Genomic DNA, 286,302 nt, shown 5'->3' with positions numbered 1-286,302 from the left:
CCAGCTGTTCCCCTGAGATCTAACTATTATCCCCAGGGCATTAACTAGAGCATGTTGCTGCTCCACATGCCTTATTGTCTCAACGAGCTCTGTGATTGGTTCAAACTGTGGGAAACCTCAACCAGACCAAGACCCACACATTCATATGGAGATGTGGGAGTATAAATAGGAGGGAAGAAGCCAGCAGAGATCAGATTCTCTCTACAGAGACCTCCACAGCACAGAGATCCAACCATGGCACCTACAATCACTGCAGCAATGACCGATTCTCAGGAGCATCTGACTCTGACCCACAAGGTAAACTGAAGATTCATGAAATGTCAATCATCATTCATGATAGATTGTATTTTCTTGCTCACTTTATGCTCCTCAACAAGTGTATTCATGACTTTGTCCTTCTTTCTGCAGCTCAGAAAGCCTCTGGTGGAGAAGGTACGCAGAGAGAGAATCAACAGCTGCATTGAGCAGCTCAGGTCTCTCCTCGGTCCAGAGTTCCTCAAACAGCAGCCAGACTCCAAGCAGGAGAAAGCAGACATCCTGGAGATGACAGTTTGCTTCCTGACACAGCTGCAGCAGCAGAACCAACAGCAGAGAAGACTGCTGAACCACGTCAACCAGCTGCAGTCTTCCTCTGATAACAACCTGAGAGAGGCTGACTTCTCTCCTCTGAGCTCCACAGTCCAGACCAGCATCACCAAAGACAAGAGTCCAGTCAACAGCGCCCTCTGGAGGCCGTGGTAGACACCTACAGGCTGCAGCTACTACCACAAACTGAACAGACCATATTGGTCAAAGATTACTGGACTGAGTTCTTTGACATTTGATGGACTTGTTCTTCTGTTTGTACAGAAGGTTTTATTTTATGTGTACAAGATGACGTTTCCTGAGGAAATGACAGCAACTATATCTTTCAAGTTCAGAAAGAAAACATCTTGTCATGCATGTTGCATGAACAATATCTGATTGCATCAGCAATTGACTGTACTTCATGTACCTTTAATGTTATGGTAGCATTTGTTATCTTTTGATTGTTATTGATCACAGTGATCAAACATTTAGATGTCCATTTTATGGACAAATTGTCCTACTGGACTTTATCTCCCTTTAATCTCTCTGATTATTCAAAGCTGATCTGTTGTAAGATCCAAATGTTTCTCCTTTCTTTCTGAAAGATTTACTTCATGTCACAGTTTTCTTAAAAGAAATGACCATATTGGTCAAAAACTACTAGAACTGAATTCTATGAAGTTGAAGGACTTCTTCTGTTTGTACAGAAGTTTATTTTATTCTGTGAAGTTCACACTTTAATGTACAAATATTTCCTATGGAGACAGTGACACAGGCCAATATTATCTTTCATATCAGGGAAGAACCAAATGTTTATCCTTTCTTTCTGAAAGATTTGATTAATGTCATGATTTTCTTACAGTTTTGCTTCTCTGTAAGTTAAACATTGTACAGTGATGAGATTTGTTACCTCTAAATTAGAATCGATCATATTGATCTAATATCTTAATCGTCCTTTTCATGGACATTTTGTGAAATATTTACCTTACGTCATGTGATTACTGAAAAATGATCTGTTTTAAGATCAGTGTGTTTTTCCTTTTAATGTAAAAGGTTTGATTATTGTCAAACTGTCACCGTTTTGTTGTGACAATGTCAGTTTTATCTTTTGAGAATCATTTGAATTCAGTGAATATTAAGAAAGATGTGATTTGTTTTAAGGTCAGTTTTAGACCAAATGTCAAAGGACAGCAAGTTCTGTCCTCAAATACTGTAGACTGTTTGTCTTTTATAAAGACAGTTGTTCCTTTACTCTCTCTGAGTACAGTGTGTCTTGTAGAAATCTACAAGTTGTTGTTGTGATGTATCATTACCTCTTGTTGGAGCTTTCACACTTGATGTGGCTCATTGTGCTGTGTTGAATAAACAAACACTGACAGCTGAAAACTGTGTTCTCATGTCATTCTGTCATAATTACACTCTCAATGATTATGAAAAATATTCTACATTTTATTTAATTTTAAATTCAATGATAGACGTCGCCATCATTGTCTTTATATTTGATTGACAAATCCTTATAAAACTCAACTCCCATTGTAAATTCATCCACAACATACATAATTAGAGTAGAACAAAGCATCATAACATGGTGAAATTGAGATTTTTCATGAAGAGAGGTCATCAATATTACGTCACTTAGTTTTACTGGAGGAGGCTGAGTCTTCAAACTGAATAAAAATGCATCTCTTAAGGATGTTTTTGCTGCACTATTATTTTAGCACAATTACCATTTTTTTTTTGGGGTGTTTTCATTGTAAAATGTTTAATGTTCACAATTTCTCTCTTTAAAGAGGTCTGACATTGTATCTAATCAGATGCATAATGAGGCACACTTCTATTGTTCCTCCAGTGACAGCAGTGAAAGGACAGAGTGTGGGAAACCAGAGGAAACTCACTCACAGAGCCCCTGTGGAACAATAGATCCAGACCTTTGGCCTGAAGGGACGGAGATTAACTGGGAGCCTGGCACCGCAACCTGAAACCTGGGTTAGATCATGTGGTCGGTTGTTCCTCTATTATAAAAAAAATCTGCATAACAACATTTATCAAAACATTTAAGTTTCATCTTCTTAATCTAGAATCAATATATTTATCATGAGGTGTTTGAAACTGAATTATCTGCAGACAAGAATCAAAGAAGTGATGTGAAGAAATTAGAAGGAGAAACGTTCCGAAAGAGAAAAGACATTTTCTTAAGAACAGTGGAAACAACAGAAGGTGTCACATTGAGTATTTTTCTATCACTTGTCACCATTTGTATCATTCTTATTTTTAACAACAGAGAGATCCGCTTTCTTGAAAACTGTGTTTTGTAGGTTGGAGCCTAAATAAAAAGTCTGCCTTGTCACAGAGGTTATTTAGTAACTATTTGTAAATTGAGTGTAAACAATAAAAGCTCTTATGTTGCAGGTGCACCTGTACACTCTGAAAACAGACATAGAGAACTTCCAATTTAATTGTGGGAAACTTTGAGTTTACTTACAGAGTTTTTCCTTATTCATCCTCAGATCTGTTTTCTTGGCCTCTGATGAGTTTTTTTTTAGATCCATCGTCTCAGAGTGATTGACATGTTGAAATCTTGTCCCTCTTCAACGGATACACTGTCCGAGCAGGTCTGAAACAGAGAAATTAGGCATTTTATATTTTTACGTAATATTCAAGTACCCACTTTTAACTTTAACAAGTAAATATGTTTAAAGGAGTGTAAACACCCTGATTGTGCTAAACAGGATCCTCAATTCAATTTGTAGAGGGCCACATGTCTGTTTTCTGCGAATGCACAAAGTGTGGGAAAACTCTAGACAGCAGAAACGAGAGTAAATGAGATTCCCTCCACCAGCAGACACTTAATTCTCCAAAGGGATTTGGCACACTTCAGGAAACTGCTGCCTCCCAGCAAACCTCCCACCATCAGAGCCGACATTTGTATTTGATGGTCAGTGATCACTGACTAATATATATTTAGTGGGGGTGCAAGATATATGAAAGTGATTGCAAACTGAAAATATGACCAATCATTAAATATCACAACAGTTTCAAACTTTACAAACTCTTAGAGCCAGCCAATGGCATCGTTTCCCTCCAGATGGTTGGTGATGTAATGCTCTGTTTCTATAGCAACGCACAGCCAGCATCTGTCAGGGAAGTCCCTTTGCGGATCATTGACCACAGCACAGAGTCAGTGTGGGAAACTGAGATCAACTTGCTACTCACACTGACAACGCGACACGTGTCAAAAGACACGACTGCATCTGGACAACAGCAAGATTATTGTCTTCAGTTATTTTACATGAAATCACTAGATATCACACTATGACATATTATTGGAACTTTTTACAAAATTGTAAATTTTTGATAAAACTAAATCAAAGATAATGATGATATACAAAATTAATTATCTAAGAAATTCAGAATCTAAAACGTGGATTTAAGCTGTGACATTTTAGGTTTCTGGTTCAATAGAAGGACTACACAGATAAATAAAAAAATAAAAAAAACTTCAGTCTATTTATGATTTTCATGTCCTACATAGAATTAATTTATTAGCAACATCATAAATATTATTCCCACATGTGTGTGATAAGATGATGAGTGTGTGCTCAGTCAAAATCATTGATCCCAGCATCAGGCAGCAGATCAGCTCTCCACAGGGTCACCACTTTCCCAGAATCACACAGAGCTCAGTGAGTCTCTCCATCTCCCCTCAGTCCTCCAGCTGTTCCCCTGAGATCTAACTATTATCCCCAGGGCATTAACTAGAGCATGTTGCTGCTCCACATGCCTCATTGTCTCAACGAGCTCTCTGATTGGTTCAAACTGTGGGAAACCTCAACCAGACCAAGACCCACACATTCATATGGAGATGTGGGAGTATAAATAGGAGGGAAGAAGCCAGCAGAGATCAGATTCTCTCTACAGAGACCTCGACAGCACAGAGATCCAACCATGGCACCTACAATCACTGCAGCAATGACCGATTCTCAGGAGCATCTGACTCTGACCCACAAGGTAAACTGAAGATTCATGAAATGTCAATCATCATTCATGACAGATTGTATTTTCTTGCTCACTTTATGCTCCTCAACAAGTTTATTCATGACTTTGTTCTTCTTTCTGCAGCTCAGAAAGCCTCTGGTGGAGAAGGTACGCAGAGAGAGAATCAACAGCTGCATTGAGCAGCTCAGGTCTCTCCTCGGTCCAGAGTTCCTCAAACAGCAGCCAGACTCCAAGCAGGAGAAAGCAGACATCCTGGAGATGACAGTTTGCTTCCTGACACAGCTGCAGCAGCAGAACCAACAGCAGAGAAGACTGCTGAACCACGTCAACCAGCTGCAGTCTTCCTCTGATAACAACCTGAGAGAGGCTGACTTCTCTCCTCTGAGCTCCACAGTCCAGACCAGCATCACCAAAGACAAGAGTCCAGTCAACAGCGCCCTCTGGAGGCCGTGGTAGACACCTACAGACTGCAGCTACTACCACAAACTGAACAGACCATATTGGTCAAAGATTACTGGACTGAGTTCTTTGACATTTGATGGACTTGTTCTTCTGTTTGTACAGAAGGTTTTATTTTATGTGTACAAGAAGACGTTTCCTGAGGAAATGACAGCAACTATATCTTTCAAGTTCAGAAAGAAAACATCTTGTCACGCATGTTGCATGAACAATATCTGATTGCATCAGCAATTGACTGTACTTCATGTACCTTTAATGTTACGGCAGCATTTGTTATCTTTGATTGTTATTGATCACAGTGATCAAACATTTAAACGTCCATTTTATGGACAAATTGTCCTACTGGACTTTATCTCCCTTTAATCTCTCTGATTATTCAAAGCTGATCTGTTGTAAGATCCAAATGTTTCTCCTTTCTTTCTGAAAGATTTACTTCATGTCACAGTTTTCTTAAAAGAAATGACCATATTGGTCAAAAACTACTAGAACTGAATTCTATGAAGTTGAAGGACTTCTTCTGTTTGTACAGAAGTTTATTTTATTCTGTGAAGTTCACACTTTAATGTATAAATATTTCCTATGGAAATAGTGACACAGGCCAATATTATCTTTCATGTCAGAGAAGAATCATTGTGCAACTGTGCATTTACTGTCATCGTATGTAAAACTATACATCCCTCTGTGGTGATACATGATGACATGACGTTTAGGACTTCCTGAGTCTTAGTTTTTATAAAACACATTTAATTGTCCTTTGTCTGGACATGTTTTCTAAATGGATATCATTTTAATCTTATTGATTACTCAGCATTGATCTGTTATCAGATCAAAATGTATTCTTTTTTTTCTTATGTCTAAAGGAGAGTTTATTATCATGATACTGTCTGGATGGTGAAGACAGCAGAACCTTTTTAAAGAAAATGTACTGACTTCACTTGAAGTTAACTTGCTCACATCACTATTGTGATGATCTCATCATGATCTGTTCTCAGGTCAGTTTATTTCTTTGTCTTTGTATAAAGTGCCGATCGTTCATTTTGAAATGTGTTTCATGTGAGACAGAAAGTTGATTCATCTCTTAATGTTTGTGTCTTTTGTAAAGACGACTGTTCCTCCACTCATTTTGAGTAGAGTCTTGGAGATGTTACCAAGTTATTGTTGTGATGCATCATCACGTCTATCTGCCTCCAGTGGAAACTGTCAGTGAAATTAATATTGACTTCATCTGAATGAATAAAATCTATGAAATCTAAAGACTTTTTGTATTCCCATCTTGTTTCTTCTTATGCATAATTATGATATTAAGTTAAAGAATGAATTCTTTAAGTGTTCTTTTTAATATTTTTTTCACATAACTAACAGGGCTGCAATGTAACTTCATATTTCAATGATGAAGATCAGAAATCAGCCTGGAAGATACATATCTCTACATAAATACAATGCAGCCTTGTTTTAGTTCAATTCTAAGAATACATTTTCAAATGATTGATGAAGAAATCTGATGAACTGAAGGGAAATGTAAGTGATTAAAGACAGTAGTGGAGACATTTTCATCATGCCTCTACTTGAGCATTAAAGATGAACTAATCGCTGACTCATCACTTTGGAGAGGTCCTCACTTCCAGGTGGTGGAATGCCAAAACTTTAAAGATGACTGTTGTCTCCTCATGTGATGGATGAGAAGACACACTTCTATTGTTCTTCCAGTGAAAGGACAGAGTGTGGGAAACCAGAGGAAACTCACTCACAGAGCCCCAGTGGGACAATAGATGCTGAACTCTGTCCTGAGCAGACAGAGGGGAAGAGGGAATATGGTGGGATCAAAAGGAAAAAGCCCGCTTATTGGTAAACTTAGTCCTCTAATTTGTCCTACTGGACTTTATCTCCCTTTAATATCTATGATTACTCAAAGCTGATCTTTTGTAAGATCCAAATGTTTCTCATGTTTCAAATGTTGTAGCGATATCAAGAAACATCTACAGGACTGGAAATAATGAAAACTGATCCCGTATAACAGACGGGTGATCAGGTACAGAATAACAAATCATGACATGTTGGTATGTTACATAACATGATCAATGAAACTAAAACCTGCAAGTTTCTGACAACTACAGTGTTATGAAACTTTATAAAGGACCAGTGAATAAAAGTAGAGGATTGTTCAGTGTGAAGCTACTGATGAAATACTGTGCTTTTCTTTTTATCAACAAAATAAAGGACTGCTTTTATAAAACATGTATTTTTGGACTTTTAAAGTTTCTAAAAAGACAAATGTGTAATCAAATGATTGGCTCTTATTTGGCCAAAGACAAAACTGATTCAACGTGGCACACGCTAAATATTCAGTCAGTGCACAGAGTGTGAACGTCCCAGACAAGTGAGTCGTAACTGAGTTAGATCAGCATCCTTAACCACTACAGCAGCAGACTATTGTCCACTGGGATTTGGAACACTTCACAAGCAGCTGTCTCACTCTCTGTCTCATTTATAAAGCTGTGATGTTGAACTAGTTGATGATGTCATGTTTCAACTTCTCTACTGTCAGACGTTTGATAACTCGCTCCAGATTAAATATAATAGTTGACATCTAAGACACCTTCAAGTATATTTTAAGATTGAATCAAATCTTTGAAGCAACCAATCAGGTTGTTTCCCTCCAGATGGTTGGTGTCGTCAGGCTCTGTCTCTGTTAGACTGCACGACCAGCAAGCGCCACAAAAGCTCCTTTCAAAGTCCTTTTGTAGAGAACTGACCACATCATTCAAAGACTGAGTGTGGGAAACTGAGAGAAACTTTCTGCTCACACCAACTACAACCCACAAGACACAGGACACACCTGCTGCATCTGGACAAGAAGACTTGGTCTCAGTTTAAACAGAAATATTTAAATACAATCAATATTTGATGTTGTTCTCCAGACATTTTTAGCTCAGAAAAAAACTTCTTCTTTTTTTTTAAAATTACAAATAAAATATTTTAGAAATCATATATTATAGAGTCCTGTATACAACAGACTACATAATAACAGATCATATTATATTGAAGAGGATCGGTAAGTTTGTACCAAAATTGTTGTGGATCCGTGTTTAATTCCATTATAAAAATTCTTAACAGGATTCACTAAAATTCCTGGACACAATCTGTGACGTAACAAAAGGCGTGTGCTCAGTCAAAGTCATTGATCTCAGCATCAGGCAGCAGATCGGCTCTCTACAGGGTCACCACTTTCCCAGAATCACACAGAGATCCTCCTCCTGTTCCCCTGAGATCAAACTATTGTCCTCTACTAAAATGAACACTGGGCATGTGGCAGGTCAGATTTCCTTTTTCTTCTGACGAGCTCGCTGATTGGGTCAAACTGTGGGAAACCTCAACCAGACCAAGACCCACACATTCATATGGAGATGTGGGAGTATAAATAGGAGGGAAGAAGCCAGCAGAGATCAGATTCTCTCTACAGAGACCTCGACAGCACAGAGATCCAACCATGGCACCTACAATCACTGCAGCAATGACCGATTCTCAGGAGCATCTGACTCTGACCCACAAGGTAAACTGAAGATTCATGAAATGTCAATCATCATTCATGACAGATTGTATTTTCTTGCTCACTTTATGCTTCTCAACAAGTTTATTCATGACTTTGTTCTTCTTTCTGCAGCTCAGAAAGCCTCTGGTGGAGAAGGTACGCAGAGAGAGAATCAACAGCTGCATTGAGCAGCTCAGGTCTCTCCTCGGTCCAGAGTTCCTCAAACAGCAGCCAGACTCCAAGCAGGAGAAAGCAGACATCCTGGAGATGACAGTTTGCTTCCTGACACAGCTGCAGCAGCAGAACCAACAGCAGAGAAGACTGCTGAACCACGTCAACCAGCTGCAGTCTTCCTCTGATAACAACCTGAGAGAGGCTGACTTCTCTCCTCTGAGCTCCACAGTCCAGACCAGCATCACCAAAGACAAGAGTCCAGTCAACAGCGCCCTCTGGAGGCCGTGGTAGACACCTACAGGCTGCAGCTACTACCACAAACTGAACAGACCATATTGGTCAAAGATTACTGGACTGAGTTCTTTGACATTTGATGGACTTGTTCTTCTGTTTGTACAGAAGGTTTTATTTTATGTGTACAAGAAGACGTTTCCTGAGGAAATGACAGCAACTATATCTTTCAAGTTCAGAAAGAAAACATCTTGTCATGCATGTTGCATGAACAATATCTGATTGCATCAGCAATTGACTGTACTTCATGTACCTTTAATGTTACGGTAGCATTTGTTATCTTTTGATTGTTATTGATCACAGTGATCAAACATTTAGATGTCCATTTTATGGACAAATTGTCCTACTGGACTTTATCTCCCTTTAATCTCTCTGATTATTCAAAGCTGATCTGTTGTAAGATCCAAATGTTTCTCCTTTCTTTCTGAAAGATTTACTTCATGTCACAGTTTTCTTCAAAGAAATGACCATATTGGTCAAAAACTACTAGAACTGAATTCTATGAAGTTGAAGGACTTCTTCTGTTTGTACAGAAGTTTATTTTATTCTGTGAAGTTCACACTTTAATGTACAAATATTCCCTATGGAAATAGTGACACAGGCCAATATTATCTTTCATATCAGGGAAGAACCAAATGTTTATCCTTTCTTTCTGAAAGGTTTGATTAATGTCATGATTTTCTTACAGTTTTGCTTCTCTGTAAGTTAAACATTGTACAGTGATGAGATTTGTTACCTCTAAATTAGAATCGATCATGTTGATCTAATTTCTTAATCGTCCTTTTCATGGACATTTTGTGAAATATTTACCTTATGTCATGTGATTACTGAAAAATGATCTGTTTTAAGATCAGTGTGTTTTTCCTTTTAATGTAAAAGGTTTGATTATTGTCAAACTGTCACCGTTTTGTTGTGACAATGTAAGTTTTATCTTTTGAGAATCATTTGAATTCAGTGAATATTAAGAATGATGCGATTTGTTTTAAGGTCAGTTTTAGATCAAATGTCAAAGGACAGCGAGTTCTGTCCTCAAATACTGTAGACTGTTTGTCTTTTATAAAGACAGTTGTTCCTTTACTCTCTCTGAGTACAGTGTGTCTTGTAGAAATCTACAAGTTGTTGTTGTGATGTATCATTACCTCTTGTTGGAGCTTTCATACTTGATGTGGCTCATTGTGCTGTGTTGAATAAACAAACACTGACAGCTGAAAAAACTGTGTTCTCATGTCATTTAAACTTCACGATGGTTACAGAATTTCCATTGAATTTTTATTAGTTCTGATGTCCTTTGAAAAGTTTCACTCTGCATAGTAAGCTGGGTGAAATAGCGTTCATCCGTCAGATATCAGATATCCCCCCCTACAACTTGTGTTTTTTTAACTCTTAATTCAATCAAATAAACAGGTGACTCTTTTTCTTTACAATTACTTTTGTCTTATTTACATAAAAATGTTCAGCAAAAATAAGTGCACTCTGCATGTTGTAATTTGGTGTACCTAAATACAATCCAGGAAATATGACTACTAACAATTCAATGTAATTCCAATCAGTCAGAATCAACTGCGTTGACCAAACACCATGAAACCGAAACGAATGGAGCTTTTACACGGAAATTATTTTCCTTTGCAGCAAGAAAAACAAGAGAAAGAGACAGAAACTAAAAGGGGGCGTGTCCCTTTTTTCAAATCTAACACATAACTGTCATAATCATCATAACATCGTAGCGCCTCACTTTTCTGATGTCTTTGATTTTCTGTGTGTGTGTGTGTGGAGGGGGTTGGGGGGTGGGGGTGTCATGGTCCATTTCTCAAGCCAATCCCATTAAATCAAAGTTTGTTAGTTTTGGATAATTGCGCCAAAGATGTCTTTGTGATTCCGACCAAACATAGAAGACAGATTATTGATGACTTTTGATGATGTGATGTTTAGATTCTTTACCTAAATTGAAGTCAGAAGGTCATTCACAAGCTCATACTAAGAAATATACAGAAGTACAAGCAACTCAATTTGCTTAAAGGGAAAGTTCAAATTTTTTTAGGGGTGTCTTAAAAGAATAGTCAGATAATCACATGAACATGGAAACAGTTTTTGCTGGCTGTAATCGTTCTTTCTGTTCATACTGGTCATGAAAAAATGTCTTCCTGGTCCAGTTTTAGTCGCGGCGATGGGGGGAATTTTTTACCATCATCGTTAGGTGTGAAAACATAAAGTCTGTTTGAAGTTAATATAAGGTTTCTTTCACAGGCGCAGCTTTTTGAGTATAAAATGTCCTCTCTGTGTTTCTCCGTTGAGAAAAGATACCCACTTGATTTATGTAACTTTGAAAGCTCGAGCCTCAGATAAACTTCTTTGCATGAACAGATGGAGTTGCAGCAAGAAAAACCTGTTTCAGTGTTTATGTCGCTATTATTTTAAGACAGGGTTTGAAAAACTAGGAACATCTATCCTTTAAAGTAATACAATTAAAAATAGCACCTGTAAGTGTTATATATTATTTATCACAATATTAGCTAGAAGTAACATGCCAGTAACATCCTACTATTGGAGTTTGTCAGACCAGTGCAGCCTGATTTGGAGCCTGTGGGCCAAACTTCTTTGCTTTGGATCACTATAGCATTTAACAAGCTGGTGCTTAATCTCCTTATTCTTCAATGCTATAAGATTCTAACTGTAATGGCAACGAACTGTACATTTTGTGCAGTTAAAAAATACATACGTTTTAAGGTAATGTGCAGCTTAGTGCTGTTAAGCTTCTCTATTAAATGACATTGGCCTAAATCTTATGTAAAAAAAAAAAAAAAATTATGGTAGTCTCTTTGTCCTGATAAAGCTCATCTGCTGTCAGCGTGTCCTACTTCACCGACGTTGAGCTGCCAGTCAAGATGACAGATCGTGACACAGTGTCAAGAGAAAATTTAGAAAAAAAAAAAAAAAAAAGGGCAATATGATTGATTTTGACCATAATTTCTCCAAAATAAGAAAATTATGATAACACAAATTTGAATGAAAAGTAATTTTCACATCAGATAAACGTTTATTTTTGTCCCTCCATCCAGATTAAGTAAGTTTTGGCCCTCAACAGGAAAGAATTTGGGCACCTCTGGTAAAAAAAACCCAATGTATTTTGCGCGTCAGTTTATATAAGCAGCTGCAGGGCTGTAAATTTCTGACATGGCTGTTTTCTACCTCTCTCTCTCTCTTTCTCTCTCTCTCTAATCCCAAAAGCTTTTAACACACCTTAAAGCAGCTGTGAAACTGCCGCGTAACCAGCCTCAGGTGGGTTCACCTTCCTGATAATCTCCTCTCCATCTGTTTGTCTGTCCCGCTGTCGGGTGTCGGGTCTCGGGTTCCCCCCCCCATCCTCCTCCTCTGAGCCCACACGGCTCCCTGCTCCAGGCCGAACGTGCCCCGGTCACACGCCCTCCTCTTTCTCTGCCGCTGGGAGCCACGGCGACACACGGCTTCCCACACTTCTGTATGCAGCCCGCTCCGCCGCGCACACAATAGAAGTGTGTCTGCTCCAACAAAGCCCCGGGTCCCGTTCTCAGGCAGGGGAAGGACAGAAGGCCACTTCACAGATAAGCCATCTGGTTTGGCTGTAACTCACTGCTGAGACACACAGAGTGAGAAAACATAGCATTAAAACATTAGTACTGCTTCTGGGTCATTTTAAAGAATGTTTTTCTGTCAGATAAGTTCGTTTTGTTTTGTTTTGTATTAATAAAAAGAACTGAACAGTGGAAATAAGGTTGGTAAGTGGGAATAAGCAATATTCATTTCTTGGAATCAGAGTTTTTAATACTTTTTTCATTACAAATCAAAAACTTGCTTCGTATGTCATTTCTTAAAGTATTTGCTGCTGCCGTTGAGCTACTACATTCTTACCTAGTTTCATCAGTCATGTCTTATTTTGATAAAATTTTCACTTTTGTATTAGTGTCAGTAAAAAGCCTGTGTCATGTCCCCTCATGGTCAGCATCACAGGGGGAAACTGAATTTTCCCGTGTCTATCTCAGGAAAAACGTTTTCCCACTGACCCCACTGATGTGTGGCATAAAGAGAAAGCATCCCACCTGTTCTCCTTGACAGCCATTAAATTCACCCCATTGTCCCGAGCTCTGAGGCTCCTGATTGGCCAAAGAGCAGCGAGAGCGCCGGACCAGCAGCATAAATGCAGAGCAGAGGCGCAGATGTAAACAGAGAGATCGTCTGAACCGAGCGACGCAGCAACCTCCCACCAGAAAGAAGAAACAAAAAGAAACCTCGACATGGCTCTCTACGCAGACCTCGCTCTCCAGGACACCGTGAAGGAGCAACTCTTCAGGTGAGCTCAAGTTCCTCTCCTGCCATTTGAACAAAATGCGTCTGTAAAAGTCTTTTTTAAGGAAGCACTTTTCCCTGAAATAATGAACATTTCAATAAAAAAATCTGTGCCTTTGTTTTTATCCCAGGTGTAAACTTCACATGTTGGAGAGGAAATGCTGCACCGGAGTGGAGAAGCTGAAGGCTCTGATTGGGGAACACCTGCAGAACGGGATCCCTGTTTCAGACATCCTGGAGAAGACAAAGTCCCTCCTCACCTTGAGGAAAACCCTGCTGTCGCACAACGGCTACTCCAAATACTCCAGGGACATTTTACGGCTGTTTCCCGACGCGGAGGACGACTTGGCTCCGCTGTGCTTCTAAGAACGAGAGACTGAGAGGAGAAAATCCTCAAAGCTGGAATAAAACTGCTGCAGTTTTAAAGACCGGCGAACTACAGGTTTTCGGTGATGCCACTCGCATCCGAGTGCTTAAAAAGCTGCTGATGGTGGAGAAATGCAGTATTTGCATTCCAACATGAAGATCCTCAGAGACGAACAGAAGACTTCTCTTTTAAGCTCCAAAAAAAAAACACAAACATGTTCCACCTGCTAGATGTTTTTATTGAAGCTTTAACAATAGCCTGAGGAAGAGACTGGAGTTGACTGACTGAGAGGAAAACTCCGTGGCTATAAACTTGTGCTGCTATTTGTGTGATTTATGAGTCGAGTGGTTCAACTTTTTAATTTGACCACAGAAGATAAATCCACTCTCTTCACTATGCAAGAATTAGCTGTTGAAGTTTGGATATTTAGCGATGTTTTGATGTTTTAATGGATTTTATTGTTTCCATCAGAAATTTGACTGTTAAACTTGAGTGAAATTTAACATTTGAAGCCAAACAGAGCAATGTGAAGCTATACTTCTTGTAAGACAAACACTGGAAAGGCTGACATTGTGTGATGACTTTTTGCCTATGTATCTTACTGCCTTGTTTCAAGGTATGGTGTTTAATATCCTGAAATATCAACCTTTCTTCTGAAAAGGGATTCCTCATTGTTTTGTGTATGCTATGTATGCATATTTTCTTTTGTTCATCGGTTTTGTTTTTTATTCATCCATAGTGGATTTAATTTGTTTTTGTGTTGTTGCATATTTTAAGAAAATAAATATCTGAAGATGAACGATTTATTTTTCACCTGACTTTATTTAGAATCAGTTTTGGGGGGAAATAAACCTTTAAAACTCTTCATTATTTACTGCACCAGTCCGAATATGTTGAGTTATGTTGTAGATGGCATGTCACAGTTCCCTCCATCGACACGGTGCATTTCAAACATCATGAAAAGAGGCACCGGCTGCTCCATGACAGACATTGTTAACTGCCGTCACTATATATTTACATATTCACAGATCGGTGACAACTTAAAAGGAAAAAGCTGCACAAAAGAGTCGAGCCACATAACAAATACAGATTCAATATTTGTAGAATTGTTGGGATCCTCCTACTATGATGTTGTAAAGATTTTTCCTCTGTTAAGTGCCTTGAGATGACCTGTGACTTGTGCACCAGCTGATATAAATAAAATTGAATTCCCATTATTAAAAGATTCAGCGACTATTTGAATGGTTTTATGAGCCTTGTCTGATGAAGATGAAGAGATTTGTGTCATAAACTGCGACATTCACCAGGAGTCCGCCCAGTTAAACACCTAAGAGGGACATTTTGGAGGGACACGTTGGACAGCGATGTCCCCATCGTTCAAACACAGAAGGAGGGAATATGTTTGGAGAGAGCGGTCGTCATCCCACCGCCAACGCAGCAACAGACGCGTGAAGAGTCTGCTGCTGCTGTTCTGGAGGAGGATGGAGGCTCGGGATCATGACGGTCACTTCTATGACGCACCGCAGTTCATATTTATAGGAGACACTGAAGTGATGTCAGCCTGCAGCTCAAAGGTTGAATCAGCAGCTCTCTGACAGTCCGAGTTAGAGTCCGTCTTATTCTCATGTAACACGAGCAAAATAACAATCACGCCAGGAGGAGTCAGTTTTACCCAAAAGGTGATGTTGCTGTTGTTACAGTTATTATCTCATGTTGCATAATACATTTTGAAATAATTATTTTTTTTTTAAATCTGGTGTTTTATATCATTTCCATGAGCAGCTGATAAAATTGACACGAGCAAAGTTGTTTGTTGTTTTTTTTTTATGATTGTTTTATTGCGTTATCACTTGGCTTGACGAGATACATTCATTTTTCCAAACAACAGGTCCTTCACCGAAGGTATGTGTGCCGTCACTCGCAGAGTTATAAAAGCAGCACGTTTGTCTCGAACTTCATCTGCTAAAAATGCAGAACATTCAGATATCTAAAGACCAGAAAAGGTCATTTCGATCAACACGCCGTGGGAATGTCACACAGAGACCTTAAACGTGTTCAACATGAATAACTGTGTCTCCTCAGAGGAGAAAAATACATCGTTATCAGTTACCAACAATCGAGAGAAATTCACACTGAGAATATTAATGTCGACTTCACAGAGTAAAACCTGAAGCACGTGGATGTTGTTTTGATGTTTTGGAGACACAAAATAGTAGCAAACCTGCTGTCTGCAAATATCACAGAAACACAGAATTTAACCTTTACAAAAGGTAGTAAGTGAAGAACTGACGGAATACAGGCAATGACTCTTCAAAATGAGATGACAGGTACTCATACAAGATTAGAGCATTTACTCCAGAGCATCACAAGTCCTTAGGTGTCTACCACGGCCTCCAGAGGGCGCTGTTGACTGGACTCTTGTCTTTGGTGATGCTGGTCTGGACTGTGGAGCTCAGAGGAGAGAAGTCAGCCTCTCTCAGGTTGTTATCAGAGGAAGACTGCAGCTGGTTGACGTGGTTCAGCAGTCTTCTCTGGGACTGAGTCTTCACCTCCTCCTTGGACAGGAAGTGCACCACCTCTCGGACACACCTGGAGTAGCCCCGATCAACAGCTGCTGAACTCACAGTTCGGTTCTGCTGCTGCAGCTGTGTCAGGAAGCAAACTGTCATCTCCAGGATGTCTGCTTTCTCCTGCTTGGAGTCTGGCTGCTGTTTGAGGAACTCTGGACCGAGGAGAGACTTGAGCTGCTCAATGCAGCTGTTGATTCTCTCTCTGCGTACCTTCTCCACCAGAGGCTTTCTGAGCTGCAGAAAGAAGAACAAAGTCATGAATACACTTGTTGAGAAGCATAAAGTGAGCAAGAAAATACAATCTGTCATGAATGATGATTGACATTTCATGAATCTTCAGTTTACCTTGTGGGTCAGAGTCAGATGCTCCTGAGAATCGGTCATTGCTGCAGTGATTGTAGGTGCCATGGTTGGATCTCTGTGCTGTGGAGGTCTCTGTAGAGAGAATCTGATCTCTGCTGGCTTCTTCCCTCCTATTTATACTCCCACATCTCCATATGAATGTGTGGGTCTTAGTCTGGCTTGAGTTTCTCACAGTCTCAGCCAATCAGGGAGCTCAGAGAGACAATGAGGGATGCAAGGCTCTGAATGGTGTTATTGCCTTAAGGATAATAGTTAGATCTCAGGGGAACAGCTGGAGGACGAGGAGGGGGGAGATGGAGAGACTCGCGGAGCTCTGTGTGATTCTGGGAAAGTGGTGACCCTGTAGAGAGCTGATCTGCTGCCTGATGCTGGGATCAATGACTTTGACTGAGCACACGCTCATCATCCCACCACACACGTCAGAAACTAAAAATATAAACAAGTCATATTTTCATTTTTCTGAAGCTAAATATTCATATATTTCTGCTTAATAGAAAGCAAACATGTCAAATTGCTGTGTCAGTTTAACGTTCCATATTTGTTATTGAGGTGTTTGTCTAAACTGGAGGGAACCTTTTTAAATGGTTTTCAAACACAATCTCCTTATCAACAGCTGGATCATTATGGTTTAGTCATCTTTTAGCGAAAGTTTGATCATGACAAATAAGTTTTAACTTGAAATTCATCGATTTGTAGCACCAAGAGCAGCACATGATCAATTCACGAATGGACCCCCTTTCATTTTTCTGTCAAAATAAACCGCCTGGAATGCCGAGGAAAAATCTGAATATTAAGGAGGGGGAAAAGAGCTTTTGAATGTTCATTAATCCATAGCATGTCTGCATTCCTTATAGCCGTTTTACAAAAGCCTGGTAATGGCGAGTCTTGATGACAGGAATTTCCATTCAGGGGCGGTGAGACAAAACTCGTAAACTGACTCCATAATTAATGTGATGTGCAACCAGACACACTTCTTTTGTTCTTGAAAGCTGTGAATGGACAGAGTGTGGGAAACCAGAGAAAACTCACTCACAGAGCCCCCCCCCCGGGGGACAATAGAGGCCGAGCAGACAAAGATGTCTGCGGAGGGGGGCAGGAATGCTTTACTACTGAATTTGAAATGTTTACGTATTTTACTCACCAAAACTGAGAACATGCTTTTTTTTTTTTTTTTTTAGTAATACTATTTAACATTTGAAAAGTACACATATTCAAAATGAAGAGGTCTGCTGACCATTCAAATCAAATCTATTACATTTCAATTAAAACACAATGATGCCAGTAAATAATTTGTATTTTCATTTACAGAAGTGCTGTATCAACTATCAATATATTTCTATAGCTGCCAGCATTTTTCAATTATAAAGCATGCTTAATACCACAAATGCTCTGATGCTTTAAAGAACATTAATGGGCAACTCAAAGTGATTAGAAATGTATTTCACAACTGAACTCTACCATAAATACACCCAAAATAGAACAGAATACATTTTTATGTTCCCACATATCAGGCATTGCGTAACATCTTGAGCAAAAACACACGATACAAACACATGTTAATTATACTAGGCTAAATATTGATCAAATATAAATTATTCAAAGTGTAAGTCAGTTTGGATAAAAGTTTGTGCTAAATAAATTAAAGTAAATGATAAAAAAAAGTGTCACAAAAAATAAGTGGACAAGTAGACATTAGAAGTCAGTATAACAATTATGATACTATAAATTGTGTCTTATAAGGAAAAATATAAATTTCTGATATTGTACCTTAATAAACTTAAAAATGGCGCCATGTCTGCTGACAACGGCAATTTAGTCTGTTTTAAACCATTTACTTAGTTTATATGTACTGCTTAGAGCTGCTATATAAACGGTGGGTGACGGGTGATTGGGAGGGGTAGGGGGGTGGTGAAGTAAAGGTGTAACCATAAATACAAGATGAAAGATTTTTTTTTTTTCCCCAATTATGAACTCCGCACCCAAATATATTTAGTTGAGCGGTTCTCCTGATGTCTAAATGTTTGTGTTTATTTCTCTAATTGAGGAGAGTGTCTAAACAACAAACTTGGCCCCCGGGGGAGAGCCCCGAGCTGCTTGTGTGCTCGGACGAATTAGCATTTAACAAGGCACATGTCCATTGTTGAGCTCCATCAATGAACAGAGTGTGGGAAAGCAGCGAGAGAGAGAGTCACAGTTCAGTGTGATTAGCATCCTCAACCCCACCAGCACCTGACTATTCTCCGAGGGGAGTTGGCACACTTCAGAGGAAGATTTCTTTTTTTAATTTTTTTTTTTTTTTTTTTAACACTCCTTATTCTCCTTTTTTTCCTGTTTTTCTTTCATCGTTTTTTTGTCGGTGCCAACTCGGCGCAACTTTTGCCAGCCTCATTTCCACTCTGGGTCATTATTTGGAGCAGCAGCTTTTTATTCATTCCATTGACGGCTGCCAAACTGTCAGGGCAACGTCGACCTTATAACAAGGGTGATAAAGACTTCTGTCTAACCCGGTGTTTTTACATACACATACAGTTTGAAGAAACCTCTCAATAAAAGAAGAAAGAAAAAGTAAAAAAAAAAAAAAAAAAAAAAGGTAAATATTTCTTTGTTTCAGGACAAAAAAAGGGAATCCGGCGTTCCTTGAACTATTAATCAGTTTCCCCAAAACTCTCCGTCGCTTTGTAGCATTTAAAGAAGTTGTGGTAAATAATAATATAATTAAAAGAGTTGTTTTAACTTTAAAGCTTTTATAAATCTCATCCTCAGTCTATCTTGTGTCTCCTGAACAACACGGGGCTGATAGTCGTTCAAGCTCCTGTTGTGTTGCATTGATCACAGCTCTGAGGATTCAGTGTGGGAAACCCTGACTGACTCTGTACTCACTGGAGCCGCCTGACACGAGGCCGGGGGCCACATCTGTTTCATCTGGATGAATATCAGATAAGTCAGATTCTCTTCAACGGGTTACCCAGCTGATATCTTTTTTTAACGAAACAAACAACAAAAAAAACTAGAAAAAATTATGTTCATTTTTGTAAATGTGTCATCTTAAAATCACATCATATATAAACCTTCATAATAATGACCTATACTGACTGTAACATTACACACTACTATTCATTTATAATTTTAAAAGAAATGTAAAGTTTGCCTTTGATTCATGACATTTCAATTCAATATTAGGGACTGATAATTGTATAATTGTAAAAAGTGTGACACTACTTTTGAAGTATGGAGGTGTTTGTAATGTGCAGGACCATCTTCCCGCCACTCTCCCACGTGTGTCACGGGCCGATGAGCGTGTGCTCAGTCAAAGTCATTGATCCCAGCATCAGGCAGCGGATCTATTCTCCACAGGGTCACCACTTTCCCAGAATCACACAGAGCTCAGTGAACCTCTTGGCAACCCCCCCCCCCCCACCACCACCACCGCCCCCCACCCATCCTCCACCTGTTCCCCTGAGATCAAACTATTGTCCCTCAAGCAATATAACCGCATTCAGCATGTTGCTGCTCCACATGCCTTATTGTCTCGACGAGCTCTCTGATTGGTTCAAACTGTGAGAAACCTCAACCAGACCAAGACCCACACATTCATATGGAGATGTGGGAGTATAAATAGGAGGGAAGAAGCCAGCAGAGATCAGATTCTCTCTACAGAGACCTCCACAGCACAGAGATCCAACCATGGCACCTACAATCACTGCAGCAATGACCGATTCTCAGGAGCATCTGACTCTGACCCACAAGGTAAACTGAAGATTCATGAAATGTCAATCATCATTCATGACAGATTGTATTTTCTTGCTCACTTTATGCTCCTCAACAAGTGTATTCATGACTTTGTTCTTCTTTCTGCAGCTCAGAAAGCCTCTGGTGGAGAAGGTACGCAGAGAGAGAATCAACAGCTGCATTGAGCAGCTCAAGTCTCTCCTCGGTCCAGAGTTCCTCAAACAGCAGCCAGACTCCAAGCAGGAGAAAGCAGACATCCTGGAGATGACAGTTTGCTTCCTGACACAGCTGCAGCAGCAGAACCGAACTGTGAGTTCAGCAGCTGTTGATCGGGGCTACTCCAGGTGTGTCCGAGAGGTGGTGCACTTCCTGTCCAAGGAGGAGGTGAAGACTCAGTCCCAGAGAAGACTGCTGAACCACGTCAACCAGCTGCAGTCTTCCTCTGATAACAACCTGAGAGAGGCTGACTTCTCTCCTCTGAGCTCCACAGTCCAGACCAGCATCACCAAAGACAAGAGTCCAGTCAACAGCGCCCTCTGGAGGCCGTGGTAGACATCTACAGACTGCAGCTACTCCCACAAACTGAACAGACCACATTGGTCAGAACTCTCCGACACTGACCTGAATTTTAAGAGAAATCTGTCATTTTATTCCTTTTTGAAAAAACGTTTTCTCAAAGTTGTGAGAAGTACAACTTTGTATTCTATGAATAGCACATTTTCTCTTCATTATTTATCAGTACGATACAAATTTGGCTGATATTGGTCAGCGTTATCACACCTGACTTAAATCCATACGTGTCCTCTTGTGTTTGGATCAATCGACAGGATTTGGCAAATTTCAGTTACTTTCTGTTAGTTTTGTTTGCAATCCGCATCTTTTCTGATGCATTTGAATGTGTTGTTTTCCATTTGAAAAAGATTATTGACCCATATTGGGTCTTGCAGTCATCTGTTTTATCATCAACATGTCCTATTGTATCAACAGCATAAATGTATGAGAGGATGAAACTGTTTTCCTCTCAGTGTAAGAGAGTTAGTTGACTTTGTTTAGTTTGTACTAAAATATCCCCTGTCTTTTATAATAGATGCTGATGCTGTTCACTTTACTCTGTTTGAGTACATTGTCTTGAAATACAAGTGTTTGTTGTGATGTATCATCACCACTGAAGCCTCTGTGGAGGTACAGACACATGATGTGATCCATTTATTCTTTTTGAATAAAAGAAAAATGAACTGAATCTTGAGCTCTGTCTTCTCATTCTTTTACACAATAATCAAGCTTATATATAGGTGACATTATTATAATTATTAGACTATATGCTGGAGTTCATTAGTTTTTAAGGTCGTGGATATTGTCTCCATCCTTCAGTATGTAGTCCACACGAACTCCTTTATTAGCCTTAAGGTTGGTCAAAATCATCTTATTCCACACTGCCTGACAGTATCATACATTTATACACCTCTTCATTATCACTCGGTGATCAAATTTAAGAAATATTATCTACACATCTCATGCATCTTTTCATACAAATTGGCCAACATATATGACATTTTTGGAAACTACGGGCTCTCCCCCACAATTTGAAAATAAACTTTGGCTTTAATAAAATGTGACTGTACAACGTAGGTTTGTTCTGACTAATCCACCTACAGGAGCTGCAACTTGTATAGGATTTAACATTTAATAATCAATATCACCCACTGTGAAAGCTGTAATAATCTATCGTTGAGAGAAGTGGCAGCAGCTACAGTAGCTCTTGCTCCATTTAAGTGGTTTAATAACTTCAATAATATTAAAGGTTGTTTTTTTTTTGTATTAAGTCTATGGCTCTCAGATTTCAAGACTTAAACATGCAACTTTGCAACAATAAAAAATAATGTAAAAAATAATCGCCATAAGCCATTTTTTTCAGTCCGTAGCCATCTCAAAATTAAAGAAATGTATGTGCAAAAATAATATACCATTTACGTATTATATCATGTTTTAAACGACTCATTTCGTTTTACTGCACCCATTACACCTCAAATAACCACAATATAGCTACTTTCTACTGAAGGTGATATTAATTTTTGCAGTTTCGTGGATGTATAAATTTATTGTTGGTATCATTATGTCTTCTGATTTACGACAAAATGATCCAAAAAAAAAAACAACAACAAAAAAAAAGATGAAACAGAACCACGCCCACTCTCGCTGTACGTGAACGCTCATTGGACGTCGGGGTTTGCCACGCACTGCACGCACTGCACGCACTGCAAGCGTCAGATCCTTCCCGACCATGGCGGAATGTGTTCGAGTTGACAGCAGCACAAGTCGTCATACCATGGATAAAAGCATTACTCTTCCGCCCGACGAGATATTCCGCAATCTGGAGAACGCAAAGCGGTTCGCAATAGACATAGGTACCCGGAAACGTACGCGTTATGTTGTCTTTCTTCGCTCACTTTTTGCGCGAGCGCGGCGGGATCTCAAAAGCGTTTGCGCCGCTGCCTGTCAAACACGTGACTTCAGGTGGACGTAAACAAGGCGCAGCTAACGTTAGCCGCTTAAATCCGCCTTCAAATGTTAACCTCGTTTAACTCTTCATCCAGTCTGCCACTTGTTTTTTTTTTTTTTTTTTTTAGCTTCTGCTGGCTAACGTGTTTCTTATCGGACGTCATCATCATCATCACCATCATCATCATCACCATCATCATCATCGATCTTTTGCTTTAACAGGTGGATCTTTGACCAAGCTCGCCTACTACTCGACTGTGCAACACAAGGTGGCCAAAGTGCGATCTTTCGACCACACTGCAAAGGTACGGTGGAAAATAAACACACAGGCTACTGTAGCAGAGGCACATGTCAACAGCAGGACTCTTGCCCTTTGTCTGTCCTCTGTCCTCTGTCCTCCTCTTCCTCCTCCTCCAGGAGGCTGCCAGTGACAAGCTGTATGAAATCTCAGTGCAAGAGGAGGTGACCGCCCGCCTGCACTTCATCAAGTTTGAAAATGCCTACATCGAGACGTGCCTGGACTTCATCAAAGACCACCTGGTCAACACCGGAACCAAAGTTATCAAAGCCACGGGCGGAGGGGCGCACAAGTTCAAAGAACTCATCGAGAGGAAACTGGGACTCAAGTGAGTTTACGAACCAAGAAAAAAAAAAAAAGTCTACAACCGTGTTGCGTCATTCGTCCTCTTGTACGACGCCGGGACCGTGTGCAAACATAAACGGGAAAGGGGGTCAATTTCTGGCATATTCTGCATGACTAAGTTGAATGAAACAATAGTCGTGTGCCTTTACTGTAACCGATGCACACACAAAGCAATATCCTGTCCGCTTCCTGTTGAACAGGTTGAACGATTTGACTTTTTCGGAGGGAGCTTCAGATCCTGTGAAAAGCTTTCTGTAAAATATCTACTGTTTACTGGATGTTACGTTGAAACATATGAAAACAAAAGCCTTCACATAATGTGGATGCGTTTGTCTGCCTCTGCATGGCATTGACAACATTGTACAGTATTTTTTTTAATTTTTCCAGAGTAATGTTACTCTGGTAACTTAAAGGGGAAACTGATTTGTAAAGTTAATACTTAAAAAAAAAAAAGAGGAGGTTGATTGACTGGACAGTTGTTTCTTAGGCTGTGTTTCATATTGGGCTGAGAATGACTGAAGCTCGTGTGTTGCTTTTGGGGCAGCGTGGACAAAGAGGACGAGATGACCTGCCTCATCAAGGGCTGTAACTTCGTGCTGAGGAACATCCCCCACGAGGCTTTCGTCTACGCCAAACATGCCGACTCGGAGTTCCGCTTTCAGACGACTAATCCGGACATCTTCCCGTACCTGCTCGTGAACATCGGCTCTGGGGTGTCCATAGTGAAGGTATAATAACCGACGTCTGTTGTTCGGGTGGGAGGAAGGTCTCCCTGTTACAGGCAATATCACTTTTTTTTTTTTTACATCTTCCACAGGTTGAATCGGAGGACAAATTTGAGCGAATAGGAGGAAGTTCGATAGGCGGAGGGACGTTCTGGGGCCTCGGAGCCTTGCTCACCAAAACGAAGGTGCCTCAAATAACGCGATTGCTCGCTTTTAATGCGGACCGGCCTCTCGGTGCCTTTTGTTTTTTTTACCTTCGTCCTCCTTTTCTCTTGCAGAGATTTGACGAGCTGCTGCAGTTGGCCTCGAAAGGGCAGCACACGAGCGTGGACATGCTCGTCAAAGACATCTACGGAGGGTCGTATGGGTGTTTGGGTCTGACTGGAGATCTCATTGCGAGCAGCTTCGGGAAATCTGCTACTGCTGACAACGGTGAGCACGGTGGTTTCGTGTGGCTGACCTCGTGTTGTTATTTATGTACATTCAGCTCAGTGTAACTCTAATGGTGCTTAATAATGTGTGTTTTATATCTGTAGTTTCATTCATGGAAAGGTTCAGCGTGCAGGATTTAGAGGGATCTTTTGGCAGAAATGGAATATAATATTCGTGATTATGTTTTCTTTTGTGGATAATCACCTGACATTAAGAATCAGTGTGTTTTTGTTACCTAAGAGGGAGTCCTTCAAATCGACACAGACAAAAGGTCCTCGTCAAGCTACGACAATCAAACGATTTATTATAGTTTATGAGAGCTTCAGTTTGAAAACAGGGAAGTGATTATGATATAATATTGTGGATGACACAAAGCTACCTCAGTGCTATTTATATAAAGTTGTACCACTATTACGACACACTTCTGTGTGTCTTTTTTGTTTTCATAACTCTGCCCTGAATTGCAGAGTTCTCCAAAGAAGATATGGCCAAAAGTTTACTGCACATGATCAGCAACGACATCGGGCAGCTGGCCTGTCTGTACGCCAAACTGCACAACCTGTCTCGAGTCTACTTCGGAGGCTTCTTCATCCGAGGACACCCCGTCACCATGCACACCATCACCTACAGCATCAACTTCTTCACCAAGGCAAGCCAGCGCCCTCTGCTGGGTCCCTCGCCGTCTGAAGTTTGTCTCAGTGTAGTCGTGTTGGTTTGCTATCGTCTGAACTTTGCAGCGTTTCACCCCCCGACCCAGATAGTTTGACGCCCTTTTTGTTTTGTCGCTTGTAGGGTGAAGTTCAGGCCTTGTTTCTGAGACACGAAGGCTACCTCGGGGCCATCGGAGCATTTCTTAAAGGAGCGGAGGAAGACAGTAAGTGAAACTGCAAATACCTGCCGTGGTGTTCACACCCATTATTCAAAAACCTAACTCGCTCATAACTCGTGCCAAAATATGGGGCCTACCTTGGCGACATGCATGTTTAAAAACTCACCTTAAATAATACTGAAATGCATTATAATGTAACTGCTGTGGAATAAATATGTCATAATTGGTGTTTTCTGTTCTCCAGATCCAAACCAGTACAGCTGGGGGGAGAATTACGCGGGAAGCTCCGGCCTGATGAGCGTTTCTCCGGATATGAATCCCATGCAACGTGCTCGTAGTGGAACGGTGAGTCTACAGAGGAAGTGAAGACATGCGGCTCGGCCACAAGATGGCACACAATCCCTCACGACCTCTTGACTCGCTTCATTTGTTTTTATTCCTTCCCATTAGCTTCCATCAAATTTTTCTGTTACTCTCATATATGGGCCGTGAATGTTTTTTGTAGAAATACCATCACCACTGTCCTCACTGCACACGTCAGACAAAGACATTCATCACATCCACGTTTGCAGTCTGATAATCTCTCATTTCATTTCCTCTCCACACATCCTTCTGTCTACCAAACTCTCTCCTTCAGTTTCCCGTAAGTACCTCCGCCTGCTTCTCTTGTCTGCTCTGGTTTGACGACACATCGATTTTGCTTCGTCGAGGGGCTCTAAACACTCGACTTAAGTATTTAGGGAAGAGAGACATTCAACTTGTGTGTTCACTTTGTCGAGAGAGAGAGAGAGAGAGAGAGACCCGAGAGCTGTGTTGTTGTTGTTTTTTAGCCTCACATGTCCTGCTGCTGTTTTCTTCCCTACTAAACCATTTATTAGTCAAATCATAGAAACAATATAGAACATTGAACAATAGAAAACGTCTGATGTTCGTTGTGTTTGACGGTAAATAACAGCGTGCACTTTGCTTTTTGATTCCTTGGAGTGCTTATTATTATTCATTAGTACAAACTGTCAGACACACAACTGCAAATGAAATATTAGCTAATCTTTGCTCTTCTTGCCTCTCAAGACACCTTCTATAGATGCAGTATGCTCTTTAAAAGGATCTGACTTCCTCTAATGGACTATTGATTGTGTGTCCAATTAATGAATCCTCTGACTCCCGCAGGCTTTTAGGATTAAATCCTGCTTCACCCTTTCATCCCGTTTCTTCTCACTGCACTTCGGTCTTGGCTTTTCTTGTTGTTTCAATAACGAAAAAACAAATACTAACATGAGTGAAAACTGCCACAGCGTTGCTAAGAAAAAGGGAAATCCAGATGTAAGTTTGTAAGAGAGATAGCAGGAATGGGCTTTGACATTTGAAGAGCCGGAAGAGGCAGAGTTTACAGAAAGGACTGACGGCCTCTGTATCCTGTTCTTGTCTCTTTGTTGTGGCCAGTTTGACATGTTGGAGATGGACCGTCTGGAGAGGAAGCTGGTGAACCTGCCTCTGCTGCAGGACCCTTCCTCTTACATCCCCGACACGGTGGACCTCACAGAGGACGCTCTGGCCCGTGAATACTGGCTGTACTGCTTCGAAGAGGCTCTAGATGGGGTAGGATGGCACGATAGCTACGATAAAAGGGTCAAAAATGAACTCGCTGCATCTGGTAAATGTTGGAAAATTATTTTGTTGATGTCAGAAAAAAAAAAAAAAGCAATGATTGTTTTAAGGTCACTTTGGGGGACAAACGTTTCACATCTGCCTCTTCTGCTAGAACCCTGTATGATTGTTGAACTGCTGAAGAAAGTGTTGAACTGATTTTGGTCTCACTACAGTTTCACATTTCCCTTTCAAAACCTGGAATTGATTTTTAAATGTTTGCTATTAATCTCTAATTCAACCTCCAAACAAAGGTTTATGTTTTTGGTTTATTGTACGCTTTTTATTCAGTCCGCTTTGGTTTGACATGACATACCTACGTCCTGTCGTCACCACCCACAGGAGCAGCGTCTCCTTATGCTTGACTCTGATTGGCTCGTAGTGTGTGTCTGAAGTTGGCTAATTGTCTTCTTGGACAGGAGCCTTTTCTGTTTGAGTGGGAAAAAATGAACAAACAGATTCATTTTGTTGCCACTACACTATTATTATAATGGTATTACTACCAGCTCAGAAAATATGTCATAAGTTTTAGCTTATTTATGCATTTTTTTTTTTTTTTTTTAATTCAGACCAAATTGTAACCAAATACTTTGGATCCTCCTTTTCCCATCTGCTACCGCGGCTCATTTCTTCTTCTATTGTTTTAATTGGTTCACGTCATTCTCTGTACGTCTGAACCATCCAAAAACTGTTTTCACTCTATAAAACGAATCGGAAACATGGTTCAGTGTCTTCCGGACTGAGATCACCTTGGTCACAAAACGTTGGTCCTTTGGTCCCGAGGCTCCTTTCACACCTGCTTGTTTTGGTTCGGGCCAAACTGAAAAGTCAGATGGTCTGGACCAAACAAGGTAAGCTGTGAAAGCATCTGTCCGGCCACTTTCGCATGCCCAAGTGCCCACAAAATGAGCCCAGAAATGTTTGTTGTTTCCAGGTGTTCTTTTCATATCAGCTGAATCGGGTGGATGTTTTGGCCTCGGAAAGCTGACGCTGTTCTTGTTTCCTGGAGCAGGTGGTTAAGAGAGCCGTAGCGAGCCAACCTGACATGCCCGAGGCAGCCGTGCGAGCGGAGAAGTTTCGTCAGAAATACCGACACAAGCTTCAGACCCTCCGTCAACAACCATTGTAAGGACTGTCATTGGTTTTGCCTGCATTCGTTTGACTCAGAGGTTGCTTTCAGTCCAAAACTAAAACTCTTCTCTTCATCGTCTACTTTAGTTTCATGTCTTCATACCTGTAACTGCCCGTGTGCTTCGTCGATTATCTTGATGTTAAGTCTGTTTACTGTTTCAGTTTCTAGGGACGGGGTCAACCAAGTAAGTGGGTGTCAGCTCTTTTAGTTGTGTGAAGGATTTAACAAAATAGTGGCAAAAAAATAAAAAATCCAACTCTTAACCTGCCAGATTTTCAGAAAGCAGGTTGAAGAAAAATTGGACCGATAAAAACATCAGTTCACCGGTTTAACTATAAGATAATTAACTCCAGAACAAAAACAAGACAAAATACCAGTAAAAAAAAAAAAAAAAAGAAGTGCTTTGCATTTATGGTCCCAACCTCGTTGTGTGTAAGTGTTTCTCTCTGGCTAATGTAGAGTGCTTCTCTTCTCACCCAGTGCTTATGGATCCCTCACTGTCAGAAGTCTGTTAGACACGAGGGAACACTGTTTAAACGAGTTCAACTTTCCTGATCCCTACTCGAAGGTCTGAGTAAAACCTATCAAATCTACTGTTTTCCAATTTAATGTTCTGTTTGTGTGCAACACAGCTGTTTTGGCCTTCACTGATCCATTTCATGTATTATTATTATTTTAAGTCTCATTGTTACACACTGTTTGTTTCGACCTGCTAAATTTAGACAATACATGGCTCTTAAACACATTTTGTTTTATCACATTCACTTTTTTTTTTTTTTTTTTTTTTACATATCTAAATGTGACAAGTTAATGTGTCTTTTACCGAGTTTGAACTGGCAGCTGTTGTGTTTCAGATTAAACAGAGGGAGAATGACATGGCTCTCAAGTACTATCAGAAGGCGGTGAAGTCCTTGGAGGAGTTGAGCTGGGAGCAGAGACAGTTTGCCCTGGTCAGGGGCGTCCTGGCTGGGAATGTCTTCGACTGGGGAGCCAAGGCCGTGTCAGAGTGAGTTAATGGTTTTTATACTCTGGTGGATGAGTTTTTTCTCTTCTGGCTGTTTGTGGTTTGATTGCGGGAAGTGGGAGAGACTCTGGTTTCATATCTTGTTGTTTCATGTTGCTGCATCTGCTGCTCAGGGAGGTTTTCACTTCTTCCTTCAGCAGTGTGACATTGTTTTAATAAGTTGAGCTTCCCTGGGTTTGGTTACTTTCAAATAAGATTGAATATAATAGTAATACCAATTATGAAGGTATTTAGTTGCTGCTTTACACCAATAAAAGACCAATGACTTTTTAAAGATTTTTTTTTAGATGCTGTTCATTTTTGACAGCAGACAATTGGACAAAAGTTAGCTTCTTTTTTTTTTTTGGCAAACTATTTGATATTTGCTGAGAAATATTTGACAATTGTTTGACGTACAAAGAGACAGAGAGGCCCGTTCAGGACATAAACTCAGACGCCATTCAAATTTGAAAACGCTCCTCTTTAACCAAGCTAATTGAAAAACCAGTTTTTCTCATCTTTAAGATGAGGGCCGTGATTGTTCTGCATGTCGAACATCAAACTTATTTCACCTGGTGACAAAGCTACTTATTGATTGTTGGTCTGTGGATGGACCATCTGCTCGGTGCTTTACGCTTAAATGACCGTGCGTAGCTGTCGGAGACTAACAACTTTCTAGCTTTACCTGGCAGAGTTTTCACCGCATCTAATTCTTGTCGTAAGTTTGTAACAACGGCAGTTGTCTTTGCGCGTTTCTACCGTTTGTACCTTAACACCAAATCTCCAGAGCTTGTTAAAAAAAAACAAAAAACTTGTCCTTCAGTTGTTTAACGGCAGCTGACAAACAGATTTTAGGTGCATTGCCGCCACCTTCTGGCAGTAGTGACGCACTACAACCAGGCGCCAGTACAAACAAGAGAAACCCCAAGAAGAAAGATGAATATTCTATTTACGTTTTTTTTTTATGATTCCTCGACTGTTTGAAAAATTCAGAAATCATAACTCATCGCTATTAAGTATACATGATTCAGGTTTCCAATGGGCGGACTGCACCTTTTTATTTTTGTATGCCATGCCCCTGTGGCTGCTAAAACATTTTAGTCTCAGTCTCAGAAAAGTCTTTTTATGCTGTGTATATTGTGAGCCGTGCGTACCTGTCTCACGTTGGAGCTGACGCATATTTTGTCTTGCTGTACGCAGCGTCCTGGAATCGGACCCCGAGTTTGGGTTCGAGCAAGCTAAACGCCAGTTGGAAGGTATCCAAGTGTTTCTCTTTATCACTGTCTGTGTTGAAGGTGTATCGTGAGCGGCATGTTAGCAGAGCAGCAGCACCTTCAGGGCTTCATCAGTCTACCCAAGACAGGTTTAAGCACAGTGTTAAGTGTCGGTCACACAATCACTGCAGTTCCATGTATAAAACAGAGGAAAACAAAAGACCGGAAGCAAAAAAAAATACACTTTGAGGCACATTTATGTCCAAATAAAACACCTTTTATGTGGCCTGTGTGGACAGCTCGATTATTAGAAATAGAAAAATATCTGTTCCGTGAGACGCATTTGAGATGGACGACTGAAAAAAAAAAAATAAACACACCGTAAACACTTCCTGTGAGCTGCAAGCCTGTTTTTTTGTGCCAGTGTACCTTCTAACGTTAACCGTTGAGGCATTTGATACACTGACAGACGTCGGATCTCCTTGTGTGCTTTCACCTCTTTTTTTTTTTTTTTAAAGCATAAATAAGTTCAGAGAAAACTGTCAGATTGAGGGATTTAAAAACAACAACAAAAAAAAGACTCCTGGTGCTTGAACTGACTTGTGTTTTGTTTTTGTTTTTCTTCTCAGAGAGACCATGGCTTGTGGATTCCTATGACCAGTGGCTTGAGAGGCTCAAGGTCGGACTGCCAGCTGCACTTCACAATGCAATGAACACAAACACAACACCCTCCGAACACTAAAGGCATGCCTCGCACCGTCAGTCCCGGACACAACCATGTCATGACTTTTTTTTTTTTTTTAAATCGATCTTTAGTCATCTTTCACATACTTGCGATAGTGTTTGTGTGTTTTGTGCTTTTGATGATTAATGCTTGAATACAATCCATCCTGGTTTTTCTCTTGCAGGGTCCTCCTCATAAGTGTGCCTTGTTTTTCGTAGATAATAGTGGAGTAGACATCATTCTAGGGGTGATACCTTTTGTCAGAGAGCTTCTCTCTCGGGGAACAGAGGTAAGGAACTCCCTACGTGGTTGCAAAAACACAGTATTTTGTAAAAACGGTACTTAATCTCTGCCACGTTTCTATTTGGTAGGTTGTGTTGGCCAGCAACTCTGGTCCAGCTCTGAACGACGTGACCAACGGTGAACTGCAGATATTGACGGAAAGTATCGCTGCTATGGATCCCGTGATTCAGTGAGTGATTTTAAATGTGAGCTGGTATCGATAAGGCAAAGATGAATCCTTGACAAACAGGCACCCGAGTGACATAAGTAATTGCAGACAAAAACAAAACCAAAAAACTTTCAAATGAAAATGAACACGTCCAAACACCACTCAGGCTGAAGGGAGAGCAGTCTGAAAATTGGCCATGTTAGGCGCCACATCATTTGAAAATACTTCTGTATACACATGGCTGGTGGCTAAAAAGCAACAAACTTTGGTCTGTTTTTCTTCTTCTTTTTTTAAGGGCCGGTCTGAGGGAGGAGAGGCTGACGCTGGTCCAGAGCGGTTCCAGCTCTCCCTGTCTGGATCTGAGGTTGGTTGCTTTCATTTGTAATTTTCTATAAATACTACGAGTGTGTCGCCGGAGGCTTTTCATCCCCCAACAGATCACCATCTTGGCTACGTAGAAGAAAGGTGCATCGTTTAGTCATTTGGAGCAGCAGCATCTGCAACATGATCTCCGGTGTCTTATTCCATGTCTGCGTCGTTTCCCAGCCGCCTGGACAAAGTGCTGGCGATGGTGGTGCGGGAGCGGCAAACCGACCTGGTGATCATCGAGGGAATGGGCCGAGCCATTCACACCAACTACTACGCCATGCTCAGCTGCGAGAGCCTCAAGATGGCCGTCATCAAAAACTCGTGGCTGGCCGACCGGCTGGGAGGAAAGCTCTTCAGCGTGGTCTTTAAGTACGAGGTGCCGGCTGGAAAACCCAGCGAGGACTCGGCGGCGCTGACGCCCTGACGAGCGCGACGAAGGAAGAGAGCGCTGGGAGCGGAGCGACCGGAACGGTTTAGTTCGGAGATCTGAATGTAAGGTTCACGATCGTACGCTGCCTGAACGGCTGATTGTAACGGCGACTGTTAAAATTGAAGGTGGTTTTTAAGGGTGATAATTAAGAGGAAGATTTTTTATTTGAGGAAGATTTTTATTTGGGGGGAAAAAAACAAAAAAACGTGATGGATTATACTGTTGATTTCAGGAACATGATACTGCTTTTCTTACAGTCTCCTGTTCAGTCACTTCGTTTGCTACCAACATTACTGCCTACCGATCTTTGTCACCACCTGTTTTCATGTGAAGGGCAGTCGTCCCTGGCAGAGCTCAGCAGACTTGTACAGAACGGAGGCGACCTTCAGCTTGTAGAAAGAAATGAATCAGCAACTAAGCTTTTGTTTTTAAAACGTGCAACAGTCACTGACATGCTGAAAAACACTACAGGTGTGCGCGCGCGCACACACACACACACACACACACACACACACACACACACACACACACACACACACACACGTACGTGGGGAAATGAGACCGTTTGGCTTGCGTGTGGACGATAGAAAGAGCCGCAGGAGTAATTACAGCAGCTTTTTACATATTGTAAAGTGTATTTAATGTGCCTTAAGGCTGATGTGATGTAAGCATCATTCACTCAGATTCTTTTTAATTCCTGTTGAAGGCTGGAAAAAAAAAAAAAAAAAACTCGCCACAAATATCTGATTTTCTTTTCCAGCACACTCATGCCATAGACTAGGAAGCATCCACAACTTTCTCGTTTTTACTGCCAGTGAATGAATTGAGATTAAAAAAAAAAAAGAAAAGAAACAAATCCTCGTCACGGTCACTTGTGTAGCTGTTAAAGTGGAATCGGTGAAGACGTTTGATCAGTGGGAGACGCAGCACTTTATCACGGAGGTTTAAAAAAAAAAAAAAATTATAATAATAATAATTGAGGCGTGTTCCTCCACAAGGTGGCAGTATTCTACTGTGATGTAGATTGCGAATATTTCACTCAACTCTCACAAGGTGCTTGGTGTCAAACTTAACGCTGCATATTTCAGGTTTCAATATATTCTGTGAGCATCACGTGAGGCTACACGTCGCCCAGCCGGCCGTGGCACGAGTCCACGCGCTTACTGTAATTAACCGGCACGTACAAACACCCGCTGCGATCCATACCCAAAGTCCTCCCCCCCTCCCCCAAAAAAAATGCATTTGTTTGAAGGCAATAATAGCGCAGCACCCTTGTTGTAACAAACATCGAACACTGTGATTGTGGCGCGGCCGACTGCGTCGGTAAATATGGGAATTCCAGGCAGGATCGGATTTTAAGAAGAACGTTTTGCCTCGGAGTGAAAATATCTCCCCAAAGTTACAACTGCTTGACTTGTGAACTCGTATTGCAATATTGTATTTTTCATCTGTACATATATGTGATATGCAATTGCGTGTGTACATAAATATATATATATATAAAATTCAGTTCCATCTCTTCAGTTAAGCACACCCAGCACAATTGTGGTGTATTATTCTCTTGACAATCAATTCTAATTAAATGGTGAAAATCTTTATTTTATCCTTCTGCGTGTGTGTGTGTGTGTGTGTTCCTTTTTTTTTTTTCTCTGTGTGGATGTGTCAGGGGAGTTTTCAGCCGAGTAGAGAAATAAAGGGAGTTGAGTTACCCCCATATTAAAAAACCAAACGTGCCCCCGGCGGTATGAAAGCTCGACACCCTGGTATGTGGTGGTTGATGCCTGCTGGGGAGCTGCGAGCGGATAATGCATGAGGAGGCCTGGCGGGGGGTCCCTCCTGCTTTTCCTCTCGCTCATCACTCCGACTGCCAAAACACACACACACACACACACACACACGCACACAAGCTCTGCTACATGCCCTTATGGGTTTAGTGGCATTTACTTATTTAGGATCTGTTCCGGGTTTCTTTTGTGACTTTACATTTTCTAGCGTGGACAGGGACGTTTCTGTCCAGCATCAGCGCACGTACGGACGGATTATGAAGCAATAAGAGCCTCATTTGTCCCACAAAAGGCGTAAAACACGCAGACGAGACTTGGGCAGATTAAGCCCCAAAAGTCAATGCCACTAATTTGAAGTCTCGTTTGCGCATTTGTTGGAATTAATGGCAAAAATAAATGTGTCTGTGACCTGTTGGATTACATCCTGGAGCGGCTGAAGACTCTTGAAGTGATATTAGCATCTTTGCCGCCGCTGCTGCGGGCAGGTTCATTATGTGATCACCTTACATAATGAACATCTGAACTTGAACATTAAACCACTGAAAGCTATCGTGTGTTTAAACATGCATGCAATTAGCAGAGAATAGTAAAAAGAAATGTTTCACGTTTCCAAATTATTTAGGGGTAATTAAAATACATATAGAGTCAACCTATTAATAATGCATTCGGCTAATGAAGCAGGACGTGTTTCTCTGTGTTTCATGATGATACCGTCACTGCTTTTTAACAACCCATGGCGTCGGTATTGGCGGTGGCGATCCTGACCCTGACGCTACTCCGTATCAGATCGAAACCTAATTTCATGGTAATGCCCGCTCTTAATTCAGACTCATTGTTTGTAGTGATTTTCCATTTCTTTCGGTGACATTTAGCAAGTAAAGCAGAACCATGTTGGTTCATAACCTGCAGATGAACTTCAGCATTTAGTTCCTGCTGAAGATGACGAGAGCGACTGACTCTTCTGGATGGATATTATACAAAAATCCTAAAGCATTGTTACCGTAGCCTCAGTGTACAGCTGTAACAAATAGACGGGAGTCTGGTTATCAGTGTTAACAGAGTCGAATCAGGGTCAGGAGGACAAAAATCACAATCTGGAAATCCCCGTTTCAAACTAAGCTCTGTGACTTTCAAACCAGTTACTGAAAGTCACTTCAAACATATGTGTCAGCTTTAGCTCAGGGGCACGAGGACTCTTCCTCTGAATCGGGTCGGCTCGTTTGATAATCCACCATTAATAGACATCTGAAAGAAACGACCAGTTTTTTTGCACCAGACTGAGAAAATGGTGATAAAATGTTATTCATAAAATGCTGGACCGAAAGGACTCGGCATCTACAAGGGCTGGCAAACTATTCCTGGTTCCCTGGTGATAATAACTTATTTACAATAAATGCCACAAACTAGCTAAAAGGAGTCCGTGCAAAAGATTTACTCAAAACAAATGCAATTTATCAAAACTGGTCAAAAAATGGAAGCGGAATCCGATTTGATTTGTTTTCAGGGTTCCTGTTAACAGCTGCAAAACACTGAGGGTGTGCCTTGTTTGATTGACATGCCTGATGGTGCCATCATATTTCCGGCGTAGGTGGGCGGGCGTAGTGTCTCCCTGCTCTCCCCAGCTCCTCTATATATGGGCATTTTTGGCTAAAAAAAAACCAAAAAAAAAACCCCACTAAGATGGCGACAGCTAAAATGCCCCACCGAAGGCTTCAAAACGATTTCGGTTCACAAACCAACAGGTGAGTTGTGAGATTTCTGTCCTCATCACACAACATTGTTGTGTACAATATACACCATTTACAAACTAAAAAGCCCATTTATGCAATAGTTAAAGATGGTAAACATCAACCTGCAAAACATCAGCGTGGTATTTGTCACTGAGCAATGTTGGCATGCTGCCGTTAGCGTCACGTTCAAACTGCACGAGTTCGGACTAACAGATGCTGGAGAGACTGGAGTGTTTTTACTGGAGGTAAACTAACATATCGGGGAAAAGACTCACATTTGCATCAGCCCCGAGACCTTACAGGTACGTTACACTCACTTAATGTATCCTTGGTGGGCAGTTGGGGTTTGAATTTTTTTAAAAACCAAACACCCGATGAGGCACAAGGACTATTTGAGTCGACTTGTTTCTGCAGCTGCGACGGAACAGACCGTTTGTTGCGTGTTTTTCGTTCCCCGTCTAACTTTCTAATTATAGTCGAGGCTCATAACACACTGATACCACGGGCCTTGAGAAAACAGTGCAGCATTGACTGTCACCGTTTGCATAACACTAATTACTGTAGTTACAGTAAACAACGGTTTCAAAAGACGCTTTTTCTTGAGCTGGGAATTCAACACAGTCGCTGAACCTTTTGTTACTTTGACTAACAATAACATCAATTTAATTGATCGGGTGACCTTAAACATACAATACAATACTGTGTGTATCGCCGCCGTTTTGTTGGGTCTCCTGTGCAATTTGTAAAAAAAAAAAAATATATATTTTAAATGTGGATATCTTTGATTAAATATTATTTGCCACTGATTTATTCTACTTCATGATTTAAACGAAGAGTTTAGTGCACAGGAATATTCAGAAAATATCAGATATCAGTGACATTAAATGCTAAAAAAGGATCTTTAACTAGGCCACGTTAAACCCCTGCAACTGCTTTTGTGAAAAATTCTGCATAATCCCATATGTCAAAAATAGTGTTACAGTTAAACCGGACGCAATGGTTCTGGAATTGTCAATGTTTTATGTATTTAGATTGAAGGTTTAACTAAAATAATGCTCATTTATTTCATATTACTGTTGGCTACCTATTTAAACCACTCAGATTTCAGTGTCTCTTTGTCCAGCACTTTGGAGGCATTATGTTTTCAGGTCGTCCGTTCATCCTGTTCTCGTGAACGCAACATCTCCATCATATATATTATATGTTCATATATTTACGAAATGTATTTAAATTTGGCACAAATGTTCATTTGGTCCCAAATATTAACCGACGAGGATTTTAGGGGTCAAGGTTACCGTAACCTCAGGTCAACCCATTCTCGTGAAAGAGATATTCTCAGGAGCACCTCGAGGCATTTTATTCATATTTGGCACAATAGAAAGCACGTTTATGGCCAAAACTCAAGAATTCACCTGCTAATTATGGCAAAATTCGACACAAATGTCTAATAGGACAAAATGGGTGAAGTAACAACATTTTATATCCACAATGTTCAGGAAAGACACTTGTCTGGCAATTATTTAACACCGTTAAGTTGCTGGGAGGAATATTGAACTATTTTAACTATATTAACTACACAATCTTTCCGGATATCAACCGCAGACATATTCTTGGAGAAGAATCATTACAACACACACAAAAAAATATCAGCCTTCTGCATTTCCAGTGGAGAAAACCGAAATCACCCGCACCTACAGCTCAGGTTCAAAATTGCAAAAAGGATTACTTTTATTACAAAAAAAAAGAAAAAAGGTTTTGATCTCAGCAGGCGATCCTCCGACTCCCATCATGATCTCAAAAAAAAAAAAAGCACCTTCAGTCTCTATGGAGTCACACAGGAGCTACGGGGGGTCCTATCTAAATGCCACCTTGAACTTTGCAGATCTGTTGATATGTTGCGCAAATGTGCCTGACAGAGAGCGCAAGCATGAAGCAACATATGGAAATTTCAGGGTGAAGCCAAAACCAGTCAAAGAGTTGAAGTGTTTTCAGGTACGAGGAAGACTCGCTGAACGATCGGCGTGCAAACGAACCTCCTTAGAAGTGCTATACCCAGTAAACACGTTATAAATACATGGGTGAAAAAAAGAAATACACCAAGTACAAGGAAAGCCGTAGGGTGCATGTTTTTTAGACAATATATACATCTTTTCAGTCCGAGGCAAAACTGAACCTTTCAGAAAGTATGATGTTTAAGCACTCAATAGCAATTTCTAAAAGCTTTTGAACTTTAGTCTGTTATCTTCCTTCAGCAGGCTCTGTCCCGCTGTGTTACACTCACAGTTTACTAAATGGCTTGTCGCCATTGTTTGCATTCACACCAAATGAGTAGAAAGCTTGTTCACTGGTTTTAAATAAAGCCAACGAGCACATTTTTTTTTAAAGCGCGGACACGCAGAGCAAAATAGCCGGCTACATTTCGAAATGTCAACCAACTCCCCGAAGTGATTTAGACACAATCACTCTGCAAATACGCAGCATCAAATGTGCCAACACACAGCAGGATCACAGCGTTGATGGAAAAGGAGTTTGGCTGAATGCTCTGCAGACTTTATGCGATCGACTTGAGTGAGAAAGACGCGGTCGCAGGTTCTCACTGCAGAGAATATCCACTGTACAGGAAACAAACTCACAAGCGCATATTATTACAAGTGTAATGGGAATTTTCTCAGGCTATTTACTCAGAAAACATATATATTGCATGCAGGATGTTTTATCATTTATTTTGACACATGGAGGAATAAATGGGTCACGTTTGTTTTTCTATAAAATGACTAAAGATAGATTTTGAATTTTGAGATGAAACACTTCCAGTTGAGATGTTACAAGATAAAGATTATATGTGACTGTGAAACTTCTGGGGATTAATCTGCTGCTATAACCACGTCCAACGTCCTGGGAACAACAGCATTAGTGAGGTCGGCCGCTGATGTAAATGGCCGATAAGGCCCGGCTCACTTTTCATCCCAAACGAGTTGAGTTCATGGCACTCAGATATATCAACCCATAATTTGTGGGGTTTACCAATTAGAATGTTTTTCCTGGTGGTGTGAAGAAGGCTTTGAAATTCATATTTAAATGTTAGCTGATAGAACCCACAGATGAAATATTAAAAAAAATAAAAAAAGTCGTGATTATGTGAATCTCCCACCAAAGGGGCAAAGGCAAACCATAAGAAACCAAAAAAAACCAACATAAAACTACATCAATATCTTAGTTTTTCTTGAATTTGAGAGGCAATTTAAAACCTATTTCTGAGCTGACAACAGCATGAACATTTTGACAGACTGAAAGGGTCACATTAAAAACAAAATTGCATAAAAATGCTGATCGTGAAACCATGACATCAGTCCTAAACCCTCAGCTCCTCCCTCCCCCTCTGTCCCCGTCTTACCTGCCGGGACAAGCCCCCTCCGAGATCCAGCTCAGCCCTGCCGCTAACGCGCACTCGGGTTGCGCACCCGGAGCCCGGTGACTCTCCTCCTCATAAGAAGCAGCAGACAGTCCGGATGCTCGGCACATCCCGGGGAGCGGACTACAGAGGTGCTGCTGCCGCCGCCGCTGCGCTGTGTGTCGGTCCTGTCCGCTGTCAGCCTGCAGCCATATGACCGAGCTGCTCTTTAAACCTGAAAAATAACATCAGAGGAAAACAACGATAAACAAACGCAAAGTAAGGAATTATCTTGTCTACGGGAACTGCATTATTTCCAAAGGAAGTGCGATTCGTAATGGAAAAAAAAAAAAAAAAAAAAAAAAAAAAAAATCACTCGTTTCGTTTCTGTATTGTCCCTACGTTGTTGTGTGCTGTTTCTGTGATGCTTGAACCAGTTTTTAGCGACTTTGTGGTAATTTTATATTCCCTGTTGTAGCTTACTTTATCTTACACACCCACTTAAACAATATATTGTCTACAGTTCCCAGTTGCGCTGCTATAAAATGGACTGGAAACCTTATCAGAGGGTTAATTACAATTGTTTCAAGCGATCGAGAAGCCCGTACTATCTCACTGTATCCCATTTACACCATGATTTCCTCGTGCGTAAAAACGCATCAGTGGCGCACCTTAATAATGCCGCTAAAGTTAATAACTTAATAAAAGCAAATGGTTCCTCGTGTTTAACTGATTTTAAAAAAAAAAATAAAAAAAAAAAAAGCTGCTTGGCTGGCAGAGAGAGATGGCTGTTTGCAAACGTTGCACGCGTTTTGATACCGGAAAAACAGATTTGACCCGATAATCAGAGTAACTTTTGTGATGTCGGTGTCTCCTGCTGTCACGCTTTAAAATCAGATCAGCGTCAACACAGGAATTTACTGGGAGAATGGTGAGGAGAATCAGAAATGATCGGAGCGATTATCTCTCCCTGACAGCATATTGTTGCTCACTGCAGCCTCAAGACGGTGTGAAACTGTGTGTGTGCGTGTATATGTGAGAGAGTGTGTGTGTGTGTGTGTGTGTGTGTGTGGAGGGGGGAGAGAGAGAGAGACAGAGAGAGAGAGAGAGCGAGAGAGAGAGAGAGAGAGAGGAGTCTCAGTGTGACACCATGCAATTAAAAGTGAAACATGTTGCAAAGGAGCCTTTTTTTGTGTGTGTAGAGTCACATTAAGGCGTTCATTTTTAATTAATAGCAAGTCAATCAGCAGGGAGGCATTAGACATGATGGGAGGAAGGGGGGGGGCACAGTGAGCCGACCTGCAGCCAAAACAAAACTGATTTATTAATAACTGAATAGAAAATAAAGAGATAACCCAAGGACACACTTACATCGTCTGATGTTCAAATGGAAATTCATTTAGGCGAGCGTAGTACGTCAGATTCATTCTCTTCACACGTTTAAAAGACAAGACGTCGGGATGTAGTTTGTCTTTTCCTGTTTATTTATGTCTAACCAAAGCCAACGGATGCAAAAAGGAATTCCTACAAAGTTAAAACTAATAGCATCCAGGCTGCAGGTATCAAAGAAGGATTTAAAGAACCCTAAAAGAATCACAATTTGTTTTCACGTTGTGCTTTCAGTCGCCTCCCAAGCAAATCTCTTATTTCTTTCATCCCGAATTTGCCACATTGCTGAACATCCATGCAGTCGCCTCCACGGCGGTGTGAAACTCGCCTTAGAAGGCCGCTGCCAAAGCGTGGCTGCATCTGTTTGATCAAGACTCTTTCAACATTGGCAGGCGGTCAGCGGTGCTCGCCACCACCGGGGGAGGGGATGGGGGAGAGAGGGAGGAAAACTTTGGGTTCATATAATGTGTTTGCATGCTTCACTTGATCATCTCTAAACAGCAGCGCCTCCCTCCCGCTGACCGGTCAAACTGTTCCCATGCAGCGTGTCCAAACACAAACACAAACACACACACACACACACACACACACACACACACACACACACACACACACAGGACCAGGTGTCCAGATTTCACGGGGTTAGTTACGAACAAGTTTTGTTGTTGGTTGCAGAAGCCAAAAGCTTTGTTGTGGTTTTCCTGTGTTATGCGGGGGATTCAGCTGGTGTCCTTATCTGCCGCTAAATGAAAGATGCCACCGACACTTTGTTCTAATTAAGACTGGATAAATCCCCTCCCTCCCTCCCCCGTCTCTCTCCCACTTTGATGTCACTTGTCACCCTCCCTCTCCGTTTCTGCCTCCCTCCTTTCTTTCCTCCCTCTCCTCTCTCAGCATTACATCTTATTTTTCTCCTCTTTGCTCAGTTTATCCCCCTCCTCCTCCTCTTCCTCCTCCTCCTCCTCCTCCTCCTCCTCCCTTTTGTCTCTCTCCTTCTCTCTCTTCTCTGTGGGAGACCTCTTGCTCTGCTTCTGGTGCTGTTTGTGTCTCGCAGCATTTTTGGAACAGACCTCGATGTGGGTGTCTGGAGGAGGTTTCCTCCTGCTGTGAGTGTGTTTGTGTGCATGCATGGATTGTAAAACAGGGAAGTGTGTGTGTGTGTGTGTGTGTGTGTGTGTGTGTGTGTGTGTTGGGAGATGAGGGCCACGTCGCAGGATGTTGCTGACGTTAACTTTGCATCAGCAGCAATGTTTTGGTCTCGCCTCACATCTGTTGTACCTGCGACCAAATTACCAGTGGATGGTTTTGTCTGCCTGCTCTCTGCTTCGGCTCACTTGCTGACAGATGGACCTTCCTTATGGCTCTTGTTTTTTTTTTTTTTTATCACCCTGTGTCGCTTCCCTGGAGCCTTCGCCATCCAATACACACCTAAAAAGCTGCAAAACAGCCTCCCGGTCGATGTGTGAATCCTACCAATATTGTTTGTGGAGACAAAGCTCTTTTATATTGCTGAAGTCGGCGGTATTGGCCCTTGAGGAAATGAAGTTTTATGGTGTGAACTGCAGCTTGGCAGATGTGTTTATTATGCGGAAGCATTAACTGGAGCTGTAATTTGGGTGCTTGTTATTGAGATGATAGTTATGATAATGTGGTGCCACGATCTAGACCTATTCTACCCCAGATAAGAGATGTAAAAGTTGGAGTTTATGCATCAGAAATTCAGCATTGTTGTGGTACAAAGGGATGTTTTTGTGAAACAGCAAGTTGCAGTTATTTATTTATTTTTAAACTATTACATTTAATCGTGCATTTTACCTCTCATAACCTGCTGTGTTTGTTTAAAGAATCTACTCCAGCTCCCGCTTAGCGAGTTACGCAGCTGAAAGGAGATATTTAGCTTGTTCTTGTGCAGCCGCACACTCCCATGTGACCCGTGGTCTGTTTCTGACGGCCTGTAATAAATTCGCAAATTGTGCATATGCTCAAGAACCCGATTAGTAGCTGGTTGATGACTTTCTGCTCCAGCGGAGATCTTCTGAGTAATTCTGACAGTAATCAGCAGGAGAGTGCTCCTGCTTTAAACTTCATTTCGCCGTGTGTAAGGAAAAGAAAAGTCCTGAAGGTGGCCTCTGTTTGACATGACAGCTCTGCTTCTACAGCCTGTTTCCTGGAGCCTTTGTTTGCTGGATCCTTCTGGCCCTGCTGGTTGCTATGAGATAAAACAACAGGAGCAGATGGCTCCTGGAGGTTTGGTGTCACAGCAGGTGAAGCTAAAAGATGCACACATACAGCAATTTAATACCAGGGTCGCCTCCTGCTCCGCCTCACCGCTTTTCCCTCTCTCGCCTTCCCCATATCCACCACAGATCTGGGTCCAGGCCCCGTTAACTATATTTTTTTTTTATAATGAGTGTGTCACTGAAGCGCCGCCTTGCTGAAGGGACTGACCGACTGATCACAGACAGGAGAGAGGTCTCTGATCTCATCAGAGCATAATCATAAAGACCTCCACTCGTGCCCCCTTTGCAATTTCTTGCAAGATTACCCATCACTTCATACTTATCACAGTCCACTCAGATTCATGCCTCCTGGGTGTCGGTTCCACACTTAACGTTATACTTATAAAAGCTCCTTACACGCACACATAGTATATATTCTGCAAAATGTAAACCATAATAATATATTTTAGCTAACTGCTCTGGCTTTCAAAAAATGTGGATTTAATAAGATTAAGATTTTATTACATTTTATATTACAGTACATGATTTCTCTCCATACGTTGCTGAGCTCAGACGTCCATAAAAATCCACGACAACCTCAAGAGATGAAGTTCAGATGAAAAATTCAGACTGAGGTCAAAGTAATGTCAAAGTTTTCCTTTTAAAAATCGTATTTATTTGTTGGTTTGTACTCTGTTATTGCTTCTGGACAATAAATTCCCCATGACACCACGATCTTCCTCCGTCCTTCATAGAGGGTATCCTGATTCTAGTCACACCTACGCAGCCCAGAGTAAGAAGAGTGTATATGGTGAGCTTTTATTATTGTCATTGGAAAAGCTAGAACAGAGTATAACCACCAAATCTAAAATATTTGTTGATCAAAAAAATTCAATCTATAAAAACATTTTTGATAAAGTCAGCTACCAGTCGCTTAATAGGATTTTAAAGAACTAAATGAAAGAGACTCTAATCTTACGTTACTTGACAGTCCGTCCCTCCTCAGAGAGAATCACATCATCCAAGTCTTTGCAAATATAAAATGATTGAAATCCTTTCCTTGAAACCAAACATTTCCATCTGAGAAAGGCCCAATATTGATTTAGCCAGAGTAAAAGCTTTTTAATATATTCAGGTAAAAGACAATCAAATATATATTGTTAAAGCTTGTGAAACATGGTTTGAGTATTTTCTGCATCAGTAAATATTCGTGATTAAAAAAGGAGAAACTAAAGGTCATCTGTGAAGTATTTTCGACAGCGCTATGGAGCTGTTTATTTACATGTAGGTGCAGATGTGATACGAAGCCCTACCGGTGGTGTCACACAATTTTACTGATATTCCAACCCGGTATTAAGTGTATGAAGCACCTGTCAGTCCATTAGAGGATACAGTGTAAGTGTCAGGTTTTATAGGCGAGAAAAGCCCAGTGCCTCAAGTTTAGGCTCCAAAAACCACGTGGTTAGGGAGAGATCATTGTTTGGTCCGAGAGAAGTCATTTTCCATGCGTTTCCGTGAAGTTACGTACTCGTATACAAGTTAAGTACAACACGTTATGTCCACGTTGACTTTTACTATCTCAAGACTCGAACACCAGTCTCCCGGGTAAAAGTCCTGTGTTTGTTAAATCCAACCAACCCTAACCTCGCCTGGCTCCATCACACTATTGAGCACACATTGAGTTTTCTTCGCTGGCGTTATAGTCTGAAAACTAAAGTTAGCTGGAATCACCAATCAGCAATCTGAGTGGTTTACTACGATAATGTTGAAGTCAGTCGTTTTTGTTTTCTTTCTAAATGCTGTTGCAGAGGTGTTTGAGTTTTGGTGCGTATGGTGGTCAAATCTGATTGGTTAAAGGCTGAACCAATAGTTTCAAAATGAACCCGAGGTCTGTGCCCGGTATCAACCACTGGCCGGATGTCTCAACTCACCAAGGCAAACAACAAGATGACAAGATAGCTAACGTGGATTACAAAAAAAAAAAAAATCTGTTTTGCAAATGTTCTTCTTCCAGTTATTTAAAAGAGAACTCGTTAAAGTTTTGGGGGGAGAAAAGCCTCCTTAGATATTATTTATGATAATTGAAATACAATTTCAGCTAATCTCTGTCTTCAGGATTGTGTGGATGTAGTTTCATCAGTTGTGGCCGACAACAGATGTTAACACCTGTCCTCAGATTTTAATTCAAATATTGCTACATTTTGATTGGCCCGATAAAAATGTGATAACTGCCCGCTTTCAAGCAATTAAGAGCACTCAAATAAAAAAAATGCACAGATGTAAAACTCTTCTGGGACCCGTCATTACCTGACATTTCTGTGTTCATGTTAAACCCTATCACTTAGTAAAAATGAATGCAATTAAGAGAGCTATTAAATAAGGTTTTCGGGACATTTTAAATTGTTGCGTCTTTATGTCCTTGAAGTCATGAAAGCTGAAGTCCAACCTTAATCTGTTCCACTTTCTAGTAGAGCATCAGTCACTGTTTGGATGATACAATTCAAATTGGTGGATTATCTCATTCGGGAACGAAACTCATCAGGCCACTCGTTTGGCCTCCCATCGCCTCGGTAGCAGATGCTCGCCCTGCTGTGCCCTACCTACAACACACAACCTTGTATAATACGGGCTCTGGCGGGAGGCTGTTATTCACGGAGGTTGTTTATCACGCACAAGCGACTGTGCTTAAAACCCAGAATGCCACCCAGAGTGCTCCATTATCGTCGCCGTCCTGCGTCTCCTCAAAGGGCCACCTGTTAGCAGCACATGAAAGTCTGAGGGAGGAAAACGGGGCACCGCTGTGCCGAGATACTCGGTCTCCCTCCGCCACCTCCTGCCTTCCCTTTCACATGACAGGTCTATTCAAACCTCAGACTGGATGGGGTGGCTTCTGTTTCTATAGAGCCGTCACATCTTTCCATTACGTGGGAAAATTATTTTTTTTTGAAGGGTCACATCGCGGTGGCGTTACTTAGCTTCTGCTTTTATCTGCAGTTCAGGTGCTCTGTTTCTATTTCTGCAAACAATCTGAGTGTTAATCCTCAATTTAACACGTATACAAGAGGGGGATGGATTTATCTTCTGATTCCTGTCACGACAGAAACAAATTCTGCCGTGTATTAAATGACACCAAAATATTTTCCAGGTAGATGTTAAGGTTGAATATTTCTTTAAAAAAAAAAAAACGAGTTGAAGATTTTGAAAGCAACCTTTATTCCCTTTCCTGCTGAGAGTTAGATGAGAAGAAGAAAACCACTCTTGTTTGTTCTGTAAAGTAAATATGAAGCTGCAGGCATTTAGCTTGTAGCTTGGCACAAAGCTCTGTCCAAAGATGAGAAACTTCCAATCAGACAACCGCTGCTGGAAAGTGTTTGATTGGGCAATGACAAAGTAGCACAAGTAGAAAGAAATGAAGAAGAGAAGAAGTTCTTTGTCCCCCTACAGACAGCTGGACGGTCGCAGCATTAAGCAGACGTGCTCAGATCAGGTAGTCGGTTTCGGAAAGGGTTACCACAGTTCAACGATCCAGCCCAGTATCACGCAGTGTCACGTTTTGTCTCGCCTAAGCGTGAAAAGTACACGCACTGATGACCAGAATCGGAGAAAGGTCACGTGACGAAACACAAAGAGTGATCGAGTCCTCAAAGAGAAGTGGGCGGATGACACAAACACCTGGTGGTGGGTGAGGCCACGCAAAAGAAAAAGTCAACCTGAATTTCTTTTCTAATGTAAATAAATGACTTACATTGTGTATTCGACATACGTAAATGCACATTAAGCAACTTACATGAAGTACAGAAAGTTACTAATCTAAATTTACTTATTTTAGCGCAAACCATGATGTTTCCTGACCCTAACTAAGTCGATTTCATGCCTGAATCCGACCACATTGGAACTGTGTCACATTTAATCCAAACCATGATCTGCACCTTACTTTCCATCCCACGGTGAGGCGAAACGTGACACCGACATAGTATCCCTTTAGCGGACTGACAGATCTGGGACGCGCTTTCCCGTGATATCGATTTAAACAATCAGACAAGCGCTTCTCGCGGAGCACACTGGTGACTGTATTTACTGACAAGACATGAGAGCGGGTAACAATCTTTGTCACATAAATCATGGCAAGAAGACCCATTTCTCAAAATGTCAAACTGTTCCTTTGATTAATACAGAGTATCCAGAGGGCTCTGGAGACGATCTCGGAGACAGTTCTCTGTTTTTGCCGCCCCGCCGTGAAGTTTGGATGTTTTGTTTTGTTTTCTCCTCTAAATCCCCCTTTTGGCTGCACAGAGTCCAGGCCTCTTGACACCAGCATGAGCCTCATGTGTCAAACAGACAAGAGTGTAATCCTGGTTAAACACTATGAGTGTGACATGGCCGATTATCTCCTCCCCCCCCCCCCCCCCACACACACACACACACACACACACACACTCCTCCCTTCAACACTATGAAGGCCTGCTTGGAGATAAAGGTCTCACCTCAGCAGTCCGCCTCACACTCTTGTTTGAAAACTGCACAGCTGGTCGAACTCCCAGAGGCCCGTCCACGCAGTCTGCCTCTAAATCCCCCCGGGATGATGCCTGCACTGGCACTGCAAAATTCCCCTGACATCACCAGCATATATATGCTGTATATATATATATATATATATATATATATATATATATATATATACACACACACACACACACACACACACACACACAACTGCCTGGTGTCCTGTTTTTAGAAACTCCTAAATAACCCACTGTAAACCCAAGGGTGTGTTTTTTTCAACTTAGGCTGTGTCAGTGTGATGAAAGAGCAGGAAGCTTATCACTCCCCCAACTCCGCCTTGCTGACACACACACACACACACACACACACACACACACACACACATATCACCAGCAGCTCAATACTTCTCCCTCATTGATTTTCTGTGTGCCCTGCACTGCCGTTTGTCTTTTAACACAAAGGAGTCGCCTGCCACGGCAACATAATGCAGCTGTGCACGTCTGCAGCGATTAATTGTCTCCGCCGATTTAAATAGAGGACAAAACAAACCATGTTATGTTTAACAACAGCAACGTGGCCTCTCACCCGACATGATATGATGTTTTAAAATGAAGAACTGGCGTTGTCATATTAGAATATGGCGTTACTTATAGTTGGGCTGGGCAGTAAAATATCTTTCTAACTCTGAGAAAGCACAGAGTGAGGTCCACACAAGTGCAAGAATCAACGCAAGTCCTTTAAAATTAAAGCACTTTCAGTTAATTTCAGCTATATTATCTTTATCGGGGTCATGTGAATATTACCATAAATACTAAATATATAACAAAATCAAACATTATTTCACTCAATGTATTTGTAAAAATAACAACAAAACAAAACAATAATAATAAATCTTATTGGATGTAAATGCGGTGTTTTGGTAAAAAAATCGTTGAAAAAAATTATGAAAATATTGTTTTGTATAGTACATACGGTATTCTATTACTTACACAATTGATCGATAGAGTGAACAGAAAGCAAGACAGCTAAAGAATATTTCATAGATTGAGTAAAGTGTGTTTTAAATTACATTTTCATTTATTGATTTTCATCTACAAAAACCTGTAAATTCCGTTTGTTTTTTCAAAATCTCAATCACTCCATATAAATAACAATAAAAATAAAAAGTTAAAATGAATTACACAAGTGAAGAGTTTAATACTTTAAACGTTGAAGGGTTTTAAATGTTTGAAATATTGTGTAAATTTTTTGGGGCGTGACACTGGAAGAGTACTTTGTATGAATACAAACAAACCTCAGGTGGCATTAAATTGCAATTTAAATTGAGCCTGACGGTTGTGTATCTCGGGATCTTACTCGAGGGCTTTGGCTCCTACAGTAAACACCAGTTTATTCACGTTTTGGATGAGGTGCTGGGCCTTTCATGCAGATATGCTGATGGTCACATTTCACTTGAGTCACACGCCACAGATATGTTTATTTTTGAAATGGAAGATACGGTTGGAGGGTTCTCGAGACCACTGAATAGGAGGCGGTGAAGGATGTGCACAAGGTGTCTCGTATTGAGTAAGGTCTGGAGGTGCAGGAACGAGAGGCTGGAAAATCATTTTTGAAAAAGAACAAGCATCTGTCCTTCTCTTTTAACGCTCTCTCAAACCTACCAAGATAAGTGGGTGTGCGCTTGGGAGGCCGGGAGAATTTGTAGGATAATGACGCGTACAGCCGAGTGAGAGGACGCATCACAATACTCAAGGACTTGAGGTTTTAGATTGTGGCTTCGACACAAAAAGGCAGCCGGTCAAAACAAAATGAGGTTTGCTCAGTTTCACAGGTGCTGTGAAGAGAGAGAAAAATATACCAATGTTCACGACACAAAACCTCGACCGTGACTGTCTGTGTATTTCATTTCGGTCAATCGAGTTGTTTTCTTGAGAAATTTCGTTTGGAGCCAAAGCGGATCGATCCAAAGGGCAACACTCTTATCCTTAAAGCCGTGTTTCCGGCAGGGCTTAAAAAGGTAGTCAATTCAGTCGAGAGGCAACAACCGACTGCTTTCATTTGATGTGTTTTTGTAAACTGAAAATTGACATTTTTTTGGAAGGACTTTAAGGTATATTGCTATAAAAATATACAAATCTTTTGAGTGTCAAACCTGTGAAAAATCTCAAGTTTACTTTGCGCGAAATAGCAGCCAACAGCAAGATAGAAAAACATGTTTTCACCTAATTAATTATTAAGGTAGTTGTTTTTATGGGACTTAAACAATTTAAGAAAGTCCAAATTTAGTTTGCACAGAAGGGTGTTTTTTTTTTTACATCTAAATACGCAGCAGAATATGCGTCAAACTGAGGTATATATATCATCTTCCCAGCAGGTGGCGTGGTGCTGGACAAACAATGGCTCTCTCCTGGCGTCCGCTGCTGGCGTTCCTGTTTGCCACCCTGGCGCTGTCGCACGGCGCTGAGCCTGGAGCTCCTCATGGCAAGAGGAGGCAAGCACAGACCTCAGCAGGTGGCAGCAATGCCCTGCAGTACCCTCTCGAAGGCCCACAGGCCCACAGTTACAACGGCAGAGACCGCGGAGGGCACGGCAGCCAGAGGGCCCGCGCCGCGAAGGGTGGAGCCGGGCTGCTCTCCCACCGGCCCCTGCACCCCCTGGCCAGGCCCGAGGACGACGGGACAGGCCTGGAGGGTCTGAGCCCGGTGAGACTGGAGATGGGCCCCGGCAGGGACAGGGACAGAGTTCGAATGAGCATGAAGAGTCCCTCCCAGCCGCGGGAGAACCACCTCCTGGGGACACGCAAGGGGAGAGGACATGGACACGGGAATGGGAACGGAAATGGGAATGGGCACCATTTTGAGCACAGGAGACAAGGGAGCCGACGTGACAAGGGGCGCCACAGAAAAGGTAAACTGTCCATTTATCCAGACACGTACAGCAGATCCTTCATCCAACGTGAAGTTACAGGCCTTTTTCAGACAAGACATTGAAAATTACGGGTAAATAATGAAGTTACCAACTTCTGAACAGGTCCAGTACTGTGCATGCAGGCTGGCATGGCTTACTGGGAATGAAGTCATCGTTAATTACTTTATTCTACTGTGGCAAGTCAAAACTTTGAAAAGAAGCTGTCATTGTCTCTTTCATGCTTGTGGTTGAACAGGGATTAAATTTAGTTCAGTTCACCCTTCTTACAAAAGACGTACTTTTTATCTGGCTTTGACCCCAAAACAGGTGGTGAATGGAATTTTGTTACAAATACATAAATACAATCTGTGAAAGTTTTATAGATGTGGCGTAATACACTATGGTACTTTCAGATATCAAAAACCCAAGTTTGAGTCTTGACTTTTGAATAAAACAATCCCATCACAACGCCCATTTAGTAAATATTAGCAGTGGAAATTTCAACATCTGCAATTCATCAATTCATGTAATTTAAAGTTTTACTGAATTAACTGTTGCGACACTGATCGTAGAAAATGTGTATTTGAAATTTGGGGATGACACTTTAAACCACGTTCATTGAACATTTATGAATGACAGATTATAGATTGTCCTTCCTACTTCATGAATTATGTTATGTTTTCTAAAAATACAAGCAAACTGGATCGATGTTTATTAAAAAAAGAAAACATATTGCGGTTCTAACAGCGACATGTTCTTTGCTTCTGTCCAGGGTTTTCTACAGAAGAGCTGAGCTCTACGTTTAAGGACGGGGATCTGTTCGAGGATCCTCCCTCCTCCTCCTCTTCTGCCATCTCCCCCTCCTTCAGCATGACCCCACCCAGTGAACCCCCCTCCCCCATCGGTGGCGTCTTTGGCTCTGGCTCCTCCATGGTTGCCACGGTGATGAACGAGCATCCCCCAACGCTGCCTCCGGCCTCCACCAAACCCCAGGTAACCCCGACGAAAACTCACGCGCTCATTAAAGGCCGCGCCTGTCGTGCCTCAGTATGACGCCAGCGTGCACGGGGTGTGTGTGTGTGTGCGTGGGGGGGGGGTGAAAATGGGCCCCATTACTGCCGTTACGCCGCTTCTAACCTCATAGCTCATCGTGGAAATGGTAAGTCTCCACAGTGCGAACCTGAGAGTCCCATCTCCTGCAAACTCACTGGCTCTCGGTCACAGTGGGTACGACAGATACGACTGTGTTCTCTGGAATAAAACGACGCCTTTGGGATGAAAAAGCACACGGTTCAGAGTCCAGCAGCACATTTTCCGTAACTACCTTCCTGCTCATTTACTAGAAACCATGTCAGGACCAAAATCTATGTGAGCACAGAGAATCTTCTCTTTGTGTTCGACTGTGGGCACGTTATGAAAAATCTGCAAGGGTGCACGGGGCACCACTCACCACCTGTCACATCCACCCAGCATGATGCTGAAATAGCATTTAAAATAAGAAAAGAAAAAAAATCATACATGTTTTCCTGAGACTCCTTCAGTCCTTGGAAGCGTTACAAATTAGGCATCAATAGATACTGAATAAATCCCCACGCCAATGACGATTTTACATTTGTCACAGCTGCTGTTTGTTACAAACAAACAACAGCTTACAGTGTGTTTGTGTGAAATATCTGCCACACGGTGAACGGCTACGTTTGACTGACAAGTTCTTTCTTTTGAGGAACTCCAAGATAACATATTACTAAAGACACAAAAATAACAAGATAGAATCTAACTTTTAAACTAGAGTTTAACCGGAGGAATTGTCGTCTACAAATACATACACCACTGAGCATATTGTGTGAAGAAGATAAAAGGCATTTTGTGGATTATGAAAGCTCTTACTATCTATCACCTTAGAGTAGAGGGTCCACACTTCAACCTGCGATGCCGAGCTTTTGTCTCCCCCTTCTGCTTGTGGAAGTGATTACAAACCCCCAGCGGACACGCGATGACGTCATACGCTCTACCGTAGCCCGCGGCGTCACTGCGGTCGCAGCCGGAAAACAGCGGACACATTGTGGATTAACGAAACAAAAGGCCGCACGACGTCCGCAAAACGATCCCTTTCTCTATCAGAATCGGATCCATTTTGGTCTGATACCATTTGGAAAGTCTCGAAGTTGATCTCCGTTCAAGTTAACATCGGGATGAACCAAAAGTTAACCGGCTCGGCCAGTCTTACTCCTTCAGTTAAATATGGTCAATCAGAACTATATCTCGGGGGACTCATTCTGTGCAGTAGTTCTGTGACATATTTTATCGTCATGATGATTTCGGCACAATTTATAATAAGATTAAAAAAAAAAAGAACATGTCATATTGTGGTGATGGCAGTATTCCGACTTGTTGCTAAAGTGACATCATATAATAATAATACAGCATAATGCACATGCAAACCGGCAACAAGCAAGTCTGAATGGAGGTGGGAGTGACTTCACATCTAAATTTAATCCCTTCCGACTCCAAAATACCAAGATGGCGACGGTCAAGATCGGAGCTCAAGGGTTCAGAACAGCGGTTCACAAACATCGCGGTTGTTTGGCGCTTGGTCATATCGTCAAGACCATCTTAACCGCAGAAATACCTTAAAATATTCTATTAATATTTCAGGGATGTATCACCCACACCGACGGCAGAGCAAACACGACTTTTCCATTCTTTTTACACAAAACACTCCAGAAGTTTTGCTGCCCCATAATCTCGCTCTAATTTTCACCGCTGAGCCGCAGAGACAACATTCATTATTTTCAGGAGGTTGGTTTGTCAGGAAAAATGCAAACACGGGTCTTTTTAGGTCAACAACCGCCGGTGTCATTTTTCTAAAGTAAAGAATTATCCATTTTGACATTTAGAAGAAAAAAAAAATGCAAATTTCTTGCAAGAGCGATATTTACTTTGCATTTACATTTCCAGCACTTTTCTGAGGTTTTAAAATTGTGCTTTCCTCCGTCTGACTCTCTCGGTCAGTCTATATGTTTGATGTCCTGGAGACAATCAGTCTGCTTTATATTCAGAGTTTCTGAGACCCCAGGAGACGGTGCTCATCTTAACTGTGAAAGCAGCCAAATATTATTTGACCAAGAGAGAAAAAAAAAAAACTGATAGCTTTTCCTGAACCCAGATTTGGTGGCACAAGAACGTGGCGAGGCTTCTTAATTAATGTTCGATCTTCTGGTGATGGTTTAATGAGCAGCCATGTAGAAGCAGATAGCCCCCTGCAATTAATCTAATTGATGTTTCTATAGGCTTATTTCCAGGAGGTGAAAAGAAATAAGTATGGATCGGTTTCCCATGAAGAGCTTTTTTTTTTTTTTGGTATTCCCCAGGAGACATCTGAGTCCCGCTGGCTTAATTATACTGTGCAACATTTCTATTTTGTTTCTCCAGCGCGAGTGAAATGACAATAGACACGTTGTTATGGCTTTTATAGCAGAAAATTATGGCTTGGCAATTCACCAAGGAGTTTTGTTTTATAGCAAAGCTATAAAACACTCATGTGAATGTCAATATTTTATTGAAGTATAATATTAAAATGTATGATACTCCAAGGTTTATATTAATTTATGGAGCCGTCCAAAGGTTTTCAACAACTAACCAAAACTATTGAGGCAGCAAGAAGAAATCATTATATTTCTATTAAAATTACATCCCAACTTTTGCTATCCAAAACTATACAAAGCAGAAAAACATTGCCTTAAAACATTCAACGCATCAAAATATTAAAATTTGTTTACAAGTGTGACTGCAACAAGATGAAGGTGAGTCTTTATAATTCATCACTTTGCATGTTTTTTTTTAACAATGTTGTCTTCAATTCATTAAGATAAATTCTTTCACTATTTACCTACAGCATCTTAAAGTCGAAGGCCACATTAGCAGTCTTAGAGGGCGATTTTCATTCCACCATACACTATGAAAGTGTTGGACTGAGAAGACAACATCTTGTGCTGATGATCTGGGAACTATTTGCTGAGTTATTGTCATGACAACAGATTATATTAGATCAAATCGAAATGCTCATAAGGAGGACAGACAGGACAATATGCAACACAGAGTAATATTAAAAGCAAGATATACAGTCAATTCTATGTACTCAAATGCATAACAAAAAAACAACAATAGCCTTTCTACTATTGTTGCAAAATGTATGTGTCCTGAATGCGGTGGTAAAACCAGAGGATCAATGAAATTAAACAGGTTTTAAAACAACCAAATATAATCAAACGTCTTTTTGAAGATGAGATATCTAGTCTGGTGTATATTGTCTGAGGAATATTAATGTCTTCAATAGCTCTGGAGTCTTTTAGGAAAAGGTTTTTGATAATTCAATTAAATTAATTACATTTTGAGGGTATATCTCTTGACAGAAGTGTCTGCTGGCTGTTTGCATCCCCTCTCTTAACATTCGGGGCTTTATTCTAACGATCAAATTGCTCGGTCTGAAGCACACGGAGTATGTGCATTTAGGGAATGCCCAAATCCACTCCTGCTGATTTTACTGCAGATCATCTGAGAGCAAAGGAAGGTGCATTGTTCACAGGGGTTGTACTTTGTCTCTTAATTAATCAAAGCAGGGTTGTTTTTTTTACGCATTACATGAAATAAACCAATCAAACTGTCATCTTCGAATCCCCTGTAAGAGTCAGGTGTGCTGGTTCCTGGAGGGACTGCTTTAATAAGAGCAGATTTGACGAATAGCAAGAATCTTTCACACTGTATTCTTTTAATTTAACATTTTTGGCATGTTTGTGAGCTGCTGCGTGTCCCTTTGTGTTTAACAAGCTGAGTATATCCTCCTTGTGCCCCCCACTAATGTAGGCTCATTTTACTCTCTTAATAACCCTATAAATATAATAACGCTTATTTGCCATTTATACAACGTGTGTGGTGGAGGGGAAAATCACAACTGCTTTAGTTTGAAACCAGCAGAGATATTTACATTGCGCTCAGCGACAGGTATAAGGTGGAGCCCTTCAGACCATAAGCAACAGCTTAATTACTTTTAATTGCTTTGACTAAGCAAACCTCGACCATGTAAGTGGCAGATTGGAAAAAAGGGCAAACTGTAATATTGTGGAGGGATTAGTTTACTGCTCAAATTGGCAACCGTGATCAAACCTGTAACGCCTACAGTGACAGCACAAAAAAATACTGCTATGCTGAAATAAATGCACAAGGCAACTCTCACAGACTTTATAAACCACTTAATTTACAGATCAGGTAACAGAGCGGAGTAAGAAATTACTCGAGGGACCGTTTTCCTCAATGCTGTAATGTTTCTGCAAATTACAGTGGTTTATTAGACTTAAACACCTCATGACATTTAATATCATACAGTGAAGGAATAAGAAAATTGTTAATAACCTGCAGGGGCTACTTGCCTGCTGTCCTTACTGATGACAAATAAAGCCTGTGGCTGTGGGTAATGAACTGTTAGTTTCAATCTATGTCTGTAAACTGTATATGTATTAACAACACAAATGCTGTGTGATATATTTTATTTGTATGCAGTTGTGCGGGCAGCCAAGTTCTCTGTTACCAATCGATTGGTTTTTAAAGCCCAGCTGCTATCTCTGTTGTCTCTGTAAGGGCATTTTAGGAATCAATGAAGCATTACTGCTGCTGGTCACAACACAAGTCCAGTGTGTTCCATTAAGAAACACCCCGAAGGCGTTTACCTGCAAAACACAGCAAATCAAACCACAGACATCCGACGCCGCGGCGCTTCAATCAAAGTCGCTGGATCAGAGTTCTCTGCAGCCGCTCACATGTTGCATAGCTTCAAATTTAGGATTAGCTTTTAACGTACATCTTCACATTCTGGTAACAAATGTGTTTGAAAACATAAATAAAATGGGATAAGCTGGTTAGAAAATTAGTATATCAGCATGTTGGAGCTGTCCTGTTAAGCCAGTATGAAATTGATCCACTGAAATATGGATACAAATCTTTCTAAAAATGTAAGCTGACAGTTACACTTTTGTCTTCAGAGGTCCGGACGAGGAAAAGCACAAGGAGAGGTGATGCCAACATTGGACATGGCGCTCTTTGATTGGACAGACTATGAGGACATGAAACCTGTGGACACTTGGCCGGCTTCCAGGAAGAAAGGTAATAATGTGATTGAAAATGTCATTTCATACACGATTCTAATTCTAGGTTTGGTGGAAATATTAAGAGCATAGCAACTCCATAGTTTGAAGGGAAACGGATAAGTTTGCTGACATATAAAACTATAATATGCAACCGTATGTTCTTGAAGAAAATAATTCAAAATAAAATGTTTATATTAAAACATTTTTTAGTATTTTGTCACGTCGTTAAACATACTGTAATCACAGAAATACCCTGAAATATCGGGACATATTAGAGCCATTACATTTTTTTTGGACATGTTTCAGCCTGAACCAAATTGGTAGACAGACTGACTGAAATACGTTGCAATCCCCAGATACATGCTTACATTGCTAAAAATTGCATGATTTAAATTTTTTTTTTTTAATTGAATGAAGATGTTAAATATATAAACAACTTTCATTTTAATGGTTAAAACACACCAGAGTTTGTAAAAGCAAATAAATAATAAGTAGCGATGCCTGTTTCGATACTGCTTCTTACCAACTGAAATTGCCTCACCACGGCCTTGGAAAAACATAAATGGCTTCACTCGAAAATACCACTCGAAATAGCAGAATTTGGAAAAGATGAATCAATATTTGGTTGAGACTGTGTATTAATCAGAGCCTTCAGGATAAACCTGTTGTATTCATTTCTTTTTTCTGCTGCAGACAAGAGGCGGAGTAAGAACCTCAGCACTGGAAATGTGACTGCGGATGCCGATGCAGTCGAGCCATGTGACCACCACCTGGACTGTCTCCCAGGTCAGCATAAAGTAGTGATGGCCATTTTAATCCAAAATACTATTTCATATTCCCTGGGAACTATTCAACTACCATCAAACAACGTTTTACTGGCGCCTGGAAGTAACATGCTCTTCTTTGCCTTCATGACAGTTGGCAAACAGCTTTTAGGTGCATTGCTGCCACCTTCTGGCGGTAATAACGCATTACTTCCAGATGCTGGTAAAAACAAGCAGAAATCCATATAAGGCAATAGCGGTGTGAACTATTCATTCACGATACTACACGTGTTACAAGTTATGTTTCTCTTCCACAAGGTTCTTGTTGTGACCTGAGACAACACGAGTGTAAACCTCACAACAGAGGCCTCAACAACAAATGCTACGACGACTGCATGTGTGAGGAAGGTGAGCGAGGCGAGCGTGTGTCGGTGCAATACCAGTGACATGTTTGCTGACATGATCATTTCTCTCCTCTCATTTTCATGTGCAATGGTGCATCTGGGTCATTTTCCAAAAGTCTCACTGTTTATAATTAAGATTTTAAAAGTCACTGACTGGTGACAGCTATCGTTCCCCAGAGTGTCTAAACTTAGTGGCTGACTAACTCGATGGTAAACAGAAAATGTCCCAGTGTCATTAAATTTAGATTTTCATGTTTTCATTAACTGTGTGTGGAGTTTGCAGATGTATATTTTATTGATTGTGTTTATCCGCTGAAGCTGATACCACTGCAGAGTCAGTTTTCATTAATTAATCTGAAAAAAATAACTGCACTGCGGATGAGGCTCGACGCGCTCCCGAAACAGATCACGTTTACGGATGTAAAACTGCGGCTCCTGGTCATTTAAAGGGCCGTCTGATCCATTCCTCTTTTCAGTTCAAGTGTTATCTACGATGTTTCAGGGCTTCGCTGTTATGCTAAATTCCACCGGAAGCGACGCGTGACCAGGAGGAGGGGTCGCTGCGTGGTGCCGGACTCAGTCAGCAGTGACCAAGGAGGCTTCATCACTATATGAGAATGTGGAGGAGGAGGAGGAGGAGGAAGAGAAGAGGAGGAAGAAAGACCCCATGACCACTCTGACATAGAAGACAGGACAGCCAACACATCACACTACAAACGGATCGAGTACTTAAAGGTGACGGCTTGCTGTTTTTTCCCCAAATCAACCCTGCAATCTACTGTAAATCACCCAGATGCTAACATCTGGTCAGTTAAAGCAAAAATGACAGGAAACTTAAATACTGTTTGAATGTTGCATTGTGGGATGAGCCATGCACCCTGATCCAGCAAGTCACCACCTTTATGCACTTAAATCAACTGTTAAAAATCCATGAATCAGTTTTAATTCAGGTTTGTTCTCTCCAGCATCACTACAGGAAGTGGAAGGTTTACAAAATTCACTCGCTCCACCAGGTTTTACAAATGGTGTTTAATATTTGCTTTTAATTGGTTGAAAAGACTTTTTCTCAGCAGGCAACACGTCGTAGGAAAATGTGTAGCTATCACAGAGGTTAAGTGTTAATTGTTACCACGATTATGGTTGCTGTTGGTATAATTTCAACAGAAGACGATTTTTGAGAAAACCTTTCTTCAAATTTCTAACGTTGTGTTCACGGCGCAAATTCGTGGAGATTCGCGTCTTTGCATTGACTTCGTATGTAATCGCTCCACGGGAATACTTCGCGTCACATTTGGTTTGAACACGCTATCGGTGTCTCATCTGATTGTCTTACCCGAGTCAAACACTGTTAAAAATAATATTTAATATTGGTTGAATGTCTTTGGAATCCCAGATTGGCAGCGTTTCCTGTGTCAGGAATATTCAGATTGAGTCAAGTAGGTTGTCAATCACAGAAATTTTAAAAAGATGAATATTTGCTGCAATTGTGTGAACTTCCAGCTATATTTAGTTTCCTGGCCACCAATCAAATGCTAAAAAATATTTGCAAATGCTATTTGAACCGGTCTGCTGTCCTGTAATGTAAATATGAATGTGTTTCGATTGCCAACGACATTTTTTAATTGATGCCACTATTCAAATGTACGTAACGGTAGTATGAGCAACAAAGATGCTTGTTTCATGTCCTAATATATGTTTTATTTATTCTGTACTCAAACACGTTTGTCTATATATATTGTGTTTTTCTGCCTTTTTTGTTTTCATGATTAAACACTTACTAGAATAAATACTGTGTGGTGTCAAATTTGCTTAAACACTTACAACATTTAATCTACTTACAGTAACACGTTTGGTATTAGCAACTGTATCACAAGATGCAAAAAACGTCTTCGAAATTCGCACGTAACTATTCAATTCTTAATCGGATAGTTTATCACCAGGCTAAGGAGACATTTCAACAACTCCTGCAAAAAAAACCTGTGAATTAGGGTAAATACCAGCCCTTTAACAAAGAGTCAGAAACACTGATGTTACTGATCTAGCTCCAAAAAGTCCTCAACTGCAAATCAACCAAATGTCATAGATACAGATACAGCCTGGTCCAGGTTCAGACACCTCCAGGGTGGAAAGGGTTCAAGTAAACCGATGAGAGCACATATTGTGCCAAGTTTAATTTAATATTATTCTATTTTATTGTATATATTCTGCATTTGTATATTTAATATTTTTTACTCTCATTTTATTGCTTTCCCTGTATCTATAATGCTGCTGTAGCGAAAAAATTTCCTCTTGTGGGATTAATAAAGTAAATATCTATCTATCTAACAATCGACGCTGCACATTTAAAGCAACATAATGGCATCCGAGTTAAGACGGTGTTAAATCTATAAACCACAAAAAGAAAGTAAAAGAGGTTCTTCGGCAGAAAATCAGCCCCCATACTGACTATATTATATCATATTTGATTTTAATTGTATTCTTAATGATCAATCATCAATGTGAAAGAAGCATTTAGAGTAGTTAACTGGAACTATTTTACATGCAGTTACTGGTTTTGTAGGAGTGGTGCTTCCTCCAGAAGGTCACTGAATAAATCTAGCTGTCATGAGGTTATAAATGGTGTTGACAAGAAAAACTGTGCTGTGCTACACAAATATATAATCATTATTTAAAAAAAATTTCTTTGCTTTTATCTCTTTTGGGCGCAAAATCATCTCAAAAGTTCAGAGAGGAATGATGTCTTTGGTACAATTTACAGACATCAGAAACGTGATGGGCGTCCCAACTAGACACGTGTTTCTAGTTAATCTGGGATGGGGTCGCGCTGGCAGCATGTTGAGCAAGTTAGCCCACACCTCCCACTCCACAGTCACATTTTCCAGCTGCTCCTGGGGGATCCCAAGGTGTCTCTGGGCCAGCTGAGATAAATAATCCCTCCGGCGTGTTCTCGGTCTGTAACCCCAGGGTCTCCTCCCAGTTGGTAGCCACTCTTAACTCAAGCTGCAGGCAAGCGACGGAGGGGCGGGGGGGAGGGGGGGGTGGAGATGGAGGCAGCGACTATTAGATATGCGCGTACTGACCGAAGGCAAAGACGTAGCGTTTCACCATGTTTAAAGAAGCCACATGTAGGATTTAGTTACATCTAGTGGTGATGCCGCAGATTGCGACCAACCCTGCCCTTCCAAGCATGAAGGGGAAACGGTGGCAGCATAAAATTGTGGTTTGTCCCTTCTGGGCTACTGTAGAAACATGGCGTGCTCCCTGAAAGAGGACCTGCCCTAATGTAGATTTATAAAAGGGCTCAATCCAAGACAAAAAACACACACACAATGGTTCTCAGTTTGACGAGAGTAAACACTAATGAACACATAATTATGAATACTATATTGCATTTCATTATATCCCCCTAAATCCTACATCGTCAGTCTTTATGGCAGCAGTGGACTTTTTTGGGGTGGAAAAAAATTAAACTTTTAAATGTGTAATTTTGATGAACAGAGATGAGTTTTTAAGGGTTTCATCAATGCCAGGAGAGACGATGTTAAGTACAGTGCCAGAATCAATTTAATCACTTACCACTACTTGACCAGAACATTTAACCGGACTGGAGGAGCATGAAGGAATATAAAACAAGGTCTAGAGATTTAAAGGCTTGCCTCATTTCTCCTGTATCATCTTGTAACGTTTAAAGAGAAAAAGGTAAATTCTTCTTTGAGCTGTTACAGAAGAACAAAGATCATGACACCGCTATACAGTATGGTTCCGATTTTGACACGTGAATCTATTTCAAACACATAGTCTTTTCTTAAAAATGGGGATTTTTGAGGCAGTAATAAGGCTTCATCCATCTCCGTGTAATAAAGTGATCCGCCAACTACCCTGAACCGTCAGAACCTTTCAACACAAAGCTTACGACACATTAGAGCAAGTGCGAGCAATAACATTAAGCACGTCTCTGATCTGAACACACAAGGCCTCTTAAAATCTACCCATATCAATATTTGATAAGACGGAAAAAAGTAACACTCATTTTTCTTTCCTAAGCAGCAGCCCAGTCGAGCTGTGATTGTGCCATCCTGATTTACGGCCACAGAATAAAAGCAGTGATGTATTTTTAATACTTTCCTTTTGACAGAGTGCCCTGCTGGAGTACGTGTTGAAACCTGGCCAACAGCCAGTGAGGTGATAGATTACACAATACCACATCCCGGCAGGCCTGCAGCTGCAACAAAGGCACTTCTACCTTTCTTGAGGCTTTCTTGAAGCAATTCATTACCAAAGCTTCTATCACGAGCCAATCGGGGCGCTCTCAAAAGGACACGGGTACAACAGTGAGAAGAATTCACATGTGAGTAAACAAAGCTGCAGGAAATCCTGCATTCCCCCCCCCCCCCTGAGTTTAAGAGACAAAGAAGCAGAAATCGTATCATGGAAAGTACTGACAACATTAAAAAATAAAAAAAATAAAAAGCACATGAAATGTAGAGGATGCATCACAGTCTGCATTACGTTTATGCGCTGCGTCATTCACTTTCCTGGTCAGTCGCTGCAGGCCAGAATGTAAAAGGAATCATGTCTTTTCAGTTGAATTGGTTTATCTTTGACAGCTAAAGAAGTTAACACCTCAAAATTAAATAACATGTCCCACATTTGTCATACTGCAAATCTCATTTCCACATCACGCATTCAGAACGGCGTGGTTAATGTAATGCTGCTAAATGTAGTTATGAAGGATTTTAAAGCATAAATACTGGAATCGGAGGGAAAGGTCTTACCTTTTGTCCTGCCGAGGGGGGGTCAGAGGTCACCTGGGGGGGGGGGGGGTTATAGTGTTATAGGTCTAGGCTCTATAGACCCCCGGGGCGCTCTCAATGCATTTATAATTACTGCATGTCCTCCTTCCTTTCTGTCCTCTCTGCAGGTATCATTCGCTGTGGAGCTGCTGCCTGTTTTCCATTCAGAGCAACCTGCCCGGTGTTTATTGATTGTTGTTGCTCAATTATTAAAACTTTTCTCTCCCTGCCCTCCTCACCAAACCTTCACCTACATCTGCACCTGGTTTTGTTTTAGGTTTCTTCCTGTTAAAAGGGGAGTTGTTGTTGTTGTTGTTGTTGTTGTTGTTGTTGTTTTTTCCTTGCCCACTGTCACCACATGTTTGAAATGTGCTGTACAAATAAAGCGGCCTCACCTTGTTGCGGTCGGTCCTGCCGTCACTTGTGTACTATGAACCACTAGTTTTTGCTCTCTTTTGACGACTTCATATCAAAATAATAAAAAATAAAAAATAAAAAAACGCATTTGCGCCGCCATTTTGTTCCGCTGCTCCCCTTACGTGAACCTTTGATTTGACTGTCTGACCTTAAACGTCACTTCCGGCCGGACTGAACGTTAGAAACCTACGATTTACTCATGACTATTTTATTGAAGTACATATATTAATACACTATGAACATAACCTAACAAATATTTTATAAAACATTTTATTTTATTTTAATTCATATTCTTTTTTTTTTTTTTTAATTTATAGCCGTAGACTTGCAGGTCCTCTTAGATCCGCCAGGGGGTGCTGCAGAATCCTGCGCAACCCTTCTTTCACGACCCCGAGAATTGAAGGAAAAAAAATGGGACTTGTGCCATACATAAGTCAGCAGTGAAAATCATCACCCCAGTGTTTTAATAAAAAGATGATAAGTGGTTAAACTTTTTACATAAAAAATATTCATAGATTGTGGAATTTTTCATCTACCCAGATGACATTTTAGGAAATTCTCTTCAGGTAATTGAACTTTTATTTTAGAGGAAAAATTATATTAGCCATGAGTTGTTATTCAAACATGCCGGCTTTAATCAATCATATAATAATTTTTTTTGTGCGCATTAGTTTAAAGTATAAACTTGTGTATATTTACTCACAAGACATAAAGTCTTTGTCCAGTGGGCCTGCAATTTGTGAAACACTTTTCAGTGTCTGCTTTAATATTGATTGAGTTCTTCTCTCCTCTGTTGAACACCAAAGCAAAAAAATTGAACGACTCTCTTGATTCTTCAACTATTGAGGCCTCAGTTTAGAAGTCTGTTTTTAACTAAACTGATCTGTCAGTTGGTCCAGATTGAAATATCTCCGCAAACATGGAGTGACATGAATTTCTCATTCATAGTTTCTGATAATTCATAGCTGTTAGGATGCTAAAAACGCTGTATACAGTCAACGCTCGAAACACTAAAATGGTAAACATAACTGCAACACATCTGCACAGTGTTATGGAGCTGTTTAATGACAGACATGTGTAGCATGTTAGCCCTTGTTAGTAACATTAGTCCTATTATGACATTAAAATGCTGCTCAAATGTACACGTCAATAAAGTTATATTCCATTATATAGGATACATATAAATATTACAAATGTTCTATTTATTACTTATTCTACATATTAAATAATAAATATAACTTTCTTAACTAGGTCGCTTTGCATAATGAGAACTTTTGCTTTTGATAATTTAAGTACGTTACATTTTGCAAACAGTAGTCCACTTAAGTAAGTACAGGAAATCTACTTGTAATTGACTATTTTTTTCATTGTGGTTTTGCTATTTTAACTTCAGTAAAAGTTCTGAGTACTTCTTCCACCGCTGCAAACACATTTTAACTTTAAGTTTAAACATACTGGTACTCAAAAACGTCCATCAGTCACATGTCATCACATGTCATCACATTGCCTCTGACATGCAGGATCATGTGTTGCATGCCATGTTTTTTTTTTTTTGCTTCAGTTGACAAATAAAATAGTGAAATACTCTACACACATTTTCTAACTTTTAAATATACAGCTTGCATTTTCTGTATATGTGCCAACACTGAAGCATCACAGACAGTCTCACTTGTCTATTTTGTTTTTATTTTAATGTTCAAATGGACATACTACATTCCTGATCCTTCATAGTGAAGTCCCGTGTGTGTGTGTGTGTGTGTGTGTGTGTGTGTGTGTGTGTGTGTGTGTGTGTGTGTGTGTGTGTGTGTGTGTGGTTGCTGTGACAGCACGATCTGCGGCTGTGACAAGTCTATGACCAATGTTGATACTCATATGGTTTGAGAGCGGCTGAAGGAGCAGGACTGGGGGTGGGGTGGAGGTCACATGGGACTCAGTCAGGCTCCTGTCACATGGCTCGTGTTTGCAGGTTTTGAGCCGAGGAGGAGGAGGGGTTCTGGAGAGAAGTTTGTGCAAGAGGGAAACTACGCTGTTGTTTTTTTTTTTCCCCCTTCTAAGCACCCTTCAACAAGTTGAAGCACTTGAGTTCACGGATCAAAGAAGAGTTGCTTTTGTCCCTAACAGCCTATTATGGAGATCCCTGCCATAAATCTCAAGGTGAGGCTGCCGTTTATAGTGTGTTTCTTCAGGGGTTTTAACGTAGACCGACGGTAAATTATACGTTGATGTCAACTTTCTGTCTCGGTTCTCATTGGTAGTTCCTCGGTGTGGCAACTGCCTTCCTCAACTTGTGACACAGATCAGAGTGAACTGCGGTTTTGTGAGGAACGTTCAAAGTTACTGAGGTGACAAGAGCCTCCAAAATATGCTACCTTACAATAAAGACTAAAGATTACTCAAACGTGTTTCAAGTGATGGGCAGCAGGCCTTTGGACAAAGTGGATGACATTATGGGATGTGAGAAATGCAAGAATAGGGATGAATCTTGTTATTACATAAGAAACAAAGAAGATTTATTTGTGTTGAGATTATATATGCAGTGAATTTGCCTCTAGATATGACTAGAAATAATGTCCTGTCAGTCACTGTGTGATTGCTTTGCTTGTTATGTTCAGAAAGTAAATCCTTTTAGATGCCGTGAAGGAACATGATGAATTGATGTGTTGGATTATTAATCCAAACTCAAGCAACGTCATAATCCCTTAAATAAGAAACTATTGATTCGAACCAATCCTCCCTGCTTTTTCCAAAGAATAAAACGCTTTTGAAGGTAATTTAAATTCTCATCCAAAGAAAATTTTACTCAAAACTTCTCTCAAGCTGTTCTCTCATTCATAATTTGGGTTCAAACATTTCAAAGCAGATTTTTATAAACCCAATGAGATGGAATTGATCACACGTTACTTGTTCAGGCTCACAGATTGAACAGAACATGCATCTAAAGATAGATTTCACCAGCAATTAATGTACAGATTGTGTGTTGTTGTTTTTTTTTAAATCAGTTAATGTTTGTTTGGTCTGTAAAGTCATGAAAAGGTCAGTTAACAGTTTGCTGGAATTAAAATCTAAAAATCAAAGCTCAAATTAATTAGTTTTCCAGTATTATATAACTGTGGAAAAATAAAGAAATCCTCACTGGACGCGCTGGAATCACTCAGTGTTTGAAGGTTTTTATTGATATATGACTGACTGATTGTCAAAACTGTATGCGCCTAATTTTGCGTCAGCTGACCAATCATTCCAGCTGCAGACTAAAATGTCCGAGACCACAAAGAAAAGCTTTAAAAGTCCTCAATAATCAAACATGTACACTCAACCCTCGTGTTTTCTTCTCCGTTGCAGGCCATCGTACTGGTGCACTGGCTGCTGACAGTGTGGTGAGTGTGAGAACAGTTTTTTCTTTTCTTTTTTTCTTCACAAACCTGAGGAATTTCTCTCCTCTTTTAGCCCACGTATACGTGTCCGCACTCATGATTTCGGGCCTACTCTCTCTTTTCACTTCCACGTCGCGTATAATTTGTACAATCGAACACACAACTCCTGCGTGTGTGTGTAAGAAGAATCTCTGTTGAGTGTGAATGGTGTCTCTCCTCCAGGGGATGCATGGCGTGGCTGCCTCAGTCCTTCGCGTTGGGAAACTTCAGCGTGTTAGCAGTCGGAGTCTGGGCCATCGCACAGAGGGACTCCATCGATGCCGTGCTCATGGTGAGTCCGTGCCTCCATTTCTTTCATGCAATCTGAGCGTCATGTGACACGTAGTCTAACTATAGGCACGGCGCTTTATAGCCTATTTGTCTGTGGAATCTAGGACAATCTGGGAGCATTCCTTCGAGAAAGATCGCCTTCCCTTTAATCCAGCACAGAGTGCAATGTGGAGAGTGTGTCACTTCACAGCAGCACCAGGAGACATTTTCACAAAGAAAAAAAAAAAAAATCATTCAAAGCTTTGATTTTGTATTTCAAAGTTATTCAAATATTATTCTGAAAGGTCACGCTGATCTTATGATTCATGTTTCCTTTGTTAGGATCATTGAAGTGTGCTTGCCAATCCAATGACAAAAAAAGGATAAAAATGTGACTCATGATTTGTCATTTTTGCAGCACGAGGGCAGAGAATAAAGAGAGAGCGCAATAATCTGATTTAAATTCATAGCAGTGAGGACATCATTAGTTCTTTTCCACTTCTGTCTATGGAAATAATCCTGACCGAGCCTGGCTGATGAGTTAGCAGAAGTTCTGGTCTGTTCCCCGTCGTCTCAGCTGCGTTTCACATCTGCACTGCAAGATTTTCATCCCGTTACTTTGGCACTCTGTTGAAAATACCTAATTAAAAGTTCCGGTGGTAGTTAAATTTTTTTCAGGTGACAGACATTTACTGTTGGAGTGAAGAAAATCTTGTTGATTAGCCATGTTTTTTAGTTAACAAAAAAAAAGATCATCAAGAACAAAACTAGCTTTGCTTATGGAGGAATCTAGAGAACTCTGAGTTTCTTTTCTCTGCAGGCTTTAAAGATTTTGAGGGAAGAGATGCACCTTTAGAAAACTAACTGGACTATTTCCTGCTCAACAGCAGTTGTTTTTTTGACAGTGATGGATTCTGTCTGTGACTGCTGAACCTGTGAAACTTACTGCCACAGCAAAGTCGTTAAACTTGTGTTCAGTGCTTTATAGTCCACATTCGCTAGAGTCCGTCAAGAAAGAGCCTTGTGGACTGAGAAAGTTCAAATCATAAGCAAAGTCACTCATTTAGTCACAGCAGGTATAGAAGATGGCCTTCCTTCTTACTGCGTGTCTTTTCCGGTTGTGTTAACTCCCGGCACCGCTTTCTCTTTTCCTTTCAAGTGTCAACTAACTTAGAAATTTATGTTACATTTCTTCAGGTTTTTTTGGTCTTTTGGAGAATTATTTCTCATCTCAAATTATGGATGTTGGCTGTCCTGGATGATAAATACAAAAGATAAAAGCCTTTCCCGTCTTTTTTTGTCTGCATTTTTCATTTTGATGCATCTTTTTTTCAGTTAAATTTGCATCTACTTTTCCTTATTAAATCCATTTGCTTCAGCAGCTGAATGGCTTCATTTCCCACATATTTCAAGGAATCTTTCCCATCAAAGATGTGTGTTGGCACTTCAGAGCTTGAAAACAAAAAAAGTGTGTCCTTTTAAGATGCTGTCCGGTCTTTTTGTTCTGTCCCTGTAGTTTCTGATGGGGATGACCGTGACGATACTGACCGACATCATCCATTTTGGGATCTTCTACACGCTGAATGACTTTGCAGCAGACAGGGTTCGCGACGTGTTCCGCTTCAGCGCAGGAATGGCCATCCTCAACCTGCTGCTCAAACCTGTGTCCTGCTTCTTCGTCTACCAAATGTACCGCGAGCGAGGCGGAGATTACAACGTCAACTTTGGTAAGTCCTGCTGGAAAGGAACGAGGACAGTAACAGAAGAAGTTGTCAGACTTTTGAGGATGTTGTCTTGTGTTAAGGGTGGGTTACTATGCAGGAGACTTAAACAGGAATTGAAAGGCTAGAAAAATGACAGTGGAAACTGATTCCATCTTCTGTAAGTCATACAGCAAAAATCAATTAAAATTTTCCCTACTCCCTTTTGACAAGCAGAAATAATTCATTACATAACACGAATCCAGCAAGTCCGCATTCTGGTAGAAGTCGGAAACCAGTGAGAAATTATCTAAAGTACTTGAGGCGCCCCGCAGAGATGATCCCCACTCCTGAGTGTGACCAAAGCTGAAGGTACAGAGTGATGCACACGTCCAGCGGCGCGCTCACATCCTCCCTATGTTGTTTTATGCTGTTTGTCATGAAAGGGCTACCAAGTGCAGCACGAACTGGGAAAAACATTCTGCTAAACCACCGGCAGATGAGTCCACCGTCAAACTAATTAGTTTCAGTCACAAGACTTTAAATACAGTGAAATACGTGAGCTGCAGCTCGACTGGGCGAAAAAACACTTTCTACTTGTTGTTCGTAACAATTGTGTGTCATTCTAGCCAACATATGTGTATATTTCATCTTTTATGATAAAAAAAAAAATGCAAAAAGTTAAGAACAAAGGAAAACATATTTACAAGCGGACATAAAGCAAAACACCAAAGATCAACACAAAGTCAAAACACAAACAGAATGTGCAAAAAATAGTTAAAAAAAAAAACAACTTTCTATAAATATATTAAAGAAATCCCCAAATCACCTATAAAACAAAAAAAATGACAAAAAAGTATACTTTGAAAAATTAAGGTTTTAGTTCTAAAACAAAAAACATTCCCCAAACAATATCTTAAAATGAATCAAATGAAAGAATATAAAATTCTGGCAAAAAAAAAAAAGTCACAGAAGGTGAATTGTTGCAGTCTGTAAATTTCAATAACACAAACAAAAAAAAGAGGATATTCAAACAAAACTCCCAGTCAATCAAAGGTGACGAGGTCCAGTCCAAATTTAAACACACCCTCTCCATACATAGTCCAAGTTAATATAAACACAAACAAGAAACAAACAAAAGAAAAAAAACACAATAAAATGAATAGGGAGGAGAGGAACATGTTGTACGTTCTACCATCATATCACACAAAGACAAAAATAGCCCAGGACTGATATAAATAGAAACAAAAATGGAGCCGGAACTGAAAATCACAGTTTTTTTTGTCATTATTGAGTTTGACCCCCAAAATAGTTGATTTCATCGTGGGTCCCATCAGATTTGTTTGCAGTAGTGTCAAGCAGGGAGGTCATGCCTGGACATACTTTGTTTTCCTCTTTGAAAAAAAAATAACAAAAAAGACAAAAATAAACCAGGATGTCGGTGGTGTGGTGGCATTTTTTTTTTTTTTCCCTAAATGTAATATCACCTGCTAAAAATAATGGTTTATTACACGCTGAGAGAAGTAATGAAATTTCTCCTGCATTGCGACCCCCCCCCAAAAAAAGCTGCAGTTGACAAAATAGTTCTCCTGACTATTTGCGGGATAATTGAATATTGATGAATCTGCTCTCGGTGGATTTACTTTACTGCCACATTTACACAGCAGGTACACCCATTAGACTGCGCAGTGACTGATGAAAGCAACTCATGTTAGTTTCAGACAATGTGTGTTTTAATTGCTCTCTGATTGCATAGCTGGCGTTGATATGGTTCCCCGCTGTAATGAGCACTGTGGGAAGCAGACAATCAGGTGCATGTGAGCGGATTGATGATCATTGTGTTTGCGCCTCCCTGAATTTTGATTGGCGTCCCCCCCCTTGTGTATTAGCGTTCAACTTTGACGTCGCTTAATACAATAGAGCCTGAGCGATCACACGTTTGCTCTCTGACCGTCCACTAAAATTGTCCAATCGCGGCTTAGCAACGGTATCTAGGAACATTTAGTTATGTAAATGCAAGGGGCGAGACAAGTGCTTTACACAGGCAAAGAATAGCATTACTTCAATATTCAAAACCAATAGTCAGTAGAGTTTCAGTCTGCTTTCACGTGAGCCGTAAACAGTAGCATGGCCGGCTAGCCAGCTACTACCATGGATATTGTGCGGCCGCTTATCCTGGCTGCCAAACGCCAACACAGCATGATGTCAGCCGCTGGTTTGTAAACTGCTGTTTTAAAGTCTTAATTCTGGCATATTTGGCCGTCGACCATCTTGAATTTTTGGAGCCAGAAGTGACCATATTTGGTCGAGAAGGTGGATCCAACTGAGAACCTGAAGACACTGTGCACTTATACACTTATACTTATACACTTATACTTGGGCGTTAAAAGAAAGGTGCCGTCCGTTTACTCACTAAAAACTGACACGGTCGCAATTTTGTTTAGAGTCAGGCACCAAAACTCCTTTAAAGTGAAGATAAGAAAATGATTTGGGTTAAAATAAGTACGTTTTCTTTACTTTGATTTTTACTTTACTAAATTACCTACGTCAGATAAGGTACTCAAACGTATGTGACGTAAGTATCTTTGGTTTGACACCAAAATTGGACACCAGTCTCCGTGGTTTAAGACCTCTCTACACAGACTCTTCGTTCTTCGTCACATGACCCCCTGGCAATGAGAGCGAGCTGGTCACGCGTGTACTTTTCACGCTTAGCCGAGGTAAAACGTGACACTGACACGGTATCCTCGCCGTGGAACCGTGGCCGAATCAACAAGTGTCTTGTCGGCTGGAAAACATGAAGTCTGCTCTTGTCTGAACTTATTGGCCCACTGTTCCAAAACCTACGATGAATTTCGAGCAGTAAAATCTGCAAACTGCACCTGAGCTGTGCTGTGATGTTTACTGTGATGCTCAACAAGCATAGCAACGGTAACGAAGGAGGGGTGGAGCTGCGCAAATGACCTGCCGTGCAATTCCCCGAAATGTTCTCGGGTAGCAAGCGGTGACGCATTAAATTAACGTATCATTTCTTTAGTATTTGTCAAAACCTACATTCCTCTGTTCTTCTCTTGCATGTCGTCATTTCATACTTAACACTCTGTCTCACTGTCGTGTTTTTTTTCCCCGTAGTGAACAGTAGTTTTTCTTGTGTTTTTTTCCTGTTGTGATTTGATCATTTGTCTCTTCTTCTCCTCTCTTCTCCACCGCTGACCTTTGACCTTTCAGACTTAGAGACCTCTGTGGACAGTCGATGCACTACGGACAGTGCTGACAGTGCCTTTATTGGCCGCCGCTATTGATTCCCGGCTTCTTCTTTTAAACATTTATCTTCTCCAATCATCCTCTTCCATCCCCTTCCACGCAGGAAGTAAGATCCATACCAGTCTCCTGGAGAAAAAAAAAAAAAAACATTTTTTTTTTTAATTGGTATTTATTTCCCAATTATCTCCTTGTTAAAGTTCAGTTGTCCATCTCTTTGTAATCTGTCTTCTTATGTATGCTTCTATCTCATTACCTCCCCATACCTGCCTGCATAGCTGTGTTTGTCAGTACAGTGTTTCTATTGTAATATATACGTGTTGATATGTTTCTGCAGTCTGCATCTCCTGTATGTTTTATTCAGATGTTTAGTCTCCAGACGCCTCATTTGTGTTCGTGCATTCTGTTTGCATATATTGAAAGCGGAGCTGCATGATGGTGCAATTTCTAAAATCAGCCTAATTAAAGCCAACGTAATGTCGACACATAATAGACAGTGAATGTGACCTGGTTGTGTGCACGCACGCAGGATTGTTGAGCTTCACATGATGGCGTCCTTTGGTTGTGAAGTTTCATCACAGTTGCACTTTTTTTTCCCCCTGGCAAATAATCAAAATTTACTGCAATGACCGTAAATAGCTTGTTGGATTAGCATTCATATGTGCGTGTTTGTCACAGTAATACGACTCTGCGCCCTGCAGAAGTAAGAGCGTGCAGGGCTTTGAACTTCCAAAAACACATTATTTGTATTCTGGCCATGGTAGAGTCAGTTTGTTGTAGAGCCTCACTTGAAGTCCTATAAAATGTCTCAGCTAATTTTTTTTGCCATCATAAAGCTCGGTGACATGAGGTACAGTATAATGCACACAGGAGCTTGCATGCACTGGAATTATACTGAATATATATATATATACTCAATCTCAGACCCTCGATGGCTCCTGTGGCCAACATGTCTGCAAAATAAGCAACGAGCACAAGCAATAGTGGATCTAAAAATCACAAGCGATGAAATTGGAGGAATTTCTGCACCGCTCAGAGAATAACTGAATAAAATAGTCTGTTTTCTTAATGTGTCAGTCATCAGAGGCAGCTTGTGCTTTATTATATGTTGGCAAAGACAGTTTCCATCCAGAGCCGGCCAGATGTCGGAGTCAAGATAACAAATCTGCCTGACTGTGTCATTAATCTGTGTGTGGGGCGAGGTCAGTGTGAAAAACATTTGAGGAGGTTTTTGTTTTGTGTGGAAGCTTTTTAAAGATTTCCTCCATGTGCAAACAGTTTTAACACGTATACCAACAACAGTGCAGCCTCATAGAGCCGTGGCTAAAAAAATAATACGTTTGCACGGCAGGCGTTGGTGTTGAAGACTTGTGGCTTGTCTCTACAGGTTTCCCTTCCGTATCACGAAACAGAGAAGCCTATCAGTCCATTGACCAACAGGAGGAGTCCTCCGCCGCAGCAACTCCCTTCAACCAGGCGCAAGACGGCAAACCAGGAGCCCGCGCGTACTGAGCGAAGCAGGCGTTGACGGATGCAGCGTTTTCCTCTGAGTTTGTATGCAGCAGTACTGAGCTTACAGACACGTCGTCTCAGTGTATCGTACAGTTGCTCCGCCCTTTTATTATGCTGAATACTCACCTGTGTGGGTTTCAGAGTGAAATTTGCCACAACTAAACCCCTCCCCCCTTCAGTGCTGTTCAAAGATGCTGAGCTGGCACACGACTGCTGCATAAAAAACCAGAGGAAGAACTGTTGTCCCTCTGCTGTGCTGCGATGCCGTTGTTCCCACCTACTATTTTTAGTAGACAGGTGTTGAATGGAGCTGTTGTGTCTGTTCATTTTTACAAATGTGGCACTTACGGACATGGAGAGTCAGTTTCTCTTTATGTTCTGTAAATTATTTTGTGTTCTTCTTGTACGAGGTGTGTTGTTTATGTTGGTTTTTTTTGAATTCCTCTTTGCTTCACAGCGCAGCAACGCTGAAAACACTGGACTGGTTTTAACACCAGAGAAATGTAATTTCTGTTCAACATTGTGCCTCAGAAGCCACCTTGTGCTCTTTGTACCTTGTGTTTTTTCCTTCAACAAAGTTGGAGACTTGATGACCAATTCTGTTACTGGCCTTTCATCTCACAACTGAGCAAGACATTAGATCCTTAGTACAGTGCAGCATTGTTCATTTATCTGGATATTTAGAATCTGCAAAGTCTGTATTAAGACTACATTCATATGGAGCTGCAACTGGAACAGTGAAATAAACTCATGAAAGCAAAAATATTTTGGATTTTTCTTTGTAATGATCACAGTGATTTGTCTAAAAAAAAAACTAAAGCAATTTTACTTTCATCCCTCACAATTTTTGTCATATAAGTAAAGACCATAAACACTCTTTTATAATGTAAAACAATAAATTACACACTGCGCAGCCTCTGAAAGATGCTAATCTGTGATAATAGATCCCTATTGTATAAACTAAGTAGATATAAAACAGTTTCTTCAAATCACAAATGTTAAATGAAGTGTTCAAAATGATGACATCCTCACTGTTATTAGTGCTCATTGAAAAATGTGTGATATCCCACATCGTTCATTGGATATTTTATGAGGTGTGCACTGTCAGCTTTAGTGTGCAAGTTGCATAAATAGTGATGCACTCTTTACTGGATGATTGCATCATTTGTGTGTTTTACAGTCAGTTCTGTTATGAAAGTGTTACAAGTTTGGACTTCCTGTTTTGAAATCCTAATGATTTACACATCAGAGCAGACATATGGCTGGTCACACTGTGGATATGTGAAATTATCACTGCTGTAAAGGCTTGAGATCATAATTGGCGCCTTATTTTCTCACATGCTTTTTCTAATTATACCTTCATGTAATAAGTTCCAGCCCCTACGTGAGCCTCTAACAACTCTAAATCACTGTAATGTCCTCGCACAGCTCACAACTCAACAAAATATCCCCAAGTTTGCTCCGTTTATAATGTTGGACGGTAAACTGTATGAGCTTGTTGCCGCCTGGTTGCTTGCAGGTGATCGTGGTTTGAGAAAGACCTGCAGAATGGTTGTGTCATTAATTCCAATCAACAGTTTTGGCACCAGAAACGGTGAAGGTTTAAACCAGCCATTCAAAAGGATTTTCGATTAAGCTGCCAGTTTATTACATCTTGTTTGAGCGTCCTAAAATATCTTATTGTGAAAGATTCTTCACACTATTCATACAGTTTGTCTAACTGCTATTGTTTCCACTAAGTTATGATAATAAGATATAAATAGTGATTGTACTTTGGTCCAGGTATTTCCAAATGTTCTTATTTTATTAGCTGCTTTTTGTTTTTTCTCTCATATATTTGTTCTTTTCTGTCTCACACCTCACCCTGCTCCTTTTCCTGATCTCTCTCATCCGGCTTTTATTTATCCTGCCAGACACAACATTTATCTTCCTGCTATCCCCTTTACTGAAGCTTTTTTTTTTTTTTTTTTTTTTTTGCACTTCGCGGTGCATATTGCCACAGAGCCGCACCACCTTCAAGCTTAACCCATTTTCAGTGCGTGTCAAAACTCAGTCATTTGATATGGGACACGCTACGACGATCACTTGACTTATAATGACACATGAAATGTCAAAAACCATGAAAGAAGCATTATAAAAGTGAAAAGATTTATTTTCTGCTGCCTCCCATGTTGCAAATATAGCAGCAGTAATTAGTGATACAAGAGTACACACCTGGAATGTAAACCACCTGATTTTCATGTTTTACCCCCAGCCCTACTGAAAACAAGTGTTCCTCAATAAATTACATGAAAGTAGTCCATGCAGATTGTGAACTCGCTGTCAAGGTTTGAGTCCCTGAGGGGCTTTCATTAAATCCAGTTAGAGTGGATGGTCTATTGTCCTCCAACGTGCAGGCTGTGGAGCTGTGAGCCCTTGAGGTAAGAGCCTTGTCATCGGTTTGTGTATCGCAGTGCCTCGTGGGCTCCCAAAGAAAGCATGAATGGAAATTTTCTGTGTGCAGGAGCAGACTTTCACACCCCCACTGCCCAAGCCTGCTGGAACGAAGAGCTGTGAACTACAACTACGAAGTGCGGGGAAGACACTGGTTATATACACATGAAGGCAAGGGAGCCAATCAGACACAGGTGGAAACAATCAGGGCGGGGCAGACAATCAGACACAGGTGGAAAGGAGAAGTTAAGACAACAGAAACAAGGCACAAGTTGAGTTACCAAAATAAAAACAGGAAATGAACACGAGAAACGTAGGACAGAGAAAAGACTGATCAGGCTAAAACCATGAGAACAGAGGGAACAGACAGGAAGAAATGAATAAGACCAAATTAAGCAACAAGGATGGACTGTGACAAAAACTGCAGTTTACATGCTGCAAGTCATTTTCTATGAAGAATATAATATATATTGTAATATTAAGTAAATGGAATCCAAGTTAATTTGGTTAATTCAGCCCAGGAAAGATCTCTCAGTCATTTGGCCACAATGTTATAACTCAATGCCTCCGCCATGTCTCTAGTGACGGCATCTGACAGAGAACTTAATTTATAGGTAACCTGTGTTAATGACCCATTTGTGCTGAACTCCTGACCAGAGTGAGAGGCTGTAGCTGTAAAAGAGAACGGAGGAAGGATGGTGATGGTGCACGGAGGGAGGTGGGGGATGGAGGGGATGGAGGGAATGGAGGGGGTGGGGGGGGTTGAGGTATATGGCCGGCAGCTCAACAAGCTGTTGATTAATAAGGAGCTGCTGGGCTGCCTCTCCCGAGTCCTGCATGCATGCAGGTTTGACACATCCTCGGGCTCACACCTGTGATTCCTCCGAGTCAAGGACACGCTCGCTCGCTGCCATTGTGGTTCGATGCAATAAAAAGAACTCAATTTGTCAGCTCAGTTATTGCATTAGTGACGATCCCCGGAGAGGCCTTGAAAGAATGAATGCGTGGGCGTCAGGACTGCACACTTCCAACACAATGAGACACGTCTTCTTTTCAGCGTTTTGAGGTGACCAATATGGAATTAAATCGCCCACAATAGATATTGTTTTAAAGGAATTTATGTTGTTGCTGTTGCAGAATTCGCTCCACTATAACTTAGTAGAATTTACAGTATGTTTACCGTACACTATTCTTTTCTCATTTCTATATTTTTTTTTAATTGCAACTAAAGTAGACTTTCAGATGAAGCCCAGGCTCCCAAAATAACTTCTGCATATTTAAATGTTTTCAAATGAATAAATAAATAGAAAATTGCCAATAGCATGTTTTCTCCTTGACATACTTTTAGATGTAGGCGGAGATTAATGAGAGTAAAAATATGACCCTCAGAGCAGCTGGGGTCAAATTGAAATCCTTGGTTCCGACTCCCGAGTTAATTATACAGCATGGGGGCAGTGAGTGATAAAAAATATTGACATGCTTTGACCTATATGTCTCTAATTGAGTTTAAGTGCACAGGAGAAAGAATCTCTGGCCCGGACCGAAAGATATTGGCGAAGAAAGTGATGAAGTAACACTCTCCCTATCTTGAACATCTTACTTAACCCATGACCAGCGGCCTTTAGCCGCTCGGTGACCAGCAGCAAGAAAAATACAACAAACAGTCATTCTCACAAACTACCAGAGATATATATTAAAAAAAAAAAAAGTGTTCACGTGAAATTGATTCAGGAATGACATTTTAATGCCTCGAGCATCTCGAGTCCCCTGGGAGAGCTCTTTCAACCCTTGACCTTTTCACACTGCTGCCTTGTGCATCTGTCACCAGCGATAACGGCATCAAAATTGATTCCAATTACCTTCCAGTCCGCAGCAGCCAGCGGAGAGGGCGGTCAACAAATCTCCTGCCATTAGGCGACGGCCGATATCAGTTTTATTTGTTGGAAACTAAATGAAAATAAGTAAACACTGGAACAAAATAGACTTCATCTCATGGGGGGCCTTCCTTGAAAAAGGACTATAAGAAAAGACAGACTTCAGTGAACAGTTAAATCCATTCTGCAAAACTCATCAGTCTGGTTACAGCAGCGAGGAACTGCATGTGCAAGATTTGAATTGAGAGACCTCACTGTCAAGTACGGATATTAAAAAAAACAAAAAGACAAAACTGAAGACAAAAATTCATAGCAAGAGGAGCAAGTGGGATTAAATGGTGCAAAAAAAAAGGAAAATGTTGCAACCTGAACCAAAGAACGTACAAAGTGAGCCGGTTTAATCTGTGTTGGTCTTTCTGTCAATCCCATACAAATTAATACTGGTTCAAAATGAAAAGAGAATAAAGACTCTATAAAAACTCAAACAGTTAGTAATGGAATAGTTCCACTTCTTGAGCAATGTGCTTTTTTCATCTGTATCTTTTTTTTATCTGTCGAACACATTTAATCTCAAAAGGTATTTTGCACAAAAACCGGAGTATAAAAGTTACAGTGAAGAACTGTGAATGTGAGGAGGCAGTGTGCTTCTCAAAGAAATGTGGAGATAAAAGGTTTGTCAAGCTATTGAGAATTCATGCTAAGATAAGCTAAACTGTGTTAGCTAAAGCTTCATTTTTGCAGTAGCCGCAGACATGAAAGTGTTATAAATCTTCTCATCTAACTCTCAGCAGGAAAGTGAATACATTTATTTCCTAAAATGTCAAACTCTTCCTTTAAAAATCATCATGGGACTGGAAATGATTAAATGTAACCTACCTGTTATTTATTTGGTTCGTCCCAGGAGAAAAAGACTTTCAATAAATGTTACTCAGATTCCGTACTAACATTGAATTTTGGTTCTATTATCAATTAGTCTTTTGTACCTTTTTCCTTTGAATTTAATAATGCATCCATCTTGTTGAAAAAGAGAAGATTTGTTAATCCTTTGTGAAAGAACCCCCGCGCTCTCGTATGATTTTATATCTGCAATCCACGATTAAAATAAAATTAAAAATCAATTAACCTGTGAATGTCTTCAGCCAGGAAATCTTTGGCGCTAATTAGATTTCTGTACTCTCACATGTGTGGATTCCTTATTCAGCATAATTAAGACTTTAACTTGTATTTCCATTCTCATTATACAACCATCTGTGGTTTCATCCTTAATCTGCTGTATTTGCTTTAATTGTATTCATCTTAATGTCATACTCTTTTATTTCTTCAGTGACCCAATTTTTCCATGGAGATCATTAAACTTTCATTTTTATCTTATCTTTCTCTTCTAACTTTAATGTTGTTTTTTAAATTACGAAATGATTAGGATTTGAGAGTTGAAAAAAAATGGAGCTGTGAAAGCAGAGTTTCTTCTTCAGCTGTTGCTTACATGCTGCAAAATAAAGCGGCGCAAAGGTGAGTCGAGCTTTTATAGAAATGAGAACCATATCTTTTTGAACTTTACATCCATCCATGGAGGCTTCTTAAAAAATGTTTTTTTTGTTTTTTTTTCATGGGGTGAAATAAGTTTTATTTCCCCGGTGCACACAGTAGGTGAGGCAACGCGGCAGAGACTCAGAGAGCGAGAGAGAATAATGAACAGTGAACATGAGCCCGGTGGTTCGATGGGTGCACATGATGAATGACCATGGGGAGGGAGTACAGGACCAGAGCAGAAGCACAGTCATTTGTTACTCTGCTGTCACAAATGTATTTTTAATGAATCTGCACCTCTGACTCCTCTGCAGAGCACGACTGTTCCTTAAGGCCACCATGACCCCGATATTTCCCGCGAAGTGGCGCCTCGGAACAAAAACCCACTTCAGCTCTGGCTGTGAAATGTAAATAACCTTCTCCTTCTGTTTGCCGAAGCCATCAGTCTCTCCTCATTACCGTCTGTACCTGTGCGGAGGAAAAGGGGGCCATCCCTTTTTTCTGTGCCGGTAGCAGGTGGGGAGTTTTCACCTTGAATTACTCCTCTGTGCTTAAGCTCTGTTTCTCAAACATGTTCTTTTTCTTGGCAGAAGAAAAAAAGAAATAAAAAACAACAATCCCTTACACTCTGCAACCTCCTGATATTATTTAAAATGCAAATTCCTCTGGAGATATATGGCAGCTCCTCTGGATCACCCTGCCTTTGCAGTAGAGGGTAAAAACATTTTTGTCAGTTTTAACATGGGATCTGTTTAAAATACCAACATGGTTAATTAGGAGATAAAAGGGGAAGGGAAGTAAAAGAGAGGAGCGTTTCCCACCGCGGGCTGCTGACACTGACGTGCGGTGATGTCGAGAAGAAGAATATATTTCACGCAGCAGTACATGACGCCCGGGATATTTGAGATGAGTACAGTGTCTGCAAGGCTAGCAGGGGATGGAGGTTAAAGCGAGGCCGGTAACATTGACGCACCTCTGCAATCCCAGCTTTCCCACTTTTTTGCATGAAGAAGTAAAAAAAAGAAACCTGCAGGGGGAGGGAAAAAAAAAAAAAAAAAGACATACTGCAGACACCATCCTGTAATAGACTGCCTCATTTCAGAGGACATTGATGCATGAGACGTTGCACATGACACACATCAACACTTGACCTCTGCTGACACCCACAACGACACACACATCAGTGGCTCTTCCGTGTTCCATCTGTGCTGTCACACCTGGTTTACCAATGATCTGGGGGAGTCGGACCCGGGCGGTCATCCATCATCAGCCTCTGAAACGGGGGTTTTATGCAAATAGTAGATATCGCAAAAAGCAATTCCACACACGCTGTAAAAAAGAAAAGCAAAGCAAGTGTGATAATTCACACTCTCGGCATACTTATCATTTTAAAAGCCAAAAACACAAACAAAGCAGCCAAAAGGCAACCCGGAGACGTCAGATATTACTCTGTGTTTTCTCGATAAAGGCAGTCCACGGCTCTGAAATAACACCACAGTAGTTCTTTATGATGTCGTTATCTTTGTCCTCTTTGCACGAGGAGCGTGTCCACACCGGGCTCCGACAGCTGGGAGCCTTTCGGCCTCCACGTACGTCCAGTTAGTGTCAAATTTCGAGGGGGCTCACCTCCGCAGCGGTTGACAGCTGCACCCGCTGCTGAGAAAATGTTTGGTAGCTGAAGGAAGTCACACACCATCCCGGGCTCGTTACGGCCGACTTAAGGCTGCACATGCGGTGTTTATGAAGGCGTCTCGTTGTTGCCGGACGTCTCCGCAGAGACCCGCTGCCTGCCGGGACGATTGGTCTTGACAGAGCTCTCTCCCGACTCGAGCATCAGGAGGCGGATGTTCTTGTCTGCGTCCGGGTCGGCGACACACGTCTGGTCGTCACTGTCAACGAGAATGAATGAGGAGCTTCACTCCAAATGCCAACACACGGACACGCCATTTTATATTCACGCTGAAGAATACGAAAACCGGACCAGCTGATAGTCGTAACTTTTAGGGTCATCATTATCAGAAATGTTTATCATTGCTTGTTTTTTATTTTTAATAACCAGCCGCTGTGGTTTATTCGATACAGAATGTGTGATCGCTGTGGGGAAACAAGACTCGTCAGTAGAGAACATAAATAATTCACAAACTGTAGATTTACTACTTTTCTTCTTCCCAGGCTCTGCAAATAAAATGAGTCACAAAAAGGTTTCCTGCCAAAAATACAACACTTAAAACTTTTTATTATTATTATCAGCCCGGAAGAAATCTTTAGAGATTTAAGAAATTGTACTAAAAAGTGAATTCCTTAAATCATGATATAATGGAAAATATAATATATAACAGACTCATTTTGATCTCTTGCTCAAATCCCCAAATAAACAAATTCTTGTATGCGCTTCGATGTTTATTTGGCTGAAAGTTTCTGCTTAACCTATATTTGAAAAATATAGAAAATCTACAGTAAAGCACATCTCATTACCTTTCCTGACTCTCGTTTGCTATCGTGCTGTCTTCATAGATTTTCAGCATCGTTTCTGTGCGGTCATCGAGGTGCTCTTTCGGCTCCTGAAGCCTAAAACGTAAATAATATCATTATCAGCAAATATCAGACAATGAAAAAAACTCGCGTAACACAGTGTGTTAGGCCGTCTGTTGGTTCCCACTGAAGAGCTTTAAAAATGAGGCGGCCTTGTGGAAATGTAGTGACGATGAGGGTGCGCTTGTTGGTGCACCGTGAACTGGGACTATGTTCACGGTTCAAAGGCACAGACGTGCATTTTGTATTTTGTTCAAACCTTTATGTTTTAGGAACGTGTACGTTGCTGTACGTTTAAAGAAAGCCACTATTTATTTTGGTTGACCTCTCTTGCATCTGTGTTTTGGTGTAGTTACATTGGAAAAATATGTTGTATTATTTCCCTTATGTTGTAGCAATGTTATATTTTGAATATAAAAATTGAATGTGATGCTATTAAAGGGCCTATTTTTTTGCTGCACATTAATGCAAACTTGGTGCTGTAGTGAGTATCGTGTGCATGTAAAATTCAACTCAGATAAACTTCTATGTTAGCCTGTGAAACAATGGTGCTCACTGATGTGTCAACCGAAGTTAGAGGTCAACTTTAAAAGGAAAACAATGAAGCTTTAAAAGCAGGAAACAGCTGAAAAATCAATAAAAGACTAGAAATGCTACTTTTATCTGTCCCGAGGCGACGCACACACCCTCGTAATTCATGAAGTGGTATTTCACATCAAAGCTGAGGCGAGGGGGAGCTTCTGTTTTCTCCTCAGTGTCATCGGTCACCACGTACAGCTGGACAGATGGACTAAATACTGCTCAGAATACAACACCTGGGCTCGAGTCGCTCTTTGACTTTGGCGATGGACAGGATGTAGGGGCTGATCTGTCTGGCGATGGTGGTGAGGTAAGAGTTCTCCTGCTTCAGCTGCATCAGGTCATGAAGCTGGGCTGGAGACGGTAAACAACAGCAACAAAAATGGAGCGATCAAAAAAACATGAGCATCAAACGTGAATTTGATTTGACGCGGTTTGGAGACAGACCTTCGTAGATCTCCTGCTCGTTGGTGACCCTCTGAAAAGTCTCATCCCAGATCTGTGAAGAAAACGTGCTGAGTCAGCGGTCGACTTTTCCCTCTGTCTGCATTCCTAGTAGTCTAAATTTGTTACAGCGAGTTAAAAACTAGCCCGTTAGTGTGCAGCTAGGAGTACAAACGTCGAAAACTTTCTCTTCCGGCAGAGGTAGGTGCATACTAAATAACAACCTGACGCACCTCTTCAAACATGACTCTCACGGTCTCCACGGTGGAGTACTGGGAGGTTATCTGGCTGTCGACGTGCAGCGACCTGTCCAGGATCTCGCCCATCTTATCTGTGTTGATGATGGAGTGGTGCTTGGTCAGATCTCTGTGCAGCTCCTGGACCTGGTCCTTCAGATTCTGAATCTCTGTGTGGAGAGTCTATAAAACACACAAACACACACACACACCCTCTCACATATATATATGCAACATATAAAACAGATCCTTCAAGATGGTGGGTGTACAGATGCCAGGTGCATCTGAGCAGAAAAATTCTTGTTGCACACTAGAACACGAGCTCCTGAAGGAATTGATGCTGCTGCCTGCTCGCTCTTTTACTTTGAGGGCTCCTCGTCTACTTTTGTGCATCCCAAGAAAAGTTGCTGCAGCCGTTTCAACCAACATACATCCAAATTCAGCTGTTTTGAAAACATGACTGTAAAACTGTAACAATCCTATTTTAAAACATACAATATGTTTTTAATATCTTTTCTCTTCTACTGACTCTGAATGCAAATCAAAAACAACCAAGAATCTCTTTATCTGTAAGCTTCTATAATAACAGGGAGAAGAAAAAAAAAGCACCTTTAAACTTGTTCCTTGCAGATGTAATTTAATTTAATTTTGATTTAATCATAGTTGCCAGAAATGTGAGTGTAAATCCACAGCGCCGCCCCGGTCTCCCCGCTTCGCTCACCCTGTAGCTGTTCTCGTAGTTGCGGCAGTGCTCGGTGAAGGGCGTCTCCCTGCCCTCGGCCAGGAGGACCTTGGTGCAGATGTTGCGGTGAGACGTGGGCCTTCGCCCGAACGCCGAGCCCAGCGGCATCTCGCAGAGAGACGGGGAGCGGCACGTCACGGAGAGAGGGGACTGGAGCCTGAAAAGAGGGGACAAACGTCATAAACATCCTTCTCTTCTCATTAATACGTTTACACTTCCCACCCTTTATGCTTTTCTGCTATAATTGATTTACTTTTGTTCAATAAATGATCTTATATGATCTTTAGAAACTGTGGATTTTCCATTTTAAGGCCATAAAAGCCAGACTGACATTATTTTCCATCAATAACACTCACCTCTAAATTTACCTCGAGTGAAATCTCTGTCTGTTAAACCACAGGAGGGCTATAACTTCCCCTTTATTGACATTATGAGCCAATAAGATCATTGCTGGGGTAAACAGCAATGATTTATAAGGCTTTATAAGGCCTCTTCTCTGCTTTACAAAATTATACAGAGGAACCCAACAATTCGCACATTAGCCAGGAGGGAAAAATGTCCAACAGAGGGAAAGAAAAACTCCCTTTTAACAGGAAGAAAACTTCCTCCAGAACCGGGCTCGGAGGTGGGCGGCCATCTCTATTAAAGGGTGAGTCTAAAATGCTTCATACCTATGATTAACTTTTATTTCTATATTTTCTTTTCACTATAAAATACAACTTAAATGTAAACTTTTAGACAAAACTGTTGCAGATAATTTCCCGTGTCCATATTTAAAACCAATTTGTAAAACTGGGGCAGGAGATGTTTAATTCTCACTCTTCAACATGTGTCGGAAGTAAATCGACAGACTTGACTCAAAACACCAACCTCTCATCACCATCACCGTCTCCGTGACTGCACATCTCACAGTCACACAACTAGATAATCTTACATTTATGTGGATTCAGGTAGACACACACAGTCCTGGCTTCATGCCCAACATAAGCAGAACTGCCTGAGAGCTATTTTGCACCGCCTCAGGGGTTGATGTGTCCCTCTCACGTTTCCACACAAGTGTTTTCCCTCCGAGCATCAAGTCTGCGTCCCAACACAGACTCCGACGGCCCCAAAGCAGCAGCATCATGAAAGAACACGCCTGTGCCACTTTACTTCATCTTCTGTTGTGTTGAATTACGACGAAGATGGGGGAGAGCCAGCTGGGCCGCCAGATGCATTAACGTCTGCGGGGGAGAAGCTCTCAGACAGCAAACGAAGATGTATCAGAGACACGACGCGTTCAGTCGCGCTGAGCAACAGGATACGCCATGTGGGTGGTATTCTGAACTACCATATGGTGAGTAAAGCATCTCTTATTCCGACTGTGATGTGAAGTATGAAGTGAAGTTCAAAAAATGTTGAGTCAAGCACCTTGTGTTTCATCTTACAGAGTCAAAGGCTTCAGTGGAATTCAACCAATGAGGCCAAAAAAAAGAGGGGCTAAGACTCTACATCTGATCCGATTCAGTTCATGCAACAAAGTTATAACTATTTATATCCAGCCGATTGATATAAATGCATCTTAAGGTTCCGCTGCAAGTTACCATTCGTGTCACATAATCAAAACAAAATCGCAATATCCAAACAGTCATAAAATCCATATAAATGTACCTGGGATCTGGTAGGCTCTTCCTCCTGCCTTCCTGTTCAGAGCTGATGCAACAGCTACCCAGTCTAAAGCATATATCCCTCTCACTCTGCCACACGCATGTCATCCTCAGGCAGATCCAGCCTCTGTCCTCCCAGCAGTGACGCCAGTTCAAAGCAGCACAGCAGTGACATCAGCGGCCTGGAACAGTGTTGGCCCGTGTGCCAACTTCCAGATGAATCCTCGAGAGTTCTGTGAAATTACGATAAAAATAGTGCCAGCCGGCCGGCCGGCCTCCCCGGCCACCCGTCCCTGCCCACTCTGCATCTTGCACTGGCAGGGCGTCGAACAAAGTTGGAAAGGAGAGTTGTCAGTATGTTGGCATTAGTGGGTGAGCTTAAGGACCTGCGAACAGTTGGGAGACACTGATGTCGTCGGGGGAGTTTGCGTACGTGGAGAGAGGGATGTGCAGCACAGCGAAAGAGGACACAAAACTAAAGGGAAGTGTGTTCAAATATAGTCTGTGTTTACTGTTGATTTAAAATAATTCGAAAATGAGTCAATAGAGTCAAAAGACGATACAATATGTTGTAAAAATAGTCTCCAATAACGCAACGCTTGATTGGATATGACCTGAATAAAATGACCTCGCGGGGCCACTCACCCCTTCTCCTAAATGTTTTGTGGCCACAGCAGCAGCACCAGTGCTTTCTAAAACGGGACGCCCCACCCCCCCCGCCCCACCCCTCCGAAAGCAACAAGGTGAGTTACGTAAACATATCAGCGCACAGAGCTTACAGACGACGGAATAACTGCCATAGTGGGACTCAGCATGGCGCCTCCTTTCCTCTCGCTGCAGCTCGTCTGTACTTGCAAACCATTTGTGGGGGATTTTGAATTTGGATGCTTCACGAGTGTGAAATTTCCTGCCCAGACTTTTTTTTTTTTTCTTTTTCGGAAGAATCCCAAAGATGCCGTGGAGATTTTCAGGCGCATTGTAAAATATAAACTTAGCGGAAAGGATCATTTAGTGATCACAGTCAAATGTCATCTGTTGGCGGGGGGGTGGGTGGGTGGGTGGGGGGGCAGTGTTGCTGAGGTAACCGATCTTACCTTGTTGCAACACATGTGGAGCCGATGACAGAAGGAGGGCAGCGCTGTCCGATCTGCAGCAGAGGCTCCAGGCAGCGGGCAAACTCACTTCTGTACTCTGTGTTGATCTATCAGAGGGATAAAGTCAGATAGACTTACACTGATTTAAATAGAATACTTCACTATCCAAAAGTATAAAGAACAAAGAAAATACTAAAAAAAAATTAAAAAATAAATTGAAATGCAAGTGTGCAAATAGTGCAACCATACCACCTGTGTCTCAAATACCAAAACACTCTTCTGATTTTTTTAAAGATTAAGTTATATCTAAAGACAAAACAGTTTTCTTAGTCATCCTTTTATGTGATAAATCTGACTTATACGATTGTTTTGTCGGATTCAAAATGATGTAAATCACCAGATCGCAACCGAGATGATCAACGATTGAAGTTTTTGGTATAAAATGACAGAAAGGAACCTCAAACATAATCAACGCTCCCAAAAAGGAAAAAAAGGTTTTAGCACCGTGCAAACTGTGCAGAAGATAACTGAAGCTTTCCTGGTAGCTTGTAATGATCTTATGGTGCCTTCATGAGCAACTGGGAATTGGGAAACTTCTGACCTCCAAGTGGGAAAATACCACTGAGCGCCTGTCCAATTAGGAACATCCCACGAGGATGGTGGGACGAGAAGAGAAGAGGGTTTGACGTCACTCGACATGGCAGCGTTTGTGGTGAAAGGAAGAAATGTACTTGCTCTGAGGACAAGGTGAGCCTCTGTGAGCCGAGCCTGCCCAGCTAGTTCTGTTAAACGTCAGTAGCCTATATCAGAACGTGTAGGAATGTTGAGTAGAAATACTACTGGCCTCCGGAGCTCTGTTTCGTCCCTGTGTTGGTTTAAAAGTAATTACAAACGACGAGGCTGTTTGTCACTTTTCTGCATTGACAGCAGAACCAGAGCACATTTTGGGGTGGCTGCCATGTTTCCTCTCAACTCAGAAGTGGGACGTTTCCAAATAGGAACTTTCCCAATTCCCATCTGCCACAATGTGTTGTGATCTTTTTACTTCCTAGTTGTACATTTTGACAAAAAAAAAAAAATGTAATGTGGCTGAAATGTGGTGTTGTAAGCGGCACTGACTGCATCAACACACACAAGGTATTTGGACAAAATAATGTGAACACAGTCAATTTAATAGTTTTTCAGTGGAGCTTGATGAAGTTAGTGTTTAATTGTTTGAGGACCTTTAGATTTGTAATTATTCAGTCAAACTACTGATCTCAAAGTAAGGAATTATTTTTCAAGCTATAGAATTAAAAATAGTTTTTGCTGGCTGTTATGGATTTCAGTTTTCCTTTTAAACTACGTGATATATATGTATTTGTATGTTCCGTAATAGTTTCCATTCATTTCTGCTGTATCTTCTGTGCCTCGCTGTGATTTCTTGTTCTCCTTTTACATGTGTTGTTTCTCTTTTCTGTGAATGTCGAGGAGCTGCAGATGAAATGTGGTGCGCCTGATAAACTTGTCAATAAAGTGCCCATTAGGAGGCGCTGAACCTTTTTACAGGAAGAAAATGGTTACAGCCACAGAAGAAAAAAAAAAAAAAAGGTTTGCGGCTGCATTTGGGAACAAGTGAAACAACTAATCAACACACTGCAGTGGATTTCAATCCAAATGAAACTTTTTTTTTTCCAGCTGCTGCTGCTGCACTCACTTTGCTGCTCTGCACAGGTCTCAGTCGATGAGGCAGCTTTACAATCTTCCTCAGCCGCTCCATGAGTTGCTGTGTAAGCAAGAACATTCTGGCGTGATTCAGTGACCTGTTTCACCTCCCCGAGACATTACCGACGGCCTCCATTTAAAAAACAATTCAGTCCAGTTATACTGTAACTTTTCTCTTGCCAAGAGAACTTCCTCAGGAAAATATGGATCTCTTCGTGTACACACAGTAGACAGGGTTGTTTGGAGAAGTTTACATATCCTAATATCTCATGTATCACACTTTCATTTAAATCATTAAATTCTCTTTTCTTAATGTCTGCTATTGATTTGTCCAACTGAGTGTTTTCTCGGTAAGACTTTTTTCTTGTGTTTCTCCTCTCTTACCTAATCATTCCGTCTCGTACTGCAGCTCTGCCACTCTTTATTAATAGTTAATGACATACTCATGAAATGCAATTATAGTAAACACAGTTAATAGTTTATGCTCCTACAGTTGTTGTTGTTGTTGTTGTTGTACTCACATAGCCCATATCCAAAAACTCAAACTTGTTGGCTGAGCTGAGGAAGGCCGAACAGGTGACAAGGTGGACCTGAAAACATCAGAGGTTAAAGGTTAAAGGTCAAACAAACTGGGACTGAAAATATCAGACGCTCACAGACTGCAGACGGTGTTATCCAACAACAAAATTAGACTTTACAAAAACATATCCTCAGCTTATAAAACACAATAAATTGGGAAGGGTTAATGGTGCGTTTATAAAGCAACTGGGAAGTGGGAAAGTTGTGAACTCGGAGGGGGAGGAAAACACCTGAACGGTTGTCGAACTGTGAGGTTTTTGAGAGTCGGTCTGACGTCACTCGTCACGTCAACGTTTGTGGCGAAAGGATGAGATACACCTGCTCAGTGCAAAAATAAGTCACTTCCTGGTTAATTTAGGTCATACTAATTAAATCAAGGTATTGTGCAATTAAACAATGCAAATTACTCGACTAATTAATTTATTGACAGATGACCGTTGTTGCCGTTAGCTGGCTGTTTTAAAAGTTATCTGCTAAAAACGACATATAAAAATGTGGCGTACAAATAAGAAAGATCTTCCGAACTCTATTTCAGCCGTGTGATGATTTATGTGGGTGATGACGAGGTCATGTTTCTGTACTCAGACAGCAGGTAGAACAGATTTCATGGGGGCTGCCATGTGTCCTCTCTGTTGCTGTCATGTGAACGCTCTCAACCGGGAAGTAGGAGATTAGCAAATCGGAAATTTCACACTTCCCAGCTGCCTGAACGCACCATAAAGCTGCGGTTCATTCCGTGACCCCACAGATTTATCTCGTGGCCCTTTGGAGGTCCTTGACCCTTAGGTTGGGAACCACAGGAAAAACATTACCCGATAGTGGCTAAATGTAAGCACAGCTTTAAAATGTGACTTACGTACTTTAAGTTTCTTGAGAATATTTTCTACTTTTACAAAAGTGTGATTTTTAAATACAGTATTTTTACAATCTTGTATTTATACTCTCACTTAAGTAAAAAAAAAAATCGGAGTAATTTCTACTAGGTTGTGTATTTTATTATCCAGCAGCAGGGGTTTAGTTGGTACTCTCCACTTGACTCTACCTGCAGGGTTGGCAGCAGGGCTGTAAGGTGTGACAGTTGCTCCTTCAGCGCTTTCTCCTTCTCCTCGTGTTGACTGCAAACAACACAGGAGCGTGTAAGACAACACCTTCACATTCATGCCCGCCACAATACACAGAGGATTCAGATCAGGAGGTGTGACCACAAACAAAATACTCCATCTTTCCAGAAGCTAATCTATCTGTCTTCTCTCGTAACGAACACAAAGGCACGGACGCAAAGCCCGACATAAATAGCCTTTAACACCCTTCCGGGAAGAAAGCCACTGGACGGCTTCCAGGCAACGGAGAGAGGGAGACAGATAGATAGAGAGAGAGAGAGATGGAGGACACTGGCCACACAAAAAAAAAATCTCATTAAAGATCCCCACAGAGTGCAACCCGACACACTCGCTCACTCACATACACAAAATTGGTCTCATTCAATCACGTACACGTTCGCATAGAGCGCGCACCGAAGAGGAAAAACGCTCGGAAAGGGTGGTCAGACTTTTTCCTTTTTGCAGACAGATAAAACCCAAATGTTGTCAGTTAATCTTTGAATACCGATTAGTCATTTATCTCCCATGAATTTTAACTGACGTGCAGTCATTTGTACTTGTGTACCTATTAGTTGTTAAACCTCGGATGACACGAAATCAAACTTTTATGGATTCCCGTTTCAGATCTATTTTAATTATTTTAGTGCTTGGTACTTTACTGGATGCTAAATTAATGGTTTGGGAAGCTGTTGTTATCCTGTTTTTACATTTTCATCACATTAAAGTTGTGTTTCTGCACAGAAAAAGCAGCTACGGAGGTCCATTATGGCAGGCTGCCATAAACGAAAACAAGATCTTATTCTCTGGACAGTGTGCTGCATTGAAAAAGGTTTGATGACATGTTAATGGGGAGTGCAAGAGATACAAGATGCTCATTTTTCAGTCGTAGTCCCCCGATGGTAATAAATCTGCTCTGTTTTCATGGGAAATGGAAGAAATCTATAGACTGCTTCCAGTTTTTCTGGCAGCAGTTGCTGATATGGACTTGAATAAGATTACATATTGTATATTTGTATACAACACTTTTCAGTTGGATGCATTTTCATTGATTGGATGCAGACATTGGTTTGAAAACCATAATCCTATTGAAGAGGTTTTAATTCAGCACCGTGCTTTGTTCAAATGAAAATCACCCCAGAAAACGTGTTTGGTGCCGGCAGAGAGATTATTCCAGATGCTATTCATCACCCTGAGTACAATGCAGCCCAGTACAATAGGAAAAGGTTTTAAGTCACCCGGTGACAGCAGGAGAATAGAATTTAATTTAGTAAATATTGTGACACAAACATTATGGCACAATATAAGTGCATTTGCATACAGGAACTGTTCATGTTTTCTGCTTTTACCTCTGAGCGGCTTTCAGCAGGATCTTCTTCCTCTCTGCTAGTTTTTCCTGTCAGATGAAAACAGAGAAAACATCCCCTTTTATTTCTCACACTGCTGTGAAAATGGCTTTGAGCTCTCTAATACTTAATGAATTTTAAAGATTGTGACACACACACACACACAAAAAAAGACCAACTGCTCTCTGGTAAAATACACTCTTCTCTCACAATTAGGTTAACAGAGACATCCAGTGGCCGAGCAGTGCTAATGGTGTCAGAGGGGGGGCAGAGGAACTGCGCGTTACTTTCAGACAGAGATAAAAAAGTGTTTGAATCTCATTTCTTTGTGAAATAAGAGTCATTCAGTTTGTCCACGTCTCTGCAGCTGATTTTAAGTCTGATGTACTAAATCTAGTCACCATCATCATCATCGGCAGCAGCACAAAGTCCAAAATGTATTTGCAAATGCTGCTTCACTTCATCTGATTGAAACCTGTGATGATGTTAATTCTTGTTATATTGTAAATATTAGAAGGAGCATATTTTAACGCTCATCTCATGTATGTTGCTGCTAGAAACCGGCACCTGTGAGAAGTAACAGCTGAATCTCATGCTGTGTTCCAAATGGTGTACTTGTGTACTAGCACTCAGTATTTTGAGTGCATAAGTGCGTTCACGCTGTCAAGTACAGAAACGCTGGACACTTTCCACCCTAAACGGTCACCATCTTGGCTACGACGAGGAGGCCAAAAGTATTTTTATATTAAGGTGATTTTTTTTTTTTTTTTCACTGCTGCTGCTGGACAGAAGAATCAGTGTGTTGAGTGTGTTAAACAGAGGACCCAAAAACGCATCAATTTCTGGGTAAAGTACTTAATATTTGGTGGTGGGGGGGGTAGGGGGTGGTGGGGGGGGTGGATCTGAAGCAATCTGATTGGTAACCTGACCATACTACGTCTCGCCCACCGATAGCCGTAAACCTGACTGCACTATAGGCCTGTCAATCAAACAGACACGCCCACAAAAACACAGCTTTTTGATTTTATAATTAATGACGGGATTATTTTCAGATGGACCGCCAGAAAACTAATAAGAAGGATCAACTTTAGCTAAAAACACGAGATAACTCGTGGAGAAATTTTATTGACTTCATATTTTATGAGACTAATTGAATGGGAGTCTGTGGAGCCGGAGGCTTTTTGGAGCCGACCTCTAGTGGCACTCGATGGTACTGCAGCTTAAGGTGCTTCTGCATCGGCCTCATTGTTCAGACCCAAAAGCTACGTCCACTTTTATATAGTCATTGGTCATCTTAGAGACTATCAGCCTCTACTGTATGTACAGGTGGAGTACTTTTAAACATTATGACAGGGATTGAAACATTGTCCATTGTCCATGCATTTGCACTCCAGTCTTTGAATAATGTTGGTGAGGGGGACAGAAAACAACAGTTAAAGGGAAATCTTTCACAACCAGCTCATTATATAACCTGCAAACTGTTGAACAGACTGCAGATCGCATTCTCCTCTTCCTCCACATTCAGACACACTTCGCCTATCATCGCTCTCAGCAGAAGGATTGCCTCTCCAGTCGAAGTTTGCAGCTCCTTCACCACCTACACAGAGCAGACTCACTGTTAAGTAAAGGTCACTTCGGGCTCCTGAACGGTCATCACAGGCTTTTCAAGAACTTTGGGCTCAGAGAACGCTGAAAAGTAATTAAGGTTAAGGGTGCTTGACTGTGCAAATATGCCCATTAAAGCTCGTTGAAATTGTTGTAATGTGGTGCTTAGCTTTTAGTAAGAGCACCGAAAACAGAACAACCAAACCCACCAGTTGTTTTTATGAATATGTAATAATTTTGTTGCTCTAAAATGATATGAATAATCAGGGTTACAGCGGTCCAAGCTGTTCTTGGTAAGAGGAAAACATGAGCTGTGAAGTTCGAGCAGAAATTCTAATTTCATTGTGATGAGCTAAATAAACTCTGTGTGCACCTGCACCACATCGCACAATATCATCACCACTGCTGAGTTCTTGAATTATTTATGATGCCAAATTCTTTTCTTTTTTTTGCCTTCATTGTCATAAATATGCAGATAAACACTCACCAGCACACCCTGGTCCAACATCTCACAACCCTGCATGTAAGCTGTTTCAATGTCAATGCAGTGAGTCCGACTCTCCCTGTACAAAACAAAAAACAATTAAAATTTAACAGGGAGGAGAGAAGAGAAGAGAACTTCTGACACTCGTACATTTCTGTGTTTTGGATTCACTCACACTTGCATGTCTCTGAAGCATTTGATGCAAAGCATGGACTTATTCTGTGTGGAGAACAGGATGTAGGGCTCCTCGTGGAGCGCTGCGGAGGAGACACAGAGGCCTTTTAACTTCAATCCACAAGAGTGTCGGAGTTTAAAGTATTCTGTTATTCAGGTAAGCAGCTCTGTGACAAACAGGGTTCAGAATACAAACACGGGCTGGCTGATAAAATAAAGATACTTCACTTGTATTGGCTGAAGTTTAGCATGAAGTGTTGACAGGATATTCAAAGCAGAGCACAGGAAGGGACTTCGCTTCTTGTAAGCAACATGCGCTGCCGTAATAAAGCCTTGTTAGGGACTAATTCTCCCGGACTAAATTCCAGGTGGCACTCACAGCAATTCCTGTGTTTGGCTTTGGTGCGTTTGGCCAGGGAAACGATCTCATGGTGGGAAAACATTCTGGCCTTGTGTGTCAGCTCCCTGCAGGCGGCACACAATGGCTGGCTGCAAGTGTTGCAGTAGTACATCACCCCTGTGTCCTAACAACAAAAAGGAAAAGAAAAGGCGACAACAAATGTCCGTTTGTATTGTTAAAAGATGCACACAAATTAAAAGAGAAAATACTGATGTCTCGCAGTGCCGGATTTGAATGTTGGGATAATTGAAATAGCTGCACAAGCTTCAACCAGGATAGCCTAATTTTTTTCAAAGATATAAGCAGAATAATTTGAAAGATGCTAAAATTAAAGTTCAAAATCTATACATAGGGGGTTTAAAATGCTAAATTGAAAGTGAAAAATCATCAATAATCGAACACAAACACGTCTCCTACAGAAATATTGGAGCATTCTGATCCTCAAAGGCTTCATGTTCAACTGTTTTTCTTTCATGTCCTCTAACATCAAGCAATAAATCACTCACGAGCTCTCAGCAGACCTGACGTCTTGTTTAACATGATTTTTGAGATTTAAAGGCTTTTTCATTTCATAATTTTAAGTTACTGAAACTTTCTAGTTAAGGTTTCATATAACATATTCCAGTATCTATGATATTAACATGTCCGCTGAGGGCAGAACAATGCTTTTGAAAATGCATGCCCAACTTGTTGGTGACCTTTGCCCTAACAAATGTGAATTAATATGGGTCTGTCACTTTATACCTTTTTGTTACTTTCCTGGTCACAGTTGGCGCACTGCACCGTCCCCTCAGCGTCTGCATTGTTGTCGACAAGAAACCTCAGGAGACGGTCCTCTGGTGGGAGGGCATTGTTTCCTTTCACTATGGATGGGTATCTGTGGCAAAGACACACAATTCAAGCTGCATGAGCTGATAAAAAAAAATAAGGTGAAAAGAACAATAATGGACGGGAAAGCCCTAAGAACTTATTTTTCAGAGAAGGAAACATCTTGTGCTTCATAGTCAAGTTTCTTCTGATTAAGAATATTTACACGTATTTTAAAGATAAGTTCATAAAAGAGAGATCACTTTTCAGAAAATTCTTGAATAACTCAGAAATACTGAGAGCAAGGTTTTTAAAAATGGAGGATGAGCCGCCGCAGGAGAAAGAGTTCACTCAGAGCTTCCAGCGACTCAACCGACAGTCTGGTTAACTCAACAGGTAAAAGATTCTCCTTCACCAAGGTTGAATGGTTCAGATTCCACCTTGTTCTGTTGATGGTGATTCAACTTTTAGTGAAGTTGAAACGTTTGGAGAAATTGAAAAAGTTTTGCATACACTACACATTACAGGAAGATATTTAATATCACTGCAGACCCCTTGAAAACACATATATCTACTATCCAAAGAATGTCTGCGGCAATTTTGGTCGCATTTGAATTAATATTTGTGGACGGTGGAGTTATAGGTTGCAGTGAGCCAAAGACATGTCATAATGCAGAGCGTCACCTGGGGAGATTGGTGTTGCAGTGGTTAGCACTACTGCCTCTCAGCAAGAAGGTCTGGGGTGCGAGCCCCCCTTTATCGTGACATAAAAAAAAAAAAAATAATAATACTATAGCACGTCAGAGTATTTTTTTTGCACATCACAGTGTGATACACATGTCCACCGAATTTCGTGCATGGAGGTAAACGTAGCCGCCAGGGCATCTGTTTTAGATGCACCATCGCTGCTCGGGCCCTAATCATGGAAAAAAAAATATTTAAAAAGCAAAAAAAAAAACCCAAAAAACGGAGAATAAAAGTTGCATTTAGAACTAGTTTGTATTATTTTTGGTGCAGTACCGGAACCATCCTGAGGCGGCAGCAGAGACGTCACGGACACATGCCTGTCGTCGAAGAAGAAGAAGAAGAAGATCCGGAAGTGTGTCGTTAAACACGACGACCCAAACGTGTGCGACTCCGCGGTGGAAAGTCCTGTCGAGAAAACACCTGTGAACGGAAAGACGCCTGCGCGCCGTAAAAACAGTTTGTCCCGCCGAGGGAAGTTGTGTTTATTCGACGTTGAAAATGTCTGTCATTTCGGAGGAAAACGTTCGCGGCGGGAGCGTTTTCAAGGATATCGGCGACGACGACTGGCAGCCGACGGAGATCGAGAGTATGTGCATGAACTGCCACCTGAACGGTACGACGCGCCTGCTCCTCACCAAAATACCGTTTTTTAAAGAAATCATCGTCAGCTCTTTCAGCTGCGATCACTGCGACTTCTCAAACACCGAAATCCAGTCCGCGGGTCGGATCCAAGAGGAAGGCGTTTGTTACACGCTGAGGGTCAAAACGAAGCTGGACCTGAACCGGGAGGTGGTGAAAGCGGACAGCGCGACCGCCAGGATCCCCGAGCTGGACTTCGAGATCCCCCCCTTCACCCAGAAAGGCTCCCTTTCCACCGTCGAGGGCCTTCTGGACCGGGCGGCCGCGGGGCTGGAGCAGGACCAGGCTGCCAGGCGAGCGGGTGACCCGGATGTGGCTGACAAAATAGATGAATTCATCCAGAAGCTGAATAAGTTAAGAGAGATGGGAGATGGATTCACCCTGGTGATCGAGGATCCGTCCGGGAACAGCTTTGTGGAAAATCCCGCTGCCCCTCTGAAGGACGAGGCCCTCTCCGTGTCCCGGTTCAAGCGGACGGTCCAGCAGGACACGCAGCTGGGACTGAGGGCCGACGACGACCTGGGAGAGGAGCCGGCGGCGGGCGACGACCTGGAGGCGATGAGGAACGAGGTCCTGGTCTTCGGCACCAACTGCCCCGAGTGCAACGCGCCAGCCTCGACCAACATGAAGCTGGTCCAGATCCCGCACTTCAAGGAGGTCATCATCATGGCCACCAACTGCGACAGCTGCGGCCACCGGACCAACGAGGTGAAATCTGGGGGAGCCACGGAGAAGCTCGGCACCAAGATCACCCTGCGCGTCACCGACCCTTCGGACATGACCCGGGACGTGCTCAAGTCGGAGACGTGCGGCGTCCTCATCCCAGAGCTGGAGTTCGAGCTGGGGATGGGGGCCCTGGGCGGGAAGTTCACCACTCTGGAGGGTCTGCTGAAGGACATCAAGGACCTGACCATCTCCAGAAACCCCTTCGTCTGCGGCGACAGCAGCACGACGGACCGAATGGAGAAGCTGCAGCAGTTTGGAGAGAAGCTGGACAAGATTGCAGCGGGAGAGATGGAGGTCAGCTTCGTCCTGGACGACCCGGCGGGGAACAGCTACGTGCAGAACGTGTACGCCCCGGATCCGGACCCGGAGATGACCGTCGAGAAGTACACCCGCTCGTTCGAGCAGAACGAAGACCTCGGCCTGAATGACATGAAGACGGAGGGATATCAAGAGGAAAAGTGAGCTGCCGGGAGCAGCTGGATGGACTGAACGAGTCGAGGATGTCTTTCCGTGAAGCCAGTGTCATTATATTGCTTCATATTGTTTTGGTTGTTTTTTTTGCCATTTTCATACTTTCTAAGTTAAAAACAGTGACTGGTTGCTTCCATCAGTATATTAACCAGTTACAGGAATTCTAAGTTGTCCAAATGTTCATTGAAGATAAATATATATATATAAATATGAGCACTTGATTTGTATAATAACAACAGACGCTTGTTGTCATTAAAGAGAAAATCCTTTCACTCCATTTATTGCATTCTTTTGACACGCCAGTAGATGGCGCCCCGTTATCTCTTGATTAAAAGGATTTGTTCTGTCGGTGGATCACACTGCGAGACAAATTAATCTTTTTATACACCTGTAAGCACGCCACCATCACAACAGTGTTCTCCTAATTGATAGTACAGCTCCGCTCTTCGATTTGGCGGACGGTGAAAGACGAAAAAAAGGCAAAGTGTGCAATTGCAAATAGATTTAAATACTAATCTTCAGCAGTAGAGCCAATTTATTGCAAAACATGAGTACTTCATGCAGGTTGCAGGCAGTCGGTGGCAACTAAGAACATCCTGTTGTCACAAAAAAAAAATCACTTTGTTAGTAAATTGAAAGGGAAACTAAAAATGTATAATAATAATTTCACAGAGCAGAAGATGAGATGTTCAATTTCGTTACTCTAACCAAACATTATACCAAAAATCTGAAAATATATACTGACAGAAACGGCAGCAGAAGAGTGAACCAGAAGTTTAACCAGAAGTTTAACCAGGCCTCGGTAACACAAAGATTTTAAAACCCGAGCAGGTGTCGTATTGTTTTCTGTCGCGTTAATCACGTTCAGGTTCCTCCGCTCTCTGGTGTTGAAGGTTTTTATCTAGTTTTCATAGCAACGGGGATCTGTTGTGTCCTACTAATAGCAGAGAAGTGAATTCCTAGATTACATGGTTCTTGAGTGAGCAGCTGTCAGCGTGGTGCTGATGGAAATAGTCGCTGGCAGGCAGCGGGCCTCTGTACGCTGAGCCCAATCCACTTTGTTGGTATTCTTTTGACTTACACTGCTGACATTTAAATCCCTCAACACAGGTTGAGGCCAAACAATAAGTGTGGCCTGATGTTCAGCCACACTTTAGTTTTCTTCTTTTAACTTTTTGAAGATGTCTGAAACTGAAATTTGATTGAACTTTATCAGACGGAACAACGTTTGAGAAATATTCAGAAACATCCAAACTCATCAGCGTCTCTGATTTGTCCACAGACAAGATGAATAAAAGATCTGAGTCATCCTCTACCTCAAACATCCCAGCTTTTTTAACACTGCAGAGCTGAAGGTGACTGTAAACCACGAGTCGCTCCTTAATAAGGGATGAAATGGGATTGGTGTCATGTGACTCATTTGATTGCCCCTAAGCTGCTGGCATTGCTGCCAAATACCAGTATGTTGTGTGCTGTGTGACTGGTTTTCACTGGAGCTTGCTGACCCCCCCTCCCCCCCCCCCCCCTTTTTTTTTTTTTTTTTTTTTTTGAGTGCTGAGGCCGAGGGGCTAAATAAGAGATGGGGATGACCCTGCAGCTGCTCCGACCATTCAGGCCGGCCCCCTGCTCACACCAGGCCATCGCCGGGTCCCAGCGAGACTTAAAACTCGCTGCTCTCTGAAACCAGCGGGATTCTCCTAAGATCTCCTGCGTGAACCAAACCAATCTACGAATCAAACCGACGTGGACCGAATCATTTTGAGCGACGCTCGACTTCAAAGCGCCGTCTTCTTACCCGCAGAGGGGGCAGCTGAGGCGGCCGTCGTTGATCCGACCTCGCAGGCAGCGGGCGCAGAAAATGTGGTAGCAGTCCAACAGGCACGGGCACTGGTACTGCTCGTGGCACAGGTGACACACCAGGGGGTGGACGTTGGCGCAGTCCGCGTTGCACAGGTTCCCCACGTTGGTGAAGATCCCTCCCGCCATCTGAGGAGCAGGGCGCGTGAATAAGGACAAAAATGGGAGTGTTATTGGTGGGCTGACAGTTTTTTTTTTTTTTTGAACCACCACACGCTCACAACAACAATAACAAACAAAAATAAAAAATAAAAAGCTTAAGTTACTCTGCGGCATTGAATTCATTGAATTACAGCCTAAATATTGCAGTTATTTTAAGAGAGGCTAAGCTGACTGGGATACAAAACACTTTGATCAAGAGAGTCGGATATTAATTGAAACAAACAACAGGAATTTTTTTTTTTTTTTTTTCTTCTTCTCTCTCTCTTACCTTGCCAGATATGTAACAAGTGCCCTGGAAGTTCTGTGACCAATCACAATCCACCGATCATAAATATATATAACATCAGATGCACCCTCGGCACCTAAATTACATCCAGCTACTGTAAATGTAGTAGGCTTGTCTGTGGACTGTACGGAGAGCACTGTCTTACCTTTCAGTGGTGCTATCAGCTACCCCCAGCAGGAATGACAGCGATGCAGAAACTCTTCAATAGTAGGCCGACGGGGTCCGTCCGCCAGGCAGCTGACAGCACGCCGCCTCATGCCAGCCCCCAAGTGCAAAAGGGACATTTAATATTGCTGTCCAGCACGGGCTGCAAAAACAGTTGTCCTATTTCTAATGCCACACCGGACTACAGAGCACAAGAAGATGGAAATCAAAGCGTCGCAAACCACTGAATCTGCTGCAAAAACCTGACGCTAATAATGAAAGTTATATAAAGTTATCATCTTAATACCTTTAATTTTTTTTTTTTTTTTTTGAAGGTGCCACAAAATAAAACTTGGGTATATTCTGGATCACAATAGGAGAACTATTGGGATAATAATATATATATATATATAAAAAAATACAAATGTACCCATTCTAAAACTAGGATAAATATTGTTTCATTAATCACATATTACCCAGGTTTTATTTAAAAAAATTTTTTTTTTTTTTTTTTTTACCCACATCTCACGGCCTTCGCTCGGTTGCCATGGACACGGCTCTGTTGTTGTGCTCTTAATCTCATATTATTAATTTTAATTAAAGTAAAATTAAAATATGTCTGAACTCTTGGTACCCCTTTATGGGGTATTAATAATGTATGTTCGTTAAAAAACAACAACAACAACAACAACAAAAAAAACCTCTTCTGGTTGAACAGGGTCACGTTAATTTGACAAGGCTGCTCAATCAACCGCAGATCGCTCGATGCGATCGATTTTGCGGAAGTTGCTTATACTTCCTGGCGCAGCCTCTGCCCCTTCCTTTTCGCTCAACGTGTCAGCCATGGCCCCGATTGTGAGTAGCGAAGAGACCAAATAAACGACACACACACGACGCATTTCAGCTTTTCTTTCCCCCCCCCTCGCAGGCGTTTAGATAATCAATGCACCTTAATGTGGGAGCCGCGGATGTTTCAGCCTCCTTTTTCTTTGGCTTTGTTTACTGTGTCGGCTCCAAAAACCACGTTGAGCTAACTGTTAGCGCTAACGCTTAGCAGCGAGATATGTTTTTTATGGTCATTAAAAGTGCGTAGTCTTTAAAGCACTTATGGTAAATTACTTTAATGCTTTTTATTTATTTATTTATTGCGTTGTTTATCGGACTTTACACGTGCTGCTACGGTTGTTTGAAGTAACCCTCTCGGATTGATTTGTGTGCCAGAGAAAGCAGGTGGTCAGGAAACCTGGTGGGAAGAGGAAGAAGCAGATCCTGAAATTCACCCTGGACTGCACTCACCCCGTTGAGGATGGCATTATGGATGCTGCTAACTTTGTAAGTAAACGAGAGACAGAGAGAGAGGCTTCATGCCTGTAAATTAATTGTGCAGAGAAAACACGTGGGGGAGGAGGAGGAGGAGGAGGAGGTGGTGGTGGTGGGGGAATCAATACCACATGAAGTGTTGAGAATAAGGAGATTAAGTCTTGTCGGTCTTATGTGTACATCCCACTATTTGCTGTGAAGTTTTTTTTTTTTTTTAATTTTATATAAAAGGGTGACGTGTCTCCAGCATCGCTGTTGTGTGTGTGTGTGTGTCCGTCCTTTGTCGTGTGCAGGAGCAGTTCCTGCAGGAGCGCATCAAGGTGAACGGCAAAGCTGGAAACCTCGGCGGCGGCGTGGTGTCCATCGAGAGGAGCAAGAGCAAAATCGCAGTGAACTCCGAAGTTCCCTTCTCGAAGAGGTACAAAACCACATTTCGAGTCCGTCGGCGCCGTGCGAGACGCGGCTGACGTAGCAGCACATCCTTAACAAACTGCTCTCTTGTTGTCTTTTGAGAAGAATGCAAAATGACCCACTGGAAAATATAAAGATTGTGAATTTAATATTAGTAATGTTTCAGCCACTGTTATGTCACGGACTTCTTTACTTAACATACACAAATTGTGAGACATCAAACAAATACAAGCTGTGGTTACAAAATATTGTGGATTATAAATAATTGTGCTTCGGTCTTCAACTGTGGATGTTCAAGGTTTGTGGTTAACTGCTTAATGGAGAAGCTGTGATCAATTATTCTATTCAGTCAATTGCGCAAGCACATTTGCTTAACTTTTAGTCAATAGTGTTTTTTTTTTTTTTTCGTGCAGTTTTTCACGTGCTGGTGTTGAGAAGCAGTTTGAGAATAAATGTTTTGGGCTTTGTTAAAGAGAGGATCAGAATCAGCTTTACTGGCCAGGTATGTTTACACATACAAGGAATTTGACTCTGGTCGTAGCTTCACTCTCAGCGTGCAAAACACTAAAACTGACAGACATATAAAACATAAATATATATATATATATATACACATATATATATATATATATATATATATATATATATATATATACATATATACATATATATATATATATACATATATACATATATACATATATATATATATATACAGCATATAAATAAATAGGAATTAATATATACATGTGTGCATATATACCTAAACTATGGTGTAAATGCACCTAGTGCAAATGGTAGAAGCTTAGAGCTGTCTGTAAGATATAAAATATATATTAAATCACTCCGATTATATACATGAAATTAAGTGTTTGTAGTAGTTTGAAAGGACCACAATGGAAAAGAAGTAAAAAGCTGGCCATCGTAGATGGAGGAGATGCAGTAATATTAAAATCTGGGAATAACGGCACACGTCTTTAGGCAGTCACTTGGGTAAGGAATTCATGGTGTTAAACTCCGTTGTTTACATGAAACAGCCTCGGATCCACACTTGGCAGCCAACAACGATGCGTGCAGAGATCTGCCAACGAACCTCCCCTGAACGCGATCATATCTCACTTCCTCACTCTAAATCCAAATGAACGTGCACGTCATGAGAAAAACAAATGCACGAACAATGAGAACTCCCAAAGCCGCATTCTCATGCACCATCAATCAGAACTGTACGACATCTTTCACGTTTGTAAATGTCTGAACACCCGAGTTAGTAATTCCCATTATAGATTATTGAATCGTATGCCAGTGGGTTTGAGAAGGATGGGCTCTGCGCTGCGGTGCATGAATGAAGTGTGCGGGGGGGTGGGGGGCTCTTCAACGGATGTGGGGTCTGATGTGTGTCAGAAATTACAGACGAGGAAAACTAAAAGGGGAAAAAAAAAAGAAAACCCACGTGAGGCTTTGGTGAATTCCGATGGGATTCTGAAAAATGTAAAACAAAAATTCACCAAAATTCAATAAACTTTTACTGCAGCACATTATGTCCGTATGTACATTATGTGATGTAGATTTGACTAAGTGATCTTAAATGCTGCATCTCATACACACCACTTTCAATCTTGGGGAAAAAAAACAACTTAAAGCAGAGACTGTATTCTGTTTTATTTTATATTAAAGGTGCTGAAACACGGAGCCTAAAGTTTAAAAAAAAGTGTAACTGTAATATGTGTATGTTACGGATTAGTGCCACAAAGAAAATACCTTTTTAATTTGATTGTTATATACGAGTAGGTATACAAACAGGATGGGGGGGAAAAAAAGTGCAGCAGCTGCAATGTAATAAGAGAAAAAGTCAACAGGACATTACAATATATTCTTGATGTTATATGTAAAAAAAAAATACACCTAAACATCAACTCATTCCAAAACTCATTCCAAAATTTTTTTACATATAAACAGGTTAAAAAAGATTATGCGTTAGGAGTTTCAACTTTTCCTTCTGAGTACAGATTATGGCCACCAGAGGGCGACTGAGGCACTTTGAGTCTTAAATGGAGGACTTGATATGACCAGGGGATAAAGGTTCTGGGTGATGTTGTTATAACCCCTAATGTAAGCCAGATCTGTTGTCACAGCTCATCTTATTGTGTGACTCAACTTATCTGGCGGTCAGTCACGCAATGAAAACAATACGGAGCCCTTAATTTGGTGCATTCAAGGTCAAATGAAGAGTTTTGCAGCATTAAAGTGTCACATTTAGTTTGCCTCTTTTTATTAAAGCGCACCAAAGAAATCTTGTCAGGTTCACAATAAAAGGGTCATTATAATTCATTAAAAATTGGCATACATATTAAAAGGCTTCTGCTGTTTCCCCACCCCCCACCCCCTCCTCCGCATCTCTTTCAGGTACTTGAAGTATCTTACCAAGAAGTATCTGAAAAAGAACAACCTCAGGGACTGGTTGAGGGTTGTAGCAAACACCAAGGAGAGCTACGAGCTGCGCTACTTCCAGATCAACCAGGATGAGGAGGAGGAGGAGGATGAAGATTAAACCTCACTACACCGTTAATAAAACAAAAAAGACAAAACAAAAATATTGTTGTCTCTTTTTTTTTTTTTTTCCTTGTGTTGCTTGTCTAATTTTGATCTCTGGGTGTCACACAGATCATACAGAATCTATCAGCCTTTTCCTTTATACTCAGCTCTTCTCATCGTTAAAAAAAACAAAACCCAAAACTTTTAATATTTAGATGCATGAAGAGTATGTCTGCTGGTATTTATAATCTGTTTTTGGTTCCTTTGTCTGACTCGGGATGTCCAGCAAGACAACTAAATTATGTTGTTTTGGTCTCCTCTCCAGAAATCAGTGCCACCAAAGCCAAAAGTGGATAAGTGCATTATGTAGATTCAATTAATCGATGGGCTTCAATTAAATGAAACGGCTACAATAGAAAACTAGCAAGCAGCGTAAGTCTCCACCGCAGCTGGGACACTTCCAGCTCTTGATTTGTGTATTTTGATATGCAGGGAAGTTGAAGCTCGTGCTCTCTCTGGTGAGCTCTCTGTGGGGCATCCTGTGTTACAGCTGTGGTAACCTTGACAACAGTTGGACCAGGACTCCTCTCTCTCAGCATGCAGTCATCAGGCTGCATCTGTGTATTATTTTGTGCTGTTGTTGTTTGCCAGGAGAAAGTGGATGTTTTGCAAAATGGAAAAAAAAAAAAAAGAAGAAAGAAATGAGTCAATTTTGCGTCTACATTCGACCACATTTTTTTTTTTATTATTTTTTTTAATTGACGTCAACATGGTGCCTTCAGGAGACATATTAGTGCTATTTTTTTTTTCGCCCGCAGACAGGCTTTCCATCTAGAGGAGAGGCTGGAAGTGAACAGTGCAGCAGCTGTGCGAGAAAAGCAGAAGTTTCTGTCTCGATTCTCCGGACTTCCAAAAGGAAATGATCGGGCGACAGGCGCGCGACTGTATCCGCCTATTAGCGGCACATGGCGATGCCGCACGGTGTTTTTTTTTTTTTTTTTTTTTTTTGCACACTACTAGTTGAAGTGGTTAACTAGGAGAGTATGACTAACTAGTTGTGGGTGAAATTATGGGATGCATCGTCATGGCAACAGACCAGACGTCACAATCTGGGCATGTGTGTTCCATTTTTGTCTTTCTTATTTTTCAGACTGCAAGACCTGGATAGAGATCAGTGGAAAAAAAAAAACATAAATGTTATTTTTTATTTTTTATTTTTTTTTTTAGTCCTGCAGAGAAAGCCCTATATTCACTGCAAAAAAAAAAAAAAAAAAATTAAAATTCAAAAAAAAAAAAATTGAACAGAGCGATTCTTTTTTTTTTTTTTTTTTTTTTGGGTGAAGAAAGAGCCTGGGCTGCGGCGTCTGGAGGGTTAACTTTCAGTATTCCCAGCCTAAAAGGGGTTTGGGGGCTATGAGATAAAGATGCCGGGGTCGCTGAGTAATGAAGACGAGGGACAAGACGACATGGATTTTGAAGACGATATGCCAGGTGAGGGAAAGGGGGGAGGCGGGGTGTCCTTCACATTATTTTTGCGCCGCTACGCCTTGAATGCGGGGAAAAGGGCTTGTCCTGCGTTCCTGAGACCGGAGAGGAGGAGGAGGAGGAGGGGTGGTGGGGTGCAATAAGCAGAGTCATGCTATTATGTGTGTGTGTGTGTGTGTGTGTGTGTGTGTGTGTTTTTTTTTTTTTTTTTTTTTTTTTTTTTTTTTTTTAGTACGACCTAGTGTCTTTTAAGGTGGGAACGGGTTTTTGGATTCGCCTCCGGCTGCCCTCGCATTCAGCCTGATTTTTTTTTTTTTTTTTTTTTTTTTTTTTTGGGGGGGGGGGGAGCATGATGAAAACCCTGCTGCACGGTTTCTGTACGCTGCTCTTTCTTTCGCAGTCTTGCATGCGTGTACAAAGTGAAGGGGCTTCACCTCAAGTCCGAAAAACACAAGTTTAGGTCCGAGAGCTGTTTAAAAAAAAAAATCGTCGCTGTTTATGTGTCCGCTGCAGTGTCTGTGATGAGCTTTGTCCTTCTCGGTTAACGCGTGCATACGCTTTTAAACGGTGACAACATCCGCGTTCATTTGGGAGAAGATGCGCGGTCGTCGGCGCCGCTTGTGATTAGGGAAGCTGCTCCAACTTTAAATTTCTTGGGAGCACCTTGCGTGGCCGCAGAGGTGCGAGAAGCCACGTGTGGGCTACTGTAAACAGCGCTGATCCATTCTGGTCCTTTTGCCGTGTGTGCCACTGGTGACAGCGGTTGGGTCACCAGCATCCCCTTCAGCTCTGGGTCGTGCACTAACTCAAATTAACTCTTAACCCACATTCTGGACGTGCAAGCTCCTTCTGCTCGCCTCATGCAAGCCAAATGTAAGCCAAATGTGTGCAATATTTCTTGTGGCTGGAAAATGAATGTGTCACCCACTCTGGCACTGAACCAGCTCTAATGTCATTTTGTCTTCTTAAAGGGAAAATTCAAGTCCGGGAGGGTGTTCAGATTCTCTAATTAATGACCACACACATAAGCTACTTGTCAATTTATGGCCATTTAGTTTTCTTTTGGCGTAATAGTTTTTCTGGCAGGTGTCAATCCTAATGAACCTGATTAGGAGGGTAAGTCCCAGTCAGCGTGTTTGGCAGGCATTGCTATAATTGACATTCACTTAAACTGCTAACTGTGATATCTGTCATATGCAGCTGTAGGAGCTGGCCTCATCACAATCGTCATCATCTCGGTCAAACCAGGTCATAAACTGCTGAGGATCTATTTCTTGGTCCAGTGTGTTAAAGGCTGAGGTGAAGAGGTGGCCTGTCGTTGCATTCGTAATAACCAGGCTTCAGTTTGTCCAGTACAGCCACGAGATTCACAGATTTCTTTCTTTCTTTCTCTCTCTCTTTTTTTTTCTTCTTCCTCCTGCAGCTTGCTCAGAGCATCAGATTGTTTGATGTCAGGGGCGAGACTTTAAATTAATGCTGCTTTGCCCTCCGCTTCACATTTACATCTCGATGTGGAAAAGTTTGGCGGTCGTAAAGATAGATTGCGTGTGAAATGAAGGTTGAGGGTGTAAAATCCAATGTAGTGTTTTCTTCGACCTCCTATTAAGTGTTGCTGCATGATACATACAGAATATATGTGAAAGAGTGTGTTCTGAGTTTTCTCCAAATGAAAGAACTTTCTGTTTTTGGGATGAAGCAATATTTATAGGTTGTGACCTGAGGAAACGCTTGTGATGAAATGATGAGATGTGGGTTTGGCATTAGCTGTCCCAAAATGTAGTGAGCAGTTGTTGCCCGACTGGGCAATTCTTGCTCATTTTACATGTGTTAGAAGCCCTCAAACCTCTAAAGTTGGTATATTTTTTTCCCCACTGTCACATGGAGGAAGTACAGTTGTTATCCTAGACTGCAGCTATATAAAAGTGGACATAGGGTCTGAAAAATGGAAGTGCCTTAAGCTGCAATACCACCAAGTGCCACAAGAGGTTGGCGCCAAAAAGTCTCCGGCTCCATAGACTCGCATTCAATTTCTCTCATTCAATTCGTAGTCAATACATTTTTTTTCACAAGTCACTTTTGGTTTTGCGCGATAAAGTCACTCCTTATTAGTTTTCTGCCGGTCCATCTGAAAATAACCCCGTCATTAATCAGAAAATACGTGTAAAAGCTGCGTTTTTGGGGGGCGTGTCTGTTTGATTGACAGGCCAGAGGTGCAGTCAGGTTACGGCTATATCGGTGGGCGGCACGTAGTATCGTTGGGTTTTCACGATCAGATCGAGTCCAAATACGGTCCCTTCTGGCTCCACACTGCTCCGAAGTAGCAAGATGCCGCCGGCCAGTATTTGAACTCGAGGCTTCGTAACGAGTGTTCGCAAACCAACGGGTGACGTCACTGGTGGTTGCCGCTTAGTTACAGTAAAGCCTTTTTCACGGGCACATTATTGGCCCCCATAAAACAAACAGGACAATACAAACGACAGGATTCAAACGTTGCCTCCGCTTGGCACCTATTTTCCGAGTCTTGTGGCATCAGAGTTATTTGCGCTAATCTCTCGCAAATAAACACATTCTGACAATATTTTTGATGAGCCCAATTAATGGCACCGAGCTTTCATGTTGAAGGTGTGAAGTCGGGAGAGAGAACGAAGAGGCAGAGAGAAGGAAAGAGGGGGGGGGGAAGCAGAAGGGAGTCAAAGCATCATCTGTGACTGCCAGCCATAGCCCGAGGCGGCACACAATCACTGATGTGTGTCCCCAATAACCCAGTCGTTGGTTAAACATGTATGAGGAAGGAACGGTGCAATTGATTATGGCATGTGAGTGAAGATATGTGAGCAGGAATCCAGGTAGGAAGATTGAAAAAAAAAAATTTCACGCGTCAGTTGAGATTTCTTCCATCTGCCTTGATGGAATTTAGTAAATCTATATCGTGGGGTGCAAAAATAAATCAAAGAAACGCTACAAACCCTGATGATAACACACTAATTAATAATAAATGCACTGAAAATCAGACTTGGTGAATTGTGTTTGTCCTAATGAAGCTTCTACGAACGTTTCTCATGCCATTCCGACGGTACGATTGGTATTTAGTATTCTTTTATCTCATCCTATCACCGAGCATAATAAAACGTTGCACATCTATTGTTGTGCTGCTGATACAGGAAGTAGTTTTATGACCTCAGCAGGCATCAAAGTGACAGACAAGGTCAGGAATCCAGGTCAGACTTCTTTTTTTTTTTTTTTCCGGCATCAAGATGCTTTCATGCAATTAAAACGCAACAATGTGGAAGCAGGTCCTGGTGGGGGAGAGTAGAGGACATCAGACCCCCAAATGCTATCCTATCAGAGCCTTTATTTGTTGTGGCACACACACTGTCCTAAGTCCCTTTGTCTCACTCCGGGTGCTTACACTGTCACAGATTGTTCCATTGTGTTTTCTGTTTTAATTGCTTTGTTCCTCCCTAAAATTGAAAGATTATCATGGGCTTTTGTGTGCCTACAAATGTTATCCCCAATTGGAACGGGCTCTATTTTTGGATCCCTCACTGAAAGTTGACACAATTTTTTTTCCCCTGCTGCTCGTGCACGTAGCCGAAGCATAAAAGATGCTTCATTTAAAATGCGTATTTGCAGATGAGCGGTCTGTTTTATATCTGCCTTATATTGGATCCAATATGAACTTATAATAGAGTGTGGTTTAAATAATGCTTTTTAGTCTTTATCTCACCATCACTTTGATGATTCCATTTTCTAATAATAGTCTCTGGATGTCTTTGTCTGCAGGCATTTGAAGCCTGAGCTATAAGCGCTCAATCAATGAGGAAAAGAAACCTTTTGGCCCCGTCTGTGCTGCTTTGTGGGAAGCAATGCTGGGCAACATTAAGTGGGTATTTCCACACAGGGGCCACCGGAGAAAGGTCTAATGTGCTTTCCAGTAAACTCTAGCTTCCTCACTTGGGAGTCGCTCATGAATCTCCCCTCTAATGGGTCAGTCCGGTGGCCAAGCCCTTGCAGGAAGGTCAGAACTGTGTCTGTGCCATCCGTCCGCATTTTACAGAGGGCTCGCCTGCCAAGTGGAGCTTTGGTCGTCTTTCTAACACAATCTGGTGCCAGGCCTCCCTGTGTCACATGACTGAGCAGCCTCCCCTCCCCTCCCCTCCCCTCCAAACACCTGGCACGGCCTGGTCCTCCCACCGAGCAGAAAGAATATCTCCCCTGATGGTTTTCCCTACAGGGACTTCACAGACCATTTACTGTAGGCAGGGTTCGGATCAAAAGGCAACGCAGGTGGTAAACGCCGGCGTTTCTTTTTTCATTGAACTGCATGGCTGTTACCCCTTTTATAAACTCCTCTGCATTGCTGAGACCATTTCGTTCAATATTTTGTTGTTTTTTAAAAAAAATTTTTAGCAAGGCTACAGCGAGCAGCTCTTTGAGGCTCTATTGTAGCAGCAGTGGTTCTTTGAACTAAACACCATCACGCTAACATGCTCGCAATTACAGTGCTAACATCCCGATGTTTACTAGATATGATATTTATCATATTCAACATGTTAGTATAGTGTTGTTGCAGCAGTAGCACATCTGTACAGTTGTATTTTGTCATAAAAAAAATTGTTTGAGCTAATTGAAAAATGTGACCAGATTGAAGTGCAGAATGACAGGTTGTTATGAGAATTACTTAAATTGAGACATCAATGTGTGTGCTAAATACCGTGGCAATCCAGCTGATAGCTGTTGAGATATTTTATTCAGAGCTTCCAATGACAACCTCGTAGTTTGTAGCAAAAGTTAGAAGATTATGGAAAGCTGCGTTTCCACTGTTGGCTCTACTCTTCTCGATTCTTCTCATTTTTGCTACCAAGTTCTATTCTGGATTTTGTTTTCCACGTCAGATAGTAACCCCCTCAATGCCATGTGGTTACTACAGCGGTGCCGGATAAAGCTTAATCCGTGACTTCATCCTCAGCGCGATGCACACATGGATCCCAGAGGAACGTCTGCAACTCCTCAACTGATCCCGGCGTGATTTTAAGAGCCGCCGCTAAAAAAAAAAAAAAAAAAAACTGCACCTGCTCTTGTAGCTCGGCTCGTTAACAATGGCGGGTTTGCACTAGGTGTCCTGCGTGCAGCGACTGTTACAGTTCTCCTCGATCCAACAGCGGTCTGCAGTGTTTTCTCAACGTCATCTTTTCAAAACCTCGACGGAGATGATGCTGAAAGTAGTAGCAGGTATTATCCGCAGCGGAAAACCAAAACACGGGAGTAGAATACGGTTGAGGTAGGCCGTTACCAGCGGTAGTAAAGCGGTGAAAAGTCGGTAGGATACATCCTCCAGGGGGCCATGAATGTCTGTTTAAAATTTTATGGCAGTCCGTACCGTAGTCGTTGAGAATTTCTAGCCTTTCACCAAAGTGGTTAAACGACAAAGCAAGCAGACCGACATCGGCGTCCCCAGAGCCTCGAGCACGGCCAAAAAAGAACCTCGTCCTGTCTCCTCAAAGTGAATTTGGTGCTTATGATTGAATCATTTCAAGTAACACTGCATCGCCACTGTCAAGTTTGATTGATTTATTGTACAGGAAGCAGATAAAGGGACACGTAGTCCTGTATCATCTGGCGTATCTAATCACTGATGTGTGGTCAGCCTGTCATTCATTGTTCCTCTCATGGACGGAAAAGAAAAAAAAAGGGTGTGCGGAGCGACCGACTGCTTTTGTGTAATTCACAACCGTCTCCATCTACACCCGAGCCGTGTCATCATCTGTGCATCGGAGAGAGATGCAAGGCTCGCTGCGTTGCCGGCGTGACTTGCTTGGCAGGCGGCTAACATACATCTGAGACATAAAAGAGCTCCCGGTTTGAGACGCTGAATACATAAACTCGGGGCTTTATTTAGAAAGAGAGAAACAACGCGGGGAGGAACATGCGAGTCTGTGTGGGAGGCTGGAAGACCGAACGAACTAGCAGAGCAGTAATCACGGCAGATAGATCTCTAGAAATAACTCTGGAATAAAAAAGATATTGGCCGCATAAAGCACAAGTTACCCCCAGTTAGCCCTCCGGAAGGGGTGACACATTTCATCTGGTCGCCAGGGGTAACACAATCAGCTTGACATTGGCTCTGACTGAGGCTTGGAAATCACTGTACTGTTTGTGTGTGTGTGTGTGGAGAACCTCTTGCTCCCCTTTGCTAAATAGAGGATAAGTGGTTGGTGAGGTTTTGTGTGTCTACTACACAGGAATCCCTCCTCCCCAATCTCTCACTCCGGCTACCCAGGGGAGTGGTAGACTGCAGGGCGAGTGTCAGTTGATTGACTCTGATACATGCGCTGCATATTTCATGCCCTCCAGTCTGTCTGCGTGAAACACGGAGAGAGGGGAGACACGCAGACAGAGAGAGACACGGGGAAAAGACGGAGAGACAGCCGGAGACAACAACGGAGTGAGAATGATATCAGATGTGGACCTTTACGGGAGCGGATGCATGCCGTGTCTCTTCGCAGCGATGTGTCGTTTGGGGCTGTTTCTCTCCGTTACTTACTCCTCCGTGACCCGCCGTGGCATCAGTGAAAGTCTGCTGCGCTCAGCAGTCAGCACGTTTGTAACACAGCAGCTCTGAGACAGTACAGCTGACAACCAGCAGCAGGTCGCTTTAGTCCCAGCAAGCATTAGAGGCTGAGGATATGCTCAGTGTACCTCAGTGGCCCTCCGGGGAGTTCCCACTTAGCAGCAGGCCGGGCACTTCGTTTATTTGTGTTTTGACGCACAAAGTTGATCCACACTCAATTAGGTGTGATTATGAGGTTTAGTTTGCCAAGTGCTCCTGTTGGTCTGACATTGATTCGTCATTTTTATTTTCAAAACACTGACTTTTCGCCGTGCTGTGCTTTCACAGACCTGCAACTAATGATTATTTTTCATCTTTTTCTGTCTTTTTGTTTGATCGTTTTGTCTCAGAAATGTCTGAGAATTTGGCAGAAATTCTCTGGCCCGGCTGCGCCACAGTTTCAGTTTTCTTCGCTGTGAATACAGTCTGGTCCCGCTGCTGTATTTGCGTTTCCCCCAGCGACTGCAAAGGGCGGACCAATCAGCGAACAGTGTCGGTGGTGAAGCGTGTTTGTCCCGCCCCCTCCTTCACGGTTATTGGACGGCTGGTAACAAGCACAGCGTTAACAGTTTTCAACTCTCAGTGACCGGATGAAAATGCCGTACATTCATCGGTCAGGGCAGAATAAACACTCAGCACCTCGTCAAGCTGCTGCCGTTCATTAAAAACAATTAAAAAAAATATGCTGTGCTCGAGGAAAAATGTTCGGTGGTTGCAGCGGTGGCAGAGTGCCGGCTTTGGCACGTGCTGATTGGTTAAATTAACCCGAGGTCTGCGCCCAGTAGGATGGAGGGACTGGAGCGTAACCAGACCCGTATACTCACCGAATGAAATTGGGTCTGGTTCATAACCAGGCTAGAAATTTCCATGTCCATTTTCCAGAAACGTAGGTCATATCTTCATCGCTTGTTTTGTCTAACCCAGCCTGGCTCTGTCCGACTCTTCCTCACACCTTCGGGCTTTGCTGTGATTGTAGTCTGGAAACCCTTTAGTCACTCTAAAGGGCTAATCAGCACAATGATGTTGAAGTAGAGCGGTCGAGATTTGGTGCACAACATACAATGTATGGTAGACAATGTTGATTGGTTAAAGCTCCTCCAGTAGTTTCAAAATCTAGCCCAAGTCAATAACAAGAAATGAGCCCTAATGGAGCCGACCAGACCCACGTATTCACACGGTCACACCGGGCCGTCTAACTTTAAAACCCAAAGATGCTGATGATGCTAAACTGCAAAAAGATGCAAATCCTCACGTTTACATGCTGGAGCCATTAAATCTTTGTTGTTTTTTTAACAAAAAAACAACAAAAAAAAAGAACAAATCCAATAATCAATGGTCGAAGAAGCGCCGTGCGCAAACCAAGCTGTATATGTCAGTTCTGGCCCATCACACGTGTTCCTTAAGCCAATAATGTGTTTTGTTTCTGTGTCCAGACGAGGATGACGAAGGTGAGCGCAACAATGTTCCCCTCGCGCCCCTCGACAGCTTCTTCTCCGACGACGACTCTGTCAAACAGCAGAAGAAGAAGAAGCCCAAAAAGATGAAAGAGGGGAAAATGCCCAAAGTTAAGAAGAGGAAAAAAGAGGTAAGGTGCATTTCACGTTCGACACCATCTGCCGTGACTTCGGACGCAACAGCTTGGCAGACATTTTGGCTCGAGCTGTATCCCGCGTTCTCTATTTCTCAACCCATCACTCTTTTGATGTCTCCGCAATTGGATCAAAGGTGTGTTTTGGCAGCTGCACTGCCTCTGTAATCTAAATGAGAGGCACTGGACTGTCTCGGGCTTAGGGGAGGTTGGCAGCAGTGCCACCGCTCCTGCCAGTGTAAGCTGTGGGCACCGAGCGTGAGTTTAGAGTGTGGATTTGTGCCCGTGGTGCCGGTGGTGATGGCAGGGACGCTAGGTCAGAGGCACAGCGTTGGTGCCAAGATAGCAGTGGGAGAGCTATGACAGAGCGGGTTTGACGGCTGAGCTTCTCGAGCCTTTCGTCGCCAACATTTAGACAACAGGTCTGAGGCTTGATTTTCCCTCAGCATTATATATGTGCATAATATATGTTGTTATTTCAGCTTTTAAAGTTAGCCTGACAATTTCAGTATAATACTAACTGATAAACATTAATAGAGAAGACTGGCAAACTGATGTACGTAATGTTACTTACTGTATGTAAACCAAAGGTACCTGCTTTTCACGCCCAGCCGAGGCAGAACGTGACATTGACACGTTATCGTTGAGTGGACTGAACGCTTTTGCGTGACGTTCGGTCACAACTTTCTCACTTTCTTTTCAAGCCATTGGAAATTATTTTCAGTCAACTTCAATAATGAATTATTAGAAATAATTTATAAAAACCTGTTATGGTAAATCAATAATTCTGAAGCTCTAAGTCTAGAAATTAATGTTGGGCCTTCTTTGATGAATTAAAAAAAAGATGAAGCAAGTGTGTTCTTAGAGGAGGATTTTCTACAACCTGGCAACCCAAAACTTATTTTATTAACAGCTTCAAAATGGTCTGTGATACACTGATAAATACCTGATTAACACTTTTTAAGGGTTGACAATGCTGTATCCATCATAAGGTAATGTCACTGGTCAATACATACGATTCTCTTTTGCTGCAGGAAAATCTTTTCTTTTCTTAAAAACGTGCCCAACCCAGAAGCCATAAGCAATATTTTTCTTTACTCAGTAATTACAGGAATCTGCTGTATCCCCAGTGCTTCTCCCTGCCTGTGTTGGCGATGGCTTTAGCAGTGTCAGAGACATGGCCAGGATGTTCCCCTCTGCTGGCTGGAGATGCCAGCAGTGCTGTGAGGAGCTTGGCTGGCCAGGCTGCCACCCGGCCCTCTGGCTGCTTGTGGTAAACACTGAGCTCTGGGTCTCGCTGAGCTAATGAGGGGGGGGACTCCCTGTGACACTCTTCACTCCCTCATACACACACTCGCCTCTGTGTTTCTCCTTTTTCTTCCCTCTCACATGCATCACCTCACTTTGCCCTGGTTGTGATACCGCAGCGTGTCTGTCTGCCTTTCTTTTCTTTTTCTTTCTTTCTTTCTTTCTTTCTTTCTTTCTTTCTTTCTTTCTTTCTTTCTTTCTTTCTTTCTTTCTTTCTTTCTTTCTTTCTTTCTTTCTTTCTTTCCTTTATCCCTCCTTCCCTCCTTCCTTTCCTTCCTTCCTTCCTCCTTTCTCCCTTCCCTCCCTTCCTGTCAGCTCTTTCTCTAACTCTCTCTCCTTCCTTTCTTTCTTTCTTTCTTTCTTTCTTTCTTTCTTTCTTTCTTTCTTTCTTTCTTTCTTTCTTTCTTTCTTTCTTTCCTTCCTTCCTTCCTTCCTTCCTTCCTTCCTTCCCTCCCTTCCTGTCAGCTCTTTCTCTCTCTCCCTCCTTCCTTCCCTTCTTCCTTACTCCCTCCCTCCCTCCCTCCCTCCTTTCTCCCTTCCCTCCCTTCCTGTCAGCTCTTTCTCTCTCTCCCTCCTTCCTTCCCTTCTTCCTTACTCCCTCCCTCCCTCCCTTCCTCCATCCCTCCTTCCTTCCTTCCTTCCTTCCTTCCTTCCTTCCCTCCTTTCTCCCTTCCCTCCCTTCCTGTCAGCTCTTTCTCTCTCTCCCTCCTTCCTTCCCTTCTTCCTTACTCCCTCCCTCCCTCCCTCCCTCCCTCCCTCCTTTCTCCCTTCCCTCCCTTCCTGTCAGCTCTTTCTCTCTCTCCCTCCTTCCTTCCCTTCTTCCTTACTCCCTCCCTCCCTCCCTTCCTCCATCCCTCCTTCCTTCCTTCCTTCCTTCCTTCCTTTCCTCCCTCCCTTCTTCCTCCCTCCCTCCCTCCCTCCCTCCCTCCTTCCTTCCCTCCATCCCTCCTTCCTTCCTTCCTTTCCTCCCTCCCTTCTTCCATCCTCCCTCCTTCCCGCCCTATCAGCTCTCTCCCTCTTACCCTCCCGCTGAGGAAGCGCTGCTGCTGTAATTCACTTCCAATCACTCCCCAAAGGTCTGTGTCAGACAGAGGCCAAAAGTCAATTGGGGTCAGAGACTGTCAGCGGCACATCCTAGTCTGAGGTCGCAGCTACTGACGGGAGGATTGGTAGCCGGGGAGAGATGTGTTATATTTGCCTTCCCTCTCATATCTGCAGTTAAACAAAGAAACTCTGAGGACATAGACGGATGTTCTGTGTCCTTTTTGACAAAATATCCGTGAAAGCGAATCTTGAGTTTATAGAAAGCCGTTAATTTTATTAGTGAAAGAAGCAGCTGCAATAAAACCTCCATGAATCTGCTCTTGGCTTTAACATCTCGCTGAAATACAGTCGGTATGAGATGAGCCTCAGTCTTGTTTTTATAACTTCAATATCCTCTCCGGGATTGTGAGTCAACAAAGAGCTGTTGCTGATTTCGGCAAAAAAAAAAGGAGAAGCCATTGTTTTGGAAGCTTTACAGCAGCATATATATTTTTTTTCTTGCTAAACTAGGTTTTATTGAATATCCACGTCTTTCCTCGTTTGATATTTTCAGTGGCATTCGCTGCAATCTCCCTGAGGCAGAAACCATTATGGGGAAGCATCTAATTTGATTACGTTATCATCACTTATCTGATTTTCCTCCCTCTGAGAGGAGAGACTCCCTCTTTGTTACTGTTCTGGTGTGTCCTCTTTGATTCTATGACGTCTGTTTAACATTGAACTCCGGGCCACTGAGCGCTTGTTGCACACTTCCACCTTGTCCTTGCAGTTGCTCTCAATCATGGTTCTGCTTCTTTGCTTTTTCCCTCCTCCATCTTCGTCTCCACCCCCCCACCCCCCATCCCCCATCCACAATCTTCCATTTACTCTCTCTCTCTCTCTCTCTCTCTCTCTCTCTCTCTCTCTCTCTCTCTATCTATCTATCTATATATTTATCTCTCTCTCTCTCTCTCCCTCTCCCTTTCTTCTTATGCATAAATGAGATTTGTCTAGACGGGTGCTGGAGCACCAGCTCTGCAACCACAGGCCTCTGCATAACAAGCTCGTTATGCAAACGTGTCTGATTGGATGGCGCCGTTCCATTGGCTGCCACTGTGATAGAGTGTGTATATGTGTGTGTGTGTGTGTGTGTGTGTGTGTGTAGGGGGGAGGAGAGAGTGAGTGTGGTGTGTGTGTGGGGGGGGAGGGAGGGGGGAGGTAATGGCAGGATAGAAAGAAAGAGTGAGGGAGGAAAAAAGAAAGAAGAAGTTATGAGATAGAGTGAGAGAGAAAATAATGGGGTGGATGGTGGGGGTGAGCGAGGGGAGCTATGAGATGTGAAGGAGAGAAAGCGAGAGGAGGAGGAAGAGGAGGAGGAGGAGGAGTGTGTGTGTGTGTGTGTGTGGGTGGGTGGGTGTGGGGGGGAGGTGGAGGGGTATTGAGAAAGAGAGAGAAAACTAGGAAGAGAGAGAGAGAGAGAGAGAGCCAGACACTGCTCAAATTTGGTCGCCATAGCAACACAGCCAGGCTGCTGGTAGGGTTGGCGGGCGCTGCGGCAACGTGAGCCTTTCCACTGCGCTACAGAGCAAAACGCCTGCAAGTCTCTCCACGGAGCCACACAGGCCTGCTGAGCAACAGGCAGCGAGCGGAGCACAAAGCCACCGAGCACTAATTTCTCTCCGCTGCATGTGCACATGCACATGTCCGCTGGCAGGCGCGCAAATTCCACACATACATGAAAACATGTGAAAAAGAAACATTAAAACACAGACCAGCAGCAATACAACACACACACACACACACACACACACACACACACACACACACACACACAAATGCAATTTATGCACATTAAAGCAGGCGCATACATACAGTTAAACTATTTATAAGCAGGGAGAGGATTTTTTTTTTTTGAAACCTAATGCACAGATGCAAATTTATATGCACACTCGCACACACCTACTACACACAAAAAGCACAAGTAATTAGGTGAGAGGTGCATGAGGAGAGAAAACAGCACACACTCTTCCCTCTCCCACCTCTCTTCCTCACACACACACACACACACACACACACACACACACACACACACACACACACACACACACACACACACACACACACACACACCACTGTGAGCAACCACCAGTGAGTTTGTTCATATGCAACTCTCCCGATCACACAAACAACACCTGTTAACTGTTAAATCCATGTAGCCTTCCAGATGTCTCATATTAAACAGGCAGGATGCAGCTCGGTCTGCAGATCAGCTCGGAGCCGTGATTGGCTGCACCGCCCGAGGTGTTTCAGCTCCCTGGTCTTAGTTTATTATCAAAGCACGTTTAAAAAAGGTGAGCATGTATCCTCATCAACTCTCTGCTAACTGTGGTCTCTTAATAATTCACACCTCTCGTCGTAGGCAGAGGAATTATCATATTAGTAAAAGCAGTGACACTTTGGAATGATGTAATTTAATTTATGCAAATGCCATCAAGTAGAAGCTTTTATCCAAAGTGCTTTATATACACTGGCAGCATATGTTTTTTAGTGTGGGTGGCCTCTGTGGGAGCTCTAATCCCTCACCCTGGCAAAATTTATGCCATGCTTATTTGCACTATTAACTTTCATATTTTAATTATTCCCCTCTTTTTTTTATGTCTTGATATGAAATTGGTTCTCAAGAGGTAGAGATAGATTTCCTTTGTCTTGATATTAGTCGAATTCAGACCTGGACTAGTTTTGACCCAGGAGTCTGGCTTTGAATCTCAATTTAGTCAGAAACTGTCACGGCCCGAGGTGGAGAGCTGAAGCAAGATTCAAAGCCAGATTTTACTTGTTTATATTTATAAAAATAGCTGCTTGGCAGGAGCTCAACACTACTTCAAAGAAATGTGAACACGGCTAAGGTGAAGTTTTCATTCAGCAAAAATATAGTTGTAGAGTTGAAGATGTCAGTTACACACATTTTAATCTTTGTGTCCTTGTCATGAATGCGTCAGGGAGGAATCCCGGCCCGAGTGGACAGCGACCTGGAGGAGACGTCGGAGGTGGAGGAGGAACTGGAGCGCCCAGAGATCGGCTCTGAGAGCGAGACCAGCACCTACGGTCCCACCAAGAAGAAGAAGAAGAAACCCAAGGAGAAGAAAGAGAAAAAGCCCCGGAAGAAGAAGAGAGATGAGGAAGAGGATGACGATGACGATGACGACGGCAGCATGAAAGTAAGTCTGGGTTCATGATGCCGAACTCATATTTTATATTCTCTATTCTCTTGTGTGAAGGTACAAGACCCCAAAAAGTTCATAAATTTCAATATAATTTTAAATGATGATAAATATATATGATAATTTATTAATGATGATAAATTTGATTTTTAAAAGGACAATTTACTGTACTTATTTACTGATTCTCAGTACCATGAAAGGTCTCTTTAATATGAAGGTGTCATGTGTGTATCAGTACATTCAAAATCTTGATGTGTGAAAAAACATTCTGGGACAAAAAGAAAATTAAAACCTTAAATAATATAACATCTCCATGGATTATAACCCTTCTGCCTGAGGCAATGTTGAAGTCCAACAGTAAAACAACCCCATGAAAGTTTATGTTCAAGTTTATTGCAAAGGTCTGACAATCAAAAATGCTCCATTTACCTTGTTGTTTAGGTGGTTCATCACTTAAAGAGGGTAAGATATGTGATAAAGGATTAAAATGTTAATATTTCATTCACTACACGTCATTAAATTGACATGTGTCACGTGTACAACCTCAGGAACCCAAATCGTCCGGCCAGTTGATGCACGAATGGGGTCTGGAGGACGTTCAGTATGGCTTCACCGAAGACGACTACAAAACCATCACCAACTACAAGGCTTTCAGCCAGTTCCTCAGGCAAGCATCTGATTTTGTATCGGGATGAACTTCCTCCGTTAAACGTCTTTGTTCCGTTTCAGTTTTCTCTGAATTGTCAAAGTCCCTCACCGAGAGTCTTCCGGCGAAACTCCACAGTGAGACAAGAGTGCGGTGTGACGTGCAAACACTGCTCTTTTTTGTTTGAGCTAGAAAGCTCGGCTGTTGGTATAAAGAGTCTGTCTCACCTGGGGCTGTCTGGCTCGGCTAAGCCTCTGCTCTGACAAAGTGGAGCATGAGCTCCTGCAGTGCCCCCTGTGTGTAGTCAGCTGCTCGCTGGATGCCTGTGACAGCCGAGAGGCTCTGGGACTCGGCGCTCTGACCCACTATCTTTCACAGGCCAGCGTGCCAAACCTCAAGCTGTTGCCTGACAAATCACAAACATGACATACACACAGCTAAGCAGGGAAACAAAACTTAAGGGGCAGTGGAGTGTCAGAAAATCAAGACATTTCCCTGCAGTGCTGAGGGAAGTAGAATTTATATTAACGGGAACCGAGTGTGACATAATAAAGCTGCCCGTGTTGTCTCCTCCCCCGGTGGTTTCTCTCAGGCCGCTCATTGCCAAGAAGAACCCGAAGATTCCCATGTCAAAGATGATGACAGTGTTGGGGGCCAAGTGGCGAGAGTTCAGCGCCAACAACCCGTTCAAAGGCGCATCTGCCACCGCTGTGGCCGCCGCTGTGGCTGCTGCCGTGGAAACGGTTACCGTGGCCCAGCCGACGTCTGTCTGCAGCAGCCAGCTGAGCTCTCCGCTCGGGCCAATCAAAAAAGCCAAAACCAAAGAGGGAAAAGGTAGAGAGTCGGGACAGAACACATATTTTCTTCAGAAATAGTAGTGAGAATAACACTCGGTTAACACGCCGGGATCTGTGTGTCGCAGGACCAGGAGTGAGGAAGAGAAGCAAGTCTGTGAAAGAAGTGAAGAAGAAACCCAAGCCGAAGAAGACCAAATCAAAGTCGGGCCAAAGTGGGAAGAAGAAGAAAGCATCCTCGGTATGTCTTGTCATTTTGCAGAGCTGTTTTTCCCTCAGCTCATTCATCCTCTCTCATGTCTCCACTCTATATTTTCGATGACATCAAAGTGTCCAGACTGTTTACGGCGCCTCACAGTGAGAGCTGGTTTATTTTAATTCTCTGTGTTGCTCTGAGCTCTTTAGTTTTTGTGTTTGCTTTTCCAGAGCGAGGAGGACTTCCTGGAGGAGTCCGACTTTGATGACATCAGCATCCACAGTGCCTCTGTGCTTTCTGATACCTCGGGGGCCGCCACCAAGAAAAAGGCGCGACGTGGGCGTAAAAAAAGGAAAAGTATGTTTACTGTCTACTCTTGCCATGCTCTGTGGTGTTTTTTTTCTTCCCTCCAAAATCCCACTGAAATCCCTCAGACTGTTTGATTATGGGTAACGAGGAAATTAAAATGTATTTATTTTGGGAATGCTTTCTGCAGCTGATGCCCCCACGCTCACCGAGTCCCGTTCACATTTAGAGGCCACTTACGCTGTTGCTAAATGAACATTCAGGTGACTTTCCGTATGTGGGAATATCCATCCGTCCGTCCGATTATTATCTCGACCTGCTTTATCCTGAAAAGGGTCACTGAGGGGGCTGAAGTGTAACCCTACGCGGGAACAGATTTAGACTTTTAGATTTAGATTTTAGACTTTATTAATCCCACAGTGGGGAAATTTGGTTGACACAACAGCATAGAAACACAAAAAGGTGCACACAATAACAAAAAACAATTTACAAATACATATACATTAAATAAGACAGGTAAAAAAACAATTAATTTAGAAAAATTAAAAATGAAACAGCCCATGTTTAATTACTCCTTCACCTTCTGCAGAGGAGGACGGTGACGGCTATGAGACGGACCACCAGGACTACTGTGAGGTTTGCCAGCAGGGTGGAGAGATCATCCTGTGTGACACCTGTCCCAGGGCCTACCACCTGGTCTGTCTGGACCCCGAGCTGGAGAAGGCCCCCGAGGGGAAGTGGAGCTGCCCACACTGTGTAAGTTCATCAGTTTGATGAGTTTTTATTAATTTTTGTCATGTTTTGACTGCTTAAGTGGTCATTTAGGGGACTTTTCTTTGGTAAAATCCTGAATGAGAAGTAGTCTTGTGCTATACTATGAAACAGCGCAGCCGGTACACTAAGTAGGCTGAATCTGTACGAGTTATATAAACTTCTATTACCGTCATTTGAAACTGTAGAAAAATATACCTGTATGTAACTGTTCTCTTATCAGTATGCTGCCTGTGTTGTGTACATAACGTCACTCAAGGCAGAGCTTAAAATTAGTCTACTATGATTTTCACAGATCTGTAGCGTATGATTGATAAATAAGTCAAGACAAGAGAAATTTGGCTCAGTCTCGCTCCTCCAGCATGTTCTGTGGCTGACAAACACTGTAAACATAATCAGTAAATGTCACATACAGAAAACTGAAAGTAAATTGAAGCAACGAAGCGAGTTTTCCTCCCTAACGTGCTCTTGTGTTCCTCAGGAGAAGGAGGGAATCCAGTGGGAGGCCAAGGATGAGGAGGAGGAGGAGGAGGAGGCCCCGGGCGAGGAAGAGGACGACCACATGGAGTTCTGCAGAGTGTGTAAGGACGGAGGGGAGCTTCTGTGTTGTGACACCTGCCCGTCGTCCTACCACATCCACTGCCTCAACCCGCCTCTTCCCGAGATACCGAACGGCGAGTGGTTGTGTCCTCGCTGCATGGTGAGCTCATCTGATGATATCTGATGTTATTTATTAATGACGTTTAGCACTATGACTATCCAGTTAAAGGTGCGACTAATGTTAACGTTCAGTGATTTAAAACAAACATATAATTTCAACTTTATCTATCGTAGCTGCATCCCAGAGAAACATCATCCTATTTCCATACGCTGGAGTGAAACACGTGGATTTATTTGACTCTACCTGCTCCAATATTTCTACTGAACTACAAACACTACATCAACATACATCTTTTTGTTACTTTAGAAAGTCTTAATTATTATTTTTTTTTCTTCTTTTTTAATTAACACTTTTGCAAAGCAGATATAAATGTGCTTCATTTAGCTCCTGAGTGTCAATCTGAAGAATACTGCTGTAGTTTTTTGTTTGAAAATTGAGCTAAGGACAAAATGTTTAGAGGAAAGACAATGGTTTATTTCATTATGGGACACAGAAGTAAGTTTCAATATTTTTGTGCTTTTATGTCATTTGGTGTGTTTTCTGCAAATGAAACTACAATTTGGGGCTAAACTTGACGAATTTACATCATATTGATGTTAATTATTGTGTGCTGTCTCTGATATGTAAATCAGAAAAAATAAATATTATTTCGAGCTGATTTGTGAGGTGCTGAGAGATTCAATTTAACCACAAGGTACACGTAGATCTCCTGATTTTGTACAGTTCGGTTTTGAACTTACAGCAAAGTCATTTCAAGCAGTTTGAGGCGTCCCACTGGCCTGTTTATGTTGTAGTTATTCTGTATTTGAATGAAAGTCAATGCTTGTATGAAGGTTTATAATCTGCATGCTCTGAAACACTCATTATTTCCATATCTAGATATTTTATGCAGCCCCTCTTGTTTTTTTTCTCAGTGCCCTCCTCTCAAAGGTAAAGTACAAAGAATTCTGCACTGGACGTGGGGAGAGCCGCCGCTGCCGGCTGAACCGCCTGCAGGTCCTGACGGTAAGCCAACTGATCCGCTGACCAACCCCCCGCTGAAGGGCCACCCAGAGAGGGAGTTCTTTGTAAAGTGGGCCGGACTATCGTACTGGCACTGCTCCTGGGTCAGCGAACTGCAGGTGAGATGCCAGAAGTGGGTCCGATCTCCAATTAACACTTCTGCTCTCTTTGGCCAGAGGAACCATGTGTCCTCTCTGTCAAATGTGGACTGAGCTGAGAGACTATTTCACTGGGCAATCTTTTGCTGTTTAACATGAAGCATGTCTTCACATTGTTTCACATGTCAAACCATCTAACCTGTAATTAGCCAGCAGTTCAGAACACTCAAACCTAGCGGACATCTAATTTAGTGATGAAAGAACAAGAGTTTTTTATTTTTCACACTCGGCCATCGAGTTTCTTGAGAGACGTGAAAGCTTTCTTTCTTTTTTTTTTTTGTAGCCACCTTCTCACAAACGTTTTGTACTTCATTAAATTAGTGTAAATGCAGCAGATGGATAATACGTTGCATTTTTGTGTTAAAAATGCGGTGGTGTTGGAGTGAAACTAACCAGAATACGCCGCTGTCGTGCAGTTGGAGCTGTACCACACGGTTATGTATCGCAACTACCAGCGTAAGAACGACATGGACGAGCCTCCGCCGTACGACTATGGCTCCGGAGAGGAGGAGCTCAACAGCGAGAAGAGGAAGAGCAAAGACCCCCATTATGCTGTGATGGAGGAGCGCTTCTACCGCTATGGCATCAAACCAGAGTGGATGGTGATCCACCGGATAGTCAACCACAGGTGGCTGCTCACAGTTACACAAACTCTCACATCACGGATTTCTGTAAAATGCCAGATATTTTACAAACCTGAAATTCTCCACGTGAAGCTGCTGCTGCAAAATTTATGGTCATCTTGTTTTTTTTTACTTCCTCTCCCTTATTAATAAATAGATTAAGATTAGTCTTTACAGCGCAGCACATTCAATAAGATCTGACAGGTTTTGTCTTTAAAATCACAATAAATACAGATAATTATGAATAATCTATTTTTTCATTTCGAAATGATGCTCTGTATTTTTTTTTTTTTTTACTTTTCAGTTTTTTTTCTGCAGCCTGGTCTCTTGGCATATGTGCAGCCAATGTTTTTGTTTACATTTTTGTAGAATTCGTAAAATTCTAAGCATACCTGAATCCACTTTAAATGCTAATAAAAACAAGATATGTCTTTGACGTGATTTAGCATGTGATGGTGTCATTAACAAATGTAAAGGAATTTAAAGATAAGTCTGAAGAAATGTAAAAAAAAAATAAATACAACTCCTTCTTTGATCATATCATTGTGATTGTGGATCACAATGATATGCCTCTAAAACCCCAAGCTCTCTGTTTTTGTTTGCTCTCCTCTGTAGTTTCGATAAGGACGGTGACGTGCACTACCTGATCAAGTGGAGAGACCTGCCCTACGACCAGTGCACCTGGGAGGTGGATGACTTTGACGTCCCCGAGTACGACAGTCACAAAGCTTCTTACTGGGACCACAGGTTGGTTAACAGCATTTTCTACCTCATTTCCAAAGATGATCCCTCAGTCCCTCACACACACACAAAAAAAAAAATCAACAAAGTCATATGCCCTCATCTGCTCATGTTTCCCTCCAGCTCTGCCTTTTTATTATTATTTTTTTTAATCTGTGATGTTCTGTTTCGACTCGTTTCTCATTATATGATATTGTTGCTGCAAATCTTTCTTTGTCAGAGAGCAAATTTTAGGGGAGGATCAACGCCCCCTTGTGGTGAGGAAAGGAAAGAAACTCAAAGACGACCATCCAAAGAGGGAGGTCCCTCCTGATGCTCCCATCATTGATGTAAGTTATGATATTCAGACACACTGAGGTCACACAAGTCCAATGAGACACATGTTTCTTATTAGGAAATCCAAGGCTGCACTGTTATTGGCTGCTTGCTGCAGGAGTTTTCTCTGGTAAATATCTCAAAAAGTAACACTGTAGCTGTACATAATAATAATAAACTTTATTTAAATAGCACCTTTCGTACAAGAAATGCAGCTCAGAGTGCTTTACAGCATGAAAATAACATAAGCGTTCCACATACAGACAGATTTAAAGAAACATAAAAACATTTTAAAATGTAATTTGAGGTAAGAAAAATAAATAAAATGCATAGAACAGATACAATTAAACACAAGACAATATTAATAAAACCAAATGAAAGCAAGGCAAGTGCAAAAGAGCCTTAGGTGTAGTTAGTGAAAGGCTAAGCTAAAGTCAAGTCAACTCTATTTATATGGCACTTTTCTTCAAATTTTCAATACAAGATGCTTCACAATAAAATAAGAATACAACAATTTTTTAGGACAGATCAAATAAATAAAACCAAAAGATAATATAAAATAAAGAGAACATAAAGAGACATGAGCTAAGCTAGGCTAAAGCCACAATTTATCGCATTTCAACACAAGCAATGTGCTCATATTGTAAACCTAATATTAACACTGGGCTAAATGCAGACTATATGTATGTAACAGCTGCTGGATACTTCCGTGTTTTCACTTCACCAGCCGACCATCAAGTTTGAGCACCAGCCGTGGTACATCAACGCCACCGGGGGGACGCTGCACCCGTACCAGCTGGAAGGCCTGAACTGGCTGAGGTTCTCCTGGGCTCAGGGCACCGACACCATCCTGGCCGATGAAATGGGCCTGGGCAAGACGGTGCAGACGATAGTGTTTCTCTACTCTCTGTATAAGGAGGTAAGGACTTAAAGATTGCCCTCCCCCCCTTTTTTTTTTTTTTTTTTTTTTTTTTGTAATGCCCGTATTGCATAACGTTTCGGTTCGCTGAGTGCAATGTAAAAGTCTCACGCTTCGTAATACCAGTCCTTGTAATATAAATGGTAATGTGGACCGAGATTAAATCACGTCGCACAATGAGGAAAGTAAATGATAGAACCAGTCGTATTTCCTCTCCCTGTCAGGGTCACTCGAAGGGGCCTTTCTTGGTGAGTGCCCCCCTCTCCACCATCATCAACTGGGAGAGAGAGTTTGAGATGTGGGCTCCGGATTTCTACGTGTTGACGTACACCGGGGACAAAGACAGCAGGGCGATCATCAGGGAGAACGAGTTCACCTTCGAAGACAACGCAGTGAAATCAGGACGCAAGGTGTTCCGTATGAAGGTGCTGTAACTCGTGCTCGTCCAGATACTTTGATTTAGTTTGTTTGAACTTGTTGTTTGAACAATGAGCTCTTACTTTATTTCCAAGGCGTACTTTAGCAAACACGCATTCTGTTGTGCCAAATCATGTTCTTCCACCGTATGATCCTTTCCCGTCCTTTCCATCACAAAGTGCTTTTTAAATGGCCTTTTTTTCCCCCCCTTTTAATTTGTTTTTAATCGTGTTTTTAATTTATTCTCAAATTTATAAAATTTTTCTGGTATACAGCTGTCTTATTATTGGCCTGTCAATCATCCGTAAAGCACTTTGAACTGCACCAAAATGTACGAAAAGTGCTATTTAAATAAAGTTTGATTGATTGATCGATCTAAACTGGTTCTTCCATCCGTCCCCTCGCAGAAAGACACGCCCATCAAGTTCCACGTGCTGCTGACGTCGTATGAGCTGATCACGATAGATCAAGCCATCCTGGGCTCCATCACCTGGGCCTGTCTGGTGGTGGACGAAGCCCACAGACTGAAGAACAACCAATCAAAGGTAAAACTGCATTTGTTTGGCACTGCCAGCAGAGAGATGTGTCCTTTCGCCTCGTTGCAGAAGCATTCATCTAGAAGATTTAAAGATTCTGATTTAACACGATAATTTTGGTGCGAGGAAGCTTTTGTGTTATACAGCGTGCGTGCCCTTTTTCTGTCTTTGTCACGGCACATCTTTTCATCATCCTTGCACGACGTGTCCTGTCCAGTTTTTCAGAATTCTCAACGGGTATAAGATCTACTACAAGCTGCTGCTCACTGGGACTCCTCTTCAGAACAACCTGGAGGAGCTGTTCCACCTGCTTAACTTCCTCACCCCAGAGCGCTTCAAGTAAGTCTCCCTGCCTCTTTTCTGTCACTCTCGTTCCTCTGCTTTCTCTTTTAGAAATATGTGTTTATATGTGTTTATCGCTTTTAAGAACAAGCAGGAATATTAACAGGCAGAAAAAGAGAGAAAAACACAAACAAACACAAAACTTTCAGCCCACGGTCCCAGATCTTATGAAACACTCTGTCTTTACTATAAAATCTCAGTCTCTCCGGATGTGCTCGCTACTTATCCCGACTACAGTTCATTCATGAGACCAATTTCTACATTTGCAGGATTAACTTTTTGAAGGCACCGTTTCAAACAAGACAGACATTTCCTAAAGCTTCCCAAAAGCCTCCAAAAATCTATGAAAGATGCTTTTTTTTGAAATGCGTAAAGTTTATTTGTTGAAGTCTTGCTGTGTCCCTACTTTTATGTCTTTCTCCATCTTCCCTGTAGCCGTTAGCTGCCGCATCATACAGGACCCTCCTTAGACAGACAGATTGTTTGTTGTTTGAGTTAAATATGCATTCAATCAAGAAATTTGCCTTTCTGAAATGTAGCTTAATTTCGTTGTTTAATTCTTCACCTGACCTGTAATCTGTGCAGCAACCTGGAAGGCTTTCTGGAGGAGTTTGCCGATATCTCTAAAGAGGACCAGATCAAGAAACTGCACGACCTGCTCGGACCTCACATGCTCAGGAGGCTGAAAGCTGACGTCTTCAAGAACATGCCTGCAAAGACGGAGCTGATCGTCAGAGTGGAGCTCAGTCCAATGCAGAAGTAAGAAAATAGAAAAATGTATTTGAAGTAGGGATTTACCACCGAATATTACTACTTCTGTGTGATTGATCTGAACTTTGAATGCAAATAAATAAACGAAAACTATTAAAATTGCCGTTGTTTACAAAAGAAAAGCGTCTTCGGCTACTTTACGTTAGCAGAATTTGACTATTACATTCACTAGTATGATCAAAATGATTTCTTCAAGAGTGGAAGTGACTGATTTTGATTTTAATTCTCATGACTCTGACATCTGACGCGCAGGAAATATTACAAGTTTATCTTGACGCGAAATTTCGAGGCTCTGAACTCCAAAGGTGGAGGGAACCAAGTGTCCCTGCTCAACATCATGATGGACCTGAAGAAGTGCTGCAACCACCCCTACCTGTTCCCTGTGGCTGCTGTGGTAAGGCAACAATCAAACCTCCGTCTACTCCATTCCTTTCAATACAGAGCGTGTCGACATGAATTACATGTTTTTGGCTTTAAAAGCACGATTTCTCCAGTTGATGCCTGGAATTGATTTTTGTCTTGAAGGAGGCTCCTGTTTTACCCAACGGCTCTTATGACGGCAACTTACTGGTGAAGTCCTCAGGAAAACTGACGCTGCTTCAGAAAATGCTGAAGAAACTCAAAGACGAAGGACACAGAGTTTTGATTTTCTCCCAGGTGACGGTCAAATAAATATCGCGTCTCGGCTGGCAACCAAAGCTTTCGTTGATTGAAGACCTTGAATCCATATTTGATCAATTCCAGTTGCATCATTGTATCAAAGATCCTTTTTAATTCCGATTTGTTTGACTTTCATACATTTTCTTCACAGATGACAAAGATGTTGGATCTGCTTGAGGATTTTCTGGAGTTTGAAGGTTATAAATATGAACGCATTGACGGAGGAATTACTGGAGGCCTACGACAGGAGGCCATTGACCGCTTCAATGGTGAGTGTTTTTTTTTTAGAGTGTGTGAGTTTATGCGGTTGCACGATTTCCTTAACCCAGCTTTCACGCACACACTTCTTCACACACAAAAACGACTCTCCGCTTTGTTTTGTGTCACAGCGCCGGGCGCGCAGCAGTTCTGCTTCTTGCTGTCAACACGAGCCGGAGGCCTCGGCATCAACTTGGCCAGCGCCGACACCGTCATCATCTACGACTCTGACTGGAATCCCCACAACGACATCCAAGTACTGACTTCTCACAGAAGATGTGATGCTTTTGTTGCAATTGTTGATTTAAATTCTGCTTTTACCCAGCAGAGCAGAGCTATCTCTTTAACTTCAGCTCCTCACTGCTGTGTTATTCCCTGTAAATGCCCCTTTTCCTTTCTCTCCATCTTTCTATTCTCTCAGGCTTTCAGCAGAGCCCACCGCATAGGCCAGAACAGGAAGGTGATGATCTATCGTTTTGTGACTCGGGGCTCAGTGGAGGAGAGAATCACCCAAGTGGCGAAGAGGAAAATGATGCTGACCCATCTGGTGGTGCGACCGGGCCTGGGCTCCAAAACCGGCTCCATGTCCAAACAAGAACTGGATGACATCCTCAAATTTGGCACCGAGGAGCTTTTCAAAGATGAAATGGAGGCAGCACGTGCAATGGGTATTTCTATTCCCCAAACCTTTATCACAGCTACATTTTAAATTCTTTTGTTTTATGATTCCACAATCAATCCAGAAAAAGTTTTAGAAAAGTGCCAAACCTCGACAAAAAAAATTTGACCTGTAAGTTCCCACTTTCACCATTAGCTTCAAATACAGAAAGGATGTTTGCTTTTGCTTTTGCTGCAACTGTGAAAGTATACGCTTTGAAAAGCATTCCCTTGTTTGTGCCAGACAGAAGTCATGCAGATCCAAAGAAATCTGCGAATCACAAAGTAAAAGTCAGCGCCTCAATCTCACAAAGAGCATTGAAGGGGTTGAAACACAAGTGTATCTACAGTATATGTATGAGGGTTAGGTTAGGTTAGGTTAGGTATTTACTTTATTAATCCCAGAGGGGAAATTTTTTCGCTACAGCAGCATACAGAAGCAATAAGATAATAGAATAATAGAAAAGCAATAAAATAGCAGTAAATAGCAGTTGACTAGTTATTCAAAAAGTTATTCAAAAAATAAGTTAAAAAAAAAGTTATTCAAAAGTTCTCTTTGTATGTTCAAAACCTTTTCATATAGGCCAAAGCCTACATACAGTTCTTTTTGTCTGCTCAAAGTGTCTCCTATGCATTATTGAATCAGAGGTTTTCCCATCAATAGGTGACAACAAAGATGGTGAAGAGGGCAATGTGATTCACTACGACGATGATGCCATCTCAAAGCTGCTGGACCGCAGCCAGGACGCCACCGAAGACACAGAGATCCAGAACATGAACGAGTACCTGAGCTCCTTCAAGGTGGCTCAGTATGTGGTGAAAGAGGAAGATGGAGAGGTGAGAAAGAAGCTGTGCTCTTCATCCAGAAACACACAAATGAAAAAGAGATCACCAGCACAGTTTAGTTATTTGACTCGACAGGCTGGCTTCCTTAAAATAAGCTAGTTTTTAAGATAATTCGTGGTGGTGTTGCTTACAAGTTGTGGCATAAACCAGTCTTTTGATGAGGTGCTTCTTCACACTTGCACATGTTGAGCATGTGATACGGTACTCTGGCGTGGCCTTTGACATTGTAAAGAAAAGATGTCATTGCAGCGATAAAAGAATAAACATTTGGAAACTAAAACGTTTTCCAACTGTTGAGTGATGTAGGTCAGGAGATGCTTTCAATATGTTTATCTGAGTTCACAGGAAGAAAAAAAAAGACCCAAACTCACGAACCCAAGGTTTTTCACAAACACAAACTTTCCAGATGTATACAAAACACGCGACTGAAAGGGAGCCAGCTGAGTCGGAGTCAGAAAGTAGGGCCCAAAAACACAAATAAGAGCAGGAACAGAGACGTGAGGAGCCAAAAACATGGAACTGACAAAACGATAACAAAAGAAGGGAACACAGACTAAATACACGAGGGAGAGGAGAACAACGAGGAACAGGTGAAACTAATTAAGGCAGAGCAGACTCCTGCTGTGTTCAAATGGAACTCTTGAGTTCATGGTTACAACATGGGAAATCGTGTGAACCATATGCTTTGCGTTCAAGAGGATAAATCATAAAAACACTGTTGCTTGGCAACGGCAATGTGGATAGCGTCTTGAAGTCACAGAGGCTAACAATTTAGAAAGCTAACAAGGGCATAATATAATGCAGGAAATGGAAATGCACAGAAAGAAAAGACGAGGCCATTGGAAAGATCAACATTTTCCTCAGGCGTAGGCTGTCATCTAAGTTATGAAGACAAGATTTTAGTTTTCGTGTATATTATAATATGTGTACCGTAGTGGGGGGGGGGGGGTTTGTATGTTTCAGTAATTAGATCAGTATCTTCCTTCATATTACATCTATATTTCTGACCGGCTTTAAATATGTGTTTGTGTGTTCCATGTTCAGGAGGAGGTGGAGCGGGAGATCATCAAGCAAGAGGAGAACGTGGACCCAGACTACTGGGAAAAACTCCTCCGCCACCACTACGAGCAGCAGCAGGAGGATCTGGCCCGAAACCTGGGCAAAGGCAAACGCATCCGGAAGCAGGTCAACTACAACGATACGACGCAGGAGGACCAAGGTAGGCTCCGCCAGCACACATCAGGACCCACACGGCTGGCTTCACCGTTTTGTCGTACGCCTCAACCGCGACACAATTTCTTAATTGTTAATACTTTAAGAGTGTCGTACGGAAAATGTTTCTGGCCAGCATGATGTAAAACTGCAGCCATGTTTTCTTTATTGCCACTCTAGTTTGAAATGTTACTGTTAGATTTGCCATCCCCCGCCCAAATTTAGATATGAGCAGAAATACACAAGAGCGTCCTGGAAGAAGAATACAGAGTAGTCGAGGTTTCTGGCTTCTTCACCGCCGGCTTACCAGCTGGCTTGTTCATAGGTGGCACGCAAGCCAGAAGCATATTTTTTTTTAAGAAAGAAGAAAGACATTACAGTCCAAATAAGCTCCTCTGTTGGAGAGTGTTCGAGGTTTATTGTATTGAGTCTACTTCTTGTCGTCTTAAATGATTTTCCAGCAGCTACAAGGTGCATTACTGCCTCCAACAGTTGATACTAAATGTCTGAATTGGCACTACGGGAGCTGTTTCCTGTATGAAAACACACTTTAATTTAACCGATCACAGCTAAACCAACCAACTTAAAGATTGAGACTTTATTTTTTCTACTTGAAGTATTTCTCTTGTTATAGACGTATGTTTGTCTGTGGCCTCTTCTCTGCCACTATTACAGTATTATTTGTATGGTGATTATTTGACTGACATAACCAGAAACATCTTGTATACTGTAGATATTTTTCTGCATTTAGTGTATGTCAATATTGTACAAACCGTCATCTCTGCGGTCTTTAATTCACATCAGCAACTCTTGTAGCCATGACAACACTGTGGTTGACTTTGTATTTAGCTTATATAAGTGACAGAAGCCTGAGGTTTTATGAGCGAGGCAGCATCGAGACATTATTTTAACACGGGAAAAATGTAGGTGTCTCCTCTCACATTGTAATTCTTAACAAGAGCTGTTGACCTCTATTAAATATGCCACTCAGTGTGTTACACAGGGCTGACGCTCACTTGTATGTCATGCATTTAATGTTTTCTCAATGGGCTTTAAAGCACCTGTTGTTTTTTTTTTTTAACAGTTCAGCGGCTTCCGTGTCTCCCGCGGTTGTCCTGCAGTTGAACTTTTTAAGGGTGTGTAAAGATTCCAGAGTACACTCGAATTTTAAGTGATCGTCTGCCACAGTTGTCACCTCTCGCCTCATCTACCAGAGGACGCGAGTGGTACGGTGTGTGTGTGTGTATGCCCCCAAGTGTAGTGGTCTGTAGTAATCTGCAGTGCCATAGCGCCCTCAGGTGGCCACCAACAGAAGCGAACGCAATGTACTGTTTCTCTTTGATGTGTGGCTCAGAGTGGCAGGATGATCTTTCAGACAATCAGTCGGAGTACTCTGTGGGGTCCGAAGACGAGGATGAAGACTTCGAGGAGAGGCCTGAAGGTAGGCAGCAAAGAAAAAGAAAAAAACATCCTCATTGAACTTCTTTGCTCTTTATGTATACAGTACAACACACTCAGTGAAGACGCTCACTGTTGATCAAGGTCGTACCTAAATGTGCCCAGCCTTCCAACGACAGACCTGCTTTTGTTCCTCAAAGGCGGACGCAGACACTCTCGTCGGCAGCTCAAGAACGAGAAGGACAAACCTCTGCCGCCCTTACTGGCTCGAGTCGGAGGCAGTATTGAGGTATGAAATCCAGGACATTTAGAAAAATCTACTTTACAGGGTGGCATCTTAAAGTGGGCTTCAAATAACTGTCAGAGCGAGTCACTCTATAATTGTCCGTCTCTAAATTGTGCTTCAAAGGTGGAAGTATTTTGTTAAGAGGCCATCATTGATCAATATGTCTGCAAACATCACCCCTCTGCAGCTCATTCTGTGTTCTGGTTCTCCGATCAGCCGAACAGGACAACGAAGTTACAGAGTTAGCATCAATAAATTGTCACATTACTATTATGATTACAAAACACATCACCGCAAGCATAATGTGCAGCGTGCCGCATTAACGCCACGTAGCTCAGTACATTTGAACGCAGCGAGACATACATGACTGATAGGATAACTCAAGACAGGCGTGTGGAAACTGAATGATGGCAGGAAGTAAAAGGAAAAAGGACCTTTCCAAAATAAAACGGGAAGTTCAATGTCACAGCGTCTTTCTGAGGCTGTCTAGATTGTGTCTTCTCATCTTCTCATTATCATCATCATCACCAGGTCCTGGGGTTCAACGCGCGCCAGAGAAAAGCCTTCCTCAACGCCATCATGCGCTGGGGGATGCCACCTCAGGATGCTTTCAACTCTCACTGGCTGGTTCGGGACCTGAGAGGGAAGAGCGAGCGTGAGTTCAGGTGATGCCCTGTTGTCTTTTATTCTCAAACTGTGGAGCACAGAGTGTTGTTATCTGATAAATATCGAAAATCCTGTTTTTACACAGTGTCGATTCGAGTCAAGAGGGACCTGCCGATGCTAATAGGCAGCTCTGGGCCACTTCATGAACTTTATTTTTTACACGTACTGCTTGTTCGCCCGGGGCAAAACTCCACTACGCTCATATCAAGTTTAAAAAAAGTTGGCCTTGCCAGTTTCAGGGTTCCCACTTGTCAAAATGGACCCGACAAGGCATAAATACATATTATACAGGATGCATGTAGCCTCGAGTTGTGTTTGTTATTTGAAAAGTAACGCACTCCAATAGCACTTCTACAATTACTACAGATATTGTAGTCACTAGTATAACTAGTGCTAATATTACAAATACAGCTACTAGTACTACAACTGGTGCTCTGACCAACTACCACTGCTACTATTTCTGCTACGGTTCTTCCTGTTGCTTCTATGACTGCTATCAGTGCTACAACCACAAGTCGATAAATTATTTGGATTCTCCTTCATTTATTTACTTGTTAAGGTGGAAAATTATTCTTTTTGGTATCGATTTTACTTCCCATCATCTGAATTATATTTTAAAAGCCTTTGCCACAAAATCAGGAATAAAATACAGAAATACTGACTAACACATAAATCTAATATTTTGTTGGGTCAAAAGAAGATAAATTCAAATATGCAGTATGAGCTTATAAAATACCCACGATTTGAATGTTTTTAATTGTGGAATAGAAACTCCCAGACCACTACTGCCTTTCCTCTGAACAGTCCACATGCTGACTGCTACTGCCAGTATTAACCCTGCTCCTAATACTAGAGCTGCTTTCCCTACGAGTGCTACTTCTGTTCCTGCTTTTATTAATATGACCACCTCCTATTTTGTAAATCTAGTGTTGATAACCTGAGAGTGATTTCTCTTATGTTTACTGTAAAATGTCTTTGTTCATCAGGGCCTACGTGTCTCTGTTTATGAGACATCTGTGCGAGCCGGGGGCAGACGGAGCCGAGACCTTTGCTGACGGAGTCCCCCGCGAGGGACTGTCTCGTCAGCACGTTCTCACCAGGATCGGAGTCATGTCCCTTGTCAGGAAAAAGGTACCGGTTATCCAACCAGACATCTTCAACACAAAGCACCGGGTCTCGTGAAAAAGTAGGTCAGCCTGTCGAGACAGAAGCAGAGAGGGGAGAGAAGAGAGCTCTGGGTAGAAATCTGCTCCTATTTACACATCATACGTTACAAACTACAGATTTAGATGTTTAGGTTTATGTGTTATGTTCTGCATAACTACGAGCTCTTTTCAGACGAGTACAGGTAATTTAATAAATCATGTTGCACCATTAAACTTCAGAAACATCCTCAGTGCGGTCGAATAAAAAATAATCTACTTTATAAGTAAGAAGTAAATCTGTAGCTTTAATTTCCAAATATTAAAGTTTTAGGGGCCATTCATATTTTACACTTGACTGCTAATTTTCAAGTTTCATTAATATATGTATAGTAAAACTATAATTTTTTTCAGAATTTCTTTTATTTATCTAAAATGAGTATGCTAACTAATCAAATATTGATTTATTTAAATTATCATTATATATGTTGACCATATTAGAAATTAGTTATATCTAATACTCTGCATGCTATAAAGTTGTGGTTCAGTTATCTTTAGTGTAAATGTACTAACCCCTCTTTTGCTATTTATTATTATTTTTAACCTGTATTTGTAATATTTTAAATAGAAAATCCGTGCTGACAGAAGTTAGTAAGTAGCTACATGTGGTATAATACAGATCTTCTGTCTTATGTTTTATAATGAGACTGATGTTTTTTAATTCATGTTTTTTGTATGAGGCCTCTGGCAAATAAATGTAAAAATTCAAAACCAAGTTGAGATTGTAACTAGGCTACGTTTGAACTTGAGAAGAGTCGGTGCATCCGGCTGCAGACAAAACTGAACCCGTGTTGCCGCTTGTACTTTGCTCTGGAGTTCTTCTTAATCCTCTATTTGAAGAAAGTAGGCCATCCCGTGGAAGTGGAGGATTTTCATCTTATTACAGATGGATGTCTTTTTGCTCGTAGGTGCAAGAGTTTGAGCATGTCAACGGGAAGCTGAGCTCTCCAGATCTGATTCCCATCGGACTGGAGCTGAAGAAGCTGACGGAGAGCGTGTCTTCTGACCCCAATACCCCCGTGCCGGCCAGCCCCGTCGCTACACAGCCCGGCACCCCCGTCCCACCAGGTCAGAGCAAAAGCCTCTGCGCGGGGCGTGTTTTCTCTAAATGTAAAAGGTTCAAGCTCCAGAGAAAAAGGTTTTGACAATAGCAATGAGTTGTTGTTGTTTTCTGGATTGTAGAGAAGTCTGAGTCTTTCTTGGGTACCGCTGAGGACAAGGAGACCACAGAGCACGATAGCAAGAAGCTGTCAGAGCAGGAAGTGAGTTTGTTTTTATCTTCGGCTACCCATCACTTTCATTCTGTTCTCCTTTATTGTCTTGTCCATCTTCTCATGGGTCATCACACTGTAACTATAACTCATCTTATCACCTGTCACACTCCTCTCGCTCTCTCTCGCTGCCCTCTGTTAACTCTCCTCCCTCTCCTCCCTTCACCCTGTCTGTCTGTCGCCCCCCCCTCCACCCCCGACAGGCCTCCGGTGCAGAGACAGCATCTGCACCCGAGAAGGCAGCTGACAGTGAAGAGACTAAGGCCAGCTCGGAGGAGAAGACGGGAGACGAGAGGAGCAGAACCGAGTCGCCCTCCACAAAGACCGAGCCATCTGCTAACTCAAAGGAGTCTGCTTTCAAACAGGCCGAGCTGCCATCCAGTCACACCTCACCGAAGAGTGAGCGCCGCACGAGCCATGCGCTGCAAATTATGCTCATCTGCAAGCTTGTACTTTCTGTGTTTAACCTTTTTTGTTGTTGTTATTTCTATTATTCTCAGTGGAGCCATGCAAGGAAACAGAGAGGTCCTCAGAAAAAGGAGACACTGATTATCCTCTGGCAAAAACTGAAGACAAAGAAAACAAGCCAGGTAAACACGCTTTGAATCCGAAACGGGTGCAAACGGCGCAAAAGCAAATAAATCCTGATGAGTAATCCATATAGTCTCATTATATCAGTATTTGTTTTAAGAAATCGTTCTGCCTTTTATGTTACTGTTACAGATGATGTGAAGAGTGAAGACGCATTAGAGGGTCGATTAAATGGAGACAAAGACACTTTGGATGAGATGGATGAGGGCAGGAAGGAGGACAAGAACGGATTCAAAGCCAAGTTCATGTTTAATATCGCTGACGGAGGTTTTACAGGTGAGAATAAATCAGAGTTTAAGTTATTTGTATCCTAAATAATGTAATCATTTAATGTAAAGACTTGATTATTACATTATGATCAAATTTCATCATGATGTTATGATCGAATCCTGATGTTTTGATTCCAAATCTTCAGGCCTTGACCAGAGAAGTGTCACTGGCAGCACTTCTGTCTCATACGTGTACTGTATATGTGAGCAAGGAATGAGATGAGCGTTGATCAAACTATACGTTTTGGTTTAAAGTGAGTGAACTGGACTCAGAAGTCAAATTGATGATCATAATTTACTCATAGGTGAGCAGGGAAGTTTCACAGTTCCTATTTAACTCAATTGAGATTGCACATTATTCTAAGAACCCAGTTAAGACATTATAGACAGTGAATAATGAAACAACATGAAGGCACTCATGCTGATCTGGTAGCACAGCTGGGAATACGACGTTTAAATAACCCTCTTTGACTTCACAAAGTCACTGCCTAAAGTAATATTAGTGGGAAAAATTGCCAGTGATAACATCATAAAGGGATCTTCAGGGTGTCTGATTTTCAGCTGAGGGAGACAGCGTTCTCTGCTTCTAGACTTTAAAGTGATGGTATTTCTCGCCTTTTTCTTTAGTAAACTTCAACTTTGTGCTCAAGTGTCTCTTACTCCGTTTATTTTTTTTTATTTCTTTTGTTTCTGGTGCCGTATTGAAATAGCTTTGTTTTGTCATGAATCTTGTTCGTTTGCTTCTCCGTCTCTGCAAATGGTGGAAACATCTTGACTATCACTTTTTGTTCAAACTGTTTTTGTTCACACGCCGTCAGAGCTGCACACCCTCTGGCAAACTGAAGAGCGGGCGGCGCTGTCTTCTGGAAAGATGCATGACATCTGGCACCGTCGCCATGACTACTGGTTGTTGGCTGGCATCGTAACGTATCCTTTCCCCCCCAGATGTGGTAGCGAGTCGCTCAGCATCTGGTAAAGTAATGTAATTACTTTTGACAGGAGGGAGCTGCGGTTGAAGGGGCTGATATTTACAAACTGTGAGGAGTAATATAAAACTGGGCTTTCCATGAACTTATCTTCACTTTTTTATTTGACTGATTTCATGACCTTCTCGGCTCCCATTTGTTGTCCTTGACTGGGAATCTATTTCAGACATGGCTACGCCCGCTGGCAAGATATTCAGAATGACCCGCGTTATGCGATTCTGAATGAGCCCTTCAAGACTGAGATACATAAGGGCAACTACCTAGAGATGAAGAACAAGTTCCTCGCTCGTCGCTTTAAGGCACTTGTGGAGTTTTAAAATTGAAATGACTACTAAATACTGAAATAAGTCAAGGAGTAAAGGCTTATTATATCTGAATACAAAGGAAACCAAACTGTCTGTGTTTCATACGCTCTCTTTTTCGTTGCCTCCCTCTGGCCTTCTGTAGTTGTTAGAGCAGGCTCTGGTGATCGAGGAGCAGCTGCGGCGGGCGGCTTACCTGAATATGACCCAGGACCCCAGTCACCCGGCCATGGCTCTCAACACGCGCTTCACCGAGGTGGAGTGTCTGGCAGAGTCCCACCAGCACCTGTCCAAAGAGTCCCTGGCAGGGAACAAGCCTGCCAACGCCGTGCTGCACAAAGGTCTGCAGCCCAGTCTCAAAAATAGCATCAGTCGTCAGGAGTTTTGCCAGAAAATAATCCCGCATTAATGACTTTTTACGGGGCAAAATCGCTGATTTATCAGTGATGTGTTGTGTGTAGAAGCACCCTACATTATTACGATTTCACTATTTATGTACGACGAAAACATTTGATAAAATACTCGGTCTTATGTTTTCTTTTTCTGTCATATAGAGAAGTCTTTTTAATTGTGACACATTTTTTAACCAGTGAAAAATCAAAGCAGTATAGTAATTGCTGTAGCTGCACTGGAAAAAATTAATTCATTATGACTATATCATTCATCTTATTTGACTAAAACAAAGGGAAAAATCTGCCAAAACACTTAAAAACATTAAATTTCAACCCATTCTGAATGCATCTTCATGTTTTACGCTGCAGACACTCTGCAGTGAGTTCTTTAATATAAGATGATTGCATTTGGAAATCCATCCATCCAGGCAGTAAATGAGGCACCGAAGGAAGTGCACACAGCTGCCTGCACACGCCTGTAACGTGAAGAGCTTCTAACAGGCAGCCAGTAAAGATCCTGTTTGACACAGTGGCTTCATTTGTTAATTTCACTCACAATCAAAACATGCTTTCAGTGATTAGTGGGATGAAAGTTTGGAAAGAGGCCAAAGACGGCACGAAACCGAGGCGTTGAAATGTTATCGTTTCAAAGTGATTCTGTCTGTGACCCTCGCTGATTTATCTGCCAGTGAAAAATGTTATGCCATTTAATTCTTGGCAGATTTTTAATTTCAGCTCCTGGATCAAATAAATATTTTTTTTTTTTTTAATTATTTGAGCTTTACTCACATTTTTAACGGGATTCTGCCAAACTTTTTCATGCATTTTGGTCTCACTTGTGTTTTTTTCCCCCCAGTGATGCGACATGTGCAGGAATTAACTGAGCATTAAAGTAAAACCACTCTTGTTACTCCGAAACGCTGAGTGTGTGCTCTCTCGCGCTCTTGCAGTGCTGAACCAGCTGGAGGAACTGCTGAGTGACATGAAAGCAGATGTGACACGACTCCCCAACATGCTGTCCAGGATCCCGCCGGTGTCGGCCCGCCTGCAGATGTCTGAGAGGAGCATCCTGAGCCGCCTCACCAGCCGAGGCAGCGAACCTCCACCTCAGCAGGTGAGATGAGACGTGGCAGTCGAGAAGGTCAGACGACTTTAGAAAACTCTTGAGCGCATTTGTTGTGAAAGACACAATGATTGGACTAAAAGTAATGGTGTCTCTAAAGGTTGAGAAAACAAGGCTCACCAAAATGAGCAATGTGGCTGAGTCAATTTCAGAAATAAAAAGCCCCAAAGAGCTTTGAAGTTCTCAGTAGTCACGACTCAGCAACCACATTATTCCTTTAAAAACCCATGGATTCTCGAACTACTCCCACTGGAAGACTTTCCTCGGGAGTGATGTGAAAAAAAAATCTCTTGAAAGTTGTTTACTTTCACAATCAAGCTCCGCATTTCACTCCCAAAGGATTCGACAAAACCTGTGTTGTCTCATTACTTTCTTCTCCCACAGCTCATCAGCAGAGTTGTTTTATTCTCTGGTATACAAGAGATCATCTCAGGTCTGCAGTCTGATTGACCATGTTCGCCGACAGTGTTTTTGTGGTGGCCCTGCCAACACTGGTCGTCACCATCGAAATGTAAATAATAAATAAAGAAAATTCGAACTTTTTCCACCAGTTATTTCAGTTTTGCTGGCTAAGGTCGCTCCTTCTTATTAGTTTTCTGGCAATCCATCTGAAAATAATCCCGTCATTAATTAGAAAATAGGCCTCAAAAAGCTGTGTTTTTGGGGGCGTGTCTGCTTGATTGACAGGCCTGTAGTGCAGTCAGGTTACGGCTACCGGTGGGCGGGACGTATCATCGCCGGGTTTTCAATCAGATCGCGTCAGATCCCATGCTCGCTTCCCCCCAGCTCGTCCAAATATGGTCACTTCAGGCTCCGGGACGCTCGGGATTGGCTTCATAACAGCTGTTCACAAACCAATGGGTGACGACACTGTTGTAAAGAAAAGACAATCGAGAAAATTTGACTTGCTTTGGTCTGTTTTTTCCGGCTGTAGAGAGAAAACTTCTCCGGCACAGCAACTTAAACCTGTTAAATGTTGCGTAGAAGCGTGAATAAATACACAACTATCACGGAGAGGATTACTCTGTTTTGGTTTCCTGTCAATGAGTCGTGTAACCTTCTTCGTTTTTGTTTGTTTCTCAGCCTTTTAGCCAGAGTGCGTTCGGCTGCTCCCAGATGTACAGCAGCGGTTTTGGCGGGGCGTTCCGAGGACCAGGCGGGCAGCCCATGGTCAACTACAGTCAGATGCCCCTGGGACCTTACGTCAGCGGTAACAATCACCATTTGCAGTAAATCATAGGTAACATAAGGCAAGCGGGAAAAGGGAGGTTGTTCCTGCCAAGTCAAGTTTTGATAAATTGTTGCGACACACTAAGAAAACTCATTTAAAGTGAATGATGCCTTTTTGGCAAACAGAAAACATTTCATAAGCCAAGATTCACAGATGTTTCACTTGCAACGGCACTGATTTCCATTTCTGTCAGGAATCATTTTAAAGTAAAGTCAGATGCAAAAGACTGAGGAATAATTCTCGTCATCTTTTTATTATTATTATTTGACAACATTTCTTCATTATAATAATCAGATTGTACATACCGAGTTCATGTCTGTGACTGTTGGGAAAATGCAGTACCTTCTAGGACACGGTCTGAGATCACCGACGCGCACGCAAAGGTGGTCACAAAAACAAAAACGCGTGTAACACCGAAGCTGCCGTTGATGAACCGATCCAACATGGAAGAAAAACGTCCTCCTGCTCTGCGCTCCGTTTACACGCAACGCAAACAGTCTTGGAACATTTTGATTGCTCCTCGTATCACCAAACTTGTCTGTTGTACACATCCATCCCCATACTTATACCTTAACATCATACTTTTATTTACACAGTGAAGGTTTGTGAAAGATATTTTGGATTCAGTTGAAAACTTCAGAGGCACTCAGAAGGGTGATTCATTAAAAAGCCTTTAATCAATCATAGCTATTCAATCACAGGAAATCTTATGCCAACGTGTTTCAGCCTCTAAGGCCTTCGTCAGGGCAGGTACAAGCGCCTCCGAGTTCTCAACTCAAACGGTTTGATCCCCAAACTGAAGAGCACCGGAGGGACAACGACTCACGCCCGCGCAGCGCTCCACGCTGACAGTTTTTGACATTTTGGATTCAGTTTTGATATAAGATGCGATAATTTGACCGTGCTTGTTCTGTTTTTAAGCCACTGCATCCAGACATTTTACGTCATTCTCACTATAGTATGCTTAGAAAATGTAAACATCAATATTCATATTCACACAGAGAGCCACTAAATGTGTGATCTCTCTCCTCTTCAGTGTCCACTAATGGACCTCCACTGCCTACAAGCCATCTGGACAAGAAGTCACTTGACTCCTTGAGAGACGTGGCGACGCCTGATCTCAAGTCAGGCAAACCTAGTGATGTCATCTGCATTGAGGACTAGACCAGCTTTGTACCTCTTGACCTGAGGTCAGCACCTCCCAGGGATGGAACCTACGGACGCCTGCTGCCCATCATCTCCTCGCGCCACATCCTCCTCTTTCTCCTGCTCCCGTCTGACTCCAAATCTACAACATCCAGCTCTCCTCCGTCTCCGGATAAGGCAATTAACTCTCTGATTAATGCAGATGTATCTATCCTAACAATTGCACTTTTATCTTTCAAGGATCCTCTAGAAGTATTTCAGTAGATATTTGTTTTTGTTTACCTGTGATGGAAAGCTGCGAATTGGGAGGGAAAACGGAGCAGCTTCTCTGAAAGAGGATTGTTTTTTCAGCCCTGCACTACAACTCAATTAAGTTGGCGGCATTGAGTTTCTGATGCTCTTGATTGGGGCTCACGCTAATCTCCGAATGTGTGTTTTGTTTGTGCCGACCTCGACTTTTTTCATTCTGCGGGCGCCTCATTGCTTTTATTCATCTGCCTACTCGCTGTACACTGTGACTGTGCCCCTCCGGAGCTCGTTCCCTGTGATGAGGAGAAGAATCCGGGACACCCTCAGTCACACTTTGACAGGAGATTGTTTTTCGGAGGGCCGATATCGTTCCTTTAAATAAATATGTGTTTTTTTGTCATTCATGTCGTAACCAGTGGATAAAAATATTGATTTAAAAAGCATCAAAAACTGTTAATCATGTATGCAGTAGCTGGACACGAGTCTGTCTGAATCCTCTAAAGACTGCCACCTGCTGGTAATTTAGAGAAAGTCATTTCTGCTCAACCTGCAGATACACTTGACTGCAGATGCTCCTGTGAAAGTTTGGCCTCTTGTACTGTACATACTCAGAGACTGCAGTTTATTTTACCTCACATAGGTCTAATGATAGTGAACATATGTATACATACATGGATGAAACCAGAAGCCTGGCTTGTGTTGTACGCGACGATCGATCGGGAGTGCGACAATGATTTTACATGCATTTTAGAGAACACTGAGTATTTGTGTGTATGGTACGATATTTGTGATTCTTTCTATATTTGAATGTTAGTAGTGGCTGTAGAGCTTAACCCTGGGGCCACGACCAGCGGGACTTCACTATAAACAGGAACTCATCTGCTCCACATGCAGCGCAGGGCTCCAGTGTTTCAGACCAGAGTCCTGAATGGAGGGTGGCTTTTTTTTTTTCTCCCTCTTATATCCCAGGGACTTTCCCGGTTCCCTTTTAATTGTTAGGACTAAATAAGAACACATGTGCTTACGGTGCAAATGTCACCTTAAGTTTAGTATTGACCGCAAAAAAAAAAGAGCTTTTGTTTGCTTCTCTTTATGTTAAGTGAGAAGTCTTTGGTCACTCGGTGCCATTAAAAGGAGACGATCCAGAATGATTTGTTCTTTGCTGCAGCGTATTTCCTCCGCAGAGGTCAAGACTAACTAGTGGTGTCACTGTCTCAACCTACATTTGAAGAAATATTCTCTGTATATCAGCTTCTAAGGACCAATGTTGCACAGCATTACTCTTAAACGATGTGTTCGATTCCAGCTTCCTCAGTTACAACTTTGGTTCTTTCCAGAGTGTTTGTTGTCATCGGTTGCTTTACCTGGTGTGAAGACATGTCAGTAAGGTAGTGCTACATATCTGATCCATTCCATCAACTATTATTATGTGCTACAGTGACTGTCCACTAATGAAAACAATCTTTTATAAATTCAAGCTTACTTACACTGCTGAAATGTTTGGATTTAATTTGATCCCCCCCCCCCAAAGACTGGTGGCATTACCTGTTTGTATTATGACTGCCATTGCCACAGCACTTATTTAAAATTGTTGATGTGACAATTGTGATTGACTGAAGTGACAAGGCAGTGTTTTACAAAGTTGGTGAGTGTATTTTCTTACTCTCTTGTTGCCAATTCAAGTGATTGTCCGGAGGTGCGCTCTTCAGACCCCCTTTCCATTTAAATAGATTGATCGCACATCAACTCTCAACATCTTTTAACTGAAAATTCAAAATTCAAAACATCACCATTTGGAAAGCACCATGAGATAAAAACCTTGAAGTGTATCGCATCAGTTTTGCGCTGCTCTTCGTTAGTGTTAATCAGTGCCGTTTGGTTTCCTGTGTTTCTGTTCACGCCATCAAAGACTTGACCATGACATGTATTAGGTTGCTTGACAGATAGAACCTCAGAAACATGTAAATACTTGAAAGATTTTTCAGAGATAAGTCCATGTCATATAGATTTTTGTATGAAATTGAAAAAAAAAAGATGAATGTCTACTGGATGGTGTTGCCATAGAACTGCTATGTGCACCGTACGTGCTCATCAATCAAAATCCTGTCTTTTCCCTTCTGGAGCGACGACAACGAAGAAGACGTCGAAAACACAAGACTCCAATGAAATGCAATCAAACTGAAGTCAGTATGAATGTAATGTCTGTTAAAAATAAGGCTTCAGTCTAATATTATAAATATGTTAACAATGTATGTACATGCTTATTAACATGGCTTCAAAAGCTACCAAAAGACCCTGATAAGAGGCACCTTTGTTGCAGTGAATGCACAGCATGTGAAGCGTTTGATATGACGGTTCACTTTTGGGAGGTTGTAGTGTATTTAGCATTTACAGACAATGAGCTCCAAGCAGTGTTATGGTTCTGATATTTGTGCTGTATAGCAATTGAATGAAAAAAGTGAATTGTCATCTTTTTATTTGTATTCTGTGTATTTGTTCAATGTGTTTTAATAAATCTTCTGGACAACAGTAACCCTGGGTGGATCTTGCCTTTTAGTCAGTCTGCAGACAGACGAGGACGCATGCACGGTAATGATTGAGCTGAGTTGAGGAGGACTTTGGATTTAATTAAAGTAAATCGTTGGCCCAACCTTACGCATTACCTTGGATTCATTGTGAAGTGTCTTCCAGCGCTTCATGTCCCAACCTGCACAAAACCTGCTGTACTGTAAATGTGATTACAGGCAGGGTTAGAAACACTGAGTCAGCAACAGCTGAAAAAAGAAGAAAAACTCCCAGAGTCACAGAATAGTCCAAAGACACTATCAAATCACCACAAGTACATATACTGAGTATTTATTATAGCAGATATTTGTAATTTGTCTGTCATCTCTATTGAATAGTTTTTTTATACTACTTTTTTTTTTTTTATAGCTGCACTAATTACTTTGTAGATTACGATTTTACATACATAATGCTTTGCTACAGATTAAACTGGCCAACAGTATAAAGTAGTTAAATAAGTGTGTTTGTGTTACAAATGCTTCTTAAATAGTAATATTAATAATAAGTTAATATAATATCTGAAGATAGAACACGGACCAGTTTAATCCACTTTCACTGATTTGTGTTTCGTAAACTTTGGAATGCAAGTAGTTTAGTCGTCTTAGTACTTTCTGTCTCTGTCTGTCTTATTGTGCTCTAGAAATAAAGTCTCCTTCAGGATGGGTGTGACCTGACAGTCAGGTGGTTAAATAGCATGTGTCATGAGATATTTTTTGATCCAAGTCCAGGTAGTGAAAACCCTTCTCAGCTTCCCAAGCAGGGTGCACCAGGAGCATCAGACAAGTTCTAGCAGCTCCCAGCAAGCTCTTGCAGCATTGACGCTGCATTTTCTTCAAGAAATGCACATTCTTGCTCCCTGTATTGGTCCCTCCACCCACCAGAGGTCCCCAGTCTCTCTTGCTCTCTTTCTTGCTCTTCCTCCATGCCCAGTGTCCTTCTTGCCCACATCACCTGCTCCCAGTTCGCCCAACTGTTCACCTGCAGCCACTCTGCCAATCAGCCCACTCAGTATATCCACCCCCGGTCTGCCTCTGAGGCGCCTGATGATACGGTTTTGTCGCTTCAAGTTGAGTTTTTCTAGAGTTCTGTTTTCTTGTCATTATATTGTCAGCTTTGGACTCTGCCTGGACTCTTGCTTTTTGTGTTCACCTGCCTGGCCTTTGTAAATTCTTTGTAAGTAGTTTGTCCAATTTGGGAGCTGGAGAGATAATTGATCTGTTTTCTCTTTGCACAGCATGTGACTTTAAAAAAATAAAAATCCTGCCAATATTTTCACTCTCGAGTTGCATAATGTTTACGCTGTTCAGAGGCAACACAAATATGTTATAAAAGGCTTTTTTTTTTTTTTCTACTCAGCCTTTTCTGTTTCATCACATATTCTTAAATTTCATGTTATTTTATAATATATTAAAAAATATAATACAAAAAAAAAAAACCCGACATAACCATCTAAATTTTTCTCCTATCCTGAGACTAAACATTTCGATTAAAGCTGCAGTCATCGTTTACCTTTTCAATTCAAATACACCCGAGGTATTATTTCACAAGCAAATGAGTCACATCTATTTTTTTTTCCAACAAAACCTGTTTGAATTAAATCTCAGCCCTCAGTGAGAAATTCAAAGAGCTGACTCAAATACAGCGTGTGAAGAAAACCCTTCATCCCACACGGAAGTGTTGTGAGACAGCATTGCCCCTAATTCTCTTTGTCCGGCCCACTTCTTCTCCAGTGTCTCCCGTGATTGGTCCAAATCGCGGCCGCTCTGCATTTCATTGGCCGCATGCTTTTGCCTTTGTCACTGCGCCATTGGCCGGTTGTCACGGAGCGCCCTCGCGCTTTGCTTTTGTGCCGCTGGTCTGGGCAGCAGCAGGGGTCTGGAGGGAAGGGAGGGAGGGAGGGAGGGAGAAAAACCAAAGAAAAGGACAGAATGAGGCTGGATGGATTGAGTATTGGGGGGGGAGGCATCTAAAAAAAAAAAAAAGAAGAAGAGGGACATACAAGAGGGAGGAACACAACCAAGAGAGAGGCAGAGAGAGAGAGAGAGAGCGAGAGAGAAAGGGGAGGGAGCAGAGAGGGTTACCTCATCTAAGGGCTGCTGGTGCACACGGTGCAGGGGAGAAGTTGTGGGAAAGTAAACAGCACAGGAGAATTCCAATCTGTGTTCAGCTCTCAGGAGACCATGAGAGATGAGTGTGGTGGACCCGGCGGTGTGGTGAAAGCTGAGTTTATGGGAGGTTACCGGCGTTAAAGGGTTCACCACCGGGGGAGCGCCTGAAGCGTCTCGGAGGGCGTTCTTGCTGAGGACGAGGAGGTGAGGAGCATTTCTAGTTGTTGTCCTTTCAAAACACGTCTCTCCTCTTTCCTTTATTCTCTCTCTCTCTCTCCTCCTCCTCCTCCTCCTCTTCCTCCTCCTCCTCAGCATGGTTAGCATGTTGCAAAGGCAGCAGCTTTGTCCATTGATGGAGTGGAGTTGTAAGGGCGGGGGCGGTTGGTTGGGTGGATGGGTGGTTGGTTGGTTGGTTGGGTGGATGGGTGGTTGAGTGGTTGGTTGGTTGGGTGGATGGGTGGTTGGGTGGATGTGCTGGTTTGTGCCTCTCTTGTCTCTCAGTCTGACAGCTAAAGCGACGGCTGAGTGGACGAGAAAAAAAACGCGGAGGCGAGGGAGACCGATGAGGACGGGGGGACGGGGGACGGCCCGAGACCCCGTGTGGAAGAGCACAACGCCATCACGGACGATTAAACCCGAGCACGCTTCAGAGAGCCGGCGGGGGATACAGAGGCCTTGTTATGATAGCGGCGGTTCCTGAGACAGACACCGGGGAGGATGAGTGAGGGATTGGCGACTCGTCTCAGACACCCCCACCGCCTTCCCCTTTCCCTTCCTCCTTCCCTCCCCCTCCCATCACCTCTGGCCGGACGTTTTTCAGCAACAGTGCGCAGCTCTTCCAGCACCTCGGGCTATAAAAAGAGATTCCCTGGCCCGGGCCCGGCCTACACCATTCCAGTTTGACGGTTTGCTTCCCGGAGTACAATAGCCCCTCCCAGGATGGATTTCACGCTGCCTCTATACTCTCAGCAGAGTAGAGAGGGGTGGGGAGGGGGCTGGGAGGATACTGGGACAGGGAGGAGAGGGGTGAGGGGGAGCTAAGGGACCTCTGACCAAGTAATTTGCATTTTAAGCTGGGGCACTGTTTCTGGGCCGGATGTCCAAGAGCTTTTTTTTTCTTTCTCTCTCTCTCTCTCTCTCTCTCTTTTTTTTTTTTTTAAGGAACTCCATTGGCTCACTGTATCAGATTTTTGTTGTCTCCCCCCCCCCCCCTTCCTCAGTCCCAGTCCAGCACTTCCAACAGACATTAACATCCCATGCATGCATGGCTTGAAACCACCACAAAGACTTCACTATAAGAGCGGGAACCCTCGCCCCGTTCGCCCCACGTTCGACCACGGAAACTTGCACGGGCACACAGTCGTGGGTACACGTGGGAGGCCTCGGCACTCAACTACACAATCAGCCGTTTGATAGCGGCGACACGCCTACCGGTAGTTTACTGGTACGCTCCACGACATGCTGACGAACTCTGGGAATGCACTTGGGGGGAGGAAGGGGGGGGGGGGGGAACAAAAACTAACGAGGGATGTTTTCGAGCTGAGGTTTGTCCTACGGGAGTCCGTCAGACTCGCGTCGCCCAAACACGACCTGTCGCGTTTCCCGGTGAGGTCGCTCGATAAACAGACTCTTGAGGCCAAATCATCACAACCGCCACGCCGGTTGGTAACTCTCGATTAATCCCCTGATATCTGGGGCCTGAGCTCTCATGGAATTTTAGGACGATTTAAGGGGACTAATTTTAAAAGCGCCACGCGCGAGATTTAGCCCGAAGGACAAGCGAACGCGTTCGCTCGGGAGCGTATTTTCATGTCATGTCTGATTTGACTGGCACATCAAAGCGGCAGCCATGCCGGCTTCGCACTGATAGAGAACGTTTTTTTTCTTTTTTTTTTAACATTGGCACACATCAAACAAAACGCAATGTCACAGCTGACGCCAAAGGCAACAGCAGACTGTGGCAGTCCAAGAAGTTGGTCACCTTTAAAAAAAAAAAAAGAAAAAGTGAACCGACGGAGATTGTTTACATCTTGTGTTTCAGTTCTAACCCGTCTGACCTCTGCGGTCTATACTTGCACTGTAGTTGTCGTTGTACGGTTTTCACTGTACCGGAGCAATCATCGGGCTGAATTAAGCAGAGCAGGGAGGCTGATGTTTACTCTGCACTCAGAGGGAAAGTTCATCCAGAGTTTTGACTGGGAGTAGGGAATAATTGCTACTCGTTTTGGACGCTTTGCTCTCGCTCTTTACTGTCTCTTATGCAGACAATGAACGAATCAGTAGAAGACATCACACAGCATCATCAAACAAACTCCAAACAGAGCTTCGCGGAGCGGGTTGTTTTGCCAAGTCTTTGATCTAACTTCCGAGTTACTGAGCCGTGAGCACACAGCGAAAGTGAGGATGATTTATTAAACAGAAGTAAGACATCGTTTTTTTGTTTTTTTTCTTCTTCTTCCGTCTTATAAGTTGGCTCATTCGTCAGTTTTCCTTTATGTTGAAAAATAGCAGGATTTTTGGTTCACGAAACGATATCAAAGGGGATTTCCAGCGATCTAACATTTTTTTGATGACTGCGCTTGGATTACTCAGCCGGTGAAAACAAACCCATCACGTCTGTGGTGCGTGACGACGTCTCAGTTTGGAACCTCAAAGGGTGAATGACGTTCGAGAGGCGTGACAATGCACCCGGCATTTAGTGGTGAAGTGTTGGTGGCATCAGGGAGAAGAGATGTTGTATGTCTGATACCGAGGGTCCCACCTCGGACCGCAAACATCCTCTCACGTGCGTGTCATTTTCACGCCTCCGCGGCAGCTCCAACCGTAGGCATCATGTTTTCGGGTCGTCCGTCCCGTCCGTCCGTCCCATTCTTGTGACCGTCACGCCTCAATAACGCTTTGATGCGATATCTTCAGATGTGGCACAAACGTTCACTTGGTCCCAAGGAGGAAGCGGTTAGATTTCTGGCGTCAAAGGCCACAGTGATGCCACGTGCTTCTCATATTTTAATCCCATTCTCGTGATGGTAATTGGTGAAATTATGACACTTTATATCCAAAAGGTGAAAGGTCACCTTTCCAGATCTTCGATCGTCGAGCTTGAAACCGTGCTGAGTTTATTGTTCTTCTGTGCTGTCTGGTTGAAGGTGCGTGTCAATCATCTACCTTTTATAATTGGTAGCTTCTTGGCAGCAACATCCATATTTCAAGTGTTGGCCGAGTACGTGGACACGTGTTAGGATTCCTTCAAAGTCTTGATTTTATCAGTCAAGACAGAAATGGAAGTCAAGTGTAACTTGATTGGTTGGCGGAGGCATAAAATTGTGATGCAGTAATTCTAGCTTTTTGCCCACATTAGTTTACATTGCAGCAAAAACTGGCTCCATTATGTATGTAGGGTGAGTTATTAGTAGTTTGAAGGTCTACAGACAACTGTTGCTTTGTTATTGTAGAGAACTCGTGATGATTCTCAGGCAGGTTCTGGTCTCTGTTTTTGAAGTGGATTTTCTGGACACTTATTTGTGATGGGCGCCGCAGATGACGTCACATTGAAGCAAAAGATATGTGTATTTCATGCGTGTTCACGTTCGACTGCGGAAAATGGTGTGATTTTTGCCTCCAGCTGCACGAACCGGGTTGGTTTTCGGGCTTTGAGGTACCTTGAAGTCTTCCGTGAGCTCTGTATCACGGCTGCTGTTGCAGCAACAACTGTGGAATGTGTTGACAAGTGAGCCAAGACCGTCGGGCCTCGACTACAACAACTAACTTCCTGCTGGTTTTAAAACGATGGTGTGCACCTGTTCTTTTCACCTTGCATGCGAGCTTCATCTAATGCGTCTCCATAGGCAACCTTTCCTTCAGCTCTCCCAGTGAGGTTTAAAACCTCCACATTATGGCAAGTGTAGGGATCCACTGATTTTGGAACTTGACCGACACTGAACAGTCAACATGCGTTGATTTTGGCCGTCTGTTTGAGAGTCTGCCATCTTAATGGAAGTGCAGTTTTAAAGTGTCGTATTAATGTATGATTAATACGTACACGTACACGCGACAGAGATATCTACCTGATATACAAGAGAGGCCATCGGGTGGCCACACTAGTCTAACATTTCAATTGTGAGGCGGATAACAAGACATTGATCAAAAGGTCCCTGTTGTCCTGTCAGACTTTAATTACTTTCATTAATTTCTAATGGCTGTCAGGAGGGACAGCGGCACTTATTGTACTTATCTTTCCCATATGTTTCTGTCACTCACAGCCTCCACCTAGTGATGGATCATTAAGCGAGCTGATGCGACAGCATGTATGGAGGTGCCCTATTAAAATGTAAAATGCTGCCATAATAATGGTTTTGCAAAGCGGTGCAGGTGGAGGAAGGTAAAAGAGTGAAACTGGGATCCGACGTCCAGAATCCCTGACACTTAAAAAAAAAAAAAAAAAAAAACTTTTTTGAGTTGGTATTGATCAACGACCCATGTCAGCTCAAGCCTCTACAGATATTTGTTTTCAGTTTGACATGTGCTGAAGAATTTTGTACCAGAATTATTCAAAAATAGACTTTGCACCATCTAACATGGGCACAGATTCATTTTGTCACCTTCACAAGCGTTTTTCTTGATAAACGGAACCATTGTCAGCCTGACGAATTCACGACATCCCTATCTCTGGTCAGTGTTTGTGCAGTACAACACACACACACACACACACACACACACACACACACACACACACACACACACACACACACACGTACACATACATATATATACGGTTCCCAGTGCACCATTGTGCTGTGAAACACTAATGGCAGATGGGAGGTAGAGGTTACACCCACTGTGTCCTTGATTAATGTGACATCACCGGCACATCACTGCTGTCGTGGGGCTGACATTACCGGAGCGGCTCTCGTACAGCAGAGGGCATATGAAGGCCAAACGCCCGCCTCCCTGAATGAATAATATATCCCTGCATGTGTTAGCGGCGGCAACGTGCAACAGACCAGAGGTAAAGTAGGAATAACTATCTCCAGTGTGCGTAGATAACCCTCTTATCATGCCGTGTTTACAGCGTGATGTCATATTCAACACGGCCCATGGCGCACAATCTACTGAAATTCATTTAAAAGTGAAATTTAAAATATTCATGACATTCATAATGTATAACTCAATAGGCTTTTCTTCTGTGTTTGAAACTGTTTGGTGAGGCGACGTTGTGTTTAAGCGTATCCATGAAAATCAAGAAATGCCTGTGAACAGCCGCCCACTCAGATTGTTATGCTTTTTGACAACCAAAGAAAGACACGTTGCGTCTGTTCTCAAGGAGCCGTTTGCAGTTCCTAAATTGGTTAAGTCACATTCATATCTCTTGATAGGAAGTCTACGGGGAAACCGAGGAATGGAAAGAGCGCCGGCGGCGGAACCGTCTCCGGCTGACACTGTTTGTTGTCGTCAGTGGTCCGCGAGTCGCTCGTTGTCTGCTGAGTGTTTATGTGCCACTTTCCTGTAAAGGAAAACCCTGATGTGGCGCCGTTCTCAGTGACTTTCTGTTAGATTTTCCAATGCTGTTTATTCAGTCGTCACCAGCTGCTGTTCCCTGCCGTTGTCTATTGATACACTCGCCTGCCGCTGACCAGTGGCTCCACGGTTTGGTGGTCAAACGTGGCTCTCTGTGAATCAGCAGCTAGAATTAAACATGCAGCCCAGAAGATTTACCCCCCAAAAAATTAAAGCTTTGAATACAGTTAGGAAACTTTCCCTTCTTTCCGTTTTCAAACCCTCTCATTTAATTTCATTTTCAAAGAAGATTACATATCCTTACTGCTTTGTGAGATGAAGTACAGCACAATAGGGAGCTGAGATGGAATTAGGCAACATGACTCGGATGCCAAGTACAAGATCCATCTCGGTAATAGGACTTCGCACTCTGAAAGTGAAGGAGGAAGAAAAAAAAACAACACTAAATATGCAAATCCAAGAGCTGCTACATTTAAAACAAGACAGGGTAAGCTTTTGAAGTTTTCAGTCAGAAGCTACACTACACACGTGGCTTTTCCACCGATCACCCATTAAAGTTGTACACACACACCTCACTGTCCTCCTGTACACACACACACACACACACACACACACATGCAACATCTCTCCTCTCATTACCATGTTGGGTACACAGCGAGGGAGTTTTCCGAGCTCTATGTAGGTCAGGGACGGGGTGTGTAGGAGTTGGTTTCATCGCTATTCTGTGATGTGTCTTATTTTCCCCTAAAGAATAGCTTTCATGCACCACTACTCCCGGGGCTCTTAATTTTTCTAAGCTTGTGTCTCTTTGATGGTTTGTCCAAATGCCTCCTGTCAAAAGAAGGTTGCTCAGGATACCTGTCGATTTAATTCGGAGGAGGGTATTTTTTTTTTATTTTTTTGGTATTAGCAGGCAGCACTTTTATTCGAGGCACCATCTGTCCTGTTGATTTTGAATAATGTGAAAATCTCAATTACAACTCCGAGATGTTTGCTCATTCGAAGTTCGCTCCGGCGAACAATCGAGAGTGATTGTTCAGTCAGCGCGGCTTTCATCTGTGGAAGCACAGTGATAGTAACTTTCAATTAATCTGCAGGCTTTTATGGTGTTTATTCAAAGAATGTGCAACTTTGTTCTGACAAAAAAAATCCTCCGCTCTTCCTCGAGGTTGCTCGAGTCAACGGCTGCGGCCCAAACGACCTGTGAGCTAATCAGTGTTGCGGCCATGAATGTAGAAACAATTCTTTCTGACAGAACAGAAGTTTTATTTCCTCCACAAAGGAGTCATTGTTGATGGGACCAGTGTGTGGGCCGAATGAAGAAACTGTGTTTGTGGCACAGAGGAGGGGAAAGAGTCCAAAGGCTGCAGTGGAATATTGAAGTTGTAAACAAGCAGAGAACTGATTTCTCAAGAAAGTGTTGCGTTCCTTTTAAAACTATTCAATTTGTTTCACTGTAATTTAAAGGAGAATTTTCCCTTTGTCCGTTTTAAAACAAAAGTCAGGTGCCCTTGTAAACACAGAAACATATTTTGCATATTTCAATCATTCTTGCTGTTCATACTGGTCATTTAAAAATGGGGGCCAGTTCTACAATCCTCAATCCAGGCAGCAAAACTTTTATCTTAAACGAGAATGAGCCTTCAGCAGTTTCGCGCGAGACGAACTGAGAAGGGATCTTCCACAGTTGGTGCCTTTTTAGTGCTGAATTTCCTTCGTGTTTCCACAGCCTTTGTTTCCTTGTTAAACGGCAGCGAATTGATGGAAACACAAAGAGGGAATTTTTTACTCAATCACTAACTTGGGAGCACCTGGATTTGTCGAATTCACTCTCCCCTCGCTCATATTGACTTCAGATAAACTTTACACTAAACAAGGATGTCGATTTTTGTCCCCATTACTTACAATAGAAGTGAATTACAAAAGGATTTTTTTTAATGGCCAGAACAAGAGGAACACGTTTCGAAAATAGCCGTGTACCATAACATATTGGTATAATATAGCACATGGCAATATTCTGAGTTGTTGACATTACTTAATAATGATATATGATGTATGTTATGTACATAAATATATGCACATAAATGAGAAGTATGGCTGGAAGTGGCTCCACAGTGGAGGAGTTACTTTCAAAGAGGAGAGCCACTTCAGTCTTGTCGAAGTGGTTTGTTTACAGATTCTCAGATGCACAACAAGCCGGGGTACTTTTAACTTCAAGTTTGAAGGTAAACTGTTACATTTATGCTGTCATATAAAAACTTGTTATTAAAACTACTAATAAAGTATTTTGCAGCATTTTGTAATATAACAGTTATTGTAACAATACCTTGAAACATCATACAATGTTAGGGGCATGGTGTCCTCCGATAATAGTAATTATACAATAAGTAGTTCTGAGCCAGCGATCTGATTGGTCAACTATACATTCGTAACGTGCTTAAATCCCCGTAAAGCACATCCTGCTCATCACTAGAAATATCGCTCCGCCTTCTCAATGGGAATATATGATTGGAATTGAGTTTTATATAGTATGCAGTATATTGTTGTTTTGCTTGTTATAGGTCTATTATATGTGACCCATTTGGTGAAATCGGGCTCTTTTTTGACCGGTTTGGTTTTAACACGACACGGTGCTAAAATGAGACCATCGATATCTCTTTTCAGCGGTTATCTGACAACAAGATTGAGCGAGCCAAGCAGTTTAGTGTTTCTATGTGCTGTATTTATTCAGTTTGAGAAACGATCTCTAGAAGGCAATAAAGCGGACTAGATTTCATCTCTGTTGCTAGGGTCGTTGCTAAGGGTCGGCCAGCTTCCTGGAGTGTTAAACATGGCATTCATTACATTCGCTTTTACTGACGCGACTGATTGTTTTCCAGTTGTTAGTCATACCCCATGTATTGCCACGGAAACGGAGATCACACTAACAAAAAAGTTTTGTATTTTGAGGGCGAATTGCCCCACAATATGAATACATTTAGATTACATGTTTTATTTACATGGTTACTTGTAGTATAATCGCAATATTACACAAGCGGGTGTGCTTTAACGTGATTATTGGCACTTCAGTGATGCTTACGGCGCCTCGGTCCTGACCGCATCACTGTCATGCCAATAATCACGTTAAAGCACACGCTCTCGTGTAATACTGCTTCAACAAAACCCATCTAAGTGTTATTTAAGAGCATTTTCAGTATTTTTCAGCATCATTTCTGTTTTGGGATAGACTTTAAAAATAGTGAACCTGTCCTTTTAAAACCATTTGAATCAGGATTCTAAGCAATCACTGTTCCTGAGCCCCAGAGCAGACAAACATCGTGTCCAAATCGAGCTGTCAGCAAGTAGTCAAAGACACCGAGAGCCGTAACAAACATTATGACAGCTCCTGTGTCCGTGTTAAACAAAAAGTGCCAACATTGATTTTTTTTTTTATAGTCCTCAAGCAACGTGCTTCGGGGCCGCGTCGCCGACCCATATTCGGCCGCCTCCGCTCAAAGCTGTCATTTTCCCAGGAGCCTGACAAACTGCCCCATCAGGACTAACAATGTTCCAGCAACTGGGAAGCAGTTCAGTTCTACTCAAAATGCAAAGCAGATGCTGGATACATTAACATGGGCAGAAACAGCCTGCACGTCATAGAAAATTCCCACTTTGTAAAATAACCAAATAACTGCGCAGCATTTTAATACCCTCATGGTACTGTATGTCATAGAAAATTGCCATTTTATTTTGAAAACTATGTTAACAACAAATCTAATTTCCATGACTACAAGTGACAGTTTACCAGGCTAATTGTTGAGGAAGTGCCGTGGGTGCAAAAATCCCAGTAAATACGTATATGTCTGTATTGATGCATTTCATTATTTTTTTAAATTAATTATCAAAAATATCCGTTGTCTTACATATTTTCGTTGATTAGACAACATGAAATCTGCCTCTTAATTAGTTGAGGTGTGTAACGTTGGGGAACATGTTTTCATTGGGTGTGTGGGGGATATCTTAATCTGCCACTAAGCCTCCTCAGACTTTGATTTAACAGTCGTTTTAATGACCGTATGTTATGTTTTCGAGCTGGGATTATACTTTGTTTTTCTCTCTGTGCATCTGAAATATAGAGCCGTCCGGTGTTGTCCATTACTTCGGTTTTATTTGTATCCTTTGTGAGAAAAGTGCAGTCGGCGGCACATCCTGAAGAACCTTTTGTTGTAAACACACCGACGGATCAGCAGTTCATTTCACCTCAGTGCAGTGTTGATGAGCACAACGCTGATTTTTTTACCTGAACTGTATTCTACATTTGCCTGTTTTGTGAAGCAGCTTTGGTATGTTTAGAAAGATAATAGAACATTCCCATCTTCTTGTCTGTTTACCTTTTTGTCTTTATCCAAATAATCCCCATTAACTGAGGGTGGAGGTTAACACAACACATTTCATGTTTACACATCGGTCTATTTGAAGTGCAGCTTCTTATCTGATGCAGAGTAAGCCTGGTTGATGACAATCTTTTTTGTGTTTTTGTTTTGTGATGGAGTCATTTTAAAAGGGTTGCAAACCTTCGAAAAAAGATGAAATCTAATCTTTACTTCATAACTCAGACTGTCTAATATAGAAGATTAAGTTGTATAAATCTGTCATTCAAAGCCTTAAGTAACCTCATCTTTATCAATGCCCAAATCTTTTCCTTGATTACATGGTATCAGTCATTTTTAAAAGTCAAATATGTCGAAGAATCTTTTCAGAACGAAACTGTTTACACTTGAATTGTGATTGTTTTTCAGCAATTATGTCTACCATGATGTCTCAGCAACCCCCGAAAGAGGACGCAGAGGAGGAGGAGGAGGAGGAGAAAGGGGAAGAGTTCGTGTTTGACGACAGCACAGACGAGGAGAGACTTCAGGAAGACGGTAAAGGGATCAGCTCGGACTCTGCCACACCTGTCCAGCCGCCAAAAAAAGAGGACAGTGAGACATCGGGCAGTTTATCATCACCGGTCACAGACGGCACACAACCTCTGAAAACATCACCTCCTGCTGGACAGGAGGACATTGTCCCCAAGGATGTGGCTTCAGTCCCTGCTACAGGTAATCATAATATAATATAATATAATATATTTTGTAAACTATTGCTATTTGCTGCAGGCTTAACTCTGTAAAGCCTTTAAAATAATCCAACAATACCACACCATCTATATAATTGATCTAAAAAAACAAAAACAAACCCATAACAATTAGTAAAACTGACAGATGAGGCATAAAATATCAGCTAAGCTATAAATCCCTCCTTAATAAGGATTGTAATGGTTAGATATTACTCAATCTGATTGAGAGAGGTGTTGATATATTTTAATGATTATTTTGGAGACTGTAATTTATGGTGCTGTTGAACTGAACAATGTTTGGTTTTCATTTATAACGGATACAGGAAGTCAAACATTTAGCTGACCAATCATCTAACTGCATTAGTCAGTCATGCGACACTCAGCTGACCAATGAGGTTTATTTTTTTACTATCGGGCTGGTGTCTCGCTAAAAGTAGAAAACGAGTTTACAAGCCGCTACCAAACGCAAGGTGGTTATACTGCAGACATTCAACAGCTTGCTAGCTTATCTCTTAGCCTCAGTGACAGTGATTGCTCTTGCAGTGGATAATGGATTATTAATTTCAATGTTACGCCACATTTCTCATGTAAGTGGTTAACACTAGCTGGCTTCCCTTAACGTTGCATCACTGTCCAGCATCGGTGCAACACTATTCATTATATATGGCCTTGATAAGAGGCTTATGTTTGTTATATTGGATCACCCTTACTCATGAAAACTAACCCTGGAAATATTACATCCTGTTTGAATCATATTAGCAATGCATTGTATTTAATTTGCTGATAAAAATGTTTTGGGTTAAAAACTTCATATGATATACCAAATAAATGGTGGTTAAGTTGATAAATACATGTAAAATATCGTGAAGTACAAGTATAAATAGTATAAATGCTGCTTTCAAATGGGGTCGTATTTACCGTACACAAGGGAGAGTCCACATGGACGGCGAACACGAAAATTGAAGGTTTTATCAGCGCAGTAAGTGAAAACATCTGTGTGGGTGCTTGGGGTTAAACTAATCAAAAAAACAGCTCCACTTCTCTTGGCTACAACAGACTATTGCAAATAAATGGTAACATTAAAGTATAAATAAATTACAACTTTATTAACCACTCTGGTGGAAATTGCTGTCGGCTATTGTGATATTTTGCACCACTATTGTTGGGTGTGAGCTTACACAGTTGATTGAACACGTGTAAAGATAATTAGAGTTGCTGTACTGTAACCAAAACCCATCTACTCTCCTCTCGACATGTACACAGTCATCAAACTGCTTCTAGGCATAACAATGAACCACTACCCACTTACCCTCTGTACAATAACTTGTCTTGAATGAACTCTTATATAAATGTCCTTACTCAATGATCAGTCTTTCTGTAGCCACACACCCTTTGAGTGACTTCAGCCAGCTGTATGTTGTTTTAATCTCTGCCTAACAGGATTTATTGTTGCCTGAGGCGGACAGGCATTAGGGAGCAGAGTTAACTTTCCTCTTAATTGGATGAAATTATGGAGATATAAGTGTGATATATTTACTACCTGGCTAATGTTGGCCAACAAGCAGTGGTAATTACACGGCCAGATAAAGAGGGAGATTTAGGTCTTGAGGAAGTTCTGTTGGACAAAGTGAAGCGATTAGGTCTTAATTAAAAGGCCTTTTTTTTTGTCTTTTTTTTTTTTTTACCAAGTCTATGTGTGGTAATCCGTTAAGTGGGCTGTGATAATACATAGGGGAATTCTGGGCGTTGATACTAGTGCGTAGCGGAGGTCTGTTATGTAATCGGGGGCTGAGCGCAGCTGAGATTCAGATCCCCTCCCTCACCAGATGACATGACTTTACATGATGAGATCCGAAGAAAATCGATCATTGCCTTTGTTTAACAACGCCTCTGTTGTACGTACCTTTGCTGGTAGAATATATTACAACCAGGCAAAATCAATGGTATGCTTGACTATTTTCCACATATTCTGTAATTATCTCGACTCGGTAATACTTCATCACCGGTTGTTTTTACTGCCTCAACACAAAGGTGCCCTCAAGCAAGTGCATATCCATTTTTTGACAGTGATGTTTTTTTTAAAAGTTCTACTGTATACAAAAAGTGTGAGAGAACAAATACACATGTTTTTCTTTAATTTATTTTCTTCCTTTGCTTTGGAACAGCTTGTCTCATGTTTTCTCTGTTTTCCTCATTTTGGCAGATGTTCCAGTTACTGAGTCACCCAGCCGGTAAGTTTTCTCTGATTCTTATCACAGCATGGGTGAAAATCACTGAAAGGTGGTGGAAAGCGTAAATCAACACAAGACCACATCAGCGCTATATTATTATGCCGGAGATAATGTCATGCTTACACTCCATCCAAACCCTGTGATGTCATGCTACATCTATTCATATGACATTTCGATGCCAGATGGTACGTCACACTGACAGACTGACGAGCGGTACTGTCAGGTATACAGTAATGCTGCTGATACAGTTGGAGGTGGAAACCATAGGAAACTCATGATGACTAGAATAGGAATGAGCATTTTAAGTAAAAACGCCATCTGATACTTGCTGGGAACTATTCGACTTTTACTTGAAGGCCCTAATCCCTCCCCGTTTATGTTTCATAATTCTTCAGTAAGTGTCATGGTTGTGGTGTTCTGCTCTTCATTATTCATTCTGGTTTTAGTTTTCCTCTACTATGCCTCTTGCCTCTTCAGTCCATCCACTCCAACCGGCCCTCCCTCTCAGCTTGTTGCTTCACCTGATCGTTCCCACCTCCCTGCTCACGTTTTCACACTTCGTCATTAGCCTCCTGTGTTTATGTACACACTTCCTTTACTCCTCCACTCTTTGTCACTTTGCTGACAAAGAGTCAGCCCCCCATGTTTCTGCTCCATGCCTGTTATCTGTTGTCCTGCTTGTGTTTGCACCTTGCCTGAACCAACCCGCCTTGCATTGTGCATTTCGGTCCACCAGGCTGTATCCGTGGGGTGAATTTAATTGAAAAGGTCACCCCGAGGGTTACACATGAACCTTTGGGATATTTGTGTAGATACTACTGGTTTTCTCTGCTGAAGAATTGAGTTAACTGCTTTTAATATTTTTATTTTCCGCCCCAGTACAATGCAGGTGAATCGAATGTTATTTGTGATGCTCAAAGCTTTCATTAAGTTTTCTACTAATTTGATTTTATTTTATTTACATGGCATCAAATCGTTACGCATGCCTTCAACTCAGGGTAGGTTGCATATTTCGGATTACAGCTGACATTTTTACTTTTCATAGCAAGAAAATAAATTATATTTCTATAGAAATTCATTCCAGTGAGCACGCATTAACTATGCAAAAGACGTGTTTAAGTTCAAGTTTATTGATTACACTTACAGTATGTCCCTGTTATTATTTTATATAATTCCTCCCACCTAAGAAGTGGTGTAATCAGCTAGAATAGCAGAAAAAAGCTGCGTGGGTGTTCAAGGTCTTCACAGAACCTTTAAAATAAAAGCATGTTTGTTTCCCAGTTACAGTAAATTCAATTCAGTTCTGCTGTGATATAAGGGAAACGACCCATAATACTTGTAGAGTTCAGGGATGAGAGTTTCCACATCCCTCTATAGAAATATTCAAATCCATCTCATCTCACGTCTTCAGTGTTGGTAATGTGAAATGAACTGTATAGTCACAGTATACATTTCTGGCTGAGTAGGTGTATAAGTGAAATGACCTCCGTGCTGATGCTGTCAGACATCATCTTTCGTTCAATCAAAAAGGCATTTGGCTTCGAGGCCTCGGCACAGTAAATGATAACGTGATAGTTTATTGATTCCTCCAAGGCAACTGTCTTTCTGCCTCCCCGACTCCACGGGGAGGTCAGCGGTGAAAGTCACCTACCGAACAGCAGCCCAGGAGCTGATCGACACACAGACAATCTTTCCAACGGACATTTTAGCTCGCGGTGAGCTTGAGCTCAGACTCTGCATTTGAAAGGCAGCAATCCTTTTTTTTTTTTTTTTAGACCCCCCAAGCAATTTGAATCACATCAATATTAAACAAAGTGAAATAAAAACTGAAATATAGTTTCTAGCCGAGTAGATTGAAACCAATTCATTTTCCATTTTCTTGTTTGTTTCGTTTAATCAAACCAAAGCAAAAAATAGTCTAAAAACACACTGGTTCAGATCATTATGTATCTTTATGTCCTGCATGATGATGCCATGCAGGGGCCCCGATTTGGGTGACCCTGCCCCCCCATTATACTCCCCACCCCACACACACACACACACACCTGTGCTTCCAGGAAGTGTGCTCAGAAACACTGGATTCCTGTGGGCTTTCCTGTGCTGAAATGAGGGGCCTGTATTTCGTGCACAGGTGTGAGAGTGGCTTTATGTGTGTGTCTGTTTCTGCTGTGTGTGCATGTGTGTGTGTCTGCGATAAAGTCCCAGCGAGGTCTTGGCAATTTCTCATGCAGGGGGATTTCTGCTGAGCGCACATTTCCACGTTGGTTTAGTCAATAGTGTTCCTTTCAAAAGAAGAGCTATCAATAGCACTTTCCACGATCAAGGTGTTAAGACTGTCAGCACATCCAAGCACATCTGTCAGCACTTTTAGAATAAAATTGCCAAAATTACTTTGTGATTGTTATTGCGGAAATATGGGTTTTTCTTAACACTGCAATGACAGCACAGCAGCCCATTACAGCAGCGAGGCTCAGGGCAGCATTTCTCTCCCGTGAGTGTTTGACACCAGCATTTTCTTCTGGCATCACTCTTTATCCCTTGACAGATAGTTTTCATTAAACGAATTGAACCGGACCTCCGCAATAAAGAGATTAACACAAAAGATACCATGACAACGAGACACGTATGCGTCTGTTTTATGTACCCAGAGCTCTGACCTTATACAGTATTACTTTACTTAGTTTTTTACAGGTTTTTTTTCCCCCCCTATAAGTTTTTTGTTTTTTGCGTTCACCTTTTTGCCCTTTTTGCAGCCTTGCAGAACTTCACACTTTTGCCTTTGCGAAGAAACTGATCCAGTGTAGCTCAGGAAATAAATTTATTTTTCACAGACACTTTGTTTGATGGCCTCTCACCTCGTTGTACTTGCCTCACTTAGGTGTGCAGTGAAAGCAAAAGGAGAAAACAAAAATGGTAGCCTACAAGCGTTACAAGCAAAGTTGTACACAAATAACGTGACGGAGCTGTGAACCAGACACTTTAGTTGCTGTCTAATTGGAGTCTGTCATGTACAGAACAGCGAAAGCAGCACCACCCTGGTGCATCATGGGAATGGTTATCTGTGAGGAGTGGGCATTAGTTTGTGGAGGAGACATGACCTGAGGACAAACAAAGCTCCATCAGTGCGGTCAGCACAATGCTCATGCAGTTATGAAGAACAGCGATGCCCAGGAGAGATCAGGGGCCAAAGCGAGCAGAGCTCTGCATGCAGCACTGCCCGGGTGCAGTCGCTGAAGGCAATGGAAACAGATGGAAGTGCGAGATTTGCATTCAAGCAGCTTCCACTTTAGGCTGTGCTCTGCCCCGGGCTATGTCTTTTGCATTGAAAAATGATTCCTGTTTCTCTCCTTGAGCTGTATGACTCACTGGGGCTTATAGGCACAGATAAGTTGTGAAGGGGTGTGCAAAGATATGCCTGAATCGATAGCCACAATGCTCCAATCACTCATACCTGACACGAATGCATACGGGCAGGCCGACGGAGCTGTGCATCGCTATTGTTCTGGCGCCGCTCTTTTCCACGCAAGCAGTTTTAATGACAAGGGATCAGTTTATCGTTGGAAATGAGTTGACAAGCAGCTCTTTTTTTCGTTTTCATGTGGGTGGAGATCATTTTTGTCCTTCAGATTGAGATGAATGATCCCGCGTCATAGAGAATGCATCAGAGTAATACCTTGCAGTCGTTTGCAGCTTGACACCTCTGCAAAAACCAAATGGTTGCTATCAGTAGGTCTGATACGGCATGTTGGCAGGGCATCTATTTAGAGGGAGAACGTGGCACAAACACAACCAGACTATGTTCATATGTAGTTAACATATGTTATTATATGTGCTTGTAATATTCTCTCTCTTTGGGCCTCCATCATTCCACACTTTCACATTCCACTACTACGTTGCTTCATCGAGCATGTAGAACTACATTTAGAAACAAACACGTGACTTAAACATCATCACACTTAGCCACACCCCTACTGGTTGCTGATTGGTCCGCCCTTCGAGCAGATTCCCCAGACTGTAATCACAGTGAAGACTAAAGATGGGAGCAATAGGAGGACACCGCCAGGTTACCAGATTAAACTTTGTTTGCGTTTTCTGATATGTTTATCTGGAAAAAAAGTATTCTAAAGCCGCTGTTTGTGACTGACACATTTGACTTCATTCTCATGTCGTGAATCGTATCACTTATTCATATCCGTATAAAGCAGGCGCTACAAACAACCTTGTGCTTTCTTTTCTTCCTCACACATAAAGTGACCTACATGGTTCACCTGTTATTGTGCCCGATGCGGTCTTACAAGATTGTTGAATCCAGATAGTTTTCTTCCATTGACATTTGAAAGTACAGCAACAGCCTGACAGGCCTCCTCCCTAACAGCCTCAAATCACAGCATTTTGTGCACATTATTTTCCTGGCGTGTCTTGTTTGTCTACAAGTCGCCCATCAGTCTGAGTGGCTGCTGCTGGTGCCGCTGCTAGCATTGCAAGTGTTGCTGAGGTGTTTAGCAGAGGGACAGATTTAATTAGTGTAGATGGAGCTCTCCTACACGCTGGATGCTGTCATCAGCTGTGATCAGTCATGTGGGGGAGGTCCTATACCTCACTGGCAGCATCAATACAAGCATTGTGATAGCTGTGTCAAAAAGTCTTTCCCCTGTAATGGTAGAATCTGTTTTTAATAGCTGGTTCAGGACATGTTTTCATTCAAAAAGCTGCTGGTGATTATAGTAAGCCGCAGGCATGTCAGATAATGATTTGCCAGTGCTCACGAACACATTAACTAACACAAGCAACAAACATTTGGTATGATCTTGTTTCTTTCTTCTTCACATGTGGCTTTGTGGACTGAATTCTGTAATTCTGATTTTTTTTTTTCTTTTCTTTTTTTTTTGTTACTGTTTTCAGTTTGACTTCAGGCTTTTTGCGATTGGAGAAGTTTCATAGCCACAGGGCCTGTGAAGCCCACATAGACAACAACAGAGCAATAAATAAAGAAAGCCCACACCTCCAACACAGCTTAACAATCCTCTAAGTTTGTTATTGGTGATACAATTTTGAAAGAAAAATGTTAAATCTGTTCACGACGGCATTGAAATACAAACTGAGGTAGAGAATTGTGGGATACATCGTCCGATGATTTTCATTCATTTTGTGCAGTGGAAACACCGTCTTTCTCGATCCACGTTGCAAATTGACACCAAAAATGACTTACTTCTTCACCGGCCCGTGTCCTCACTTTCTGACAAATTTCCTTAAAATCTGTTTATTTGTTTTTTTAAGATATCTCTCTTTCCTATCAAATAAACAGACAACACAAAAGGAACAGGAAACACAAGATGTTCGCCCATGTGGGAAAAAAACTAGTGTTCCTACTTTTAACATGAAGTTGCTTCAAAAAACATCCTAATAATGTGACAATAGCCGGCAGTATGTGTTCTCTTAGACTTTAGGGAGTGTGCGTCTGTATGCTTGGATGGCAAAGAACTATTTGTGACCTCCAGCCTCTCTGCCTCCCTTTCCTCTCACCGAAATTAACTTGTAATGAGACACGCAGCACTCGGTTGTTAGTTTAACTGTGATAATGTTTGGGTACCTTCCAGGGCCTCAGCAGCAGCAGCCGAGCCCAGCACTGCAGCTCCACATGTGGGTGAGGAGCTTCGGGGTCTTCCCGCGGCACCGTCGGCTGATTCGGGACACCGAGGCAAAGAAAGCATCACGGAAAGCGGCAGCTCGAGGGACATCTCTGAAGGTAGAAAACTAACTTCTATTGACAGTGAACTGATGCACCTTATAGTGTAGATCAAGGGCTTCAATTTCAGAGCAAAAAGATTCAATCTAAGCTTGCTCTGGGATTCAAACTCATTCCACCTGCGTATTATAGTGTTCACATTGCGGACAAATCCGATAGAAAAGCAATTGGACCTCCAAAGCTGCGCAGAGCTGTGGACCCCACCATAATGTCACCGGCAGTATAAACTGTGCACCAGTATTTTGTTAGTACTACACATTGCTTCCCTTGACCTTGATCAAAGGTGGCAACAACACCATATTACAAATCTACGGTCATCTTATGGCTCATTGATTTCTCTGGTGAAAGGCCAGACACACATAAAGACACACACCTACTACTGCTCCATTCAAATATATACCGACACAATACACACACACCCACACTCGCTCTCACACACAGACGGTCTCTGCTGTGATTTGATTTCTACACAGACATGACATGAATCCAATTAATTCAGGATGAGGATCAATAGAGAACCATTTCCATGAGGGAAAATTGCTTTTGGATTTCGACTCGGTCAGCAGTGCCGTTGTTATTTGAAGGTGGTTCAGAAATGCGAGATGTAAAGGAGCCCTGCAGTACTGCACGACATTTCTTATGTCCCTACTCTGTTGATGTATTCACACACACACACACACACACACACACACACACACACACACACACACACACACACACACACACACACACACACACACAGGCCTCGGCTCTAATTAAGAATGCACACGGTGTGGTTAAGCTGATCGAATAATAAAAGTACATGAACCCCCTCTTTCTTACTGATATCTAGAGTTAATAACAGGGAGTGGAAAATGCAAGGCAACTTAAAACAAGATAAATGACTGCCCTCGTGCTGATCCTAATGAGGAATCTATTACACTTCTGCATTTATGTTTTTACACTTGCTGCTTTTTAATTTCAGTCTGCAAACATCAGACTCCTGGAAATACTTTGCATACATATGTATAAACCTGCTGTGGCGGGAAGAACTGTTTATTAGACTCACTTTGTTTCCGTTTGACCAAATGTGCTTTATATGCTTCATTATGAACAATGGGGGCTTTCTTGTTTGTAAAAGCAGCCGTGTACTGTCAGGTTGGGTTGTGGCACATACTGCAGTGATTATCTGACATTAATTTGAAAGCGCCTTACTGTGTGTTTTTTTTCTTTCCTATCTGCAACAGTAAGCACATATTAACAATAACAGTGTCTTATTTTTTTTTTGCCTGCAGTCTCTCTGCGACCTATGAATGAGTTTACTGGAGTGTCATTGTATTGCTGTAAAGAAAAGTTAAACAAAAGTAAGAAATCTGAGCAGGGAACTGAGGGTTTGCCACGTTTGAAGTAAGCAGCCATGTTCCCAAGAGGCCCAGTCACTTTGTAGATATGCCGATAGTCTGTCTGATAGCCCCAAATCCAGTCGTTTTCTTCTCTATTGTGAATCCTTTCTGAATGCTCAAGTGTAGGAAAGTGAGTGAAAGAACTTTTGTGCTACGATAATCCTCTTTAAAAAAAAAAAAAAAAAAGTTGATCTTTGTCCATCTGCTGGCTCGTGTCCAAGGTTATTTGGAATAATCCATGGCAGAATGCACATCTTCAGTCAGATTAATTGAAAACAGTGATTGTTGCTGTTCGGGGCTTAGGAGAAAGTGTTTCAGACAAATCACAGTTTAAAACCAAATCAATAAAGCTCACTGAGCTAAATTAGGCTGAAACACTCTCAAAGCAGTTAATGACAAATCCTGCCAAGCGTGGAGATAGAACGGGTCAATAGCTCAAACAAGCTGGATACAATCATGCTTTGTCACACAAGCAAAGCCATTATGGCAACATGTACGCCAGGTATGCCAGATCTCCCCGAGGAGAAAACCTATAAATGCAAATGATACAATAAGTATGTAAATATTCAAATACCAGAGGCTGAAAGATCCACCATCTTTTTTATCTTTTTTCTGCTTACCCAGAAAGAGTCAGGCAATGTAAAGCTGTGTGTGTGTTGTTTTTGAAGGAACATGAAAGAATTATCCAACAACAAGAAGTGCAACTATTTAACTGAAAGGGAAATAAAGGATAGAACATTGTATTATTCTGCATCAAAACAGTGTTTGTTTACTTTGATGGAACGGGTTTTCTTTGCCAGCTTCGTGTGCGCCTGAAGCTGAAACAGAAGTGATCTATGATGACGTTCCCAGTGAGGAGCCCCTCTCTCCTGATGAAGGTTAGTAGCTGCAGAATCATATTTGTTCAGGATGTTTGCCCAATCATGAATCTGGGTGTGTTACCTCTTTTTTTTTGTTTTTTTTTGTATAACAGATATGATCTATGAAGATGTACAGAGAGAAAGCGGTCCAAAGCAGGCAGACAATGGCTGGAGTTCCAGTGAGTTCGAGAGCTACGACGAGCAATCGGATAACGAGGCCAAGCTGCCAACACGCAGCAAGGTGTGTGACTGCATACGTGATATCCACTTATTTCACACACACTGTCTTCTCTGCATGTTTTAAATGGCATCGCGATAAGCTCAACCAGGTTGTTTTGGTCGGGTTTCCAGCGCTTAAAAATAATCAAGGAGAATATTTCATCCGCTGCTCCTCTCGTGCAGTCGTCTTTATTAATGTAGAGAACGAGAAGGAAACTGTAAAGATCATGAAAAATATATAACGGGCTGTCTAGCTTTATACTTTCATTGTGGGATGAAAGTAAACACCAGCCATTTCTGTTCGAAAAGCCTCAGATCTCCTCGCCTCTTTTCCTGCCAAGGATGCTGACAATCAGAGCTGCGCTCCGGAGCGTCTCTCTTCCACATGATGGCACTGTGTGCTCATTCACACTGTGCTGCGTTTCCTCCTCTGCTCCACCAGCCTTAAACGTGCATCCACCGCCGCGTGGATGAGGACAATCTGCAGTCACACAAGTATTTTGCTGATTTGAATCATTATTAATGTATAGTTTTACACCTACCTTTACATATTTTAACATATTGAAGGTGTTTTCCGTTGCTCCACTGTAATCCAAGAGTTAAATCAGTGCCTTGAGAAGGGAACAAAACGCTTCCTGTTTTTTTTGCCCAGGTAATTACAGGAGGGTGTGGTGTGGAAATCTCCCCACATTTCTCCTGTTATGCTCGTCCCAGGCCGCTGAGCAAAAAAGGAAGGATTCAGCTGCACTGGTTTAATAATTATTGAAAAAACAACAACAACAGCGGACTAATATAGCCCAGCATTGCTTTTTCGACCATCAAAAACACATAGTTTTTAATTAGCTTCGCCCAATTAACTTTTCACTGAGTGTACCTGAAGTTCTCCTCTTGTTTGTTTGAGAAACCTGAAAGAGCTGCTACAGGGTTTGCTTATTTTTTTGCCAACAGTCCCCCCCCCCCCACACACACCCACACCCCCACACCCACCCCCCTCACTCCCCTTCCAGTCCTCTATAAATCAGTGGCCATCAGTCTCATACAGCAGACAACCCCTTTTGACCGAAGCAGTTCTCCGAGCTTTCAGTCTCTGTGCTTGTGATTATTTCCCAGTGGTGCGTTTGCTTCTTTTTTGCCTTGATCACTTTGCCTCCATTTCTATTTTCCTTTTCCCCCTACCAACCTTCCTCCTCCTCCTCCTCCTCCTCCTCCTCCTCCTCCTCCCTTCGCCTCTTGTGGCTAAAACACATCCTGCACCCACGCCCCGCCCATCCCCGTCCATCACCTGTAGCTCTCCCCTGAAGTGTGTCGGCTGAGGGAACGGTGTGCCAGGACCAAACGTGAACTGGCCATGAGGCTGTCTGGAAAGCACAACTATGACATCAAGGTATATCTCCAGCAGCAGCAGCTCCATCACACTGTTTCCTCGCAGAGCTTTAATCCCCTCTGCTACATGTTTGCCCACAGGATTGATGATCACCCAGAGCTGAAATGTGCTGTTTTGTATGCTCTGCTAACACAAAGTCTTAAATGACTCTCTGCTCCATCCTTCCTAACTTTCCTTCGGACTGTGACTTTGCTTTGAGACTCTCGGGCTGCTGTATTGGTCTTTCTCTTTTTTTATTTTTTTTTTTTTTTTTACTGCCCGGTTTAATACCAAGACACATTAATGGTACACATGAATTATTAAGTAATATTCTGCGTATTTACTTCCATAAACACCAGTGTAACTTGCCCCCAATTAATGACCTACTTTCCAGAAGTAGCGTCGTTTAAAAATACTACCACTGTGGGTATATTCTGGGTCCGTGGAGTCTGGTTGCAGGGCCGCCGTGATGTTCAGGGGGGAGTTTGTGGTCAGCCGAATTCTCCCACGCTGAGCAACGCAGCTCCGCTACTCTGATGTGGGACTCGCTCGCTGCCATGATCTCGTCATGATACGCTCATAGACTCTCTGATTAGAGGCTGTACAGCGACCCACGGGGAGGCGCAGATGGTGTGAGATTCACGATGAGCCTAACTGAGAGCCACTCTCCCTCCATCTCTCTCCCGAGGAGAACCGTAGGTTATCAAGTCGCCTCAGCATGACACTTTCCTCCTACTCTAATGCTCCTTTGTTGTTTCTGTCTGCTCCTTCCAACCAGGTTCAGCAGCTCATGAAGGCGGCAAGAAGCGGCACGAAGGATGGGCTCGAGAGGACCAAAATAGCCGTCATGCGAAAAGTTTCCTTCCTGCAGAGAAAAGATCAATTGGGTAATGCGGGAAAGGCTGAAAAGTTTATAAATCTTGGTCAGCTGGCTTTTTACGGATGAAAGTTTTCCCATTTTTAGTAATGGGTATTGGTTATGAAGTTTGGATTTTGTTACTCCTTACAGTTGACACTTTGAATTATAGGCAGTTGCTTGTGTATAAAGCTCACCCAGCCAAAAGTAGTGTTCCAGGCAGATAGAGTAGAAAGCCTTTTTCTTCATACAAATCCCTTCAGAGAGAAATGAAAGCACTGTGAAAGAAGGAGATCTCACTGATTATAACTGTAATAAATAAAACAGATCAACTCTCTCAGTTTTCAGACCACACGGTTGAGTAAAGGTTTTGATGCTTGAGAAAGGAAAAAGATGAAGCAACCCCTCATTACTTGTGTTATAGGAACCCCACCTTATCCCACCCCCCCCCCCATCTTAACAATAGAGGGAGATTAGCATCCATTAATGGAGAACGGAGCAGCCCCATAAAACCAAAGACACCAAACCCACGTCTCGAACAAATCTCAGCGCCATCACAAAGAGGTAAAGAGGCCAGTGCTGCTATTTTTAGGTATTGATCGAGGGAAATCTGCACAGCATTATATTTCTTCTCCACCAATCCTCTGTTATCATTCCAAAGTCTTTAATTGGAACGGTGGGAGCTGTCTTTAAGTTTTTTTTAAACTGTCGAACGTATTCGTGCCAATGTTGAGATGAGAATGTGTCAGATCGTGTTTAAAAAAAAAAAAAAAAAAAAGAATTGCAGACACACTTCTTTGTGGCTCTTTTATACAGAGATACAGTATTGTTTTTTTTCCCCAAAGGCCTCTGCTGCAGCCTCTTTCTCTCTCTCTCTCTTTCACTGTTCTTTCTTTCTTTTCTTTTTTTTTTATTTTCTTCCGAGAGTACAAAAGTCTGTTCGTATTGTAGAGGTAATAAAACTTAGTGTGTCGCAGTGTGTCTCCAGCTGCAGTGAAATCTGAAGGCTGCCTTTCTGTTGTGCTCCTTGTCTCATTTTTTTTTTTTTGACACACACACACACACACACACACACACACACACACACACACACACACACACACACACACACACACACACACACACACACACACACACACACACACACACGAACACTCTTTTACCAGTCTGTGTCTTTCTCCCTTTTCCTTTCTGCAGAAGAGGAGGATGATGCAGGATACCTGGATGTTGCTGTGTCCGAAATGAAGCATCCTCCCCCACAACTGAGCCCGATGCCAGAGGGGCTGACCAGCCACCAGGTGCGCCTGACACATCGTGCAAATATTTCTCTTTATTTCTTCTGATAGTGCAGCCTGCATATGCGCTGCACTGAATGCGCTCTTTTATGTGAACATATTCCTTCCCCAGTAGCCTTGGGATAAAGCTTTAGGCTGTTAAAAGTATTTTTCTTTACATATCTATAATCTCTAAACTCTTTGTCCTGTTTGGAGACGCAGTTTGTTTTATACCAGCTAGAACAGCCGCTTACATGTCAAAGGAAATCCAACAATTCAGCCCTCCGATTGAGGCCTCGTTCAAACAGACGTGCTCCTCTTTAAGTCTTTTTTTCCTTCCTGCAACAAGCACACGATTATTGTGCAATCCGTCAACCAGCGCCGTGCTTAACTGAAAGCCCACCACATACTGCAGCACAATCATGTCCTCTTAGCGCTAGATTTCCTTGACTGGTCTGTTGTCTGCACAGGTTGTCAGACGCCATATCCTCAGCTCCGTCATTCAGAGCGAGCGCAGCTACCTGGAGTCTCTCAGGAGGATCCTGCAGGTGAGCCGCTTTCGTCACGTTGTCCTCTTCTGCCACAGGCAATATCGTCACAATTTTTAGCCATTATGAATTACACCGAAAAAGAGAAGTGGTGATATCCATCAAATTATCGAGGTGTCTCAGCATAAATAATCCTGATGAAACAGCCGCCCTCGTTTTTGTGGCATCACGCTGATGCTGAGAGAGAGAGAGAGAGAGAGAGAGAGAGAGAGAGACAGACTGTCAGGCTAGCGCAGGAAGCATCGCAAACTCTCCTCTTTAATCTCTCTTTTTAGAGGGGAAAAGGAGACTTGTTATCTCCTCATCACAAATAAAAAAAAATATAAGAGGAGCACCTACTAAAATGGAATCAACAGCGATCAATGGCTGCTTTATGCGCTGCAAAATCATTCACTCTCAAGATGCGAGGGTGGTTTGTCGGGTGACATTATTACTTGTGATACTTTGGAGGGGGTTTAGTTCTTTTTGAAATCTCTCTTTAAACTCAGACGGTCCAGCCAAGTAGTAAATTCAATTCATTCAGACATATAAACACAAGAACTGAAAGGCCACAAAGCACAATTAGACAGTGAGGGTTGTAACTAATCATTACTATAGAACAAATTCCTCAGTTGTTCATGTTGCGGATGTTCCTCATGTCAGTGATTAATTTGCAGTATTGGCTTCACAGAGATAACACTTGGAAAACATTAACAAAAATTGCCAACACTGCGGCTAAATACTGTTTTCATCTTACATGTTTTGGTTCCTACATAATATTATCTACACTTCAGCATGTTCAGTTTCAAAGACGTCATGTCTGCTGGCTCGCCATCCACAAAGAGCCTGTCAATTAATTTCTCTGTGCTATAATCATATATCCATGAGTGCACACTGAAGAATCAATCAATGCCCCCTTTTCACCATGTTACTTTCACATCTCGGACTCCGCTGGGAGCTGCTTTTTGCCATTTTTTTAATCATTTTTCGATACGCTGTTTTACAGAATCCTACTTGTGGCTGTCTTTCCAGGAACAACGACTACATTTTCCCCATGTTCTTCCGATTCACGGGATTTTTCTCACTTAGCCCTCTGTTGTTGATTTATGCGTCTAAAAAAGAAAGAGATGCTTAAAGGATGTGGATTTGTGACTCATCTTAAGCACCCACCCACCCACATAAACACACAAACACACGCTGTACACATCAACAACAATTAAAAGCCCAATTTCTCTGTCACCAGGAGTACCACAGACCGCTGATGGAAGCTGAACCACGCATCCTGAGTCCCCGGAAGATTCGGCCCATATTTTACCGAGTCCGGGAGATCACACAGTGCCACTCGATGTTTCAGATCGCGTTGGCGTCACGTGTGGCCGAGTGGGACAGCAGCGAGAAAATTGGAGACTTATTTGTGGCCTCGGTTAGTTTGCCTGTACATGTTCATGGGATGTATGTGAAATAGAAATGGACCTGGAGGCTTATTGTCTGCCTTTATATATATATATATATCGACCAAGATGTGAGTGTGTGTGTGTGTTTGAATGTATTGTTTGTTTGTTTCTTCCTCAAAAGGAAGGGGGGGGGGGGGTGCTCAGTGCTCAGGTTTCTTTTGTGAGTTTCTGCACTGTGCTCATCCATAAGGTCCGCTCATTATTCTCCTGTTAGAGCGGCTGGTTTGACTCCATCCTCCGCTGGCCATTATAGAGCTGCTCCATTGATATCCCTAAGACCTACCACCAAATGAGGCCACACTGGAAAGGGGAAAGTAGCGGGACTGTGTACTCCTCATTGAGCAGACTCTTTTTTTCATGTGGTAATGTATGTGTACCTGCAGGGCTTGTAGTGATATGTGAGAGGCAGGGTCCTGAGGGAGGGTGCGAGCAAAGACCAATTCCCCAGCTCCCCTCAAACTGCCACTATCAGCTGCCTAGTGTGGGTTTAATTGAGGAGAGAGAATAAATGTTTACCGCACGACAGACAGCCCCATAACTCCCCCCCTCCCACTCAGTCTCACACACACACACACACACACACACACACACACACACACACACACACACACACACACACACACACACACACACACACACACACACACACACACACAAACTCTGCCACCTCATTCCTCTTTGCCCAACTTCTTAAATGGCTCGTGAAGGGTGTTTCGCAGTAACTGGAATGGTAAACAAACCATTTTTTAAGCACTATACTTAAACATCCATTTTCTAGCCTCTCTTTGCATTGAAATTACCAACAGGGTGCCCGCAAATCGGATGGTTAGATAGAAATTTCAAAATGTCAAGAGGAAATTACATGAGTGTGAATGCCATTGCAAAGACAAAACATGGCAGAGTACTCGACCGCCTCATTGTGGGGCTGCTGCCACAAATTTGTTTATTTGTTTTTGTCTTCTGCTTTCCACAGTTTTCTAAGTCCATGGTGTTGGATGTATACAGCGAATATGTGAACAACTTCACCAATGCCATGGCTCTCATCAAAAAGGCGTGCATGTCCAAACCAGCTTTTCTGGAATTCTTAAAGGTGAGCTCAACGTGGACACAACATAGCATTTGTATGTTGTTGTTGTTATTTTTATTTTAACTTTTATTTATTAAAGTAATCCATTTGTGTTGTAGCTCCTGTTTGTTTTTTTCCCTTTGGTGTTCAGCAGATGTTGAATTTAGCAAAGCTCTGCAGCTGAAGGATCCATGTAATAAATAATTCTCAGGTTTCCAAGGAGACAGACAAAAGGTTCAGTGAATAAAAAGGTCATTACTTGCACAAAATTGTGATTTACCTCGATGCCATTCAAGTAGTGTCTAAAATGGGCTCCTTAAAATCCTGGAATTTTCCATGGTTGTCCAGTTTGATAATATGTCCTGTTTTCATGTTAAAATCACATCACTATTCTCAAAATCTGACAATAACTTTTATGCATTTGTATACTTCTCTACACACTAATATGTGTATGTGTGTTTTTCTGTGTGTATACAGTATATAAGACCTCAAATAATAACCAGAAAACGTGTAAACACATCTGTTTATTCTGTATGTAGAAAGGAAAGTGAAAAACGGACCACTTCCCACGACCAGACGATCGAGATGTGTTTCGCTGTTTACTTAACGTTGCCGACATTAATTAGGCATCACGAAGAGGAAAAAAAAAAAAGTGCCAGGGCTGCATGGAGGGTGCCATGAAATGATTTAAATGTGCTGAGTTGAACAAATTCCCTGTGCGGCCCAGCTTTCGGGCATGAGTGCAACCCAGATCATTGAGCTGTAATGCTGATTTACAGACGCAGATCACACCGCTGACAGCCTTGCATGTAACTGCAGATAACGTGCATCCCGTTCCATCTGTTGAAAGGTTCCTCCGTCTCTCCTGCTGCTTGTTGCAGCTCTCAGTGGTCATGCGCGACAAACCAAATAATAAATAATCTGAATCAATGACAACCTTTATTATGTTCCTTTCAAGATATTGTGCAGCCACTGCATGCATGTACATGACCATACGCATGAAAGGAAATTATAGATGGGCTTATTCATTTCACGGGACGCCAACATTATAATTTAAAGCTGCTTTTGCACAGAACCATTAAGGTGAGTTTAGCAAAGATCAGGTGAAAGATTTTAATATCATTTTAAAAAGATTATTTACAACTGTAGAACCAACCATGTAAAGAACTTAAAAAATATCAAATTAGACAATACATAAAACCTCTGGGTCATTGTGTTTCTTTTGGTTATTATTTATGAAGCAAATAGTGTTTTTTAGAAGTCTTATATTTACATACAATGCAGTAAAGCTTTACCCTATTCAGTAGTTCAAGCTGGTGTGTAGGCGGCTGTTGCTTGGATGGCAGGATTTATTATTGAACCTGCTGGAGATGTCGAGGGCCGAATAGTTCACATCTGCTGTGGAGGGAAGTGTCCACTTGACAGGTCCAATGATATATATCCACGCTTGCCCGTTTCCCGCTTTTGTTTTAAATATCAAAAGTAGGTATCGAGTGTTTTTTATCCCAAAATTTCCACAGGAGACAGTTGATACCGGTAAATGCCATCGCTTTCTTGCTTTGCTGTCGAGGTTGCCTGGCAACAAATGCAATTCTACTCAGTGAGGTATATGACATTAACGAAAGATGCATCTTGGAGAACAATGTAGAATTTTCCTAAATGTTTAATATAACACAACTAGATCCATGTCTATTGCATTTATAGTGAGTCGCTAACATGCCTATGTAAATATACTGTAAACAGTGACCCATGAATCTACTCCATCTTCTTTTAATAAAGACTTAGGCTTGAGCACTCAGCTGGGCGGAGCCAGGCTATTTTGGACCCAGCCTGACTCAGGTTCTAAATACGAGGAGCCGAGTGGAGCTCCGAAGACCTCTGCTTTGAACTTTTCTCAATGTTTCCTAACCCATCATTCAAGCAGTCTTACTGGAGCCTGTCAATATCTCCCTTGCCTGTTTACATAAGACTTAATTACTCACTTCCTTCATGAAGAAATATTGACAGCCTGTCGTTCCCCGGTCACTTGTGGTTGGTGGGGAAGCAGCAGTCTTACTTCGCCACCGTTGGTGTTTCCCATCAGTGATTATTACAAGACAGGACCTTTCTATCAGCTGAGAAAATTCAGATCATGTCCTCGGGTTGGGCGACTGCAGCCGCTCAAATCATCTAAGACGGTGTTATGGTTTTCGATGCTACCGGTGTTTGACACGTTTCACTGTACATGACTGCCTTCCAAAAGGGAGCTAGAGAGGTTCTCTTAAAACCCCTTTTACCCACCGCTGTCTCTGCCTGACACCACTCCAACCGTTTTTGTGCACGAAGCGAGAAAGAGCCCATCTCTGGTGACATCGTGGCCCAGTCGTGTGGTGGAAAAGGTTGTACACTGGGCTCCTCGAACTTTATGGGGTCCACTCAGGTGTGATCCTTTGCTTTACGAGGTTACATGTGAAAAGGTATGAAACTGTCCAGTCGCTGAACATTGGAGCAAGCAGATCAAATGTTTTGAGATCCCTGGTTTCCTACTTTCACCTGTGAGTTAATAGCAGTCTGGCCGCTGATCATTGACCTCTGGTGTTCTTGTCGAGTGATTGTGTACAACACATATAGGTTGGTGTTTGCTCTGTTGTAGCCAGACGGTTTCCTGCTAAGGCCCACTTACAGTGTAACATCATGGGCTGCTACACACAGAAGAGAAACAGGGTAAATTCTTTGGTAATCCAAAAACAGAAACAGTGGTCTTGGACCATACTGTGAGACATGACAGAGATTCAGTTCTGTTTCAAGGCCGCTTTGATCCATCGTGCATGGGGTGCCTTAAATCTGTGCTGGACATAAAGAAATATTACAACGATCAAGGCATTCTGGAGCGAAACATACTGCCGGGTGTCAGAAAGCTCTGTCTCAGTCACTGGTCATGGGTCTTCCAACAGTGTAATGACCATAGACTATATTTTTGGAAGTAGACGTAGCTTCCGGGTCTGAAAAACGAGGCAGATGCGCAAGTCTTTAACTGCAATACCACCGAGAGCAACTAGAGATCGGCTCAAAAAAGCTTCTGGCTCCATAGACTGCCATTAAACTTGGTAGTATCGTCGGGTTTCCAATCAGATCGAGTCAGATCCACCACCACTTTTATCATATTCAAATTAATTCAGAGAAAATTGTATTTTCTTTTTCTTCTCTTTTTTTTGTGGAAGGTTACCAAAATAATTGCTCCACATCTGTAAGTGCAGTCCTTTTACCTTTTCAATTAGAGCTTCTGTGACCTAAGACAGACTGTCAGACACCACCTGCAATAACATGAAATAATCCAGAAAAGTGGAGCCCTGTAACATTTGCATCCTGCCTCTCTACAGGTTGTTGATTTAGGCAGGTCACACTACTCCTTATATCGAACAAGTACAATGACAGAATGTCACATTTATAGAACCAGAGTTACGATCTGAAACCTACATTCATTCATTTCTTGACTGTACATGATCCATATACATACATCCATAATCGTACTCTGTGAGAAGACTTAATGCCGTTTTTATTAAACAGAAATCACCTTTTAATATGATTGATATTTTAGCGACAATTCAATATTGAAAAATCAGATACCACAATTTTGTACCAAATACCGTGCCTTTTAATTAGTGTTACATTTATTGATATAGTTTGATGATGTGCAGTACTGTATGTGATGATACATGAGATAGTGACTGCAGGTCCACTTAAAGGTGGAGGAATTCATCATTTATTTCACTCGGCTGGAAACATGAGAAAAACTTTGATATTTATGAATTTATTAAACTGCAATGTTAAGGGCTAAGAAGAAAGAAAATTTAAGGATCGTAATATTTCAACGAACAGAATATATAGTCTTTCATCATTATATAGATATTAACCCAATTCATTTTACATTACGAACAGTTCTTTACATCGTTTAAAATGACAACGTTTCTTAAGTATGTTAAAATCGGGTTTTTGTGTCAGCTCGTCTACTTAGCAGATGATATCAGAGCTCCCAAGTTTCAGCAACAAGCATTTTTTCTAATTTTTCAAGTTTAGTTTCTCTCAAATGATCTTCTCCAACCTTTTATACTTCACTATGTGTTAAATACATCTCATGATTTGCCTTTTCAAACTCATGGTGTCATGGCTCAGACTTAACACTGCACTGATATGATTTCTCTTCCTGACCTGCGCCCACAGTAACACATTAGACATAGCAAATAAAAAGTCTCTTTTATACTCTCATGACTAACAGACCATGATTTCCATACGTCATTCACCCACTCACATGCCCTCATGGTCAATAGAGAATTCTGACAAGCTCCTTTTCAAGTAGGATTAATAGTTTACTCTTGATGGCCTTTTTGTACAAGAATAGTTTTCTAACTGCATTTTGTTTTCTCTCCTTTGATTGCAGAAGAAGCAGGCGTCTAGTGTTGACCGGATCACTCTGTACGGCCTGATGGTGAAGCCCATTCAGCGCTTCCCTCAGTTCATATTGCTCCTGCAGGTATAAAATGTCGTCTATACACAGTTGGTCCTTTAATTTGTTTTAATTTAATCAATCCCTCTAAGTCTTTACCAGCTTAAACACTTTCAATAGGAGAAACTGGAGACAAATTAAAGATTCAGCAGCACACGCACTTATAAAGATGCAAAGCTGCTGGGCCACAGAATCGATTATGGATATTTACTTATCCGAAGTACAAGAAGTCGCACATCACATACTTTCACCCTGTGGTTAGCCAAAGCTTGAAAAGGAGCTGGCCACATCAGTTTTTCATATTGCTGGCTATATAGCCTGACTTCCACTTTCTATTTTGAGCTAAGATTTGGATTTGAGCTTGACTTGCTGGATCTGCAAAAGCTCATTTCATCCCTCAGTAAGCATTGATTATCCATGAATTCAAAAGATAAGTTATGAATGTGAATCAGGCATTTTCTTCCCACCTAAACTCAGCACTCCAAAGAGGAAGTGTATGCATTAAATCATACATTACAGGGAAGTGGAGCTGAAGGCGACGCAGAACATCTGAGATGCATATCAAGACAACAGCGAGCTTTTCACTGGGTTATAGATGATAGATATGCAAGGCACACAACATGCAGTCCAACAGACTTTGATCAGTTGGAGTTTTTTAAAATTTGTTTTTATCGCTTTAGAGCTCTGTGGAGTTTACATAACCACTGGAGAGGCAGTGTGATGTTCACAGTTACCTAAATCCTCAGGAAACTCTGGCACTCATACACCCAAATTCCAAAAGAGCATTTGACTCAGTTTTGAACATTTTAAGGTGAAAACTGTATTTTTACTACTAAATCATAAACAGAGAGGGGTGTATATATTTTTTATTAACTTGCAGCACCTTCACCTAAAACTTTCCTTGTGACCTTTTTAGGACATGCTTAAGAACACACCGAAGGGCCACGTGGACCGTCTGCCCCTGCAGCTCGCTCTGACCGAGCTGGAGATGCTGGCTGAGAAGCTGAATGAACAGAAACGAGTCGCCGACCAGATTGCGGAGACTCAACTGCTCGCCCGTAGCGTCAGCGATCGCTTGCTCAGTAAGGTGACTGAATACGCACGCGCTCTGCCTCACGCACACGTGCACTTGCAATCAAATCAGCTGCGAGTCGGCCCGCGAGCCCTGTACCTCCTCTGCATCGTTATCGCTGTGAGCCAAACACCTAGAAATTAAAATTGTAAATAGCAATCGCTTATATCACTCTCCCAAACATTAATCTAGGGAGGCATTTTTATTTAGAGAAATTATCTCATAGAAATGATGCCCATTATCATCCCTAAACAGCAGCAAATGCAGCGGCAGAGGCGTTGCTTCTCCATTACCGCGCCGAAATTACGGTCCAGCCGCTGCAAATCTGAACAAATGCTGCTCCGAATAAGAGGAATTAGGGAGTAAATGAGACATTTAATTGGAAACTGTAAGAGAGCTATCTCTTTCACCCTGTTGGTCTCCCCCTTCCTCTCTCTTTTTCCACTTTACCCCTCCTCTTGCACCCCCTTGCTTACTCTCCTTGCTACACTCATGCACTCTTCTTCCCTTTCTCCAGTGTGACTGCATCCTCCTCTGTCTTCTTCGCTCTAACGCCCCCCGCCCCTTTTTTTTTTTCCCCCCTTCTCTATCAGCCCTTTCTTTCCAAGACTCTGAGATGAGCTGATTTGGCCAATCTCCTCCACTCACACAGAATTCCATTTGCTGTGGTGACAGTGCAGAATTCCAATAGGAAGCAGTCTCTCCACTATTGCCCCCATAACCAGCCAATGAAATATTCATTCTTTGTCTCAAAGTATCTAAGTCACCAGAATAGGGCAGATAACAATGTGAGTGAGAATGGGTTTCATATACACACACACACACACACACACACACACACACACACACACACACACACACACACACACACACACACACACACACACATATGCATGGTGCAATGCCCTCTGTGCCTATTGATGCTTGGAGACTGTAAGGTTGTGTTCTCATAGCAGCCAAAATCATACAGCTCGAAGGAGCTGTATGATTTTGGTGGCCATCGAACAGATGTCCAGGTCGGACTAATTACTAATTTTGTGAGCAATCTGAGTAGAAAATCAGCTCCGGCTCGTAGATAGGAAATCCTCCTTTATGAAATGTGGTCAGCTGCATTACTGCACCGCAGGTTGTAAAATGGACGCAGCGGAGAGTTTCATTATTTGCCTTCCGAACATACAAACATCAAAGTGTAAGGATGTGAACTCCTCATTTGGATTTAACCTCCTGCCTGCTGTAGCGTCACTTTAATTGTGATGAGCCCGGCTTCGTTTGGTGCAGTGTGCATAAAATATAAAGTATTGATTTAGGCAGTCAGAAAAGAAGCTGGACCGAAGTGATAAAAAGCTTTCGGTTGCTATTTCCTTTTGCCAAAACATATGGATGACTGGAAAGCACAGCGGCACCAACATTGTGTGGCATAAATCGCATCTGTTATTAGATTCTTAAATTGTGTCTGTGTTTGAGTGTGTTAAGGTGGGTACACAATAAACTGTTTATGCATTTTTGGCACTGTGTAGTTGCCTTGTTATGGTGGAAAGTGTCAAGGGTCTCAATGCTCATAAGATAAGCCTGTTTGGATTTTTGTGTGTGTGGTTAGATGGATAGCATGGTGTAGACAAAAAGACAAAGAACTCTAAGCACAAGACATAAAGCAAAATGCATTTAGGGCAGGGGTCTTTCTTCTGAGAGCTACTTTGACGAAATGAAGGTGGCCGATGATATCCTCGTGTTTAGTAACATTTATTCACATAGCTGAGCTCCACCCAAACCCGCCGAATAAGCTTCTACTGTTTGAACAAAAAGGAATTGATGCTCAACACAACAGCTTAAATTTAACAGCATGTGCGTGTTTTCTTCTGTATGCATATCTGTGTGTTTTTCAAATGATGAAGCTCGCATAGTGACATCTGTCAGAAAACAAAGCAATAATGAGTTACATATCACTTTATTACATCACTTCCCTGCACATTCCCTCCCTCTGTAGTTCAGAGGGAGGGAATGTGATTTACCAATAGACTTTGGTTTATCAACTTTATGTTCAAACCTTTCACGATCTACTTAGAAACGGGTTGCGTAATACTGGTAGATCGCGATCTACGGGTTGGAGACTCCTGATTTAGGAAGTGTGCAAATCCACTTTTACTAGTTGAATGACAGATAATCTTCCTTTCTCTTTAAAAGACAGATTGCTATTATAACGGTGGATTTAGCAAATAGTAAAGAAAGAATGTACTGAGATGTACCGCTGCACAGATTCAGCATGTTGATGTGCACAATAATAATAATAATCTTTCACATTTGATCGTTTTATTTTTTTTTTGCGTGATTGCCCTGATGAGGCCTCAAATTCGAATTTTGGCCGTCGCCATCTTGCTAGTTCAGAGCGGTTTGGAACCAGAAGTGACCATATTTTTCTTGAAAAAAAATATACAGAGCTCTAATTTCACGAGAAGCTTTTTGGAGCCGACCTCTAGTGGCACTCGGTGGTATTGCAGCTTAACGCACTTCAGCATCGGCTTCATTTTTACGACCCGGAAGCTACGTCCACGTTTATATCCAGTCTTCGGTCTGAAACTAGCAAAGACTCTTGTGTTGCGATTGGTGTCGCTTCTCGCTCGGTGTAAGATCGAGCTCGCAGAGTGATTGGAGGCAAGTTTTAGAGAGGTTTTATAAACATTTCTGGAAACTCCTGAAAACCTTATTTTACAGTAATCAGAGGAACCTAAATGCAACCTTCACTTCAATGTGTGCAAGGCAAAGCTGGAGAAAAGGGCGTGTATATACTCTCTCCTGAACAATGTTTGCTGAACACGCTATGTGTGTGTGTGTATGTATGTATGTATGTGTGTGTGTGTGTGTGTGTCATTAAATGACCTTCAGCAGAATGAATGTGTTGCTAATCCCCGATGAGACATCTGCTCCTCCGAGCCTGACTTCTGTGTCCTCCAGGCACCGGGCTCCGGAGGACGGGCCCTTTGTGAAGCCGTCTCCTCCGCCTCTCATCTGATTGCTGTGTCCCTTTTAGCAACTGAACTTGGAGCAGGGGTCACTGGTCCTTTGTGAGACGCTCATTGAGACTGTGTTTGGCGAGCGAGGACAAGTCCTGAAGTCGAAGGAGAGAAAGGTCTTCCTCTTTGATGATGTACTCATCTGTGCCAACATAAATGTCAAGTAAGTCCCTCTGGTACAGCAAGTTGAGCTAAATACCCTTGAATTGGAGAATACTTTGTTAATGCGTTTGTAATATGCACTTGTAGCATGACGTTGTGTGCAACTTTTGAGACGAGAGTCTGGTAAACTGCACAGTTTAACGAAATAGGTATTAGGTGGCACGGGGTTCTCGTGTGATGCCCTAGGTTTTCGCAAGGATATTTTGGCAAACTGCAGAGTAAAGAGAAATAGCTGCCAGGGGTTTGAACACTATCTGGAGTTGCAGGAGCTTTATCAGCCTTAAACAAATGGTAGAATACCTAACTAGAGCTTCAGGAGGCCTAGATACTGACATAAAACATTTTTTGGTTTCTTTCCAATTTATCTTCTGTGACAGCACCATTGATCCCCCCCCTCTTACTCACACACACACACACACACAGAAGTAAACAGGAAAATGATTTTATATATTTTTGCCACTGCCAGAGATGTCGCTTACAGCCCTCTTGTTCAGCCTTCAACGTAATTATCACTCTATGTCTCATTCAACGAGAGTGTCCCGAAGTTGACTTTGTCTGCCCTCTAGGATCTTGACAAACCGATCCCAATGTTGATTGTCTGCGTGATTACAGGAATACATGAATAGCAATGAACCCCTCCTCACAGCCAGGGGTGCAATTTTTGGCGGGGAACAGGAGTGATGATCCAAATTCTAATTCTCAACTCTCAGAGTTCTTCTTCGTGATATTTTTAAGAGCTTCCTATGGGGTCGCTCGGTGCAGGTTGTTTTCCTTTTAAACATCACGCCTCTGATGTGTTTTTTGTTTCTTCTTTTGTCCACTAGGGGGCCTCCGGATATCAGCAGCCTCGTCCCCGTCGGCCCTAAGTACACCATGAAGTGGAGCGCCCCCTTACAGCAGGTTCAAGTCGTGGAGGTTGGGCAGGAGGGCTCTCAAAGCAAAGACACCTTGTTCCAGCAGAGTGGAGGGAAGAGGCCGGGTAGTTCCTGCACTTCAGGTAAAAAAACAAACGCCCGTCCTATCTCATTCCTTTGCCGTTTGTGTCATCCTCTCGTTAATCTCATCACTTGGACTGACTGTTAGTCTCGGCCCCTTTTCTCTGACTCAGCAAGGCTAATCCGTTTCTGTTCCCGAGTGTCGCATGGAGGAGGAGGAGGAGGAGGAGGAGGAGGAGATGCATCCGTGCTGCTTGTCACTCTGATTGAGGATGTGTTTGTGAGGAGGATAGTGATGATGGTCACTTGTTCCCATCTGCCCGGGGTGTTTTATCTTAGAGAGAGATGTGGGGGCAGCGGGCCCCCCCAGCTCTCCCTCCCCACCCCCTGCCACATCATCCTCACGGTCTCATTTCACTCTCTGATAGACCACAAACACATCCAGAGCGCAGTCATCAATCTGAAGAGATTATTCCCTCCCTTCTCCAGGCCCAATTAGAGAGCCAGTAGCAGTAGATAGGAATCTGTGGTTGAAACACTAGTTCTCCCACCACCCCTCACAAAACTCCGGTGTATACAGAGCTTGACGAGATCCCTGATAAATGTGCCATGGGAAAAGGGAGATACAAAGCCTTATCAGGATGTAATGCAACACACTTTTTTAAAGTTGCAGCTCCATGACTTAAATATTAATGGTGCCTTCTTCAGAGCTCCCCGTGTCATGCTCAGCAAGCAGCTCCTGCTTTTGAGAGTTGGTTTAGATTCTCTCTGGGTTTAGTTTTCTGGACCTGTTTTTCAGGTAGTGTATACTTGTATACCGCACAACTTTTGCTGCAAGGTTTTTTTTGCAAGGGGATCATTTGAGGTTAGCTCTCAGTGCGGCTTCTTTCCTTTTCACTGTGCATAACTCTCCGCAGAGGTGCTCGTTCTGTCTTGCTTCTTCTTTTTTTTCCTTCCCACCGCTTCGACACGGCATGGTCACCTTAATCATGTCTATCCAGAAACTCAACATCTGTGAGGCCATTCCCCAAATTTTCATTCAAACTGGCAGTCCCATCTATTTATAGTCCCCTGTGATGTCATACAGTGGGGTGTCTCGTCTAAGTCCCACTCTCCCTCAGCGTGGCTCAAAGTGGAGTCATTTTTCATCTTCTGCAGGCCCCGGTACCCTTCTTTATTGAAGAGAGCTGGCCTGTGGGGAAATGCAGGTCCGTTTTTTTGCTCAACCCTTTGCCTGCGTCTCTGTTGTGCTGTGTCTCTCCTTGTCTGTTCTTGCCAACGCACAGAGACCCAAGCATGTTTATGCTTTCTCCTGAAAGCCAGTTGCGCCAGTTGTTTACTCTCATGATGTCTTACCTCACTTTGCCCCCATTATATCTCTTTTATTGCTGCATCCCATTTGACCTGCTGTCAGAAATTCAGTTGTTGTTTTTTTTGCCTGAGGAGTACCAGCGGGTTTTGGCTGAGGATCAGACAAGGGGTTTTGATGCAGGTGTTGAAGCTGCATTGTCTATTAAAGCCACTAGCTAGCATCACTGGCACAGCAGCGGACAATGGACTCCTCTGGGCTCAGGCCTTTTTTTCCCCCCACCAGTCAGTTCTGTGCCTGGCGGCAGGTGTGGATAGGCATGTTTGAGTGTATAAACCATATCCTGCCTCGCCAACGGGATTACGCTGGATTACAACTCAGCACATTCACCTCACGGGCTGCAGCCAACAGCGGACCCGAGAGGACTCAACGAACCTGTTCAGAGGTCCCCGTGGTCCCTTCGGAGAGGACAGGAAAACATTGTTCTTGCAGCTCGCAAGCGCACTCCTTTATATCCAGATGTCTCACCTATTGATTTTCCCTGCACAGATGACAGATGTCACTGTCTGCCTGTGTCAAAGATCCCATTAAAACCCCAAAAGCTACAATGGAGCTCTTTAGATGAACAATACCAGCCCACCCCGCGCTCTTTCTCTCTTTGCTTCTCCTCTCACGGCTTTGCTCTCTCTCCATTTGTGCACGTGAATAGACAATAAGCTGCAGGTCCCCTCGGAGGAGCTCGCCTCACTAAGCCCGCCTACCGGCTCGGCTCTCCTGCTGCTTTATTATGTGGTCGTGGTGACAGTGCGGGACAGCTCCGGAGCAAAATCTACCTGCAGAATTTAATTAGGCGGGTTCTCGTGGAACTTGCTGCTGGGGAGATGTGGGCCAGGGGAGCGAGGACAGAGGATGGCAGACAGGAGGAGACACAGCTATCGATTCTTTGCAGTAGGAGAGAGAGACTTTTGAAGGCAGCGGACCCCAAATCGATGCTGAATTTTGCGTCTAATGAGACACCTGCATTCCTTTTGCCCGGCGAAAGGGCATCATAGCTCCAAATAACAGTTTCTCCAGCTGATTTTTTTCCCCCCTCATAAATTCACTCTCTGTAGTTCAACAAATAATGAAGATCGACCCATCTACCCATTGAACCTCTTTTATTAGTACCACTGGAGTTTTAACAAAGGCAACTTTTCTCTCTGCACTCTCCTCTACTTCACAGAGACAATGTCCTTATTTTCTCCAAGTTTGTGGAACACCTTGACCTTGAGCTTTCTCATATTATTTACTGCTACATCCACAGAAGAGCAGTTACTCCATATCTCCATGCTTATTATGTATTAGAGTGCTGAGATAGAATCCTTGAAACAGACAGTTAATACTCTAATTCATTTGTCATTTGATAAAAAAAAACAAAAACAAAAAAACAATAGACAAATAAATTCATATTGAAATAATCACTTTTTGCAGCAGTGATATATAATATAAAAACAAATTATAACTTGCTTATCTTTGTGTTTTAGCTCCGCATGTTGTGTGGGTTATTTCATCTGCATATAGATCTAGTACTTTCTCTCTGCACAGAAGTGTGCACCATGTGGGCGATGTTGTGAGCTCTTACACTGTGCGTGCTGCCCACCTCTCAGGTAAAGCCATCCTGGGCCCTCCACGGCTCTACCAGGAGCTGCAGGAGCTACAACATGACCTTTCCGTGGTGGAAGAGGTCACTCTCCTCGTTGGAACTCTGCAGGGCACATACCAGGTACGGGTCACACTGTGTTACACGTTTTGATCTTGTCGCTGGAGCGTCTCACAGGGAAAACTGCGTATCACAGAACATATGTCGTGCAGCAAGATGTGAGGCGTAGCGTAGCCAGACCAGCTGACTCTCCAGGCCAAAAACACAAAAGTCACACTTTGTTAGATTTATTTTAGAGGTTTGTTTTAAGGTTTTTATTGTCTACAGAAAGAAAATTCACTCACGGACTGACCTTGAAACATACTAATCTCTTTTCTGAAACTGCTTTCAGACTAACAAATTATTTATAATCAAGTTATCTCAAGATATTAAATGAAAATGAGACTGCATTGAGGAATCTCGGAGGACAACACTGAAGTATGCACAGTTAAATTAAATGGCTGATTTCAGCGCACACCCAGAGATCAAGTTTGGATCGTACAAAGACAACCGTTTGGGGAAAGCATCGCTCTCTTGCTGCTGTTCCTCTTTGAGAAATTACAAAAAGGCTTGAAGATGTTTAAAATATGATCAAAGAGCTGTCTCATATCAAATTTCTAAAAAGTCTCCCATCTATCTCGTCACCCATACCGCTACAATGGTGGGAAGTGAGATGTTCCCTCTGATATACAAGACAGAAGTGTTGGATTTGTTATGTTGCAAAAAGAAACTGTCAGAGTCCCTCCCGCAGTGCTCAAATCAGGACATTTCCCAGTAGTCTGCCTCCATCGCATTAACACCACCACACACTACCGACAGTCACACGGGTGTGTGTGTGTGTTTGTGTGTGTGTGTGTGTGTGTGTGTGTGTATGTGTGTGTGTGTGTGTGTGTATGTATGTGTGTGTGTGTGTGTGTGTGTGTGTGTGTGTGTGTGCGCGCGTGTGCGTGTGTGCGTGTGTGTATGTGTGTGTGTGTGTGTGTGTGTGTGTGGGGGGGGGGGGTGTTACACTCCAGCAATCATCGAAGAGGCTTGCAGGCTAATGGTGCCACCTTTGCCTCCCTGCACTTAATGAGCACAACGTCCTCAGGAGGAGTGATATCGGCCTGGCACTAAATGACTGATATTCACTTCCCACCCAGTTATAATATTGTCCGCTGAATAAATAGACAAAATATTTCCGCACAGCTCATTGACTTCCGAAAATTGATTTGATTCCATTTGACTTGAAGGTCTAGATTTTAGTGTAAAATGGATGCGGGTGCTAAAGTGAATTCGCTGTTACGTTTGAGAGGATAAAAATGCTTTCGCAGTACCTTTATTTTTTGAAGCCGTTTGTTCCAAATGAGGTGCTGCAGTTTTTGTTTTGTGAATTGATGGGTGGAAATTTCTGGTTTGTGTGGAAGATTATCAAATGCTTTGTGCACACAGTGTGCTCGGGTGTGTGCCGGATGACCTGGTGTACACCACAGCTCAGAAACCCATTTTTTAACTGTGTTTTTTTTTTCCCATCAAAGAACCTGAACACCACCGTGGCCCAGGACTGGTGTCTGGCTCTGCAGAGGCTTATTCGCATCAAAGAGGAACAGATCCAGAGTGCTAACAAGTGTCGCTTACGCCTGCAGGTGCCTGGCAGGCCAGACAAGTGAGTAGTCTTTCACATATGTTGGTGAATGAAAACATAATGACGGCAACAGGAAAGAAAGCAAATGAGGAAACAACAACAACAACATCGAAGGGACTTCATATGCAGGGTACTGATTACAGTTTCAAGCAGAGATGATTTCACAAATTACCACAAATGCACATAACCCCCAGTGACGGGCATTTTAATGTACCCAAACATCATAATAATCCGGCATCATAATGTACTCCTGACCTTTTACAACATCTTTCACTTATTTCTTCTCTTAATTTTTTTTCGAATGGTAGTTTGCCTCTATTTAACAGTTGACAAAATGAGGCTGGCACAAAATCCAGAAAAGGATAAAAATACAGGACACTGGCAACATATCTGCAGTAAGATGACTGGGCCAATGAGAGACCGTGACCTTTACAAATTAGAGGCGAGAACAGTTTGTTCTGTCGTGAGTGAGTAATTACCCAACTCAAATAATTCGTTTCAATCAGTGCTTGGATGGAATAATGGCTTATCTCTGCAAACTGTTCCTTGAGGAGGATTTATTTGAGCCACTTTATTTTTTTGCTTCTGCCTTTACTTAACACTGCAGTGCTTTTCTGAACTGCTTCACTAATATTTATGTTGTTTTATGCTTACAGTGTTTTTTCTAAAAGGCCACATATTTAGTAGGGATTGGTATTTTAAGTAAAAATACTGTTCAACTGTTGTTCGAAAACCACCTTTCCTTTACACTATCATCTTTGAGATGAGGGTTGTTGTTTGCCCCTGCAAGCCTAACATCAAATTTACTTTGTCTAGTAATAAAGCGAGCCATTAATATAATATAGATATATATATACACATATTAACAATATAGTATATCTCTTCATTTATTTTTGAAGGCGCACTACACAGGACGTTTTAACGGCCGTAGTCGTCTTCGTCTTCGCGTGTTTCTGCTGTTTGTCCTGTAGCATCTTATCTCCGAGCGCCACACGCATTTTATTACAGCCTGGTAGAAACATGTTTTTCTTCTCTTTCTTTTGTTGTTTATTTGCGGTTGGTAAACAGCTTTAAGATGCATTACCTCCCCATTACCAAGGTAAAATATATATATTTTTAAGACAAGACAATAGCTACATAAACTATTTAATTTGTTAATGGATTTTTTTAAATCATGACCCATCTCGAACATTCAATGCTATAACTGATCTCATGACCACTGGTGATGTTATTTACATCATTATTTCTGACATAAAAGAGCAGCAGTTGCAGTTTTTCTTAGTTTAACATATGCAGCTACACTGCACTGTCATACCTGAAGTGGTACTCTTCATGTTAAAGTGGATCCCAGTGGGTGGAGAGACTGCTGGATGACTGAACACCTACTTTGCTGCAGTAAAGATGGCAAGTAGAGAGCATATGAGTAGCTTTGAGTACTGCACATGAACTGGGAATAGCAAATAATGGCAGATTATAATGGATCCCATTTCGTGGCTTCTGGTGGGGAAAGGATAAGAAAGAAGCAGGGGAGGACAAAAAGAGAGAGATTGCGATAGAGAAGCCAGAGCCCTGCTGAGACGCACTAAGGAGTAGAAGGAGAGGAAGAAAGAAGGAGTGAGAGTGATGAGCGACCTCCCCCTTGAAAGACTTGGCTCGGTGCCGGCAGGGCAGCGGCAGTCAGAAGAGTGGGCCTAATGCTTCAGAGCCAGGGAGAATCTAACTGTGCCAAGCCAAGCTAAAGTGACAGCTTGAGCAGCGGAGCTGTGCAGATCACTTCTCCCATATCTCCCAGCTTCCTCATCGGCTGTCACGCCAGGCCTGCAGGGCCAATCTGCTTACTCAGATGTTTGGTGGAGCCAGATGTCAAGCTTACAAGAGAGTCCCCGAATTCCCCTTCAAGGGGTACCCTATTTGCTGAGATCCTGTGATAATGTCATTAGCAACTGCACTGACAAGGAGATTTCCCACCCCTACATATGTCCAAGCTGTAGATTTAAAATTTAAGTAACGTAGAGGAAGACCTGCGCCGAAATCATACTTGGAAATGGCCACAACGCTTTTTGTGGTGACGTCAAAAAATAACTGTCAGCTGAAAGAGCGAAATCTCCTGTCGGGATAAAGAGCCAGCTCTAGTTGTGTGATAGAAATCTAATTGAGGCTGGGCCTCAGCTTTGGGTGGTTGGACGGGCAGTGTGCCTCGGGGCTGAGGGTGACAGGTGGCACAGCGGGTGCCCAAACCATTCTGACACTACCCAGGGTGCAGTAGTGGCAGATTGCAGGGGAGAGCAGTGGGCAGACTGTGTCTGTATCTCACTCACACACACACACGCACACGCACACACACACACACACACACACACACACACACACACACACACTGGTTCTCCCTTGCTATCCTTCTTCATTTTTTTTCTATACAACAATCTACAGGGCACAGTATTGCTTCCAGAGTCTGTAATGTGCATGCTACACGTATTCTCGCGTGCTTCCTGCTGACAAATGCAACTGCACACAAGCAAGCATCCATCTCAGACAAATAGGCGCACACACATAAAGGGGCAGTAGCATAGACACACACGCTGGCATGCAGAGTTGAGCCTTTGCTCTGCTGGTGAGAGAGTGGGACCGCAGCAGGGACCCCCTGTACTGAGTTGGTCCCCTCCTGTCTGGCCGCGAGCGACTCTCTGCAGTCAGGCAGCACATCACAGCCTTCATACTGCAAACAGACGAGTACGTGGAGAGAATCCTGACTGCTGCCTCAAAGGCACAAGCCTACGTGTGACAGCAGTTCATTAACATCCTCTTTTACCACGTCTGCAGGAGCAACCACAGGCACCGATACAAAGGCCACGCTGGCAAGCGATAGATACAGAGTGGAAATTTCACGCTTTAACCAAATGTGTTTGTTGCTTCATCCACTTTCACCAACAGCACAGCAAACATGGAGCACCGATTTTCTATTCTTTTATGCACTCTTTTATGTGCAGACTACCTGCAGGGCGACCGGCAGAACTTTCACTCACAGTCAGATGACTGAAACAGGTTTCTAGTCCATTCTCACGGCTCGTCCTGTCCAAACAGACACGCTCCCACAGAGACTCCTTAGAGTCCTCATGACCTTATCTCAGCACCTGGACAACAGAGTGGCTTCTCTGTGTCTGAAGAGAGACATGGATTGTAGATAACAGCGTAGCAGGATCTCACTTAAAGAGTCGGTACACCCAAATTACAAAAAAAGTTAATGTCCTCTAGCTTTATCTGGTCTTCCATGTAGTTTTTACTCAGGTAAACTTTACGTTTTACTTTTGAGATGTTGCTTTTCAGATTCTGCTCTCAACCCAGTACAATGAAAGTAGAAGTAGGCTCTCAACAAAAACATGTCTTTTTAGATTTGGTGTCCCTGCTACTTCTGACTGTTAAAAAAAAAAACTTCCGTTTTTTTTTTTATTTTTTTTTTACCCGAGTGCAGAAAGCACACGATAAACATGATGATGGTTGAAAGAACTTTATGTTTCTCTTCAGTTACTGACAAGCAAAAAACAAACTAAATAGCCCGCAGACAAGGGCAGTGAACTCACAAATAGCTGGATGACTCTGTTATTAAGCCAAGCAGGATTCAAGAGAAGAAAGCTCATGTTGGTGCTGCTGTGATTCAGTAAGCAAGATCTGGAAAAACAGGAAATACTGTATTAATAATATAATATAATAAAGTTAATAAACATTATTTGTATAGGACCTTTCATGCAAGAAATGCAGCTCAAAGCGCTTTACAGCAAGAGAATTACATGCAGTGTCTTACGTTAAAAACAGACAAAAATGAACATTTAAAAATGTAGAGAAAGAAATTAAATGCATAAGAACAGATAAAATGCATACAAGTAACACAAATAGAGTTCAAATACAAAATAGAGCAATATGCATCTTAAAGGTGCGGTAGTTCAAGTGCAAGAAAGCTTCAGGAATAGCCAGTTAAAGTATTAAGGTTAGCAGTTGAGGCAAATCCTCTGGCTGACGAGTAGAAGCACAGTAGAAGCATACCATCCTCGTGATGGTATGTGACTGGGCTCTGCACCTCTGCACCCGCCCCACCTCTGCTCGGCTATTTTTGCTTTTATTTATTCCGGGGCCAGCTTGCTGTTTGTTTTTTTTTCTTCTTCTTTTTCTCTTCACATTCCCACTTGCAGACACATTTACACCTGGAGGTGAGCAAGAATAACCGCAGTTCTCTCTATTAGATGGAGTGGATCTGACACGCACCTGCAACACGTTTTCTTTGGTCAGCTCTAATGAAATAAATGTGTCACTGCTTGAGTAGTAGAAAAGTTAGCTCATTTACTGTGGAAGTATTTTATCTGACCCTCCTATCTTTCCATTAATTTGATCTACACAGCTTTTTTTATTTTTTTTTTTATATATAATTGATTTACTTTATTGTATATATACCTTCTATAGTTTTTATATGGTTAGTTTGACAAAGACTTGACAACTAACAAGACTCAAACCTGACTTTTAATGTTGTCATAATGCAGTATTTCTTTCAACATAGTTGCCCAGATAAATAAAATCCTTCCACATTTGTAGCTCCAGTGCTTGACTGTAACCTTAAGTAGATAAATCGACCTTTCAGCCCTCTCAGCGATCACTTCTGCTTTTCTAAGTCACAAAGGTAAGAGTACTGTGAGTTGCTGCATTAACTTTTCACAGATGTGAACATTTTAAGAAAATACTGTAAACATGGAGTTACTGAAATCTTACCAGTCATTGCCAAAATATGTGACATTAAGATATAAATCAGAAAAACTTCTGCCGGCTGCAGTGTGGTTCGCCGAAAGTGATCATTTAGTACGACTGGAGAAAATAACAGAAAAACAATGTGGCAGCCTTTAATTGACTGTGTGAAATACTCTCCTCTAAACATCTATATCTAATTTACTGATTATACGCTTTATCATGTGACAATATAAAAGTGAAACCTCCCAACAATAACTCCTAACAATTATTGTCATCTTAAATACTCATTTTCATTTTAGCCTTCTGCCAAGAAAATAAGTCCCGTAGTGACAGAAGGTGACAGCAGCCTGAGAACCACCTTAACTGTAAGCACTGCAGCAGGCACTTCAAATGAATTTAACCTTGTCGTTTACATATAATTCTGTGGTTTGCAGAGACATTTATGTGTATAAGTGGTGACAAACAGATATTTACTCGTCTGGTCAAACCAGACTGAACACATGTCCAGCGTGTTGCATCATATGCAGAAATAGTGTGTTAAAGCGTTATCAGTGACTCAGCCAATGGCAGCACGTTGTTAGTTGTGAAGAGAGACGAGTTACTGCTGTAACTTGAACCAAGTGAACTGGAATATGAAGACAACGACTCAGGGGACTGCAGCTGGAAAACATGCTTTCACACTTTAATAATATGTACCTGTCATACATGTCACCAACAGCCCAACACAACTTGGTTTGGTGTGTCACCTCTATGAATCCCGTTCAGTCTTCAAGTCGCTCTCTTTTTTCCTGTCAGCTGTTTCCAGAGTTCAACCAACAAACTCTCGTAGGGACACTCAGCGCTCTCCTTTAACTCGTCTCACTATTTGCCGAGCAAACTTTCCTCTGTGACTGCTTGATTCTCTGGAGGCTGGAGGTGAACTGAAGGATGGGTGCATGACAGGCTGCCACTCAGCACTCACTCCTACATCTGTCCCGTCCTTGTGCATTAGTGTCACACGTGTGCTTTGGCACTGACCTGCTCCCATAAATCCACGGGGCCGAGCTCCACGCCTCGCTCCCTCGCCCCCCTCTGTGGCCTCTCTCTCTCTCTCTCTCTCTCCTTATACCTCTCAGCTCTGCTCACCTCCCCTCCGCCGGCGTGCCCGAGTCTCGTTCTCCATTCTGGCAGTGCACCACACCTGCACTGCGGCTGTCAATCAGAGGGCGGGAGGGCGGGAGGGTGTGTGTGTGTGTGAGGGGTGTGGGGGTGTGGGGGTGTGGGGGACTGCGCTCGGTTTAGCATGTTGGACGCTGTGTGGGCACGAAGGGCGCTCAGCCAGTTGAGTAGTTGTATTCTCGTCACACCCTGTCTCCCCCTTCTGTCTTCGGCAAATTACCTCTGCTATATTTAAGCAGCGAATGGTAGGAATTACATCTCTGTGAAAGTTTCACATTTTCAGCATGTCAGGGAAGTTTGAGATCTTATTTTACTTTATTCGGTTCCTGTCTGCAATCTCTTTCTCCCTCTAAATGTGTGTGTGTGTGTGTGTGTGTGTGTGTGTGTGTCCCTCTCTGCCATCTTCATCCCTTCCCAGTGAAATGAAAATGAATTTTTCGTGGGCAACGTCAGATATGACAGAAACAGAATATCTGTCTACGCACTCTTCTTGCCACAATTACCTTCTAATGATGTCTGAGTATGAAATTGTCTTCCTTCTGTGTGCCCAAGACCCCTCCACCTCCCTTCCTAGTCCTCCCCGATAAACCCTTTTTCACGTATCCTCTTGCACTTTCCTTTTCTGTCTTTCCTGCATCGCCTCTGAACCGCCGCAGTACAGTCGTACAGGTGACTGAGACGGGGCCATTATTTGGGAAAAGCTGCTTAGTTCTTTAAAAAGATGTCTCATCCTCAGCCAGAAAGCTCACTTGTAGTTTCAATAAAGCCCGATCAATCTCGACAACACAGGGCCCCGGTCAGCGGTTAGACACTCGCTGAGTCATCGCTAACTCTGGGCTCACGCTGCCGGTCTCGCTTTACAACTGCTCAACATTAATACGGTAATTAATTTCAGTTTGACTGAAAAAGAGTAAAATATTTTAACACACACGCATGGTTGGTGGTTTCAAGCTGACAAAAAAAAAAATCGGACTAAATAGATGCTTAAGGAAACTAAATCTTTAGGTGGGCATCTCGCTGCTTACACAGCGTTTTCCAGGAGAATATATCAGCTCCATCCTGTGTTTGTTATTAGTTATTTGTTGGTTTTAAGTTATGGCTGTCACTTGAGTCCACAAAGAGAAAATCCACTTTAAAACACTTTGCTCTGAGACGGACCTTCCACTCCACTCCAGGACCAATTTTGGTATTGACTTTATTTTTTTATTGGTTAGCCAAACTTGCTTTAAATCCTTCACATTAGACAATACCCAGGGTTATTTTTTATTTTATTTGTTTTCAGTTATCTCCACTTTTGAGATCCCACGTGGTTTTCAAGTGTGACCTTGATTTTTGGATTTGAGAAGATGGATGTTTGTGTCACTGAATTACACCCATTTTGTTCCATTCAGCGAGGTGCCTCTCCACCTATCTTCCCTGCCTCAAATAATAACACCGCAGCTTGAACGACCAGATCGGTAGAAGTGTCAACCCGGACACGGCATCAGACATAAGACTTGCGTCAAAGAATCAGAGTCCGAGCAACATTCATTAAACCATCCGGGGACGAATCTTGGCTCTCAGCACGTAGTGTCGCAGCGCTTAAGTTGGGACAGACATCAAGGAAAACTGTGAGACACATGAGTGCTAAAGATCAGGCAGCCATGAAGGATCCGGCTATAAAAACACTGTCTGACTGACATTTATTTGTTTACCTCACATTGTCTTGTGCTTCACAGCCCATGACTCGTAGGTAGACACATTCTGTAGCTCTTTCATCTCATGAAGAGAATTTGACCCGAGGGGATAAAGGAGACACAACACCCGCTGGCTTGTGTGAGGCTAAGTGAGAGTGTTAACCGTTGGCACATTTAAGGTAGAGACAGTCAGCGAACAGTAAAAGTGAAATCCCTCGTCTTCAAATGCTTCTTAAGAATACAGATCTGACAGAAAAGACTCAGTTTGAGTTGATCAAATTCAGGTGCACTTGTCAGCGTCTGCTGGTGCAAATGTAGCTCAGGTGTTCACTTCCTGAATGCCCAAATATGGGTTGCAGTTTGCAGATGATAATGCACAACTAAAAACCTGCTAATATGTTTTCGTAATACCTTACTGCAATGCTTTTTTTTTGCTTTTTTTTTTGGTCAAAAACAATATAGTTTGTGGGATTTTTTGTTTTTTTCGATGTAACTTTTGAAAATATTCTGTGCCTTTTCTAATTGTACATGAGGACCACAAAGAGACATACGCTCCTCCCCCCACCTGTATATTAATGCAGACACTGACAATATATTTACTGCATGTCAAAATCACCTAATTACCATACAGTGATGGAGGCAAAATGCAAATTCCCAAGATAAAGATGTGTGACTTTGACGTGTCAAAAGGCCGCAAGGAAACCGTATTAACATGATTTAGGAAGGCAGGACATTTCTCAGCTCTGTTGTTCATAATGGAAATACATGAATACATTAGCCAGTGGACTGCAGGAGACACAACATCTGTCTCTTCTGGTAAATTATTCTGTTTTCATTTGTTAAACTTTTGAGCACTTTCAATAATTCATTAAGAAGTCTTGACTAAATTTGATGTATATTTGAAGGTAAAGAAATATTCCACCAAAAGGTTATGTTTTGAATATCAAACAGTCACTCTCTGCGGCCCTGAAAGGCACCTTCTGAAAAGTTTGTACGTTTTCTCCTTTGCAGAGGATGACAGGTGTAGTTGGCTTGAATTCATGGCTTCCACAATGGATTCCAATGGTGACCCAGTTTCAAGGCAAAATGTGTTCATAGAAACTTTTCAGACCACTCTTGCAGCATAACGCACTTATCCTCTTTCATTTCTGTTCAGCATTTAGGCCTTTTTTTCCATTATTGAACCAGACTGAAATAATTTTTTTTTGTAAAAAGACCAATAAAAATTGGTTAAATGCCTAACAAAATTGCAGAAATATCCAGTTAAAATGGACATATTTGTTTTTGAATTTATGTTAATATGTCACAGTATGATTTGTTTACCATAAAGCCTTCATTTGTAGCTAGCATGGCTATCCGTCGTTCTTTCATTTGAGTGTTCCTATTTTCTGTCTTTCTTTCACACATCTAAGATCGTGTCATCCCACCGTGTCAGTGTGATCATAGCCTTCACCGGCTGTTCCAGCAAAAAGCCACACATTAGTGGCATCTTGAGCGTTGGAGCCCACCTATAAGCAATTTACTGTGACCAGGCTGCGTGATCATCACAGCCCGTCCTGAATGTTGACGTGCAGGCTGAAATCATAAAGCCTCAGCTTACTGAACTGAACTGCTGTAAAGCTACAAGCAGCTGTTCTGACATAAAAAAAAAATAAAAAATAAAAAAAAAATCTTGCCGTATTAAACTTAAAGTCCCATGAAACGACAAATGTCTTTTACTTGTTGGTGCTCTGTTTCTCTGACTGTATTGTTCTGCTTTCTGTTTTCATAGAGCACATCCTGAGAATATATCAGAAATGCTCTCTCGCCCACTTTCCAGCTTCTTTGTGATGTCAAAGCCTTTAGTAAATTCAATCTGATGCTCAGGATAAATTAAGAGGTGTAGTAAAAGGCGCGGAAGCCTCCACTTTGACCTCAGTCTCAATTTTTTTGTTGTTGAAGCAGTTCCTGTTATTAGAACATGTCACTGTTTCTCTGGAATATTTCACCATTAGTTTCAGAAACAGGGCTAATATTTAATCACTTTTTTGTTTTTGACCATTAGTTTCATCTCTATTTTACTGACATTTGAAGACCAGTTCAATGGGAAAGCATAGATGCTAAATATAAATGCTGGTTTCCTGCAGTTATTTTTCCCAATTTCGTTCAAAACTCATAATTTGCCAGTGAAATTCAGTTATAGCCGGTTTGTTTTGGTATCAAATCTCAGAAAATACCGGAAACACGAAATCCTGGAGCTGTCTGACTATTTTTTTCATTTGAATAAAATGAAAACAAAGAGGAAATTCTTGCAACAATCTTTTTTATGCTGTTCTTAAGTGAAGTCTTTTGCAACAAACATGTTGAATTTATTATTAATACACCTGGTGTGTGCATCCATCTGAGCCCGAGTGTGTGTTTGTGCTTGCGTGTGTGTTTTCTTTCAGGTCAGGGCGTCCTGTCAGCTTCATGGTGGTCTTCAACACTCCCAACCCCCTCAGTAAAATCTCCTGGGTCAACCGTCTGCACTTGGCGAAGATTGCACTACGTAAGCACTCACACACACACACACACACACACACACACACACACACACACACACACACACACACACACACACACACACACACACACACACACACACACACACACACACACACACACACACACACACACACACGCAGAAAGGATTACTATGTCATTTGTTTTTAAACAGAATGATGTAATACAATGAAATGCAATAACAATGTTTTAAGTCAGAGGCTCAGACGCATCATCAGTATTTGCTTCACACTCTATTGGCTAAGTGCACAACTGGTGTTGCGTCTTATATAATCAGACTCTCAACTGGGTCATCTGAAGTTTATATTCTGAGCAGAGAGGAAAACTGTTTAAACAATGTTACATTAATAAACTCGGCTCTGAGATGCCATCTGTCTATTGCGAGAACAAACTTGGCTCATCAGGAACGATTCCAGCCTCGGAGGTAATCCTGTTGCCTCATGAAAGGATGAAGGTTACTTCCTGTCCTTGAAAAGGCATTAGTTTTAGATTTACATTAAATTCTGTACAACCGTACGACCATTTGTAAAGCGAAGTCTTGTTTTTTTTTTTTGTGGATTACGCAGACTGGGCAGTGGTCAACATTCAGCCCTGAGAGGAGGAAACTGTGCGGACCCTCCCAGCAGGGAGCAGCACAGTTCTTTTTTCACCTCTCTAACCTCTTTCCTCTCACCCTTGCTCCGCCCAGTCATTTTCTTTTTTCTTTTTCTATTATGCATGCTGTAGTACAGGAGGTCTTCCTCTATTTGCTTCATCAATGTGGGCCGTCATCCAGTGGCAAAAGCAGAGACGGGACTATCGAGGACATTAATCTGCTTACTTGGCCATGATGGCACGCATATTCAACCCACTCACCACCTCTGTCTGCCCCCCTCCCTCCCACGCTTTTTCTTCTCCCCGTGTCCCCTCGAGCACTTTTCCTTGTCACACATATTTTATTCTGGGCTTGTTCTGCATTCAGTATGTCTCTCAGCGCTGCTCTTGTGCAGCCTCACTTGTATTGTGCATGCAGAAGGTCTCCAAATGTGGCTCTTCAAGCGGCTCCGGTTGTATTGTCGTGGCTTCTTTTCATCCAAGAGGCCGTTGCAGCCAGCACAGGATTTCACAGTCAGGGTTTCAAAAGAAGTCAGTGGGACTAGATTGAAGAACACTCAGTGAAATGTCTCCATTAGATAAGTGGCTAGAGATGCATTTATTTATGATTTAATACCCGTGCAAACTTGCAGATGATAAGTGTGTTTAAAGGTCAAGAAGAAGCCAGAAATATTTCGTGCTTTTACCGAAGTTTTCCTGAGACTTTTCTTTCCCTGTGTTTTGAGATTCTCATCCTTGCACCCCCCCCTCACCCCACCTCCCCCCAAAAAAAAAAAAAAAAAAAATATAGCACACACACAACCCCGGTTTCCCTTGTAGTTCCGGCCTTCCTCTCACAGTAGGAGTATCGAGGTGCATGATGCATGCAGTGCATCTGTAGACCCTCCAGTAGAGCTTGCTGTATATGGGTTGTGTCACAGTGACATCAAAGACATCAGGCTGAGAGCAGAGGATGCTGTGGCTGCAGTGAAGCGCAGCATCCCCAGCCTTTTTCTTGTTGCTCACACCTTTATCAGCAGCACAGCAGGCGTACTGATGAGGACAGCGGCGTAGTTATGGCATGCAGCTCTCCTCCCCCTTTGGCTGCTGCGTGGACATGGGTAATACTTAAAGTCAAATCATGCAAATCATCCCCGGCTGTCCCCGTGCTGCCGTTTTTGTTTATTCATAAACACCGTCAATATTAAGTATGCATTGAGGAGGGTTAAAATAAACAGAAGAGAAAAAGTATGTCATTGTAGCTCATTGCGCTTAAATGAATTCAGCAAACACAAATTTATTTGGCATTCAATTAGAAAGAAGACGGCAAATAAACATTTATTGAACGTTCTCGCTTAATTGATTTTCACACCTGTGGAAAACACCTCAACACCCCGAAGACAATAAATAAATGCTATCAAAATGTAAATATTGCACATCATTTTTCCCTCACACTTATTCCCAGTGATGGCACTGTCAGCACCCATCTGTGTTTGTCATGCTAGCTGACTGCCTCGTGGCCTTAAGTGCTCGACACAGACGTTACTCTCCCAGGTGTTTCCGTAAACTTGTGAAAGCTTTATCTTTCTCTGACTTCGAAAAAAAGTTTTCCCATCTTTGATGCGTCTCAGGTTGTGAGATTCTAGGCCTTTCGCCAACGCTGCTATCCGAGGCGAGTTACCACGAGCAGCAGCAGTAAAGTAAGCCTATATTGCTCCGTCACCAACACGACAAGCATGTCAAGTGTGAGGAGAACAAGCTCGGAGGTGAAAAGAAAAGTCGTGAAATAGAAGAGTGAGGACAAGAAATAAAATAAGAACGAGATAGAAGTGCAGAAAAGATATTTTGTAACAAGTTGAGTGGAAGGAGAGGAGGGGATACATTATAGAAAACACCTCGCTGCAGTCAAGCAATTAGATGGTTTTTATATATCGAGTTCAAGACACGGATTTGGACAGTAGAGAGACTAAAAAAAAAATTCTTTCAACTCGATTCCTTTCTTTCTGCAGTCGATGATTGGCAGTGTGTATTTCAACCCGTGGAGACATTTCCTTTACATCTTAACTACCTGGAAAAATTTGTATTCATTTTGTCCTTAAATGACCTCATATATTTACAAAAAAACTGGATTGCGGTGAAACTTTAGGGGAAGGGTAAATGAATTATCATGAATTCATGTATTACTTCATGCATTAATACCTCTTGAATCGTCAGGAAGTTTAAAGTCTTTCGTTCCTGATCTCATGCATGAATAACACATTAATAAAAGCATTACCTAATGGGAGTACATCATCAATGATTGTGATTTATTTATGGGATTAAATAAGGCATTTAACTTCCTCTGGAGGCACTTACTGTACTTGGAGTTATACATATTCATATTGGACAGTCCGCACAATTGTCTATCCACTCAATCTGTAATTTCATGTAGCTTCAAGGTTAATAGAAATGTTTACTTTCATTAACTAATAAGAGATGGGAAATCATAAAAACAAAACTTTTTTTTTTTTCCAAATATATAAAGTGAATGACATTCCCAGACATGCTATAGCTTCTTATCTTGTATAGAGTCAACAATGGTGCAGAAGCCCCAAGATGCACTGGGGTGAGTGATCCCAAATGCAGGAATGATGGCAAGTCTGAAAGTCAAATTGACAAAAAATGATGGTAGAATATTGTATTGTATACTGTATGCTATAGTACAAATTTTTACTTTGTAAAACAGGACAATACATTATGCACTAAAATATAAACTAAAAATTGTATTAATAGCTATTTATCAACAGTTTAAATAACCTGATAACCCCACGGTCTGTTGTACAATAGCTTCATTTAAGAGTCACAGTCAGGAGACTTGAAGAGAACTACATGTTGCATTCATGCAAAGAAAAACTGATTAAAGACTTGAGTAAGTCAAAACACCATATTTTTTTTTACCAGTTGATCACATTAGCATCTAGATCCCATACATTACTAAACTCATGAACACACACACACACACACACACACACACACACACGCACACACACACACACACACACACACACACACACACACACACACACGGCAGCCCTGCGATACACTAATACTTATCAAAATCACTCATCTAAAAACAACTGGGCGAGATAAGGGCGGGGAGATGGATTTCATTGATTCCCTGGGGGAAATAGATCAGCACCAACCTGGTCATGATGACAATTACATGTTAATTGTATTACACCCACACTTTGCCTTTCCATTTAACCAAATGTAATTACAATAAGGGAGTTGTTGATTTAATTTCACGGATGGCGTACTGTCACCGAGGCTTCCTCATCATTGCAGTTGGAGGCAGGCGGGCCTGGCCTGTGCTCAGGGGAGACCTACAGTTGAATCAGCATTTCAGAGCCACCCGACCATGGTCTTGTTTAGTTTAAAATGGGTGCCCTGCTCCGAAATGTCCCCGAATGGTGGACAACGCAAGTAGCTAATGTTCTCATGCATGATTTAGTGAGTGATTAGATTTCACAAAACACATTCTGCCAGACCCATCTTCACGCCAGTGTTTATCCCGTTACCTCCATTTAGAGGAGGCAAAGCTCCATCGTTCCGCTGTAGCCTTTCCAGGGCCCCATGTGTGAATATCAGTGGCTTCCAGTGACATTTCTGTGTGCTGTATTAGAGTCTTATCAAAGTGTTTACCATTAACAATGCCTCGTTAACAATGTGAGGTGTTCTCTGAACCCTTTGCACCTGGATCACCTCCATAAATTCTTGCAGCCCGTGGTTGGTTGTTGATTTAAAAAAAAGTTAAACTGGAGCTCATTGTACTTGAGCAGGATGTTAAATCTGCTCTGGTAGTCAAGCTCTACATGATACAATATGGCAGCCAAGCCTGATAAGACACATTTCCAGTAAACAGCATTTGTCATTTTGTGAGTGCATGTGTTGTAGTTATGAGGCCTTGAAATAGAAAGTAAGAATTACCCCACGGTGGTTCTTCGCCTGGAGCTCCGGGGCCCATTAATAACCTGGTGTGCCGCTGCATCTTTTATGCCGCTCCAAGTGGCCCTACTGTTTCTGAAGGGTCTTCGTGAAATAGCCAGAAGCATTGCCTAATTAATGGGCCTTCTCACTGCAGAATTAATTGCTTTCTACCATGCAGTCCCAGCCCTTTCAGACAGGGTTAAGGCTGCAGACTTTGATGGCCCTCACAAGAAGAACAAGAGGCCGTCAAATCATGAGAGATTGTTGCAAAGAGGTTGGAGACAGAATCAGAATGAATGAGGGCAAAGAGAGGGAGATGTTGAGGGCGCGTGGGAGTGTGTGTTTGTATGTGTGTGTGTGGCGGGGAGGAAAGGTTGTTTGGGAGAGGGTGTGTGTGTCTGTGTAAAAGGATGATTGAGACAAGCAATCAGTCCCACTGCAGGGAACAGAGGGCAGCATGGGGCTGTTGCCTGCGGTTACACTGCTAAGTGTGCCGGGCTCTCGCTTTTTTTTTTTTTTCCCCCCTCGTACGTGGATCAATAGATGAGTAGAGTGCGGCTTGGAGGTTCTGGCACACACTCCGACACGCCTTCTTAATCCACTGTGTGATAACCTATGCCATGCCGATGTATACCGCACGGGAGACAAGCAAAGGGGGAGAATACAAAAAGCCAGCCAGCTGCACGGGGGACTGCGAAGGGTTTACTTTCATTAGCCTGGGGATTCAGATGGCTCGGTTGCTATGGTGACTGATATCTTTGCATCTGTTCAAATAACAATAGCTATACCTAGCTGCTATCTTTTTTAGTTTGTGCCGTTAAAGTATGTCGACTCGATAAAAGAAGGAAAAGGATTTCTTTTGAAAAAAAAAAAAACGTATTCAAACATTCAAGTAAAGACTTTCAGCTTGGAAAAAAAAAAAAAAAAAAAAAAATAACAGGGCGTTCATTGGAAGGATTTTCTTTTAGCCCTAAAATTAATCTGTCAGACAGCAAAGATTATCTCTCTATTTCTCTGTGCTCAAACATGGGAAATGTTTATGATGAGTAAATATTATCACGGATTTAATTAACAGATCCCACGCTCGCATTGATCCATGGGAAATATCAATTGCACTGGTGTATTTAATTAGTCTATATCTTTGCCCTTTGTGTCACCGGGGTTGATAGAGCGCCATGCTCTGCAAATTAATCTTCATCAGCAAAAGACTTGAAACAAAAGCATGATTGGAATGAAGAAGCTGAGAAACTAAATCTCCCCACTTAATATTCCAACCCAGCACCTTTTACAAATTACGTTGTTATACATACTGCAGTTATTGTACAGTAGCTCGGATTGGGCACAGTGGATTGAGCTGACCTTAACCTTTAGCTTGAGGAACCTCATCATTCATATAGATTGCCTTTAATTACCACTGCAGCTGAATAAACATACGACATGCCGGTGGAACTCGCTATGATTTTAAAATGGAGTGAAACCGTTTGCATTTTATTTTGTTACTGTTATTGACAGCAAATATTTGTAAAAATACAATATCCCACTTTTTTTAATTTTTTATTTTCAGGCCTTTAAGACATTTACCTACAAAATTTGTAGCATTTTTTTCTGTGAAATAACTTCAGCGGAGTTCATAGATGGTTGTGATTTAATTGTAGTTTCATGACTACTACCTCGCAGAGTGTCATCAGTCCTTCACGCAGTGCATTAATGCAGCAGCTGTAGATCTAAAATAGATTTTAATACTCTGTCTTATTAGGCACTGAAAATAGAAGTTATATATGGATGTGTTTCCATTTCTAAGAGTGGGCGCGGAGCTCTGTAATTGACTCTGTTGTGGTTTACCCTGCGGTGTTAAAAGGAACCCCACGCACAACCAGGTGGAAGTCTGACCTGTAAAAGTGAACAACGAGCCACCTGCAGCTACTGAACTCAGCTAATAATAATAAAACTATTACATCCAAGTGTTTCTACTCAATGTGTGCCTCAACATGCATATCTGTGCAGTTAGCATCCTCACCTGAACCTCTGATCTGTCGAAGGTATCGTGTCAGTTAAGACCTAGTATTTTAGACCTGTTGCTAAATGGACTCAAACTCTGCTTTGTAAGAGTTTGAAGAGTTGAAGAGTGAAACAAAGTGGAAAATACATCATCCGCTTGCTCTGGGCTCCCACTTTACTTTGACTTTGGCATACATAAGCAGTTCTTTTCCCAATTTTTCAGCACGAGTATTGACAACATTTTTTCGGGGGTTGTCGATGGGGGGGCCGAGACATGCTGAGCTATACTTGTGTGTGTGTGTGTGTGTGTGTGTGTGTGTGTGTGTGTGCTTTTTCTCCAAACTTTGTTTCTGCAGTGGCACAGAGGGGCTCTGGAATCACCTTGCTCCTCGGTGTGAGGCAGCTTAGCAACTGAGTCCATTTAGCTGGTAGCTAATTAAAGAAAAGAAACGATCCGGAGTGATAATCCTTGTCAGCTAGTTTTCATGGAGGGTTCGCAGCAGGAGGGGGGGGGGGCTGAAACTCCCTATGTTGTTAGCTGGCCAAAACCAGCTTGGTAACTAACTTAAAGAAGCTGGAAAACTCCACAGTTTGAAGACAGACTTAAACAGGATGAAGACTCCCTCTGAAGCTGCAACAGCAGCTATCACTGACTTCCAGCGCCTACGACAGAGGTGCTAAGAGACGGTCTGCCTGGCGTCTGTCAGTGCTTCTGGTTATACGTGCTTCTGTTTATACGAATGGGGGCATTTTCTGTGGTAAGACATCAAAACGAGTACTATGAAACATAACCACGCGTATTTCTACACCGAAAAAGGTCTCATCGTTTGCAATTGGTTTCACAGTCTTCTGTAAATGTGGAATCCCTATTCCAAACCCCTACATTTTCTAATTGACCACAAACAAGCAACATTTCTTTGTATGATAGCAATGTAACTTTTTGATTTTTATTCGGACTATTATTAGTGGCTCTGCTGCAGTTTGCTGCCTTTGTTGATGCTTTTTTCTGCAGTTTGAATCTAATTGGTATACATTAGACAATATAACATGTTGCATGGTTCAGGCCCCGACTTGTAATTGCGATTAGAAGGCTTACACTTGTTTGTAAGTCCTATTTATGGTAAACTCAACATGATGGGAATCTAGTACGAGGCACAAATCACAGTGTGCTGTACCCCGGAAAACACAAAACAAACACAATTAGCATATGAAATATGTGTTGAATTGCCTGCAGTTATTTTAGTACACTATTCAAGTTAGAGTGATTCACGTAGAATATATTTTTTGTGATCTTAAGGAAAAGATGAGCTCGCACACTTGACAAAATAACGAATATCAAGTTATTTCTACGATCATTTCAAGTCTAACGACTTTAAAAAGTTTGGCTTTTTTAGTTCAGCAAATTACTGCAAAGTGATGTGCCAACAGATAAAGTAATTCCTCTGATGCAGAGGAGGAATGTGATGTGGAAACGGTCCCTGATTGTTATGTTTTCTTGTGTTTAGAGGTCCAACTGATGCAAATAAATTCACAAGTGAAAGTTGTTATCGTGTGTGTAGTCGTGTGTATGAACGTGTATGTGTGAAACTGTGTTGAGTTAGTGGCCTGCGCGTCCCTATTTGATGCCGTTTTCAATTTAGGTTTGTGCTTATCATTTGTTCACTGTTATTCATCTTCATTACTACATGGCAAAGACTGAAGGTTAAGGCCAATTTGTGTTCTTTCGCTACCACTTTCTCTCCCTGTCCTTTCGTGTCTATTCCAGTCTGTTTTAGTCTCCCTCTTTCTGTCTCTTCATTTTTTTTACTGACTGACAAAGTGAGTAAAAGAAGCAGTTGTACCCAGGTGGAACATTATTTATGCTAATCTAATAATTAGCTGAAGAAAGTTGATAATTACTCTGGAGTAAAGGAAACCACTGGACTTGCTGCCCCACCTGCAGCAAGCTGCCCCCAATTAAAGTCTTTTAATAAGTGACCTCATACCTCTGTATTCTGGCGGTGGCTTGCTGCGGGAAAGTCAGCGCACAGGCCAATCACCCAAAAAATGAATTATTAAAGAACACTCTGCAACTCTAGATGACTGTATATATACATTTCGGAATGATTTAAAACCCATCTACCCCATTCTTCACAGTAACCTTGTTCAAAGCAGGACTGTTTTAGTCACAATGTCGTGCCAGAGATGAAGTAGTTAAAATGATAAACCTACTTAAATTGTGCAGTATATGTTTTTGACAGAAAATACTTTCATAAAAACATGAATTGTCAAAGTGCAAGTAAACATTATATTAAAACTTAAAGAGCATTTGACATAAATAACATGTTCTTTATTTTTTGTATTTCAGGAAAGCAGGGGTTGAAAAAAGTGACATGAAATCTGTACATTACAACATGATATACACGTATTGCAATGTATATATGTTTTGATTTTAAAGTAGTGTAGCCATGCAGGTAATTTCTGTTTCATTTGCAGATGTTTTCAGATACAGTTGCTTCAGAAAGTATTGACTCATTTTGCACTTTATTGGGCTCTAAATTTGATTTTAATTGACTAAAATTTGAATTTTTTTTTTCCCCTACCAATTTACACTTAATTATCCATAAATTGAAAACTATTTTAGAATTTTTTGCAAATTTATTAAAAGTTATGAATTCTCTCATTTACAAAAGTATTCAAACTCCAAATTGAATTCAGATGCACCCTGTTTCTTAAATAGTCCTTAGAACGGGGTCTAAAAATTGACTGGAGTCCAACTGTGGCAAACTACGAACTGGACATAGTTAGAAAAAGCACACACCTGTGTATGTTAGATCCCACAGTTCACACTGCATGTCAGAACAAAAGCAATTCCACAAAGGAGGTCTCTGTAGACCTCCACCATGAAACTGGGGCATAAAACTTCTCTTTGAGTGTTTTATACCGGAGCATAGTGACCTCAATAATTGTGAAAAAACCCCACCAAGACTACAAGAGTTGGCCATCCAGCCAAACCAATCTATTACGGTGTTGTGGTGAGACAGAAGCCACTTACAGTAAAAGACATATGACAGCCCACTTGAAGCTTGTCAAACTACATTTAAAGGGATGTAAGACTAAAACAAAAAGAAAAAATGATTCTCTTGTCTGATGAAACCAAAGCTTGTAGGGCAGGCCTCAGACACCAGGCTTTGCTCATCTAGCTACTACCATTCCTACAGTGAAGCATGGTGGTGGTAGCATCATGCTTCAGGGGGGCTTCTGGGCAGCAGGGACAGGGAGCTGAAGGAAGGATGAATTCAGCCTAATACAGAGAGGTCCTTGAAGAAAAGCTCCTCCAGAGTGCATTTAACCTGAAACTGGAGCAACAGTTCACCTATTAGCATGTCAGTGAGCAAAGAAATGCAGTAATGACAACAACGGCGTGGCCTCAGAACAAGTCTCTGATTGTCCTTGAGTGGCCCAACAAAATCCCAGACTTAAACTCAACAGAACATCTGTTGGACAAACTGAAGATGGTAGTTTGCAGATAGTTTCCATCTAATCTGACAAATCTTGATTTGATGTGTTGCGAAAAAAGGGAAAAACTGCCCAATTACAGCTAAGCAGAGCCTGTTGAGTCTAACCTATGCAGAATGGCAGTTGTAATGGCTGCTAAAGGGCGGCTACAAAGGGTTGATGTAAGGATTTGAATACGTTTGTAAATGCAAAATTTCTGTTTTTTATATTCTTATTAACTTGCCAAAATTCCTGGAAACACATTTTCACTTTGACATTTAAGTTACAAGACAATTAGGTGCACAACCAGCAAAGAGGCCTGAATTCTTTCTGAAGCGACAGTGTTTACTGTTAGGAACACAATGGAGATGAATGAAACTCTGTGGGGCACAGAAGAATGAAAAAAGAAATATAAAATATCCACCAGCAAAGAAACATAAGAGGGAAGTTATTGAAAGATATGAAAAGACAGAATACACTTATCAAGTGCTGTTTATTCCACTCCTTGATCATTCTTGTAGCTTCTTTCTTTGTATAAACATCTTTTGTCTTTCATTCAGCTCTAGTAAAGCTTTTAAGGATTTTACTCTACTGAGGATCATTTTGTTTGCAGGCTGTGCAGGCGTGTTGTTTCCATTTGTTTTTCAAAGTTCAAAGGTTAATGTGCACATCTTTGAACATAAAGTAATATATTGCCAGTGAAAGGATAAACAGTCCATACTTCTGTCAAACAAACTCTGCAATCAACTTTTAAAACTACTGCAAATGGCTGTGATGCACCTGTGCTCCTGCCAACGAGGTTAAACTTCAGGTAAAATATAGCTTATGCCAAAGTAACTTACGCAAACCAACCAGGAAGGAAATATCAGCAAGCTGTTAAATTTCATGCACAATTTAGCCTCTATAAATTGAAATTGATGATAACACAATTACATAATGGGAGTACTTTGGCAGATTTGCCCAGCGACTTGTCAGAGGTGCACCTGTTGTACGGCTCAGAGTGACGAGCACAGAGAGACGCGTGCACGAGGTAAATCCATTACTATAACTCAAATCCAGGAGTTGCATTTTTCCTGCTGGGCCCGACTCTCACTGTTGATTAAGTGCAAGTTTAATCACTGCTGAGGCCCTGTGGTGGCAGTACCTGGCCTCGCCTACTACAACAGGGAATAAGCCTCCGGCTGATTATAACATTCGCATGGTAATAGCAGCATATTACATCTCTGAGGTTGTTGAAATGTCTGATTATTTTGCGGGCTTTGGCGTAGCTTGAAAGAGAGGTTGCAGCTCGGCTGAACAGTGAGGGTGAGGCGCATGCTGACAATAACTAACACCATGCAAGTTGGTAAACTAAACGTTAAGTTGATATGACCTCAGTAAGATGGAAAAGAAAAGGATCTCCTTGTTTTCTCTTTCAGGAGAGGAGAATTCCCCCGGCTGGCTGTGTGGAGAAGACGAAGGAAAAACGATAGCACCGTTTTGGTATCCGCTGCTTGCCTGTCACATGTCTGTGTTTGCTACGAAGTCACCGGAGAGAAAGGTAAATCTAGCGCCGCTATTACGAGGTACAAACAAATTCTTTAACGAAAGTTTCAAAGATCCAAATCAGAGGACTTAAGCTGCAGAATGAACATATTCTTGAAGAAATTCCTTTATTTGCATGTCTTGCGTGTTAATAAAACCACTGAAATCCTTTTCATGCCTCCAAGACAGCGATAGCCATCGCTGAAAGCAATATGTCTTCTGATTGTACGTCCGTCCCGTTCTCATAAAATTATACAGCGAATCAAATGCTAAAATATGCAAAAAATGTTGAAACTAACAAAAGAAAAGTTGAAATAAGTTTAACAAAAAGCAATCTTGCTCATTTACTTGTCAGAATTGTTAAATACATTTAAAGGGATAGCTATAAGAATGGTATATATTTAATAATACTGCCTGGTTGTGGAAATGAATGACTACTTTACCGTATAACCCCAGTTAATGGAGGAAATGCAAAACCAAATGAAAAACTTTGAATGCAAATAAGCCAAAGATAAGAAAATAATATGACATGAAAGTGTGTCTCTGTGTGGCCAAGCACTTGGCATACTGGATGAAAGAATTCTACTTTTTTAATGTTGTCATTGTCTCAGTATAATTTAATTGAAAGTGCAAGAGTAATACTAATGCTATTACTAAAAATAACTGATGAATTGTTTGACAATAAACAGTGGAGCAAACAACATTTTCAGCTGGATCGTTTCAAACTTTGAAATCACTGCCTCTGTCTGAGGGTGCCAGTTGCACATTTTGGCTTTGGATGTGTCCAATGTCTCTAAACTGGCAGTGTTTATATTCAGGAAGCAAAGCGCCTCCCTTTGGATCAGTCTAACAAAGCAATTTGACTCTTCACTGACTCATCCTCTGAAGTAACCATTGGTCCGTGGTGCAGGCAGAATCTTTGCTGTAATAAAGATTTTGTCAAAAGAGATCATGGTGCCGTTTTACAAATTTCTGTCGCATTGAATGCAATCAAAGCCCTACTTGTGTTGACATTACAGGCAGGAATCCACTGTCTCAGTGATGATCTCACTCCAAAATACATAGACTATTGAAATTACAAGGTGACACGGGAGCATCCTTTCAGGTTGCCGGCTGAGGAAATCCGATCAATACAAGCTGTTAAGACCGAGAAGCCTTCAATAGATCAAATGGTCAGCTCAGGTGAGAGATAGACTTAAAGGGTTTTAGAAGTCAGTGGAAATGGTATGAAATCAATTTGCTAAGAGCTGAAAGATGATATTTCCGACCACATTTTCCATAACCATAATGTGGTTATGGGTCCTACTGAGCAAGTTGGGTGGTGTTGGAGGGGTGGGGGACCAAATTACCATGTCCACCGGGGGAGGATGTTATAAAGTGATCATGCAATTATCTTAATGGCTGTGGGACACCCAAGCATAAATCAATGTTCCAGCATTTGATTAAGGCCTATATGCCAGCCTTTAGTCTGCTCGCCACGTGAACCAGAGGAAGAAGGTGAGGTGAAACAGGAGCTGCAAGCTCTGACGTGGCAAAGATGGAATTTCCCAAATGATCTCGACGTCGTTACGAATTATTCTGCCAAAGTGTGTTACACCTGGCCGGAAGCCGAGCAAGTCAATTCATATGTTTTGAGCCAGAGGGACCCTGCCTTCTTTGACGATCTGCTCGGATTCGGCTCCTCTCGCACAAACCAATGAAGCCCCTGAACGCGCCAGTGAAGGCCATGTCAGCCATGTCAGCCATGTCAGTCACAACTGTGGTTTACCATGGAAGTTTTTAATGTTTTAATTTCTGAGAAAAATGAGCAAAAATGCAGAAGGTAGAAACATGTCTGCTGACATTGCTGTGTTTGCAAGGATCATCTTCATGCATGTGCATATGGTGATGTTTCGCTATAGCTGTTTGACCGCACGCTGTTACTTTGCAGTTTTATGCATCTCAATGCTGGCCTAGGTCTCAGAAAGCTGAAGAGGTAGGCAGGAGTACTTTTTTCCCCCATTTTTTTTTTTTTTTTTGACTAAAGAGAAGGTAGCATTAAATGGAGTGACTTTAAGTCTTTCATGCAGAGCAGACTGTGATTAGGGGCTTAACTCAGCAGCAACCCCCTTTCTCCCTCTCTGTGTCTCCATCTTCGCTTCAGCCGCTGCCTCTGGGACACACACGCGTCTCTGTGCCAAAGCTCTGCAGCTCTTTCTCCAGCTCTTGCAGCTTCTCTTGGCAGTCTGAGTTACAGTGAGTAGAAAAGGATGAAGAAAAGGATGCGAGAAAAAAAAAAAAAAGAAATCCCAGATTAAAAGAGATGTGGCCGAAGGGGCCGAAGCCATTTCCTACAAAAAAATAAAGTTCTAAAGCAGCGTAGCATGAACAACACGCACAGGTCACGTAAGGGAGCCCGATCCATTGCTGGCTGCATGCAGCTCTGTGCACCCATGGTCCACTCGGTGGGAGCTGGAGAGGGCTACTCGTTAGGCGCCGGAGATAAACCTTATCACAAGTCTGCTGAGTGAGAACAGCGGGGGTGGACTGACTCCTCTCAATTTATCTCTTTCATTCTCTCCCTCTCTCCATCACACACACACACACACACACACACACACACACACACACACACACACACACACACACACACACACACACACACACACACACACGGAGAATCAGGCGCTATCTTGGTTAATAGACTGACCACATTCTGATGGTCCTTGTTGTTTAAAGAGTCAGTGCACGCTCTGTTTTGCTGCCCTCTCTGCCATTCTGAAAGATGAAGCGAGCAGGTTTGGCAGTTGGCCCAAAGGGAGGGTGTGAGGTGGTTGGGTTAAGGGATTAATGGGAGATACTATAGCAGAAAGGGTAAGAGCTGAACCAGACTTCTATACCGGCGAACTAGCTGTTAAACGGAACTATTAATATGGTTTTCTGCAGCAGAACGCACTTTGATGCGTGATGCTAGTTTTTAACAGGACGGACGCTTTTGAATATTGCAGATAAACACGTTGATTATCAGCTCAGAATTTGACCTAGTTTTTAACTGTAATGTTATACAGGCATTTTATATGGATATTATGTGGCCTTGTTCCTAAGTGCATTAATATTAATGTTCTGCCAAAATGAACCAGCTCTGAAACACATTTATTCATGAGATAAACCACCATTTTTATGTTTGATTAAACACTTAAAATCAAGGAAAAGTGCCACAATTCAGCTACTTCCTTTTAAAAACAAAAACTTGAATATGTTTATTTGTATCATGCATATTTAATATTTTTGGGTTTTACCCTTAAGGTTGGACAAAATGAGCCATTTGAAGATAACACATGAGACAACGTGGTCTAAGGTGACATGGTCCTTATTCATTTTTTTATACTTTTGACCCAATGATTAATGATTGATGATTGTTGCAGCCCTAAAATTAAATAGTCGCTCCGTCTTGGAATGATATTTACATATTGGTAATTGAAATCTTAATTGAGTCCTCCTATTTTTTTTTTACATGGATTGTAATTATATTTCAATCAGTGCATACTTTAATCTGATTGAACAAATACAAATAATTGTATTGCCGCAGACAAGAGGAGGAATATAAAAGATGAGTCTTTGTCAATTCGACCCGATTGTGATGTCATCATATTCAAGTGGGGTGAGGCGGTAGGGCAGTAAACCCCCAGGTCGAGGTACTAATGGTGGTGGCGTTGATTGGATGAAGAGAATACTGTGAGATGAAGAGTGGATTCTGATGAGCTCGACCGGAGCACCGGATATACAGACCGGAGGTCAATTGGGGGGAGGAGGGTCGCAGCAAATCAAACTGAAATGACAGCTGACAGAAAAAGAAGAGAGGAGACGAAGATCCCGTACCAAGCGAATTAGCTGATTGTGACAAAATCTGATTGGCTCCCTGAAAACACCCATAGTCGGCAGATTAGAAGAGGCAGGGATATAAAGAGCAGTAGAGAAGTGTGAATGAATGAGGTATGAAGATGGTGTTCCTGATTGAACGTACACAAAGCTTCCTTTGTTTTCAGTTAGTACCTACAAGCGGCAACCAGCAGCGGCGTCACCCATTGGTTTGTGAACGGTCGTAATGAAGCCTCGAGTGCGGATTTTGGCCGGCGCCCTCTTGCTCATTCAGAGTGGTTTGGAGCCTGAAGTGACCGTATTGGGGTGAGCTGGGGGAGCGAGTGATGGATCTGACTCGATCTGATTGGAAACCTGTCAATCAACCAGACATGTCCCCAAAAACACGGCTTTTTGATTCATTATGGGATTATTTTTAGATGGATTGTCAGAAAACGCATCAGGAGGAGTGACTTTAGCTAGTAAGACCGAGATAACTCGTGGAGAATTTTTATTGACTGAGAATTTTATGAGACCAGTTGAACGGGAGTCTTTGGAGCCAGCCTCTAGTGGCCAATCGGTGGTATTGCAGTTTAAGGCACTTCCGCATCGGCCCCATTTTTCAAACCCGGAAGACTTTTCCACTTTTATATACAGTCTATGGTACCTACACAAATTGTACTGTGCAACATACAATTTAGTTCAATTAAGTTTTATTTTAAGTGTAAAATCAACGTTTAACATGGTCTCAAAACACTTTAGAGTGACAAAACAACACGCAGCAAGGAAACAAAATAACACAAACCACATTAAAAACATCAACGTTTTAACCTGGGTCTATAGCAGCGTGACTAAAACATGGTTCAGGGTCTCATGTGTCAGCCCCAACTATAAGTAAACATCCACTGTTCTTCTTTTGACTGCGTGAGTCAAATATTTGCCAAGCAGTCTATGTTAGTTCAAAGCCAGAGGAACAATAGTAGATGTTTTTATAAAACACAATCATCTGACAGCTCAGCAAGATGTTAAAAACTGGCATTCGATGGCATTACGTGGCGCTTTTGGAAGCGACTGGCTTAGATTAAATACCTGTCTCTATCTGGGAAACATAATTTCTGGTGCTCAGTATTCCTGTGTGATAGCTTATTCAGCAAAGCCCTGAAGAAGATCAATGCTTGCCTTCCTGTCCCGATCCAAACATTCTCATCGACGTCCGCGTGCATTCTGTATATGCGGGGTTTCACGGCGAGCGGACAGGAGTCCCTCGGCCACATAATGATTCACAAACGCCTCATATCTCCTCCAGTAGGAAAGCACCTCTTCCTCTGCGACTCTAAAGGGCTTCTTAAAGATCCAACGCTACAAAGACTTTCAAAATAGTAAAGGGACATGTTTCCAGACTCCGTTTATGAGGCATTAGGCTAGGACAGGGCCGGGGATGGCTGCTATGCCAGAGCTCTTATAATACCTTGGGGGATTTCATCATGTATGCTTTGAAGTGTGGAATGACAAACTGGAAAAGGGTTTGGGCTGCATCAGGGTTAGCTTTCTTTCTCTTTTTCTGAGAGGATTAGCGTCTGTGTCTCAGCTCAGAAAACGGCAAAGCCTGCTCACATCTCACCCTTAATATGCTCCACTAGTTTACATAGAAGACACATATTATCATTACTATTTCTTTAACAACTCACATGTTTTAGTTTTAGTTTTTAAACGGGTCGTTATTTAGCCTTGAAATCTATTAATGGAGTTGTAGGTCGTTCCTGTCTTTGCCATCTGTGCAAATCACGCCGCACCAGGTCACTCGGGTCTCTGCTTGTTTACCGGATTGGCTGGTGCTTTTGGGGCATGTTGTGCATGTCCCTCTTACTCTCTGTGCCATCCATCTTCCCCGCTGATGGAATGATAAGAGAGCAGCACTGCACATTCATCCGGCCACATGAAAGTAACTGCAAATACAGAAAATGAGCTTGTTGAGTGGCATCCGTGGCAGCAGCAAACCCACTGTGCTCACGGCTGCATTTACTGCATTGTCTGGGGAATGACTGATTTACGAACATGATGACTCTTAGCTCTTACAGCCAAGATGAATGAAAGAGTTCGATGTGAAGGCTGTGTGTGTGTGTGTGTGTGTGTGTGTGTGTGTGTGTAGCACACCGCAGATGAGACGCTATGTTATGAAATATGGATTAAAAAGGAGAAGGACGGTGTGAAAAGGTGGCCTTTCCTTGAGCAACGTCTTTCTGATGATTTATTTCCCCTTCTCCCTCAAAACTTTTTTTTTTGTATTAATTTTTTTTAAGGTAAAGTCATCAACTTGACACCTTATGTAATGCATTTCCCTCTGTTTTTCTTGAAGATTTGTTTGCTCCCTTTCAGAGCAGCAGACATCAGCCACATCTCTGATTTGTTGGGAATAGATGCCACGGCATAGATTTAAAGCTTCTTCTAACCACATGTCCACCCGTCTTCCCTTCTAACTCTGCAGTAATATCCTCCTGGTAAACAGAAAAACACAAACAGCAGGATGCGCAAATGCTTGAGACTGTTTCAAGAGAGCGCTGCGTTCTCTCTCAGACCTGATCCTCATCCAGATCAGCTGTCTTTTTCACTGTATGACAATTTTTTTTGACAACTTCAAGTGTGCAGGATTTTTCTATGACTATCAAGGTCAAATTAATGATGATGATGATGATGATGATGATGATGACCATTCATTTTCAGTGTGCTCTGCTCTGTTTGCCTGTTTTCGCTTCATTATCGTTCCCACAAATGATGCTCGAACATGCTACCATTCACAACACATCAGCCTCTTAATTGAGGGGCCTTGTTAAAAATTTGTTTTGCACTTTTCGACTTGGAAAGCAATGAGGGTTTATGAGCACAACATGAGTTACTGTATGAGTTTTTGTTTTTGCATTGCTTGGTTTGAATTGAGGAGAGTTGCAGGAGATGCTCACCACCCTGATGTTTTTCAGGGCATGAAGCAAAACCAAGCGGCAACCAACACTGACGTCGCCTGTTGGTTTGTCAAACTGCCGTTATGAAGCCTCGAGTTCGCCATCTTGCGAGTTTCGAGTGTTTTGAAGCCAGAAGTAACGATATTTGGGGGGGGCTCTATGGAGCCGGAAGCATTTTGGAGCTGACCTCTAGTGGCACTCGGTGGTATTGCAGCTTAATGCACTTCCGCATCGGCCTCGTTGTTCAGCATTGTTCAGGCTACATGCACTTTTATTTGCAGTCAATGAGTAAAACCTAATGTGCCATCTATGTTCAAAATAAAAAAGCTACTGTCTTCTGTATTAAATGCATAGATGCCAGCACATTCTTCTGTTCTGTGAAACTGTTCTGTTGGTCTGGAGGTGTGTTTGCAATGAATCTCAGTACTTCATATCTCCTGATCAATTTTAATTTAAAGGAAAAAAATAACTTGCTCCTGTTTAGTCCTAAATTTTGGAGCCTCCGAGAGACACTTATCACTGCTCTCTCCACAAAAACCACTGCAGCTCATCCTGTGAGCTCAAAGGGGCGGTCGAGCTTTTGGCATGCAGACTATGGGAAAGTAGGAGGAAGTGTCAATCTAATCTCTCCGTGTGAGGCTGGATCACAGCAGACCTGTCGCTGGAGCTGATACGACTCGGCCCTTCTGGTCACTGTAGCTCGCCTCAACAAAATCCCAACTCCAGACACACCAAACTTGTCACTGTCAGTAACACGGGGGTGGTGGTGGTGGCAGGAAGGGGGGAAAGGGAGGTCGGGGTGACAGCACACAGCAGTCTCAGACTGCTTAACGTTCCCGATCAAAAAAAAAAAAAACCTCTCTCCGAGGTCAGGGCAAGAGTCAAACTTTGGCATTCGCGAAGAACAACTCTGAGGGAGTTGTGACAGTTTCCAACATCTTGGCTAATGTAGCAAGTGTGCACAGAGGTCAGTCTTCGTTTGGACTCGGCCATCGCTTAGCTTTGGTATCAGCAGCGGAGTTTATCAAACTCAAGTCACGGTTCGGTGGTATTCTCAAGAATGGAGCTGCAACTGCCTGCTGTGTGCCTGCTTTTGTTCAACAGCAAAGACAAAAAAAACACAGGCAGAAATAGAGATGTGGTGGGTGGCACTCCTGGTGTACATCTTGACTGACTTGTGCAAAGTTACCGACTTTAACAGGAGGTGAGATGCGATTTTCATAAATTTCACAAGTATCTGTGGAAAAAAAAGAAGAAACTCGAGACTCTATACTGATACAGAGTTTAAAGCCTCCAGGACATTTGTTCAGATTATAATTCTTATAACAGATGATACCGACTTGGTATTCTTCCATTTTTACTTTTTAAATTAATTTTTTTTATGGTAGATCCGATTTTAATGACGACATGAGACCTGGAGAGGACTCGTATTCTGAACAGCTGCCAGGCTCACCAGCAGCACCATCTTATCTCCCTGCCACTTATTGGACAGCACAGCAACGCAGGTTGTGCTGCCAGACTAGGCAGCAAAGTTGCTTGTGTGTATGTGTGTATGTGTGTGTGTGTGTGTTTGTGTGTTTGTATGTGTGTGCGCGAGGCATTGAAATGAATAGAGGTGTATTGAAATAAATAGTGCAAATACCCAAGAGGCTGTGTTAGCACCCGTATGTTAGTTTAATCATGTCATTATTACGTCCTGTGTACCAACGCTTTTAATTAATTGACTAAACAGCTGGATCAGGGATTGTGAAAAGGATTTGTAATTTTTTAATTTGTGTTGTAATGATGGGATCATGGAGGGTTTGCAACTGCTGAGTCTGCCTGTCACAGTTTAGGTTCATTTATATGCATTTACTGGATGTAAGTTCAGTTTTCTTTTTATTATTTACAAAATATTTACATGTTAGTTACAGACTTTGTGCTGTTAAGACTGTATGGACACTTTCCACCCTAAACGGCCGCCATCTTGGCTACGTAGAGAAAGGGGCGGGGCCACCGACGTAAAGGATTTTCAAATTAAGTCTGAGGAAGCTTGCAGCTGTTCCTGAACACCGCACTAAAATGTTTCTTTTGCACTACTGCTGCCGGACAGAAGAATCACTGTGTTTATTGAGCGTGTTAAACAGAGGGCACAAAAACACATTGATTTTCAGGGTAAAATAATTAAAGCTGAAGATATTTTGGCGGGTGATGTGTTCACAAGCTGAGGTCATTTCAAAATTCCTGCGCTACACAGGTAAGCGTCCGAACATGTAAGAGCACTATTTGTTAGTGCACTAAGGGAAGTATGTCATTTTAAACACAGCAGTGGCTTCGTCCCTTTATTACTCTCCTTGCCAACAGAGGGCAGTGCAGTGCCTGTGTCGCCGTGAAGAGGGGTTGCCACACCCATCCCCCCCATCCCCCCCCTCTCCCCCCGACAGCGAGGTCATTTGCAGAGGGCCTGATCTGTTGCTGTGACAGTTAACATACTAATTACAGGGAATCACAGACACTCTAGCAATGCCTCAGAGTAGAGTTCTCCCTCCTCTGGCCCTGGGTTTTTGCACACTGTGTACTTGTCAAGATAGCATGCAGGAACAAATTATGTACCCAGAAGGGAAATCCTGCAGATCTGCTAAATGTGCTAATTTGGTCACATTCTCGCTCCGTGATTATACGTCAGTGCAGAGAGGACGATAGGCAAAAAAAAAAAAAAACTGCATCAATTCAAAAGGAACAGGGAAGAAAGCCGTCTCTCCCTCTTTGATTTCCTATTGTGCCGAACCAGTCCTCTCTGTTGCAATGATATCGTCTCTCCTTATTCTTTGCTCCGCTAATTAGTCTTCCTGCTACTTGCTTTCAAGACATGCACGATTCCCAGTATAAAGGCTGCTTAATTTATTGTTGTTGGCCAGTCTTAGAGGATTAAAGGACAGGTTGTATTTACCTTCTGCTCTCTTTTTTAAAGTCGGGGCAACTCTTTCCATTCAGCTTTCAAGCTTTTTCGAAAATGTGTTCACTCAGCTTAATTGCTGCATGCTGAAACTCTGATGTCAATTTAATCTTTTTCAATTCTGTTATGAAAAAAGAGAGAAGAAAAAAAAAATCTCTTGGGCTGATCCATCCAAGACTTTAGAAAATACATTTGTTTTCAAATGTCCAAGTAAAGAATTGAGAATATAGGCCTAACGTGGTGGTGCCTGAACAAGCAGATTAGTGTTTGTGAAACACTTGTGATTTGTTTTTTGTCTCATGTGAAGCCAAACTGGCTGCCATAGAATTAGGATCCAAGGATTGTGAAGGGGCAGATTGGGAGGTGCTCCTTGATGTGCAAAGCTTTCTTGGCAAATGTATCCTCGCCACACCACCAAATGGCTCGGACGGAGTTGGCACCAGAACTCCCTTTGTTCTGCATTCCATGCCATCTGATATGAGGATTATAGAAAAGCCTTGTCCACTCTTGTGCCCGGGGTTTCATCCCGGACCCCCTGTCGACAAACAGTTGTGTCAGTTTTTGTCTTTGAGGTGCGCAGAGATTGCTCATCCAAAGCTAGTCTGGGCCCCACTGCGGATGTTTCCTGTCTTTGGCAAAAATGGAAAGGAAGATGGAGGAAGTGATTGACTACACAGAGAAGTTCTGGCCCGTAGTCCTCTTTTGAACCCATTAATGCAGGGGCAGTACACTGCTTTCATCCAGAGTTGGAACTGCAATGGCCGCGGGAGTCAGCGGTGTGTGTGTGTGTGTGTGTGTGTGTGTGTGTGTGTGTGTGTGTGTGTGTGTGTGTGTGTGTGTGTGTGTGTGTGTGAGTGAGTGTGAGAACAGGGGGCATGGCGACACAGCGAATTTGCATCACATTTGTTGGGCGTGTTGCAATCGTTCAGCTAGGAGCAGTGAAGGACACGAGGAAGAAAATCTCAGTCCAGTCATGAATATGAGTTTGTAATGTCCTACCAATGTCAGGCTGTGGCTCTGAGCAGCGATATGCAAAACAACTCTCCAACTTCATTCCACTTATTGCTGATAAGATCTGTGGCATAGCCAGGGGAGACAGAGAACCGTTACTGTACAGACAGCGCTTATTAAATTGAGGGAAAGGTCCTGAGCCGGTTTTTAATAACAAGCTGATAACCACATGATTTTTACTGCGAGTCTCTAAAGCACCTGAAACAGAACTATCAAGAGTTAAAAACCAGGCCGTGTACTCAACCCTCTCGTGCAGATGGTTTAATCTTATTGTCTTCAAATGACTTTGAATATTCTGAGTGTAACGCAGGCCTGCAAGCACAGCAGGTGGTTGGCCCTTTGATCTCTGCTTGTAGATGCCAGTGGAATTTAAATCACAGGGTGACATCTAGCTCATAAAATCATAACATGAACAGCGAGCTTCAGCTTTGATCATGTTGTCCTTTTGTATTAGATTCATTATAGAGTATGATGTATTGGAAAATAGATAATGAGCAAACAACATTTTGCTGTTTAGTTGTTGTGTCATGGGGGTGTGCGTGTCCACACAAACCTGTGTGATGTTCAGGTTTATGCGGCATACTGTGAATATGTGCCGTGTTACTTAAACTGTATGGGGTTCCTTTGAGTGCCGCTTCAGTGTTTTTTTTCTTCTCTATTCTTTCTCAAAAACTGCTGTTACTACAATTTTGAAAACGTAATATTGATTCAAAACTTGCTAGTCATGACAAAATATGAAATGTCTCTGGGAGTATGATCATCAGTGGAACAGTTAAACCCTGATGAAGAAAGGGAAAGGTACTTTGAATATTTCTGCAAAGTAAAGTCGCAGCTTAGGATCCGGTACTGAGCGACTCATATGTGGGGAATAATGAACGAGTGAATGAGTCAATGCACTTTGTAACCTTTGAGGATCTTCATAAAAACATTTATGATACTTTGACCATTTTGCCATCTGATGACCAGCAAAATTAGATTGTGGAAAAAACTGGAACATGCCTGAATGCCTGAAACATAATGAATTCATGAAAAATAATTGTATCTACATGCGCCATGTGTTCACACTCAGCATGCGAACACTTGACCCACAGGGCTGAGCCCTGGATACACGGACCATGCTATTAATGTTCTTTTTACTTGGCTATGTAGTTTAGAGCCCATCTAATATCGGATTTTTGTGGTCGAAACCAATACAAGTATGTGGAAGTTCCGAAAGAGAATTTTCACAGGCGGTTTGTTGTAAAAAAAACATGATTGAAATAATTTATTTCATTTGTGTATTCAGTGTTTTGGCTCTGTGTTAGAAGTGTACCTGTGAAAGTACACAAAGACATGGGAGCTATATAGCTAGTATGAACACTTGTTTATTAAAAGTCATATCATATTAAACAATGTTATCGCACATCGTATACTTTCCACTACTTTTAATACAGGTTGTTGTTGTTTTGTTTTTTTTTACTTCATTTTCCTATTTTCTTACCTCTTTAGAAAAGAAAGAAGGATCCCACTTTGTCCTTTTTTTTTGTCTCCAGCCCGAATGCACAACACTGATCCAGAGTATTAGCAGTTTAAAGGGAGTTTTTGTGGAAGGTCAGAAATCAATTACTCAACAAGGAAAAGCCTCAGAGCAGGTTTTAGTGCACGGTGGATTTAGAGAGCATCATCTGCAGCAGACATACTTGTCAGATCTACAAAGCTATTATGACACAAAAGGTCAAATTACTATTGTTAACAAAACTCAGCATCCTTTTATATTTTAGCGATGACAGCACGTCTCTTGCCTTCTTCGGCTCGTCTTCTTGATAACCTGAGCAGAAACTTTGCAACATTCCTCATGTTAGCAGCTTGTTTAGTGTGCGTTACCTGTAGCCGGGCTCAGGATGTAAGTATTTTCCAGTTGACTGGCGATTCGCTCTGCGGCCGTCCTGTATGTAGCCTCAGGCGGCGGGGTTGCAGTGAGGAGGGAGCACCAGCACCAGTCAATTACCAGTTAATAAACAGTGGAAGTTTTCTATTAGTGCTTGTTAGTGCGTGTAAAAGATTGTTGGTATGTGGAATTGAGGGGAAGGCACTGTGACTATGGAGTTAGAAAAAAAAGCACCGGCATATTTTCTTTCCCCTGCCTGGGTCTAATATACAGCAACCGGTTCTCTGTAGACACGCCATATATAGAGCTAATATTTGATTTTCAGTAGGCTATACACTGCGGTGTATAGTATTTGCAAGCACCTTTCTTTTTTTTATTCTCCTCCTTTTGAACGCTCCAGAAATGTGTGGTCAGGAGTTTCACGCAAGGCAATATTTCACGACTGAGAATAAAGCACTCTTTCCAATAAAGCAAATATATTACATAAGCATGGTGGAGGCCAAACAATGCCGCGCTGGCTGCAGCGTGTCAAGTCATTGATAACATTATCGTGAAAATGATGCATCAACCCTTTTTTTTGGGGGGGGGGGAGGGGGGTGTCTGGTAGTTGTCCCAAATCTCTTGTGTGGTAAAGCACCCCTACGTATCTGAAAGCAGATTTCACAGTCCTTCTACGGAGGAATATCGTTGTAAGGAAAAACCAGTGCACCTGAGAAGCCTTGGGAAGTGAAACAACCTTAATTGGATTTGCGGAAGTCATCCTTACCAAAGGGACACCACTGTGACAGCCTGACAGCCAAAAGCATGAATCATTAAAACCCTCGCCTGTCATACTAGACCACTACCAATATATGCTGCTTGTAGTTGTTGACAAACTGAGCTGAGAGCCGTGTGTAACTAGGCTAAAAATGTTCACAGTAAATTAGACAATTACAATAAATGGTTCCGTTCATTCTGTCCTGCAGGGATGAAATGTAATTACACATATTTTGAATTCATCCTCTAGAAAAAACAATTGATGCTCCTGAGCTAACCGTTGCCACCTGGAGCCAGCATATGGGCCGGCGCCCTCTTGGGTTAACGGGTGGGGCGGACTCTCTGTCGACCATTGGGTCATTGGTAACCAGCAGCTGGGAGGCCGCCCTCTCATCACAACAACAAATCTCGCTTTAATTAGCTCACCTGCCCATTTCCTCCCTTTTTTTTCCCCCCTCCCCACGTTCCCCGAAGTCCTCCATCAAACCTCCCCTCGGCTGACTTACTGCCTCACCTTCCTCTCTCATTCCAGCCGGCGCTCGGGGGAATAGCCTCGGCTTCACACCTACGGCTCGGCAGACTGTCTGTGCTATAAACGAGACTGACAATAGACTCGGAGAAAGCTTAGATCTCATTGATTTTTAAATGGGGCCTCACTGATACTGTATTAGCATCGGGATTGCCAGCGATATGGTCACTGCTGAAGGCCCACATTTCTTTTGTACCTGTCGATATAATTTGCACATTCACAGGTGGAAATGATCTTACAGGCTTTGTTGTTTTGCTCACTCGTGCTCTTTTCCATTGGCTGTTTAAAGAAGTTCAATAAGTGGACCGCTGGTTTACTGTATTGATCAAAGTCACTGTCTGCATTTTAATGGGGGCAGAATCCATCCTGGCTTTGGTATCCTCGTGTAATTTAAGCCCTGTGAGCCATTTTCATACAAAACGTGGCTTCACATAACAGTCGAAGGGTTTTATTCCAAATTGATAATATGTAAAATGCGTCTCATGCTAATTACTGCAAGATTGTATGGATTTAAATAATTGAAAAAAAAAAGTGCTGTTTAACATCTCTAAGCCCAATAGGGTGTCAATGGCAAATAGCTAATTACTTGCAAAATATTCTGAAATGAGATTTCCTCTTTGGGCACACAATCATTGTGAGTAGGCGTTGCATTTTTCAAATGGTGGATATCTCATTAAGGAACAAGCCTCTTCATTTACACATCAGCTCTTTATCTGAATGATCCCAGAGCAAATCCCTGCCTTTGAATACCTTATGAAGTCGTGATGGGACTGCTCTGATAGCCCGGATAGATCCCACTGGTGTTGCCAGACTGACTCTGCAGTGCGCTCACACATAAAGCAATCTAGGCCCCGGGAAGATTGGCCTACGATGCTCTGCCAGTCTCAGGTGACTGACAAAATCCAGCTACCACCGAACTACCGGCGCCGTCCGCTATAGTGCTCCGGTCGCTCCGATGGCTCCGGTGCCTCCGGTTCGCCTCCACTCTCTTTGTCTTAAACCACGGGAGTCCTCCATATGGACACCTATTATGGCTGCTGCTTAATTACCTATCAAAAAAACATTTTACAGCACTTGACAGAGGGTTAGCAGAAGGGGAGAGGGAAAAAGAGCCGGCATATAAAAAAAAAAAAAAAAAAATAAAGTAAAAAAGCGTGAACGACGGGAAAGAGAACTGAGAAAGTGGGAGTGAGATTGACAGAGAGCATGGCGTCGTCTGTGGAGGGAATTTGAATAGATTGAGACGGTCACAGCAGGAGAGGAGGAGTAGCATTGCAGTGCAGATGAGAAGAACTACAGATCTGGCCGGTATCCTTTTTCTTTTTTTGCTTCGTGTTTACAAACACAACAAAAAAAAACAAAAAAAAGGGAGGAGGGTCTCGGCCAGGGGTGGCTATAAATCTCCTGTGATTGATGCTGGCCGCCATGGAGGACGACAGTTAAAGACGCCTTGTCCACTCTCATTCCCCTCCTCAAACCCACCGACTCACGCCGCTCTCGCCCCCGTCGACTCGACAAAACACAATTAGCTGTTCCGTCTGTCAGATAACACACTCTTAGCAGTCATACACCAAAGTAGTAATCATTCCCCGGCAGATGGACTCCCTGGTTAGAAACGCGAGGGGGTTTGATGCATCAGCTGCACGCTCCATAATGTAAATGTCAACCTCAATCACTCCACTTCAGGCAAACAAATCTGCTATATGTCGAAGGAATATTGATTTATTTTGCCTTTCGGTAAGATGTCAGCGTTTTGTTATTGATCATGAATAATCAGAGAACTGCTTCAATGGAGCACTTCACTGTTTTGGACCCTTGTGTATTCCCAGGTTTGACCAATTTTCCCTTCTAACGGTAAAATGCCCCACAGCAGCTAAAGTGTTCCCTCGAGTCCTTTAGTGAAAAATCTCTGCATCTGAGAGTTTCAGAATGATTGTGGTTCAGAAATTGTCTACCTCAACCATAACAAACTGAATTTTGATGCATTTTAAAATAAGAAAGAAAAGAAACGCCTTTTGTGCCAATGCGTTTCCTCATATTTAAAAAAAAAAATAAAAAAAATTTGTGGTTTAAAGTTTTTGAAACAAAATGTTTAAAACTTTTCTGAACAAATGAATCGCAATATATGGAAGGTATAAATTGATTAGAAGTGAACAGACAGCACAGTGACTAAAACAATCAAACTGAAAAGTTGTATTAAAACAAAAAACAAAACAAAAAAAATCCACTGAAAGAAGAATTGTGTATAGAAAGCTAAAATATGACCAGAATTTTAATGTTGGCCCCCGACAATAACTGAAAGATCAAGCATTGTTTTTGGTGTTGGTCTTTTGATCTATCCCTTGACAGTAAAAAGCACACTAATATTTAACACCCACAGGTTCTTAATTAGGACATTAATAGGACATTGTGCGCAGAAAGTCTGTCATTTGCCTTTATTATCCTTCCTTTGATTTCAGCTCGTAAGTGAGTGTTCAAACAAATTAAATAAATTCATGGGAAGCTTCCACAATTAGGCTTGTTGGATAGTCTGTGAAAATATGCAAATACGTAAGAACGAAAGAAAATCGTGTGAGCAGCCAATGTATTTGAATGTATTTCTAAGGCTGCGCCCTGAAGGTCAATAAGTGGAATCATCGGTGGGAAACTCCACGTTTGTCGGAGTCTTTGAGTCTGTTTCCACCTCGCATCAACGTGAGATCGGATCACAAGAGGCCAGCTTTGAACCGTCTGTCCCCACCTGGCAGTTCATGCGTCTCCACGTGTCCTAAGCGACCGCTGTATATGCAAATCAACACGTAGGCTACGTCACAAAAAAATATACCAATAAATAAGCACAAGAACAGGAACCTTAACGTCAGAACCCCAATGATTCAAGTCAGATTGATTCATTGTTCCAGCGCGTCTACGTTGCTGCAGGTCTAATGTGTGTCGGAAATTACACGAAATGAACTAAAAGGAAAAAACGAAACCCAGAAGAAGCGTTGGTGAAACAAGCCTCATGTAGCAGCTCGTGTTTTAAATCACAAAAAGTACTGCGGTAGAGTTCAGCTGCGCTCGGCACAGTAACACAGGACCGTTTTTTCTTTTAACAAAAAAATATAAAAGAGGATCAAACAGAGATCTTTACATGAAAGTTTGAATGGAGAAAAGACAAAATCCCAAACTAATGAACCTGCCGTAACGTGAAGGAAACACGGCGGAACAAACACGAGCTGCATATCTTTTTATTCCTTGTGCAGAGGACGTTAGCACAGTAGGCGGTCTTTGATGTGGCCCTGGACGGATTGAGGACGCATCGCATTTCCACTCCAAAGAGAATGTGGCCTCAAGCGTCCGAGACCACATGTGGCCACTTGTGATCCAATCACGTCAGATGAAAGGTGGAAACGGGGTTGAACAGCCCGTCGCTGGGTGGGGACCGGTTTCCAAACACCCCGCTGTCAAGTCCATCAGTTCCTAGCAAGTCGCCACGAGAGCATCGCATCGGTAGAGGTGGGCGGGGTCACAGGTCCATCGGGTTGGGAATGGCGCCCAGACCGGGGCGTGGCGTTAACCGCAACACCCGTCTCTGGTCTGCAGGTCCGGACGGGCGACAAGAGGCTCAGGCTCAGTCGAAAAAAAATCGGATTCAGTTGACCAAATCTGTCGAAGCCCGAGTATGTTTTGTGTCTGTATTTTTTTTTTTTTTAAAGGTTGCAGTATTGAAGCATGCTGTATATGTAATCAATATTCATTTGATCTCTTAAAGCTTGAAGCTGCCCTCCACAATCCTGTTCACTGTGCACTGTTGGGCTTCTCCGCCGCAAGTACCTCCTTACCTCAAGGCTACCTCTGGGTAAGTAATGTGTCGCCTGTGCACAAAAACATATACACACAATATACACACACACACGCATCCACACACTCAATTCAGTGTCAAATACTTAAAACCAAAGAAGAGGAATGCTTATTTTACAGTTACTGCCAATTTTAGCTTTTAACACAAATTACCGTGACCATTTAAATGTTCCCTCTGCATTCTGCTCTCATTTAAAAAAAAAAAAAAAAAAAAAAAAAAAAGGGTGGAGGGGGAAATAAAATGTATCTCAAGGCTACAAAATGGGACATGCAACATTTTTCTTTGTAAAATGCCGCCTGGAAACTGTGAATTAATTCAGTGTAAAGGGTAGTGGTAGCTAACCGCTGCAGAGTGCCTGATGATGAGTGGGGCAAATTGCGCCGCCAGACTATCACATCACTATCCCTGGACTTGTGGGAAATAAGCTGGATCTAGAAAAAAAGAAAAAAAAAAAAGAAGGGGAGATTCAGATAAAAAAAAAAGAAAGAAAAAATTATACAGAGAATCTGCTATTACTCTTGAAGTTTCAATTTTTGCCCCCCCCCCCACCTTTTCCAAGAAGGTGGGTAATTTATGAAGTAATCCTCTTTTGACCTTAAGGGTGGCTAAATCAAGTGCGGGCCCTCAAAGACACAGAGTGCCTCAGACTTAATTGGTTTTGTGGTGCTCTTCTGAAGAAGACTGGATGCTACCTCAGATGAGGAAAAGGAGATACGGTGGCGTGATATTGGCAATTAGGGCCACACGATATCAGTGTTTGAAGGAGCACAGGCTGCTCTCACTTTCACTTGCACGGTTGCCTTAAATGCCCTGGACTCTGTCCTCTCGTACCGTTTGGAGAACACAGTTGCTTGTCCACGTGCTGTGTGTTAAGCTGGTAGAGAACACATCCATCAAAATGCTGGTTTTCATTCCTTTCGCCCTGCATGCGTTCATGAACGCCGTTAACAGTCATTACAGCAGTCATCTGTGCTGATACTGTTCTTTTGCTTTTAAAGCAAAGCAGCGGTTCATACTCAAATCTCAATTGGTGCGTTACACCCAGTCTCCACCGAGGGCGGATCGTGCGTAGACTCGCACGCAGATCTCGTTAGCGTTTGTGTTTAGACCAGCTGTGCTCTCCCGTGCATTTAAAGGTGTTTTGTTCGGAGAGGGAACACAGAGGAGCGTTCAAGAACGCCTTCAAGCTCCAACTGAAGTACCATTGCGGTGGATTTCTTTCCATTTTCATTCAATACTGACTACAGTAGCCTGTATCGAGAGCCTGTGAAGTATGCTGGGTAAGGTATCAATGCTGGGTCTTCTACACCTGTTGGAGTGTGGACTGCGTGCGTGTCAATAACCCGTCGGCTGGTCAAATGGTCTCTTTTTAAAAGCCTGGAATTGAAAGAAAAAAATGGCAAATGTGGTGAGATTTCAAACTATGCAGATTCAAGTACACATCACGAGTTATTACTACATGTTTAAATGTGGTATGAACAGTTCATTAGTTGTAAAAAAAACCTGTCGACATGAGTCCAAGCTCTGGTTGAAGAACGTCGGCAGGTTAGTTTACCTGAAAAGAAGAAAGTTTCTGGAGAAAGAAAATCTTTGAAGTTTACTGAGATTGAGCACTGTTTAGTAATCATTTGATATGTATCTCTCGGTTGAATTAAAATTGTCATGATTTTGCTGTTCTTCCATTCAGTATGTTTTTTTGTTTTTTTTGTCCCAATGATCGACTCTCATGCCTCTTGAGACCAGCCACCCCCCACGACCCCCCCACCACCTGCCGCATCACCTGATCTTTCCCACATTCTGCTTTAACCTGCAGCCATTTTCCACCAATCACCTCCCAGATCGTCCCGATGCCTTCGATCTCTGTCTCGGCTCTATCTTGTGTTGTTTTTTTTGTTTTTTTTAACCTTGTCTATATTTTGGATTGTGCATCCACCGTGTTTCATCAGCCTGCCAGCTCTTTGTAACTGCGAACCTGTGCGTTTTGTATGTCATGCTCTCGGTGTTCATTGATCTAAACTCGACAATAATTGCATTCGTGAGGCAGTAAGATTTTATATTCTTAACAAAACATTGATGCAGCTTTTGCTGTTCCATAACCTGGCGAAGTGTGTGGAAGACCCAAGGACTTTGGCTCCTTCATGTTTGGTGCTTCTGTATAAAGGTCTTAAAAGAAATTAAATTATTAACTACAATCTGAGGAGTGAATTCACTTCGCAGTGCAGTCGTGGTCTGTCAGAATATCTCACAAAAATTCAAACAAGACAAGCAGCTCCTTGAGTACGAAGCACATATGACCTTTTTTCTAGCAATGTGGATGTTACAGATCATACAATACAACATGTAACCACAGAAAAATACAAAGTGATATCCACTAGAAAAATATATATTTTTTTAATAATAGCGAGGGCCTGTGGATCCAGGACGAATAATTAGTGACTGAGTATTCCCGCCCCCAGTTGGTTCTACCTCCCTGGCAGGCTTGTCAAATAAGGGATGACACTAATCACGTTAAAGTGAGATGGGCTATGGGGATTTCTGCGTGCTTTGATCAGAGTAATGACATTGTGTCTAATCAGCCTGATACCCCAGTGTTTCCCTGTTTGCCATCACCTTCCTCGTCCCACTTTTAACCAACTTCCTACTCCTCATTTGAGATAAAGTCTCCATGAACTCTGCCTTTATGCCTCCTGTTTTGTAAGCCTGATCGGTAAGTTATTATTCACAGCGAGTGTCAGAGGAGGGAGAGTCAAAATGCTTCCATTTTCTGAGGGAATCAACGATCGGGGGACCCGTGGTTTTGGATTGTTAATGTGGTGAAAACAACTGAGCAGAGTGTGCTACCATGACCGTTCTCCCACGCCTCCTCGCTGCACCCTGAGCAGTCTAATTAATGCTGGCAGAGCATTTACTGTTTCGGAAGATTCTGCTTCTCCTGGGCAACAAATCTGTCCAGGGCACAACTCCAGATATCTATTCTTTTAAATAAGTAGTGATGACTTTGTGAGGACAAAGTATTTTCCCTGGATATCAGGGCAGGGAGGGAGGGGAACGGGGGTGGGGGGGTTAGAGGAGAGGAGAGTGTGTTTCGGTAGCAGGGATTGCGGTCCCGGTGGTGTGTGGAGGGATTTGGGAGGGGACAAATGGACATGTGAACGGATCTATTGTGGAGGAGCTCGGGTGAGTCTCTGGGTCTGGGTCCACAGTCACTCGAAGCCATGTCTTTTTGTTTTTTCCACAGGGCTCCTCGCTGCAAGATAAGTCCTCCCTATCTTCTTTTCACCCTGTGCAACAGACCATTATTTGTTCTGGCTCACTCTCAAGAGCCCAAAGGATCGCTCCTGTCCAGATTCTGTACGCTGATACAAATCAAACAAATGATTGCATGCAAATAAGGGTGAGCGTGGAGGAGAGGAGCTAAACACTATATTTAGCTCGTGTCACATTCGTACGATGTGATTCATACGGAGAATAAATCTTTGCTGTCTTGCAGCAAGCAGCTGTGCTTCTTTTTCCGAGAGAGACGCTGTATCGTCACCGCACATTCACCTCGACCTCACACAAGACTAATGAATTTGATCAATGACAGAAAAAAAAACCCACGACAACACTTTAATTGTTTGGGAATGTGAGAAATGCCGCATTCGTTGGAACTGCTTCAGATATCGGTTGAAGGCCTCCGTCTTTCTTTTAGCTTTGGCATTGACAGGCTCACACAAAGGCCCATGTTAATGTGGTTCATAGGAAATCAAGCGTCTGTATGAGCTCACATTCAGACTATGTTGTGTGTGTCGCCTTGGGAAGCTTGCATGATTGTTGGACTTCTGAGAACATCTAAGTTTGCTTTCTTCGATAGAACATTTTTTCACAACGTGTTCGCTCGTGTAAAAGGTAGAGACGTCGACGACTGTTGACTGAAGCAAACCTACTGCAAATTAAACTGAAACTGAAACCGAGTACGTTCTGAATTAGCGCCGAGACGAATGGTTTCAAGTGTTGGGTGCGTCCTTGGACATGTTAATATCAGACGTCGGTTTGATTAATTGAAAATGATATTTATTTTCATGTTACCGCGAACTGACTCCCGCAATGGATCGCTCACTTGATCTCGTAAACTGGTGGAAAAAAAAAAAAAATCTCTCATTGTTAAGCTAGTCAAAGCCTTTCTGAAACTTACGAGAGCCTTTCTGTTCTTCACTGATGAAAAGATTGCACAAGTTTTAAGACTTGTTTGATGTTCTAGAGATGACATTGTGAATCCATTATGTAATGTGTTTAAAATTCTAAGTGATATTTCTCCCAAAATGTGAGCGTGGACTACAAATGACAAGGTCTGAAAGGATAATTGATCCCAACTCTTTTTTTAAAAATCTACATTGCTGCCAGCTAGAGAATGTTTAACTGAAGACACGTTATCCTCACAGTTTGATTAAGACGGGGGAACACACATTGCAAGCATGATCTAAAGAGAGACTGGCCTGGTTCTGCTCTCTGCTCTCTGTCCCTTGTTCTTCTGTTTCAGCAGAATATTTATTACCTGTGGCATTACGATTCAGTCCATTGGTACATCTGAACATGAGGTCTCGACCTTTTTCAATCAAGTTTCTTTCTCCCTACAGGTGGCTGGTGGAGGAGAAGGTTCTCAAGGGCAAATCGAGATATTTTCCCTCAACAGGCCCATGCCGAGGGCTGTGAAGAGCCTGCAGGTCGGCTCTGCTGTCCGCTGTCTGGAATATGTGTCCGTGCCTTCTCCGACTGAGGAAGTGGAGGCGGGAGTTCACAAGGTCTCCTCAGGGATCGGCACCAACATTTGTGTTGGATTAGATGATGGCCGGTGAGTGACTTGTATTACAAAAAGCAACAGACACTTAAGAGAAAGGAAGTCTGACATAGAATAAGGACAGTGTAGGAAATTAAACTTATCCTAAATAAAAAAGAAGTTACAAATTAAGTGGTAGCTATCGGTGACGTCACTCATTGATTTGTAAACGGCCTATTGAGGCCTCAAGTTCGGATATTGGCCATCGCCATCTTGCTAGTTTGGAACCAGAAGTGACCGTATTTCGTCCTGAAACCTGTCTGCACCACAGGCCTTTCAGTCAAACAGGCACGCCCCCAAAAACACAGCTTTTTTGAGGCCTAATTTTTAAATAATAATGGAATTATTGTCAGATCGACCGGCAAAGCTGGTAGCTATCAAAACCAAAATAACTCGTGGAAAAAAATGTATTGGCTTCGAATTTCATGTGACAAGTTCAATAGGAGTCTATGGAGATGAAGGTTTTTTTTAGAGCCAACCTCTAGTGGCACTCGGTGGTATTGCAGCTTAAGGCACTCTCATTTTTCAGACCAAGAAGCTAAGGACACTTTTATATACAGTCTGCGGTACAAATAAAAAGATAAGTGCTCAAATGCTCTTCAGTATATCCCACATCTTGTTCTGCATTATATTTTGCTACGGTCGCCTGAGATTTCTAGCAATATAGATTCGCTTGTCAATATTTCATCAAAACAAGAAATCACAGTTGATACCCTGACGCAGCGTCCATAATGCTACTTCTGTGAAGACCACTGTTTTGTTCTCAGATCCAATAAACCTTCTGATCCCAGTGTGCGAAATGGAGGAAAGGTTTAATCTCACTCTCCTGTCATAGTAATATTGAATACATTGTTCTTGTTGTGTGGTCACACAGAAGACTTCTTGAGTATAAGATATACTCATTTATATGTTTTGTTTTTTTCAGTAACAGCAGTGTTAGTCATTTGTATAGGAACCACAAGTCATATGTCAGCAGTTTGTTTATGCTGACTCATTCTCCTCCAGTTACTGCGTCTGTCTTGGGGAAAAAAAAGAGACATTCGGTAAAATAAAGCAAAAATATACAATTTCAGCATTTTAGCACAGCCTGTCAGCTTCGATGCTACTTAACATTTTCTTCTCCGATAGAGAGAAACAAACAGCGATGTGCATTCGTCATTCTGAAGAAGACAATAAGATGCAGCAAAGTTCAGATGGCCTTTCAAACACGAGAAAGACAGAGTGGTTCCACATACGCAATGCTTTTTGCACTGTTAAATCAAACTGCATGAAAACGAGGCACTCTGTCATTTCAAATGACACTCATTTATCATGCTGGCTTCTGCTGCTGCTGTTCTTCTTCCAGCGTTCTCGTCTATGGCAGCGTGGACACTGCAGCACAATGCCTACTGACCCTCCACAACCCAGAGGGCTGCCCCGTGCTCTGCCTGAAGCACTCCGCTCGCTTCCTGTTCGCAGGCCTGCGGAACGGGACCCTGATGGTTTATGGAAGAAGTGACAGTGGTAAGGTGGTTGCTTTGTTTTTAGACTGATGGCTGTAGGTTATCGTCTGTCAGGCGTTGCCTGCTGCTACTCTCTGTGTGGAGAAGTGAGAATATGTCACTCTCATTGGGTCTTTTTTTGTTTTTCCAATTATGATATATGGTGAGTGATGGAAAAAGTGAAAAAAAAATTACAATAAATATATATATATATATATATATGTATATATATTTGAAAAAGAAAACATAATTTACATTGACAACATTCAAATATGTGCTAAATACTGTTTTCTATAAACTTGTATATCTTGGAGATGCAGTAAATGAGGCTTGTTATTGTATGAAGTCATGGTGTCTGAATTGTAACATTCTTTTTTAATTTTTTGTTTTCCACCAGCGCACCACAAACCCAATTATACAGGCGGAAATCATTCATTTTACAAACAAATTACATCTATAATGCTTTGTTTGTTATTCAGTGATATCATTCGGTGAGGTCATCGGATGTTTCCCTTTTGTTTGTGTACAAAGGTGCATATCAGCTGCTGTTGTCTCTTAATGAGATGTGACACTAAAATGCAAAGTTTTTTGTGTGGTTGATTTCTAATGAAGGTCATTTATCAACAAACAAACATGGAAATAATTAATACAAATGAGTTTTACATCTATTGTTTTCATTCATTTTAAATATCACTTAGTAATTTTGGACTGCCTTCGAAATCACTTTTTCCTGTTGCGTTATACTTCCTGTTGCCAGAGATTTTTCCACCCGCTGTAGGTATGAAAATAACACTTCACCATGTGGTAGATGGCATGCCATGTTTAGTCAGGCATTGCACAAGGCCAAGGGGGCTTAACACCATCTCAGCAGTGGTTTGCAGTCTTCACAGCCAGCGGGAGCACAATAGCTCTATCACCAGGTTCCTTTTTACCTGGCCACAGTATGTCAACGTGCCTGCCTCCCGCGCTCCTCTCTCCTCCCAAGCAGAAAGGATGATTAATTACACCAAGCTGCTGCATGCCGATTAAATATTACTATTCATGCTTTGTATATAAAAAAAAAAAAGGACAGGAGAGAAGCTCGGGAGGGTGCTGGGGAATGTTTGTGGATTCGGCACATCTGTTAAAGATTTATGCCCTTGACTAGCGCGCTACTGTCTGAAAACAAGTCTGCAGCAGCCCCGGAAATACTTAGGCTTTAGTTAAGAGTTGTATTTAAAGGCATGTTTATACACACAACACGTTGTTGCTCCGTGAATAACGCGCTCCAACTTTTCTCACAGATATGCACTTCAAACATCATTTTACCTGGCACTGACAATGTTTTACAAGATAAGGCAGAGAAGTTGGGAATTGGCGTGACAATCCCGGTCCCCTTGTTAAAGAAGGAGAAGCACCGGCGTGGCTCCGCTCGGCGCGAGGGGCCGCGGGGACATTCACACGAGTGAATTTTGAAAAGGTGGAAAAATGACCTTTCTAACATGCCAAACAATTAACCTGTGGTACGCAGAAGGCACTGTGAAGCTATTCTTCTATGAAAAGCAGAAATAAACAACTCAAAATGTTAATTAAATGGCTGGGTGCACTCCCTTCTCAAATTTTGCTTCATTAACACTCAGCAAAGGAAATGCTTATGTAATTCACTTTATAATGTGCCTCTGTGGTGGCTGCGACGTGTCCCCCATGATTAAAACTCAAAGAGAAAAGGTCTACTTAATTTTCACCACTAGTGAAGCTAAAAGAGGACGAGACATCAAGAGTCAAAGTTCTTTTCAAATAAAGAAAAAAAAAATGGTAATAAAGAAGTTGGAAAGCGTGTACCAGATTGATTAGCGTGAGGGAGGCAAGGGTGTAAGCATTATGCTGCGCAGTGTGTGGCGTTCCAGTTTGTGGAGTTTTAAATGGATGTCCACAGTGCTTAAGTCTCGTTCATATTTTCTCATACAGTCATTAGTAGATTAGAGTGAAAGAAAAAGAGGCTCCGCCATGAACCCTCTCCGCCGATGCTTTAGTAATTGCTCAACAATGTCAAATAGCTTCAAAAGTTTTTTTTTTTTTTTTTTTTTAATAACTATTAACCGGGCTAACTTGCTGCAGCACAAGTGGTAAGAATTGAACTAAACTGCCTCCCTCGATGTAAAGTGGGACATGTGGTCCGAGTTTAATATAATTGTGGACTAGCTGTGATTTATTGGATCTTGGTAAAAGTTTGAGCAGTGTTTTTGTTCTTTGTCTGCTGTGTTTTTTTCCTCCCAGATGATCTCTGGGACCCTGACTCCTGCAGGTGTGTGAGCCTGGGCTCAGAACCGGTCCGTACCCTGCTGGTGCTGGATGACTCCGTGTGGGCAAGCTGCGGGAACTCTGTCACTGTTGTTGAAATCTCCAGCCTCACCACACAGGTAAACAACCAAGTCCTCGCTGGGCACATAACATGGCAGTGAACCCTGTTACCAAAAAGAATAAACAGACAATGACTAATCCGCACGGCTTCGGTCTTGTCAGGAATATGCATTATTTATATCCCTCTGCCTCTTTAAAAGACAAAGATAAAAGACCAATGATCAAAACTTAAAATGTAGTAAGACTTTTCATGCTGCTGGTGCTAGATTGGATCAGCGGTCGGGACAGTTTGCCAGGGATAGGTTTAAGGATAAATTGATTGAAAGTGAAATAACTGAACAACAGCAGCATACACTTACAAACCGATCACGGCAGTGTCGAGTTTACAGCGAGCATCCGTCCGGCGGATGCCGTCGAGCACCAACCACGCTATACGGTTGTAGCAAACAACATAGACTCGTGATGCGTTCAAATGGAAACCGTGAGCTCGTGGTAACAACATGGGAAGTCGTGTGCGCCGTATGCATGGACAGCGTCTAGAAGCCGCACAGGCTAACAATGTTGCAAGCTAACAGTAATGCAGTAATTAAATGAGGTGAGTAATGAGGCCGTTGGCAAGATCAACATTTTCCTCGGACGTAAGCTATTATCTAAGTTATGAAGACAAACTCTACGTGACTAAAATTACAACGTATTAGCTAAATATCCAATGAAAATTTAACTTCCACGACCTCTGACATTTCCGTAAACGTAAGCGAACACTTAACAACTTGTGAATGTAAGGCTTATGGAAAATTGAGAGTTCCGACGTCGTGAATACCACAAGAGGGCGGTGCTCTTCTCGTATACATGGTAAATACGAGCCCATTTGAACGCAGCAACAGCTAACGACGAGCTAATGAACACTGTGTAGCGTCTAGCATTCGGGGTAGAGACCAAAAACGGAGCTAAAAGAGTGTGTAGATATTTAAAGCAACTGTTTGCTCACAAGTCATTCGGTTACAAAGTGAACGTGTTAGTGTTATGTTTCCATTTAGTTTACACTTACTCCCCAGTTGCTAATTAAGAAAATCAGGTGCCGCGCAAATATGATGCTGTTATATTTGTGTTTCTAGTTCTGTCCAGTTTCTATAGAACAACATTACATTTTCAGAAACCTATCAAGATTACAATATTTAGCAATTCAGTAGCCTTTGTTTGAAAGGAGGTTCAGGTATGATCTTCTATTCCACTAGTCCGGCGGATAAATATTGTCAGTTTTCACTAGAACTTGATTTAAGGCCTGAAGGAATGAGTTCACAACTGAAACTGCTTTAAACTGTGTTTTTTTTGTGTGTGCAACATTTGAGGAAATTTTCCTCTCCTTTCATTTTCTGAAAAGATTTATGCACACAGCCTTAGAGAGCCAGCGTTGTAATCTATGATGTCATCAAGATTTAGTGCCTGGAGCCGCTGCGCGGACAACGAATCAGACCCCTTGTACATTCATACGATGTTTGTTGGAGCTCTCGCACACAAATAAGCCTCATTTTGCTGTACCACTCTGCACTCTGAGTTATGGTCCGGGAGCGCACACCATTATCTCCACAAAATCAACCTGGATGGTGTCTCTGTCACACTCTCCATTTTTGCGTAGTCATCCTCCAAGGTGTTCTTCTCTACAGTGTGTCATTAGAGGCGTATAGCAGGATGACTTCTCCGGCTGTGGTAGACAATAATGGATGACATAAAACAAACTCTTCTGGGGAATGCTAATACGGTATTCAGATGCCGACGTGCAAACCATTACCATTTAATTATAGCTCCCAGACGTGACTGTGCGTAGCTGGACAAGTTATTCGCTGGAAAGGAGCATGTGTACTAATTATAGCTTCACCCTAGATACATAAAAGTTTATCATGTATTAAAATATGATGCTAAATTTGATCAAACAAACAAAGATGAAAACACTTCCAATGAAGGAAATATATTTCACTGCACATCCTATTTATTCGTTTTTTCAGTTTCAAAAAAACAAAAAAAAACAATGAAATTTCTCCACTTGTTTGGTTTCCTGTTACAGATGATTCTGTTGTCCTCGGACCAAGTATCAAAAGCTGCAGATACAAAACATGCAGCAAAACTTGAATTATGCAGAACATAAGAACAATATGTATTAGAAAATTTTCTCTGGAAAGTCGCAACAAGTGAGACAAAACAGCTGACAAATCTGGAGGATCAACACAATGACAGCTGTTTGTTGAGAGCCACATAATCAGCAGTAAGCCAAGCGGGGAGCGTCTCCTTTTATTCTTTCACCTCTTTTCCCTCGCCCGGCCCTCTGGAGACAGGGGCTTAATCAGTTGAATGGCCACGCAGCGGAGGCACAGTTCTGGTTCACTGTATCTCCCACAGAGCTTAACAGGTCAGCTCTGGTTACTCCTTCGATAACCTTGCCTTCCTCGCTAATACGGACTCGAGAGGGCCGACTTCACAGGGGCTGCCGTGCATATCCAGGATCTGGACAAGCAAACGTCTGGCACCTGTAGGAATCGACTTGGTGAAAGGCTACAGGGTCATGGGCTCATATTCACTTCACTTCATTCCATTGTTTTCCCACTTTGTGAGATCCGCTGTACTCTTGAATCATTAATCCACGACTCTGCTGGACGCCATGCCCTGTCTCGTTTGACGCCGATAATCCTGCTCCCCGCCGCTCGTCATGACTCTCTTTCTAAACCCTCACAGTCGATGTCTTGGCGACACTGTGTTATTTAAACATAACCTTTTCAGCCTGCTTTTGGGAAACATGACGACACTTCCTATGGTGTTGAAATGGCCTACAACAGAACCCCCAAAGAATCATAATAACACTTTTTTTTTTTTTTACTAATTTGTATGGGCACTTAGTTTACTATTATATGATTAAATACACTCCATCCCAGTGGGGTACATGGAAATTATAGTGCTGACAGACCCTCAACAATACAATGGCTGTGAGGGAAACAAAAATGGAAGAATTAATGGATTTAGAAAACTTTTTCAAAGCTGTTGTCAGTCGCATGAAGCTCATGAAGCCTCAAAAGGACACATTTGACAGTTTTGAATATTTGATATTACCACAGAGGTTTTAAACAATAAACTAAGTCAAACAAAGTTCAAAGGCACTGTGGTGCTTTGAACCAAATTGTAATTAAAGCATGCAAACATGCTCACAACATCAATTATAACATGCTGATGTTTAGCGAGTAGAACGTTTTTCATGTTCACTACAGTATTTAGGTTTCACATGTTAGCATGCTAGCAATTGCAATGGCTTTTTTTTTTTTTTACAAACTTCAGATACAATTTCTGAGCTTGTGGCAAAACTTAGAGGTATTATCAATAGATTTTAACTCCGAAACAAAGATGTCAACCTTCTGGCACTAACAGGTGGAAAAGGCCGTAGATCACCAAAGGCACTGGGGAGTTGTCTTCTGGGCACGATGAATGTCTATGCAAAATGTAATGCCCACCATTATTTATCAAAATCTTTCACTCTGGGCTAAAAAGGTAATTATAAGAGAAGCATAAATCCTATTACTTCTAAAATCAGCTTCAGTCTCAGCTAGTTGTATCTGGGATTCGGCTCCCAGGCGTTAAGAGAGCTTGTTATGGTGCTGCGAGTCATTAAGTCCCAGTGGCCAACTGAGGTACTGCAACTAAAAATACCCCCCGGGAGCATACGTGTCTTGTCACTCTCCAATGTAGATAGGTTTCAGTTGTTGCATCCTAATGGCTGTAGATCTCAGGTTAATTTTCATACTATTGTAAACTGCAACCAATAAGCATTGACCCCCCCCAAGTTACGTATGTTCAGCAGCAAAACTCACCAAGTTGTAAACAACGGAGACCCTCCCCGAACGTGAGCAGAGTGAAACACCACATCGATAAATTACGCTCGCAGACTTTTTTGGTTCTTGTTGTGGCTTTTATTCTTTGATATTTGCCAGCGTTGCCACAACTGTTCATCTCGCCTAGTCACCCTATTTTCAGTAAACTGCAGCATTTTTTTTTTGACGTGTGTTTAACTCCGTACAAAAATCTGGACATTTCAGTAAAATTGAACAAAATTATAGACCCTATTTAGATTTCCATCAGACCAACAAAAAGGGCGCCGTAGGAATTGAGGAAAACAATGGGAGTTTGAAACAACTTAATTGGGGAGAAAATGAAGGAAACCTCAACCAATCAAGTGGTGTTTTATTTTGTACACAGTCAAACAGTAGAGGCTGATTTGAATCTGACGATAATGCTTTGTTTGTTTTTGCGACGTGCCAACGTTTGAGTCGTGATTTCAGACCCGTTTCAAGAGCCAATCTGCGTATTATTACCGAGCTGCACAAACTTCGGCTCTCTGTAAAGGTCTGAGTCACCCCCACGTAAAGCAGACCTTAACAAAGTAGGACATGCATGGTCATACGGGCTTTGATCAATACTGACTGGCAGGCCTTGTTCCTTCCTCTTTCCATTACTGTTTCTTACTCCTCCTGCTTTCGCCTATCACTCACACGTCCACTCGACTCCTTCGCCCTCAGAGCGGAGATGTGGACTTAGTGCCCAGCAAAGGACAAAGACACTTTGTCACCTGCTGTAATGAAGGACTAATGAGCTGTTCAGACCAGCTGTAGTGTTTGTGGCTTTAGTTCCGCTGTTATTTTCCCACTGCTGGCGGAGGACTACTGGAGGGATGCCGCTGCTGGTGCGACACTGTCGAGTCGAGTAGACAGGGCAGATTACTGCTGTCAAGCTTCACTGACTACCTCATCTCAGTAAGCAATGGTGGATTCAGCAGACTAATACCAGGTTGTTGGTCAGGGGAAACAGTTGTGGCTTGTACTTATCCTGTATTTCACACCGCACAGCAGGCGCTCAACATGTCTGGTCTACATCTATCATTTATCTATCGATTCTGCTTTGCAATATTGGATAAAAATGTGAAGTTATTATTTTCGAGACTCCATTGTATCCCAGTCAAATAAACCTATTGTGTCATATTGTATTAAATTTCCCAGTATGTCTTGCAGGGGGTTTCAAACATATGGTAGGCAAGATGTCATTCAACCGCAGTGTGTTGTAGCACTCTTTAGAGCTACGATGCTTAAAAATGTATTAATGCGATAATTATGTAACACAAGACAGTACACTGAGAATGTGATTTTTCTATACAAACTTGTCTGTTTATTTCAAATGCGATGGGTTCATTAACGGTAAAATTTGCATTAGTTTAGTATGGTTATCACATTTTTGGATGGCTGCACTTGAAAAACCAAGAGATGCGCTGCATTTTGTTTCCCATGGCGTTACAGGCACCCACTGCTGAGGAGTCAATTAAAAGAGAAAACACATCAAAGGCTTCTTTTCCTTTTCCCCCTAATTTCAAACAAAGGAGGACCCACTGGCAAGGGCACACAAACAGGTGGTAATCCCTGTCTGCCGGTGCACTTGGGTTAGGGTGGGCGGTGCATTCTCATCCTCGCTCATTCACTCTCGCTGACTAATTGCCCAGCTTCATGCAACTTGTGCATTGAAAGTGATACGAGTTTTCCAAGATGATGCCCAAACCAGCCCTTGTCACGCCTTCGAACCGCAGGGGCCGCATGTGTTTCCATGATAAGGCTCATTGCATTTATTTCGAGCCGCTCATTAAGACCGTGTGCCTGAAACACTTTTTTTTCTCCCCATTGTTTTTCTTAAAAAGATAGAAGCCGGGGAATGATGCAAAAACATGCCCCGTGTGTCGGAGACTCAGTAAATTACAAAACTAGGAGGGACAGTTAGACTTATGTACGAAAAAGTCGGTGTAGAGCAGCAACTGAATGTAATATTCAGGTGGCTTCCACTGACCTCATCATGTCAGGATATGAACATGACAGTTTTATTGTAATGTGAAAAAAAATGAACACTCGGATCAGTCAACTTTGAACTGAATGTCACAATACTTTGAATATGACTGTGAAGCACCGCACACTCTACGGTCATGACATTTCTTGTTAATAATAGATTTCCATAGCTGTTGCTGACCTCTTTACAGAGTAACAGCCTAAAGTAAAAACAAGCAAAACCAAAAAAAATGTAAAACCATACTGAGGCTGCAACACAGATTTAATGGAGGAAAAAAAAAAATCCCCAAAGAAATGTTTGTTTTGTTTAACAGACCACAATAAGATTTCATAGAGATCTGACCTTCCAGAAATATTTTTCATCATGGAAATAATGTCATTTGTTAACGATGCCGGTAACACGGTGCCCCTATTCATAACAGTGTTATGGTTTTCTATTGCAGAAGTTTGAAGTCCACTTTGACCCGATGGTCAGCGTCGCACACATGGCGTGCGCTGGCGGAGGGGTGTGGATGGCGTTCTCAGAGGGTTCCTCCATCCGTCTCTTTCACACCGAAACACTGGAGCTTTTGCAGGAAATCAACATCTCAACACGCTCCACGCTGCTGAGCACAGGTACAGACACACACCGCCGCCGCCTGGTCTTGACCTCCACATCCCGAGAGGTCAGCCTCCATCCTGCAGCTCAGCGCACCGGCTCAAACACATTTTCACATTTTTTTTTGTGACAATTTAATCATAATCCGACATTTCCAAGTGGTGCAGCAAAAATGTGTTTCGTTTGCACAGATCATTTTTGCGTTTTTATTATTTAACAGAAAAGAGAAGACACCTACTGAATACATTTATGCTCTCCTCTGCTCGATGGTATTCTTGTCTTGTCCATGTTGCTCCTTGGGTCTCGCTCTCCCGAGATTGACCTGAATTAAGTATCCATCTCAGGCCTTTGCAAAGCCATAATAGACCCATGGGGTGAGAGATAGGGATTAATAATAAAAAAAAAAAAAAAAAAAAAAAAAAAAAAAAAAAGGTAACGTCATTGAGTGGCAGTAAAATGTTCAAGATTTCCATTCATAGAGTTAGCGATGGAAAAAGTCCTGCCTTTCTTTAAACGTCCGTTCATGTTTGATATCTCGCCCCTTTTACCTCCTTTTCCCCCTCCTTCCTCCTTTTGAGTGAATATTTATCTTTCTTTTCGTCCCACTTTTCCCCCTCGCTCCCCTTTTCATCTCATCCGCTCTGCTTTAAAATCCCCTCACTCCCGTTTCACTTCTCGCTGCGGTCCGTTTAGGATGCCACAGATAGCCCATTACTTCCTGTGTGCCTTCCTTCGTGGTGGATGAAATATTCATCAGCGAGCGTGGGTGTTTTCCCTTTTTTTTGAGGCAAGAACTATGGTAAACAAATTAGATAGCACTGGAGCATACCTAAAACTGTCTAATTGGTGATTACTACTATATGTGTGTCTCAATCTCAGCTTTCCTCAAATATGTTCAGGCTGTGGTACGTGGGCCATCGGCTCATTCAGTACATGAATGCGGAATGTTGTTTTGAGTGGTAGAAAATGCATCAGGATTTAGAAAATGTTGTCCTTGTTTTTATTGAGTCACACCGGGTTATGATTGATGTATTTAGAGCAATACTCAAAGCTGTGGTAGCATCAGGACAAAAAAAAAGGGGGTTTTCTCTTGCGAGTGAAGAAACCAGCATGCGTTTTAGACACAAAACTTTTCCCTTTTAGATACAAGTTCTTTTTTTGGGAGGGTTGGAGAGGAGTATTTAAAAAGAACAGACTCCTACAACCATGTATCTGGAGAGAAACAGGGACCCAGAGGTCATTCCCACCCAGCGCCAGTGCTCCACGTTGAAATATGCAGCAGATGTGAGGGAGGGGGAGGGTGGCAGCCTCGAGGCTTGGCCTTGGGGGAAGATTCGGGGTGAAAAGAAAAAGAATTGCTCGGCTCATGTCTTCAGGGTCCACAAAAAGGAAGGCGATCTTTGACTTAAGTTGTGATTTGTTGAGCTCACAAGAGACTAGAGGATATATACCCCTGCCCCAGATACTGCACATGAAATACCGATGGCTCCTCTCATCGCTGGGTCTCCGTTCCACTCGGTTTCTCCTTGACTTATGCTAGGACATGCAGTAATGATATACCCCGTAATCCTCTCCCCTTAATGTGATTTATACTCAATAGGGAATTCCAGTTGCAGTAAACAACGGAGAAGTTTCTGAGGCAGAGGAAACTGCTGATCTCCTCGCTACTAATGCCTTTAATAGTTCTGTCCTTAGGGTGAAAAAATAATATTCCGGAATAAAGTCCTCTGTGACATATCGCAGGGAAACATTTATCTTTGGAGACATCTTCTTTTTTAAGGCAAATACCGGCTCCCACGATAAAAGTGGCTACACACTGCCGAGTGTGTACATTACTACAAAAAACTAGAGGTGCAAGATTGCTCGAGGTTAAGCTGTACCTCCTTAATCTCAAGTGCCTTTGTCATTATCCCTCTTTATCACTGTTCCAAAGACAATGCCTGGTGCCCACATCCTCCGACTTTACTTCAGATTTCATGGTAACCCGGGAGTGGGTGATTTCACGAGCATCACTCTCTCACTTAAGCTCTCTAACTAAAGTACAAATAGACTCTCAGGCGATGTGAGCAGGTGGCAGATAGTTATGGGATGAAGGCCATTTTTGCCGGCGCACCAACTCGCTGCTGTGACCCTCGAAGGTCTCCACCGAAAAGAGGCATCTTCTCAATTCGTTGAATGTGCTCATCTGCTTTCACACAGCTTCCTCCTGTACATACGGCGTCAGCTTCCTACTCGGTATGATTCATCTCGGCACAGTGGGATGAATTAATTAATGACACTGTTGAGCCACTCATGCAAATCATCATAATCTGAGCATGACACAGAACAAACATGTAAATACAGCTACACATGTAAATGAGCATTCTCTTAGTTGTGATCAAATGAGTGTCGGTGTAATTCAATTATGGTTGCTATGGATATTGTGGTAAATAGTGCTATAGATAACTAGGCCACAGTGGGAGCCAAAAGCTGGGGACCACAGAAGGAATGCAAAAATAAATCCAAAACAAACAATGCTTTTTTACCCCTTTGTTAGCAGGAAACAAAGGATATGAATGTATAATAGGAGTGTGCAATTATCCTTTCCCATAACTAATGCAGGGCTACAAAACATCTCTGCAGTGGTAAAACTTCACCACAGACAATTCATGGTGACTCTTGCATCATGCTCCATAACAAAAAAATCCAAAGAAAATCACTGTCAAAACTCATCCTGAGGATTATCAGCACACTCTACAGGAAAGGAAGGAAAGGTAAAAACAAAACAAAAAAACTTCTGCACAAATAACAACTTTCTATATTGCATCTGATCTCAAGCTACAGACAAGAATAAAGAAAGTGACATTTTCATGAGACAAAAAAAGACAAAAATCATCAGCTGTGTGTTTCTGGTGTCGGAATCAACTCCCTCCGCTGGAAAAAGATCTCTTCTTTGCATTTTACTCTTCTGCTCCTGAAAGTTTTTTCAAGAGGATTTTTTTTTTTTCATAAAACAAAATCTCAACTTAAAAAGCAAAATTTAAATTGTTTTTACACTCAGCTCCCTGGACAGCAAACTACACAAAATGACTACAGATTGTACGTAAACATAGATGTAGTCTCCGGGTCTGAAAAGTGAAGCCAAGGCAATAAGGTCAATAAAGTGCAGTACCACTGAGAGCCACCAGGGGCTGGCTCACAAGAAAACTCTTCCTCCAATAGACTCCCAATCAAAAAGCATCAACTTCTTTCATGAAATACAAAGTTGATAAATTAAAGTCGCGATCATGTCTTCTCATCAGTGTTGTGGTCCTTCTGAAAGTAATTCCATAATGAATTAGATATTAGAAGGTGCCTCGCTCCTCTCCAGCTCGTTCAAATATGGTAAGTTATGGCAAAAAAAAAAAAAAAAAAACAAGATAGCAACGGCTAAAATGCCGCACTGGAGGCTTTAAAACAGCAGTTCACAAACGTGTGGGTGACGTCACAGCGGGCTGCCGTTTACAAACCACCTGTGAAAAGCAGAGGAGCTTTAAGTTAGCAACGTAGACAGCAGAGTCAAATATCAACAAAACAATCAAAAAGAAATTCACTTCATACGATACTCAATGATATCAAAACAATCAGCTTCTTGAATTGCACAAGTTTGAATTATACCCTCAATACTTTTGCGTTGTTTTCACGCTGAAGTTTGACGAGTGTGTTGTTCTGCTGCGGCGAGATCAGCAAGACGTCAGTCAAGCACCATCTGTCTACGCGCTGTCCACACAGGCCGAAGGACAGGTCTGATCACACCAACCACAATGTTGGATAGCAGCTGTGTGGGTGTACCAGGGGTAAATAGCGCTTGTTTATTTGGAAGGATTACGACGTCTGCATTGAGAGAGACTGTAGGATGTCTGTCGTTTTTACCAGAGAGTTCAGGGAAGTGCTGTGTACAGTAGCAGGTGGAAACTTTTGAGGTTTATCGTCTCAGATCTCAGACAACAACGTGTGATGCTGAGTTCACAGAGTCGTGTTTGTAATGTTGTGCTTCTTGTGAGTTTTTTTTTTTATTTATTTCAACTGGGTCAGCTGCCACACAGATCTGACTTTTCATAATGTTATGTAACCCAGAGTGGCTGTTCTGCATGTGTTAAAAGCTTCTCAAATACACATTGATCAGAGTTTAGCCCAAAAGATAACAACGATAATCAACAATACTTGGCCATACTTGGACTAAACAATTCTAGTATTAATTATATAAACAGAAGTTTGTAATTCACTCTCTAAAATACAGACCATCCAAGTTTGAATAAGTTATATTATTGTGTCAACAGGGAGTTATCTATTATTATTTTTTTCCAAGAGGCCCCATAATCTGTTGGACTTTGGAGCGATGTTATTCTGTAACAATAGGCGGTGAAGAAAATTCAATTCTCTGTCAATGTTTTCTGTATTGCAGGTCCGAAGAACATGCGAGTCACGAGTCTTCTAATTTGCCAGGGGCTGTTATGGGTGGGCACAGCCCAGGGCTTAATTATCACCCTTCCAGTTCCCAAACTAGAGGGCATCCCCAAAATAACAGGTATGGATCAGAGCAGCCGGCTGGCTGTGATTGAACAGCCCCTTCAGAGGTCAATAACAAGAAGCATGAGGGCGGGGGTAGATTTTTTATTTTATGATAGAAAATTACTCTGCACTGCCCATTATTGAGGTCAGACTTCACATTTTTCCTGTGGCTGTGGGAATCACTGCAAATATTACCAGGCAGGCAACACACAAATCATACTGTGTATATATATATGTATATATATATATATATATATATTCTTGCAGGATAATTTAAAAACTGCCTGCCAGTGTTTTGTTTATTATGCCAAGTGAATGAGGTTGTTAGTTCCCCACTTGCACAAGAGTTACTTCACGGCCATCTTATTCCAAGTTAGTTTATTGAATATTATGTAAATAACCCACAAACTCGAACTGGTATTATTGCTGTCACACTGGTAGAATTATGATAAATAATTACACTTAACTGTTGACGACATATGATGCAAGGCTGGGTTCAAGTTATTTCCAGTTCACGCACTTCAGATTGCAACTTGCATTATAATCGAATTTAAATGACACTTTCTTGGTCCCAGTCTTGTATATTTGCCGTGTCTGCTGTTTTGAATATTCTGTCTGCCCGCAGGAAAGGGCATGATCTCTCTAAACGCGCACTGCGGGCCCGTGGACTTCCTGGTCGCCACCACCAGCACTCTGTCTCCTGATTTACTGAAGAGGGACTCAGTCGGGGACGGGCCGGACTCTGCCTGTGGGGGCGAGGACCGCAGCGACACCTCCTCTCAGGAGTCCCTGCAGCAGTCCAGCTCCTACCAGGGAGAGGGGCGGGGCAAAGGGCGCGGCGTCCTGCTGCAGTACAAGCTGCGCTCCACGTCGGGGTTGCCCGGACGGCCGTTGACGGCTCTCGGCGACGAGGCGTCCGACTCCTCCCTGGAGTCATTGGAGCACAGTGTGGAAGACGGATCTATCTACGAGCTCAGCGATGACCCGGAAATGTGGGTGCGGGGACGTCCTTGTGAGCGGGACGGCGGGCGCAGGGACAGGGTGATCTCTGCAGCCGTTATCTCTGGAGGCAAGGGTTTCCGTAGGCTGAAAGAAGGAGCCGCGGCGGGTAGCAGGACGAGTGGGGAGGCTTCAGAGAATATTCTTATGGTGTGGCAGCTCCCTTTGACAGTGTGAGATGGAGAATATATGGCGAGGTGATGTGTATTTATAGACGTCTACCCAGCTTAGTCTTGAATCACCTGTTCCATAAATTCCGGGGATTTGAATATATGATGAGAAGGTGTTGCCACTGTTGCTGTGCTTGACATCCTTTGACTTAGCCTGTGGAATGAGGAAGCCGCTGCATGTTGTTTATGAGAGGCAGCATTGGCCCATAGGATGCTCTTAAGTTCAGGGTTGTGCGTCATCATCTTCCCGCCAGAGGCCACCGCAGATTAGTTCTGCGTGATTGTTTTGATCAGTTTCCTCTTCCCGCCCTTAGTTAAGATTAATAGGCCTCACTTTAACCTCATCATTGCTGCGTGTGCTCTGTCACATTTGTTTTACATGAAGGACTTCTGTGTGAGCACCCGTGGTAGACGCGCCTTTGAGAGACAGCCTTTGTTGAATCTGCCACAGAGTTAAAAATGGACGTCTTTTATCTGATCCTGTGGGAGAGATCCCATCTGTTTAGAGCTGAAAGCTGGGGACTACCATCGCATCACAAAGCACATTAGTATCACTTTATTAGCTTCGCCAGCCGTTCCCTCATCCCATACAATGTGAATGTACGCTACCTTTCTATTGTGTCTCGAAATTGAATCTGTGCTCCTTTAAAAAAAAACAATAATTTTATTTTTTCCTGTTTTGTTGCAGCTTTTCTAAGAATTTTTTTTTGGGGGGAGAAACATGAGTCACTTCCATGCCTTTTGTCAGGGAGGGTCATGTTAGTACAGACTGGCTCCAAAAATGATGTAAAAAAAAAAAAAAAAAAAAACTGATTTGGAAAATCAAGTTATGTGAGTCAAAGAGGGTCAGCAATCTACTTTTCAGAATTCATATTTGCCCTGTTAAATCACTCTAATTATTACAGGTCTGTTTGATCAAATGGAACTTTTCAGTGCCACATTTTAGAGTATTATCTTCCCCAAAAGTCTGTAAATGCCAGATATCTCTTTCATTATTCACTGGCGTCTATCAGCGAGATAAAACAAACGTGCACGCAGGCTTGTTAATACTCAACTCACATTAGCTGGAAACCCCAGTCACACATCAAAAGGAAGACTTGAACGGATGATGAAATAAAAGTGCTGCAGCCATCTAAACTGCTGTCGGCCGCGTACCGACAGAGGGAACCGACCTAAAAGAGACTGTTTACGGGAGCATTAATTTCCAATAACATAGGTGATTCTGATTTAAGGTGTTTTATGATGCATAGCAAAAGTCTGTATTAACACATGATGATGATAATGAATATTACCAGTAATATCAGCCAGCACTCTTGACACTTGTTTTCCTTCTGTTTTTCATGCTAACATCTGATAAATATTTGGAGTTTAATTCATATATTAATTATTTATTATCAGAATATAAAGATGCCCATAAACAGCTTGTCATTCATGCTGGGTGGAAACCTCACAACTCCATTTTTTTTGGTGGTTAACATGTCTTCAGATGAGTTGAGAGAATACAGTGTGTCTTTTAACGTGGTAGGCTTTTAAAACCCTTTCTAAAACCGTCATCAATTACTGTATATAAAATGTATTGTCATTAGGCTACGTACAGTTTTGTTCTATATATTGTTGTTTTGTAAAAGGATGTGATGCATTGTTTGCACCCAACAACAGCAGGATGTTGAACTGGAGGTGCTTTGAGGAGCACCCGGTGGTACTGTGTGTGATATTGTAAAGCTTTTTCTTCAAAAATGTCCTAATTCAACACTGACTGTTGGCCCTGGCTTCAAACTCAACCAAGAGGCACATGTACTCTACAATGCACAGTTTTCACATCGTGTAGGCGGAGGCCACACGCGCATTCAAACTGCGAACAAAGCTTGGCGGATTTTCAATAAAGCCAGTGATGGTTCAGGTCAAAATATGATTTCTCTCCATCTCTATTCTACTTCGCTCCTCCACCACTCCGGGATCCTCATCTCATCCCTTCATCACAGGAGCATGAAGTTTGTTTCTCCCCCCGAGGCACACTGAGGCTTATTTTCCTCCTTTTTCTTCTCCTCACAAGTGAAATTCAAAACACCCTGCTGTCAACCAGAATCATTCAAAAAGGAGATGAAATAAAACAGGAGATGATGTAAACTGTCCTTGGATGTTGTCATCTAAATGTAAATCTCGACGTCAAATCAGAAATGAGTACTTTAATTCATTCAGTGCAGCAGCAGCAGCAGCAGCAGCCGCATGGTCCCTGCAGAGGTGGTTCATCCAAACTTTTTTGGGGGGTTATTTTCTGCCTTTTGTGACAGTGAGGAGGCAGACATAATATATGACTGGAACCAAAACGGGCACGTTGCCGTAATGTGGCGTGTGCTGCATGTTGCAATACCACTGATTGCCACTGGAGGTTGGCTCCCTAAAGCTTCTGGCTCCATAGACTCTTTTTCAACTTTTGTCTTAAAATTCGAACTCAGTGCATTTTTTCCACAAGTTATTTCGTGGCTGAAGTCGTGTATTCCTTTTACTTTTCTGGCGGTCCATCTGAAAATAATCCTCAAAGAGCTGTGTTTGTTTGTGGGGGCGTGTCTGTTTGATTGACAGGTCTGTGCTGCAGTCAGTTTTCCTCTTGTCGGTGGGCGAGATGCGGGATCCAATTTCCGATCAGCTCGAGTCAGATCCGCCGCTTGCCCCGCCCCCACAGCTCGTCCAAATATGGTCACTTCTGGCTCAAAACCGCTGTGAACTAGCAAGATGGCGCCTGCCAATATTCAAACTCCTCAGTACGGCCGTCCTCGAACCAGCGGGTCACGTCACTGTTGGTTGCCGCTTGGAACTGAACTGTTTATCCACTAACAATGATACCTTCATGTTGACCTCGATCATCTCATACACGTCATTTGCTTGCATTATAATCCTACAGGTATTATCCATGCACTGAATATCAATGCTCAAGAACTGAACGTACTGTACTAGTTATCTGTTACTGTGCAAATTAAACCAATATTCCGTTTTGTGAAGAGGACTGCATGCGGTTTATGCAACTTATTTTCCTGTGGCGTTAAAGGGTAATGCCAACTCTTGTATATCTAGATTTGGCCATTGTTTCTATTCGTTCTATTGTTTTCAATAACACGTACTTCCTCTAACGACATGGTGACATCACTAAGGAGAACACTGGACAGGTTAGAAACATCTGCTGTAAACCATCACGGTTAACGAGCTTTGACCTGCTTTATCTGCTGTTGTCGTGCACACACGTAGATTTCCCGTGCGATGGATCATTATTTCTGACATTAAAAGGTGCGTTCACCTTGAGTTCTACCTCTTACAACTGTTGGCTCATATATAACCCGTGTTTCTTGAGCTGTCAGACTTTGTTGTAGCGGTGTCACTTTGTGCCCAGATCTCAGCCACTCATTAGTCTGGGTAAAATATAACCATGGCGAAATAGAAACGGTGGTCAAACCTGCAAAAGTAACATAAGAAACGTGAAATAATAAACCAGAATTATACTCAAAGAAAAAAAGTATTAGACTTCAAGCTGTCAAAGGCACAGGGAAACTCAGTGTTTGTTTCCATTTGGTACTTTAATGTTACATGTCTTAACATTGTCTAACAAGTATATACTGAATTAAAAAAGACTTTAAAACACCAGTTTGAGTTGGATTTTTTTTTTCTTGTGATTTATTTGACTGATAATGATGAAAGCAGCTGATGTGATCAAAGTAGTCATTTAGCTTTTGAAGACATATTGTGCATCTTCAGCATTATTATGCAAATTAGGTTACAGTTATGTTTCTTCTCTCTTGACTCAGCAGCGGAAAATCCTGTCTTTGATCGTATCGTTTCACTTTCTTTCTTTTGGTGTTTGGTTATTCAAATTACATTAAAATTGCTTCTACATCTGCCAGAAGCCAGGGCTGCTAAAAAAAAAAAAAAAAAAAGAGAAAAAAAGAAACGGAAATGTTTTCATGCCTCCGCACCGGCGATAGCCATAGCTGGAGGCGTTATGTTTTTTGGGTTGTCGAACTCATTCGATTTTGGTGGTCAAAGGTCACCGTGACCTCATGTCCATCTCGTGAACGCAATATCTCAAGAACGCTTTGAGGGAAGTTCTTTAAACTTGACAAAAACATTCACTTGGTACCAACAATGAACTTACTGGATTTTGTTGGTCAAAGGTCAAGGACACAATGAGTTCACATCCGTTTTCCCACTATGAAAGCGATGTCTCAGGAACGCCTTGAATAAATCTCTTCAAGTGCGACACAAACATGCATGGACATGAAATGCATGTCCACTACACCTTTAGTGGTTAGCGGAGGCCTCCAACCGCCCGGCTGTAATTGTCGTTGTTGAGTGAAAGAAGGACTACAGACACCGAGTAGCAATCTTTAATCCACCCCTCTCCAGACGTCACATCACACCACAGGACACATCGTCCACTTTATTTGTTTCTTCTTGCTTCTCAAGAGCATTGCTGGCTTAAAACTGAAGACAGCATCAATTTTAAAGCTGGTATAAACAAAACAAAAAACATTTGATCATCTTTGTTGAAGTATAAAAGCAATAACAGACAGTCAGGGGAATTAATTAAAAAAATAAAAAATAAAAAAGCTTACATTTTGTCAGATTCACAGTTTTTGTCAATTACCGACTGCAGTTTTGACGAGTGCAGTGTTTGAGTAAAACCTCTTAGCTAAATGATCACCATTGAGACTCGTTTTGTCTCATCCTTTATGCCTCTTCACCTTCATCCGAGGTGAAGTGCCAGCGGCTTATGTCGTTGCTGGCACGCTGCACTTCAGGGAGACAGGCGGGGTCGTTACGAGCGCGCTCAAACCGCAGGTGAAGACACGCTGGGGAACCCCCGCCATTTCCTATCCTCCCTCCTCCCTCCCCCCTCCTCCCACGCGTGTTGTCGCTCCCCGTCTTCGTCTCTGCCTGGCTCCGTCGCTGCGTTTCCTCATCCTCCTCTCTTTCAACATGTGCAGGGAAAAAAAAGACGTCTGCGTGGAATACAAAGCAACAACGCATGATGGAAGGAAATGAAGCGGCGAGCTGTTTCATCGTCAGGTCAATGTGCGATGGAGCGCTCTGACCTCCGACTTATATTAATAGTCCCCTTTTCCTACCAACTCCCCGTGGAGGAGGTCATGGCCCCATGAAGGCCATCTCTGATGCTGACAATGTCAGAAAAGGGGGTGGCAGAGGGCGATGGGTGGTGGCAGTGGTGGTGGTGTTCGGGCGGTGGGAGGGGGGGGGGGACTCATCCACTGAGGAGAGTCTCAGCAGTAGCCTGCTGGAAACTGCCACGAAAGGTCAACGCTTAAATAAACCGTAAATGATGGGCGCAACGAGGGGGGTCAGATGGAGGTTCAGGTGTGTAGAGCTCCATTTAGATAATTACAGTACATGACTAAACTAATCCCAGCCAGCTGAGGCCTTCTAACACACTGCAACTTCATGTAAATCAGCTCAGGTTGCATTTGAGATAATGTTCTATGAATACATCCGAGCTCAGATGTTGTTGTTTTTTTTAATGAGATGTAGTGATGTCCTCCCCAGCCAGTGAGTGATTGAGTCGGATACGCCCGCCAGTAAAAATGGTCTGCGGAAAATCTGGCATTCTCGGCCGTGAACATGCCTCCTCGTCCTCAGTGGATGTGTACAAATCCGGGCTTTGTTTACTTGTACTCATTTCAGTTTAGCCGCCAGCTCTCATTTACTCGAACTTTTTGGCTCGCCGATGTTATCGTGGGAGTGCCCCAATACGCAAACAGGCATCCAGTAGCACAATTAACGATCACACCGCTACAGGAGGCTCCTGAAAGGACCCCCATAAAACTCCGGTGAGAACTGAGAAGGCAACGCTCATCTGATAAAGCAGTGCTCAATTGCTCCTTGTACCCGGGCCAGCAACAGAGCACATCCTTGGCTGCAAGTGAAATGACAAAATTAGAGGGGGGCCAAAATGCTGCGCAAGCGTTCCACTGTCAAGTCTCAGACAATATAGGGCATAAATATGTGTGCTGCTTTTCTGGTGGGACTTCACAAACCCTTTCTATAGATATTTTCTGCCAATTAACCCTGCTCCAGGAGAGGTTTGCCTATCTCGAGCCCCAGCTTTGCGCCTGTGCGGCTTGCGGCGTCACTCTCCCCACGTCTCAGGTATAATTTGCATGCCTCGGTCAAGGCTAAACTGAAGCGGATGAAGCGTTGCAGTTTGAAGGTCTCCCTGCTTTATCTGCAGACTCCTAAAAGCCAGACGTATTTGCATTGCTTTTCATTTCCGCAGGCTTGGCAGTGCGAATGATAAAGGAAGAAGAGCGCACTGTACAAACCTTGCTTAACAAAAGGAGGCAGTGGCGACCGATTTGCATACGGAGAATGGGCGGATAAGGCCCACACAGGGCTGCCTCTGGTCCTATCGTCGCCCTCCATCGACGCTCGCAGCTGATGCCTGTCAACGTGTAGCGAGCAGCCAAGCCAGCCCCACGGAGACGGGCTGGGTCACATCTCGGTGTCAGATGTGGCTGTCTCCCCTGGCAAAGTCAGTCTCAAATGGACACCCCCCCCCCCCCCCCCGCCCGCAAAAAAAAAAAAAAAAAATCGATACTCCCATAGATAGATGTTGTTCTCCAGGTCAGAAACGTAGATGTGAACTAAACCCAAAATGCTCGAACCCGTCAGTCTGCCATTGCTTTAAGTCCACGTCGTGTCTCATACGACGCTCACTGTTGCGCGCACTTATCTTTTATTTACGAGCTTTTAATCATGCAAAAGGTTCATCAAATTTTGATCGCTGCACATTATTCAACTTGTCCCCGAGGAGTGGGGTCTGCTTAGTGGCATCACACGTTACCTATATTGAGTGGTTTTCAGCTTCCATAATATGTATCTCTCTGTCCATCTCTGTGTAAAGGTTTGGAAAACCTCTGCAACCGTAGCAACTCTGTAACACTTTCTTATTGCTGAACCGTCCTTTGACAACAGCGTTTTTTTTTTTTCTTTTTCGGCAGTCTGTAAAATCACAATAGCAGAAGTGCAGCAGAGTAGTTTTATAGGCAATTTCCTGAAAATGCATTTATATAATGTGTCCTAGCCAACACTCCTATACAGTATATCCACGCTCCTTATTTACTGTTTCATGTATAAACGTGCCAGTTTTACATGTTCTGCGTATCCCTGTTTCCTACAGTGTTTTATTTTCAGAGAGTGTTTGGGCCTTTGAAGGGCGACCTTCAACTCATATATCTTTTGCTATAACTCTCTGCTACTATCTCAGTGGGACCTCTGCGGAGAAGATAAAATTTCTTTTTATGTCTCGTAGTGAATCAAGTCACTTTTATGCCAACATTTCTCTGACTGTTCAAACAAAACCAGAATGTTAGCATTCAGGTCCAGGTTTTTTTTTTCTCCTCCTTTTTGCACCCCCTGTTGAATTTGGATGTCAGCCAGGGAGCATTTCAGAGGTAAATAACGTGTTGAATGTGGAGGTAAACTGGCTGAATTTCACTGGAGGAGCGAAAAATACGACTTGAGTCATTTTTCGCCATCAAAAACAACAACATCTCATCATGGCTTTCTCTGTCTGTCTGTGTGACATGCCGATGCAACGTTTGCATCACCTGTGTTTGAGGGTTCGTGGGATTGCTGAACGCTACTCATTTTGGACCTGTTGTTTTTAATGATACATGTCTCCAGCCAAGTTTGCAGTGTTTTGACGCACAACAGTTTGGTCCATTTTTATTTGTACTTTTTTTTTTTTTTTTTTTTTTACTAATTTTCTCAATTCCTGTTGTTGCTCTTACATTTTCCTCATCACCTGCCTCTCGGTCTCTCTTTATTTCCTCACTCCTGCCTCATTTCCTCCCTTTGGGAAGAGATGTGCAGTGCCTTTTAGTGCTGTAAGCCTTCAGCCTGACAGATGGAAGCTATTAAAACACATTTTCATTGTATCATGGTAAATAAGGCAGCCATGTTGTTTATATTATTACTGTTCCCAAGACAGTGCTTGGATGCAAGAGGAAGCCAAATAACCATCCTGTCATGGGTTCACTATGTACAGTATTTTATAACTGTGATTTAGTCATAAGAGGTGTTCACTGAGCCACAGTGTCTCAATTATTGTTGTGATTTATCTTGTCAGTTCAGAGTGATAGTTAAAATAGCACTATGACACCAGCTCATCGAGCCTGATGTCTCACAAGAAGAGAGTGGGACAGCGTAATGGATTTTTGAGACAACCACACACATGGCACAGTTCAAATTCTTTGTTTTGCAGAGGTATAGAGAATCGATAGAAGTGATGGCAGGTATGATGTTTATTCAAAATGCACTCCCTCTCTTGATAAAAAAGAGGAGAAGAGGTTTGGCCTGGCAGGAAGCTTGGCAGCTTCTACGCTGTCTGTTTTATAGAGTGGACATTCACAGTAACCAGCGATGACAGCTTCTATTTTTATATGCCTCAGTCCTCTGAGAGAGATCCTGCACTCTAACATTGTCACAGCGAGAATTCATGTTTAAAATCAATGTATAGCAAAAATACTTGATTTACAAAGCATCAATATGCCATAATCATCTGTAACTGGACTGATGGGTTTCATGTTGTTTGCACTGTTGTGTCGTTAAATATGAAGTAAAACCAGAAGTAAAGATGTGAAACTATTAGGTGGCAAAATGAAAAGTGGATCACTTATGTAATGTGCCCTTTTGGAGACACATATATATATATACATATATATATATATGTATATATATGTATATATATATATATTGAAAACAAAGTCGACCCCGTGCATAAAACATGTTCGTGAAAAATACATGCTCATTTTGAATTTGATGCCAACAGGTTTCAAAATGTCAGGACAGGGGCATGTTTACCATCGTGTTGCATCACCTTTTTTTTTTTGAAACGCGGTTGCGTGCCAGGAGCAGAATTTAAAGTTCCTCTCAATATTGTAACAAACTCATTTTTTACTGCAATTGTGCCTGTTTAAAAAAGTTTTCTTATGGTGTTTTAAAAAAAAAAAAAAATCGTAAGTCGGCCTACTGCTGCACTAAAGTGATTTAAAGTTGTTACGTGGTGAATCAATGACGAATTGCTCTAGAAGTAACTTAAAATCAACAATTCCTTTGCGCAGGCTCGGACTGGCCTGCCGAGAATGCACGATAATGCAAAATACACCTCTGCTGTGTAATGCATCCGCACTGTAACTTTATTCCTGGAGATCTATGAATCAAATCATTTCATCAGCACATACTTGAGGCTGTTCTGTCTCGACAGCGGGAATTTCATAGATTTAATAATTCCCTAAGCTGAAATAATAGAGGATGCATTACTCGGCTTCAACAATCAGTTCTTCTGAATAGTGCACCCCCTCCCTCCTTCCCCCCCCCCCCCCCACCAACACTCAGTATGACACTTCAAATCTCAGGTTGACAGGAATGATATGGTTTTATCAGCACATATTTTATTTGATCCACATGGCAGTAAATTTGACACCCGACACTCACTTTGTCCTCATTTAAGAACTTAATTTGATATGTCCGAAATACTAAATTATGCTTAAACTCGCATAGTTGATAATAATACAGTATGAATATTGAGATTAATCAGGGAAACTTGTAAGTTTAAGACTAATAAGTTCAAGGAAAAGCTACGTGCAAAATCTAATAAGACACACTCGACTGTAATTGTTAAAAAAAAACAACTATAGATTTTAAATCAGTTATCATCACTGATGAAGCTGCAGATCATGCAGAGCTACTACTTTTCCAAATCATTACAATGTCTGTTGTTTTCCCGTCAGTTGTGTGCCTTCCTGCTATGTGTACGCAGCACCCTGACGTGGGACAGCCCATTTGATTGAGGGTTAACCCCCCCCCCCCCCCCAAAAAAAAAATGGATCGGTCCATCCATGTCAGAAGTGAAGTCGGGCGAGAAATCAGAAAGGGAAGAAACTCTTTAGAAGAGAACAAATCGAAATGCAAATAGCAAACGGTCCCAAAAAGAAAAAAAAATGTGGAGCAGAAGATGTCACCGAGAAGTAAGAGGCTGAGATTCTACAAGAAGTTTCAAGTTAACAAGTTTATTAAAAAAAAAAAAAAAAATGACGTTATGATGCCAGGCGAAACGTGAACATGCAACATTTAAAAGACCACCTGCGCCAAATTAAGAGGAGGAGGAGGAGGAGGAAAGAGTCTGGACGCAGGTTGTCTGTGTCGGAATCAAGTGGAGAGCGGGGGAAAGAAGTGGAGGCAGCTGCACGGGACGAGAGGAGCAACAACCTGGCAGGTGGTGCAGCATGTAGTGACGGTGTTAGTGGAGCCGCGCCAGAGGTCCGAAACGGACGCTGCCAAAGTGCAAACTGCTTATTACGCAGCCGGATATTGTGTTGCATTTGTTAGGTGTGGAAAAAAAAATTGGGTTAGGGCCCTATTTATCGTGCTCCTAGTCCGACCCTCCCTTCGGGTTAAAACAACGTTTTATTGATCATTAATTAACCCCAAACTCAGATCGAACCCTCCCCCCCCCCCCACCACCACCGGTTGCAACCAGCTTGCGGAGGACGTCCCGACGCCCGGAGGACGTCCCCGGAAAGACGCTCATACAGGTGAGTCCAATCGCAAAGGCACAGCGTTGCCTAGTAACGTGGCATTTTGGATGCGTGCTTCGCTGTGTGCGGTGACTGTGCAGACTCTCATTTTTGCTTGAACGCGTGTTGCTGTGGCTTTTCTGCCTGCTTTTCACTGGATTATTATTATTTTTTTTTATGTTGCGTCATTGCACGGTCGTATTTGTTCAAATTTGTTTTGTGTGATCAGTTTTTTTTTTTATTTTTTTTTTTTTGTGCAAACGCAGGAAGAAGGATGTACAACGTTATTTCTGATTGAGAAGAAGAAGAATGAGGGCCGAATTCTCACTCAAATCTGGAGCAATGACTTCCAGCTCTGTCTCGGGGGGAAAAAAAAAAAAAGAGGAATAACATAAGACTAAATAAAACATTAGAGGAGTCATGTTCAGGTTTTCAGTCTTTTATTGCCAGTCTTTAACCGTACAATAACTTCAGGGTCATAATACTAAAGCTACCAATGAAAGAAAAAGATTGCAATATTGAATCTTCCTACTAACGCAAAACCAGGAGAAAAAGAAGTTCAACAAAAAAAGCAGCTGACCCCGACAGTGCTTCCGAGCGAGGTGGTTTGAAAAGTGAGCATTGATTCATATAAATAATAACTCATTTTACACCCACAGTGCAAAAAACCCCCCCCAGAGCTACACCATCTAAAATAAGCTGCCAATACAGCTCTCTAATTAAATGGCAGGCAATGGCGTGAATATAAAACAGTATTAAGGAAAGCGTTTTATTGTAACATTGAATCAGTGCGCCTTAAAACCAGTCGCTTTCAGCTTCAGCCTGTTGTTTTGGTTTTGGTTTGCTCACTTCAGTTTCCACTGCCATCTTCACATAAGTGCGTGGAGTCATTGATACCTCACAAGCTTACCTGAGACATTTGGATGCTACCTGCACTGCATGAGATGGCAGATGGACAGCTGAAGTAAACAACTGGCTGGTAAAAAAAAAAAAAAAAAAAAGCAGCTGCACATCTAGCGAGCCGTCCCAGATATGTTTTTTGGTCCCAGACAAGACCGGACACACGATTTCTTCAAACTGAAGAATCTGTGTGTCAGGACAGCGTCAGGAAATGGGAACTGTCACAACAACGTTCACCTCGGTCAGTAATGTTGCAGCATGTTTTCCAACGCGCCTGGTGGCAAGGCTTACGTTCTGTTCTGTACACACTCCTCCGCAATAAATCATCTGGACCTCTTGCCCTGTCGGTTGTTCAGTATGTATTCGGTGTGGAACTTTATGAGCATTAAATAGTTGACTGAGCTTTATACGAGACCGTGGTGCATCGTGGGTCCGGTTCAAGTGTGCAGAAGTGTCGATAATTAGCTACAATCAGTGACGTGTCAGAGAATCACAGCTCATAAAAATAAAAAAAAAATAGGAGAAAAGTTGGCATGACAATTCATTAACTGTTTTTGCGCTAATTAGCATCAGCGTGGCATTTTCCTGAGTGCAAGAGTCACAGTCCTGTTGTTGTGGCTGAAACCATGATGTTTAATGACAACTGATTTTCCGAAGCCACCTGAATACGTGCATGTTTAAAACAGGATACGGGCACAGATAGTACTGGTTAACTTTGTTGTTTGTTCCTGAGGATTTTAATTGCCAATAAGCCTTTCAGCTGTAGCTCCCTCGAACAGGCTGCAGCATATGTTGAACGCCTTAAATTGAAAAGCTCGAAGCCTCCGCTGGAACCTTTTAATAAGTTTGACCTGCCCACTGCCGTTGTCATGCTTTTCCTCGGCGGCGTTGTTTGCTTGTCTGCGGGGTCGTGGCGGTCCGGCATGCCCCGGTCCTCAACTCGCGTCACCGGTAGTGCACTTAGCTGGTCATTTGTTTTCACATGACTTGGGAGTGCAGTGACACAGGAAAACAAAACGAAACTGAAATACTCGAGGAACGAGAGTTATCATTCGTTGTCTGTCTCTTTATTTATCTGCAACACTGTAATGTGTCTACATCTCTGCTCTGCCCTCGCTCTTTGCCCTCGGACACCGTCTTCAGGCTCGAAACCAATCAAAAAGACAACCTGTTACAGTGACAATAAAAAAAACACTCTGCATACATCTAGCTGCTGTCATCACAATAAGAAAAGGAGGCACCTGTATGAAGCGGCTGAAACAGCATTTCTTCTAATAAAAGTCACACAAAAATGTATATATTTGGATTCAAAAATATTTATACTAGTACAATTTCAGTCATAGAAAATAGTTGCATATCGTTATCCAAACTACATATGAGCATTTCTTTAATCAATACATTCAAATGTGTTATTATTTGATTTCTTACCTCTTATTCTGTCTCCATGTTGCTGTTGCTTCAGTTCTCTCCTGTCATTGTTGTATCTTTTCTTGCAGTATCTTATTCGAAGGCATCATTTAATTTATTAGAAATAACCGCATTTTGAATATGCACTTCTTTTTCTGGAGGAGTAGCATCTCTTAGGTCATTAAGCTTAGCCATTTGTGGGATCGTACAAACTTCTGTTTTTATTTTTGGAGATAAATCAAAGTGGGAGGGCAGGGACCCTGTTCACCGTGAAGGTCAAAGCTCTGAAATATCGAACGCTTAAATATACTGGTATTTTGTTGCCAAAGTACAAACTGATGCATGGTATTAAAACAGTCTCATTGTTATTCCTAAACAAATGTGAAGTTACGTAACTTGCCAACACAATGCAGAGTGATTTGTTAATCTGTATCTTTGCCTCCAATTTCCAACTCGTATATCATCATTTGTATGCCAACTTTTAATTCAAAATGTTTATGAGTCTTTCTTTGAGACTGCTGTACCCTGCCGTGTGTGTCACATAAACTACTAGCCTGGTGTTACCAAGATCCATGTTCACTGTGTGAATATATGGGTCTGGCTACGCTCCATAGGGAATTGTTTCCAGTCATTGCATCATACTGTGTGTAGACCTCGGATTAATTTTGAAATTTAGAGCAGCCTTTAAATAATTGCTGTTGAACATGACTGCACCTATATTTCGTTAAAAAAAAAACCCGCTTGACTTCACCTTCATCACACCGACCCACCCCCACTGGTCACTGAACAGTCCATCCTTCACAGTGGCTGTGCAAACGTTAATGCATGTTTTTCAGACAATAACGGCAACAACACACACAAAAAAAACAACTGAGGTTGGCGGAGCCAGGATTGTAAACTACACAAATGCAGGAAAGTGCCTCAGAGTCGATAACGACCAAACACTAGCTGACTGCAACCGGTTGCCTGCTTGTGAAGTGCAGGTGCGAAAGCAGCAGGGCTAGCTAACTAGGCGCTGCCATGAAGGAGGATGTTTTCTTTTATTCACTCTTTACTTATTATGAAAAGTCCTTCAGAGCGGGGTTTTCGTCTGTAGAACTATAGGCAGGAAAACATGAAATAACAAGGCAGCCCTATAACACATCATAAATTGTTTCTCCAGACTATACTTTGCCTCCATGTATAATTCAATTCCAAGTAATAGTCACTGGAATTGACAGGTTTTATTCTGAGAACGATGATTCAGTGTGAATGCCACTGACAGTTTTTCCATTATACAGAGTGACTATTTATAATAAAGTGCCTCCATCGTAGCTGCCATTATACTCGGTGGTGCTGCTGCCGCCCCTTTACAAGCAGGCAACCGGTGGCGGCCAGTCAACGCTTGGCCGCCATCTACTGGAAAACGTTCGGTCCTCTCTCAACAGTCTCTAAAAATTCACGAACGTGTTTTCAATTAAAAATGCTAAGTTTACATTGTGTTTTACGAGTTGCGTAACTTGACATTTGTTTGGGAAAAGAAATGTTTCTGTTTTAATCCCATACGGATGCCGATGATGCTAGTTTACAAAGACGTCTTTCCTTTGGACACTTCAAATAATGGGATCGGTACTGGAACGGTAACAATGTCAGACCAGCTGTTAACAAAATACATGTTTTCTTTTCTGTTTTGGAGACATTAACACAATAGATCCGAAGAGCTATTTGCATATGGTATCTGAGCAACATTTTTTGAGACCCTTGTTGTGAAACAGATGGCACTGGCTGGTTCCTTCTCATCGCTTGAGGTAGTTGTCACAGACTACATCAAAAGTGGGCCACGGAGACAAATAAACCAATGGTTATTGAAGCGGTTATGTTGCTGTCAGAGTCTGAAGTGTTTCTGTGTTTGTCAGTCAGTGGGATTTTTTTTTTTTTTTGTCCCATCTATATTACAGGATTAGCCCTTTGGCGTGTGGAGCAAGTTTAACTAAACAGTTTACCGTGCCAGTGTCTGCAAATTATTACACAGCCACAGTGATCCTGGCTCAGGTTTAAGAAATTTGGTGGGGAAATAGAATAAACTCTGATGACTAGACTCAGCTCTTGTGATATCTACAAGCCAGGTGGTAGCAAGTAGAAGGTAATATTACTGAGCATAAACGCCGGAGACAGAAAGTGGATATTCTTCAAATTGGTTGGTGAGTCAAGGGTTCAGTGCTTATACAATATGAAAAGCTCAGCGAGAGGCTGTCAGGGACAGTTAAAGCCTTTCAGAAACATGATTTAAAGCTCTCTATGGACAGGGAGGCAATACTGTGGTTAAGGCTGCTTGTGAACAAGCTGGAGTGAGAACAATGTCCGTATTGGAATTTTCACCAGTTATTATGAAAATGAAACTTTGGTTGTGGGTTTCCTGTGAAGGTGAAGAAGGAAGAAGGTATTGTGGTAAAAACTGTGGTGTTACATGTTCTGCCACCGAGTCGCCTTGCTTTCTCTTCTTTTCTTTTCTTTTCTTTTCTTTTCTTTTTTGTTGTTTTTTGGAGTGAAGTCAAATGGCATTTTGGTCATGATTGAAATATTTCAACACAATTAAATGGATTGCAATGAAATTTTGTTCAGACAAAGAAGCTAAATCACTTGACTTTGGTGACCCACGTATTTTGTTTTGCATTCAGTGTTACCATCGGGTCAAAGTTTTGACTTATGCAGCAAAATATCTCAGCATTTTATTTGACAAATTGATACAAAAATTAGCGCTGATATTCATGGTTCCCAGACACATAATCCCAATAACCATCATGCGGGTTGAACTTTGTGTTTCAGAGCAAAATGTCTCTGAACAAATGGATTGACCTCAAATTTGCTGCAGACATTGAGGCTCCACCTTGGAGGATTTATAACTTTGCCGATCACCTGGCTTTTCCTCTCGGCCGTCATTTGGGTCCAGTTTCAATTTGTTCAGAAGTTTGTTTTATGCCTGAAACTAATAACAGCTGTACTTGGTGTCTCGTGCTAATTGGCAAATTTAAAAATGTTAAAATACTAAGCTAAATTGATGAAGCTCGTACCTGCTCAACATGAGCATGTAGATGGTATGAACATTTGCTATCATTCTGACTTTAGCATTTAGCTCAAGGTCCTCGGCATTAGACTTCATTAAGACTTAAAGGACTAGAACTTTGCTTTAAGACTTCATGATGTCCGACGTATCCTTTTTAATTGGTCAGGTTGTGTCCTTTGAGTAATAGATTTTACTTGTTTCTTTTCTTTAACAATATCCACTATTAAACCTCACTATTACCACCAGGTCAGTGTAATTCAGCTGTGTTCTCAAGGCCGGGTCCACAAAATATTAATTTGGAATAAGGTTACATTGTTCCCAAGAAAAAGGGAAATTACCCTGCCAACGGTTCTGGTTCAAAGACCGGTGATTTGCCAGAGGCAATATTTTATGTTCGGAATCTTATCACTTCCTCATTGTAGAAAAACTGCAGGCTGTAGACCTTTAACATTAATAGCCCTTGAAGTGTGAATCCACCATTAAAGCAAGGCTGTCCCTTTTTTTTGGTGCTTTTGTCTTGTAAGTGAAATAAGGAAATTGTACTCTAAAACTGAAACAACGCAGAATTGTCATTGTTAATTATTGTATGTTTGAAATAGAAATCTTAGCACATACGGTATGAGCACCTGGTTTGATTGTTAACAACCCATTAAATGGCCGATATCAGTTGTCGTGACTCTCAAAATTGTGGTTTAGATTTGGCAAACTGCACTCGCTATGCAACCTCTAGTGGCCGTAATAATTAGCACGCAGTCAACATTGACTTATTTTAAGTTCCATATGCAAGTTAACTTACAAAATATATTGAACTTGCGCAAGTAATTAGCCTTATCTGGGGCCCCCTGATAACGACCATTAAATGGGCTGATAACACTCAAAGCAGGTGGTACGAGGCTAATGTGTGTACTACACATCACTTAAATGGCCTTTATTACAATTGTATGTTTGACCTTTATTCTTCTCATGCAAAAAGGACTTTGCTCTCAGTCACAGTGGAAGAAAAGGAATAATAACTTTAAGCCTCACATCACAGGAAAACAGTGCTTCGAGATTAATGTTGCATTATTGTGTTACTGTTTGCATTTTATTGATAAACCATTACTGTGTTGTTGTTTTTCCACACGTCTAAGATATGAACATGATGTACCTCTCTTCATAACATGAAGTTCTTCTTTTTTTTTTTTCTTTTTTTTTTTCTTACCAAGCAGCAATCTGTCACTGATCTCACATCTGTCACACAGACAGAAAACAAAACAAATCCTGACATAATATAATATACAAAAAAAACTATACAATCCTCTTCTTGCCTAATATGACCATCTCATTCATGCAGTAATTTATTCCCTGTCGTTCTATAGAATACCTGCTCAAACTCTATAGATTTCTTCTCACCGCCCATGGAGCTGTCTGTGGATCTGTAATCCTGCTCGGCTCCATGTAACCATGATATGCATTATTACAGGGCTGCACTTATCTTACGCTGTCTGTCAGCAAGGCTTTTTGCACACTATCACACTTTTCCAGTCCCAGGAGTTATGTGCATGTTCCACAATCTTCCCGATCGGTTCCTCATTTTTGCCCAATCAACTGTCTGCTTGATTACACACTAACCATACCTTTCTCTACAGCTGCAATCCCGCTATATTTGAAGCTGTCTCAGAATGTGCAGTAAAGTGATAAAATGTTCAGAGGATCATCCATAGTTCTGCCACTTTTATGTGCCTTGTATTGCTCCTTTCACTGTAGAAGAACATGTCATGTCATGTATTATGACAGCATGTCGGGTTATTTCCAGTACATTTCCCTGCAGCTCTGACACTACGGTTATGTTTTTTTTTTTTCTTGCACAGGACATACAAAGTAATCTTGAGGCAGAAGGATTTTCCCTACAGTTTCCTTGAAATGACTTGCAGCATCCTTGAAAGTAGGCACTGTAACTTTGTTATTTTGCTGTGTTTAAATTCTAGATAGATACAGCTTTGCTCTTTGTCATTTCTGAAGCTTGGTTGTGGCTGCAAGATTTATGTTATCTAAATGTTCCTTCATTTAATGTTCATTCATGGTACACGCTTTGACCTCTTCAATGACCTTACCTTGCTCTGCGTTTGTCCGTCTTTTTTTTAATTTTTTTTTTATTGCAAGTGATGGTTAACTCTCAACACTTAACCTCTGCATGTTCGATGTTAAGCTTCCCCGTAAAAAAAAACATTCCTCGCTGCTTCAGAACATGCATGATATTGATTGAATATTTAAACAGACGTGTTGTAGTGTGTGAGTTTATTTAGAGCATATTGACCGGCACGACCGACAGGAGGAAACCACATGTATATTTACCACATCCATGCTACTTGATGTGTCCGAGGTCAGCCAGACACCATGGAAACTGGATCCTACATTGAGGCAACCCCTTGGCCAGGCTTTGTGTTGTGTTGGGGGGAGGAATGATGGACGGAGACTGGCATCGTTATAAATTAAATTAGTTTTATTCTTGTTATTGAAAACATTTACACATAAACAGTCGTGGATGAATTTGCCCTGCAACGATAAAAGAAGAAACCCCCAAATTTCTTTGAAATAACTCGAAACTGACCTAACTAATTGGCATCTCTTATTGTTTATTTCATCTTTTTTTCATAATTCAGCTTTGCTTTGATTTTTCACTTCAAACAATACTTTACATAATAAAACAAATGAAAATGACCGAATATTTTGTTGCCCAACCTTTAGAGGCAACCACAGCTGACAAGCGATTTATGGAGCTCACGAGATTTCGGCACCTTTCAACAGGTCGTTTGCTCCACCCCTCCCGAGCCAACTGATCCAGCTGTCCTCGGTTTGAAGGATCCTTCTCCAGACTGCTTGTTTCAGCTCTTTCCATTGATGTTTGATAGAAGTCAGGCCAGAGTTTCTAGGGTCACTTCAAAATAGTCCAATGTTTTGTTCCTCGCCACTCTGGGCTGATTGTAGCCTTGTACTTTGGGTCATTATCCTGGACGACCCATGATCTGTGACTGAGACAGAGTTTTCTGACACTGGGCGGTATTTTTCCCCTCCAGAATACCTCGATAGTCGAGAGATTTCATTATGCCCTGCACAGATTCGAGGCACCCTGTGCCAGACACAGCGAGTCAGCCCTAAAACAGAACCAAGCTTCCTCCACGTTTCACAGCAGGTTTGGTGTTCTTTTCCTGGAAAACGCCATCTTTTCGTCGGTGAACACAGAGCTGATGTGACTTGCCAAAAAGCTCCTGTTTTGTCTCATCTGTCCGGAGGACATTCTTCCAGAAGCATTGTAGCTTGTCAATATGCCTTTGAGCATATTCCAGCCTCTTTTGTTGTTTTTCTTTTAGCAGTGAAGGCTACCACGATGAAGCACACTGTCTCTGGAAAAGCATGCATGGTGCGATCATACATTGATGTACCTTGACCTTGGAATTAAGCTTGTATCGCTTTTAAAGTTTTCCTTGGCTCTTTGTTTACCATTACCACCATCCTTCTGTCCAATCTGAGGTCTGTTATCCTCTTGTTGCTGCATCCAAGGAGTTTGGCTGCAGTCCCATTGACCTTTTAAACTTCTTAATAATATTTGCAACTCGCGTCACAGCAAATGGAAACTGCATGGAGATGGTCTTAAAGCCTTTACCTTTTATTTAAAAAAATTTCCTGATCTTCTCGGACAACTTTTCTTCTTCTCAGACAAGTGCCGTATATACAGTTGCTGTGTCTTTCAGCTCACAGAACCCAAACATTGAATGGCCTGTGCTCACTGAAAAAATAACTAAAATAACTAATTTCCAATATGCTTTTATTGAACAAATTGCACTTAAATACACGGCACACGTTAATAAAATGTTTTGTCTTATTTATCACATTTCAGGTGGTTCCCCGCGATGTGTTCATCACGCGTGCTCATATTGCGATGAAAAGCTGATTTAAGCTCCTGCTGGTTTATAGTTGTGACAGTATAACTTTGCAGTTATCACCATCGCCATTTGCTTTAATATTTCATTTTGTTGATTTTAACCTAAAATGATGTTCATGTATGTTTGAGGGGATTCAGTTTCTTTGCAGAGTTGTACTTCAAACATCAGAGGCTTTTTCTGCCAAATCTAATTGTTCAACCATACACGATCATTTCCTTGATATAAGTATGTCTGGACATTAACCTCTACTTATTAAGAAAGGACATCTGATAGCCACTAAACATATATCGACCCTGTTCCATTTAACAAATAAAGTGATTTTGGTTCATGTGATCCCACATGAGGACAGGGTGAAAAGGCCTCCAGTGCAAACTGATATCCTTGTAGTAATGAAATACACCACTGTAAGCTTCCCCCCAGTCTGTACTGTAACCTTGTTTCCACTTATTTTTCAACATCTGTGCCACATGATACATTACTTTGTTCTTTGCAATTTCTGAAGCTTCGGAGGTGAATTTGGTCGAGGTTGCAAGATTCATGTGTTATCTTAATTTCCCTTCATCTCAAGGTTCCAGCTGAGTACGCGCTAATAATTCTTCTTTGACCTTGCCTTGCACTATGTTTGTTGATCTTACAGTTTTTGATTTCAAGTGAACGTGAGCAAAGTCAACACACAACACCATTTCCGCCTGTTTGATGTGGGGCAATCCCATGACGCATATCTGCATACATGAAGAATTGATTTCCTTGCCCTGTCACGTGACTTAATTCAATTTTCATTTATGTTCTTGTGCTCAGGTACTTGATGTGTTTATCATTTAAAGCAATGTCTGTTCCCTAATGAAAACCATGGTAGATTCAAGATTAATAGTAATCTCTGATGCCTAAAATATATAGCCTCTATGAATTAGACTGGAGTAAAAATAATGCATGGTATATAAGTAAGTAGTAGATATAATATTGATAATGATAATCATAAGAATAATAATGATGATGATGGTTATGATAAATTGTAATTCTATGCCACTTTTTAAAATTAAATTACAAAGGCTTCGTACAAATGTATTTGTCTAAATCGACAAAACGGGAATGAACTGAATGTCTTTGTATAAATTAGATCTCAAGAAGTAATTTGAAGGATCAAAGTCCCCTTCAGACCACAAATCCTGTACAGGCACACTCATGAAAATATGTTTTAAGAGTGATTTTGTTTAAAAGAGGATAAGAAGCTCGCCTGTCTGATCTCCTCAGGCAGGTTGTTTCAAACAGTGGGGGCCCAAACAAAAAGGCCCAATCGCCCTCGCTATTCACTGCTTAATATGTGCACGGTGTACACGAAGAATGCAGAGGAACAGAAATGTGTATCTTCGTTGTTGTTGCAAAGGAGGACCTTAAGTGCATTTACTGTGAGGCAAAAAACAGAATGGAGACATAAAGGTGATTTCGTTGGAGGAAACGTGGGATTAAAGAGGTGGCAGAAAGGATGGTTAGTGGTTTTTTTGCCTCTTAATTAAGGGACGGTTGGCTGTAGTTTAGTTGGTAGCGCGGGTTGCTCACTAATCGTAAGGATGGAGGTTAAATCCGCTGGTCACGTGTCCTTGGGCAAAACACCCCAGTTGCTCCCCCAAGTTCGGGGTCTGGACTCGTCTAGTGAATGCGAGGCAAAGGTTTTCAAGCGCTTTGTAGACTGAGGTAAAAAGACGCTCTATAAGTGCAGACCATTTACGATTTACAAACACTGCTGTGAATATTCTGGCCTCTAGTTTCTCTATCTGCACTAAAATTACAATCATATACTCAGCCCAATTATATCCGAATAGTATAGGAGTGGTAAATAGGGACCTGGACAAGGAGGTAAACTAATGAGCCAGCTTTCATTTTAATTTCCTGTTTCAACACGTGTTTAGACTCCCCACCACACATACTTTGTTGCTTATGTCTTGATTTTTACTGCGATTTTCCTCAAAGTTTCACCCTGAAGTTGAGCTATAGATGGTAAGCAGCTGACACTCAGAATTCCAATGGCACATAGAGACAATAAGCAGCTTTTCAGTTTCATGTCAGAATGTAATCTTCTTTTTTTTTTTTTTTTTTGTGCACCTGTTCTGAAACTGTGCAGGCAATCAAAGCACATTCAGACACCCTTTTTTGATATATGGGTTGGCTTCGAGGACTTGGGAGCTGGTTCCCACGGGCCAGGTGAAGCACCTTTGAGCCTTAATGATGTAAACTAGTGGAAAGAAGTACAGTCTGAAGTGGCGTCGAGACCGAATTGCCGTTTGACGGAGACTGCATGGAAAGCCGTCCTCCTGCTCTCGGCCTTAATGAGAGAGCTCATGTGCCGTAATCAACTCACCTCTTCATGTGTTATGGTGATGATAATTTAGAAAAACGCTGGGGTGTGTGCCGGTTTGGTCTGGACCCAAATCAAACGGACCGTTCAACGTCTGTGCGGGCGATGTTTGTGGTTGTACTGGTTCCAGCGACGAAGTAGGCACAACATCAATTGCACTTTCTTCCATGACATATGACACTCGTAATGCTATCTTAAACATTTACATACTTATTCAAAAATTCTGTCAAGTCTCTTAAACCCATAGAAACATAATACATCAGACTGCTGTCACAAATAATAAGATACATCTCAAAGACTGAATCAATGAAGACACACATGGCTGTCAGAGGGAAAGAGGGTAGAGACGTATCCCGGACAAAATCATTCTCTGTACCGTAATATTTACTCATGGGTTTTGCAGTTTGACAGCTTCTGATGGGCGAGACATGAAATGGAAACAATTTACTATAGTAGCCAAACCTAGCGAGTCTTTTTTTAAACTCCCTGTGATGTGATGTTACATTGCCACATAAAAAAAGCTACAAAAATGCTAAAAAAAAAAAAATGACCTCAGTCATTGAGAACTTGCCAGTATTTTGGTATTTCCACTCACCTGGGTTTGTCCACAAAGCAAGAAAAAAAAAAGATATTGTAAGACTTCGAGTCTTAATTGCCCCTAAAATTTAAGTAATTAACTGACATTTGTGCCACTTAATTTGCTTTACTGTGTACACTGGTGTCTATTTGCACTTAAGAATGAATGGTTTAAAATACTAGAAGAGACTCATTTATATCATTTTTAAGAAAATAAGGAATTAAGACCTGGAAAAGCGATTCATGATTATCTTCTGCCAATTTGTTTTACTTTGAATTAAAACAAATAACTAGAAATGGCATTAAAATATAATTTTAGGGTTCAAACCATGTCAGCAGTGAGTCCCTGATTCTATTCCTCGCAGGCCAGACCTTTACTGCAAGTAATTCCCCTGCTCTCTTTCCCCACATTTTCTGTCTACACGGCGACATTTGACTAAAGGCAAAAATGCCAAAAAGAACCTGAAAGAAATATAGATGTATAATTTGAATGTTAAATAAAGCGGTAGAAACAAAAAGAACAGAACTTTGCAATCCCTCCATGTTTTGTTTTGTTTTTTAAAGAATGTGACGGTAAAATAGAATCATGTATTATTTTGGATTCATTTCCAGCGAACAACAAAGATACTGAGTTCTGCATGCATGAAAAAAACATTCAACAAAGCTTTATGTACTTAATCAAAGGCATTTGGGTCATTACTTTAACTTTAATCTGAGAATAGAGAGCATTTGTGCTGTTGTGTACATGGTTAAATACAGTCCAGACAACAAGTATTTGGACCATTGTACTTTCTTTGTCCTGAAGATTCTGTGCTTCATCACATTTAATTCAAGATGAAATAATGGACACTAGATTTGAGTGCCAAGTCTTTAATTTGTGTTGGTGTTAAAGGAACTGTGTGGGAGACGGTGACATTTTAACAGCATTCAACAAAGTCAACACATTCTTTTCAGCTCTTTTTGAGACTTCTCTCTGAATTTAGTCTGAACTTCAACAAGTAGAATGTGTTGAGTTCCCATAATTTAGTCAGCCAGCCATGGATATTCCACATCTTCACCCTGAACAGCTCTTTTGTTGCTTTAGCTGCGTTTTAGGCTTGTTGTCCTGCCGAATGCTGAATATCTTCCCATGAGTTTTGATGCATTTGGCTGAATCTGAGCAGACAGACTGTTCCTGTACACCTCTGCATTCACCTTGTTTCCTCTGTCAGCATTGAAATGATCAATAAATGCCAGTTGCATTGGCAGCCATCCATGCTCAAGTCAAATCAGAAGCACCAGCATGTTTTACAGATGAGGTGCTGTGCTTTGGGTCATGAGCTGTTCCTTTTTTTTTTTTCTTCTCTCTCTCTTGCACTTTACTCTTCCCACAACTCCACCTCGATATAATTTCTACGCTCCCGGTCAGCTCCAATCCATGTGTTACATTTTCTGTGCATGAACTGACAATGAAAGACACACAATTTCCATAGAAACAGTTGTTTCCAATTAGTTTTGAGCGCTTGCAAATATCTAACACACTCTTCTTTCATTATTTTGATAAAGCTACCCACGTCTAACACTTAACTTGAAGAAAATAGACAGTATACATTTTTTCTTGCATGAGTACTGAACTTTGATACATTTAGGACACCGACCAAATTGCGTGGGTAGTATCTGGTATCACGAATGCCCTGTCCTCTATTACAAAGTTGAAATACTTATACATCCACACTAACACATTACTGTTGTGAAACGTATAACTTTTTCTATATTTATGCAGGGCTAAATCTCGACAGTCTCTGTGAACCTCTACATTTTCCATAAGTAGCTTCTTCTGGGCAACCTGCCCACAGACAGAAAAACTCTCCGGTTCAACACAAGTAAATCTTCACTTCAGATGCCTTATTTCACTCTTTTGTAACAAGTTTTTGGCCGCATATCTGCCTGACTCGTGTCGTGCATTGGTAAATTTGCAGTGTCTTGCGATAACTTGAACGTGAGGTGTTATGGGGATATCTGTTAATTATAGCTACAGAAAACAACATACGTTACACGGTTCCTCTGTACACTTCGTAAAAACTAAAGATCGGTACCATAATATGTGATGTAATTTTTCGGGACCGGTATAGAACATTTTTCACCGATATCCAGCCTTACTGTGCCCCTTTTGTAGGATCTTGTTTCTTCTTTTAAGGGGACACTTCTTAAATAGCAACTGATTATCATAAAGAACACTTATTAAACTGGTATTGTTTTATGTTGTGTACCGTTGTCTTGCACCCATCATCGCCTGAGCGACTACCGGAGGCTTATGGTGAAGGAAAGCAGCTTCAATGATTGGGTATCACTGTAACTGGTGAAAGTCCATGATCCAAAGCCAGTGGTGGAATTTTTCCGGCTTCACTGTGAACCCATTATCACTGCAGGAAATTTCATTATGTTTTCATATGATCACTCGGCAAAGGACCAAATTAGAAACAACGCATCCCTGATCATTTACCATTCAGAATGCCCAGCCGTTACTGTGGAGCTGTTACCGCTCAAGTGTTTTCCTGTCTCAGCTCTCTGCAGATTGGTATGAACTCTCTCCGTCTGACGATGTACTGTCAAAATACAGTCACTTCACTGACGTGCTTTGTGGATTTACACTCGAGAATTTATCACCTGACTTGCTGGCTTTGCATTATTCATTGAGCAGGGAGAGTGAAACTGCAATCTGAATGCAGACAGTGTCGTATTCACACTCACAGGCATATGACAGCATTGCCTTCACAGCGCCCTTGTTAAAACTCTGCTTTGGGTAACAGGAAGCAGATACAACCCACAGCCTCATTACAATCCTTGCATTTGTTGAACACTAACAGTGGAGGGAAAAAAGTGAACTGTCATTTTAATGCCCTTAGCAAGCGTTTCTTATTCGTTTTCAGCAAGTAGATTCAGCCAACTTCAACTTAACACCCATTGGGTCCCTGAAAACATCTTCAACTGCAACAATTATATAAACAGAAATATCTGCACACGATCTCCAATCTAGATTTTCTTTTGTTTCTTTTCAAAAATGAATTACCATTCCACATTTCATATGTACTTATCAGTAAGTCCCAGCTAACATGATAAAAGGGTTCATTTAAGTTAAAACTGCCCCGCACAGCTTTTATATTGCTTCCAAACATAAATTGTACATTATCTCTTTATCTCTGTCCATCTGTTGTGCTTGGATATATTAATATTAGCAAAGGGTCATGATTTTCGAATAGACATTAAAAAAAAAAAAATCTTCAAAACTATTGTCTTATTTCTTTTGTTTTCGCCTACTTTTGGGAGGTGGCAGTGATGCACCTAAAAGCTGTTGACCAACCCCCAAAGTCATTGTGTATCCAAAGCGTGTGTGGTGCTATGAGATTAGATGCTGCAATACAAAACAGGAGAAACGTGCAAATACTCACACAATCACCAGTTCTACATGGGACTCCTTTAAAAAAAAAAAAAAAAAAAAAATAAAAAAAAAAAAAAATGAGGTGCAGTTGGGGTTGAGCAATATGACAAAAAAGTGTTGTCAATACGGGCTGATATGAACATTTGTACTGGGGTTTTATCGATGGTTAATTGTGGTTTTAAACTATACTACATTGTCAGAGCATGTTGTATTAAGCTGCTTGAATCCCTCATTTTCAACAGTAGTGATTGGACGTCTTTTGCAATGCAATTGACTGTATGATTTATTTGTTTCTTTTGGGTTTTTTTGTAGGCAAAATAAGGCATGGTGCTGGAGAATGCTGATATGATTATTTCCTGCTAGGTAGTTGCTCTCGGTACCTTTCTGGTGCTTGTTGAGGGTCCATTTACACTCGCTTGGGTCTTTAATGACTTACTTTCTGCATGTTCTAATAGGTGGTACTGTTTTTTGTCAGATTGTAGAGCCAAAATATCTCAAAATTTTGGTGGCCTTTCTTGTTGATGATGCTTTTGTCCTTCAAGAAAGAAATGGACCCTTTCTTCCATGTCTCTCAATTAGCACTTTTTTTTTTTTTTTCCTGCTGCAACTTCAAGCCAAAGTCTGCCTCTCAGCCAACTTTCTGGCCAGAATTTACATCTCACCGTACAACTTGACTTGTGCAGTGCATTCTGCTCTTCCTGTGGTGTGATTGGATCAGCGGGAGGGACACTCTGCTTCACTGCTGTGATTGGTTATGTGGGGCATCAGTAACCACACCCAAGTTTAGAGCATCTCTCCCGCTAATCTGATCCAGCACCAACCAATTCGTTTCTGTGCGTGCTATCTAAGCATGTAAATTAATTAGATAGAATATTGATTGGACTTTAGTAATATTTTACAAATATATCCCATTCATTTTTATAATCGTTTTACCAAACTGTTTATCTTAAAATATTAGTTCCCAGCAAATATCGATTAGTATTTGTGCTTGAAATGCCTATCCAGCTTCTTTTTTTTTTTTGTCAATTTAATTGTTATATAGATTTGTAAAATATATATTTTGAGCAAATTGGTCCTTTTGACATTAGACATTTTTGTTATTCATACATTGTGTTATGTGGTAATCTACAATCTCTTTGGTTCTATAAATAGTTATTATTATTTATGTTACATTCAATTTTAATCATATAGCACCAAATCACAACTAAAGTAATCTCAGAGCACTTTACACAGTAAGGTTGAGTATTGAGACAAACAAATTTAGCCAGTCACACGAGAAAGCATTTGGTGACAGTGGGAAGGAAAAATTCCATTTTGACAGGAGAAAACCTCCGACAGAATCAGGCTCAGAGGTGGGCGGACATCTTCCTCGACCAGTCAGGCTGAGGGAGAAGCAGAAAGAGAAAAGAACGGCATAGAAAGACAAAAAACAATAAAACACTGGGCAGGTTGGTGGGTCCATTATTGGAAGCCTACAGTACGAGTTTTCATACAAGCTGAATATGAGTGTAGTCCAAGTCGCAAAGCTTTTTCTTTTCTTTTATCTTGCTTGAAGTTTGTCTATTTGCTTGTGGCTGAGCTCTCTCAGTCACCGTATAAGTGATCTGCAACAAAAAGGTAGTTGGTATTAACGTTGTCAAAACGTAATTCTGGTGTCATCCTGTAGAATAGAATATATTTTTAATAGATTTGGAAAAAGCAAACAGTGCATGCCCTGATCTTCATCAACTGCACACTGACAAATAGATAATAATCATAACATGTAGAAAGTAAAGCTATTAGACAAGGCAAGCCATCAAGTTTCATCAGCAGCGACAGTCTGTGTAACGAGTGGCTGGCAGAACTGATCTTGTCTGAATAACGGGCTCGTTATACCTTTCCAATTTTCCCAGGGGATTTAAGGCTTTAGGCCTGTATACATCAATGAAGTATCAGCAGTCTCGAGCAGTCTTGTTAAAATATAATTGGCTATTCTTGTAAGCTCTATTCATACACATTCTTTTAACACTAAAGTACCAACTGCCCTACCAGAATGCCTGACACACTAACCTTTTCATAGTTGTCTCTAAATGGCAAAAGATCAAACAATTGAAAGGAGTCACTGAGCAAGCTACCTCTGGGTCTGATTTATATAGTGCACCAAACAGATGTCTGTAATAGAAGATCCCCCTTAGGCCATGAAAACTCCAGAAGAGTCAGGACCCAGGGTGGAATATTTGTCTCTAATATAGCACTTATTGACTAAGTTGTTTATTTAATTTAAAGAAAACTAATACAAAACCTTTGCCACTGGAAAAAAAAAGGTGATAAATTCATTGGATCGGCATTGTTTGCAATGAATAAGTGTGAGGAACCTGCCTCTGGGAAATACTAGTGCTTTGGCAGTGCCCTCAATTTAGAATATAATATAATATAATGTAGTGTCAAAAGATCGTGGCCATCTCTTGTGCTTCTGTGAGGCTAGGGTATATTTGTCTGTGCTTCCCAACACGGTTAGAATTGATATTAAAAAATAAATAATGGATTTGTTGTTTGACAACACTGGTGAAGGTTTGGCCAGGTTTAGGTGCAAAAACCACTTGGTTAGGGAAATATCACGGTTTGGTTGAAATGATCACTTCCTTAAAGTTCGGCAGTCTTCATCGTCATGGCAACAGTAAGCACGTGTAAAACAAAACTGTCCTGAGTAGTGGGTGGAAAGTGAACGGCAGCTCTGTGGTTGTGCTAATGCCGGGTTCAAATGGGCTCGTATTTACCGTGTACGTGAGAAGATTCCATATAAGCGGCGCCCTCTTGTGGCTTTCACTATGCTGCACTCAAAATCTTGTAACGTGTTTGCTGACATTTACAGAAATGGCAGAGGCCATGGAAATTTTTCGTTGGATGTTAAGCTAATATCTTGTAATTTTAGTCATGTTGAGTTTGTTTTCATAACTTAGATAACAGCCTACGTCTGAGGAAAATATTGATCTTCCCAACGGCCTCATCTTTTCCCTGCATTCATTAACCACCTCTTAGCTTGCTAAATTATTGGGAGGTGCAATGAGATGCCAAAGTCAGAAGATCATCAGTCAAACCTTAAATGGTTGAAATTGTGGAGGAAATGGTACATTTCTGTTAGTTTCACCCAGCTGTTTTTATACAGATGAAGAAAATTATTCTGGGAATTATGCAAAATGATTGCGCCTCAAATAATTGTGATAGGCAATTATGTAATAATTGTGAAAGGCCTAATTATAGAGACGTCATCTACACTGCGTCACTTCTCCTGTTCAGATTTGACAAAGGATCCTAATTGACTGTCCATTAGTTTTGGTTTCCATAGCACCACCACCACTTAATACAGTCTGAAGAGGACGAGGTCATTTCACACACTTCTGCAAATTCAAAAAGACAAAAAAAAAGACATTATAAGTCTGAGTTTCCCTGCTATTTTAAGTGTGAAAGAAAACTCTCAAATCTTATGAATGTCTTGTACTGTATTGCTGAAAATCTAGATCGACTATATTTTCAAAGAGCCCTGAACATTCATCTCATAATTGCTTAGAAATGAAGTAATCAGAGCAGAGTCATTGTCAGGGTTCTGCAGATGAGTCCCTTAAATTGTTTGCTGTATAATACTAATCATCAGCATCATTAACATGATGAATAGAGGGAGGAGAGGATAATTCTGAATAATAGTAAAGACAACCGAGGGAGGTAGTCATACGCAGCATCTGGTCCATATCAGCTGGAACAGACCACTGACGACTGTTTTCAAGAACACCCACAGTTTCAGCGAGGCTAAGAGAAGATCAGCAGATTGTTCTTTTCTTTTGTTGGATCATTATGACAGCTGTGGTCCCAGGCTGTTTGTGGCAAGTCTGACTGACAGGCTGAGTGCCATTGAGCTGACAGCCTTAGCACGTCCATTGGCAGATACAGATGTCACATGCACCACAGGTCCATCTTGCAGCTGGGAACGGAGAACAGGGCAGCCATCACCAGAGGGCCAGGGGGAGACACAGGGCAGCCACCAAAAAAAGAAAGAAAAAGATACTCGAAACTTGAGACTTGAAAGGCTGAACGCTTGTCTTTTTTTTATTTTTTATTTTTTTTTTAGTAACCAAGTTGGTCATCAAAACATTCAAAGTTTAAATTGTGCTGTTGGGCTGCTGCTGAACAAGCCCCATACCTGTTATGTTGTGTATTTGCTGGAACATCCTGCCACATCTACTTTGTGCCACTACTGGAAATGTATAGAGACAGTGAGAGTCAGGAATGGGCCACCAATTATCGAGCATGTAATGAAGAAGTTGTAAGAGCTGCCTCACTGTAGCTGACTCGTGTGACCTAATTAGATGTGACAAAGTTCAGCATCTCTTGGGGATAGGATTAAGAACACATTGTGGAATGCAGACTTTTCGGACAAAATCGATTATGACACTAATCCTTGATGAATAATGAATATGGTCATTTACCAAGAACGCTGCAGGGGAAAGTCCATTGTATGATGATAAAACGATGCTCCGAGAGGAAAGCCGAAATGGACCATTTACTAATAAATGGTGGTAATGATAGAGACCCACTCTATGACGATAATATGCAGAGCCCCGAGGCACCGGCTTGAGACCTTTTAAAACCACGGGTGAAAAGGCCAATCGAGGAAACCCATTTACCTAATACAGTTGAGTCTGTGTGAAATACCTGATTCAAAATACTCAGTGACACGGGCAAGTTGCCCGTTCCTCTGGGAAGATATAAACTCACTTCCCTCAAGCTGCTGTGCTTAAATAATTTAACACATAAAAGACTACGTGAGGAATGTGTTGACTGAAAATCAATTGGATGTCCACAGCGTCATATGTCTCCTTCACAGCGTTGGCACCAGCACTCCTTTAAAAGGTGCAATAGGTTTTCCCTGCAGGGGCTCTACTCAGAAAGTACTTCAGGAATCCAGCGCATAGCAACAGTATACTTCCTTCGAACATTTATAAACAGTTCAGAGACACAGGAAGACTCTGAAGCTGTGCCTTTCAGTCATAACAATCTTTTGAATTTTATCCTTGACTGTGAAAAACAGGTAACAAAGACAAAGCTGTGAGCCTAACCATTCATGCAGAAGTGAAACATTTCGAACAAAAATTCCACCAAGTGAAGCCCTCAACTTTTGTTTTGTATAATGTTGGGTAATCCTTTAGGATTGTAATTATGGAATAGGAATTTGTTTGAGAACAACGCTATTTTGGAAAAGTCCCTTCAGACACGGCAACAGACTCATTATAATCCTACAAGTCATAGAGGCTTTGCAGTTGGGACACAAAACTCCAAGCAAAACAGAAAAGTAGCCACAGTGAGACACAATGATGATGAACAGTTCTCTGTTGAAAACAGGTGTTGTTTATCCTAACGTGTCTGTTAAGATACTGTCATTACCACACATGAATCTATCTCTTCTTTGATCTATCTTATGCCACCTGAAAATAATTTAGCTTTTAGTTGAGACTCGCAGGTACAAAAGCTTGTTTTAGGTTATTAAACGTTGAAACAGATCTGACCCGTGTCTTATTTGTAAAACTGACATGGAATGATAACATGGAAATACAGTAGGCTCTTATGTCCACACACACACACACACACACACACACACACACACACACACACAGACACGCATATCTTGCCTTACACTCGGTACAGAAGATTCATGGATAGAGCAGCATTTGCTAGATCACTCAATTTGTAATGGCGCTAGAGCTGAATTTCTGATTTATGAACAGTCAAGAATCTACAACAAGCTATTTACTAGGAACACGGGGGACTGCATATAAATGTATATTAAAATTCAAGATTATAACTCTCTGAAATGTCTCGATCCTCCGTCAAGATGGACTTGCTAGTATGAGGAATATTCAAGTCTTTAAAAATCGCAAATTGCAGCGTATATATTACATGGTTGATTACAAAGTCATTTTCGGTATGAAATGGAAAGTGACCTACATGCAATACAGTCATTGTGTATCAATGGTAAGCACCCAGTGTGTTAATGTACTGTCTGTGCAATAATTAGAGAATGCAAGGCAGGCTTATGCTGGTGTACTCGTGTGTAGTACCTTCTGTGAGTTTTGACGAAACACAACCGAGCTCAACTTAAGTTTGTTGATTTGGATTAAATTCCATTACTCCAAACAGACATTTCTCCGAGCATAACTCAGCTTTGCGAAGACACCAAAACTCAGCGAGACATATTTTCAGGGGCCTCGGAAGTTCCGCAACGTCAAAGCGCTGATCCAAGCATTTCCATCCCAACAATGGTTGTAGTAATTTAAATGATTTGACAGGTACATCTTCTCTCTTGACAGAGGAAAGCTATTACAAAGAATCTGTGATTCACATATGGGCTGAGTTGAGACAGCTTTACCAGGTACAGAAGCACACAATCCTTTTCATTCAGGCTTATTCCCCTGAATCTGCAATTGAAGCCACAATGTAAATTTAGTGCATGAGGGGACACATTGACAGTACAACAGATGCTCAAGCAAATACGCTGCCTCCTGGTTTTACCAGGTACTTAATAAAAAATAGCACAGCGGCCTATGGATTCACAAACCATATTTGCATTTGTCAGATGAAAATATATGAAGTCATGAGAAAACATTGTAGTTCCTGCTCACACCACGAGAATGCTTTTGTGCTAACCCATGACTGCAAGATTAGGAACAGCTCAGAGGTCAACTGGAAAGAGGGCGGCCACTTTGTTTTGCAAAGCAGTGATGATCACATTGGGTATTGATAAAAAGTCCAGAACAGTCAGGGTCAGTAAAAATTATTGCATTTAACTAGCATGCAATCGTTGTCAAAATGATGATGTTCCTTTTCCAGATGAGAACTAATCGCATTTCTGCTGACCATGAAGGAGGTACTACGCAGTGAGCCGCAGTTTTAAAGCTCTACCTCAGCAGAGCAACAGCTTGAGTTAGCTGTACTCACTATGCACATCCATTATCTTTCAAGAATAAGGATGATTCATTTATAGTCAAAGGGTCAGAATGTAGGATTTACAGGGATCTGTTGTTAGAAGTGTACTACAATATTCAGAATTACGTTTTCACCAGTGTATAATCACATAAAATGAATAATCGCTCTGTATTTGTTACCTTTGTATGAGCCCCTCATATCTACATACATGTGGGTTCTCTTCCACGGAGCCGGCCATGTAGCCACGCCGTGTTTCCAGTAGCCCAGAGCGGACAAACCGAACACTAGCTTTTCGTGAGTTTCGAGGCCACTGTAGATTGTCCTACACGCTTGGAAGGGCAGCGTGAGGTTGCAAACCTGCAACTTTACTGCCACTCAGTCATACATGCTGGTGTTTTAAGGTTAAACTATGAGGTGAGTTTGACGGTGACTCCATAAGGATTGCTGCAGGGCATTAGAGGACAAGTATGAAGGTCAAGGTAGAGAAATGCCATTTCCTTCAGTATAGTATTTTATTTGTTCTCTGTCCTGATGTCAGTTGATGGTAGTACAGATCCCGGCAGCGGCGGGGAGCCAGAGGCTTTCATTGACCACCGTTAAAGACTTGAGATGTTTCATAGGATTTTGCAAACACTGTAGGAGGTTTCTTTCATGACGTGGTCCAACCCATCCAGAAGATGTCAACAGCTGCCAAATTCAAAGAGTTGTGCAGCATATGGACATCTGAATGCCCAGAATATTTTTACCAAAGGAAATGGAAAAGACCTTGCTGGTGAACAGCACTTATTTGCTTTGTCTTGTTGAAACAGACAGCGGCTAAGATTTGGTTGTTGTTCGCAACCAGCTGAGAGGACACAAGAAACAAAACATACAGAATGGCAGTAGCCTGAGAAATAAAGAGATAAATGGCAGTTTTAGCGGGCTGCAGTTAAAGCACCACTCTCATCTGAGCTGTGTCCAGAAATATTCTAGGAAAACTGAACAGAAATAACAAACAATAATGTCCCGTATCTCAAGTAGTAATGGACTCCAAAGTAACACTGGAGCCCCAGTCAGATGGGAATCACCAGGAGTTTGATGGGTGTCGGTCTTAAGGAAGGGAATAGCTGCGAGTCCTCAATTTAGTGAGTGAAGGTAGCAGGTGTTGTAAGGTCAGAAAGCTCCATGTAGCGGAGGCAGAGTCCTGATGTCAGTGATGAACTGACAACTAATCTAAAGGCTAGAAGTTAGTTCCTTCATCATCGGGTCTATGACGTCTGTAACTGAAAACATCTTGGATACGATAATCGAGCTGGCGATCCTCCGACTTCAGAGAAGACAGAATAGACCCGTCATTGTGTAACCTTCGGGGACGCCGTGCGGTTGTTTACACCAACAACTCATGTCAGAAAGCCGGCATGTTCTGTTAGAATTCGTGGTTGTGAAATGCCGCTCCTTGTACTTGCCACGAGAGTTGACAGTGATTATTATTGTTTGTCTATGCGGGTCCACCGAAATACACATGTAAAGGTCCTCAACAAGGCAATTCTAAAGTCTGTCTTGCCTAAATTGTACTAGCATGTAAACTTTGAATCAAGGGTGAATGATACACTTTACCTTGTGTACAGAAACATCAAAAAGGCATACAGAGCAATTGTGACCACCTGACTATTATGCTAACGCCTGCATATTGGCCCCAGTTGAAACAAGAACCAATAGTAATAAGGGAGGTCAGAGTGTGGCTGCAGGACGCATTTCCAACACAAATGCACATTTTTAAAGAAGCAGCACCATATAAGAACATCACGGGTGTATAGGAATATGCAGAGACTGTAATGGAATTCATCAAAAAATCTATAGACTTTGGGACTGTTTAAACTGTGACGGCACGTGCCAACCAAAAACCCTGGCTGGTTGTGGAGGTATGCTCACTGCTGAACATCCCTTACGATGCTTTTAGATCTGGTGACGCCGCGGCGTTCAGAATATAAAGAAACAAACTGACACGGGGTATTAGTGCGGCAAACAGGCTGATGAGGCACTTCACTGACAACAAACATCCACTACGCCTGTGGAAGGGATTCTAAATTGAAACAAGACAATAAAGGTGCCCTGCAGACAGGCTACAAAGACTTCCATCATCATCCAGTGACCGGGTACTCCAGCTGTCTACAGAGTGAGAAAAAAGAGTTTATTTTCAGCATTAACCCTCGCAAGGCTGCTGCGCCTTTATAACATGCCAGCACTTGGTTTTAAGGACTGTGCAGAACAGCTGAAGGATGTCTCTAAAGATTTACTAAACATTTCCCTGAGCCGAGCTTGGGTACTCACCTGCCTCATAGGTGCCAACATCATTCTTCTGCTAAAGCCAAACTCAGCCTGTATGAACAACTTCTTTCCTCCACACTCTAGTCCAGTCTGGAGGAACACCTATATCCAAAATCCTGATCGACAGCTTCCTCTCTTTAATACCCAAGCAGGTATTGGAGATGCTGAGGCTGCTAGATGTGGACACTGGCATTTGCAACCGGATCTTGAACTTTCTGGCCCATCAAAATCCACCGTGGTGGGCGCAGGATCAACTCCGTTTGTGTACTGATTACCTTGTTATTCGCTCATCACTGCTCTGCCAGATTTAACAACAACCACATCATTGAGTTTGGTGATGATACAACGATAGAAGATCTGGTCAGCATTGGTGATGGAGGTGGAGCGGCTGACAGCCTGGAGAAAAACGTTCAATCTTACCCTCAAAACTAACAAAGGCAAATAGATGATTGTAGACTTCGTGGGGGGCTTTCACGAATGATTCTGTCACGAAGAGCGTTAAGAGCGTCATGTTCCTGGGCGTTTTAGGACAGACATTAAACAGCAACTTCTCCCATTGAATAAAGAGAGCAGACCTCCATTCTCCAGCTCTGACTACCGCTTACAAAGGCTCTGTTGACGTCACGCTGACCTTTACTGTCACTTCTTGGTTTGGTAACAGCAAAAGGACAGAATGACACCCGTTAAACAGGATAGTGAGGAGAGGCCTCCTCCATCATTGGCAGAGTTTTACCTCCAATGCTGTACTCACAGAGCCTCCAGCGTTACCAGAGATCCCTCTGACCCTTCCTACAGTCTGTCTTCCTCTATTCAGTCTGTAAAAACGTCCATGAGCGTCTGTACAAGAACCTCCAAGTAACAAAACATGTCTTCCCCCCCCGGGCGATTAGACTTTTGAACACACTCTGTTCACCGCAACCATGAACTGCCTACTTTTATCCATTCACTCACTCAGTTACGTTGGAACCGCTGCCTTCCACCAAACAGGGACTGTACTTTGTGAAACTGGACTCTCACTACTAATGTACAACGGACATTTTCCGAAATGTGGGATGTTTCAGGTTTATCAATATTAGCTTTATTACCTATTTTATTTGACCATTTAATGATTAAATATTAATGGAGATGTTATATCTTTGACTGTTTGACAGTTTGGCCTTGATTTTGGTTTTGATGTATTTCATGCTCTGATGGAAGCAAATGCAAAAGCAGGAAAACTTTCATCTACGAACTTCCCAATTCAGAAACATTTTTATTATACTACTGATACAATAACTCTCACTGTTCCTTAATAACATG

At 42.0% G+C, this 286,302-nt stretch overlaps 14 protein-coding genes across 25 annotated transcripts; 12 read left to right on the top strand and 2 right to left on the bottom strand.

The window, feature by feature from the left end:
- The first annotated feature begins 188 nt into the window (after nt 1-188).
- On the top strand, nt 189-1,947 carry LOC138200022 (transcription factor HES-5-like). The gene is made up of 2 exons (XM_069152396.1): nt 189-297; nt 409-1,947. The coding sequence occupies exons 1-2, from the start codon at nt 235-237 to the stop codon at nt 739-741; spliced, it is 396 nt and encodes a 131-aa protein (XP_069008497.1). The 5' UTR covers nt 189-234; the 3' UTR covers nt 742-1,947.
- A 2,536-nt stretch (nt 1,948-4,483) lies between these two features.
- Nucleotides 4,484-5,774, top strand: LOC138198484 (transcription factor HES-5-like). Its single transcript, XM_069149921.1, has 2 exons — nt 4,484-4,575; nt 4,687-5,774. Exons 1-2 carry the CDS (start codon nt 4,513-4,515, stop codon nt 5,017-5,019), a joined length of 396 nt encoding a protein of 131 aa, XP_069006022.1. The 5' UTR covers nt 4,484-4,512; the 3' UTR covers nt 5,020-5,774.
- A 2,690-nt stretch (nt 5,775-8,464) lies between these two features.
- Nucleotides 8,465-10,224, top strand: LOC138200014 (transcription factor HES-5-like). Its single transcript, XM_069152384.1, has 2 exons — nt 8,465-8,572; nt 8,684-10,224. The coding sequence occupies exons 1-2, from the start codon at nt 8,510-8,512 to the stop codon at nt 9,014-9,016; spliced, it is 396 nt and encodes a 131-aa protein (XP_069008485.1). The 5' UTR covers nt 8,465-8,509; the 3' UTR covers nt 9,017-10,224.
- A 2,994-nt stretch (nt 10,225-13,218) lies between these two features.
- Nucleotides 13,219-14,505, top strand: LOC138200005 (uncharacterized). The gene is made up of 2 exons (XM_069152370.1): nt 13,219-13,340; nt 13,468-14,505. The coding sequence occupies exons 1-2, from the start codon at nt 13,285-13,287 to the stop codon at nt 13,700-13,702; spliced, it is 291 nt and encodes a 96-aa protein (XP_069008471.1). The 5' UTR covers nt 13,219-13,284; the 3' UTR covers nt 13,703-14,505.
- Nucleotides 14,506-15,533: 1,028 nt separating this feature from the next.
- On the bottom strand, nt 15,534-16,732 carry LOC138198474 (transcription factor HES-5-like). The gene is made up of 2 exons (XM_069149910.1): nt 16,619-16,732; nt 15,534-16,507 (listed from the first exon to the last, which is right to left on the bottom strand). Exons 1-2 carry the CDS (start codon nt 16,679-16,681, stop codon nt 16,085-16,087), a joined length of 486 nt encoding a protein of 161 aa, XP_069006011.1. The 5' UTR covers nt 16,682-16,732; the 3' UTR covers nt 15,534-16,084.
- A 3,542-nt stretch (nt 16,733-20,274) lies between these two features.
- On the top strand, nt 20,275-21,591 carry LOC138198465 (transcription factor HES-5-like). Its single transcript, XM_069149899.1, has 2 exons — nt 20,275-20,383; nt 20,495-21,591. Exons 1-2 carry the CDS (start codon nt 20,321-20,323, stop codon nt 20,915-20,917), a joined length of 486 nt encoding a protein of 161 aa, XP_069006000.1. The 5' UTR covers nt 20,275-20,320; the 3' UTR covers nt 20,918-21,591.
- A 1,046-nt stretch (nt 21,592-22,637) lies between these two features.
- pank4 (pantothenate kinase 4 (inactive)) lies at nt 22,638-33,968 on the top strand. 4 transcript variants are annotated; one of them, XM_069149879.1, is made up of 19 exons: nt 22,638-22,770; nt 23,087-23,169; nt 23,282-23,490; nt 24,052-24,235; nt 24,325-24,417; nt 24,511-24,664; nt 25,132-25,313; nt 25,457-25,538; nt 25,738-25,838; nt 26,937-27,092; nt 28,153-28,265; nt 28,753-28,840; nt 29,127-29,278; nt 30,476-30,531; nt 31,119-31,168; nt 31,398-31,502; nt 31,585-31,685; nt 31,960-32,028; nt 32,211-33,968. In XM_069149879.1, exons 1-19 carry the CDS (start codon nt 22,647-22,649, stop codon nt 32,455-32,457), a joined length of 2,349 nt encoding a protein of 782 aa, XP_069005980.1. In that variant the 5' UTR covers nt 22,638-22,646; the 3' UTR covers nt 32,458-33,968. The 4 variants fall into 4 exon arrangements, 3 of the variants coding, with proteins under 3 accessions (XP_069005980.1, XP_069005979.1, XP_069005984.1); XM_069149878.1 differs by having other exon boundaries at nt 22,638-22,782; XR_011178274.1 differs by lacking the exons at nt 31,960-32,028; nt 32,211-33,968 and having other exon boundaries at nt 22,638-22,782; nt 31,432-31,502; nt 31,585-31,673.
- Nucleotides 33,969-39,409: 5,441 nt separating this feature from the next.
- Nucleotides 39,410-59,481, top strand: draxina (dorsal inhibitory axon guidance protein a). 2 transcript variants are annotated; one of them, XM_069149872.1, is made up of 7 exons: nt 39,410-39,647; nt 49,854-50,386; nt 51,159-51,379; nt 56,422-56,542; nt 57,220-57,312; nt 57,609-57,698; nt 58,197-59,481. In XM_069149872.1, the coding sequence occupies exons 2-7, from the start codon at nt 49,876-49,878 to the stop codon at nt 58,307-58,309; spliced, it is 1,149 nt and encodes a 382-aa protein (XP_069005973.1). In that variant the 5' UTR covers nt 39,410-39,647; nt 49,854-49,875; the 3' UTR covers nt 58,310-59,481. The 2 variants fall into 2 exon arrangements, with proteins under 2 accessions (XP_069005973.1, XP_069005964.1); XM_069149863.1 differs by having other exon boundaries at nt 49,851-50,386.
- Nucleotides 59,482-64,898: 5,417 nt separating this feature from the next.
- On the top strand, nt 64,899-73,820 carry agtrap (angiotensin II receptor-associated protein). Of its 2 annotated transcripts, none has more exons than XM_069149840.1 (5): nt 64,899-65,058; nt 66,244-66,278; nt 66,498-66,606; nt 68,101-68,311; nt 72,933-73,820. In XM_069149840.1, the coding sequence occupies exons 1-5, from the start codon at nt 65,032-65,034 to the stop codon at nt 73,055-73,057; spliced, it is 507 nt and encodes a 168-aa protein (XP_069005941.1). In that variant the 5' UTR covers nt 64,899-65,031; the 3' UTR covers nt 73,058-73,820. The 2 variants fall into 2 exon arrangements, with proteins under 2 accessions (XP_069005941.1, XP_069005951.1); XM_069149850.1 differs by lacking the exon at nt 72,933-73,820 and adding an exon at nt 71,513-71,664.
- A 4,584-nt stretch (nt 73,821-78,404) lies between these two features.
- On the bottom strand, nt 78,405-99,410 carry rnf207a (ring finger protein 207a). 2 transcript variants are annotated; one of them, XM_069149815.1, is made up of 18 exons: nt 99,394-99,410; nt 98,739-98,929; nt 94,298-94,430; nt 93,533-93,677; nt 93,155-93,236; nt 92,983-93,058; nt 92,362-92,487; nt 90,894-90,940; nt 89,490-89,562; nt 88,390-88,458; nt 87,861-87,929; nt 86,165-86,271; nt 83,404-83,581; nt 82,680-82,865; nt 82,450-82,501; nt 82,239-82,356; nt 81,367-81,459; nt 78,405-80,780 (listed from the first exon to the last, which is right to left on the bottom strand). In XM_069149815.1, the coding sequence occupies exons 2-18, from the start codon at nt 98,927-98,929 to the stop codon at nt 80,630-80,632; spliced, it is 1,896 nt and encodes a 631-aa protein (XP_069005916.1). In that variant the 5' UTR covers nt 99,394-99,410; the 3' UTR covers nt 78,405-80,629. The 2 variants fall into 2 exon arrangements, with proteins under 2 accessions (XP_069005916.1, XP_069005908.1); XM_069149807.1 differs by lacking the exon at nt 99,394-99,410 and adding an exon at nt 99,231-99,365.
- On the top strand, nt 95,445-97,220 carry zpr1 (ZPR1 zinc finger). The gene has a single exon (XM_069149827.1). It carries the CDS (start codon nt 95,606-95,608, stop codon nt 96,932-96,934), a length of 1,329 nt encoding a protein of 442 aa, XP_069005928.1. The 5' UTR covers nt 95,445-95,605; the 3' UTR covers nt 96,935-97,220.
- Nucleotides 99,411-100,165: 755 nt separating the features above from the next.
- On the top strand, nt 100,166-103,714 carry rpl22 (ribosomal protein L22). Of its 2 annotated transcripts, none has more exons than XM_069149782.1 (4): nt 100,166-100,247; nt 100,614-100,724; nt 101,006-101,130; nt 103,527-103,714. In XM_069149782.1, the coding sequence occupies exons 1-4, from the start codon at nt 100,236-100,238 to the stop codon at nt 103,669-103,671; spliced, it is 393 nt and encodes a 130-aa protein (XP_069005883.1). In that variant the 5' UTR covers nt 100,166-100,235; the 3' UTR covers nt 103,672-103,714. The 2 variants fall into 2 exon arrangements, with proteins under 2 accessions (XP_069005883.1, XP_069005894.1); XM_069149793.1 differs by lacking the exon at nt 100,166-100,247 and adding an exon at nt 100,275-100,502.
- Nucleotides 103,715-104,486: 772 nt separating this feature from the next.
- Nucleotides 104,487-145,366, top strand: chd5 (chromodomain helicase DNA binding protein 5). 3 transcript variants are annotated; one of them, XM_069149732.1, is made up of 40 exons: nt 104,487-105,146; nt 113,184-113,335; nt 118,669-118,887; nt 119,439-119,557; nt 120,129-120,370; nt 120,459-120,571; nt 120,757-120,883; nt 121,422-121,588; nt 122,085-122,303; nt 123,179-123,385; nt 123,841-124,052; nt 124,663-124,794; nt 125,009-125,117; nt 125,831-126,022; nt 126,247-126,447; nt 126,847-126,984; nt 127,193-127,314; nt 127,903-128,076; nt 128,341-128,482; nt 128,614-128,745; nt 128,900-129,017; nt 129,138-129,262; nt 129,428-129,674; nt 130,328-130,500; nt 131,554-131,728; nt 133,097-133,162; nt 133,320-133,408; nt 133,937-134,070; nt 135,058-135,202; nt 136,182-136,341; nt 136,456-136,535; nt 136,748-136,943; nt 137,045-137,134; nt 137,268-137,411; nt 138,223-138,331; nt 138,557-138,689; nt 138,838-139,033; nt 140,035-140,198; nt 141,291-141,417; nt 142,475-145,366. In XM_069149732.1, the coding sequence occupies exons 1-40, from the start codon at nt 105,080-105,082 to the stop codon at nt 142,600-142,602; spliced, it is 5,985 nt and encodes a 1,994-aa protein (XP_069005833.1). In that variant the 5' UTR covers nt 104,487-105,079; the 3' UTR covers nt 142,603-145,366. The 3 variants fall into 3 exon arrangements, with proteins under 3 accessions (XP_069005833.1, XP_069005826.1, XP_069005840.1); XM_069149725.1 differs by having other exon boundaries at nt 133,076-133,162; XM_069149739.1 differs by having other exon boundaries at nt 133,076-133,162; nt 141,291-141,447; nt 142,475-142,553.
- A 1,943-nt stretch (nt 145,367-147,309) lies between these two features.
- On the top strand, nt 147,310-253,175 carry arhgef10la (Rho guanine nucleotide exchange factor (GEF) 10-like a). 3 transcript variants are annotated; one of them, XM_069149750.1, is made up of 27 exons: nt 147,310-147,710; nt 157,799-158,101; nt 160,322-160,349; nt 165,947-166,095; nt 168,278-168,355; nt 168,451-168,578; nt 169,845-169,940; nt 170,698-170,806; nt 171,973-172,073; nt 172,520-172,597; nt 173,820-173,999; nt 175,004-175,120; nt 179,514-179,606; nt 180,496-180,666; nt 183,677-183,822; nt 184,646-184,818; nt 187,712-187,827; nt 189,261-189,388; nt 199,359-199,459; nt 210,906-211,027; nt 228,655-228,741; nt 233,361-233,575; nt 234,906-235,063; nt 237,298-237,440; nt 243,686-243,857; nt 248,264-248,386; nt 248,996-253,175. In XM_069149750.1, exons 2-27 carry the CDS (start codon nt 157,804-157,806, stop codon nt 249,544-249,546), a joined length of 3,861 nt encoding a protein of 1,286 aa, XP_069005851.1. In that variant the 5' UTR covers nt 147,310-147,710; nt 157,799-157,803; the 3' UTR covers nt 249,547-253,175. The 3 variants fall into 3 exon arrangements, with proteins under 3 accessions (XP_069005851.1, XP_069005868.1, XP_069005859.1); XM_069149758.1 differs by lacking the exon at nt 147,310-147,710 and adding an exon at nt 148,562-148,950; XM_069149767.1 differs by lacking the exon at nt 169,845-169,940.
- Nucleotides 253,176-286,302: the final 33,127 nt, after the last annotated feature.

Source organism: Embiotoca jacksoni, unplaced genomic scaffold, assembly GCF_022577435.1.
Source record: "Embiotoca jacksoni isolate LCO1_2020_lvr unplaced genomic scaffold, fEmbJac1.0.p SCAF_1, whole genome shotgun sequence".
Lineage (NCBI taxonomy): Eukaryota > Metazoa > Chordata > Actinopteri > Embiotocidae > Embiotoca > Embiotoca jacksoni.
This window is presented reverse-complemented; position numbering and strand designations above follow the sequence as displayed.

What these genes read in the sequence shown, in the direction of transcription:
- LOC138200022 (XM_069152396.1), top strand. Translation starts at nt 235, where the DNA reads ATGGCACCTACAATCACTGCAGCAATGACCGATTCTCAGGAGCATCTG. An exon ending in ATCTGACTCTGACCCACAAG is followed by an intron (nt 298 to 408) that starts GTAAACTGAAGA and finishes TTCTTTCTGCAG; the next exon opens with CTCAGAAAGCCTCTGGTGGA.
- LOC138198484 (XM_069149921.1), top strand. Translation starts at nt 4,513, where the DNA reads ATGGCACCTACAATCACTGCAGCAATGACCGATTCTCAGGAGCATCTG. An exon ending in ATCTGACTCTGACCCACAAG is followed by an intron (nt 4,576 to 4,686) that starts GTAAACTGAAGA and finishes TTCTTTCTGCAG; the next exon opens with CTCAGAAAGCCTCTGGTGGA.
- LOC138200014 (XM_069152384.1), top strand. Translation starts at nt 8,510, where the DNA reads ATGGCACCTACAATCACTGCAGCAATGACCGATTCTCAGGAGCATCTG. An exon ending in ATCTGACTCTGACCCACAAG is followed by an intron (nt 8,573 to 8,683) that starts GTAAACTGAAGA and finishes TTCTTTCTGCAG; the next exon opens with CTCAGAAAGCCTCTGGTGGA.
- LOC138200005 (XM_069152370.1), top strand. Translation starts at nt 13,285, where the DNA reads ATGGCTCTCTACGCAGACCTCGCTCTCCAGGACACCGTGAAGGAGCAA. An exon ending in GTGAAGGAGCAACTCTTCAG is followed by an intron (nt 13,341 to 13,467) that starts GTGAGCTCAAGT and finishes TTTTTATCCCAG; the next exon opens with GTGTAAACTTCACATGTTGG.
- LOC138198474 (XM_069149910.1), bottom strand. Translation starts at nt 16,681, where the DNA reads ATGGCACCTACAATCACTGCAGCAATGACCGATTCTCAGGAGCATCTG. An exon ending in ATCTGACTCTGACCCACAAG is followed by an intron (nt 16,508 to 16,618) that starts GTAAACTGAAGA and finishes TTCTTTCTGCAG; the next exon opens with CTCAGAAAGCCTCTGGTGGA.
- LOC138198465 (XM_069149899.1), top strand. Translation starts at nt 20,321, where the DNA reads ATGGCACCTACAATCACTGCAGCAATGACCGATTCTCAGGAGCATCTG. An exon ending in ATCTGACTCTGACCCACAAG is followed by an intron (nt 20,384 to 20,494) that starts GTAAACTGAAGA and finishes TTCTTTCTGCAG; the next exon opens with CTCAGAAAGCCTCTGGTGGA.
- pank4 (XM_069149878.1), top strand. Translation starts at nt 22,647, where the DNA reads ATGGCGGAATGTGTTCGAGTTGACAGCAGCACAAGTCGTCATACCATG. An exon ending in CCTTGCTCACCAAAACGAAG is followed by an intron (nt 24,418 to 24,510) that starts GTGCCTCAAATA and finishes TTTCTCTTGCAG; the next exon opens with AGATTTGACGAGCTGCTGCA. An exon ending in AGTGGCTTGAGAGGCTCAAG is followed by an intron (nt 31,169 to 31,397) that starts GTCGGACTGCCA and finishes TTTCTCTTGCAG; the next exon opens with GGTCCTCCTCATAAGTGTGC.
- draxina (XM_069149872.1), top strand. Translation starts at nt 49,876, where the DNA reads ATGGCTCTCTCCTGGCGTCCGCTGCTGGCGTTCCTGTTTGCCACCCTG. An exon ending in CAAGGGGCGCCACAGAAAAG is followed by an intron (nt 50,387 to 51,158) that starts GTAAACTGTCCA and finishes GCTTCTGTCCAG; the next exon opens with GGTTTTCTACAGAAGAGCTG. An exon ending in CGGCCTCCACCAAACCCCAG is followed by an intron (nt 51,380 to 56,421) that starts GTAACCCCGACG and finishes TTTTGTCTTCAG; the next exon opens with AGGTCCGGACGAGGAAAAGC.
- agtrap (XM_069149840.1), top strand. Translation starts at nt 65,032, where the DNA reads ATGGAGATCCCTGCCATAAATCTCAAG. An exon ending in TCCCTGCCATAAATCTCAAG is followed by an intron (nt 65,059 to 66,243) that starts GTGAGGCTGCCG and finishes TCTCCGTTGCAG; the next exon opens with GCCATCGTACTGGTGCACTG. An exon ending in CCATCGATGCCGTGCTCATG is followed by an intron (nt 66,607 to 68,100) that starts GTGAGTCCGTGC and finishes CTGTCCCTGTAG; the next exon opens with TTTCTGATGGGGATGACCGT.
- zpr1 (XM_069149827.1), top strand. Translation starts at nt 95,606, where the DNA reads ATGTCTGTCATTTCGGAGGAAAACGTTCGCGGCGGGAGCGTTTTCAAG.
- rnf207a (XM_069149815.1), bottom strand. Translation starts at nt 98,929, where the DNA reads ATGGCGGGAGGGATCTTCACCAACGTGGGGAACCTGTGCAACGCGGAC. An exon ending in CCCTGCTGCCAACCCTGCAG is followed by an intron (nt 88,459 to 89,489) that starts GTAGAGTCAAGT and finishes TGATGTTTTCAG; the next exon opens with GTCCACCTTGTCACCTGTTC. An exon ending in CGAGCAGGAGATCTACGAAG is followed by an intron (nt 82,357 to 82,449) that starts GTCTGTCTCCAA and finishes TACCGTCTCCAG; the next exon opens with CCCAGCTTCATGACCTGATG.
- rpl22 (XM_069149782.1), top strand. An exon ending in TTATGGATGCTGCTAACTTT is followed by an intron (nt 100,725 to 101,005) that starts GTAAGTAAACGA and finishes TGTCGTGTGCAG; the next exon opens with GAGCAGTTCCTGCAGGAGCG. An exon ending in GAAGTTCCCTTCTCGAAGAG is followed by an intron (nt 101,131 to 103,526) that starts GTACAAAACCAC and finishes CATCTCTTTCAG; the next exon opens with GTACTTGAAGTATCTTACCA.
- chd5 (XM_069149725.1), top strand. Translation starts at nt 105,080, where the DNA reads ATGCCGGGGTCGCTGAGTAATGAAGACGAGGGACAAGACGACATGGAT. An exon ending in GGTTGTGTCCTCGCTGCATG is followed by an intron (nt 122,304 to 123,178) that starts GTGAGCTCATCT and finishes TTTTTTTCTCAG; the next exon opens with TGCCCTCCTCTCAAAGGTAA. An exon ending in TGTCCCTTGTCAGGAAAAAG is followed by an intron (nt 135,203 to 136,181) that starts GTACCGGTTATC and finishes TTTTGCTCGTAG; the next exon opens with GTGCAAGAGTTTGAGCATGT.
- arhgef10la (XM_069149750.1), top strand. Translation starts at nt 157,804, where the DNA reads ATGTCTACCATGATGTCTCAGCAACCCCCGAAAGAGGACGCAGAGGAG. An exon ending in AGGGGCTGACCAGCCACCAG is followed by an intron (nt 172,074 to 172,519) that starts GTGCGCCTGACA and finishes TTGTCTGCACAG; the next exon opens with GTTGTCAGACGCCATATCCT. An exon ending in CTTTTCTGGAATTCTTAAAG is followed by an intron (nt 175,121 to 179,513) that starts GTGAGCTCAACG and finishes CTTTGATTGCAG; the next exon opens with AAGAAGCAGGCGTCTAGTGT.